This window comes from Ranitomeya imitator, chromosome 2, assembly GCF_032444005.1.
Source record: "Ranitomeya imitator isolate aRanImi1 chromosome 2, aRanImi1.pri, whole genome shotgun sequence".
Classification (NCBI taxonomy): Eukaryota; Metazoa; Chordata; class Amphibia; order Anura; family Dendrobatidae; genus Ranitomeya; species Ranitomeya imitator.
This window is the reverse complement of record NC_091283.1, coordinates 807,482,429-807,770,786: the sequence shown is the minus strand read 5'-3', so window position 1 is coordinate 807,770,786 and position 288,358 is coordinate 807,482,429. Positions and strand designations below refer to the sequence as shown.

The 288,358-nt window shown below is 45.7% G+C and overlaps 1 protein-coding gene across 1 annotated transcript; it reads left to right on the top strand.

Moving 5' to 3' along the window:
* Positions 1–53,452: 53,452 nt before the first annotated feature.
* Positions 53,453–181,395, top strand: KNDC1 (kinase non-catalytic C-lobe domain containing 1). Its single transcript, XM_069753825.1, has 30 exons — positions 53,453–53,642; positions 76,663–76,861; positions 80,748–80,806; positions 81,191–81,337; positions 95,205–95,319; positions 95,479–96,344; positions 98,733–98,847; positions 106,746–106,817; positions 110,825–110,892; positions 113,281–113,439; positions 114,828–114,905; positions 116,464–116,524; positions 117,133–117,283; positions 117,800–118,530; positions 119,621–119,765; positions 121,436–121,680; positions 122,671–123,020; positions 129,926–130,019; positions 131,447–131,544; positions 132,121–132,320; positions 135,717–135,830; positions 137,295–137,442; positions 139,820–139,987; positions 143,521–143,736; positions 149,509–149,591; positions 150,851–151,001; positions 160,602–160,724; positions 178,157–178,216; positions 178,415–178,572; positions 180,629–181,395. The coding sequence occupies exons 1-30, from the start codon at positions 53,520–53,522 to the stop codon at positions 180,858–180,860; spliced, it is 5,529 nt and encodes a 1,842-aa protein (XP_069609926.1). The 5' UTR covers positions 53,453–53,519; the 3' UTR covers positions 180,861–181,395.
* Positions 181,396–288,358: the final 106,963 nt, after the last annotated feature.

The following is a 288,358-nucleotide window of genomic DNA, read 5'->3' as shown; positions in this document are numbered from 1 at the left end:
TACAAGGATACAAAACATTCAAGATTTTGTGGTTCAGAATCCGATCTCAGAGCCTAGGATTCCAATTCCTGATTTGTTTTTTGGTGATAGATCTAAGTTCTTGAATTTCAAAAATAATTGTAAATTGTTTCTTGCCTTGAAACCTCGCTCCTCAGGTGACCCTGTTCAACAAGTAAAGATCATTATTTCTTTGTTACGTGGTGACCCTCAAGACTGGGCATTTTCCCTTGCGCCAGGAGATCCGGCATTGCGTGATGTTGATGCGTTTTTCCTGGCGCTTGGATTGCTTTATGACGAACCTAATTCAGTGGATCAGGCAGAGAAAATCTTGCTGGCTCTGTGTCAGGGTCAGGATGAAGCGGAGATATATTGTCAGAAGTTTAGAAAGTGGTCTGTGCTCACTCAGTGGAATGAATGTGACCTGGCAGCAATCTTCAGAAAGGGTCTCTCTGAAGCCCTTAAGGATGTCATGGTGGGGTTTCCCATGCCTGCTGGTCTGAATGAGTCTATGTCCTTGGCCATTCAGATCGATCGACGCTTGCGTGAGCGTAAAGCTGTGCACCATTTGGCGGTACTATCTGAGCATGGGCCTGAGCCTATGCAATGTGATAGGACTTTGACCAGAGCTGAACGGCAAGAACACAAACATCGGAATGGGCTATGTTTTTACTGTGGTGATTCCACTCATGCTATCTCCGATTGTCCTAAGCGCGCTAAGCGGTTCGCTAGGTCTGCCACCATTGGTATGGTACAGTCTAAATTTCTATTGTCTGTTACTCTGATTTGCTCTTTGTCATCCTATTCTGTTATGGCATTTGTGGGTTCAGGCGCTGCCCTGAATTTGATGGACTTGGAGTATGCTAGGCGCTGTGGTTTTTTCTTGGAGCCCTTGCAGTATCCTATTCCATTGCGAGGAATTGATGCTACGCCTTTGGCCAAGAATAAGCCTCAGTACTGGACCCAATTGACCATGTGAATGGCTCCTGCACATCAGGAGGATATCCGCTTTCTGGTGTTGCATAATCTGCATGATGTGGTCGTTTTGGGGTTGCCATGGCTACAGGTTCATAATCCAGTATTGGACTGGAAATCTATGTCTGTGTCCAGCTGGGGTTGCCAGGGGGTACATGGTGATGTTCCATTTTTGTCTATTTCGTCTTCCACTCCTTCTGAAGTTCCAGAGTTTTTGTCGGATTATCGGGATGTATTTGATGAGCCCAAAGCCAGTGCCCTACCTCCTCATAGGGATTGTGATTGTGCAATTAATTTGATTCCTGGTAGTAAGTTTCCTAAGGGCCGATTGTTCAATTTATCTGTGCCAGAACACGCCGCTATGCGGAGTTATATAAAGGAATCCTTGGAGAAAGGCCATATTCGCCCATCGTCATCACCGTTAAAAACAGGGTTCTTTTTTGTGACCAAGAAGGATGGTTCTTTGAGACCTTGTATTGATTACCGCCTTCTTAATAAAATTACAGTCAAATTTCAGTATCCTTTGCCGTTGCTGTCTGATTTGTTTGCTCGTATTAAAGGGGCTAGTTGATTCACCAAGATAGATCTTCGAGGGGCGTATAATCTTGTGCGTATTAAACAAGGCGATGAATGGAAAACAGCATTTAATACGCCCGAGGGCCATTTTGAGTACCTGGTTATGCCATTCGGGCTTTCCAATGCTCCATCAGTATTTCAGTCCTTTATGCATGACATCTTCCGAGAGTACCTGGATAAATTCCTGATTGTGTATTTGGATGATATTTTGGTCTTTTCGGATGATTGGGAGTCTCATGTGAAGCAGGTCAGAATGGTGTTCCAGGTCCTTCGTGCGAATTCCTTGTTTGTGAAGGGGTCAAAGTGTCTCTTTGGAGTTCAGAAGGTTTCATTTTTGGGGTTCATTTTTTCCCCTTCTACTATCGAGATGGACCCAGGTCATTAAAGTCCAGGCCATTTACGATTGGACTCAGCCGACATCTGTGAAGAGCCTGCAAAAGTTCCTGGGCTTTGCTAATTTTTATCGGCGCTTCATCGCTAATTTTTCTACTGTTGCTAAACCGTTGACTGATTTGACCAAGAAGGGTGCTGATGTGGTCAATTGGTCTTCTGCGGCTGTAGAGGCTTTTCAGGAGTTGAAGCGTCGTTTTTCTTCTGCCCCTGTGTTGTGCCAGCCAGATGTTTCGCTTCCGTTTCAGGTTGAGGTTGATGCTTCTGAGATTGATGCAGGGGCTGTTTTGTCGCAAAGAAGTTCTGAGGGCTCGGTGATGAAGCCATGTGCTTTCTTTTCTAGAAAGTTTTCGCCTGCTGAGCGTAACTATGATGTTGGTAATCGTGAATTGTTGGCCATGAAGTGGGCATTCGAGGAGTGGCGTCATTGGCTGGAAGGAGCCAAGCTTCGCGTTTTGGTCTTGACAGATCACAAGAATTTGACTTATCTTGAGTCTGCCAAACGGTTGAATCCGAGACAGGCTCGATGGTCATTATTTTTTTGATTTTGTGGTTTCGTACCTTCCGGGCTCTAAGAATATGAAGGCTGATGCCCTGTCAAGGAGTTTTGTGCCTGACTCTCCGGGTGTTCCTGAGCCAGCGGGTATTCTCAAAGAGGGGGTAATTTTGTCTGCAATCTCCCCTGATTTGTGGTGGGTGCAGCAAAAATTTCAGGCTGATAGACCTGACCGTTGCCCAGCGGAGAAACTGTTTGTCCCTGATAGATGGACTAGTAGAGTTATCTCTGAGATTCATTGTTCAGTGTTGGCTGGGCATCCTGGAATCTTTGGTACCAGAGATTTGGTGGCTAGATCCTTCTGGTGGCCGTCTTTGTCGCGGGATGTGCGTTCTTTTGTGCAGTCCTGTGGGATTTGTGCTCGGGCTAAGACCTGCTGTTCTCGTGCCAGTGGGTTGCTTTTGCCCTTGCCGGTCCTGAAGAGGCCCTGGACGCATATTTCTATGGATTTTATTTCGGATCTCCCAGTCTCTCAAAAGATGTCGGTCATTTGGGTGGTTTGTGATCGCTTTTCTAAGATGGTCCATTTGGTACCTTTGTCTAAATTGCCTTCCTCCTCTGATTTTATTTTTCCAGCATGTGGTTCGTTTACATGGTATCCCGGAGAACATCGTTTCTGACAGAGGTTCCCAGTTTGTTTCAAGGTTTTGGCGATCCTTTTGTGCTAGGATGGGCATTGATTTGTCTTTTTCCTCGGCTTTCCATCCTCAGACAAATGGCCAAACCGAACGAACTAATCAAACTTTGGAAACATATCTGAGATGCTTTGTTTCTGCTGATCATGATGATTGGGTGTCCTTTTTGCCGTTGGCTGAGTTCGCCCTTAATAATCGGGCCAGCTCGGCTACTTTGGTTTCGCCGTTTTTCTGCAATTCTGGTTTCCATCCTCGTTTCTCTTCAGGGCAGGTTGAGTCTTCAGACTTTCCTGGTGTAGATACTGTGGTGGATAGGTTGCAGCAGATTTGGACTCATGTGGTGGACAATTTGACATTGTCCCAGGAGAAGGCTCAACGTTTCGCTAACCGCCGGGGCTGTGTGGGTCCCCGACTTCGTGTTGGGGATTTGGTTTGGTTGTCATCTCGTTATGTTCCTATGAAGGTTTCCTCTCCTAAGTTTAAGCCTCGTTTCATTGGTCCGTATAAGATTTCTGAGGTTATCAATCCTGTGTCATTTCGTTTGGCCCTTCCTGCTTCTTTTGCCATCCATAATGTGTTCCATTGGTCGTTATTGCGGAGATACGTGGCGCCTGTGGTTCCATCCGTTGATCCTCCTGCCCCGGTGTTAGTTGAGGGGGAGTTGGAGTATGTGGTGGAGAATATTTTGGATTCTCGTGTTTCGAGACGGAAACTCCAGTACCTGGTCAAGTGGAAGGGTTATGGTCAGGAAGATAATTCCTGGGTTTTTGCCTCTGATGTTCATGCTGCCGATCTGGTTCGTGCCTTTCATTTGGCTCATCCTGGTCGGCCTGGGGGCTCTGGTGAGGGTTCGGTGACCCCTCCTCAAGGGGGGGGTACTGTTGTGAATTCTGTTGTCGAGCTCCCTCCTGTGGTCATGAATGGTACTTCGGCTGGTTCTGTCCATGGACTTCCTCTGGTGGGTGTTTCTGGGTTTCACAGGTGATGAGGTTAATTCGTTAGCTGCTGCTCTATTTAACTCCACTTAGATCTTTGCTCCATGCCACCTGTCAATGTTCCAGTATTGGTCTGCTCACTCCTGGATCGTTCTTGTGACCTGTCTTCCCATCAGAAGCTAAGTTCCAGCTTGTATTTCTTTGGTTTGCTATTTTTCTGTCCAGCTCGCTATTCTTATTGTTGTCTTGCTTGCTGGAAGCTCTGGGACGCAGAGGGAGCGCCTCCGCACCGTGAGTCGGTGCGGAGGGTCTTTTTGCGCCCTCTGCGTGGTCTTTTTGTAGGTTTTTGTGCTGACCGCAAAGTAACCTTTCCTATCCTCGGTCTGTTCAGTAAGTCGGGCCTCACTTTGCTAAATCTATTTCATCTCTGTGTTTGTATTTTCATCTTTACTCACAGTCATTATATGTGGGGGGCTGCCTTTTCCTTTGGGGAATTTCTCTGAGGCAAGGTAGGCTTTATTTTTCTATCTTCAGAGCTAGCTAGTTTCTTAGGTTGTGCCGAGTTGCATAGGGAGCGTTAGGCGCAATCCACGGCTATTTCTAGTGTGTTTGATAGGTTTAGGGATTGCGGTCAGCAGAGTTCCCACGTCCCAGAGCTCGTCCTTATTATCAGTAACTATCAGGTCATTGCGTGTGCTCTTAACCACCAGGTCCATTATTGTCCTGACCACCAGGTCATAACAGTAGTCCTCCTGCGTCCACGGCACTCTTGCATTTAGACAGTTTACTATTTGGGACCAAGGTATTCCACCATCCCCAGTAGTAGAAGTCTTAGATGCTTCCCTCATTTTTCTTCGACTGGACTGCTTCATATGACCTACTGGACCGGGGAGAGTAAATCTTCTACATGTTGCTATGTTACTCTCTGACTGGACTCGGCAGGAACTCCCTAGATGCAGTGGTTGTGTACCCCAATACTCCACCCACAAAGCTATTACGTAGCTACTTGGAACACATGCCATTTGTAAGATGCTGAATCACGGTGACACACACTATAACTGTGGTAATCCTCACAGGAAACAATGCAAAACTTCATTATTATAAATAACATAATAAAACACTATGGTAATCCCCAACTCTGGGGTACCTCATGAATATCTGATCAACCTCGGGCATACAGTGATTTTTTCACATAGACACTCTCTGAGGAAAAAAATTGGACATGTGCATGGCCCCATAGAATGATACTGGCCTGAGTGTGATCCAATATTTTGTTGGATCACACATGCAGCGTAAATACGCATGTCTCCTCTCTGTGTAACTTTACTGCCTGTTGTCAAGTCTAATCCATTTTTAGCAGCAAACAGTGAAATGAATTACAGGAAGTAGTGGTAGAGTTTTATCTCTCTCTTTCTTCTGCTCTCTTGTCTGTCAAACTCTATACAGGTATAGTTCAGGGCAGGCAAGTATTGGATAGTGACAGAAGCAATGCATGTTGGGAAGAAAAGGAAGGAAGGTCCAGCTCCTATAGTACTGGCAGAATGCTGATAAAGAGGAACTGCACACTTTAAAGCATGAGAGCATGAGAATCAGGACAGTTCCAGTATATTAGATTGGCGTGTGCACAAAAATGGTTAAAGACCATTGTATTGCTATGATCTGTTTACATCATCATGTGACATTGATCTCATGTGATCTTTCAGAGACGATAAGGGTTGAAAGCTTGTCTAGCTTTAGCACTTTTAGGAAGTCATGCGATATCTCTCAGTAGCATAACACACTCATCAATATTCATAGCTGCCAAGTAAATAGCGAGTTAAGGCGAAAATACATAAGATATAAGACAGCAGAATTCTCCCTATAGCTTTATGAAAGGCTGATAAATCTGATCTAATAAAATGGCATCTGATCTTCTCACCGGATGTTAACACATAGCTCATGCATGGAGCCATTAAGATGTGCGCTGAGCTCAAGGGGCACATGAAGTATATGATTACGGGTAATTAGTAATTTGGTTTTCTTTCCAAATCATTTAATTATTTGACAATTGTTGAGTTATGTTCTTGCCACTGTCGAAAAATGAAACAATACCACAAAAGTAGCTATCCGGACAAGGCACATAGAAGATCAATCTTTACCAATAAACTGTGGGAGTCCAATCTAATCAGATTTAGTCTGTAAGGCCGGCGTCACACTAGCGTATTGCATCTGATGCGAGAGCATCGGATGCGATATGCTAATGACACTCGGCTCCTGCTCGCAGCAGAGCAGGAGCCGAGTGTCATGCGTCTGTGCTCCGATTCTCTCGCACAGGGAGGATCGGAGCACAGCTGCGGAGGAGGCGGAGAAATGACTTTCTCCATCTCCTCCATTGCTGGGGTCCGCTTATAGCGCACATCACTCGGATGATATCCGAGTGGTGTGCGCTGTCTCACTCGCACCCATAGGCTTATATGGGTGCGAGTGAGCCGCGAGTTTTCCTCGGTCCGAGACAATCGCAGCATGCTGCGATTGTCTCGGACCGAGGAAAACGGCCGACAAAAAGTCGGCTGCTGGGAGCGGCCCCATAACTTAATATTGGTCCGAGTGCAATGCGATTTTTTATCGCATTGCACTCGGCCGTTTTAAACGCCAGTGTGACGCCGGCCTAACAACCCCCCTCCCAACTCACCCATAAAATATCATATATTTAGCACTGTACAGCATACGACAGTGCAGTGGCTCAGTGGTTATCCCTTGTATCTTCCTGTGAAATCGCTACAAATAGAGTAAAGGGGCAGTCTGGTACCTGAAATGTCTTTTCTAAATTTCTATCCTTATACCCTAACCACTTTTGTAAATAATTCTATTATAAAATTTCCTACATTTCTGCCTAGCCTGCTAATCAATAAATGTTTTTTTTTTACTGCACTTCCTGTGACGTTTCGTTTGAGAGGAGTCATAAACAGGACATTGCAGGAGGCCGGGGCTGCACTCACTTTCCCTGGAACAGAACGTTATCAGGGGCAGCGCTGCAGTTACTTACTATAGTCTCTTGCATCGCCGCCCTCCGAAGATGTCCTGGGTACATGGCAATGGTGATAGAAATGAGTGCAGCTCCTATACCCTCCTTGAAGACACATCAAGATCGCAACCATTTTGAAATCTCCAATTACTTCCCCAAGAAAATTCCTCATATTTCAATGCATTTAGCCACCTCTTCATATTTTCATAGTCTTCTTTAAGCTTTGCTGAATGGGCAACGGGATGGAGAAAGATACTTATTACCATCATGGAGTAATACTGCTTTAAGAATCTTTGATGAACTGTGAGGCGCCACTCACAAGGATAAAATGAATTCCAATATTCTCAAACAGACCAGTCATATCATGACAATAGCAGAGTTCATGTTCACGGATAAAAAAAAAAAGCTGGAAAAAGTGTGATGTCGCTTCCTAAGTACCCACACTTGCACAGTTTCATGTAAGGCTATGTGCCCACCATCGAGAAGAAGCTGCGCTTTGGAAGTAGCATATTTTCGCTGCATCCAAAACGCTGCATTCTGTTGAATGCAAGTAAATCCATATGTGTTCACTGAACTGTGCAGATTTACCGCATTCAATACATTTCTATTGCTGACATTTCGGTTGCGGAGGCTAGCATCTCCGCAAGAGAAATTAACATGCTGCAGTCCTGAAAGACGTACTGCATGTCTACTTGCGTGGGTGATCCACAGACGCACATGCACACATACTGGACATGGGATTTCTAGAAATCCTATCCACTATGCGATAACATCTGGCCAGTGCAGTTTTTACGCTGCATAAATACGCTGCATAAATTCCTGATCATGTGCACGTACCTTAACAAGTTCCATTGCTTGAGTCTAGATGTTCAGAGATCAGCATTAGACTCATTACGGTCATTTTGTTTGGGATAGTATCGTTTTCTTTCATTGGTTTCATCTGTATCACTGTAAATCTGAGCTTCAAATTCTGCCACAATCTCGGAGCTACAACTTACATCACTATTGTATTCCTATCAGAAAATAGAGGACTCTTCTTTAAAATATTTCAAAACTTTTACTGAATCAAAAAAAAAAAATACAAAAATCAAATAAATGCTGTGAAGTGATGCAACTCACAAACATGTTATGCAGCATGACTGAAAATAGATGTAACAGAGAATCAATATAAAAAATGATTACCATGATTTTTACCTTAAATTTATATTAGAAAAAAGATTTTTCTGGTAAATTAATATAGGGTCCAAATTCAGCGTCACAGAAAATATATCATAATTTTTTTAATTAGACTAAGTTATTTAAAATAAAGTACATTGTGCTGCCTCCAATCTGACAATGATCCAAAACACACCAACAAGTCCACCTCTGAATGGCTAAAGGAAAAAAAAAATTAAGACTTTGGAGTGACCTAGTCAAAGTCCTGACCTAAATCCGATTGAGATGTTGTGGCATGACCTTAACAAGGCGGTTCATGCTTGGAAACTCTCCATTGTGGTTGAATTGCAACAATTCTGCAAAGATGAGTGGGCCAAAATTCCTCCACAGCTTTGTAAAAGACTCATTGACAGTTATCGCAAACGCTTGATTGCAGTTGTTGCTGCTATGGGTGGCCCAACCTGTTATTAGGTTTAGGGGCAATCACTTTTTCACACAGGGCCCTGTAGGTTTGAATTTTTTTTTCCCTTAATAAAGACCTTCATTTAAACACTGCATTTTGTGATTACTTGTGTTATCTTTGTCTAATATTTGTTTTTATTTGGTGACCTGAAACATTTAAATGTGACACACATGCAAAAGAATAGGAAATCAGGAAGGGGGCAAACACTTTTTCACACAACTGTATATTGAAGATGGAAAATTTTATATATAAGTGCTTCCAAACATAAAAAATTATTATTAGGACTGCATGTGCATCATATGGGAAAGACGAACGTATAGTTTATATTAGCACTAGAAATGTAGGCTAATATAAAATGCTTAGTGCATATTCAATTAAGTCCATAGCTATGTGATTAGTGCTATCTAAGATTGATTGACACCACTGAGCCACATAGTCCCAGCACGATACCTGCTTATATCTATTGTTTTCTACTAGCAAAAAAAACCGAACAGCACAACACTTTTACTTATCTTCGGGTGCAAGGCCCCAAGCAACCAGTCCAACGATTGCACCAAGTTTATAAAGATTCAAAAGAAGAGGCAGCACTCCATTTCTTCAGTGAAAAATGTGGAAGATTTAATCAACCCACTTGTCTGGGCGACGTTTCGGCTCCATATTTGCCATTCTCAAGCAGTGTTGACTGATCTATGTCTAACCCATACAGTTGTGGCCAAAAGTATTGACACCCCTGCCATTCTGTCAGATAATACTCAGTTTCTTCCTGAAAATGATTGCAAACACAAAATTTTTGTTGTTATTATTATCTTCATTTAATTCGTTTTAAATGAAAAAACACAAAAAGAATTGTCCTAAAGCCAAATTGGATATAATTCCACACCAAACATAAAAAAGGGTGTGGACAAAAGTATTGGCACTGTTCGAAAAATCATGTGATGCTTCTCTAATTTGTTTAATTAACAGCACCTGTAACTTACCTGTGGCACCTAACAGGTGTTGGCAATAACTACATCACACTTACAGCCAGTTGACACGGATTAAAGTTGACTCAACCTCTGTCCTGTGTCCTTGTGTGTACCACATTGAGCATGGAGAAAAGAAAGAAGACCAAAGAACTGTGTGAGGACTTGAGAAACCAAATTGTGAGGAAGCATGAGCAATCTCAAGGCTACAAGTCCATCTCCAAAGACCTGAATGTTCCTGTGTCTACCGTGCGCAGTGTCATCAAGAAGATTAAAGCCCATGGCACTGTGGCTAACCTCCCTAGATGTGGACGGAAAAGAAAAATTGACAAGAGATTTCAACGCAAGATGTGCGGATGTTGGATAAAGAACCTCGACTAACATCCAAACAAGTTCAAGCTGCCCTGCAGTCCGAGGGTACAACAGTGTCAACCCGTACTATCCATCGGCGTCTGCATGAAAAGGGACTGTATGGTAGGAGACCCAGGAAGACCCCGCTTCTTACCCCGAGACATAAAAAAGCCAGGCTGGAGTTTGCCAAAACTTACTTGAAAAAGCCTAAAACATTTTGGAAGAATGTTCTCTGCTCAGATGAGACAAAAGTAGAGCTTTTTGGGCAAATGCATCAACATAGAGTTTACAGGAGAAAAAAAGAGGCATTCAAAGAAAAGAACACGGTCCCTACAGTCAAACATGGCAGAGGTTCCCTGATGTTTTGGGGTTGCTTTGTTGCCTCTGGCACTGGACTGCTTGACCATGTGCATGGCATTATGAAGTCTGAAGACTACCAACAAATTTTGCAGCATAATGTAGGGCCCAGTGTGAGAATGTTGAGTCTCCCTCAGAGGTCATGGGTCTTCCAGTAGGACAATGACCCAAAACACACTTCAAAAAGCACTAGAAAATGGTTTGAGAGAAAGCACTGGAGCATTCTAAGGTGGCCAGCAATGAGTCCAGACCTGAATCCCATAGAACACCTCTGGAGAGATCTAAAAATGGCAGTTTGGAGAAGGCACCCTTCAAATATCAGGGACCTGGAGCAGTTTGCCAAAGAAGAATCGTCTAAAATTCCAGCAGAGCATTGTAAGAAACTCATTGATGGTTACCGGAAGCGGTTGGTCGCAGTTATTTCAGCTAAAGGTTGTGCAACCAAGTATTAGGCTGAGGGTGCCAATACTTTAGTCTGGCCCATTTTTGGAGTTTTGTGTGAAATGATCAATGTTTTGCTTTTTGCTTCATTCTCTTTTGTGTTTTTTCATTTAAGACAAATCAAAGGAAGATAATAATACCAAATAACTTGTGATTGCAATCATTTTCAGTTAGAAACTGAGTATTATCTGACAGAATTGCAGGGGTGTCAATACTTTTGGCCACAACTGTAGATCTTAACAGATCATTAACATAACCCCACCAAGGACAACATCAGCAAAGAGTTTGTATGTTCTCCCCGTGTTTGCATGGGTTTCCTCCAGGTTCTCCGGTTTCCTCCCACATTCCAAAGACATACTGATAGGGAATTTAGATTGTGAGCCCCATCAGGGACAGCAATGATAATGTGTGCAAACTGTAAAGCGCTGCGGAATATGTTAGCGCTATATAAAAATAAAGATTATTATTAACATATTAAAAAAAAGTTGATTTCTCAGGAATAAGACATCAGATCACAGATATCAAGAAATTGTGTTATTCAGCTTCCTACGTCCTACATGCCCATATAGTTGGCTTAGGAGGGTTAATCCTACTGACAGATTCCCTTTAAAAGGAACCTGTCAACATCAAAAAATGCTATTTACCTGCAGGCATAGTGATTATCTTCAGTTAAATAGTGTTTAAAACATGTTAGGCTAGTTCACTGGAAGTGCAATTACAGGAAGAAAATAAACTTTTATCCTCCCTGAGGCTGCCTGCTTCCGATCATCAGGGTGGTGAAGGGAGAGATTACAGTCAACAGTAGGCACTCCTCTGCACATTGATCCATAGCCCGCTCTGCAACCGTAAGCTGCACACAAGCTTCAGAGCGGGCTGTCAATGTGTCGGGAATGATTATAGCTGAACTCCATAAGCAATGTACTTCTCCTTGCACCGTCCCGATGACTGGAAGGCATCGGCTTCAAAGATAACATAACATCATTTTCTACCTGCAACCGCCATTCCTGTAAGCCTGCCAGACATTAATTTGTGTAAATCAAGTTTATTAAAGGAAGTTGCATATAACAATACTTTGCAAGTTACGTTGCAAGCATTATAATTCAGAAAAGGTATAGTAAAGTTTTCAAAATCAACCCATGAAATAATTTCTTTATCTCCTTAAATATAAAAAGTGCTATTCTAAGAACTTTTCAAAGGAGAATCTGTGAACAATAAACACTTTCTAGAAATCGGGACTAGGAACGTCTTCCCGTTGACTATATAGTAATCTATTACTTTTGGCAATGGGGTTCCTGGCCACTATAGGTCCAATTCTCCAAGACCCATTCTGTTGATTAAAGTTGGTTAATGCTAGGATATGGGTACCAGGATGTTACATTATATAAACTTTGGTGTAAATTAAACCAACTTTATGATTAGTAGAGGAATTTGAAAATGAGTGAAGAGAAGAGAAAAGAGAGAGGAGATGGGGTGGGGAGAGAGGGTAAGGTTTCCGGTGTCCTGTCCAACTCAACTTTCAGTTAGTATTAAAGCAAAAATGTTCCACCACCTGAAAAGTAGATACATTAGGGAACCGATATTATATTTAGTAAATTAACCAAGCCAGGTAGTTAGCTCCTCAGTCTCTCTAAACACTATCCAAGGGGTCCATATATTTAATACTTTATCCAAAGTTCCCGTATCCTGACCCACCAGTTGTTCCATACGAAGGAGATGGTTTAGTTCTGCCACAAGTTCAGATTTTGAAGGAGAAATTGATTGTTTCCAATAACGAGGTATTAGATTTCGTGCAGCTGTCAAAAAATGTCTAAGAAGGCTTTTCTTAAATTTGGCTATGGAGAGATCAGAAATAGACAACAGAGCCACCTCCATTGTGGGTCGAACCTTATGGAGGGATAATTTGTTGTGGAGATCAAAAACAGCCTCCGAAAAACCTCTAATGGGTGGACAATCCAGACATTAATTTAATGGTATTTTCCTCCAGATTACCACTGGAGGTAAATAGCATTTCTGGAGCTGACAGGTTCCGGTTAATGAACTATCCAGTGGTGACTATTTTATTAGAAATGAGCAGGCTCGGACAGGCCCACAGGAGAACAGGAGAATCCTCTGGGAGGCCGCCCTTGTGAAGGAGTGCTTATGAGCAAGTGCTATTACACTTGATTCACAATTTGCAAAAAAATTGAATAATCTAATCGTTTATTAAACAAACTAGCCAAATTAATATTACATAGAAGTAAAAGTAAATTTGTGTACTAGGGTCAGGTTATTTTTGCATGTAGATGAACAGTGGTCTCCAAGAATGAAGGTTACTGGTGGACTTTTGCCAACCCAGTCCGACACTGGAAATGAGGATATATATAGTAAGGCTATTATATGACATGACAATGTCACAGTCTGACAGATGAGTAATGGAACAAGCTTGTTCCTTTCATATCTCATGCATTTGGCTTCTTTCAAAGCAGAGTCTTTTGATATAAGATGCACTTCGATTCAATAGAGTAATGTATTTAGATTGTTTCTACATCTGCAGCAGCATCATCAAGGGAAATACTGACATATGCATGAGACACCTTCATCTGGGGACCTCCATGAGTCACCATAACTGACGTCTTCATAACTCAACTGATTCCAGTAACTTTGGTAGCAGAGAAAAGTAAAGCCGAACTGATAAGTTCTGTGCTAAGATCCTGGTGGAATCTGATGGCTAATTTTTTCAGCGCAGTAAAAGGCGCTTCTGCCGTCTAGTAACGCTTCGAATAAACAAATCTGATTGGAAATGTTTCAATCATAATCTCATCACACAGACGCAGGTACCAGCTGTCAAGTTGGGTTAACCCAGATTGCTATGGCAACAACATACGCTGCAAAATAGCGATGAATCAAAACACGCTCGCAATCTGATCATTAAGGGAACGGCGGGGTGATTGGCATTCCGAGCAGAAGATGGAAACGGTTGCAGGATGGTGACATCAATTGCATCTTGCATTGCATTTGAAAGGCATAATAAACCTGAAACGATCGATGTCGATCCTAATAGGGAAGATTGAAACTTATGATGAAGGATGTCCCTCAGTGCACCTTATAAAGAGATGGCATGAAGGTAAACCAATAGGGATAATTCTAACAGAAATGACATCGTACGAGGGCTAACTTCAAGTGCAATGCCCCAGAGTCGCAAGATAAACTGGTAAGCGATAGACTCTCATTTGTTACCTTGACAGCTCGACCATATAATATCATCTTACACATACACCACTATATATTCATCAACCCATGGACAAGTGTCTTGTTATGTCAGTTACAGATATATTGAAATAAGTAAACAATTAATGTAAGAACTACCATATATAATACCATATATACTCGAGTATAAGCCGACCCTCCTAATTTTGTCACAAAAAACTGGGAAAACTTAATGACTCGAGTATAAGCCTAGGGTGGAAAATGCAGCAGCTACTGGTAAATATCAAAAGTAAAAATAGATACCAATAAAAGTAAAATTAATTGAGACATCAGTAGATTAAGTGTTTTTGAATATCCATATTGAATTAGGAGCCCCATGTAATGCTTCATACAGTTCATGATGAGCCCCATAAGATGCTCCATAATAAAATATGCCCCATATAATGCTGCACAAATGTTGATTATGGTCCCATAAGATGCTCCATAGAGATATTTGCCCCATATAATGCTGCACAAACATTATGGCCCCATAAGATGCTCCATAGAGATTTTTGACCCATATAATGCTGCACAAACATTATAGCCCCATAAGATGCTCCATAGAGATGTTTGCCCCATATAGTGCTGCAGAAACGTTAATTATGGCCCCATAAGATGCTCCATACAGTCACTTGCCCCATTTGCTGATGCTGCGATAAAAAAAAAAAATCACATACTCGTCTCTCGTCGCTCAGGCCCCCGGCACTTTAAATATTCACCTTTCCTCTTTCCGGCCGCCGCTCCGTCTTCAGCGTCTTCTGCACTGACGTTCAGGCAGAGGGCGCGCACTAACCACGTCATCGCGCCCTCTGACCTGAGCGTCACTGCAGAAGACACTGAAGATGGAGCGGCAGCTGGAATGAGGAGAGGTGAATATCGCGCAGCGCTCCCCCTCCCCATTATACTCACCTGCTCCTGGCACGGTGCAGTCCCTGGTTCCCGCTGCTTCTTCCTGTATTAAGCGGTCACATGGTACCATTCATTACAGTAATGAATGTGCGGCTCCACCCCTATGGGAGGTGGAGCTGCATATTCATTACTGTAATGAGCGGAACCATGTGACGGCTCAGTACAGTAAGAAGCTGAGGCGCCGGGAAAACCAGGGACCTGCAGGGACCGTGCTAGGAGCAGGTGAGTATTATTAGACAACCCCCGCTTCCCCTCCCCTGCCGAACCCTGGGTATGACTCGAGTATAAGCCGAGAGGGGGACTTTGAGCCCCAAAAAATGGGCTGAAAATCTCGGCTTATACTCGAGTATATACGGTAATTGCCCAATTCATCATATGCAATTTTTTTTAAGTCACTTCTCTTTTTTCTTTTTTGTCCTGTGGTATTTGTTGACTTTTTTTTGCACCAAATTGATTAAAATGGCGCATGTGATTCATGAATTTGGCGTAAAGTCGAAAATGGGCTTTTTTCTTGTCACTTGAGCAAAAAGCCACAGCTTTTTACAATGTCACAAAAGATGTGCATAAAGTTTTGAGACTTTTTAAAAAGTAGCAATTGAGTCAGGCGAAAACATCTGGGAATACTAGAGTCTGCCAACAAAGATGAAAAAAAATTAAAAAACAGGCGAGCACATAAAAAAATAGACTTAAAAAAGGCACAAATAGAATAATGAATTGGGTGCAAACAAAAAAGGAGCAAAACACACAAAGTCAGATAGAAAATAGGCGTAAGGAAATAATGAATGAGGATCTAAGAGTTGAGGTCAAACATCTTTCCTCTACCTGAGGCAGCAAATCTGGAAATGGCGTCAAAGTTATGGGCAATGGGAAACAGTGTTGGTAACAAGGTCAGCAGTGCAGACTTAGGTTGGAGAGATCTTATATTACATTAAGGCTATGTGGACACGCAAAAAAAAACGCAGCCATTAAGCATTCTATTAATAGAATGCAATCTGCAATTTTTGTGCACATGTTGCGTTTTTTTCCACGAAACAATCTCATCGCGGTAAAAAACGCAGCATGTTCATTAATTTTGCGGTTTTTTGTAGATTTCCTGCTATTTAATGCATTGGGAAGCTCCGGAAAAAAAGCGAAAAATAAGCACAAAATGCACACAAAAAACGCGCAAAGGGGCTCTCTAGAACTTGACTATTGATGACCTGGTTGTGGAGTAAGTCATCAATAAGAAATGGCCAGCAAGACCACAGATCCCTAAGACATTAGACAAGTACTGCTGCAGAACATCATAATACACACCTCAGCTACTGCATAACATCTAAATACATCTCAGCTGCTACATAACTTCATAATACACATCAGCTGCTGCAGAACATCATAATACTCACCTCAGCTACTGCATAACATCTAAATACATCTCAGCTGCTACATAACTTCATAATACACATCAGCTGCTGCAGAACATCATAATACTCACCTCAGCTGCTGCATAACATCTAAATACACCTCAGCTGCTACAGAACTTTATAATACACATCAGCTGCTGCAGAACATCATAATACTCACCTCAGCTGCTGCAGAACATCATAATACATCTCAGCTGCTGCAGAACATCTAAATACACCTCAGCTGCTACAGAACCTCATAATACACATCAGCTGCTGCAGAACATCATTATACACACCTCAGCTATTACAGAACATCTAAATACACATCAGCTGCTACAAAACCTCATAATACACCTCAGCTGCTGCAGAACATCATAATACACACCCAGGCTATTACAGAACATCTAAATACACATCAGCTGCTACAGAACCTCATAATACACCTCAGCTGCTGCAGAACATCATAATACACACCTCAGCTGCTACAGAACATCTAAATACACATCAGCTGCTGCAGAACATCATAATACTCACCTCAGCTGCTGCAGAACATCATAATACATCTCAGCTGCTGCAGAACCTCATAATACACAGCTGCTGCAGAACATCATAATACACACCTCAGCTATTACAGAACATCTAAATACACATCAGCTGCTGCAGAACCTCATAATACACAGCTGCTGCAGAACATCATAATACACACCTCAGCTGCTACAGAACATCTAAATACACATCAGCTGCTGCAGAACATCATAATACTCACCTCAGCTGCTGCAGAACATCATAATACATCTCAGCTGCTGCAGAACCTCATAATACACAGCTGCTGCAGAACATCATAATACACACCTCAGCTATTACAGAACATCTAAATACACATCAGCTGCTACAGAACCTCATAATACACCTCAGCTGCTGCAGAACCTCATAATATACCTCAGCTGCTGCAGAACTTCATAATGCACCTCAATTGCTGCAGAGCCTCATAATACACCTCAACTACTGCATAAAATCATAATACACTTCAGCTGCTGCAGAACTTCATAATACACACCTTATATTATTTGTGCGCAACAATTTGCATTGTTTTTATTTCATTGGTTTATTGCAAACAGCAGAAAGTTTGTAAACTTTGCTAATAATAAACCTAATTTGCAATAGGGGTTAATAATTTTGATTGCACGACATATAGATGATCAACTGGAAACCCCCTATAAAAGATTAACATTGTCAGCTTTGAAGCCGGTCAAGAAATATTGCTGACGTCACAAGGGAGGGGAAAGCATTCTGATATATGAGCATTCTAACTCAAGTTTATTTATCCCGGAAACGTTCCTCTGTATATTGACGGTCTCTGATCATCGTTCTACAATTCATCCTCTGTATTGATTATGTTTATTTCTCCTTAAAGGTTCTCATCCAGTTTATTGGCATTATATAACAGGTTCTTTTTCCTGTTGTGACAATGAGAAACCATTAGAATATGTTTTGACTATAGGTTGAATATCTGGGGATACAGAACCTCAGAAAAGCTGATAGAATGAAAAAATAGAAAATTTTATGTTGCAAGCAAATTTCTCCAGGGAGGACTAAACATCTGCAGCTATCAATGTTAGTCAGCCTGTAAGAATAAGTGGTAAGATACTCAGAATTTTGGAATGCGGAGAATCCGCTAAATCAAACATGGAGGATTTCAATGGAAACGAAGAACAGCAAAAGCTTCCAGACCAAATTCAAGCTTTTACTGCCATCTGCTTGTGGACGGAAACAATTTCTCCAACAATTCCAAAAAATCTGAATTGATCCTTTAGAAGTATCTATGAATCTTAAAGGGGTATTCCAGTCTCAGACATTTATAACATACCCACAGACTATGATTAATGCCAGTGCCATCGGTGGGACAAGGGGTGGACATATCATTGGTGCAACCTGTGCAGCCACATAGGGCCCAAGACATAAGGGGGCCCATTTGCACCTCCAAAGCAGGAGGAATTGTGCATTACAGGGAGCTATTGGGCCCAAATATTGTTCTTGCACAAGGGACCTCTTCTGTAAGTGTCTACTAGTGGGTGGGAACCACATCTATATTAAGAACCACAGCCGGATATGGTAAGATGGCCGCTTATTAACAGCTCTCTTGATTGGCTTCTAAAAGGCCACGCATGTGGATGTGCCATAGGTGTCCTACATGGAGGATGCTCTTTAACACCTTACTGACAGAGCCAATTTTGACTTTAATGACCAAGCCAAATTTTCCAATTCTGACCACTCTCACTTTATGAGGTTATAACTTTGTAAGCCTTCAAAGGATCCCACTGATTCTGAGACTGTTTTTTTGTGGCTTATTGTACTTTATTACAGTGCTAACATTTCTTTGATATGAGTTGCATTTAATTACGTAAAAAAACAACTGAAATTTGACAAAAATTTTAAAACATTTAGCAATTTTCAAACTTTTAGTTTTTTGGGGCCTTAAATCAGAGTATTGTCACACAAAATAGTTCATAAATTGTCATGACTCAGATGTCTGGTGTCCCGGGTTCATGGGCTTCTTCCCTCTTACTAACACTAGGGGCACCCCAGCTCACCCTATTCCCCGGGATACTTCTGAAGGTGAAGATGCCATGGCCGCCACCCTTGCCTTATCTCCTGAATCAGTCCTCTGCCTGTTCTCTTCCCCTTGACAGGGAATAGGGGTGCTACTCTGCACCGCAGTACAGCAACCCGACAAACAAGGCTACACAAACAAGGGTAAACTGAAAATACCAAGCATACAAATATTCATTCACATGTAATAGAGGATTGCACCGGGAGTGGAGGGGAACCAAAATCAGAAGAGGGAAGGGAATTATCACACTTACAAACCCACGTAACAGTCACAGATATCTCCTCCAAACTCCTTCTCATATAAACACCTTTCCTCCAAGCCAGGCAGTAAAAGCTAGCTCTAACATGGGTTTCAATTAGGACCCAGATTATAAAGGGGATGGAAGTGGCTAACAAAGCTCAGCTGAGAGCACAGACTCCCAGAGTTCCCAACATGGTTGATTAACCCCTGTTCCTCCAAAATAAATTAGCACCATTTAAAAAGAAGGAGAAGTGCTTCTTTTCAGCGCAGGAGTAGGAGCAATCAGACGCTGCGGTCTTCTGGTTCCTTTCTGTTGTGGTTTCTATGTGACATAAATAACAATTCCCACATGTCTATGCAAAACAGTATATGCAGTCCAAAACTCATAACAATGCAATCTGCTTTGGAGGTAGAAGTGGCCTACTTATGCGGCGCCCCAGGGTCCTGGTCATCGCAGTGGTATTGCTTTCCTCTTGGGGAGAGTGATGCTACGTATGGAGGCAAAGAAGGATTACTACATGCAGGTAGCACAAACATGCAACATATTTAACACTCCAGACCACCAGGGGGAGCTTCTGACCCAATTTATTCGGTCACTCCCCATATATATATACAGTGGGGCAAAAAAGTATTTAGTCAGTCAGCAATAGTGCAAGTTCCACCACTTAAAAAGATGAGAGGCGTCTGTAATTTACATCATAGGTAGACCTCAACTATGGTAGACAAACTGAGAAAAAAAATCCTGAAAATCACTTTGTCTGTTTTTTTAACATTTTATTTGCATATTATGGTGGAAAATAAGTATTTGGTCAGAAACAAAATTTCATCTCAATACTTTGTAATATATCCTTTGTTGGCAATGACAGAGGTCAAACGTTTTCTGTAAGTCTTCACAAGGTTGCCACACACTGTTGTTGGTATGTTGGCCCATTCCTCCATGCAGATCTCCTCTAGAGCAGTGATGTTTTTTGCTTTTCGCTTGGCAACTCGGACTTTCAACTCCCTCCAAAGGTTTTCTATAGGATTGAGATCTGGAGACTGGCTAGGCCACTCCAGGACCTTGAAATGCTTCTTACGAAGCCACTCCTTCGTTGCCCTGGCGGTGTGCTTTGGATCATTGTCATGTTGAAAGACCCAGCCACGTTTCATCTTCAATGCCCTTGCTGATGGAAGGAGGTTTGCACTCAAAATCTCACGATACATGGCCCCATTCATTCTTTCATGTACCCAGATCAGTCGTCCTGGCCCCTTTGCAGAGAAACAGCCCCAAAGCATGATGTTTCCACCACCATGCCTTACAGTAGGTATGGTGTTTGATGGATGCAACTCAGTATTCTTTTTCCTCCAAACACGACAAGTTGTGTTTCTACCAAACAGTTCCAGTTTGGTTTCATCAGACCATAGGACATTCTCCCAAAACTCCTCTGGATCATCCAAATGCTCTCTAGCAAACTTCAGACGGGCCCGGACATGTACTGGCTTAAGCAGTGGAACACGTCTGGCACTGCAGGATCTGAGTCCATGGTGGCGTAGTGTGTTACTTATGGTAGGCCTTGTTACATTGGTCCCAGCTCTCTGCAGTTCATTCACTAGGTCCCCCCGTGTGGTTCTGGGATTTTTGCTCACCGTTCTTGTGATCATTCTGACCCCACGGGGTGGGATTTTGCGTGGAGCCCCAGATCGAGGGAGATTATCAGTGGTCTTGTATGTCTTCCATTTTCTAATTATTGCTCCCACTGTTGATTTCTTCACTCCAAGCTGGTTGGCTATTGCAGATTCAGTCTTCCCAGCCTGGTGCAGGGCTACAATTTTGTTTCTGGTGTCCTTTGACAGCTCTTTGGTCTTCACCATAGTGGAGTTTGGAGTCAGACTCTTTGAGGGTGTGCACAGGTGTCTTTTTATACTGATAACAAGTTTAAACAGGTGCCATTACTACAGGTAATGAGTGGAGGAAAGAGGAGACTCTTAAAGAAGAAGTTACAGGTCTGTGAGAGCCAGAAATATCGATTGTTTGTTTCTGACCAAATACTTATTTTCCACCATAATATGCAAATAAAATGTTAAAAAAACAGACAATGTGATTTTCTGGATTTTTTTTTCTCAGTTTGTCTCCCATAGTTGAGGTCTACCTATGATGTAAATTACAGACGCCTCTCATCTTTTTAAGTGGTGGAACTTGCACTATTGCTGACTGACTAAATACTTTTTTGCCGCACTGTAACTGGTAGTCTGTAGGGAAAGTTAGAATTTTCCAGACAGTAGTCTGAGGTGGACAGAGGGTCCAAAGGAGCTGTGCATGCCCTCAGAGCTGTAGCTCCCAGAAATAGAGATTCAGAAGGCAGAACTGTATTGCAGCGAGCGTGAAGGAAGTCATAGCAAAGGAGAGGATACCAGAAGGGGATCAGCCCTACACAGGCTGCCTCTTTCTGAGATGCAGAAGCCCGGTAGCCAGAACACTGAGGAAGTAAGGACCTTTATGCTTTGCTCCAGAGACCGGCAGGACAGCTAATTGCAAGTTACCTGTCCGCCCTACACCCAGGAGGCAAGGTGGCAACTTTTGGAGTCCGGGGCATGCTAGAGTCCCTATAACCAAGCCACCAGTCATATGGGTTTGTCCTATCCTATATGGGGACAGAGAGAAAGACATTACATCTGTGAGGACCTTATGTGAAGCCTTAGGCAGTAAGGGACTACAACACTGCAGCACAAGGGAAGGCTACTGATTTCCACCTGGAAAAGGGGACTCTGGACTTGCTTCCAAGCTGGCCGGACTCTGCCCTGTGATCTGGTGCCCTGGACTGTGCATGCTGAAGTCTTCAGTAAAGGTAAAGAAACTGCAACCTTGTGTCCTTGTTCTTCTCTGCGCCTCTCACCATCCACCATCTACACACCAGGAAGCCCTGGGGATATACTTCACCTGTGGGAAGGTATACCATCTAGCTGCCATAACATCACCCCAGCGGACTCCTTAAAGCAGCATCGGTCACCCTTACCTAATACCACAGGTGGCATCACGAACAGAAACTTTATCCATTTAAAGACCTTTTCCTTTTACACGGACGTCCCAGGGCCACGGACCGGGTCAGTCACCATGACATCCCCCTGTGAACCGCAGGACCCTGTACCGAGTACCCCACAGCCCAAATGGGGGCGCTCCACTTACATTTTGGGCCCTTGGTAGCACCAATGGTATGTCCGCCCCGGTTCTTGATAAATGAGAACATATATACACATGTATATCAGACTGTAATATTATTTTTCCTCCATACCTGCTCGAATTAATAAATCACTGCCAATGGAGTGGAAGACATATAATGCGAAACTACCGTCTTGTCAAGCATATGTACAATTCAACATATCCCACCCGAGAATCTAAAATACATGGACGTGCGTTCGTTCCTAAAAAAAAAAGAACAAGTTTAGATTTGTTTTCCTAAAATGGATTATACAATAAAGTTGACTTGCGGGAGTTTGCTGTCAAAATTAAATGAAAGCAATTTTCTACTGGTGTATTTTCCGTGTAAACATCTCAGATTACCGGTCCCAGTTTGATGCGAGTGGAGCTGGCATGGCGCTTCAGTAACTAGATTAGACAATGAAGGCAAATGGTCTGGAAGTAAAGAAAAATAACATCATGATCCTTAAAGGGAAGGCAAAATCATTGGCAAATATCAGATGCAAAACCGTGCTTATTGATGGATATTATTATTATTTTGGTGGGGGTTGAGTGATAGCTCAGACTCAGCACCAATGTTCATTATAAGGGCGCAGTCAGATGGCCATGTAACACAGACGACGATAGCATCGCAATGCTTGGACTGTCCGTCGGCTCTGGTGACCTGAACATGACAGCTGCTTACAAATACAGTCTGTCATGCTCGGGTGGGGAGAGCCGCCGGCCAGTCCAAGGATCGCAATAGGATTCTCGTCCAAGCTATACTGCTGTCTGACTGCTCCCTACTTACAATAGTTTGGAAATGTCCTTTCCTTGTTATGGTTAAAAAAAATTCAGAACATTGTTAAAAAAAATTCTTTGTGTCATCAGTTTCTGAGCCCCTAAACTTTTTTTTTTTAACATATGGATACCATTTTGGGGTACGTTTTATATCTTGATTGCTTTTTATTGCATTTATTTGGTGAAGCGAGGTGACTGAAAAACAGCAATTATGTGGTTTCAATTTTATATAACGTTTTGGCATTTAACATCTGATTTAAATAGATTGATATTTTGATAGGTGAAACTTTTACAGACACATGGACAATTAACATGTTTTTTCCTAATTTCTTTATTTCTAAACAAGGAAAAGAGGAGTGATTTAAACCTTTATATATACAAGTATATATATATTTTTTGTACAGCCTTTGTTACATTTTTACTTCATTTTTTAGTCCCTTAAGGGGACTTGTACCTGCATTGAAGTGATAGCTACAGTGCATGTGACCTTTGTAACCAATGGCTGCATCAGCATCACCAGTGAGCTCAGTGATTGGCTGTAGGAGTTATATGGTTGTGATGTCACTGCTGCAGCCTGCAAACAATCACAGTGACAGTAACGCGGTTTTTTTTTATTTTTATCAACAGCAAATAGATGGGGTTACAATTTTTGTAGATGGAAAAAATTCCTTTCAATGCGTTTTCCCATTTCACTTTTTCCTTAAAAAAAAAAAGGAAATCATACATCCTATTATAAAAGTACCAAAATCAAATAGTACTCACCCTCCCAGGGTCCATTACTGTGTCTTTGTCGCTTCTCCAGTGATTATGTTTAAGCTGCAGCAGTGACGCCTTGTTGACAGCGCTCGTCAATCACTGAAAAGTGACCATTTACACGGGGGGGGACTGTTAATATCTTTACTGTAGTATCTACTATATAATTGTCTAAGGGGTACTTCCGTCTGTCTGTCTGTCCCGGATATTCATTGGTCGCAGCCAGCCAGTGGGCGAAGACAAAAGGGCAGGGGAGGCCAGGAAGTATGCAGAGCGAGTCCCCGCCCACTCCGTACAGGCCCAGCCAGAAGCGCTGTAAAGGGGGCGGAGTGTTGTGAATTCTGTTGTCGAACTCCCTCCTGTGGTCGTGAATGGTATGTTCTGTCTATGGGCTCCCTCTGGTGGCTATGAGTGAAGATGCTGCTTCTGAGGTTCCTTACACAGGTGACGTGGGTTATCCTTTGGTTGGCTGCTCTATTTAACTCCTCTCAGATCGTTACTCCATGCCAGCTGTCAATGTTTTTGCATTTGTTCAGTTCGCTCCTGGATCTCTCTGGTGACCTGCCTTCTCCTGCAGAAGCTAAGTTCCTGATAGTCTTTATTTGTTCACTGTTTTCTTGTCCAGCTGATTTTCATGATTTTGTCTTGCTAGCTGGATGCTCTGGGATGCAGAGTGGCCCCTCCGCACCGTGAGTCGGTGCGGAGGTCTTTTTTGCACACTCTGCGTGGTCTTTTGTAGGTTTTTGTGCTGATCGCAAAGTTACCTTTCCTATCCTCTGTCTATTTAGTAAGTCTGGCCTCCCTTTGCTGAAACCTGTTTCATTTCTGCGTTTGTGACTTTCATCTTTACTCACAGTCAATATATGTGGGGGGCTTCCTTTACCTTTGGGGAATTTCTCTGAGGCAAGGTAGGCTTTATTTTCTATCTCTAGGGCTAGATAGTTCTTAGGCTGTGACGAGGCGCCTAGGTCTGGTCAGGAGCGCTCCACGGCTATTTTTAGTGTTTGTGAAAGGATTAGGGCTTGCGGTCAGCAGAGCTCCCACATCCCAGAGCTCGTCCTGTGTGAGGTTTAACTATCAGGTCATTCCGGGTGCTCCTAACCACCAGGTCATAACAGCGGAGTCGCCATGAGGAGGGCGGAGCCGACCGGGACCATGGGCACTGTTGGGCCTACCCTGGCAAAAAGCCAGGGACTAAATTAGTGGTTGTGGGTCGCGGCCAGCCAGTACAGGCCCAGCCAGAAGCACTGCAAAGGGGGCGGAGTCGCCGTGAGGAAGGCGGAGCTGGTCGGGACCATGGACGCTGTTGGGCCTACCGCCGCCAAAAGCAGGTGACTAAATTTGCAGCCGTGGTCAGTGATGACGGCCGCGGTTATTCAGGACGACTGCGACAGCAGGAAACAGCGCAGCACATGCGGCGCTGACAGCTGTGGACGGAAGGTATGTATATACTACTTGGGATGTGCTATATACTTTGTGGCTGTGCTATATACTACATTGCTGTGCAATATACTACGTGGCTGGGCAATATTCTACGTGGCTGGACAATATAATACATGGCTGAGCAATATGCTATGTGGCTGGGCAATATACTACGTGACTGGGCAATATACTACGTGACTGGGCAATATACTACGTGGCTGGGCAATATACTACGTGACTGGGCAATATACTACGTGACTGGGCAATATGCTACGTGGCTGGGCAATATACTATATGGGCTGTGCAATATACTACGCGGCTGGGCAATATACTATGTGGTTGGGCAATATACTATGTGGCTGGGCAATATACTACGTGGGCTGTGCAATACACTACATGACTGGGCAATATACTACGTGGGCTGTGCAATACACTACATGACTGGGCATTATACTACGAGGCTGGGCAATATACTACGTGGCTGGGCAATATACTACATGACTGGGCAATATACTACGTGGCTGGGCAATATGCTACGTGGCTGGGCAATATGCTACGTGGCTGGGCAATATGCTACGTTGTTGGGCAATACGCTACGTGGGCTGTGCAATACACTACATGACTGGGCATTATACTACGTGGCTGGGCAATATACTACGTGGCTGGGCAGTATACTACATGACTGGGCAATATACTACGTGGCTGGGCAATATGCTACGTGGCTGGGCAATATGCTACGTGGCTGGGCAATATGCTACGTGGTTGGGCAATATGCTACGTGGGCTGTGCAATATACTATGTGTCTGTGCAATATACTACATGGGCTGTGCAATATACTACGTGGCTGGTCAATATACTACGTGGCTGTGCAATATACTACGTGGCTGGGCAATATACTACATGACTGGGCAATATACTACGTGGCTGGGCAATATACTATGTGGCTGGGCAATATACAATGTGGCTGGGCAATATACTATGTGACTGGGCAATATACTATGTGACTGGGCAATATACTATGTAACTGGGCAATATACTACGTGGCTGTGCAATATACTATGTGGGCTGTGCAATATACTACGTGGCTGGGCAATATACTACGTGGCTGGGCAATATACTACGTGGCTGAGCAATATACTACGTGGCTGTGCTATATACTACGTGGCTGGGCAATATACTACGTGAGCTGTGCAATATACAGTACTACGTGGGCTGTGCAATATACAGTACTACGTGTCTGTGCAATATACTACGTGGCTGGGCAATATACTACGTGGTTGGGCAATATACTACATGGCTCTGCAATATACTACGTGGCTGTGCAATATACTACATGACTGGGCAATATGCTACGTGGCTGGGCAATATGCTACGTGGCTGCCCATGTAATATATTGCCCAGCCATGTAGTATATTTTCCAGCCACGTTGTAGATTGCCCAGCCACGTAGTAGATTGCCCAGCCACGTAGTAGATTGCCCAGCCACGTAGTATATTGCCCAGCCATGTAGTACATTGCCCAGCCACGTAGTATATTGCACAGACATGTAGTATATTGCCCAGCCGCATAGCATATTGCCCAGCCACGTAACATATTGCCCAGCCACGTAGTATATTGCTCAGCCACGTAGTATATTGCCCAGTCATGTAGTATATTGCACAGCCACATAGTATATTGCCCAGCCACGTAGTATATCGCCCAGCCACATAGTATATTGCCCAGCCACGTAGTATATTGCCCAGCCACGTAGTATATTGCACCGACACGTAGTACGGTATATTGCACAGCCCACGTAGTACTGTATATTGCACAGCTCACGTAGTATATTGCCCAGCCACGTAGTATATAGCACAGCCACGTAGTATATTGCACAGCCACGTAGTATATTGCTCAGCCACATAGTATATTGCCCAGCCACGTAGTATATTGCACAGCCCACGTAGCATATTGCCCAGCCACGTAGTATATTGCCCAGTTACATAGTATATTGCCCAGTCACGTAGTATATTGCCCAGCCACGTTGTATATTGCCCAGCCACGTAGTATATTGCCCAGTCACATAGTATATTGCCCAGTCACATAGTATATTGCCCAGCCACATAGTATATTGCCCAGTCACATAGTATATTGCCCAGCCACGTAGTATATTGCCCAGCCACATAGTATATTTCCCAGCCACGTAGTATATTGCCCAGTCATGTAGTATATTGCCCAGCCATGCAGTATATTGCAGAGGCCACGTAGTATATTGCAGAGGCCACGTAGTATATTGACCAGCCACGTAGTATATTGCACAGTCACGTAGTATATTGCACAGCCCACAAAGTATATTTCCCAACCACGTAGCATATTGCTCAGCCACGTAGCATATTGCCCAGCCACGTAGCATACTGCCCAGCCACGTAGTATATTGCCCAGTCATGTAGTATATTGCCCAGCCACGTAGTATATTGCCCAGCCACGTAGTATATTGCCCAGCCACGTAGTATATTGCCCAGCCACATAGTATATTGCTCAACCACATAGTATATTGCCCAGCCACGTAGTATATTGCACAGCCCACGTAGTATATTGCCCAGCCACGTAGCATATTGCCCAGTCACGTAGTATATTGCCCAGTCACGTAGTATATTGCCCAGCCACGTAGAATATTGCCCAGTCACGTAATATATTGCCTAGTCACGTAGTATATTGCCCAGCCACATAGCATATTGCTCAGTCATGTAGTATATTGCCCAGCCACGTAGAATATTGCCCAGCCACGTAGTATATTGCACAGCAATGTAGTATATAGCACAGCCACAAAGTATATAGCACATCCCAAGTAGTATATAGTCACCTTCCGTCCACAGCTGTCAGCACCGCATGTGCTGCGCTGTTTCCTGCTGTCGCAGTCGTCATGAATAACCGCAGCCGTCATCACTGACCACGGCCGCAAATTTAGTCCACTGCTTTTGGCAGCGGTAGGCCCAACAGCGTCCATGGTCCTGACCAGCTCTGCCTTCCTCACGGCGACTCCGCCCCCTTTGCAGCGCTTCTGGCTGGGCCTGTACTGGCTGGCCGCGACCCGCAGCCACTAATTTAGTCCCCGGCTTTTTGCCAGGGTAGGCCCAACAGTGCCCATGGTCCCGGCCGGCTCTGCCCTCCTCATGGCGACTCCGCCCCCTTTACAGCGCTTCTGGCCAGGCCTGTACGGAGTGGGCGGGGACTCGCTCTGCATACTTCCTGGACTCCCCTGCCCTTTTGTCTACGCCCACTGGCTAGACGCGACCAATGAATATCCGGGAAAGACGGAAGTACCCCTTAGACAATTATATAGTAGATGTCTGTGCAATATACTACGTGACTGGGCAATATACTACGTGACTGGGCAATATACTACGTGGCTGTGCAATATACTACATGGCTGTGCAATATACTATGTGGCTGGGCAATATACTACGTGGCTGGGCAATATACTACATGGCTGGGCAATATATTACATGGCTGGGAAAAATACTACGTGACTGGGCAATATACTACGTGGCTGGGCAATATATTACGTGGCTGGGAAAAATACTACGTGACTGGGCAATATACTACGTGGCTGGGAAATATACTACGTGGCTGGGCAATATATTATGTGGGCTGTGCAATATACTATGTGGCTGTGCAATATACTACGTGGCTGGGCAATATACTACGTGGCTGGGCAATATACTATGTGACTGGGCAATATACTATGTGACTGGGCAATATACTACGTGACTGGGCAATATACTACGTGACTGGGCAATATACTAGGTGACTGGGCAATATACTACGTGGCTGGGCAATCTACTACGTGGGCTGTGCAATATACTACGTGGCTGGGCAATATGCTACGTGACTGGGCAATATACTACGTGACTGGGCAATATACTACGTGGCTGGGCAATATACTACGTGGCTGGGCAATCTACTACGTGGGCTGTGCAATATACTACGTGGCTGGGCAATATGCTACGTGACTGGGCAATATACTACGTGACTGGGCAATATACTACGTGGCTGGGCAATATACTACGTGACTGGGCAATATACTACGTGGCTGGGCAATATGCTTTGTGGCTGGGCAATATACTACGTGGCTGGGCAATATACTACGTGGCTGGGCAATATACTACGTGACTGGGCAATATACGCAATATACTACGAGGATGAGCTATATACTACGTGGCTGTGCAATATACTACGTGGCTGGGCAATATACTACGTGGCTGGGCAATATGCTACATGGCTGGGCAATATACTATGTGGCTGAGCTATGTAGTACGTGGCTGTGCAATATACTACGTGGCTGTGCAATATACTACGTGGCTGGGCAATATACTACGTGGGCTGTGCAATATACAGTACTACGTGTCTGTGCAATATACGACGTGGCTGGGCAATATACTACGTGGCTGTGCAATATAATACATGGCTGGGCAATATACTCTGTGGCTGTGCAATATACTACGTGGCTGGGCAATATACTACGTGGACATGCATATTCTAGAATACCCGATGCATTAGAATCGGGCCACCATCTAGTATATCATAAATATCAGATCAGTGGGGATCTGACAGGAGTCAGATCCCCACTGATCTGATATTTATGAGCCAGGAGGCTCCTCCAAGATCACCAGGCTGAGGGGGCTGTGCTGCACCAGAATTGGCACAGCACCATACATTGTGTTGTGGCCCTGAATGGTATTGCAGCTTTCTTCCATCTATTTTCTTAGGATAGATCCGTAGCATGACATACAGACCTGTACCAGTTCACGTGCGCAGCCGCCCACTCAATTAGCTGACCGTAGTGGTGCTGATATTTGGACTCCCACCGATCTGATCCTGATGATCTATCTGAAAGGATAGGTCTTCAATATTAATCTCTTCATGACATATGACTTACATGTACATAATATGTCATGTCCCTGCTTTGATAAGGACTTGTACGTCGATCTTTCCCGGCAGATGATGGCTGCTTTAATCACAGCGACATTTAACGCGTGCTGTGTAGTGATGAGCGAATATACTCGTTACTCGAGATTTTCCGAGCACGCTCGGGGGTCCTCCGAGTATTTTTTAGTGTTTGGAGATTTAGTTTTTCTTGCTGCAGCTGAATGATTTACATCTGTTAGCCAGCATAAGTACATGTGGGGGTTGCCTGGTTGCTAGGGAATCCCCACATGTAATCAAGCTGGCTAAGAGATGTAAATCATTCAGCTGCAGCAAGAAAAGCTAAATCTCCGAACACTAAAAAATACTCGGAGGACCCCCGAGCGTGCTCGAGAAATCTCTAGTAATGAGTATATTCGCTCATCACTAGTGCTGTGTATTGTACAAGCAATCAGATCATCACAGCTTCAAGTCCCCTAAGGGGACTAACAAATGTAGTAAAAAGTTTAATTTTTTTTTTTAAATTTAACAATATGGAGAGAAAAAATACAAAAAGTCAAATTACCCCCCTTTCATCCTATTAAAACAATTACAAAAAAAAATTAATATATTTGATATCACTGCATTCATACACATCTGATCTATGAAAATATAAAATAAATTGATCTAATCGACATCGTCACGAGAAAAAAAATCAAGAAAACGTCAGAATTAATTTTTTGGGCCTCTACAATATTACAATAAAATGCAATAAGAGGCAATCAAACCATCAGGTATACCCCAAAATGGTATCAGTGAAAACCTCAGCCCAGGGCGCAAACAATAAACCATCACACTACACTTTATCCTGAAAACTGAAAGTGTTACGGTTCTCGGAAAATGGCGACACAAGGTTTTTGCTTTTTTAAAAAAAATAATTCAACTTTTTTTTTCAACACTTAAAAAAAAATTCTACATGTTTGGTATCTGTGTAATTGTACTGACCTATAGAACTATATTGGCCGGTCAGTTTTACCATATAGTGAACATGGAAATAAAACCATCCACTTAAAATTGTGAAATTGCGCTTTTTTTTTGCAATTTGTGTAAAACTGTTTGAAATATTGAAAAATGTGGTGCAATTCGTACTTTTTACACTAGCTCCGCTAACTTTTTGAAAAGCAAAGGGGTATAGCTGAGCATGGCAGACAAATTCATCAGAATGTTATCCTGTTCCTAATGGGATACACTATCATTGGAGCATCGCAGTCCCATGTAATGGGTCTTGTATGATATGGGAAAAGAATTCTGAAGTCTCAAGTCACAGCAACTTTGATTTCCTCCTAGAGAACATTCTCTTACAGACATTTTTATTTACGAGCCAACAGTGCCCTCTTCTGTTTTTACAGCAAATTATTCCCAGCATTTTACATTGCCATACACTGAAGTGCTGGCATGGGTTTCCAGCATCGATGTACATAAATTGGCTTATCTCCACGGAAATGGACAGGTTCTAATTTTGGAGCAATTAAAATTGTTCTTTACTTTTCTTTAGAACCCGTCAATCTAAATAGTTGTAAAAGTGAGTAAAGAGGGGGTCTGACCTCTGGGACCCCCGATGTTATGAGGATTGTCAGTCCCTAATGTCGGCTTTTTGGTTGGAGAGCAGGAAGGCATATAATGTTCCTACCTATAAGATTATAATGAGGGCAATCTAGGCTACCCATGGCCAAACTGCCCTCATTATAATGTTTTATCATGGCGCACATATACTGGCAGAATGCTTTTCAAGCTCAGCGCAGAATGACAGCATGGAACGCCCGCCACTGCCGTGGGGTTCTCGGTACCAGGTCCGGTACTTAAAGGGATGTGTCACAGCGGCGGTGACCCGGTCCAAGGCCCTGGGCGCCCATGTTAAGGAAAAAGTCTTTAAAGGGATTGCTGAAGTAATGAAAGTTCGTGACACCACCTGTGGTATTCAATAAACGGAGGACACAGGGTTGCAGTCTCTTTACCTCTTTACTGAAGGGTTCAGGCAGCCATAGTCCAGGGTACCGGATCACAGGTATTGGTATGGTCTGGCCAACTTGGAACTTGGAAGTGAATCTGGAATCCCCTTTACCAGGTGGGGTTAGAAGCCTTCCCTCTAGCACTGTAGTGTAGTCGCTTGCTGCCTTGGGCATCACACAATGTCCTCACAGTTTCTCTCTGTCCCCCAGGTTGGTAGGACACTACCCGTATGACAGGTAACTCAATCCTTTTCACAGGATCTCTATCACGACCGGGGCTCTATCTGCTACTGTGTCCTCGGGTGTCAATGGTGGACGGGAGACTTGGAGTTCAGCTGTCCACCGGTTTGTGCTGTGAGCCTTAAAGTACTGCACAACCTCAGTCTTCTGGTTACCGGTATATGCGCTCAGCGTGGAGGAAGCCCAGTCACAGCTTCTCTCTCCAGCTCTTAACTCTCCTTTGCTCCTTTTACTCCTTCACTGTCTCTACAAACTGTTCTGCTCTCGTTCCTTCTAGGAACTGCAGCACCTCTCGTGGTTGCTTTCCTCTCAGACTCCCTCAGTCTGCTACCACTCTGCTCTGCTCCTCTGACAAACTGTCTAAGTCCTCCTCCAGACTAGAATATCTATAATATAACGCTGGGAGCGTCACTCTGTCCAAAGCCTTTATAGACTGCGCAGGCGCAAGCGCCGGCGCAGTCTGGCCCCCACAGAGTGACGCTCCCAGGAGATCGCGGAATGCGTAAGCACTGAACGCACACCGCGATCTCCACCGGAGAGTCAGGGACCGTGGACGCGCCAGGAGGGAGGGTAAGTATAGTCACCTGTCCTCCGTTCCAGCGCTGCGTGCGGCTCCGTCTTCCGGCTCCTCTGCTGTGACAGAGTCCAGTCACAGGCAGAGGAGCCGGAGTGTGTGTTCAAGAAAATGGCGCCGGAAAGCGCGGACTGCGCAGGCACCGATTCCTGCTGCCGGAATCGGCGCCTGCGCAGTCGGCGCTCTCCGGCGCCATTTTCTTGAACACACACTCCGGCTCCACTACAGGTGTGTCTTCAAGAAAATGGCGCCGGAGAGCGCGGACTGCGCAGGCGCCGATTCCTGCTGCCGGAATCGGCGCCTGCGCAGTCCGCGCTTTCCGGCGCCATTTTCTTGAAGACACACCTGCAGTGGAGCCGGACGATAGGTGAGTATGGAATTTTTTATTTTTTTTTATATGGCAGCAGCATACGGGGGCATATAATACAATAGTGGCGCAGGATGGGAGCAGCACATGACAGAATGGGCGCAGGATGGCAGCAGCACATGACAGAACGGGCGCAGGATGGCAGCAGGATGGGAGCAGCACATGACAGAACGGGCGCAGGATGGCAGCAGCACATGACAGAACGGGCGCAGGATGGCAGCAGCACATGACAGAACGGGCGCAGGATGGCAGCAGCACATGACAGAACGGGCGCAGGATGGCAGCAGCACATGACAGAATGGGCGCAGGATGGCAGCAGCGCATGACATAACGGGCGCAGGATGGCAGCAGGATGGGAGCAGCACATGACAGAACGGGCGCAGGATGGCAGCAGCACATGACAGAACGGGCGCAGGATGGCAGCAGGATGGGAGCAGCACATGACAGAACGGGCGCAGGATGGCAGCAGCACATGACAGAACGGGCGCAGGATGGCAGCAGCACATGACAGAACGGGCGCAGGATGGCAGCAGCACATGACAGAATGGGCGCAGGATGGCAGCAGCGCATGACATAACGGGCGCAGGATGGCAGCAGGATGGGAGCAGCACATGACAGAACGGGCGCAGGATGGCAGCAGCGCATGACAGAACGGGCGCAGGATGGCAGCAGCATATGACAGAACGGGCGCAGGATGACAGCAGCACATGACAGAACGGGCGCAGGATGGCAGCAGCACATGACAGAACGGGCGCAGGATGGCAGCAGCGCATGACATAACGGGCGCAGGATGGCAGCAGGATGGGAGCAGCACATGACAGAACGGGCGCAGGATGGCAGCAGCGCATGACAGAACGGGCGCAGGATGGCAGCAGCACATGACAGAACGGGCGCAGAATGGCAGCAGTGCATGACAGAACGGGCGCAGGATGGCAGCAGGATGGGAGCAGCACATGACAGAACGGGCGCAGGATGGCAGCAGCGCATGACAGAACGGGGGCGCAGGATGGGAGCAGCACATGACAGAACGGGCGCAGAATGGCAGCAGTGCATGACAGAACGGGCGCAGGATGGCAGCAGGATGGGAGCAGCACATGACAGAACGGGCGCAGGATGGCAGCAGCGCATGACAGAACGGGGGCGCAGGATGGGAGCAGCACATGACAGAACGGGCGCAGGATGGCAGCAAGATGGCAGCAGCACATGACAGAATGGGCGCAGGAGGGCAGCAGCACATGACAGAACGGGCGCAGGATGGCAGCAGCGCATGACAGAACGGGCGCAGGATGGCAGCAGCACATGACAGAACGGGCGCAGGATGGCAGCAGCACATGACAGAACGGGCGCAGGATGGCAGCAGCACATGACAGAACGGGCGCAGGATGGCAGCAGCACATGACAGAATGGGCGCAGGATGGCAGCAGCGCATGACATAACGGGCGCAGGATGGCAGCAGGATGGGAGCAGCACATGACAGAACGGGCGCAGGATGGCAGCAGCGCATGACAGAACGGGCGCAGGATGGCAGCAGCGCATGACAGAACGGGCGCAGGATGGCAGCAGCACATGACAGAACGGGCGCAGGATGGCAGCAGCACATGACAGAACGGGCGCAGGATGGCAGCAGCACATGACAGAACGGGCGCAGGATGGCAGCAGCGCATGACATAACGGGCGCAGGATGGCAGCAGGATGGGAGCAGCACATGACAGAATGGGCGCAGGATGGCAGCAGCACATGACAGAACGGGCGCAGGATGGCAGCAGCGCATGACATAACGGGCGCAGGATGGCAGCAGGATGGGAGCAGCACATGACAGAACGGGCGCAGGATGGCAGCAGCGCATGACAGAACGGGCGCAGGATGGCAGCAGCGCATGACAGAACGGGCGCAGGATGGCAGCAGCACATGACAGAACGGGCGCAGGATGGCAGCAGCACATGACAGAACGGGCGCAGGATGGCAGCAGCACATGACAGAACGGGCGCAGGATGGCAGCAGCGCATGACATAACGGGCGCAGGATGGCAGCAGGATGGGAGCAGCACATGACAGAATGGGCGCAGGATGGCAGCAGCACATGACAGAACGGGCGCAGGATGGCAGCAGCGCATGACAGAACGGGCGCAGGATGGCAGCAGCGCATGACAGAACGGGCGCAGGATGGCAGCAGCACATGACAGAACGGGCGCAGGATGGCAGCAGCACATGACAGAACGGGCGCCGGATGGCAGCAGCGCATGACATAACGGGCGCAGGATGGCAGCAGGATGGCAGCAGCACATGACAGAACGGGCGCAGGATGGCAGCAGTACATGACAGAACGGGCGCAGGATGGCAGCAGCGCATGACATAATGGGCACAGGATGGCAGCAGGATGGGAGCAGCACATGACAGAACGGGCGCAGGATGGCAGCAGCGCATGACAGAACGGGCGCAGGATGGCAGCAGTACATGACAGAATGGGCGCAGGATGGCAGCAGCGCATGACATAATGGGCACAGGATGGCAGCAGGATGGGAGCAGCACATGACAGAACGGGCGCAGGATGGCAGCAGCGCATGACAGAACGGGCGCAGGATGGCAGCAGCACATGACAGAACGGGCGCAGGATGGCAGCAGCACATGATGGAGACCATATACCAATATAAATGCTCGCCACCCGGGCGTAGAACGGGTTCAATAGCTAGTATATATATATCCAGAGCTCCCCCTTCTGGCCTGGAGTCAGAACTGTGTTGCATGTATGTGAATACCTGACAATACCTGACAAAAGAGATCCTTCTTCACTTCCAAGCGTGACATCACTTTCCCCGTGAGGAAAGCAATGCCACTGTAACCATGAACCTAGTGTTACACCCCCCCGGGGTGTTACAAGCACAGCTCCAGGGGAGCTCCCGTCACCTCTGCTGTGACGTGCCGATGATATCATCAGCCATTGTGCCAGCATATACGCACTGGCCACAATTAGAAGTGGAGCTTCATGGGCCTGAGCAGAGCTCCGAGGGGAACAGGAGTGAGGTGAGTATGTAATGTATTTTTTCTTAATACGCGTATGGGATGTGTGCCTATATATAAGGGCTACATGAGGGCTTATACTGTATGTAGGTTAATATATGGGGAATTCATACTGTATATGGAGAGCTCTGTATATTTTGTATTGTGTACAGGTAAAACAGTGATCAGCAGTGACATTATACACAGGAGCTCTGTATATACTATATAGTGTATGTGTACAGGTTATGCAATGACTTACCAGTGACATCTCTCTCTAGTTGAAGTCATTCATATTCACTTTTCCTCTTCTTCCATTCAGGGTTCACCTCTGCAGATACTGTAATAACCCACAGTCATCTACAGTATAACTGATTACTTCTAGAACACATTCCCCACTTTTTTCCTCCAGAATTCTTCACTGCACCAGATGAAGAAAAAAAGCAACCTAGTGCTGCCTTGCTCAGTCACAGGACCTCTTTTTTGTTTCCCCCATGGAAAACAATATCCTCAAAAGTCAAATATATTACAGCAGTAATAATGTCTCCTAATTGGCCCCTACAATAATTATATCCCCCACTTGCCACCATAAAGCAATAATCTATGTTCCCCACTCTCACCCCCATACAGTAATTATGTCCTCTATCCTGGGCCCCTTCCTGTAATTATGTCCCCCATCCTAGGTCCCATATAACATCCCCCATCCTGGACCCCATATAATGTCCCCCCACCCTAGGGTCCATACAATGTCCCCCCCATCCTGGGCTCCATATAATATCTCCTATCCTGGGCCCCATATAATGTCCCCCATACTGGAACCCATATAATGTCCCATCCTGGGCCCCATATGCCTCCCATTGATTCTGTTATTAATTAAAATAAAAAAAAGATTCTTCTTACCTGTACGAGGTAGAGCCGCGTCCTCTTCCTGCTTCATTTGTTGTGCAGACGCATGGCAGATGACGCACATTTAGTGGCCCCTGGAACCAGACTGCTTCATGCCGGTTCGGGGACCTAGCTGCAATTTTAACAATCGGCTGTCCGTAAACTGAAGGGACGCTGTTGAATCACACCCCTGATTATAAGTAGTACCCACATATATCTGATGAGCTTAGAGGACTTGGCAACTCTTCCAGGACTTTTCCAGAAGCTTCACCGACATTCTGGGAATATTGGCAGACATGATTATAAGGACTATAGAAAGATTATTCTTGTAAGAAAAGCAGTTATATTACAATAAGATATGATATGCCTGTCATTCCATAGAACTTTTCAGAGACAAGCTATCCTGTGTGTACATGGGGAATAACACTATTTCTGGTTATTTTATGAATTTATCTTGCATTTTCACCAGTTTCCCTTCGACAAGCTCTAACTTTAATATTCAGTTGTCTCTGAGCTAGTGTGGTGCCCCAGGGCCCTGGTCATCACAGTGGCATTGCTTTCCTCACGGGGAGAGTGATGTTACGTTTGGAAGCGATGAAGGATATCTTTTATCAGGAAATCACCATGCACACAACATGTTCACACTCCAGGCCACAAGGGGGAGCTTTTGATCCTATTACTATGTGACTCCCCTATATATTTTGGTTTGAAGGGAAGGCAGGAGAGATTGTCAGAGAGATAGAAAAGAGCAGACCGACATGGAGTGTCAGAAGGTCTGAAGGGGCTGTGTAGTCAGAAGTACCACAGCCCCTGGAGAAAGAGACATACAGAAGGAAAGGACATTGTTCAGTGAGAGTGAAGGAGAGTGAGGCACAGGCGAGGCCACAGGGGGAGGACAGCAGCGAGCAAAGCACAGATAACCGGTAGCCGGCACACCGAGGTTGTAAGGGACTCTAAGGCTTACATCAGACACTGGCAGGACAGCTGAACTGCAAGTTACCTGTCCGCCACACACACCTGAAGGCACAGTAACACATAGAGCCCGGGGAGTCCCTGTAAAAAGGCTCGAGTTACCTGTCATACAGGTATTTTCCTATCTTATATGGAGGACAGAGAGAAGAACTGTGAGGACCTTATCTGAAGTCATAGGCAGTAAGAAACTACAACACTTCGGCGCTAGAGGAAGGCTTTTAACTCCACCTGGTAAAGGGGACTCTGGATTCGCTTCCAAGCCGGCCGGACCCTGCCTGCCCTGTGATCTGGTGCCCTGGACTGTGGCTGCCTGAAGACTTCAGTAAACCAGGTAAAGAGACTGCAAACCTGTGTCCTCGTTCTTTACTGCGCCATTCACCATCCACCATCTACTCACCGGGAAGCCCTGGGGACATATTTCACCTGTGGGAAGTTATACCATCTAGCTGCCTTAACATCACCCCAGAGGACCCCTTAAAGCAGCGTCGGTTCCCACTGACAGAATACCACAGGTGGCGTCACGAACATAAACTTTATTCAATCTCCCTTTTACATGGGCGCCCAGGGCTATGGACCGTGTCGCCACTGTGACATCCCCCTGTGAACACCGGACCCGGTACCGGTTACCCCATGGCCCTGGCGGGGCGACTCATTTGTAGGTGGACACTAGCTGCTGTAATGTGTTCTGTACATTGCACACACAGTAGTGAGGAATTCCTGCTCTCTTGTCTCTATGTGGCACATGTTCATCATCAGGATCAGCAGAAGCAGCAGCATGGAAGACATTACACAGTAGAGCTCTATAGACAGAGTCCAGCACTTGCAAGAAAGCAGTTGCACCCTTTGCGAGTGTATACGCCTCTCTGACTTTTGCTCCTTTCTTCTCCTTTTTATATACGGTACTTAAAGGGATATACTCAAGCTCTTACATCGCTTTAATCAGTTAGCATGAAAATATTCATGCTATACACCAAAAAATGTGTGATGCCGCGCTTAGGGGTTAGGTGCTGAGTGGTGCTGGACGGCATGTGACCAGCTACTGGTGAGCGCCAGGGTGTTTTATTTCTCTATGAAAATATTCATGTTTGCAATTGACTTGCTTTTTCTATTCGCCTCCATTCTCCTGCAATGACAGCTTTTATCTTTCACTAGATGGTGGCCCGATTCTAATGCATCGGGTATTCTAGAATATGTATGTAGTTTATTTATGAAGTTTTCAGAATAATGCAATTTATACACAGGATTCAGCCGGCCGGCCGGGACCAATTAGCGAAGCGTGGTTCAAATTCCGCGCCAATTCGCGGGCGGACTGCGCCTGTCGCTGATTGCTTGCAGCCGGACGTGACCAATCAGTGAAGCCAGGGCCGGCTCCAGGTTTTTGAGGGCCCCGGGCAAAAGAAGTCTCAGTGGGCCCCCTTCTTTAACACATACCACGATTCATGATGCACAGATACAGCAGAGAAATATAGACAGCCAAGTAGCATATTGCCCACGAAGTATATAGCACAGCCACGTAGTATATAACACAGCCACATAGTATATAGCACAGCAATGTAGTATATTGCCCAGCCATGTAGTATATTGCCCAGCCATGTAGTATATAGCACAGCCCATGTAGTATATAGCACAGCCCACGTAGTATATAGCACAGCCCACATAGTATATTGCCCAGCCACGTAGTATATTGCCCAGCCACGTAGTATATAGCACAGACACGTAGTATATAGCACAGACACGTAGTATATTGCCCAGCCACATAGTATATTGCCAAGCCACTTAGTATATTGTCCAGCTACGTAGTATATTGCCCAGACACGTAGTATGTAACACAGACACGCAGTATATTGCCCAGCCACGTAGTATATTGCCCAGCCACGTAGTATATTGCCCAGCCTCGTAGTATATAGCACAGACATGTAGTATATAGCACAGAAACATAGTATATAGCAGAGACACGTAGTATATTGCCCAGCCACGTAGTATATAGCACAGACACGTAGTATATAGCACAGCCACGTAGTATATAGCACAGACACGTAGTATATTGCCCAGCCGCATAGTATATAGCACAGAGACTTAGTATATAATACTGCCCATGCAGTATATAACACGGGCCACGTAGTATAGAGCACAGCAATATAGTATATTCCCCAGCCACGTAATATATACCACAGCCACATAGTATATAGCACAGCCCATATAGTATATGACACAGAGATGTAGTATATAACACAGCCAACGCAGTATCTAACACAGCCCATGTAGTATATAGCAATGTAGGCACCATATCCCTGTTAAAAAAATAATTAAAATAAAATATAGCTATATACTCACCCTACGTCGGCCCCCGGATCCAGCCCAGGCGTTTACCAATGCTCCTCGCAACGCTCCTGTCTCAAGAGTGCATTGCGGTCTCGCAAGATGATGGCATAGCAATCTCGCGAGACCACTACGTAATCATCTCACGAGACCGCAATGCATGGACCGGTCACTGGAGCGTCGCGAGGAGCGGGAAACGCCTCGGCTGGATCCGGGGGCTGACAGAATGTGAGTATATAATGATTTTTTATTTTTTTCATTATTTTAAAACATTAGATCTTTTTACTATTGATGCTGCATAGGCAGCATCAATAGTAAAAAGTAGGTCCCACAGGGTTAATAGCCGCATTAAAGGAGTGCGGTACACCGCGGCATAACACAGTCCGTTAATGCTGCCATTAACCCTGTGTGAGCGCTGACTGGAGGGGAGTATGGAGCCTGACCTGCTAGAAAGCAGGTAGTAAGGAGAATGTAAGGAGACTGCAGAGTTGTGAGTTGCTTTAGCGACAACTTGAGGATACTCCTTTAAAGGGGTTTTCCCATGAACAAAGTACATTTTAATCAATAGATATTGGATTAATAATAAGTTTTACAATTTGATGTATTAATAAAAATTTTCTGTAATCTAAGATATTCTTATAAATGTGCTCCTGCTGATATACTGTTATCTGCTGTGTGCGACCAAGCAGAGCTGCTCCAGTTGGAAAATATATACCGTATTTTCTGGTATATAAGACGACTGGGCGTATAAGACGACCCCCAACTTTTCCATATAAAATATGAAATTTGGGATATACCCGCCGTATAAGACCGGGGTCATCTTATACGCCCAGTCATCTTATACGGCGTGTGAGGTGCGGATGGTTCCCAGGGTCTGGAGGAGAGGAGACTCTCCTTCAGGCCCTGGGATCCATATTCATGTAAAAATTAAAGAATAAAAATAAAAAATATGGATATACTCACCCCTCCGACGGACCTGGCTCTCAGCGGCGCAAGCGTCTGCCTCCGTTCCTAAGAATGCAGAGAGTGAAGGACCTTCGATGACGTCGCGGTCACGTGAGCGGTCAGGTGACTGGTCACCTGACCGCGACGTTATCGAAGGTCCTTCACTCTCTGCATTCTTAGGAATGGAGGCAGACGCTTGCAGCGCTGAGAGCCGGGGGCCATCGGAGGATAAATATATCAATATTTTTATTCTTTATTTTTTACATGAATATGGATCCCAGTGCCTGAAGGAGAGTCTCCTCTCCTTCAGACCCTGGGAACCATCCAGGATCGCTCCGTGCACCCTTACCCGGCGTATAAGACGACCCCTGACTTTTGGGACAATTTTTAAGGGATAAAAAGTTGTCTTATACGCCGGAAAATACGGTATACTACTTCAGAAAGCCTCTGCTGTTTCATCTGTATACTCACTTATCATAAGTGACTTATGCTATCTCCCCTGGCCAGGAGCTGTAGTATGTGTGGTATGTGCCAAACATGAACTGGAGCAGCTCTACATGCGAATATTACAGTATGTAGCAGCGGCAGATTTGTAAGATTATCTGAGCACAGGAACATTTTTTTAACACATCAAATTGTGGATCTTATTAATAATCCAAGATCTATTGATTAAAATGTACTTTGTTCATAGGAAAACCGCTTTAAAGGTGTTGTTCACTTTCAGAAAACATTTCCTGATATGCAGAGTTCATTGTAAAAAAAAAAAAAGAAAATATGCTTTACTTATCCTTCCATGGTTCAGAGAAAAGTGTCTGCTGCAGCTCCCAGTCTCCATTATTGAGCTGTAATGGTAATGTCATGTTGAAGTCACTGTGTAAGGAAGTGGAGGTGCTGCCCACACCCCTTTAAAAAATATGTGTTGTGATATAATGCACTGTACTGTTTTAAATGTGACTTTGTCTATTTGCATGCAATTAGTTGGGAACAGATAGAGTAATTAGTTGGGACTAGCACAGAATGGGGTTGTGTGAAAGCAGAAGAGGACTTCCTGATAGTGAGTTAGTTAGAGCTCTGTGTTCAGCAAAGACAGACCTAAGGTGTAACAGTTGGCTGACTGACATGTTATAGTATTCAGCGTGCATGTAAAAACGCAGCATGCTGCGATTGTCACCGAAACTTGGCCGAGGCTCGCCAATGCAAGCCTATGGGTGCGAGGAAAAAAAAAAAAAAAAAAAAAATCGCACAGCACTTGGACCATGCGAGTTCTGTCCGATTTGTACGCACCGGTGTCCTTTGAAAAGCCAGAAATTAATGTGCTGCATACAGTAAAATCACATTGACAGGTTAGAATAGATAAAATAGATACATACACGTAGAATTATAGATATATAGATGTCAGTGACACACATATATATGTATATATAATACATAGATAGAAAATCCAGCAATTCATCTGCCCTGTACAGTGAAATCACTGCAGGAGCCGACAGGATAGAAGAGATGGATTACATACAGTAAATACAAATAGAATAGGTAGATATATAGATGTCTGTGACAAATACAATTAGTGCAGTGTGTGTGCAAATTACGGGACATGTATTAATTAATAAAAATTTCTTTTTCAGGAGAAAATGGTGTGGGCTCCCGCAAAAATTTTCATAACCAGCAGAGGGAAAGCTGATGGCTGGGGGCCAATGTTAATAGCCTGGGAAGGAGATAATACCCATGGAGCTTCCCAGGCTATTAATATCAGATCACAGCTGTATAATTAGCCTGGCCATTAAAAAAGGGGAGCGCTCCAAAAAAGGATGTGGGGTCCCTCTATAATTAATAACCAGCAAACTCTATGCAGACAGCTGCGGGCTGATATTAATAGCCTAGGAATGGCCCATGGATACTGGCCCCCCAGGCTAAAAACATCAGCTCTCAGCCACCCCAGAAAAGGCGCATCTCTAAGATGCCCAATTCTGGCACTTAGCCTCGCTCTTCCCACTTGCATTGTAGCGGTGGCAAGTGGGGTGATAGATGAGGGGTTGATGTCACCTTTGTATTGTCAGGTGATATCAAGCCCTGAGGTCAGTAATGGAGAGGCGGCAATAAGGCGCCCCCATTACTAACCCCATAGTCACATTGTAAGAAAACACAGACACCCAGAAAAATTCCTTTAATTGAAAGAATGACAGACTCATTTAAAAATCTTAATTAAACCATACTTATTACATCACCCATTCCCCCGATGCCCTTGTCATCTGCAAAAGAGGTAAAAAAACAAACAACAATATTCCTCACCTTTCTGCACAGATGCTTTTAATCCACTTGTCCCACGACGGGTTCAGCTCTGCTTCATCTAGATGGCAGGCTGCATGATGCGACCATGCAGCCTGTCATCTAGTAGACACTGAGCACAGTGCACAGTATCTGCCTGTGAACTGCTATTCCGTCTGAGGGCACCACGAGAATGAGAAAGTTCTCCTGCTCGGGGTGCCGTCTGACAGGTCCTGCAAGTTCACGGCCAATGAACTCACTTCACCTTCCTGACATCAGCCTGACAGGTTAGAATAGAATAGATAGAAAAGGATATATAGACTTAGAATAAATATATACACTGCTCAAAAAAATAAAGGGAACACTTAAACAACAGAATATAACTCCAAGTAAATCAAACTTCTGTGAAATCAAACTGTCCACTTAGGAAGCAACACTGATTGGCAATCAATTTCACATGCTGTTGTGCAAATGGAATAGACAACAGATGGAAATTATTGGCAATTATCAAGACACACTCAATAAAGGAGTGGTTCTGCATGTGGGCAGACTGCATCTCAGTACCAATGCTTTCTGGCTGATGTTTTGGTCAATTTTGAATGTTGGTTGTGCTTTCACACTCGTGGTAGCATGAGGCGGACTCTCACAAAAGTAGCCCAGGTAGTGCAGCTCATCCAGGATGGCACATCAATGCAAGCTGTGGCAAGAAGGTTTGCAGTGTCTGTTAGCGTGGTGTCCAGAAGCTAGAGGCGCTAAGAGGAGACAGCCTGAACACCAGGAGACGTGGAGGGGGCCGTAGGAGGGCAACAACCCAGCAGCAGGACTGCTACCTCAGCCTTTGTGCAAGGAGGAACAGGAGGAGCACTGCCAGAGCCCTGCAAAATGACCTCCAGCAGGCCACAAACGTGCATGTGTCTGCACAATTAGAAACCGACTCCATGAGGATGGTATGGTCTGAGTGCCCGACGTCCACAGAAGGGGGTTGTGATCACAGCGGAACACCGTGAGGGACGCTTGGCAATTGCCACAGAACACCAGGATTGGAAAATTCGCCACTGGCGCCCTGTGCTCTTCACAGATGAAAGCAGGTTCACACTGAGCACATGTGACAGAAATGACAGAGTCTGGAGACGCCATGGAGAGCGATCGGCTGCCTGCAACATCCTTCAGCATTACCGGTTTGGCAGTGGGTCAGTATTGGTGTGGGGTGGCATTTCTTCGGAGGGCCACACAGCCCTCCATGTGCTCTCTAGAGGTAGCCTGACTTCCATTAGGTACTGAGATGAGATCCTCAGATCCCTTGTGTGACCATATGCTGGTGCGGTTGGCCCTGGGTTCCTCCTAATGCAGGAAAATGCCAGACCTCATGTGGCTGGAGTGTGTCAGCAGTTCCTGCAAGATGAAGGCATTGAAGCTATGGATTGGCCCGCCCATTCCCCAGACCTGAATCCGATTGAACACATCTGGGACATCATGTCTCGCTCCATCCACCAACGTCACATTGCACCACAGACTGTCCAGGAGTTGGCGGATGCTTTAGTCCAGGTCTGGGAGGAGATCCCTCAGGAGACCATCAGGAGCATGCCCAGGCGTTGTAGTGAGGTCATACATTCACGTGGAGGCCACACACACTACTGAGCATAATTTCCTTGTCTAGAGGCATTTCCACTGAAGTTGGATCAGCCTCCAATTTGATTTTCCACTTTGATTCCAACTCCTGACCTCCATGGGATATTTGTTCTGATTTACATTGATCATTTTTAGGTTTTACTGTTCTCAACATATTCCACTATATAATGAATAAAGATTTACAACTGGAATATTTCATTCAGTGATATCTAGGATGTGGGATTTTAGTGTTCCAGTTATTTTTTTGAGCAGTGTATATATATACAGTATATATATATATACATAGATAGATAGATAGATAGATAGATAGATAGATAGATAGATAGATAGATAGATAAAAATTTTAAAAAAAGAGGCAGCACTCCATTGTTCCAATGAAAATACGTGCAGGGTGCAGTCTGGCTTTAGAAAGGCTCATTGTGAGCTGAAACGTTGCCTGAACATGTGGGTAAATAAAACCCTGCATGTTTTTACATTGGAACAATGGAGTGCTGCCTCTTTTTTTGAAATTTTATGAAATTTGGATGATCGGTGGACTGGTTGTCCGGGGGCCTTGCACCCGAAGATAAGTATTTCTGTGCTGTTCCCGCTTTTTTCTCGTTATCTATATATATATATATATATATATATATTTCAGTGACACACATATATACATACAGTTGCCCTCAAAAGTTTACATACCCAGCAGAATTTTTACTTTCTTGGCCTTTTTTCAGAGAATATGAATGATTACACCAAACTTTTTCTCCACTCATGGTTAGTAGTTGGGTGAAGCCATGTATAGTCAAACTGTGTTTTCTCTTTTTAAATTATAATTACAACCCAAAACATCCAAATGACCCTCATGAAAAGTTCACATACCCTGGCAATTAATTTTGGCCTGATAACATGCACAGAAGTTGATACAAATGGGTTGAATGGCTACTAAAGGTAACATCCTCACCTGTGACCTGTTTGCTTGTAATCAGTGTGTGTGCATCAAAGCTGAGTGAGTTTCTGGGATCCAGACAGACTCTTTCATCTTTCATCCAGCCACTGAAGTTTCTGGATTGTGAGTCATGGGAAAAGCAAAAGAATTGTCAATGGATCTACGGGAAAAGCTAGTTGAACTATATAAAACAGGAAAGAGATGCAAAAAGATATGCAAGGAATTGATAATGCCAGTCAGCAGCATTCAAACTGTGATTCACAAATGGAAAATCAGGGTGTCTGCAAAAACAAAACCATGGTCAGGTAGACGAACAGAAAAGTCATCTGCAACTGCCAGGAAAATTGTTCAGGATGCAAAGAAAAACCCACAAATAACATCAGCTTAAATACTGGACTCTCTGAAAACTAGCAGTGTGGCTGTTTCAAGATGCACAATAAGGAGGCACTTGAAGAAAAATGGGCTGCATGGTCGAGTTGCCAGAAGAAAGCCATTACTGCGCAAATGCCACAAAGTATCTCACCTACAATACACAAAACAGCACAGAGACAAGCCTCAAAACTTCTGGAACAAGGTAATTTGGAGTGATGAGACCAAAATTGAACTTTTTGGCCACAACCATAAACATTACATTTGGAGAGAGGTCATCAAGGCCTATGATGAAAGGAACACCATTCCTACCGTAAAGCACGGAGGTGGGTTGCTGATGTTTTGGGGATGTGTGAGCTACAAAACCACAGGAAACTTGGTCAAAGTTGAAGAAATGATGAATGCAGCACGTTATCAGCAAATACTGGAGGCAAATTTGTAATCATCAGCCTGAAAGTTGTGAATGGGAAGTACATGGACATTCTAACTGTGACAACGATCCAAAACACAAGGCCAAGTCGGACTGTCATTGACTACAGCAGAACAACGTGAAGGTTCTGGAGTGGCCATCTCAGTCTCCTGACCTAAATATCATTGAGCCAATCTGGGAAGATCTCAAGCGCGCAATTCATGATAGACAGCCCAGGAATTTACAGGAACTGGAGGCTTTTTGACAAAGAAAATAAAGAACCTCATCCACAACTACCACAAAAGATTTCAAGCTGTCATTGCTGTTAGAGGGGGAAATACACAATATTAGAAATGGGGTATGTAAACTTTTGATCAGGGTCATTTGGATATTTTGGGCTTCACCCAACCACTAGCCATGAGTGAAGCAAAAGTTTTGGTGTTATCATTCATATTCTCTGAAAAAAGGCCAAGAAAGCAAAAATTCGGCCAGGGTATGTAAACTTCTGAGCACAACTGTATATATGTGTGTGTCACTGACATCTATATATCTATGAATTCTATGTGTATATATTTATATATTCTATTCTAACCTGTCACGCTGAGATTTTACTGATCGCGGCACATGAATTACTCTATCTATCTATTATTCTATCTTTTACCAAATGTTACCAATTTTTTTCCGATTTTAAGAAAAATGCTTGTGTTACCGATCACGAATCCGAATATACCATATTCGTGCCAAATTTATGTTTGGCGATCGTTTTCCGAACATATTCTTTCATTTTTAGTCACAACCCGTTAGAAACCAATGGGAGCAGGGTCGGACTGGCCTGGCAGGGTAGCGGATAAATGCCCGGTGGGCCCCGGGGTCGCGGGGGGCCCTTAAAGAATGCGGGCCCTTTAAAAGCGGGGGCTCTTTAAAAGCACGTCCAAAGTTTTTATTACTGTTGCATGCACATGATACCTGCTCTGACCGCGGCAACGCTGGCTCCCTCACTGTCGCCGCAGGATAAGGACCTTGATGTTTTTTGTGGGCGGCGACACGCACCGCCCTTTGCTTTCCCGCTCTCTTGGTGACTTAGTGGTGAAGCCGCGCTCTGCTCCCTCACAGCTCCCGCTGTGTGCTGCTGTGCTGGCTCACCTGTGTGGTAAGTAGACAGTAGTCGGTCAGTGACTAACTTCACTCTGCCCCGGCTCCCGCTGTCCTGCCGCCCTCTGTGTTGTGTGAGTGACTCTGTCAATGAGTCTGTCTGACACACACAACTGTCTTCTAGGCTGCGGCCCTCTCTGCTCTCCGGGCTCCTTCTGTCCTGCCTTGTAGAGTAGACTGTAGCGACGGCAGACTGTGTGGTGAGCTGCTGAGTCAGTGACACCCTCCCTGAAAGTGCTGGCCCGGCTACATCTCTGCTGCTTCTAAACTGCAATACATTTTTTCAGGGTGAGCGCAGCCTCCATCCCATCCCATAATAATAATAATAATAATAATTTTTATTTATATAGCGCCAACATATTCCGCAGCGCTTTACAAATTATAGAGGGGACTTGTACAGACAATAGACATTACAGCATAACAGAAATACAGTTCAAAACAGATACCAGGAGGAGTGAGGGCCCTGCTCGCAAGCTACAAACTATGGGGAAAAGGGGAGACACGAGAGGTGGATGGTAACAATTGCTTTAGTTATTCGGACCATGATCCCATCCCCCCCATGATCCCATCCCCCCATGATCCCATCCCATCCCCCATGATCCATTCCTATCCCCCATGATCCCATCCCCCCATGATCCTTCATGATCCCATCCCCCATGATCCATTCCCATCCCCATGATACAATCCCATCCCCCATAATCCCATCCCCCATGATCCATTCCCATCTCCCATGATCCCATTCCCCTATGATCCCATCCCCCCATGATCCCATCCTCCCATGATCCCATCCCCCATGATCCCATCCCCATGATCCCACCCCCATGATCTGATCCCATCCCCCATGATCCATTCCAACCCCCATGATCCCATCCCCCATGATCCATTCTCATCCCCCATGATCCCATCCCCCATGATCCGATCCCATCCCCCCGTGATCCCATCCCCCATGATCCCATCCCCCCACGATCCCATCCCATCCCCCATGATCCCATCCCCCAGGATCGCATCCCCATGATCCATTCCCATCCCCCATGATCCCATCCCCCCATGATCCCATCCCCCATTATTCGATCACATCCCCCATGATCCGATCCCCCCATGATCCATTCCCATCTGCCATGATCCCATCCCCCCATGATCCCATCCCCCATTATTCGATCACATCCCCCATCCCCCATGATCCGATCCCCCCATGATCCATTCCCATCCCCATGATCCCATCCCCCCATGATCCCATCCACCATGATCCGATCCCCCATGTTCCAATCCCATCCCCCCATGATCCCATCCTCCCATGATCCCATCCCCCCATGATCCCATCCCCCATGATCCCATAATTGGCCAACAGTGCACAATGGCAATGTTTTTTTTATTTTACACATGATACAGATCACAATCTAGGCCCCCTATTATTATTATTATTTATTTATATAGCACCATTAATTCCATGGTGCTGTACATGAGAAAGGGGTTACATACAGAGCTATAGATATCGTTTACAGTGACAGACTGGTACAGAGGGGAGAGGACCCTGTCCTTGCGGACTTACATTCGATGGGATAGTGGGGAAGAGACAGCTAAAAGATACACACACGCACTGCAGTCTTCTTAGGCTGTGTTTCCACGGTCAGGAAACGCTGCGTGTTTGACGCTGCATAGAGCCGCAGCATCAAACACACAGCGTCCAGATGTTACAGCATAGTGGAGGGGATTTCTTGAAATCCCGTCTCCACTATGTGTTCAGAGATGGAGGCGGCAGACCCGCAAAAGCAGACATGCGGCGCGTCTTTCCAGAACGCAGCATGTCTGTTTACAATGCGGTGACGCTCAATCGCCGCACCGTAAATTTCCCATAGACAATCTTTAGATGCGGTAAAACCGCATCTAATGATTAGTCACATCCGTAGTAACTGCTTAAACGCAGCTTACTATGCATATCTCCTAATTTACATAAGATCTTACCTGTCCCGCCGCCGGAAGTCCGTGTCCTCTGCAGTTCTCGCGATAACTTAGCTTACCGTGAGAACTGCCCTGCACGTGACCGGGGGTTATCTCCAGTCACCCTAGGCTGGTTCTCACAGTCAGCTGACCGCATGGGTGCTAAAGTGTAGGTGATCGCCGGAGATCTCCGGTGGTCATCTACAGCTCTGCTATCTCTGGATCATTGTCAGGCATCCACATGTAGCAGAGCTGGACTCGTCGTGGGACACTTGTTAATAAGGACTACGTCGTACACAGGGAGTATACTGGGTTTTTTTTTCAGAAGATCAATGGCTTCACTTGGATTACCAGTGTAATAAAGATGTCAAAACTGCGTGGTGCTTTATTTCATTAAAATACTTTGTTCTGCCTGTGTAGTGTTTATTTACCCCTTTATCAACTATAGGATTAGTAATGGATAGGTGTCTTATTGACGCCTCTCCATTACTAACCCGGCTTAATGTCACCTTACAAAGGTGACATTAACCCCTTATTACCCCATATGCCACCGCTACAGGGCAGTGGGAAGAGAGAGGCTAAGCGCTGGAATTGGCGCATCTTACAGATGCGCCATTTCTGGGGCCACTGGGAGCTGGTATTTGTAGCTGGGGGGCAATATCCTTGGTCCCTTCCTAGGCTATGAATATCAGCCCGCAGCTGTCTACATAGCCTTTCTGGCTATAAATTATAGGGGGACCCCACGTCGTGTTTTTTTTGGTGGGGTCCCCCTATTTTAATAGCCAGTAAAGGCTAAATATACAGCTGCGGGCTGATATTCATAGGCTGGGAAGCTCCATGGGTATTAACCACTTCCCAGGCTACAAACATCAGTCCCCAGTTGCTGGCTTTCCCTCTGTGGCGCAGAAAATTGCGCGGGAGCCCACACCATTTTTATTTTTCAAATTAAACAGATATTGCGTTTAAGGCCGGGGGTCACACTTGCGAGAAACTCGCACGAGTCTCGCAGCTCAATAACCGACACTGCTTTATGGTAGCCATAGGGTGGGCCCCTAGAGTCAATTCCGCTGGTGGGCCCTAGGCACCCCAGTCCGACCCTGAACGGGAATGACGGTGATAGAAGATGAAGACTGTGCCAAGTAAATGTGAGAGCAGGGGCAGGAACTTAGAATAGAAGCACCACTCCAGCGCTGCAATAAAAAAATGCTGCTTTAAGGATAGGAATCCAAATCAGAAACTCCTTTTGCGGTCATGTGTTTTGGTGTTTGCTCCTCATCAGTGCAAAGCAGGCGATCTACCGTATTTTTCGGACTACAAGACGCACTTTTTCCCCCCCAAAAAAGGGGGGGAAATGGGGGGTGCGTCTAATAGTCGCAATGCAGGCTTACCGTGGCGGCAGAGGTGCGGTGGCAGAGGTGCAGTGGCAGAGGTGCGGCGGCAGAGGTGTGGAGGCAGAGGAGGCGCAGTAAGCGGGGTCCCTTTCTCCGGTGAGGTGATGCAGCAGCCCGGTAAGCAGCAGAGCCGGGTGAATCCTGTTATCGGTGGTGGCGGCCATTTTCCTGAGGCCGCGCGTGCGCAGATGGAGCGCTCTGCTTCTCGGGGCTTCAGGAAAATGGCCGCCGCGATCTCCATCTGCGCACGCGCGGCCTCCCGCGGCCATTTTCCTGAAGCCCCGGGAAGCAGAGCGCTTCATCTGCACACGCGCGGCCTCAGGAAGATGGCCGCGCCCACCGATAACAACAGGATTCACCCGGCTCTGCTGCTTACCGGGCTGCATTGCCTGCACGGTAAGCCTGAGACCCCTCTCACGCCATACCTCTCACTGCACCTCCTGATCCCAGCACCTCCTGATCCCAGCACCTCCTGATCCCAGCACCTTCTCATCCCAGCACCTCCTGATCCCAGCACCTCCTGATCCCAGCACCTCCTGATCCCAGCACCTCCTGATCCCAGCACCTCCTCATCCCAGCACCTCCTCATCCCAGCACCTCCTCATCTCAGCACCTTCTCATCCCAGCACCTCCTCATCCCAGCATCACCCCACCTCTGCCGACACCTTGCCTCCTGTGGCCCTGCTCTGCCACCGCCAGCCCTCAGGTAAGATACTGTAAATTCGGACAATAAGACGGACCCCCATCTTATAAAAAATCTTTTTTTCTGCAATTTTCACCCCAAATTTGGGGTGCGTCTTATGGTCCGGTGCGTCTTATAGTCCGAAAAATACGGTACTTACACCAGCTTGGTATTCTCCACAAGTAGGGTAGAAACGTTCCCTCAGAGGCCTCTCATACAGCCAAATCTGTTCTCCTGCTTTGCACTGATGAGGGGCAAAAAGGTCAAGACGTGTTGGCAAATAGAGTATCTGGTTTTGGACTTTTATCCTAAGTTATATTACGGGGCTCGTTAAAGGGTTGATATGGACTTCCAATAGGGGGGCGCTAGAGCTCCTGTCCTCTTCCTCTCTGAAGAGGCTATTTGCATGTTTAAGGAAGCACTCTTCCTCCTCCTCCATAAAAGTTTTTGTCCTCTTAATATATTGCACTTATCATATTATATAGCACTGTGTACTGACAATTGCTCATTTTTCCCTTCTACCCAGATAATTGTTCTATTTTCTCTGCTCTATGTAGAAACAAGAAGCCTCTTGTCCCTGCATTTATCTTTCTGCTCCAACTCCTGACTCCGCTGCTCCCCCTGCCAGGGACTTTTGCAGGGAAAAGAGACCTTCATAGATCTTAGAGGGATTCACCAAGTCACTTTTTGATCAGGTGATGTCACAGACCTAATGGAAAAGAGAAGAATTAGCTGGGTAGAAAGGTAAAATGAGCAATTGTATGTACACAGGGCTGTATAATGATTGCAATATATTAAGAAGTTATAAACGTTGTTGGCAGTGCATCTTCAGGAATCCAGAATCTCACCAGTGTTCCCGATGATTTTACTTCACCTGTAATTGCTATAATACTGAAAAGAATATTAAAATCCTAACTTAAAAAATCCTCTCTGGAGGAGCCGTTGCCCAGCAACCACAGAACAGCGCTCCACGTGATGGAACGTCAGGAAACAACCGCGCAAAACAGCAACCGCCAAAGGGTGCAATCCTGTGTACGGCCTCCAGGGGGCTCCGAAGATCTAATGTGATCGTACAGGAGGCGGGGCCGCCATGACGTCACGTTACCAGGTGACGGGAGAGACGCTGAGATTAGTCGAAATGCGGAAGCGATCGGGTGCGGCGCATGCGTACCAGGATCACTTTCAACAATTTTTTTTTTTTTTTTTTTGCAAAGCCGCGGCAGCACGATCTGACCGTGTAATAATCGCGGTGCTGGCAGCGCTGCTGGGGCCGGCATGGAGGAGGCCGGGGAGGGAGACGTGCCGGAATACTACCGGGAGGAGGACGACGAGGAGGAAGATGGAGGAGGCAAAGAGTTGTATGAATTCCAGCCTCTGCCGACCCTGCTGGAGGATGAGGTGAGGGATCCGCCAGCGGACACCTGTGGCTCCTCAGCCTGGCACTACAGCACCCAGCAGGCCGAGGCTGCCATGTTGGAATGCTGGGATCTGTAGTACTACCCTGCTGATCAGCCATAGGGCTAGTGCGAGAGACGTGCAGCAGGCCCTGGTGGTCTGCTGGGACTTGTAGTACCCCAAGACTGGAGGAGCTGTAGGTTACATGATCAGGCAGTGGTGTCATGCTGGGATTTGTTGTACCCCACAGAAAGATAGCTATAGGTTCAGGCAATTATGATTTGCTGGGACTTGTAGTACCCCGGGGGCTAGAAACAGCTATAGTTTACATGAACAGGCTGTCAGTCAATGGTGGTGTGCTGGGATCTGTAGTACTACCGATAAGATTAGGCTGAATTAATCATTGGAGTTGTAGTAGTGTCATTGTAATGGGGGTATCTGGCTGAGACTTCTAGTACCACCGCCATTGCTCAGCATTTCTGGAAGCCGCCTCCGTTATCCTGTAGACTTTGGCAGAAGATCTGCGATTTCCACCCTTCCGTCTGGTTGTATACCACAGTGGGGGTGATGATTATGGGATGCTGGGAGTAGTAGTACCTGTCATACTATATGACCCCTCAGAGCTGAGGAGCGGTGCAGTGTGCCGGGGAGGTTCTGTAGAGATCAGATCTGGTTCTGGGGCTGCAGACAATCCCACCGTGTACCCTGTGTCACTCTTCTGCACAGCGCCCCCTGAGCCTGGTCGTGGTTGGGGGCGCCTGGTTATGACATCGAGTATTGATACCACCCTGGTGGGCTCCTGTCTCAGGAGCGGGTGATAAATACAGAAGTGGTGCATATGTTTCTATTATACTTTTCCTCTAATTGTTCCTCTCCTGGTTCTGGCTTACATATACTGAGGTAAAATACTGACCAAATACTGACCGTGTGAACGCGGCCTTAAACGTGAAGCTAATGGCAGGAATATAAAAGAAAAAATAACATAGTAACATAGTAACATAGTTAGTAAGGCCGAAAAAAGACATTTGTCCATCCAGTTCAGCCTATATTCCATCATAATAAATACCCAGATCTACGTCCTTCTACAGAACCTAATAATTGTATGATACAATATTGTTCTGCTCCAGGAAGACATCCAGGCCTCTCTTGAACCCCTCGACTGAGTTCGCCATCACCACCTCCTCAGGCAAGCAATTCCAGATTCTCACTGCCCTAACAGTAAAGAATCCTCTTCTATGTTGGTGGAAAAACCTTCTCTCCTCCAGACGCAAAGAATGCCCCCTTGTGCCCGTCACCTTCCTTGGTATAAACAGATCCTCAGCGAGATATTTGTATTGTCCCCTTATATACTTATACATGGTTATTAGATCACCCCTCAGTCGTCTTTTTTCTAGACTAAATAATCCTAATTTCGCTAATCTATCTGGGTATTGTAGTTCTCCCATCCCCTTTATTAATTTTGTTGCCCTCCTTTGTACTCTCTCTAGTTCCATTATATCCTTCCTGAGCACCGGTGCCCAAAACTGGACACAGTACTCCATGTGCGGTCTAACTAGGGATTTGTACAGAGGCAGTATAATGCTCTCATCATGTGTATCCAGACCTCTTTTAATGCACCCCATGATCCTGTTTGCCTTGGCAGCTGCTGCCTGGCACTGGCTGCTCCAGGTAAGTTTATCATTAACTAGGATCCCCAAGTCCTTCTCCCTGTCAGATTTACCCAGTGGTTTCCCATTCAGTGTGTAATGGTGATATTGATTCCTTCTTCCCATGTGTATAACCTTGGGAATAATAATTATTATTAATCACTGACCTGGAAATGACCACTTCATTTAGGGGGATCCCACCTGGTATGGCAGACATGACCACTGCAGCCGATCACTGACCTCAGCGGTACTGCCTGCATGTCCCTCAGCACACCCCTGCGGCCACTGATTGGCTATCGTGGTCACATGCTCGTAGTTGGAACCTTATTTCTACAAGTCCCCAAGGATATACTTTATTTATAGCATTTTCTGCCATCGGTTAATTTTTTTCTTATTTCTTGGGAAACCTTATAAGTGAGGACATCTCATCTTCAATAATGGAAATAATGGCACAGTTTTTGTAAAACTGAGTAACTTTTGTAATTGACTCCTGAAAAATCCTCTTCGTTCCCTAATGGAGTCGCCTTATTGGGGGTTTCCCTCTATAATAAGGGACGGCCTAAATCGTCACCATGTGATTGGTCTGGGGCCCCTGTCGGACAGTGGAGGTGCAGAGCTTGGCAGCAGTGGTCCTTCTAGTTCACATGTCAAATCTTCACCCCATGATTGTGAATATGGTTCCCAGTCCTGATCACAAGCTACGCAGAGTTTCTTCATGGTGAAAAAAACCCCAAAATGCTTATTTATTTTTGCTAATGCTGCTCAGAAACAAAAAGGATAACTAAGGCCGCGTTCACACTCGCAGTATTTGGTCAGTATTTTACCTCAGTATTTGTAAGCCAAAACCAGGAGTGGGACAAATAGAGGAAAAGTATAATAGAAACATATGCACCACTTCTGCATTTATCACCCACTCCTGGTTTTGGCTACAAATACTGAGGTAAAATACTGAACGTGGCTTAAAGGGTTTGCAACTAGTCTTTTTGGCTTTTCCCCGGCCACACGACTCTCTGGTTTCAGGGTGCGTGCTCCTGCTTGAGACAGTTCAGGCCAGCAGCAGCAGGAGGGCAGTGAGGCTGAACAGAGGTGGCCGGGGAATAGGATCTAATTCATGCTCCCATGACTCGGGCGGCCTCAGTGCGGTGCTGACCATCTCTATAGGAAAGTGATTATACACTCTGCATGTTTGCCCACCACTCCTAGTCCGCAGGAGCCGCCTGTCCACTTGGAAAAGAGTCTCTATGGGACTGACTACCTAGTTACATGACAACATGTACTCTAGTGGAAATTCCCTTTAAATCCTAATCAAAAAGTTTTGTCAGTACAGATAATTTTATTTTACATATTTTTCTCCCTTTTGTCATTGTGTCAGCTGTTCTTAGACTAATGTAACATGTGCATATAATGTATCCTGGGACAGCTGCCATTCACTTTCATTGTATCCTGTATCATCCCAATATATATACTTTTCAGTTCTGTCAAAAACATCATCCAGATGTTAACCTGTTAAATACATGTCATAAGGGCCCCCTTCTGGTATGTTTGTGTCTTTTGAAAGTTCTGGAGACGTCATACGACCATTTTGGCTGTGAGGCCCTACTGTACCTCTATGTGCCTTTCCTTACATGCAAGAGAAATGTGGCAATCTCCTTCGGACACCGGATTTCAGAGTAATATTTACCCTATGGGGGTATTAAATGACTTGCAATGATTTTCTGGTGGGAATAAAGTTGATAATTTTGATGGCTATGCAGAAAGACTGGGTCTTATCACATTGCACTTGCCCTGCTCTGATTACTAGCCAATGACAACAGTTATACTTTTTGGCATTTAACTGGTGTATTAAGGTTTTAAAACACCCCTATATCACAGTAAAGCGTCTCAATGCACTTGGTGTATCTTATGTGATGCGGTTTCTTGCTGCCTTCTGCTTGTGATAGATTTTGTCCTGTCACATCTTACAAGCAGGAGGCAGGAAGACAGGTTGAAGTTGCATCTTATAAGAATTCACTGGAGATTTCCGCACACAGAAGTTACAGATATTATAATAAAACGGGCAATCTGAAGCTCAGTCGATCTACTTTTTACTCCTTCCTCTACATCTGGATGTGTGAACTCAGCTCTGTACACTTTGTAGAGGCAATCCAGGCCTGGCTATACAGATGTCATTTTAAAGAAAATGGCGTTTTGGGACTTAATCTGGTTGTTCGAGATAAAGCACAAAAATGTGGGGAAAAAACAACAACTTGCAGACCGGACTGTGAAGGTTTATATTACGGTATGTTTTTGATCCACTTGTTACACTAGGTTCAAAAACTGGATCACACCGTGAAAGCTCCCTCAGTCTAAAGGTACCGTTACACTTAGCGATTTACCAACGATCACAACCAGCGATACGACCTGGCCATGATCGTTGGTAAGTCCTTGTGTGGTCGCTGGAGAGCTGTCACACAGACCGCTCTCCAGCGACCAACGATGTCGAAGTCCCCGGGTAACCAGGGTAAACATCGGGTTACTAAGCACAGGACCGCGCTTAGTAACCCGATATTTACCCTGGTTACCATTGTAAATGTAAAAAAAAAAACAGTACATACTTACATTCCGGTGTCTGTCACGTCCCCCGGCGTCAGCTTCCCGCACTGACTGTGAGCGCCGGCCGTAAAGCAGAACACAGCGGTGACATCACCGCTCTGCTTTACGGCCGGCGCTCACAGTCAGTGCAGGGAAGCTGAAGGCGGGGGACGTGACAGACACCGGAATGTGAGTATGTTGTGTGTTTTTATTTTTTTTTTAACATTTACAATGGTAACCATCCACCTCTCGTGTCTCCCCTTTTCCTCATAGTTTGTAAGCTTGCGAGCAGGGCCCTCATTCCTCCTGGTATCTGTTTTGAACTGTGATTTGTTATGCTGTAATGTCTATTGTCTGTACAAGTCCCCTCTATAATTTGTAAAGCGCTGCGGAATATGTTGGCGCTATATAAATAAAAATTATTATTATTATATTATTATTATTATAACCAGGGTAAATATCGGGTTACTAAGTGCGGCCCTGCACTTAGTAACCCGATATTTACCCTGGTTACCAGTGAACACATCGCTAGATCGGCGTCACACACGCCGATTCAGCGATGACAGCGGGTGATCAGCGACCAAAAAAAAAGGTCCTGATCATTCCCCAGCGACCAACGATCTCCCAGCAGGGGCCTGATCATTGGTCGCTGTCACACATAACGATTTTGTTAACGATATTGTTGCTACGTCACAAAAAGCAACGATATCGTTAAAGAAATCGTTATGTGTGACGGTACCTTAAGGCCGGCATCACACTCAGCGTAGGGAAATATATTATTTATATATATACCGTGTATGTGTGTGTATGTGTGTGTATATGTGTGTATATATATATATATATATATATATATATATATATATATATATATATATACGTATATGTGTATATATATATATATATATATATATATATATATATATATATATATATATATATATATATATATATATATATATATATATATATATATATATATATATATATATATAATTGGAACCGCACAATGCTCACCGGTGGGCGCCTGGCCTCCTGGATAGAATGGTTCACACATCTACCCAACATGTATACAAAAGAAGGCAGCACTCCAGATCCTTTTTAAGGTGAAAAAAAGTGTGAAGTTTATTCAACCCACATCTCTGTGCGACGTTTCGGCTCACACTGAGCCTTTTTCAAGCAGTGAGTGTTACTACCAATTGTGTTTTTTATAGGCATAATCCACAATCATTTGCATAATTGACCATAAATACATACATAACATTTTTTTTACAACATATGTGCATAAACGTCTTTTGTGCAATCCTTATTTGATAAAGTGCACTGTGCTAAGGTGCTAATATATTCATATATCTTCACAATTGTTTCTCTTATTTTTCACATATTCTTATTGTTCCTTTCTTAATAAACGTTTATCACGTGCTATACATGTTTATAGTTATTTGCATCTCTTAGGCTACTTTCACACTAGCGTCGGAATCTCCCCGTCGCAATGCGTCGGGGAGAGATTCCGACGCTAGCGTTTAGCGCATTGCACAATGGAGGCAGCGGATGCATTTCTCCGGCGCATCCGCTGCCCCATTGTAAGGTGGGGGCGGAGTTCTGGCCGCGCATGCGCGGTCGGAAAAAGCGGTCCGTCAGGAGCAAAAAACGTTACATGTAGCGTTTTTTGCTCCCGACGGTCCGCAGAATCACGACGCATCCGTCGCTCGACGGATGCGACGTGTGGCAATCCGTCGCAAATGCGTCGTCAATACAAGTCTATGGGGAAAAAACGCATCCTGCAAGCACTTTTGCAGGATGCGTTTTTTCTGCAAAACGACGCATTGTGACGGATTGCAGAAAACGCTAGTGTGAAAGTAGCCTTACCCTGCTGCATGCAGGTCACACCACATAGAGGATGCTGTATCTGCCATTATCGGCGTTCTACCTTCTCTACTGCGCATGTCCTGACGTCATTTCACTCTGTCATAACTTGCCAGCCAATCACAATCTATTTGCGGTATATTTCCCCTAGCGCATGCGCACTGTCCCTCTGTCAGCGCCGCAGCGCCACCTTGGACGTGGCTAATACCTTCTTATGCGCCTCTCTTCAAAAATGCCTGCATATTAAACAGCGATGTGCACAAATGCAATGGAATCCCCGAGAACCTTTTCATTTTCATACTCCAAAAATCAAACTAGGAGTCCATATACGCCTGATTCGCAGGTACACCTTCACCACGGGGCGAGTACATATTAGGATGAATTTTAAATTCCACATTGAGTCCTTTTGGTTTTAAAGTATTGAGTTCATAAATCCATCTCAGTTCTTGCTTTTTTAAAAGGCATACTCTATCCCCCCCCTCTCTCCTTTGTATGGGGACCTTGTCTTTTATCCTAAATTAGAGATCCTTCTCAGTATAGCCCCCGTCACACACAGCGAGATCGCTGCTGAGTCACAAGTTTTGTGACGCAACAGCGACCTCAGTAGCGATCTCGCTGTGTGTGACACGTAGCAGCGACCAGGCCCCTGCTGTGAGATCGCTTGTCGTGTCTGAATGGCCTGGGCAATTTTTTGATCGTTGAGGTCCCGCTGGGTAGCACACATCGCTGTGTTTGACACCTTACCAACGACCTCGCTGACAGGACGTCCCATTGAATCATCATGAAATAGCATCGTTCTACAGGTCGCTACAGGTCGCCGCATCGCTGCTGCGTCGTTGGGGAGATCGCACTGTGTCACATCTCACCAGCGACCACATAGCGACGCTTGAGCGATCCCTGACAGGTCGTATCGTTGTCGGAATCGCTCAAGCGTCGCTGTGTGTGACGGGGGCTTTAGTCCCAATTCTGTGAGGTGTCTTGAACGTGTGACGCCGGCCTTAATGTTGTGCTCGCCTACGTACGGGTGGACTGTTGTCTACTTGACTCAATGACTGTTTGTTTTCTTTAAGAAAGGCTCGTCGGGAATCTGTCTCATTGTTTGGTTTGCACCTTCTGTAAAAAGAAATTCTCTGCTCCATTTACTTAGTCATCATGTAAGGAAATCGAGTGCGCCGTACAACTGCTGATTGACCTGTAAAGACTGGAAGCTGACACCTCGGTAATGCACATAACACTGCTGTGTAGATGGCAGGTAGAAGCACCGCAGATAGCCGACAACTCGACCCATCCTATAGCAGGCGTAATACTAAAGTGAAAAGCGCTGCTCACCCTTCTGCTTCCAATCTATTATTGGACTGCATCAAAATCCAAATTTATCTCCAATATTGGTCAAAATTATTGTTATTGTGAGCAGTTAAGCAAGTTGAAGATGAAATGATCTCTAAAAGGCCTAAAGATGACACATTCCCTTTGTGTTTTAGGCAAAAAAAAAGTAAGTATTGTAATATTTTTCATTTTTTTTAAATTACAAAAAGGAACATGGACCAATGCAAGTGTTTGGGCACCCTTGGAGATTTGTATGGTCAGATAACTTTGACTAAGGTATAGACCTTAATTAGCCCGTTAGGGTTATGACTTGTTCACTATCATCGTTAGCAAAGGCCAGGTGATGCAAATTTCCCAGATTTATTAAAAACCCAGCCTCTTTTAACCTTGTGCCAAAAAACAGCAGCCATGGGTTCTCCTAAGCAGCTTCCTCGCTCTCTGAAAATGAAAATGGTGCAGGCCCACAAAGCAGGTGAAGGATATAAGAAGACAGCAAAATGTTTTCAAGTTGCCCTTTCCTTAAGGTACCTTCACACATAACGATATTGTTAACGATATCGTTGTTTTTTGTGACGTAGCAACGATATCGTTAAGGAAATCGCTATGTGTGACAGCGACCAACGATCAGGCCCCTGCTGGGAGATCGTTGGTCGCTGAACAAAGTCCAGAACTTTATTTCGTCGCTGGATCTCCCGTGGACATCGCTGGATCGGCGTGTGTGACACCGATCCAGCGATGTCTTCACTGGTAACCAGGGTAAACATCGGGTAACTAAGCGCAGGGCCGCGCTTAGTAACCCGATGTTTACCCTGGTTACCTTCCTAAAAGTAAAAAAAAAAAAACAGTACATACTTACCTAACGCTGTCTGTCCCCGGCGCTGTGCTCTGCACTCCTCCTGTACTGGCTGTGAGCTTCGGTCAGCCGGAAAGCAGAGCGGTGACGTCACCGCTCTGCTTTCCGGCCGCTGTGCTCACACACACAGTACAGGAGGAGTGCAGAGCACAGCGCTGGAGGACAGACAGCTGTAGGTAAGTATGTACTGTTTGTTTTTTTACTTTTTAGGAAGGTAACCAGGGTAAACATCGGGTTACTAAGTGCGGCCCTGCGCTTAGTTACCCGATGTTTACCCTGGTTACCGGCATCGTTGGTCGCTGGAGAGCGGTCTGTGTGACAGCTCTCCAGCGACCAAACAGCGACGCTGCAGCGATCCGGATCGTTGTCGGTATCGCTGCAGCGTCGCTTAATGTGAAGGGGCCTTTAGTTTGAAATGTAATTAAGAAATGGCAGTTATCAGGAACAGTGGAGGTCAAGATAAGGTCTGCAAGACCAAGCAAAATTTCAGTGAGAGCTGCTCGCAGGGCTGCTAGAGAGGCAAATCGGAGTACCAGCTTGACTCCAAAAGACCTTCATAAAGATATAGCAGACTCTGGAGTTGCGGTACATTGTTCTACTACTCAGAGACATTAGAAGAAAACCTCTCTTGCATACTCCCCATAGAATTCAGTATCAGAAGTATGCAACAGAACGTTGAAACAAGTCCCGTGGACCGATGAGGCTAAAATAGAACTGTTTGGCCACAATGATCAAAGGTATGTGTGGAGAAAAAAGGTCACAGAATTTCAGGAAAATAACATCTCGCCAACCATTAAGCATGGGGGTGGATCAATCATGCTTTGGGGTTGTGTTGCAACCTGTGGCGCAGGAAACATTTCACGGGTAGAGGGAAGAATGGATTCGATGAAATTTCAACAAATGCAAACATAACACTATCTGTCCACTATTTCATCCTTCTTCTCCGCTAGATTTCTGAAACTTAACATGGACAAAACAGAATTCATCATCTTTCCCCCATCTCACACGACCCCTCCCCCTCCCCCCCAACGAACCTATCCATTACAGTAAATGACTGCCCACTCTCCCCAGTCCCACAAGCTCGCTGCCTCGGGGTAATCCTTGACGCTGATCTCTCCTTCAAACCACATATCCAAGCCCTTTCCACTTCCTGCCGACTTCAACTCAAAAATATTTCCCGAATCAGTTCATTCCTCAACCATGAATCTGCAAAAACCCTAGTCCATGCCCTCATCATCTCTCGCCTTGACTACTGCAACCTCCTGCTCTGTGGCCTCCCCTCTAACACTCTCGCACCCCTCCAATCTATTCTAAACTCAGCTGCCCGACTAATCCACCTGTCCCCCCGCTATTCCCCGGCCTCTCCCCTCTGTCAATCCCTTCACTGGCTCCCCATTGCCCAGAGACCCCACTACAAAACCCTAACCATGACGTACAAAGCCATCCACAACCTGTCTCCTCCATACATCTGTGACCTCGTCTCCCGGTACTTACCTACACGCAACCTCCGATCCTCACAAGATCTCCTCCTCTACTCCCCTCTTATCTCCTCTTCCCACAATCGTATACAAGATTTCTCCCGCGTATCACCCCTACTCTGGAACCCTCTACCACAACACATCAGACTCTCGCCTACCATCGAAACCTTCAAAAAGAACCTGAAGACCTACCTCTTCAGACAAGCCTACAACCTGCAGTAACCACCGATCGACCAAACCGCTGCATGACCAGCTCTATCCTCGCCTATTGTATCCTCACCCATCCCTTGTAGATTGTGAGCCTTCGCGGGCAGGGTCCTCATTCCTCCTGTTCCAGTTATGACTTGTATTGTTTAAGATTATTGTACTTGTTTTTATTATGTATACCCCTCCTCCCATGTAAAGCGCCATGGAATAAATGGCGCTATAACAATAAATAATAATAATAACACCATCTGTAAAAAAGCTGAAGTTGAAAAGAGGATGGCTTCTACAAATGGATACTGATCCTGAACACAAATTAATATCCACAATAGATGACCTCAAAAGGTGCAAGCTGAAGGTTTTACAATGGCCCTCACAGTCCCCTGATCAGAACATCATTGAACATCTGTGGCTAGACCTCAGAATAGCAGTGCATGCAAGACGACTCAGGAATCTCATAGAAATGGAAGAATTTTCCAAGGAAGAATGGATGAAAATCCCTTAAACAAGAATTGGAAGACTCTTGTCTGGCTACAAAAAGCGTTTAGAAGCTGTGATACTTTCAAAAGGGGGTGCTACTAGGTACTAACCATGCAGAGTGCTCAAACTTTTGCATTAACCCATTTTCCTTTTGGTAATAATTTTTTTTTTGCCTAAAATACAAAGGAAATGTGTCATCTTTAACTTTAAGCCTTTTAGAGATCATTTCATCTTCAACTTGCTTAACAGTTCACAATAACAGTAATTTTGACCAAGGGTGCACAAACTTTTACATGCCGCTGTAGTTTTGGTTCCAAAATCCATTTGGAAGTCCTAATAAATCTTTTGGGACAGATTGAAAGTGAGTGATTTGTGATGACTTTATATTTACAGTGTTTAGTCACATTTTAGGGTCCATACTACTCCTGGATGCCCAGACCTCTAACAACTGCCAACCCCACTGGACGGCTGTGAGCCCCTCTTTCTCTGGGCGGTGAGTCCCCCCCCCCCCCCTTTCTCTGGGCGCTGAGTCCCCCCCCCCCCCCCCTCTTTCTCTGGGCGCTGAGTCCTCCCCCCCTCTTTCTCTGCACAATGCATGGGGCCGGGGTGCCTTATACCCCCAGAGGTGATAACATCTCTGATTGGTGCCAGGTATCAACAGAACCCTTCACAAGAATGGCACTGGGCTGTAATATCAGGTGTAACCTGTGGACATAAGTGGAGCTGTGTTTGGGGAAAATAAAAAAAAAACAGACATTTTCATCCCTTACATCCTCATGAAAGAGTTTTTGGGTAGTGAAACTCCTTCGATATATTAAAAAGATAATTCTAAAAGAGGGTTTTTTAAAAAAAAAAACAAAAAAAAAACAACAAAATGCCGAAAAGTACCTAAATCAGGCTGCACCCCAGAGCTTAGGCTGGCCGTACATATTAGACGGCCGTCGGCTGAACGATTCTTCGTCTGGTCAGTTGGCCGACTCTCCCATACACAGGAGAAAGGTGTTGCCTGACATGTTGGCAGACGACTTATCACAGGGTGAACAATGCCATTGGCATCGACATCTCTCCCAACCATTGGACGGTTGGCCAAACCTGTCACTGTTGGTGGGGTCAGCTAACACTAGTCTGTGTAGAAGTGGTGTTACACGTCATTGTAGTCCTGCCTCTGTTGATAAGGAGTCTGCTGAAAACTCTTCCTAAAGTGTGAGTGTGAAAACTGCAAGATTGCAGATCGTGATCTGAAAAAGTCAACGTTTCAAAATTTGATGCATTTTCTGATGACCCTTTCCCTTTAATTTATTTGTGGACAGCTCTGCAAACCATCCGGAGAAGCTGATCACAATGGTTGCTGGGCTGAGACGGCTGTCCAGTAGATTGATTGACGCAGATATCAGTGGACATAGCAAACCTTTCTACTGATTGACAAAAACAAAAGAAAAGTGTCCCAGAAGCAGAGTGTGGTGTCCTAGTCCTATGCGAGAACCTGGAAACTGTGAGATCACGTAGAGTAAACTGTTTCCTTTCTGGACTCATCACGTCACATGGAACTTTGTGGAAATTGTCTGGAATCGTTTCTTATTCATATGTTTTTGCTCCATTTTCCGCGCTGCTGTATTGTACCATCATGTGTTACATAGTAATGATAGGCTCGGCAGCACTGCCTCTTATGATAATCGTAGACTCCTAGTGCCGTATTTTAGTTCGAACATGTTGGGCACAGATGTTGTGGTGGTGATACAGATGCTGTTTGGATTTTTGGGCAGAAGATCTGCTGCGTTAGGACATGTTCACACATTGCTGCGGATGTTGTTGCAGAAAGTTCAGCAACTGCCCCATTCATATGAGGGGGGAAAAAAATCCGCTGCTGATGAACTGAACCAATTTTCAGTTGCTGATATCTTTTTGGCTGAATTTGGGGAGTTCAGCCTAAAAATCTCATCTGCACATAGTGGAAAATTTTCCGCCCGTAAATTAATTTATATCTGTTGGGTTTTGTAGTGTCAATTTTTTCATTGCGGATTTTGCCCTTTGCAATTCATAGTGTGAAATCTATAGCAAAGTCTGCATCGACTGCAATTTTTTTTTTTTTTTACCATTTAGACTGCATGATACAAGCCTCAGTACATTAGTCCAATCTGTCAGCAGATTTCACAATACAGACTTCATACAACAACATTAAATCGATTCCTTAGGCGTTATGGGGCAGGTGTACTTACTTTGAAAATCCGTGGTATGCTTATATAACTCTAAAGTAACAATGAGCATAAAAGAGCTACAGCTGGATTCATATTTTCATTATTTTAATATTAGGGATTTTTTTTTTAAACTTATGCAGCCTTTCAGATATATGGAATATCAAAGTAAGCACACCAGCACTGTCAGGTCTAAGATCTATTTAATAGATGTTTGCAGTTTATATTATGAAACCTATTGACAGATTTGCTTTAAAAGCCCTTCAAAATCATGTGCTGGCAAAGAGCTGATTTATGCCTTGGGTACTAGTGATGAGCAAATGTCGTCGGGTAAGGTGTTATCTGAGCATGCTCGAGCGCTAACCGAGTGACTTTGGAGTGCTGAAAAAATATGTTCCGATTTTTTGTTTTTGGTTTTTTTTGTTTGTTTGTATTCATAATTATCTGGGCAGCCAACTTCCTTGAGCTAATTGCTGATAACTGTATTTTAGTGATGTGATTTCCAGCAGTCACATAGACCGTATACAACAAGGGAATCGTGTTGCTACAAAAGTTAAGAATGATAATTTATTTGATATGGATAAAAGGGGGAAGAAGGGGAGAAATGCCACCTTGGGGTCAAGGGACTGCTATATGGCACGAAGAAAAAGTATGGAGGGGTCTCTAGTCAATAAAAAAAATATGGCAAAAGGATATAAAATCGTGAATATGTGTATTAATATCGCATGACCAAAAAAGATATAAACTCATCAATACTTGATCTTGTTTTGTTTCAAATAATTATTTTACTTTCTCATTTCCTTCCTGTCTCTTCATTTTATCATTTTGTTTGCATGGTGTGGTGTCTTTTTATTATTATTTTTGTAGTTTCCCTTTAATACTGTCTGATCACTAAAATCGCAGGAACTACTCTTGTTTTGATGATTCTGTGGTTTTCCTTTAATTTAAGACAGATTGAGTAAAATTTTACAGTTTGTTCAGTTTTGTAAAACTTCTCCATCTGTTGTAGGGATCAGTATAGTCTCCAGATTTGTTTCTGAACAACAGTGATAAAAAATAATGGTAACTAAGTGCCCTAGATTATTTTCATGCTCTATGTTATTTATTTACTGCAGAGTATTTCATCATTATGTTTTTTTTTCTGTTCAGTGGCCAGTGTGAACGTGCGCTTACACGCTGCATGCACACCAGTCTGTATCGCTATTCTTTAATGTATAGAAGAAAATAAACCATTATACTCACTAGAGGCGTATATACAAATCATTCCCCATAGCAGAAGTTTAATGCCCCCCCCATGGTCCTCCATATAGTATAATGCACCCCCCCATAGTCCTCCATATAGTATAATGCATCCCCATAGTCCTCCATATAGTATAATGCATCCCCATAGTCCTCCATATAGTATAATGCATCCCCATAGTCCTCCATATAGTATAATGCATCCCCATAGTCCTCCATATAGTATAATGCATCCCCCTAGTCCTCCATATAGTATAATGCACCCCCATAGACCTCCATATAGTATAATGCATCCCCATAGTCCTCCATATAGTATAATGCACCTCCATAGACCTCCATATAGTATAATGCATCCCCATAGTCCTCCATATAGTATAATGCATCCTGTTATGATCAGGTGACCTTGGAGCAGCATGAATAACTTTCTCTGGAGTAGGTGGTAACTATACTGACCGCAAACCCTGATCTTAACACCGCAACTAGAAGTAGCCGTGGGGTGTGCCTAACAAAACCTAGACACCTCGACACAGCCGGAGGACTAAATACCCCTATAGATGGAAATAGGAATTTATACCTTGCCTCAGAGCAGAACTCCAAAGGATAGGCAGCCCCCACAAATATTGACTGTGAGTAGTAGAGGAAAAGACACACGCAGGCAGGAAACAGGATTTAGCAAATGAGGCACACACTAGCTAAATAGGAAAGGACAGGATACTAAGCGGTCAGTATTAAAAATCCTTCCAAAAATATCCACAGCAGAAAATACAAAAACTCCACCATCTAACTAAAGATGTGGAGCGTATATCTGCAACTCCAGAGAATCCAACAAGACTGAGAAAACACTGACACAGTCTAAGCTGGACAAGAGAAAAACAAATGAATAGCACAGAATATAAGCACACTGCATGTGTGCCACAGAAACAAAACCAGACACTTATCTTTACTGAATTGGCAGCTAAGCAGGAGAAGCCAGAAAGTGATCCAACACTTCACAAGAAACATTGACAACTGGCAAGGACTAATGAATCCTGCACACCTAAATATCCCAGTCAGAACTGCAATCAGCAGATACACCTGGCCAGGACTGCGACTCAGAGACAACTGCATTCCCACCTACAACCACTGGAGGGAACCCAAGAGCAGAATTCACAACAACATCCCCATAGTCCTCCATATAGTATAATGCATCCCCATAGTCCTCCATATAGTATAATGCATCCCCATAGTCCTCCATATAGTATAATGCATCCCCATAGTCCTCCATATAGTATAATGCATCCCCATAGTCCTCCATATAGTATAATGCATCCCCATAGTCCTCCATATAGTATAATGCATCCCCATAGTCCTCCATATAGTATAATGCATCCCCATAGTCCTCCATATAGTATAATGCATCCCCCTAGTCCTCCATATAGTATAATGCACCCCCATAGACCTCCATATAGTATAATGCATCCCCATAGTCCTCCATATAGTATAATGCACCTCCATAGACCTCCATATAGTATAATGCATCCCCATAGTCCTCCATATAGTATAATGCATCCTGTTATGATCAGGTGACCTTGGAGCAGCATGAATAACTTTCTCTGGAGTAGGTGGTAACTATACTGACCGCAAACCCTGATCTTAACACCGCAACTAGAAGTAGCCGTGGGGTGTGCCTAACAAAACCTAGACACCTCGACACAGCCGGAGGACTAAATACCCCTATAGATGGAAATAGGAATTTATACCTTGCCTCAGAGCAGAACTCCAAAGGATAGGCAGCCCCCACAAATATTGACTGTGAGTAGTAGAGGAAAAGACACACGCAGGCAGGAAACAGGATTTAGCAAATGAGGCACACACTAGCTAAATAGGAAAGGACAGGATACTAAGCGGTCAGTATTAAAAATCCTTCCAAAAATATCCACAGCAGAAAATACAAAAACTCCACCATCTAACTAAAGATGTGGAGCGTATATCTGCAACTCCAGAGAATCCAACAAGACTGAGAAAACACTGACACAGTCTAAGCTGGACAAGAGAAAAACAAATGAATAGCACAGAATATAAGCACACTGCATGTGTGCCACAGAAACAAAACCAGACACTTATCTTTACTGAATTGGCAGCTAAGCAGGAGAAGCCAGAAAGTGATCCAACACTTCACAAGAAACATTGACAACTGGCAAGGACTAATGAATCCTGCACACCTAAATATCCCAGTCAGAACTGCAATCAGCAGATACACCTGGCCAGGACTGCGACTCAGAGACAACTGCATTCCCACCTACAACCACTGGAGGGAACCCAAGAGCAGAATTCACAACAACATCCCCATAGTCCTCCATATAGTATAATGCATCCCCATAGTCCTCCATATAGTATAATGCATCCCCATAGTCCTCCATATAGTATAATGCATCCCCATAGTCCTCCATATAGTATAATGCATCCCCATAGTCCTCCATATAGTATAATGCATCCCCATAGTCCTCCATATAGTATAATGCATCCCCATAGTCCTCCATATAGTATAATGCATCCCCATAGTCCTCCATATAGTATAATGCATCCCCATAGTCCTCCATATAGTATAATGCATCCCCATAGTCCTCCATATAGTATAATGCATCCCCATAGTCCTCCATATAGTATAATGCATCCCCATAGTCCTCCATATAGTATAATGCATCCCCATAGTCCTCCATATAGTATAATGCATCCCCATAGTCCTCCATATAGTAGTATAATGCATCCCCATAGTCCTCCATATAGTAGTATAATGCATCCCCATAGTCCTCCATATAGTAGTATAATGCATCCCCATAGTCGTCCATATAGTGTAATGCATCCCCATAGTCCTCCATGTACTAGTATGGCCACTGATGTTTTAAAAAATAACAAATACCGTATTTTTCAGACATTAAGACACACCTTTTTCCCCAAAAATTTTTGGGAAATTGGGGCATCTTATAGTCATGATATACTTACAAATACTGTGGCGGCAGCAGGAGTCAAGCGATTCTGCGGTGGTCCCGGTCCGACGCTGCAGGGCGATGATCAGACTCCCTTCCCAAGCTGGTGCGGCAGGTTCGGCGGTGGTGCTCTGTAGTGCGGGAGCGCCGCCGGCATTTTGTGAAAGCCCGGAAGCCACCGCACATCCATTGCTGTGATGTGGTGGCCTCTGGGAAAATGGCCGCCGGGAGCGGAGCATGCTCAGATTAAGATCTCGGCAACAAGATCTCGTCCCGGCGCCATTTTCCCAGAGGCCACCGCATTTCAGCAGATTGAGATCTCGTTGGCAAGATCTCTATCTGAGCATGCGCCACCCCCGCATCACAGCAATGGATGTGCGGGGGCTTTCGCAAAATGCCAGCAGAGCCCCCGCACCACAAAGCACCACCGCCGAACCTGCTGCACCAGCCTGGAATGGGATTTCCCAGAAGCCACCGCACCTGCTGCACCAGCCTATAATGGGAGTCATATCACTTAACCGCCGAACACCCCCTATGACCACGCTCCACCAGCGCTGCTGTTTCCCGCCCTCCCGGTAAGCTGAATTCGGACTGTAAGACAGACCCCCATTTGACATTCATTTTTTTTCCTTAGTTTCCTTCTGAAAATTTGGGGTGCGTCTTATGGTCCGGTGTATCTAATAGTGCGAAAAATACGGTGCTTGCCTTCCCTTTTCTCCCCTGTCACGCGCATTCTCTTGTAGGGCAGTGGACTTTGTCGTGTAACCGCGGAGCGTGATGTCATTGCCATGCATCAAGTTACTTGCACATCGGCAGTGTATATTGTGCCGCACTGACCCAATGTTTCTGTGCACCGCAATACACTTCAATTGGATGTATGTCCGAACATTTCTGCTGTCTCTCTCTGTTGAATTTTTTTTTTTTCCAACCTAATGATGGTCTGTTTCTTTTCCATTGAGAGATCCTTTGACCGCATGTTGTGGGTTCACAGCAACAGCTTCCAGATGCAAATACCACACCTGGAATCAGCTCTATACCTTACCTGGCTTAACAAGGCAATAGCCCATGCAGCCCATTAAAAAGCTTTTGAGATAATTGTCCAATCACGTTTGGCCCCTTTAAAAAGAGGCTACAGCATTAAAGAGTTGCAACTCCTACACCCTGCCTCCAATTAGAATGTGAACATTCTCAAATTAAAAGTGGGAAGTCTGAACTTTAAGCCCATGATAATTATGTGGCCCTAAGTGTGTCATCCTATGGCCATAAATAGTGTTATCCCTTATATGCCCACAAATGACACACATCCATTTTAGTATTTTAGTGTCAAGTATCCCTTATTACTGTAAAATGTATTTTTCTGCTTGTGTTTTTGGCGCGTAGGTGGCACATTGCTCATTAGTATTAATTAGGGCAATGTCTGAAGACGCACAGTCTCGCCTCCACCCGTTATCGGTAGACTCACGCGTGTCCACGTAGGAAAGATCTTCATAGGAAATCACCTCTGAGAGAGGAGTCCTGGTATCGAGAGTAGAAATGTAGAAGATCCTCTTCATACGTTATGCATTGATCACTCAATTATACATCAAAGATGCTCGTCGCTCGCTCCTCTTCCTTTTCCTTAGAAATTATCATATTTTTTTTTCTGTATTTAAAGCTGTCACAGCACGAGACACAATATAGTGGATCGACCTTTCTCAGCGCGTTCGGTGCGTTATGTAGGTCAGCAGCGTGTGGGATGTGTAAGGTTGTCCTCCAATTAATGAGGCTAATCCAATAGTACCGGTACAAGACTGTGTCTGCGCTTTCTGTGCCCGATACATGAACACACTAGAAAAACAGACGCTCGTTTCTGAGCCTCCGTGGCCGGTATGTGTTTACCTGCCGATAGTTTAGACAATTTGTTAAGCTGATACCTGAAGCTTTTGCTTAGAATAAACCACCATGTAAGTATATGAATAATAACACTACTTCTGGACTTTATTTGACTTATATTGTACATTTTTCACTAGGTTTCCCCTCTGTTGGCTTCATCTAGTGGGTAGAGACTACCTGCCATGATGTATCGCATACACTGCACATACAGACATGTGAGATTACTGCTCTTCTGACTTTATGTAGCACTTATTTAAAAGCAGGAACGTGGGAGGGACATAAAGCAGAACTGTGCAGTGTAGCTGTGAATCCAGCACCCCGTGCTGACTTCATCTAGTTGGTAGAGACTAACTGCCATGATGTATAACATATACTGCACACACAGACATGAGGGATTCATGCTCTTCTGACTTTATGTAGCACATATTTAAAAGCAGGATCATGGGGACATAAAGCACAACTGTGCAGTGTAGCTGTGAATCAGCACCCACTGCTGACTTCATCTAGTGGGTAGAGACTACCTGCCATGATGTATTGCATGCACTGCACACACAAACGTGAGGGATTCATGCTCTTCTGACTTTATGTAGCACATATCTAAAGGCAGGAACACGAGGGGACATAAAGCAGAACTGTGCAGTGTAGCTGTGAATCCAGCACTTGGTGTGAGTAAATACTTACTAGAAAGCAGAGAAGAATCTCTCTCTGCCTCACTCATTCTACTTCTCCAATTCATTTTATTAAGCAACCGTAACCTGATCCCTCAGTGAGCTGGCAGTCAGTCTTGTCTAAACTGGATGGATTTTTAATGATTAATTCCGAAGGGGTTTGGAGGAGCTCATAAATGGAAAAAGATGCATATTTCGCTGATTAAAGTATACAACAAAGTTCTCTATATTCGCAAGTAATATTGATTTATGCAATGTTTGTTGGAGTGGAAGTATCCATTTAAAGGGGTTGAACGCTACATGGACAACCCCATCTCAATCCCTTCTAAAATAACAACACTTACACTCCACTGCGGTGCCGGCACTGTCTCTCTTGGCAGTCATGTAATAGTGTACCGTCACATGAACCCTGCGGCGTATCTTTGGGCGTTGGACTATCCCCGCCTTCAGACATACTGCATCCCGAGGAAGAGAGAGTAGCAGCGCTACGTAAGCAGTTTGTCCAAAGGCGGGGAAAGTGCAACATTCGCTGGTTGGCCACGTGGATCATGTGACCGCATCCTATTACGCGAACGGCACCGGAACTGGAGGCGAGTATAAGTGTTATCATTTTATAAAGGGGAAACGATTGAGAAGTGGTTCTTTGAGTAGTGGACAACCACTATAATACTCAGTGTCTTCGTACAATTTATTGAATTGGATGGTGGTTTGTTCTCTGCTGAACCAAGGAGCGAAAGTTAAGAGTTTTTAGGTACAAGTGAACTGCATGCTTCTGATTTAAAAAGGATTTGTAATTTGTACAAAATTTGCGTAAATCAATAGTGCATTCAGATTTAATTAGCTGTTTAATCTATCATATCAAAGAAAACTTCTTTCTCCACTTATGAGCCATATCTTTCCCTCCCCAATTGCTTTCTGGTTTTGTCATCTACTCTGGAAAATAAACAGCCTACTTGAGTCTTCTAAGAAGAACTGCTAAGCCAGTGAGGTGTGAGATTGCACAGGCTATTCTACTCTATGGAGAGTGGAGGGGAAAGGAGAGGGGAACAGAGGGAGATAACAAGCAAAGGGAGATGTAGAAAGATTGTGCTGAGCTTTCTAACAAGTCTTTTACCTCACCACCAGAACCGAGTTCACACTTACACAGCTCAATATTGCTGTGTCATTTCCTCCATGCTGCTGCTCCTTTTCTCTGTTATAAAGGGATAAAGGGTAGGGATCCATCATGTTTTAGTGTTCAGTGTATGGGGGAAATGATAGCAGTTAGTCACAACCCACCAGCTAAATCACAGAGAGGTGGAGGCTGCAGAGGAGAAAACTCGTGAAAATGACGGATACAAGTCATATAGCCGCCGAAATTAGTATTATTCCTCATGTACACACATAGGACATGTTATTCTGAAAAGTTACTTTATATTGTGACATCCCCCCCTCCCTGCAGAGTGACAGAGCAGGAACTACAGGTGTAAGTAAGGCTAACTCCCAGCCATTAACTAGAAAGAGTGGAATCCTCCTGGCCTCCCAAAATCTAGGCATGTCTACAGGTGCCACACTAAGTTTCATCAAGGCTGCGCTCCCCCTATGCCCTGCCTTGACGTTAGTTTGACGCCCCATCAGAACAGGGTGCAAATGGGAGGTGGTTCACCAAAAAAGGGACTTGTATATGCAGATAAAAATTTGGTGATGTGCTTTGTGATCTCGCAGGAAGAAATGTATTAAAATAAGAAAAAAAAACAGACAAAAATTCTGACCTAGTTATATTCTTGCTTCTTCGGTGGATGTCTAATACCCCTTCTATAAGGCAATATAGGCTGCTGCAATGGGCACTTCTCCATGGGGGCTTGTACTATCAATGTATTACATGAATAGCTACAATATAATATTTCATTGATTTATTCTTCTTTATATAGCACCATCTTATTCCACAGCGCTTTACAGACATTATCATCCCTGTCCCCATCGGAGCTCATAATCTAAATTCCCTATCAGTATGTCTTTGGAGTGTGGGAGGAAACCGGAGTACCCGGAGAAAACATACAAACTCCTTGCAAATGTTTTACTGCGTAATGTAGTCTTGGCCAGCAGAATCTACCCCGGCAAAATCAGCTAGGGAAGTGCACCAACGTTTTGGGTAATATACCCTTCATCAGGCTAAAAAGTCAGTAATGAGAGTAGAAGATGATGGCTGGATCAGGATTCCAAGGTATTCGATTTATTTTCCTAAAGTCAAACTGTCTGCCGCAGTGGACCAGAAGTACAAACAATGGCGGTCGCAACTCCAATCTTCACAGGTGATTTCAATGAAGGTAGACCACCTGCGCAGGGGACCCAATGTACAAACAGTGGGTCCCCTGCGCAGGTAGTCTACCTTTATTGAAAACAACAGTGGAAATTGGACCTCTCTGCGCGGTCGTCGTCCTCTCTGCGCGGTCGTCGTCCTCTCTGCGCGGTCGTCGTCCTCTCTGCGCGGTCGTCGTCCTCTCTGCGCGGTCGTCGTCCTCTCTGCGCGGTCGTCGTCCTCTCTGCGCGGTCGTCGTCCTCTCTGCGCGGTCGTCGTCCTCTCTGCGCGGTCGTCGTCCTCTCTGCGCGGTCGTCGTCCTCTCTGCGCGGTCGTCGTCCTCTCTGCGCGGTCGTCGTCCTCTCTGCGCGGTCGTCGTCCTCTCTGCGCGGTCGTCGTCCTCTCTGCGCGGTCGTCGTCCTCTCTGCGCGGTCGTCGTCCTCTCTGCGCGGTCGTCGTCCTCTCTGCGCGGTCGTCGTCCTCTCTGCGCGGTCGTCGTTCTCTCTGAGCGGTCGTCGTCGTCTCGGCGCGGTCGTCTTCGTCTCGGCGCGCTGTCGTCGTCTCGGCGCGCTGTCGTCATCTCGGCGCGCTGTCGTCCTCTTCTACTTTCTTTGACTACTTTACGCCTGAAGAAGGGTTTACTACCCGAAACGTTGCTGCATTTAACTAAATGTGGTTCACAATGTGGTTTGAATTTTGGATTTAAAGTGAAATAAAGTTTGAGGCATACCCAGTGCCTATCTGCTTGCTGCCGTTCCGCCACATGTATACACAGTGTTGATGACCAGATGAGCTAGAGTGGTCATCTCCATGGAAATGTGCACCCAACTCCATTTAAAGGAAATATGTCAGCAGTATGTAATCTGAAATCAAAATAATGTAGGGGCAGAGACCCTGACTCCAGCGAGATATCATTTTATTAGGCTGTGGGTTGCTGTTTCAATAAATGTTTTATCAGCAGGAGGTTATCACTACAGGACTAGGTGTCTTGTGCCTAATAGTCCTCTTGTTCTGAGTAACTTCACCCTCAACTACTGATTGGCAGCTTTCTGCCTATGCACAGCGTACACAGAATGCTACCAATCGGGTGTGGGCGGGGTTATACAGAGCTCAGCGTTCAGAGCACTGCTAGATCTGCAGCAGAGAAATCAGAGATTGTATGAAAATGGCAGCATGCAGACCAGAAAGTGACACATCGCCGGAATCAGGGTCTCGGCCCCTACATGGCAAACACCTGCTGACAGATTTAGTTTATTACCCATCTGGGTCGTGTGGACTGTGCTGTACTGCGGCTCCATTTCTTCGGTCGCAGTCGTTCATTTTTTAATACCCGGTGAATAACGCTGAGTGCGCGCCATTACTGAAGTGCTGTGAAATGTCTTGGCAGGAAAACGTGTCGTTGGCTGATATCCTGTCACTCCGAGATAACTGTCTGGCTGAGCAGGATATTTGGGCGATCTGCCTGGAGTGCTGCTACTCCATGAAGGACATCTCTCACGCCGCCATCTTCCAGACGCTGTGCATTACTCCAGACACACTGGCATTCAACACCAGCGGCAACGTCTGCTTCATGGAGCAGCTCAGCGGTAAGTCCTCACCCGCCAGTGCCAGGTCCCCGAGCGACAGTCTCAATGACAACGGGGCAGCGATTTTATCAGGTTCTCATACAAAAAGCAGCAAGTTCTAGGAATGAAAAGTGATAATTTTTTTTAATTAATTGACTGTTTGCCTGTTTCAACATAATATTGCATAGGGTGAATTCGATGGACTGCAATCGTAAAAAAAAAAGTGCACCTTTAACGCCATTTATGGGAATCTTTAAAATAAGTAATTAAAGGGGTATTCCCAAAATTGAAAGTTATTCACTATACCAGCAGATGGACGCCCAAAATCCTGACAAACAGGCTCTGTAGTGTCCCATCTAAATGCAGGGGAGGTGTGCGTGCTTGATTTATTGCTTATGGGCCTGCCACAGTGGGGTGCTGTATGGGCCTGCCACAGTGGGGCGGTGTATGAGCCTGCCATAGTGGGGCGCTGTATGGGCCTGCCACAGTGGGGCGCTGTATGGGCCTGCCATAGTGGGGCGCTGTATGGGCCTGCCACAGTGGGGCGCTGTATGGGCCTGCCATAGTGGGGCGCTGTATGGGCCTGCCACAGTGGGGCTCTGTATGGGCCTGCCATAGTGGGGCGCTGTATGGGCCTGCCACAGTGGGGCTCTGTATGGGCCTGCCATAGTGGGGCGCTGTATGGGCCTGCCACAGTGGGGCTCTGTATGGGCCTGCCACGGTGGGGCACTGTATGGGCCTGCCACGGTGGGGCGCTGTATGGGCCTGCCACGGTGGGGCGCTGTATGGGCCTGCTATAGTGGGGCGCTGTATGGGCCTGCCACAGTGGGGCTCTGTATGGGCCTGCCACAGTGGGGCGGTGTATGGGCCTGCCATAGTGGGGCGCTGTATGGGCCTGCCACAGTGGGGCTCTGTATGGGCCTGCCACGGTGGGGCACTGTATGGGCCTGCCACAGTGGGGCGCTGTATGGGCCTGCTATAGTGGGGCGCTGTATGGGCCTGCCACAGTGGGGCTCTGTATGGGCCTGCCACAGTGGGGCGGTGTATGGGCCTGCCATAGTGGGGCGCTGTATGGGCCTGCCACAGTGGGGCTCTGTATGGGCCTGCCACGGTGGGGCACTGTATGGGCCTGCCACAGTGGGGCGCTGTATGGGCCTGCTATAGTGGGGCGCTGTATGGGCCTGCCACGGTGGGGCGCTGTATGGGCCTGCTATAGTGGGGCGCTGTATGGGCCTGCCACAGTGGGGCGCTGTATGGGCCTGCTATAGTGGGGCGCTGTATGGGCCTGCCACAGTGGGGCTCTGTATGGGCCTGCCACAGTGGGGCGCTGTATGGGCCTGCCATAGTGGGGCGGTGTATGGGCCTGCCACAGTGGGGCGCTGTATGAGCCTGCCATAGTGGGGCGGTGTATGGGCCTGCCACAGTGGGGCGCTGTATGGGCCTGCCATAGTGGGGCGCTGTGTGGGCCTGCCACAGTGGGGCGCTGTATGGGCCTACCATAGTGGGGAGCTGTGTGGGCCTGCCACAGTGGGGCGCTGTATGGGCCTGCCATAGTGGGGAGCTGTGTGGGCCTGCTATAGTGGGGCGCTGTGTGGGCCTGCCATAGTGGGGAGCTGTATGGGCCTGCCATAGTGGGGCGCTGTGTGGGCCTGCCATAGTGGGGCGCTGTATGGGCCTACCATAGTGGGGAGCTGTGTGGGCCTGCTATAGTGGGGCGCTGTGTGGGCCTGCCATAGTGGGGAGCTGTATGGGCCTGCCATAGTGGGGCGCTGTGTGGGCCTGCCATAGTGGGGCGCTGTGTGGGCCTGCCATAGTGGGGCGCTGTGTGGGCCTGCCATAGTGGGGAGCTGTATGGGCCTGCTGCTTTCTTCCACAGTACATTTTCATGTTTTTTGTTTTGTGTGTGCAGTTTATTAAAGAGCTGTATAATGTATTTCTCACATGGATATTCAAGTAGTTATTGCATCTTTTTTTCATATTACACAGGACATGGCCACAGAGGACCACCAAATTACATTTTAAAATTCATTCCCGGCTCTGTAACACTTTATTTTTATATAGTGAACACGTTTTTTTTTTTTTTTTTACACGGTTGGGGTTAGTGACAGCAATTTAGATTGATGGTGGCATATATATATATATATATATATATATATATATATATATATATATATATATATATATATATATATATATATATATATATATATATATATATATATATATATATATATATATATATATATATATACACATATTTTTTTTTTTCTTTTTATTTTTCACTTACTTTACACATTGTGTTCCCCCATAAGGTCATCATAAAACTAGGACATTTCACTAATTAAATATTTCTATTTTCATGTTGTTTCCCCTTTAACTGGGCTTTCTGTATTGGCCTCGGTTACAGGGGAAATGCGGCCTCCTGGTAGTATAGCAAAGCGTCAGTGCTTCCGATTACTGTGTAAATAGCGTAAATGCATTACTTTGTAGTGACATTTTATAACGTCACTGCAGAGTAGCAGCCGGACCGCCTGAACATTCGAGAAGTCGGTGGATGGTCCTGAAGTGGTTAAGTAAAGATTTCTGTCCCGCCATCCCCACAAAACTGGGTGCTACCCAGGAGCTTATTGGACAGTGTGCATGGATTCACCCTAAGGCTTCTTTCACATTTCCGTCGGTACGGGGCCGTCCCAAATCGTCGGCACAATGTACCGATGGACAGTGGTGATTTTATGCACAGCGTGGGCAGCGGACGCAGTGTTTCAACGCGTCCGCTGCCCATAGTAAACTATGGGAGGAGGGGGTGTAGTTACGGCCGCGCATGCGCAGATTAAAATGCAGGACACGACGTACGAAAAAAACGTTCCCTTCAACCTTTTTTCGCTGCGATGGTCCGCCTAATACCGACGCATCCAGTGCACGACGTATGGAACGCGGGCACATTTGCAGGATGTGTTTTTTTCCCAAAACGACGCATTGTGACGGAAGTGTGAAAGAAGCCTAACTGGTGACATCCATCTGTTAATTTATTCATAAACTGAGAAATGCAAATATCGTACATGCCGTCTGTCCCAAATTTACCAGCTCTTCCAATTTTTAGGAAATTATCTTGGGAAGTTTGCCTTGTTCTGAGTAGAAAAGGGGCGGTGTGTACACATACCCCACCCATGTCAGGGCGTACCCAAATCTTATTGGGTGCATACGGGGCGTGACCAAATGGCACAATGAAATCATCCATAACTTGTTCCTGAAGCGTGACGTTTGGTGGAGATGTATGGAGCGGGGGCTCCTGGGAGCCAGAGCCCCGTTCTCCGGATCGTTGGGGGTCCCAGCAATCCGGATCCCAATTGATCAATAAGTTATCACTAGTGATGAGCCAGTATACTCGTTACACAGGTTTTTCCGAGCATGCTCGGGAGACCTCCGACTATTTTGGGCGTGCTCGGAGATTTAGTTTGTGTTCCCGCAGCTGCATGATTTGCGGCTGCTAGACAGCCTGAACACATGCAGGGATTGCCTGTTTGTTAGGGAATCCCCACATGTATTCAGGCTGTCTAGCAGCCGCAAATCATGCAGCTGCGGAGTCAAACTAATTCTCCGAGCACGCCCAAAATACTCGGAGATCACCCCAGCGTGCTCGGAAAAACCTGTGTAACGAGTATACTGGCTCATCACTAGTTATCACCTATCTCAAAAACAGAAGATAACTTTAGAATTTGGGAATAACCCTTTTTTTTGTGTGTAGTCTTATATGAAATATTCATTGTGTTGTGTTTTTTGCATATTTTTAGCTGTCACAATTTCTGTTTGATCTGATTTCTGAAAAACGTATGTGCAGTAGGAGTGATATCCACTACAAAGAATTCGGTAAAGTAATTATGAATCTGGGTTACATTTTATCTTCTAGATGATCCTGAAGGGGCCTTTGTACCTCCGGAGTTTGATCTGACTGGTAACACTATAGAGGTACGTGTGGGGTGGATGTATAAGAACTTTACAGTAAATTGATTACAGAGGTTCCCCTGCTGAGACCTCCTGGTCCGTGAGCCGCCCAACAACAAGTGTGTGTTTCTTCTGCAGCACTCCCACAGGTGAAGTGAAGTATTACACAATGAAAGTGCAAATCAATTGTCTATATATTGCTGGACAGGACAAGTCTTCCAGAACGAGATGCTTTGTAAAAGCTCCACCTCGGGTTTCGAGTTCCTAGCCTGGACAGCTTCTTTATCTCTTAGCTTCCTGAGGCCGTATCTGATCTACCAGTTTAGCATTTTTCAGTTATTTAGGTGAATTAATATCCATTTATTTGGACCTGTACCTTCCTGTGCTCATATAATCTTCCTTCTACAGGGACATATTTATTCTCTGGGGGCAACACTTAAAGCAGCAATAGAGTTTGTTGTCGATGCAGATACCGAGACCGAATTTTGCCAAGATTTAAGTTCCATCCTAGACTCCATGCAACAGGAAAATCCGGCAGACCGACCAGACATTGAGGTGGGACCTGATCCTCAACCATTGGAATATCTTCCACTGTTACTGAACAAAATTTTGAATAATAATCGACTACTCCTTTCTTAAAGGGGTTTGTCCAGGCAAATAATACTGATGACCTATCCTGGCGGGATGTGCTTCCGGGTACTACAGATCAGATGAGAATGGGAGATGATCTTCGTTTCTCCTCAGCAGCCCCTAGACAGTCTTCAGGGCCGTGGTGTTCAGTGTTTACAGCTGATCGTGAGGGGTGCCGGGTATTGGACCCTCCATGATCTTATACTGCTGACCTATTGCACCGTTAGTTCTTCAATATTATATAGCCAGACAACTCTATTAAAGGGAATCTGTCAGTAGGATCAACCCTTTTAAGCTGTCTGTATGGCCATTTAGATCATAGAAAGATGAATAGAATGGTTCCTTGATATCTGCGATCCAATGTCTTAATCCAGAAAAATCCACCTTTTTCTTAATATGTAAATGACCTGTTATGATTAGTGATGAGCGAGTATACTCATTGCTTGGGTTTTCTCGAACACGCTTGGGTGGTCTCCGAGTATTTGTGACTGCTCAGAGATTTCGATTTTGTCCATGTAGCTGCATGATTTACGTCTACTTGCCAGGCCGAGTACATGTGGGGGTTGCCTGGTTGCTAGAGAATTCCCACTTGTACTCAGGCTGGCAAGCAGCTGTAGGTCATGCAGCTGCGTGGACAAAAACTAAATCTCCGAGCATGCCCAAAATACTCGGAGATCACCCAAGCGTGCTCTGGAAAACCCGAACAATGCGTATACTCGCTCCTCACTAGTTATGATCTATGGGATCTCCCTGAGAATATGCCTTCAGAAATTATTGTATATGAAAGGAGGCACTACCAGTGAGAGACTTGTGGATCAGGAGAGCAGACTGTCAGCCATTACATGTCTCACACTGATAACGCCCTCTTTATTTAAAGCAAACTCTGGCTGCAGAATCTCTAGGAGATCTATGTCCGGCCCATAGATATTAACAGCTCATTTACATATTAAGAAAAACAAAGATTTCTCAGGAATAAGATTTCGGATCTCAGACATCGAGATACAGTGGGGCAAAAAAGTATTTAGTCAGTCAGCAATAGTGCAAGTTCCACCACTTAAAAAGATGAGAGGCGTCTGTAATTTACATCATAGGTAGACCTCAACTATGGGAGACAAACTGAGAAAAAAAAATCCAGAAAATCACATTGTCTGTTTTTTTAACATTTTATTTGCATATTATGGTGGAAAATAAGTATTTGGTCAGAAACAAAATTTCATCTCAATACTTTGTAATATATCCTTTGTTGGCAATGACAGAGGTCAAACGTTTTCTGTAAGTCTTCACAAGGTTGCCACACACTGTTGTTGGTATGTTGGCCCATTCCTCCATGCAGATCTCCTCTAGAGCAGTGATGTTTTTGGCTTTTCGCTTGGCAACACGGACTTTCAACTCCCTCCAAAGGTTTTCTATAGGGTTGAGATCTGGAGACTGGCTAGGCCACTCCAGGACCTTGAAATGCTTCTTACGAAGCCACTCCTTCGTTGCCCTGGCGGTGTGCGTTGGATCATTGTCATGTTGAAAGACCCAGCCACGTTTCATCTTCAATGCCCTTGCTGATGGAAGGAGGTTTGCACTCAAAATCTCACGATACATGGCCCCATTCATTCTTTCATGTACCCGGATCAGTCGTCCTGGCCCCTTTGCAGAGAAACAGCCCCAAAGCATGATGTTTCCACCACCATGCTTTACAGTAGGTATGGTGTTTGATGGATGCAACTCAGTATTCTTTTTCCTCCAAACACGACAAGTTGTGTTTCTACCAAACAGTTCCAGTTTGGTTTCATCAGACCATAGGACATTCTCCCAAAACTCCTCTGGATCATCCAAATGCTCTCTAGCAAACTTCAGACGGGCCCGGACATGTACTGGCTTAAGCAGTGGGACACGTCTGGCACTGCAGGATCTGAGTCCATGGTGGCGTAGTGTGTTACTTATGGTAGGCCTTGTTACATTGGTCCCAGCTCTCTGCAGTTCATTCACTAGGTCCCCCGCGTGGTTCTGGGATTTTTGCTCACCGTTCTTGTGATCATTCTGACCCCACGGGGTGGGATTTTGCGTGGAGCCCCAGATCGAGGGAGATTATCAGTGGTCTTGTATGTCTTCCATTTTCTAATTATTGCTCCCACTGTTGATTTCTTCACTCCAAGCTGGTTGGCTATTGCAGATTCAGTCTTCCCAGCCTGGTGCAGGGCTACAATTTTGTTTCTGGTGTCCTTTGACAGCTCTTTGGTCTTCACCATAGTGGAGTTTGGAGTCAGACTGTTTGAGGGTGTGCACAGGTGTCTTTTTATACTGATAACAAGTTTAAACAGGTGCCATTACTACAGGTAATGAGTGGAGGAAAGAGGAGACTCTTAAAGAAGAAGTTACAGGTCTGTGAGAGCCAGAAATCTTGATTGTTTGTTTCTGACCAAATACTTATTTTCCACCATAAAATGCAAAAAAATTGTTAAAAAAACAGACAATGTGATTTTCTGGATTTTTTTTTATCAGTTTGTCTCCCATAGTTGAGGTCTACCTATGATGTAAATTACAGACGCCTCTTATCTTTTTAAGTGGTGGAACTTGCACTATTGCTGACTGACTAAATACTTTTTTGCCCCACTGTATATCATTTCCCCCCGCCCCATCCCCCACGACTGCAACATACGAGAGAGAGGATCTGCCTTAAAAGACAGGAAACCTACAAATTTAAAAGGAGGAGCCTCTTTTCCCATTTCAGTGGTTTCCTGTCCTAGGAGGGAGACCTACAGTCCCTGGGGATACCAGGGATTTTGGACCTCACTTCTCCCCCCGGTCGGGGGGATGGTTCAGTTAACCCCCGGTACTGCTGTGTTGAGCGCGCTCTTTAAGTTTCCCTCTCCCCTGTTCTGCCCAGGAGGCCAAAATAGCCGCGGATTCCCTGATGTTGAGGGAGCGCCGACCACCGCTCAAGCAGAGCGGTTTAGAAAGTGGATACATCCCCTTCCTTCCACACACTGTCGTGCTCATATGTACGCAGGGGAAGGTGGCCAGCATCTGACGTAATTTCCGGTTTCATGGCCTAGGGGTCACGGCTGCCCCAGAGGTGGGAATTTTCAAAATGGCTTCTCACATTATAAAAGGTGCTCATCCCCTACCATTCTTGGCTGCACCAGAGGAGCAACAGAATGGAGGAAGGGAGCCAGACCAGAGACCCTGTGGAAGAAGCTGCTCCTCCGTGCACGGTGGGTTCCTGCTGCTGAGGTGGGTGAGTTTAATACCCCTTTTTACCTTTAGTCTAATTCTGTGTCCTTTGAATATATTTTATAATAGGACAGGCCTAGAAAAGCGCTGAGTAAATCAAAGAATAAGGAATGTGCACTTTGTAGAGCCAAGTTGTTGCCATCGTATAACAAAACATTGTGCCAACCTGTCATAGAGAAGACAGTGGCAGAAGAATCCTCGTCCCTTTTGAATAACTTGAAGGCTGTTGTAAAAACAGAGGTTGGGAGTTTGCTTGAAGGGAACCTGTCAGCAGGATTGTGCTCAGTAAACTACAGACAGTGTCAGGTCGGCACCATTATACTGATGATACCTGGTGATGAAATCCGTCTTGTGGTTGTTGTGTAAACTGTGTTTGCAGTTAATGATATTCTCGTTCATTGGGGCGACCTGTGGATGGGGCTGTGGGCGCAGTAAGACTCATGGCCCGCTTGTGCACTTTATCCAATTCTGCTCACAAGGCCTCAGTCCTCGAAAGTAGAATAACAGCAGAAGAGTCCCCTCCTTAGTACAGAAAAGGGAACCGTTCTTACTCAGGTGCCAGAGCCAGAAAAAGCGTGAAGATTCTACAATCTGCTTTTTTACGGGAAAAACTAGACTGCTCCTTAAGAACAACTCTTTTAAGAATGCTTCATGGCAATATTAGATCTCCAGGATGCGTATTACCATGCTCCTCTACTTCAGGAACATCAGAAGTTCATGAGGGTGGCAGTAAACATCCAGGGAAACTGGCTGCTTTTTCTGTTTCAAGCTTTTCCCTTTGGGTTGTCCATGGCTCCGAGGGTGTTCACAAAAATAGTAGCTGAGATGTCGGCCCATATCCGAGAAAAAGAGTCCCCAATTAGAGGCTAAGAGAAAGAGATTTTACGGTGAGTACACAAAAATCTCCTTATTGTTCAGCCCACAGTTAGATGACTTCCTGATAGTGGGGAGAACAAGATTACTCTGCAGTCAGGCGGTAAATCACGTGCGTCCTAACTTCCCTGGGATGGCTGTTAAATGCAAGGAAATCAAAAGTGATTCCGGAGCAAAGAGAAGTATTTCTGGGGACTCTGCTAGATTTATGCAGTTAGAAGTCTTTTCTCTCAGAGAAGAAAATAGCCCAGATAAGGCTACTTTCACACTAGCGTCGGAATCTCCCCGTCGCAATGCGTCGGGCAGAGATTCCGACGCTAGCGTTTAACGCACTGCACAACGGAGGCAGCGGATGCATTTCTCCGGCGCATCCGCTGCCCCATTGTGAGGGGCGGGGAGGTGGGGGCGGAGTTCCGGCCGCGCATGCGCGGTCGGAAAAAGCGGTCCGTCAGGAGCAAAAAAGTTACATGTAGCGTTTTTTGCTCCCGACGGTCCGCCAAAGCACGACGCATCCGTCGCATGACGGATGCGACGTGTGGCAATCCGTTGCAATGCGTCGTCAATACAAGTCTATGGGGAAAAAAACGCATCCTGCAAGCACTTTTGCAGGATGCGTTTTTTCTGCAAAACGACGCATTGTGACGGATTGCAGTTAACGCTAGTGTGAAAGTAGCCTAGCCGTGATGGTTTCCCACCTGATCAACAATGCTTTGCTTCACAAGTGGTCTCAGGAGTTGGCGAATATCTTTCCACCAATCTCCCTGATTCCGTTAGTTCTCATTCTGTCAGACCGAGCCGAGGTGATCCTTATAACACCCTTTTGGCCCAAAAGTATATGGTTCACTTGGTCAAGATTAATGGCAGTGGTGGATCCATGGGTTCTCCTGGATATTCTGGACCTCCTGTCCAAGGGTCCAGTGGTTTGTCCTGGGATGAGCAATTTGAGTCTGACAACATGGCTTATGAGCAGCAGCTCCTGGAGTCAAAGGGGTTTTCCAAAAATCTAGTTTTTACCCTTCTGGGGTGTAGAAAGAAGGTAACAACTAAGATTTATGCAAGCATTTTTAATTTTTTCCTCAGTACCGTGGGTTAAAATCTTAGAATTCTTACAGAAAGGACTTGAGCAGGATCTGTCAATTAATGCCCTGAAGGCCAGTCTGACACGTCCAGATTTTTCCGGTACGTGAACAAACGGTCCCAGAGCTTTCCATACCCATGTGTCTGTGTGCACGTAGGCTGTCCGTATATTGAAATAATTTTTTTCAATTTTAACTCTATGACTTTAAAAAAGCACACGGACAGCACACGGATGGCATCCGTGTGCGGTATGTGTTTACATGCACCCATTGACTTTAATGGGTCTGTGTGATCCGTGCGCTTCCATCAACACTGACATGTCTCCGTGTTTTGCACATGGACACACGGTCCGTGAAATCTCGCTGACATCTGCCACTGATGAGTGAAACCGACCTACATATGTCAGCCTTGGGCGTCCTGATTGATCAAAAAATTGCTGACCACTCATGGATAGTGAGGCTCACCCGGTTGGTGAGCAGGTCTAGGCCTGTGGCTCTGTCTCAGGTTCCACTATGGGACCTTTAATCCAGTTGTAGACGCTCTAACTAGATCCCCATTTGAGCCTTTGTACAGCCTAAAATTCTGACCTATGAAACTATCCTACTGGTTGCCCTCACCTCGGCTAGAAGGATAGGGGAATTACAAGCTCTATCATTTAACCAACCAGTTACCAATATTCTCTGATAGAGTGGTCATTAGACCGGACCCAGCCTTTCTCCTTAAGGTGTCCTCATCCTTTCATAAGTCTCAAGAGATTATTTTACCTTCTTTTTGTAATGACTCCAGAAATAAGAAGAAAGCTAGATTTCCTTCCCTTAACATCAGAAGATGTTTAATACAAAACACATCTGGGTTGCGGAAAACCTACCTCTCTCTATTCTTTTTCAGGGTCCAAACAAAGGCCAGTCGGCATCTAAAGGGACCCTTGCTAGATGGTTTAGATCGGCATGTTCTCTAGCCTATTCTTCAGGCGGTCACAACACTCCTGAGAATTTTGAAAGCCCACTCTACAAGAGTGGTATCTACTTCGTGAGCAGAAAGGGCCAGTGCCTTTCTTGAACAGATTTGTAGAGCAGCAACTTGGTTCTCACCACCCACCTTTTTTTAAAAACTACCGGTTGGATTTGGATATACATGTGTGTATGTATATATATATCTAATATATAAAGCTGAATGTGTGTGTATGTGTGTGTGTATGTATGTATGTATGTCCGGGATTGGCATCTGCACCGTCGCAGCTACAGCCACAAAATTTTGCACATGCATGTTTTGGTCTCCCCGAGGCCAATCATCTGTGCCTTTTATAGCCTTTTTACTAGGCACTGCTCCTAATAGCCAGATTCCTACTCCACACTGATGAGGGGCAAAAACCCCGAAACAGCTGTCTGTGGATGGATACCATGCTTGGCATAGGTGGCTTTCCTTCATAGGATGCTGCCCTTCCCGTGGTTGTTCCTTCCCGGGGAAAGGCCTGGCTATTCACTGCTTGCGTCGAGAAACACGTGATGGTGTCTCCGCAGCTTCTTTACATGCATTTGCATATTTCCCATAAGGGATGGGGGCAGTGTTCTGGAATCACTGCGTTGAGAAACACGTGATGGTGTCTCCGCGGTGTTGGATGTTTTGGTCTCCCCGAGGCCAATCATCTGTGCCTTTATAACAAAATTTTGCACAGTCACACATCTGGACCCCGAGAGCGTCATAGGCTATGTTGTGAGGCGAAATTTTAACCCCGCGTGTTCCAATTCATCAAACAATTTTGCCCCTATCTATATAATGGGGAAGAAAGTGAAAGGAAAAGTGTTGGAGGCGTCGCAGCTACAGCCACAAAATTTTGCTCAGTCACACGTCTGGACCCCGAGAGCGTCATAGGCTATGTTGTGAGGTGAAATTTTAACCCCGCGCTTTCCAATTCACCAAACAATTTTGCCCCTATCTACATAATGGAGAAAAGTGAAAGGAAAAGTGTTGGAGCCAAATTGACAGCTGCCAGATGTGAACAAGGGGGACTTAAAGAATGAGAGCGATGACGCCAAAGAGTATATACCGCACAGTTGCTAAGGTGGGGCCCCGACATGGGATACTCACCACACATGGGGATATGAACACACAAAATGTGCCACACACTACCACGTGCTTGAACACATATTACCCTCAGCACACATTTCACCACACATACACCAACCTCGCCACATAAAAGTCGAAACACAAAAGTCGCCGCTCAAAACTCGCCACGCGCAAAACTCGCTACATGCAAAAACTAGGCTCACGCAAAACTCGCCACAAGTGCAAAACTCACCTCATGGAAAACTCACCACACGCAAAACTTGCACACGCGGAAAAATTGCCACATGCACAAAAGTTGCAACACATGCAAAAGTTGCCTCACACAAAACTTGCACATACTCAAAAGGCACCACACATAAAACTCGCCACGCGCAAAACTCGCCATGCGCAAAACTTGCTGCACACAACTTGCTACACTAACCTGTCACATGCAACTCAACACACAAAAAGTTGCTACACGCATGTTGCCACACAAAACTCATCTCACAAAAGTCGCTACATGCATGTCGCCACACGCAAGTCGCCACACGCAACTCGACACACACAACTTGACAAACGAAACTCGCCCTAAAACACACACAAGTATGGTATTATCCTTCAAAAATAAAAATCTGATTAATAAGCAGACAAACTACAAGAGCAACAAATGTACCATATAGGAAATACGGCAGCTGTCAGTCACATGACCTGTCTATTATGTGTATGTGTGAGCTAATATATACTGCCAGGGGGGAGAGCTCCCTGTTGGCTGGGGATTTATCAGGCTGCCAATTTAGCTTACAAATACTGAAGTAAAAATACTGACCAAATAATGTGTGAATGAGGTCTAATACAGGAGGAGATGACACACAGGTATATACTATATACAGGAGAGATGACACACAGGTATATACTATATAGAGGAGGAGATGACATACAGGTGCATACTATATACAGGAGGAGATGACATACAGGTATATACTATATACAGGAGGAGATGACACACAGGTATATACTATATACAGGAGCAGATGACCTACAGGTATATACTATATACAGGAGGAGATGACATACAGGTATATGCTATATATAGATGATGACATACAGGTATATACTATATACAGGAGGAGATGACACACAGATATATACTATATACAGGGGAGATGACACAGGTATATACTATATACAGGAGGAGAAACCATACAAAGAGACTGCGTATCTTGAACCAAATTTTTATTAAAGTACAAAAACTATTGCCTTAAAACCATTTAAACATACATACGGTAGTTAAAATCTGGTAGCCAAAAAGAGGGCGCTCAAATTGTGAGCCAAACAAATACATGTGGCACCACTACTGAGAAACCAGCTTTACAAAAACATAATAGTATCCATATTAACATGTTCTCAAAACAGCCATAGTACTACGTGGGAGTTAGAAAGCAGATACTACAAATGCCTGATACAGGACATTAAGCCATAGTGGCATACCCAGCTCTCCCTACTCACTCATAGTTGTAACAACATATGTAAATCAAAGTACTTACAGGAGTGTTAGGTGCCTTGCTGGTACTCAGGAGATGGTGCCACAGCCCCTACGCGCGTTTCGGCAGCGTGCCTTCGTCAGGGGAAGTGGCATCATCCTCCCAGAATGCTCCTTTTATGTTAGAATAAACCAATGGCGAAAATGTTCCGCCCAAACATACACATCACATGGTCTCACACAGACAGAGTGCTGATAGGTACATTATGCATACACATCACATGGTCTCACACAGACAGAGTGCTGATAGGTACATTATGGACATGTGATCCGGCCGAAAAGCATGATGGTAATTGTAGTCATGGATCACAAAGGATTCTCCACTCAATACCGCAGCGCATACGCTATCAGCAGCTCCAGTACGAGCCGGCAGGGTAGGCACGCCCATAGCAGCCGACGACACGATGGGTACAGAGTCCCCGGCCGCGCGGCCGCATACGGACGGAGACCCGGCCCATCGGTCCGCCCACCGCACAAGACGAGCACCACCGCAAGCCACTCCCCCGGAACGTCTGAGCGCACGCGCCCCAGCCGAGTGTCGTTACCCACACAACCAAAACAGATGACAGAGACCCTCCGTATCTATACCAAAGGCCGGACATCAGTCCTTTCACCACATCTCAGAACAAAGTAAGTCTCAAGTCTCATATGATTTGCCTATGTGCACAACGAGGGTGTCGTCTCCCCCATGTCTAGACCCAAAACTATATAGGCAGGGACGTACTTAGAAAAAACAATAACAACGGAAAATAAGACGCGTAGGTGAACAATTTATACATACACATCATTATAGTAAAATATGCATAGGAAAGCCTGATAGGCATTAACAGTGACAAATGGTGCAAAAAGAAAAAAGAAAACACAACCAATATGCACACGCGGAAAAATTGCCACATGCACAAAAGTTGCAACACATGCAAAAGTTGCCTCACACAAAACTTGCACATACTCAAAAGGCACCACGCGCAAAACTCGCCACGCGCAAAACTCGCCATGCGCAAAACTTGCTGCACACAACTTGCTACACTAACCTGTCACATGCAACTCAACACACAAAAAGTTGCTACACGCATGTTGCCACACAAAACTCATCTCACAAAAGTCGCTACATGCATGTCGCCACACGCAACTCAACACACACAACTTGACAAACGAAACTCGCCCTAAAACACACACAAGTCTGGTATTATCCTTCAAAAATAAAAATCTGATTAATAAGCAGACAAACTACAAGAGCAACAAATGTACCATATAGGAAATACGGCAGCTGTCAGTCACATGACCTGTCTATTATGTGTATGTGTGAGCTAATATATACTGCCAGGGGGAGGGCTTCCTGTTGGCTGGGGATTTATCAGGCTGCCAATTTAGCTTACAAATACTGAGGTAAAAATACTGACCAAATAATGTGTGAATGCGGTCTAATACAGGAGGAAATGACACACAGATATATACTATATACAGGAGGAGATTACACACAGGTATATACTATATACAGGAGAGATGACACACAGGTATATACTATATACAGGAGCAGATGACCTACAGGTATATACTATATACAGGAGGAGATGACATACAGGTATATGCTATATATAGATGATGACATGCAGGTATATACTATATACAGGAGGAGATGACACACAGATATATACTATATACAGGGGAGATGACACAGGTATATACTATATACAGGAGGAGATGACATACAGGTATAGACTATATATAGAAGGAGATGACATACAGGTATATACTATATATATGAGATGACATACAGGTATATACTATATACAGGGGAGATGACACACAGCGGGTATATACTGTATACAGGGGAGATGACATACAGGTATATACTATATACAGGAGATGACATACAGATGTATACTATATATAAGGGAGATGACAAACATGTATATACTGAGGTGAAAATGAAAAGGTGTGAGTGCAAAATGAGAGGAGTGAGGGAAAATAGTGGAGTGATCGGAAAATGACAGATGTGAGGTCGAAATGACAAGTGTTAGGGGGGAATGAGAGATGTGAGGGGGAAAATGAAAGATGTGATTGGGAAAATGAGAGGCATGATGGGAAAATAAGAGACGTGAGGTGCTATAACTAACCACAGATATTTACTATGCCCAGGCAACGCCGGGCTCTTCAGCTAGTATATATATATATATATATATGTATGTATGTACCTATCTAGTTAAACGGAGATCCTCTCATGCTCTGTAAACCACTGAAGCGGGAAAATAGGCTCCGCCTTTTAAATCCGCAGGTTTCCTGTCCTTGGGAGCGGATCCTCTCTCTCTCTCTTGTATGGTTCTGTCATGGGTTCCAGAAAATCAAATTACCGGTAAGTAATTATCAGTATTTCTTAAGGTACCGTCACACTAGACGATATCGCTAGCGATCTGTGACGTTGCAGCGTCCTCGCTAGCGATATCGTCCAGTGTGACAGGCAGCAGCGATCAGGCCCCTGCTGTGATATCGCTGGTCGGGGCAGAAAGTCCAGAACTTTATTTCGTCGCTGGATCTCCCGCTGACATCGCTGAATCGGTCTGTGTGACGCCGATTCAGCGATGTCTTCGCTGGTAACCAGGGTAAACATCAGGTTACTAAGCGCAGGGCCGCACTTAGTAACCCGATGTTTACCCTGGTTACCATCGTTAAAGTAAAAAAACAAACGCTTCATACTTACCTACCGCTGTCTGTCCCCGGCGCTCTGCTTCTCTGCTCTGGCTGTGAGCGCCGGCCAGCCGGAAAGCAGAGCGGTGACGTCACCGCTCTGCTTTCCGGCCGCTGTGCTCACATTGAGTGCAGGAAAGCAGAGCGCCGGGGACAGACAGCGGTAGGTAAGTATGAAGTGGTTTTTTTTTTTACTTTAACGATGGTAACCAGGGTAAACATCGGGTTACTAAGTGCGGCCCTGCGCTTAGTTACCCGATGTTTACCCTGGTTACCGGCATCGTTGGTCGCTGGAGAGCAGTCTGTGTGACAGCTCTCCAGCGACCAAACAGCGACGCTGCAGCGATCCGGATCGTTGTCGGTATCGCTGCAGCGTCGCTTAGTGTGACGGTACCTTTAGACCTACATGACCATGTAGACGACCTAGTTGGGTTTATCCTGTTAACAGCTTAGATTCCCTTTATTGGGTGCAGAGTTGTACACTTTCAATGTGATTTAAAAACCTTTAAAAGATTGAATCGTCTTCACAAATAGTCTCTGCTGCAGTTTTTCTTCAGCTCCTTTGCAGACCTATGTGTCTCCATGGTTTCAGATTACAAGTAAAGTCTGATTTTACATTCGTACTTCATTCTCTCGGCCTGCTACTCCTTCATAACTGATATATGGTAGGTTAGGTAAGGCTCTGTTCACATGCCCAGTTATCATCCGTTTAAAAAAAACAAAAAACTGGATCCGTTAGTAACCTAGTTACAAACCTGTATATACTCTTTGGCGGAGATTATAGTCCAGATATTATACACTGTCCTAAAACTGTCAGGGCTGTGGATAAAAGTCACAAGGAATTTCTAAAATACCCATGGCTGCCCATGTTCTGTTGTCAAACCACTCAAGCTGTTAACTAGAACAGTTCTCCGAAGCTTAAGGGAAATGGTCATCAGAAAATTACCTTTTTTTGTTTTTTTCCAAGTCCGGTTTTTGTGCTACATTGTATGTTTAAAAAAAAAAAAAAATAATAATAATAAAAAGAAAATGTTGTTTTTTTTTTTTTATATATCATGATCCTTATAAAAAAAAATGGTGACCAGGTTTCACGCTGAGCATTAAGGTTTTTTTCAGACACATATTTCCTCTCCTTTCTGGAAGCGTTTTCAGAAGACTCTTTATCCATCAGAGGCAGGATTACACTGACAGGTTGTGTGTCTGAGCACACAGCTGATGGCACAGGATCCACCATTAACAAAAGGTGATGTCACAGCTCCCCCCCCCCCCCCCGTTTCCCACCCTTCACAATGACCTCTGCACACGCTCATTAGATGCTTCAATACAAAATATAGTCCTATTATAACAGATTTTTCTTTATATTTAATGTCCCTTATTATGGTTTGGGGTCTCTACAGACGTCAAAACCACAAATGTAAGATGTCAAAAAATATATATTAAAAAATCCTTTATACTCCCCTTACAGCTCATCTCTCAAACACTTCTGGTCCTTGTCACATCTCCAATTCCTGGCCGCACGTGCTGATATCCAAGTTTTTTTTTGTTTGTTTGTTTGTTTTTGCATTTCTACAGGGCCAGCCAACTTGCTTGAGCTGCTTTTTTCTGCTCAGTTTAAAACTATCCAGCCATCATATATACCTTAGGGAATTGGTAACTGGAGAAGACTAATTGACATCCGTGGCATCTACACTTTGTGAGCATGCTCTGTGTCCTGTGCAGGGATGCAGAGGAGGTGAGCTGTGTCCATCACCTTATGTGAATGATGGATCCTGTCTTAACTGTGGTGGGGAAAATAAGGAGTTTGCAAGTTTTCCCACCTACAAAGAATTGAGACGTCTGGAATTTTTATTGTAGGTACTGTGAGACAAAATCTTAAAGAAAAATAATAATAAAAAAAAAACAAAAAAAAAAAAACAGAAAATCACATTTTATGATTTTTACCTAATTAAATAGCTTTTTTTTTTTTTTTTTTTTTTTTACATAAGTACCGTATTTGAACATCTACCAACCAGCAAGAATTCTGTCTCTCACTGTACATAAGTGCCATTCTTCATTGTAATCCTGCCTGTGACAATGATGAGCTGTATATAGTGATCTCTACAGAGCAGGAAGCGTCAGCCGATAGTGAGCCTCACCGTGAAAACTGCAACTTCTCAAGGTTATTTTAAAATATAGATAAGGGCATGAAAAAAAAAATCTTAATATGTTTAACGTTAAAATTTGGTTTTAAATAGATAATTTTCTGACAATATACTAGCTGGAGGTTTTGTTCTTTAGGCTAAATGTGTTGATCTTTTTCCCTCGTCTTATTATTTCTCATAAGAAATAAATCTTGTCTGCATACAGAGCATTATATCTCTTTGTGAAGAAAAGATTAATTGCTCCTCATCTTCAGTTTGTCGAAGCCTTTCATCCATCGGCAGAAGAGTACTGTCCATAGAATCCGTCAGTGCTTTCCAAGGTAAATCTTCTATACTGCTGCAGGCTAATCAATGCTTCATGAAATAAAATCAATGTAATGATGTAAAGGCTCCATAAAAAAAATCAATTATCTTCTTTGTCCAAGACAGTACGGCAATCAACTGAAGGTACAATAATATACTTGTGTGTTTTGGTGTAGATGGCTGGGAGAGTCTCTGGAAGGGCATCAACAAGAAGGACAATTGTATGAAAGTTCCTACAGTGGAGAAAGCTCCGACTAACCGCATCTCGACTATCCCGGAGAACTGCTCGGTCAGTCTTACCAGTTACTGCCCCAGCGCTGACTCCGTGCGAGAAGAAGAGCATCAGAACGGATGGCGAGAAGCGGAGTTCAAACTGGAGAAGTCATGTTCTTCTCCAAACTCTTTTGGACATCATCTAAAAAAAAACAAACGAGAGAGGAACAAACCTTCTTCCCCCGAAAGGTTTGACGTCTCGGAAAGGGTGAAGGTGGAAGACGAAATGGCAAAACTCTCTTTAAAAAGACATCGGAGAAATAAGCACTCTTCCACGGTCAATAATGTCGAAAAAAGATCCCTTTCCCAATCTCCACCAGGTGGAGGAATGGTCACCTTGAAAAGTTGGCCGTCGCTACCTAGCTGTCTATCGCCAAATGAAGGCAGTGAGGAGCAAGATTCAGGAGATGGACATATAACCCAGTCAAGTCTCCCCATGCCAAACCCCACAAACTGTGTATCCCCTCTTGGACAGTCTAAGTGCCATTCTCAAGTTTCTTACGAAAATCTAGTTACTCTTCTGGAACAAGAAAACCAGCATTCTCTTTGCCCAGACAGAAACGTAGTGCCCATAAAATATACGACGGCTGAAGATCCTGTCCTAGACGTCATCCGGTCAAATATAAAACAGCACAATAAAGCCCAGGAGACGTTTGCATCAGTTTATCAAGAGGATGTTTCATCGACGTCAAGACTCGTTAATAGCCCTGAACTAGATCCTGACTTCAGTGATGGATATGAATCGTTTGCCGTAAAGGAGGACCAGCGGGTAAAAATTTTATATCTTTTTTCCCAGGCAGACAAACACAAATTTTGGTAAGATGTTAAAGGGACATTCCTAGACTCTAAAATCCTCACCTGCCCATAGAGTAGAGAATAGCCTCCTGATTGCTGGTGGTCTGACCACCGGGATCCCCAATGATTTGAGGACGGGGCTCTGGGTACAGACATCCTCTGCTCCATTCGTGGTCTGTGGGATTGTAGAATGGAGCCCATGTTGAGCATGTACATCTATGCTACATTAAAGAGGTTGCTCTTCAGAGTGTTGGTCTCTGCATCACTGGAGGTCCAGAGGTTGGACACCCAACGATCTGAGGAGAAGATACTGTTCAATTCTAGGAATACACCTTTAAACTGTTCAGTTGACAGTTGATTGTGCATCTCTTTCCATACTTTATACTTTTCCTATAACTTTAAAGGGTTACCCGGCCCTCAAATCCGTTGTAAATGGTCCAGTGCCTAAAATTGGACTACAAAGTTTTAAAGTCACATTGCAATTCCAGATCCCTTTAAAACTCTTAAATGTGATTCCTGGGACCCCCTCAATTTTTGAGAAGGGAGAACGACCCAAAGAACAAAGGTCAGCTGTAGGACTGAGCTGCTGGGTCTGTGTGACCACCAGCACTGGGCACGTTATGTTGACATACTAAGAATTAAAAAGTACCGAGGGGCAGCGTCTAACCCCTAAAATCTACACACAGGAGCATTTCTATATTTAAAGAGTTATTCTCAAGTTTGGAAGTCATCCTCTTACCCGGGGATAGGGGATACCTGATCGCTGAACCTTTGGCTGATATGACCCCCAGCGATCCCAAGAGCTGAATGGAGCGGTGGCCAATCACACACACTGCTGCCGCTCCATAATGGGAGTGATGGTAATTGCTGAGCAAGCGAGTGCAGGGGCCAGATATTGTCGTCACATCCATTAAGTATAAATGGGGCAGCAGTGCGCTTAGTCAACCTACGCTCCATTTACCTGTGCTTGTCCGAGCCCCTGCCCTCGGTCAGACCCCCAGCAATCGGAATGTTTTCCCCTATTCCGTGTGTATGGAATAACTTTCATGCTTGATACAATCCTTTAATTGATGGTAGTTAAAAGGTTTTATCAGGGTTTAGATATTGATGATCTCTCGGTATTTTAAGGCTCAAAATCCCATATTTTTTGGCGTATTTAAGGTTAAAATATTGAGTAAGTGTAAAAGTAAGGACAAAAGTATAGGAAGATCCAGTGATGTCTCCCTGATAACCACCCCCAATTCATGCTTCACAATAGCGGGGACTGTACATTATCTGCAGAACTACCGGATTATGATAGATGACCTTACACAGCCAGAACAATGCGCTCCTTACAGAACTGTCCCTGGTGCTGTGCGGGGCATTGTATAAGCCAAAGCCCTGATTCATGGCACTCAAAGGGGCTGTCTACTTATGGGTGCAATATACACACATATATATGTATGTGTGTGTGTGTGTGTATATATATATATATATATATATATATATATATGTATGTATGTATGTATATATATATATATATATATATATATATATATATATATATATATATATATATATATACATACACACACACACACACACACACACACACACACACACACACACACACATATATACACACACACACACACACACACACACACACACACATACATACATACATACATACATACATACATACATACACGCACATAAGCACACACACAGTATCTTCACAAGATCAGCGGAATAGACCAAACATCCAAATGGTGGTAAACATCCCAGGCATTATTTTGATAAATGACTTAATTAGGTGCAACTGTTAATCTTCTCACTCCTTTACAAAAGTTAAAAAGAAACATCCCCTTACATTTTTTGTTTTGCGGGGGGTGTCATCTAAGATTGAGTGGTGGAAGCAGTTATAATATGAAGAAATGTTTCTGTGCCGGACGGTGATCACAAAGAATAATTTCTGTAGGGGGATTATAACCTAGCAAAAAAAGATCTTGTGGGTGATAACTTGATGAAAAGTTCCTGTGGGTGATAACTTGACGACAAGTTTCTGTATCGCCCCCTCCCCACCACACTGAGAGCTGTACAAGAGGAGAGATGACAGTAAGCTCCTGTGACCTATCTTCTGTTGTCACTCGACCACAGAATCAGAAAGTAAAACTTTTCTTGCTGCCCCTTGACTTTAGATGAGAGCTGCCCCCACATATGACCTTTAGAACATGTTAGCTAAGAAAATTAATAACTGCTTTTGTAATAGTAAAATAGGATAGTAGTGCATTTCTTTATGCCAGAGACCTTCCTCAGACATCTAGGCAACGGTTCATTACATGCATTAACCTAACTTGATGATGTCTTATATTTTTTATAGTGGGTTTCCTTGAAAGAAGTCTTACTAAACTATGGAAAGCCCTTACAAGAAGATGAGCTGTGGGCACTGTGCTCTGAGTGTTTATATACCCTACAGACGTATGTGGATTATCCAGGTACAAATGCATTAATGTTATCGTGTATTCTTTCCGTGCATAATTTTATTTTATACAGAATCTCCTTAGCTAGACAATTTTAATAATTTTGGGACACTTCTAGCAAAGATTATTTGAGATTTTACAAGAATTGGGCCTTCGGTCCCGCTATCTTCTTTGATCTGGTTACCAGTGTGGTCGTCATTGGGCCATCTTCTTTGGTGTTTTTCCAGCATCGGTCATTTTTTACATCTTCTGGTGCCCAGCATATTTAGTGTTGACTAGGCTGCAATGTTACAGGGAGGCCAAAGATGGCAGGAACCGGTAGTTGTAGAAGATGGCCCAATGACGACCAAACTGATAACCAGAGCTGGTCTGCTCACTGGGACCTGTGATGGTGAGGTGGGTATACATTTTTTTTATTTTTTTCACATATGATTATTACGCTCTGGAGTCTGGGAAGACTGTTCAACATAATGTTTGTTCTTTTGACACTTTAAAATTGATGCAAATTTAATTTCCTGGCTAAACTTGAGCAAACTGGTGAATTAGACTTGTATCAAATGTTTTTCTGATAACCATACGCCTTAGCTCTAGTGGAATGCAATCATTCCTAATCCCCTCATACGTGTTCTCCTAATGGGTAGAGTGGGGTGATCTTCTGCCAGACGCCTATGGCTATGTCTAGGGTTGAGCGACTTTTACTTTTTTAGAGTCGGGTTTCGCGAAACCCGACTATCTCAAAAGTCGAGTGAAATCGGCCGATTATCTCGAATTCCCCGAAACACGAAACCCAATTCAAAGTCAATGGGAAATCTCCCTCTCCCTATCCTTCTCTCTCTCTCTCTCTCTCTCGAAGGTGGTGTTACACAGTGCAAATCGCTACAGCGCACAAGCGAGAAGATGGCGATAGGCGTGCACTCCCCTAAGGCCTATGTCATCACTCTGCCCACGCTCCTTCATTGGCTGAAAAAATGGCACCAAACGCAACTTTGGCGCGAAGATCGCCGACCGCATGGCCGATCCCACACTAGGGTCGGGTTTCATGAAACCCGACTTTGCCAAAAGTCGGCGACTTTTGAATTTGTCCGATCCGTTTCGCTCAAGCCTAGCTATGTCTTCTCTCCCAAAAGGATCGGGTATGTTGAAACTCAATATGCCTGATCCTTTTTTTTTTTTTTTTTTAATCTTCGTCAGTGGAAGATTCGAGACACCCCATAAACATATTAGATAAATGGACGGTCTTGTGTCAAGAGCACGTTTAAAGCGGTTTCTTGAGTCCTAGGTCTTTCCGGAGCTCAGTTGGTGTCCCATCTTCCTTTATTAACCCTGAGAATGATGGTGTCCCTGGGGATGGTAATGCTCATGCCTGGATTATCTTGTCGCTCCCCATTTCTCTCCCGGAGAGGCACCACGTATCTGTGACCACCACCGTGGTCTCCTTTTACGATTAGACTCCTATGATTTTCGATTTTTGGGAAAACCCTCTTCATACATATGTCCCTAGGCAAGAGGATGTTGGGATTTTCTGTGTAGTCGTGCAGAGGAGTCATGTCCTCTCTGTCACAGTCATTCTTCTTTATGTCCAATGTCGTCACCCCCAGGAACACGACCCCGGCACAGAACAAGCCCCTCATTACTGGAGTCCTGCAGTAAATGGCTGACAGAGGCCGTTTGTGCCGCTCGCACAATAGCCTCTTCTCGCTGGCAGATGATAAAGTCATTTTGATGTAATTGCAGCCATCGCGACACGAGTCTGGATCTGAGCTGTGTGGGAGCCATTGTGGCCGGGTTGGCAGAACCACTATACTGCATTGTGTTATCTGTCCCCGCCGGATCAGAAGGGCCGGCTTCCAGCGCCCGCCGCGGCTGCAGATGGACATGCTCTATCTCAATTGGAGAAACAAATATAGATGACGTATTCCGCACACTAGATTCTCCCAGATTATTAGATTTTATATAAATTGTCCAGAATTTAATAAATGTCCTAACAGTTGGATTCGCACCAAAGTAAGAAAAATAAAAAAAATAGGACCCTCCGCCGTTTCATTCATTTTACCATATAAGATGCTGAAAAATTCCATTTGTCTTTTTGGGTTTTGTTTCTACAGCATTCGTATTCCAGCAAAATTGACCTGGTAAATTGATTCTTCACGTCGATCTGATTATGGCGATATCAAACTTGTTTCTCTAGCTTATTTTTTCATTATTTTATTGGTTTGAAGGAGTATTCCCATCTCGTAATATCCAATCCCAATTATGAAGGTGGTGTCATAATATTTGCAAATACCTCTCATTAGAAATATAGTATAGTTCTTCTGATTTGCTAGGTACACACATTTGGTATATGGTACATCACAATGGGCATATCATTATCCTGCATCCTTTATGGCTGTCTCTAACTCTCATAACTTCTAAATTGGGCCTCCTGATGACCCAGTTATGGCGAAACGCGTCGAGGCACGAGATACAGAGATTGATATCATTATAGAAATGCGAAACGGTTAAGTTTTTAATATATCTCTATTCGATGCCATTTTGTCTAGACTAGAATGGTTTTTTCATATTCTCATAATATCTAGGGACAAGCAGGACAAGTGAGGGCGAGCCACTGTGGAGCTGGGGCACCAAATCCCGTATTAATAGGGTGCCAACCTCCACTACTAGGTAAGAAGAGCTCAGCGGACATGCTAGGGATAAATAGGCCCCATTGCGTGACGTTACCTGGGATGGAATTACTGATCCGACACAACACAGAAATTATTCCTATCTCCATACTTGTCAGAAGATATTAATCATTGTATGAAAAATCTGTTACGTCCATATTTGTAAAAAATCAATGTGATCATAAACTGTTGGGATCAGAATTTTTCCTTTATGTCCAAAAGATAAGTACTGCTAGTTATCCGTGCAGATTTATTTCAGACGTATATATTCACAGTGTATTTTATTCATTTTCTAAATAAATACATGTTTTTAAAGGGATTTATCTTCACCAGTTGCTAATTCACCCTTTGATCTTAATCAATTTTGTACGCTTTAATTCTTCTGATTAGCTATATCGCTTACCTCATGTGCAAGACATTGCAGTAGCTTAGGTATCCATGGTTACGACCACTAGAAACTAACTGTCACGATATGAGTGGTTGTAACCATGGATACATAAGCTACTGCTATGCCCTGCACAAGGGGTAAGAGACACAGCCAATCAGAAGAACTATACTACATTTCTGCTTGTAGGTATTTGCTAATATTATTACACCTACCACATATTGGGATAGGATCCTGGAGATGGGAATACTCGTTTTAAAGCTGTAGCAAGTTATAGTTCTTAATGGCACCATTTTGGGATTTGTGCAATGTTTTTAGTCAAGTTTTATTGCGTTTTTAGTCTTTATTTTTTTATATTTTCCTGTTTGTCTCTCAACGTTAAACCACTTGGGTACATCATTTTTAACCCACAGCAATACTGAACCTGTGTATATATATATATGTGTGTGTGTGTGTATATATATATATATATATATATATATATATATATATATATATATATATATATATATATATATATATATATATATATATATATATATATATATACATATATATATATATATACATATATATATATATATATATATATATATATATATATATATATATATATATATATATATATATGTGTATATATATACATATGTATATATGTATATATGTATATATGTATATATGTATATATATATATATGTATATATGTATATATGTGTGTATATATATACATATATATATATATACATACATACATACATACATACATACATACATACATACATACATACATACATACACACATACACACACACATACTAGATGGTGGCCCGATTGTAACGCATCGGGTATTCTAGAATATGCATGTCCATGTAGTATATTGCCCAGCCACGTAGTATATTGCCCGGCCACGTAGTCTATTGCCCGGTCACGTAGTCTATTGCCCAGCCACGTAGTCTATTGCCCAGCCACGTAGTCTATTGCCCAGCCACGTAGTCTATTGCCCAGTCACGTAGCATATTGCCCAGCGACGTAGCCTATTGCCCAGCCACGTAGTCTATTGCCCAGCCACGTAGTCTATTGCCCAGTCACGTAGCATATTGCCCAGCCACGTAGTCTATTGCCCAGCCACGTAGCATATTGCCCAGCCACGTACTCTATTGCCCAGCCACGTAGTCTATTGCCCAGCCACGTAGTCTATTGCCCAGTCACGTAGTCTATTGCCCAGCCACGTAGTCTATTGCCCAGCCACGTAGTCTATTTCCCAGTCACGTAGTATATTGCCCAGCGACGTAGTATATTGCCCAGCCACGTAGTATATTGCCCAGCCACGTAGTATATTGCCCAGCCACATAGTATATAGCACAGCCCACGTAGTACAGTATATTGCCCAGCCACATAGTATATAGCAGAGCCACGTAGTATATTGCCCAGTCACGTAGTATATTGGCCAGCACAGAGCCACGTAGTATAGAGACTTAAAAAAAAAAATAAACATATACTCACCTATAGCCTGTTGAAGTCCTGCTATACTCACCATCCGCCGCCTTTCTCGCTCCTCGCCACGCTCCCGGGACCGCTCCATTACAAGCGGCAGCTTGCAGTCACAGGGCCGGTGTGAGCAGGACCTATGATGACGTCGCGGTCACATGACCGTGACGTCACGGCAGGTCCTTGTCGCGCACCAGCCCTGGCAGCGGAAGCTGCCGCTTGCAATGGAGCGGTCCCGGGAACGTGGCGAGGAGCGAGAAAGGCGGCGGATGGTGAGTATAGCAGGTTTTTTTTTTTATTATTATTTTTAACATGACATATTTTTACTATTGATGCCGCATAGGCAGCATCAATAGTAAATAGTTGGGGGGACACAGGATTAATAGCAGCGGTAACGGAGTGCGTTACACTGCGGGCCATTACCGCTGCCATTAACCCTGTGTGAGCGGAGGGGATTACGGAGCGGGCGCCGGGCAGTGAGAGTAGGGGAGGGACTAATCGGACTGTGGCCGTCGCTGATTGGTCGCGGCAGCCATGACAGGCAGCTGGCGAGACCAATCAGCGAACGAATAACCGTGACAGAAGGACAGACAGACAGACGGAAGTGACCCTTAGACAATTATGTATATAGATTTTTTTTTTTTTTTACCGTGAAAGGGGCGATTCAGATTTTATCTTTTTTTTTTATTTTATTTTTTTAAAACTTTTTATTTACACTGCATTTTTTTAGTCCCCTTAAACATGGGCTCATATGAACACTTATGCTATATGCTGCTATTCAACAGTATTGTAGTACACTGCAAAAATCAGTCTCCTTTTACAGTGCCAACATGGCGACAATGAGGGTCTCCTGTAGACCTCTGGCAGCTATGATAAACCATGGGCACCCCGTGATCATGTCACGCTGGGCTGATGGACGCCGACCAACCGCACTACTTGGGGCGACTGTCGGTGATTGACCGATGCATTTAAGCGGTCACACTGCATCAATTGGAGCGAGCGGTTAGCGACAGATGCCGGCTGTATAACGCAGGCAGCACCTGCCATTGGTAGCGAGGGCTCCACTTCATGGCAAAATAGTACACCATGAATTATGGGGGGGGTTTTAACGGGTTTTCTGGTTTCTAAAAACTCTTCCTCCCCCTGAGACCTTTTTCTGTTTAAAAAATAAATAAAAACTAAATATAAAAAAAGAATTTAGGCCAAACTGTGCGAGACTCCCCCTTTCCAGGTCCAGCGTTGAGTCTCTACTGCTGCTTCTCGGGTATCTGTCATTTTCTGAGCACTGAGCCGCTGAACTCACAGAATGGCTATATGACAGCTGGAGTAAAGGAAACAGGAACACATGGGCTACTTCCACAGTGAACAAGTCTGTAGGAACCTGTTCACACCACCAAGAAACTTGAAGACACAAAAGAACATAGTAAAACTAAAAACACTCAGTTTCAAAAAATCACAGTAATCCGCAAGTGCTAGTAAAAAGATGTAAAAAACAGGGTATTTGGTTGATACGTTTTTGGCAAAAAATGTATACTAAGCTGCTCTACCAATCTTCACGGTATACCCTTATCAGAGCAGTCCTAACTGATGTATGCAATTCCTATCTGATGTATTTAAAAACCTGATCATCTGTATATTACCTGTGTGAACAGGGTTCAGAGAGGAAGTGTCCATGTGGACATGCTGAGTGGAACAGCTTTTGTGCAGATAGCCCACAGGGAGTGGTGGATAACTCCCCAGTCTTGTAGACACAAGAGAACAATTATGGAAACAGGAACACATGGGCTACTTGCACAGTGAACAAGTCTGTAGGAACATGTTCACACACCACCAAGAAACTTGAAGACGCAAAAGAGCACAATGAGGTCAAAAATACTCTGTTGTAAAAAAAAATCACAGTAATAAGCAAGTGCTGGTCAAAAGATGGAAAAAACAGGGTATTTAGTTGATACGTTTTTGCAAAAAATGTATACTAAGCTCCACCAAACGTCAAGGTATACCCATATAGAGCAGTCCTACCTAATGTGTATAATCCCTATCTGATGTATTTAAAAACCTGATCATCTATATATTACCTGTGTGAACAGGGTTCAGAGAGGAAGTGTCCATGTGGACACGCTGAGTGGAACAGCTTTTGTGCAGATAGCCCACAGGGAGTGGTGGGTAACTCCCCAATCTTGTAGACACAAGAGAACAATTATGGAACCAGAAACACATGGGCTACTTGCACAGTGAACAAGTCTGTAGGAACCTGTTCACACCACTAAGAAACTTGAAGACACAAAAGAACATAGTAAAACTAAAAACACTCAGTTTCAAAAAATCACAGTAATCTGCAAGTGCTAGTAAAAAGATGTAAAAAACAGGGTATTTGGTTGATACGTTTTTGGCAAAAAATGTATACTAAGCTGCTCTACCAATCTTCACGGTATACCCTTATCAGAGCAGTCCTAACTGATGTATGCAATTCCTATCTGATGTATTTAAAAACCTGATCATCTGTATATTACCTGTGTGAACAGGGTTCAGAGAGGAAGTGTCCATGTGGACACGCTGAGTGGAACAGCTTTTGTGCAGATAGCCCACAAGGAGTGGTGGGTAACTCCCCAATCTTGTAGACACAAGAGAACAATTATGGAACCAGAAACACATGGGCTACTTGCACAGTGAACAAGTCTGTAGGAACCTGTTCACACCACTAAGAAACTTGAAGACACAAAAGAGCACCGTAAAACCAAAAACACTCAGTTTCAAAAAAAATCACAATACCCTGTTTTTTAAATCTTTTTACTAGCACTTGCGGATTACTGTGATTTTTTGAAACTGAGTGTTTTTGGTTTTACTATGTTCTTTTGTGTCGTCAAGCTGGAGTAAAGGGTATTTCCGAAACTGAAATATTCTTTTAATATCCGCAAACTGGTTATTATTGGAGCAGGTTCGCTCAGAACAATTACACTGGCAGCGATGTGTTTCTAGAACAAGTGGCAGAAATCCATACGTCAGCAAGATTATGGCTGGGGATTATCTACAAATATGCAGTGACCCCGTACAGCAGGTGCATTCGGTCTCCATAATTGCCCCCTTCTATAATGTAGGAGTAGAGGGTAATGGTAAGGTGTCTGCAATATAACGGAACGAAGCAGGAGCCGCGGAAAGACGCGGATGGGCCAAATGACTTGGGATTCCGTGAATTTAGCAGAAAAAAATTGTAATTGTATGAATAATTTGGGTAATCTGTGTCCTCTGGTTCTGCAGGTGAGGAATAATGCCACCATTGTGTTTCTATATGTGTGTGGTCCCTTCTGATTGATCAGGCATGTAATGGTTAATCGGACCCTTGATGTTTCGGGAGCGCTGACGTCTTGTTCTCCTGTTTGCAGCCATTTTGTGCCTGGAGTCTGTCTTCATCGACCACAGCGGAGAAGTTCTCTTTGTTACTCATCAGAAGGAAGGTAAAGTGGCTGATGAAAGCGAGCGATGATTGTCACATGAAAGTCCGGCTAAATAGCCTCATTATGGCAAACTCGCCCGCCCTGGTTTTTTTTCCTCCTTTTTTTGTAGCTATATGTAGAAGTGTTTGTGATAATCCAGAATTATAGTGACTCTTCCTTAGAGGAGGCGGCTCGTCAGACCCTGTGTAGGAATGCCAGGAGGATGCCGAGCGGAGTAGAGACCAGCCGTGTCCCAGGGCAGCTTTACAGTTGTGCACCCTTCTGTAGTGTGCAATTTTTCCTTTTTGTTCCACACCACTTTTTTGCAGGAATGTGCCACAGACATAGCGTGAATCTATTGCCGGATTTCACTTCGTAAACTGCATGCATTATTTAAGAGGTCTCGTCAACCTGATGAGACTGGTATACTTACTCTGCAAATCATTGTCGGAATGGCTGCATAGTCTTTCTCCTTCCCATCCATTTGACCTGATTGATAGCCTATCAGTGACCCTCCTCCCTGCTGGTGCTGAATCTCTGCACATCTAGCCTGACAGTTCCTCAGCGTCCCTCCTCCCTGCTGTTGCTGCTGAATCTGCACACCCAGCCTGTTTGCCAGTTCCTCAGTGTAAGTCCATGATACTGATTCTCAGCACTCATAATCTGGTAGATGGCTCCTTGCCATTCTTTCTCCCTGCTGCTGATTTTCTGTGCATCTAGGCTGACTGACATTTCCCCAGCGTCCCTCCTCCATGCTGCTGCTGAATCTCTGTGCGCCAAACCTGATTCACAGATTCTCCATGTCCCTTCTCTCTGATGCTGCTGAATCTCTGCACAACTAGCAGAGTCCGTCAGTCCTTCTCCCTGCTGCTGTATCTCAACCCACCTAGCCCGGATGTTGGCTTTCCTTTTTTACAGCTTAACAATATATTTTGTGTACCTCCTGAATATGATCCTGACAGATGTATCCCTCATCCCTGCTGCTGAATCTGTGCACATCTAGCCTCATCCTTCCCTGCTGCTGCTGTGCAGAGATTCAACTAGCCTGATAGTTCCTCAGTGACCCACTTCCCTGCTGCTGCTGAATCTCTGCACATCTGGCCTGATAGTTCCTCAGTGACCCACTTCCCTGCTGCTTAATCTCTGCACATATAGCCTGATAGTTCCTCAGTGACCCTGTTCCCTGCTGCTGCTGAATCTCTGCACATCTGGCCTGATAGTTCCTCAGTGACCCTCTTCCCTGCTGCTGCTGAATCTCTGCACATCTGGCCTGATAGTTCCTCAGTGACCCTCTTCCCTGCTGCTGCTAAATCTCTGCACATCTGGCCTGATAGTTCCTCAGTGACCCTCTTCCCTGCTGCTGCTGAATCTCTGCACATCTGGCCTGATAGTTCCTCAGTGACCCTCTTCCCTGCTGCTGCTAAATCTCTGCACATCTGGCCTGATAGTTCCTCAGTGACCCTCTTCCCTGCTGCTGCTGAATCTCTGCACATCTGGCCTGATAGTTCCTTAGTGACCCTCTTCCCTGCTGCTGCTGAATCTCTGCACATATTGCCTGATAGTTCCTCAGTGACCCTCTTCCCTGCTGCTGCTGAATCTCTGCACATACAGTGGGGCAAAAAAGTACTTAGTCAGTCAGCAATAGTGCAAGTTCCACCACTTAAAAAGATGAGAGGCGTCTGTAATTTACATCATAGGTAGACCTCAACTATGGGAGACAAACTGAGAAAAAAAAATCCAGAAAATCACATTGTCTGTTTTTTTAACATTTTATTTGCATATTATGGTGGAAAATAAGTATTTGGTCAGAAACAAAATTTCATCTCAATACTTTGTAATATATCCTTTGTTGGCAATGACAGAGGTCAAACGTTTTCTGTAAGTCTTCACAAGGTTGCCACACACTGTTGTTGGTATGTTGGCCCATTCCTCCATGCAGATCTCCTCTAGAGCAGTGATGTTTTTGGCTTTTCGCTTGGCAACACGGACTTTCAACTCCCTCCAAAGGTTTTCTATAGGGTTGAGATCTGGAGACTGGCTAGGCCACTCCAGGACCTTGAAATGCTTCTTACGAAGCCACTCCTTCGTTGCCCTGGCGGTGTGCTTTGGATCATTGTCATGTTGAAAGACCCAGCCACGTTTCATCTTCAATGCCCTTGCTGATGGAAGGAGGTTTGCACTCAAAATCTCAGGATACATGGCCCCATTCATTCTTTCATGTACCCGGATCAGTCGTCCTGGCCCCTTTGCAGAGAAACAGCCCCAAAGCATGATGTTTCCACCACCATGCTTTACAGTAGGTATGGTGTTTGATGGATGCAACTCAGTATTCTTTTTCCTCCAAACACGACAAGTTGTGTTTCTACCAAACAGTTCCAGTTTGGTTTCATCAGACCATAGGACATTCTCCCAAAACTCCTCTGGATCATCCAAATGCTCTCTAGCAAACTTCAGACGGGCCCGGACATGTACTGGCTTAAGCAGTGGGACACGTCTGGCACTGCAGGATCTGAGTCCATGGTGGCGTAGTGTGTTACTTATGGTAGGCCTTGTTACATTGGTCCCAGCTCTCTGCAGTTCATTCACTAGGTCCCCCCGCGTGGTTCTGGGATTTTTGCTCACCGTTCTTGTGATCATTCTGACCCCACGGGGTGGGATTTTGTGTGGAGCCCCAGATCGAGGGAGATTATCAGTGGTCTTGTATGTCTTCCATTTTCTAATTATTGCTCCCACTGTTGATTTATTCACTCCAAGCTGCTTGCCTATTGCAGATTCAGTCTTCCCAGCCTGGTGCAGGGCTACAATTTTGTTTCTGGTGTCCTTTGACAGCTCTTTGGTCTCCACCATAGTGGAGTTTGGAGTCAGACTGTTTGAGGGTGTGCACAGGTGTCTTTTTATACTGATAACAAGTTTAAACAGGTGCCATTACTACAGGTAATGAGTGGAAGAAATAAGAGACTCTTAAAGAAGAAGTTACAGGTCTGTGAGAGACAGAAATCTTGATTGTTTGTTTCTGACCAAATACTTATTTTCCACCATAATATGCAAATAAAATGTTAAAAAAACAGACAATGTGATTTTCTGGATTTTTTTTTCTCAGTTTGTCTACCATAGTTGAGGTCTACCTATGATGTAAATTACAGACGCCTCTCATCTTTTTAAGTGGTGGAACTTGCACTATTGCTGACTGACTAAATACTTTTTTGCCCCACTGTATAGCCTGATAGTTCCTCAGTGACCCTCTTCCCTGCTGCTGCTAAATCTCTGCACATCTGGCCTGATAGTTCCTCAGTGACCCTCTTCCCTGCTGCTGCTGAATCTCTGCACATCTGGCCTGATAGTTCCTCAGTGACCCTCTTCCCTGCTGCTGCTAAATCTCTGCACATCTGGCCTGATAGTTCCTCAGTGACCCTCTTCCCTGCTGCTGCTGAATCTCTGCACATCTGGCCTGATAGTTCCTCAGTGACCCTCTTCCCTGCTGCTGATGAATCTCTGCACATATAGCCTGATAGTTCCTCAGTGACCCTCTTCCCTGCTGCTGCTGAATCTCTGCACATATAGCCTGATAGTTCCTCAGTGACCCTCTTCCCTGCTGCTGCTGAATCTCTGCACATCTGGCCTGATAGTTCCTCAGTGACCCTCTTCCCTGCTGCTGCTGAATCTCTGCACATCTAGCCTGATAGTTCCTAGCCGTAGTTCTGCTGAGCTGCAACGTAAAGTTGTGCTATAAAAACTTTTTTTTTTTTTTCCTTTTTCCTCCCACACTCCTCAAAGAATACTTTTCTGGCCTTTTTTTCTTTTCTTGTTACAGCAAATGCTACCATATGTGATAGGGAAAAAATATGTCTTGTTATTCCAAGGTGAGAATGAAAAGCTGAAGCAGCTGTGTCCTTAGAGGGTTCAGACATTAAGACTTCACATCGTTCGCATGTTGCACACTTCCATAAGGGGGATGGATGGCTATAGGTTTTTTCCTCCATACTTTTTCATTTTTCCCCTTTCATTTCTTTTTTTTTTTTTTTTTTCAGAGCCTTTTGATGCGTTTTGTGTTCCTCCTGAGTACGACCCTGACGGAGATGGATCTGGGACCGAAAAGGTACAATGCAACATTCCCTTTCCAATGTGATCTGAAAGTTTTATCGCCGTGTCAAAAACATCTCGCTGCTCCGTGCAAGATGAAAAAAAAAAACAAAGTGTTACATTCAGTTCGCTCTGTTGTAGGGAGCGCACATCTGGCGCACACATGGATCTGTTTTTCTGGCGGCTAAATATAGTGTTCGTAGAGATGTAGGAGCTGAGGTTTCCAGTGCTGCAGCCATGGTCGGGGTTAAAATCACTGCAAGCCCCTCCTAGGGCGCGGGCACCATCACACTACATTCCCATAGGGACCGCTGTGCCAGAAACCAGATGTGGGACATGTGCCAGACCTCTCCTTTGTGTCCAAAGCTGAAGTGTATGACAAGATGTTTTTCAGTCTTGTCAGCGCTTGCTGGGATTTATCCCATATTTGTGGCTAATTAGTAGATAATACAGGACGGCTTCAGATGTCTGGCTGCGTCCACGCGCTGCACTACCGTCTGCAGCAGCGCCGCTCCGGCCACCTGCAGGTGCGAAGAAGTGCACGAGTTTTGCAGATGTAGTTGTTGTTCATTACAAATTACCAGATCAGCTATATATAGTATATAGGTCGTCTTAAAGGGTTTGTCCCTGAAGGACATTTAGCACCTATCCACAGTATAGATGATGAATGTCTGATGTCGGGGGGCCCACCAGTGATTAGAGCCCCCCTGGACAACTAAAAGTGGCGCCATCCTCTGTGTAGCCCAATGCAGAGAATGCTGAAGAGTGTACCCTTTAAAGAGGACCCTGACGTCTGATTTTTAGTAAATGCCTAAATTTGCATTAGGCCAGTCTGTATACAGACCGTGAAATACGCTCATGTGAACCCGGCCTGAAAAGAACAGTGCAGGAGCATCTCTTCGTTGTCATCCCTCTGTTGCTCTTCCTGGAAATGTAAAAATAAATTGATGATATGACTTTAAAAAAAATAAATAAATGTTAACAACAAAATGAGCAAATCTAGTGATGAGCGAACGTGCTTTGATAAGGTGTTATCTGAGCATGCGCGTGTCCTAATTGAGTATGTTCCATGTGCTCGAAAAAATGCTCGAGTCGCCGTGGCTTCATGTCACACGGCTGTTCAACAGCCACAACACATGCAGGGATTGCCTAATAAACTGGCCTTATAAGCAGGTAACCCCTGCATGTGTTGCATCCGTGAGACATGCAGCGTCAGCGAGTTGAGCAACTTTTTCGAGCACGCTGAAGTCACTCAGTTGGCACATAACGCCTTTTTCAAGCTTGTTCGCTCATCACTAGAAAATTCCCTACAGTAAGTAAATACTAATTGTCCATGTAAATAACACGGGGTACTTGGACAAGATGTACCCATCGTCGTTTAACTTACACATGGTGAGGTTTTAATCCTAGATGCAGGTTTGGACAGTCCTGATGGGTCACCTTGTCGTGGTTGTATGACTTTTATGCTTTTTTTTAATCAAAATAGCATTACCCATGTACCCAATGTTATTTACATGTACTATTACTAATTGTTGTAGAGAGCACCATATATCCTCATTTTGATTTTTTTTCTTGGCTTTTGCCTGTGAAATGGTCACCGTGTGAACGCGCTCTTACACTTTGCACATATACCAGCTTATAGTGTGAGTGGAACCCATGTACATTCGATACCATGGTGCGAACCTGTGATCACCGTCTTAATACGTCCCGGGGGTCCCTGAATTGTTGGGGAATGAGGGTGACAGATCAGTCATTTACAATGCTGCCTGTGTATGGGGGTCTTGAAGGAATAGGGGTTCGTCAAAACCGCTGTCTACATTGTTTGGTCACCTTGACGCGCTCTTGGATGAGGGTTTTTTAGCACCAAACATACATGTCCAGGAGGAATGGCAAATGCAGAATTTTTAAGAAAGCTGCTCCAGCTTTGTAATCTGGTAAGGAATACAAGTGTATACTTCAGAGATGCGCCAGGAGGGTGGTCAGGTCCCATTGTCTTCACTAAAGTGGCTGATTAGCGGAATGATCGAAGTGCGTCACGGTGCACTAACACTGTACAATCACAATATAAGCTTTCCTAGTAGCAATGATTTCCCATGTAAATAGTCTGCTGATTAACATTAATTTTGGCTCTTTGTGACAAGATCATTGTGCTCGGCAGCACATGTGCTGCCGAGATCAATGACTGCACAGAACTGTCTATTGCTGATCGTGCTGTGCACATCTGCACCACAGTCTGCTATGAAACCAAGGCCGATCAGCGGACGGACGTGTTACCAGTCTGCAGCCGTTTGTTTCCTGGTGTGAACCCGGCCCTATCTTTTTACGTGCTCTGTCTTGTATCCCGGTGTCCATGTCTGTGGTTTGTAACGTTTTGCACATTTTCCTTTTTTTTTCTTATTTCCAGGCCTGTGTTTATGGCATCGCAGCTATTTTATGGTCTGCAGCCAAATTCAATTTCCCGGCTCATCACAAGCTGGCGCTGCCCAAAAAGCTTAAACGGTTCCTGCTACAGATGGCGAAGAGGGACTCGGAGGAGCGGCCAAGTTTAGGTGAAGCCTCGCAGGTAACCGCACAGAGATGCATGCGTGCCTGGCGGAGAAAACGCGGCGACATTCCCCCGCTCCACATCCGGAGGCTCATCGGGTTACATGATGACGGCAGATGCAGCCGGGGATAAATAAATGCTGTGCCTGTGTGGTCGCATTCCGAAAATGTCATTATTCTAGTGGGTTTTATGCTCTGTGCCATGTAAAGAGATCGGCTGCGGAACGTAAAACTCCACGGTGCCGCAGTGCGGTATTTAACCCATTAAGGGTGTCGTATTTTACATTTTTCCTCTTTCCTAGTCGATATGGCCATATGCGGACTTATTTTTTTGTGAGACGAGTTGTAGTTTTGAATGACGCCGTTCACTTTACCAAACCTTAAACTGAAAAACCGGAAAGAAACATTCCAAGTGGAGTACACACAGAATTCTGAAACAAAAAGTGTTTTACTATTTACCCCAAACGGAAATCCGCACTTGTTTTTGTTTTTTTTTATTCGCTTTAACAGCCGGATTCTGTAGGTCGGTCCGATTAAAGCGATACCAAACTTGTGTAGTAATTTATTTTGTTTTTTATTTTTGTTTTTTTTCTTTATTCTAGTGGTTTAAAAAAAATTTGAACTGTGTTAAAAAATAAAAAATAAAATAATTGGTTTGTGTCGTGATTTTTCCGAGACCCAAACCCTTTTTATTTTGTGGATGTAACTGTGGCAGGGCTTCTTTTTTTGGTCCATACTGTTTTGTATTGGGACCATTTTGGGCTATATATGACATTAATTGCATTTTTTTTTGGGTGGGAGGAGAGGTGGTGGGGTGGAACAGTAATTTTAATCTTCACTATATGGATTTAATAATTAAAAAATATTTTCTAAGATCAGATTGTTGTGGTGCCGAATATATTTATTTTTACATTTTCTCTATTTATTTATTTTTACAATGCACTTTATTTTTAGTCCCCCTAGGGAACTTGAACCTGCCGTTTTTTCATAGTTTGATTGCTTGCACCATATTCCGCAATACCTCAGAATGACAGAATATAGTACAAATCATCATTCTCTCCTATGAAGCCCAGGACTGCTAAGATGGCAGCAGGGGCTTACAGCAGCCCCCCATCTGCCATACCAGCCCCCCAATCACGTTGCAGGGAATAATGGGCTCAAACTGCTGTGCCACCAGAATGGTGGAACGTAAATGTTTCTGTAAGTTGTCAACAGTGGCATTTAAGTGGTTAAACCACCACTGACCACTGTTAGAGGCTGGCCGTATTACACAGCCGGCATCTGCACTATGTGGAGCGGGTGGGCTCAGAGTGGGATCCCACCAAGCAGTTTGTATATATTGCACATGCATAACTTATTGCTTGTTTGTGGTTGGTCTTATTGATGGCGTAATCCTTCTTATTTCAGGTCTGCAGGAAATATCTGGAGCAAAAGAAACTAGACAGTAAAGCGATTTTGGCAGGATTAATCGGCCTCACGGATCAGGTGGGCAGATAAGTAGTAGATGAGGGGTCATTCTAAGCTTATATAAAGCCCACATAGTCCAGAGCATCGCACACACCTTGTAAGCCATCATGTCTGTCCTCAGGCCTCCACCACCCACTCTTCCTCTTCCTACTCTTCCTCCTCCTCCTCTTCCTCTCATTTCTCTTCCTCATCTTCCACTCTTCCTCTTCTTCCACTCTTCCTCTTCTTCCACGCTTCCTCTTCTTCCACGCTTCCTCTTCTTCCACGCTTCCTCTTCTTCCACGCTTCCTCTTCTTCCACGCTTCCTCTTCTTCCACGCTTCCTCTTCTTCCACGCTTCCTCTTCTTCCACGCTTCCTCTTCTTCCACGCTTCCTCATCTTCCACTCTTCCTCTTCTTCCACGCTTCCTCTTCTTCCACGCTTCCTCTTCTTCCACGCTTCCTCTTCGTCCACGCTTCCTCTTCCACGCTTCCTCTTCTTCCACGCTTCCTCTTCTTCCACGCTTCCTCTTCTTCCACGCTTCCTCTTCTTCCACTCTTCCTCTTCTTCCACTCTTCCTCTTCTTCCACTCTTCCTCTTCTTCCACTCTTCCTCCTCTTCCACTCTTCCTCCTCTTTCACTCTTCCTCCTCTTCCACTCTTCCTCCTCTTCCACTCTTCCTCCTCTTCCACTCTTCCTCCTCTTCCACTCTTCCTCCTCTTCCACTCTTCCTCCTCTTCCACTCTTCCTCCTCTTCCACTCTTCCTCCTCTTCCACTCTTCCTCCTCACCTTCGTCTTCTTCCTCTTCCTCCGGTAATCCCATCCAGCAGAGAAGAGGTGTAGTGGAGTCAAAAAAAAGTAATAAAGGCGGCCAAAGTTCATCTTTTATTACGTCTTCCAAAAAAGATTGTTAAAAGGTCATCAGGTTAAAACCAAAGCGCGGCCCAATGGGCAACAGTCGTTTCCCACCATCCACTGCGCTTCATCTCTGGTGACCATGTATGTGTGGAGCTCCCGTGTGAAATGTAAGGTGACTACGGAGAGGCAGAGATATCGGCGTACGGGGCCACACGTGTTCATGGTAATCTCTTCTATAGTGATGGGAGATAAGGTGGGTTCAGGTCCTAGAGGTGACATGGACATCTCACCCTGAAATTTTGGCCCAGGGCTTCAGCCAACCTTAAGGTGCCCATACACATTTGAGGAAATTCGGCCGAACCTCTGACTTCTTTGCGCCTATAAGGGGCTTTCAAAACCTTATCTAGGTGGTAAGAAAGGTTAGGCACACCAAAATGTATTGCCCTTAGATATGCCACCTCCAGAGGTGTCAGATCACAGTTTACTCAACTCGCCCCCTCCTCAAAACCAGATGCATGCACCACCATCAGCGTGTGTATTGGGTGGGAGCGGACAACTGTCGAGGAATATGTGTTTTTAGTGCCGCGTATAGCGCAAATCTGGTGCCGCTCACACTTTGTTCGGTATAAACACTTGTTTTGACATTTGCCCTTGACCTTTGCAACCGATGGAGGTCCATACAGTCTGCCATTGATCATCATTGTAAAAATATAATCCCTTTGTTTTCCCTACCCTTAGAATGTGCAGAGCTGCCTATATAATGACGAGGAGGGCCGTCATGTATCGGGGTCTTCAGCAGGTAAGCAGAAGCTAACATTCATGTCCATAATCGGCACCCAAACGTTTCATAGGGGACAATTGATGGTCTTTCTTGAACTGCTAATGACCTTCGATATAACCTGATGGATCAGCGCTTGTTTAAAGCCCCTTCACACGGACCAATGCCACCTGTGGGGTCATCGGCAGCACGTCCCGTGCTATCCCGAGGAGATGTGCTGCCGACAGTTCTGCTCTTTAGGCCGTATAAGTGATCTGAATAACCACTTAATGTACATTGATGATCTCGTGTTCCTACAAAGGCTTGTTCTTAATAATAATAATCTTTATTTTTATATGGCGCTAACATATTCCGCAGCGCTTTACCGTTTGCACACATTATCATCACTGTCCCCGATGGGGCTCACAATCTAGATTCCCTATCAGTATGTCTTTGGAATGTGGGAGGAAACCGGAGAACCCGGAGGAAACCCACGCAAACACGGAGAGAACATACAAACTCAGATGTTGTCCTTGGTGGGGTTTGAACCCAGGACTCCAGCCTTGTTCTTCCCCATATCGGCCATGTAGAGCGGCCTGGAGTCAGCCATTGTGCCGGGACACTTATGAAATCAACGTTTCTATTCGCAGGTTTTGTTCCGGTCGCAACGCAAACAAAGCTGATGGCAGTGAGCGGACCGGTCCCGCTGAAGGATCTCCCCACCAATCTACCTGCGGCATTCACCTCTCCAGCCACGTATTTCAAGCCTATCGTTATTATGCAGAACCCGGACATCGGCAGGTGTGGACCTTGAATTGTATTGTGTGACTGCTGCTGTACCAGCACGAAAGGAACGAGAATGGGGTATTCTCATCTCCAAGATCCTATCCCAATATGTAATGGGTATAATAATATCAGCAAATGCCTCCGATTAGAAATGTAGAATAGTTCTTCTGATTCGCTATGTTGCTTACCCCGTGTGCAGGGCATTGCAGTAGCTTAGGTATCCATGGTTACGACCACTGATATAGTGACAATTAGCTGTTAGGCTACCGGTTACCTAGGCAAGAGTGGCAGCGCTTACAAGCTCTTTGCTATAGGTGGGATCAGGTTCGGTTCCTTTGCGCTCCTCAGATGACGCAAAGCTGCCTCTACTCGCGACATTTGGGGGGGAAGGGGGCACTCTGTTCGGACCAGCAGTACCACAGTACCAGTTTGAACTGTCAATCATCGCACAGCCCGATAGATTAACCCTTTTGCGTTTTGGGCCCCTGGATAACCTTTTTTTTATTCTAAATACATGTATATTTCTTCCAGCAATCAAATACCGAACCCCAAACCGTCTGTGAGTCCCGAAGAAAACGTAGAAGAGGACATATCCGTGACTGACATAGAGAACCACGTGGCCGCAGATAAATCGAGCCAAGTATTAAAATCTGGCGGTGACTCTTTCCGAGCCAAAGTTTCTTTTAACCCAAACTCCAGTATTATGGACTGTTCTTGCGATCGGAAAGACAAAAGCCCTTCGGCGGCCTCTTCGGTGTCTTCCAACTCCTCCACGCTGACCAGCAGCCCCATTGTCAATAATTATCTACTGAAGCAGGATCCGAAAACTGGAAATCTCACTCTTGTCCGAGTCCAGCTCAGTATTCCAGAGCATATCCCAAGTGTATCCCTGGCAGCCGGGTCCGCTTCCAAGACCATTAAGACCCCCTCCATGCCCCCTTCTGGTACTATGGTAAATAATGATACGGTTAGTAATGACCATGGGTCCTCCAGATCTCCTCCAGCAGCCTCATCCGACAAAAGTAAAGCACCACCAAGTTCTCCCAACGATGGGCTACCTTCTGTGAACGGCACCCTTGTCAATAATTGGCTGGGGAAGCAAGACTCCCCCTCCAGTAACGCCTCACCTGACACTTTGGTTAATGGAGGATCTCCACCTAGAAAATGCACAGGTTCTCCGCTGCAGAAAGTGGTGACCCTCCTACATGAGGAGTTTGCATTTGATGGCTACTTGGAAAATGGAGTTGAAGATATTGCAATGGGTAAGTAGTCAAATCCAGAAAGGGGTAGTGCAAAATGGGGCAGTCCGGCCTAAATGGGTTATCGCCCATCAAGTGGTTAAGTGAGACATGTTGGGTCGACATGGAACCGCTACTGATCTGCAGAAAAAAAGGACTTGCATGCCCCCTGCACCCCCCCATTGCATGAGGATGATTGCACGTGTTTCCTGGCTCTACAAATAAGTCTATGACACCATTAAAGGAGTCTTGGGTATTATAGATCAGAATGGATTGGAGAGGATTAAGTCTCAAACTTCTTTAAAGGGCTATTCTCATCTTCCTAGATGGATAGGGTTTGTACAAACAAGCACTTTTGCCATTTACTGCTTATTAAAATCTACCGCCGTTCTTGAGATATTAGCGCTTTTCTTTTTTTTGTTTACAGCTCGTTGTCTAGGAGACCGACCCTCGCCGCTGTCCTGTTTGTAAGCGCTGCACTGAAGCTAGGCAAGATTAGGAGGCAACAGTGTGCTCTAGAGATCTCTGCCAGGTTCAACACCGTGCTTACAAGGTCAAAAGAATAGAGCCTGTAAGCACTGCGCATGTTCTGTTATCAAAAAGTGGTCAGTCTCCAAGGCAACGAGATGTAAACAAACAAACAAACAAAAAAAAAAGTGTAATAGAATGGATTAAAATTTTAATAAGAAATGAATGAGAGCAAAAACTGTCTGATTTTGTTTTGATTTTGGCAGGTTCCCTTTAGGTAGTCGGTGTGCCTGCTGTCAGGATTCTCCGCCGCTGGTAGCTGGCCGGCACGTGACTGCAAGTATGCGATTTGATAGATGCAGTCACCTGCAAACTAGACGTCGGCGGCCTCGCTCAATACAAGGGAATTGAAAGAGGCCAGACACATCTAGTCGCAATGTGGCCGGAAGTATGAAAATCGCATACTTGTCTGAAGATGACCCCGCAGCCCCAGCGCTGGAGAATCCTTGCACACCCTGCACTCGCATAGAGTAACTTCAGACTTGTACCCCAAGCCTGGACAACCCCTTTAAGTCCACCTTGTCTATATGACTTTTTTAGGTTTTTTTCTTTATTTTTTTCTTTTCTTTCTTATATTTTTGCGTAGGTGAATATATTCTTGCCCTGAAAGGTCTTCAGCATACGACCTTCTCCAGCGCGATCTGCGAGAAGTTCTGTGACCTCTACTGGGACGACCTCCTGCTGGAAAACCTTTACAAGATAATCAATGGCAGATCTCCTCCACCCATCAGGTGCCGCACATGGAACGTGTTTTTCCAGCAGATCCTGTATTATATATTTTTTTTATCTGAATAATCTTTATTTTCTGTATGACAATAATATTCCTCTCTGTCATCCTACAAATATTGCACCAGGACATAAATGGGCTGGAATCGATTTTATGGGTGACATAGGGGGACAGACGGAAAGCATTGTGGGAGAGCTGTTCTAGATATCGAGATGAAGAGCGCTTTAAAGGGATAGTCTGGGATTAGAAATGGGGTTCCAGAAAAAGCGCCATTTTGGTCCATGTCTTATTTAAGTGAATAAGGCTAAGCTGCAATACCGGGCACCACCTATGAACAAGAGTGGCGCTAGGAAAGAGGAACATCGGGAGCACAGGAGATGGCATAACGTGCTCATTCAGCCACTTCTGTCCCCACTCGCAGTGAATAGGTGCAAAGTCCCGACATTCAGCTATTGTAGAGGGACAGAGCCGCCGGGGTGTCCTGCTCTCTGGGTGAGAAGGGAACGTCCTAGGTGTCACTCGCGTAACCCGATTCATTGATGGGTCTTAAATGCGAAGCAGCAGTTGTCATGGATTACTAATCTGCAGGAAGGTTACGGTACTGCTGCCCTCCTCCCCTACAAGTTATACAGCTGAAAATGTCCAGGAGATGTCCCGATTCTCTGTAACTTGCAATCCATTCGTTTTCAGTTGACTATTCCTCCCCATAGTATTCTGCCATCACTATAGGTGCAGGGACTTGGTTCCTCTCACTTCCCAGCATGCACTGTGTCTAGCTTGCCTGTGCCACCTCTCTGTTATGCTTGTTCACAGTTACAGACAGGAGAGCAGAGAGAGAAAGTCATCCCCACTGTAGAGTCCCGCACCCCCCCACTTCTTGTAGAGGGTCTCACTCCCCCCCACTTCTTGTAGAGGGTTCCATGCCCCCCACTTCTTGTAGAGAGAGTCCCACACCCCCCACACTTCTTGTAGAGGGTCCCATGCACCCCCATTTCTTGTAGAGGGTCCCATGCCCCCCACTTCTTGTAGAGAGATTCCTGCGCCCCCCCACTTGTAGAGATTCCCGTGCCCTCCAATTCTTTTTAGAGAGTCCCGCGCCCCCCCGCTTCTTGTAGAGTCCTGCGCCTCATCCCCCACTTCCTGTAGAGTCCCGCACCCCCCGCTTCTTGTAGAGTCCCGCACCCCCCACTTCCTGTAGAGTCCTGCGCCTCATCCCCCACTTCCTGTAGAGTCCCACCTGCCGCCCCCACTTCCTGTAGAGTCCCGCCTGCCGCCCCCCACTTCCTGTAGAGTCCCGCCTGCCGCCCCCCCCCCACTTCCTGTAGAGTCCCGCCTGCCGCCCCCCCACTTCCTGTAGAGTCCTGCCTGCCGCCCCCCCACTTCCTGTAGAGTCCCGCCTGCCGCCCCCCACTTCCTGTAGAGTCCCACGCCGCCCACTACTTCCTGTAGAGTCCCGCCTGCCGCCCCCCCACTTCCTGTAGAGTCCCACACCTCCCACTTCCTGTAGAGTCCCGCCTGCCGCCCCCCCACTTCCTGTAGAGTCCCATGGATTAGACTTTGCATCAGGCTGTGGGGAGCAGGTTGCTCAGACGGCAGACACCCACTGGGCACCTCTTTGCAATGATTTTTTGGGAGTTAGTGACCATCAGATCGGCTCCTTCTTGTTTTCTGCAGGAAAATAGCGACAAATTCCTCTCTGAACAATAATCCTGTTCAACTCCTGAAGAAGATTCAGAGAAAACCGAGAAAAAATAGGAAACAAGGCAGAGCAGCAATCAGCGAGCATACGAGCGTGTCGGATGGAGAAGAAGCTGCGGATGGCGCCTCCCGTGGTGCTGCAGAGCAGAAATCACCAGCCGAGCGCCACTATTCACTGTCCCCGGAGGACGTAGACCCAACCGTGGATACAAAGCCGCCAGGTACGTGACTTATTCTCTGCCCAATTGTGTTTCTTACTGGGATTTGTGATTTTTACAATTCATTACAGGGGTCATACAGCATTGGAAAAAACATGGCTGCCGCCCCCCAGAAAGCGCACCGCTGCTGTGCATGGGTTGTGCTGCCGCTCTGCTCTACTGATGTGAATGGGGCAGGACTGCAGCGCCGCGTATAATAACCTTTAGGCCGGTGTGAATATGCTCTCTGCAGCGCAGCTTGGGCTTTTAATATGTACTTGTTATTGTTTGTGATTGTAAAACAGTTTTTTTTTTTTCCTTGAAACTGCACCACTTTTGTTTGTATTGGCGTCTGGTATTGCACGGTGTCCTCATTTATTCCCCTCCCAAAATGTGGCGTCCATGCAGGTCAATGGAACTGGCTCCTGCACTTGGCCCTCTCCGTACACTGCAGGTGCTAGCACGTTCGCTCATCACTAAAGGGAGTGTGTCAGCAGAATTCCTCTCTTGAGCTACTGTAGATCTTAAGCCTACGTCACTCCAGCTCTATTCCCCTCCCTGCGCTGCCGCCTCCTGCGTCACTGACCGCTTTTATTCTGTGGAACTTCAGGCAAAGGAGTTGTTGGTCAAACAAGAGGAGGCAGCGCTGGGTGAAGAATAGAGCTGGAGTGGTCGAGGCTTCAGATCTACCATAGCCTTTTAGCCTCATTTACATATCAATACACTGATTTCTCAGAAGCGGCGTGACATGCTGGACTTGTCTTTGGAAAAGCTACATGCGCGTCTATATAGTTTTGGGGGTGACATCTTGCTGACGGATTCCCCTTAAAGCGGCTCATCTACAGTCCACATTGTAATGTGAAAACACCAGTGGATTTTCCACACTTTCTTGGCTTCTCAGCCCGAATATTCCGCTGTCTGACGATCTCTCCTTGTGACTCCTCTCTGTTATTTATTAAGCATTCTGACTTTTTTTTTTTTTTTTTTTTTTTTTTTTACTTCTTCCCGTTAAAGGTTGTGAGACGCATTTGGTGGCGATGACGGGCACGGAGAGCCGCACGGCGGATTCTCCAGCGCGGACCACCGATAAGGATCAGCCGGTGGGAAGTGAGGAGAACCTTGCCTTCAGAGCGTTCCCCGACTGTAACCGCCTGTGCGTCAGTCCCGATCTCTCGGAAGACAATGAAGAAGTAAAGCAGCGAGAAAGCATGTCCGTCTGCCCGTCTGAGGTGTACCGGTGCAGCCCCGGCTGGTCCAGCGCCTTCTGCGGAGCCGAGATGTTTGACCCCGATGTCCAGCACTATGTCACTATCCTCGGCCGGCAAAAGGAGAAGTGCTCGAAGAGTATGGAGGCCAAGAGGCTGGTAGGGGTCTGCTGCTTGTTTCTCTATAATGTAATGGGGGCCCAGCTACAGGTGGTCTCGTCTCAATTTACAGCAGACTGCGAACCTACATAGCCCCCTCCTTCACCATTCACTAGAGACAGAGACTCTATGGTTGTGGCGATATTGCTTCTAGCCATTGGTCTTCTCCTCCACATATTGTACTATTGTGAAAAGCAAAGCTGTAGTGTAAAGCAGGGGGAAAGACAGCTGTCGGTGACGAGACCAGAGATGGAGTTCAGACTCCCATTCTGATAAGATCAGTCATCCTAGCCAGTCTTCATTGGGAAAATAAAATATATATATATATATATATATATATATATATATATATATATATATATATATATATATATATATATATATATATATATATTCTTTTTTTTTTTTTTTTATATTTTTATATATATATACCGCTACCTCTCCTGATTCCTGACGCTATATACATGTATGAGCAGTTGGCACACCAAATAAACCCAGACTCATAATAGAACAGTGGCCAGAGAACATATCTCGGCTCACTTCACAAGCTACTCCCCATATAACGATATACATATAGGAGGACAACGGGAGTTTTTAGAAAAAGATACATATTTATTATAGAAAACTAGTAAAAAAAAAAAAAAAAAAAAAAATTAACACACAATTAAAAAACACCAATGAAACATACCAGAGGGACATACATGTAGATATATATAAAGTGTGGACCAAATGTAACCATACTCAAAATATGACACAAATAAGATCCTAAATCTCCTAAGCGACCCCCAGGAGCGGAGAAAAATACCTCCTAATGGCAAAACAACCTACACACCCCACGTCCTGCAAGTATAGCCACTGTGGCTGTGTGCATGTGGGAAGGTAATGAATGCAATAAAGGGAGACACATCCTACCGCAAACGAGGGTGGAGATAAAGTGTGTCCCAGGGAACCATATGTGTCTAAAGGCCCCTTCACATTAAGCGACGCTGCAGCGATACAGACAACGATCCGGATCGCTGCAGCGTCGCTGTTTGGTCGCTGGAGAGCTGTCACACAGACCGCTCTCCAGCGACCAACGATGCCGGTAACCAGGGTAAACATCGGGTAACTAAGCGCAGGGCCGCGCTTAGTAACCCGATGTTTACCCTGGTTACCATGCTAAAAGTAAAAAAAAACAAACACTAGATACTTACCTACCGCTGTCTGTCCTCCAGCGCTGCGCTCTGCTTCTCTGCTCTCCTCCTGTACTGTCTGTGAGCCGGAAAGCAGAGCGGTGACGTCACCGCTCTGCTTTCCGGCTCACAGACAGTACAGGAGGAGTGCAGAGCACAGCGCTGGAGGACAGACAGCGGTAGGTAAGTATCTAGTGTTTGTTTTTTTTTACTTTTAGCATGGTAACCAGGGTAAACATCGGGTTACTAAGCGCGGCCCTGCGCTTAGTTACCCGATATTTACCCTGGTTACCAGTGAAGACATCGCTGGATCGGTGTCACACACGCCGATCCAGCGATGTCAGCAGGAGTCCAGCGACGAAATAAAGTTCTGGACTTTATTCAGCGACCAACGATCTCCCAGCAGGGGCCTGATCGTTGGTCGCTGTCACACATAACGATTTCATTAACAATATCGTTGCTACGTCACAAATAGCAACGATATCGTTAACAATATCGTTATGTGTGAAGGTACCTTAACACCAGAAATCACTGTAGAAATCTCTCCTGGGACCCCACATAAACCAAGGATCTTACCACATGAAGATGCCCCCTGGATTGGGCGCTACCCCCGATGCACGTTTCGCTGCCGTTATACTGCTTTCTCAAGGGGATGTCGCTTAGGAGATTTAGGATCTTATTTGTGTCATATTTTGAGTATGGTTACATTTGGTCCACACTTTATATATATATATATATATCTACATGTATGTCCCTCTGGTATGTTTCATTGGTGTTTTTTAATTGTGTGTTAATTTTTTTTTTTTTTTTTTTTTACTAGTTTTCTAATAAATATGTATCTTTTTCAAAAAACTCCCGTTGTCCTCCTATATGTATATGTATGAGCAGTTCCCTGACATATTGACCAACACTGACACCGATGGTCAGATCAGGACATCGTGCATGTACGAGCCGCGGTGAGATGGCTCACTGTTGTGAATTCTGCTCTTGGGCTCCCTCCGGTGGTTATGAGTGGTAGTGCTGCTGTCTTTGGATCGCAGCATTTATCAGGTGTGTCCACTTTTGGCAATTTGGACTGGGCTATTTAGTCTTGCTTTATCCTTTAGTCAGTGCCAGTTGTCCATTGTTTTTGAAGGATTCACATCCCTGACTGGTCTCTCCTGTTTGCTGTTCATTTCAACAAAGATAAGTTCTGGCTTTGTTTTTGCTGTCCACATGCTGTGGACCTTATAGTTCTGTGCATTTTCATGTTTTGTCTTGTCCAGCTTAGTCTGTGAAGGATTTTTTGCAGCCTAGCTGTTTCTCTGGAGATGCAGATTTACCCTCCATGTCTTTAGTCAGATGTGGAGATTTGTATTTTCTGTGGTGGATATTTTCTAGTGTTTTAATACATAGTACTTTGTCCTATTCTTTCTTTTTAGCTAGTATGGCCTCCTTTTGCTAATCCTGATTTCAGTCTGCGTATGTCATTTCCCTCTCCTCTCACAGTCAATATTTGTGGGGGGCTGTCTATCCTTTGGGGATTTTCTCTGAGGCAAGATAGTTTTCCGTTTCTATCTTTAGGGGAAGTTAGTCCTCCGGCTGTGTCGAGATGTCTAGGGAGTGTTAGGTACATTCCACAGCTACTTCTAGTTGCCGTGTTAAGTTCAGGGTCTGCGGTCAGTACAGGTACCACCTTCTAAAGAGAACGTCTCATGTTGCTCCTAGGCCACCAGATCATAACAGCTCACACACACTTGCTGTATATATATATATATATATGCATGTATGTATGTATGCATGTGTGTGTATGTGTATATATATATATATATATATATATATATATATATATATATATATATACATATACATACATATATATATATATATATATATATATATATATATATATATATATATATATATATATACACATATATATATATATACAGGTGCTTCTCACCAAGTTAGAATATCATCAAAAAGTAAATTTCTTTCAGTTCTTCAATACAAAAAGTGAAACTCATATGTAGTCATTACACACACAGTGATCTATTTAATTTATTTCTGTTAATGTTGATGATTATGGCGTACAGCCAATGAAAACCCAAAAGTAAGAATAATTAACAAAAAACACCTGCAAATGCTTACTAAGTGTTTATAAAGTTCCCTTAGTCTGTTTCAGTAGCTCCACAATCATGGGGAAGACTACTGACTTGACAGATGTCCAGAAGGCAGTCACTGACACACTCCACAAGGAGGGTAAGCCACAAAAGGTCATTGCTAAAGAAGCCGGCTGTTCACAGAGCTGAATCCAAGCATATTAATGGAGAGTTGAGTGGAAGAAAAAGGTGCACAAGCAACCGGGATAAGGCCTCTTTCACACTTCCGTCGTATGGCGGCCGTCACAATCCGTCGGCGCGATGTATCGACGGATGCGTCAAAAATAGTGTAAAACGGATGCAACGGATCCAGTTTTTTGACAGATCCACTAGACTGTTCCGTCGAAAAACTGGATCCGTTACATCCGTCTTACCCGTTTTTTCACCCGTTTCATCCGTTTTTTTGACAGTTCCGTTTTCTATACCTCCAAATGGGAGGCTCCCAAATGTGATTGGCTACTGGAAAATAATGGAAACCGATATATTGAGTGTTTTTAACACCCCATCTTTGAGAGGGTTTAGAGCAAGTGGCAGAAATGGAAGGAGTTCTAGCAAATATTGTGACCATCTATGTCGTTTCATTGTACGTTTTTTCCAGACGACGTGTCGACAAATTCCGACGGATCCAGTGCACGACAGACGAAACATGTGGCCATGCATCGCGATCCGTTGCTAATACAAGTCTATGAGAAAAAAAAAACGCATCCTGCGGGCAAATTCACAGGATCCATTCTATCACAAAACGAGGCATTATGATGGAAAATGAAAGATGGAAGTGTGAAAGAGGACTAACAGCAGCCTTGAAAGGATTGTTAAGAAAAGGCCATTCAAAAATTTGGGGGAGATTCACAAGGAGTGGACTGCTGCTGGAGTCATTGCTTCAAGAGCCGCCACACACAGACGTATCCAGTGTGACTTGCGAGAAATACGCAGTGGTGTTCTATAGAAAAGCCGGCAATTCAGTGCGGTGTACAGTAATATCACACTGACAGGTTAGAATAGATAAAATAAATGTCAACACATAGTATAGGGAGATATAGATAGGGAATTTTTCTGAATATTTTCTCACGCTACAGTTCATATAAGGTTATACCAGCAGGTGGTGCAGTCTAGTTAGCTACGTTCCCCTGCTTTCCATTCATTCCCCAGTTTTTACAGGCAGGGGCACAGCTGCATTAGCAGAGCTTCTGGCTGTAAAATTATTTAACCCCTTCAGATGGATTTACAGCGTGGGACGTGACTGTAACGGTGGAAAGGTATGGGATATTGTTGTTTTTTTATTTTTCCTTTTTTACAGAATGAGGGTCGTCACTTGGATTGAGAGTATAATAAACTATTACAACACCCTGTGTCTTTATTTTATTAAAATACTTTTTTCCTAATGTGTGTGTGTTTTATTAACCATTTACTGTGGCAGATGTTTTTAGCCAGGGGGGGCCAATAACCATGGACCCTCTCCAGGCTATTAATATCTGCCCTCAGTCACTGGCTTTACCACTCTGGCGGAGAAAATTGTGCAGGAGCCCACACCAGTTTTTTCCACAATTTAACCCTTTATTTTAACAGCTAGAGCGTCCAAATTTTGCACACACTCTACTAACATTATTAGTGAGGAACATGCAAAAAGGAGGCATATGAAATGGTTTACTGTATGTAATCCATGTCTCATATCATGTCGGGTTTGGGAAGGAGAAAGCAAAAGCCGGCAATAGAATTACTGGCTTTTCTGCTGTCTAGCGCTGTATGAAATATAAACATGTATACGGTATATATATCTATATATGTGTGTGTGTCAATGATATATAATATATATATATATATATATATATATATATATATATATATATATATATATATATATATATATATATATATATATATATATATATATAAATATTCAAAAAAAGGAAAGCAGCACAAAGAAAATAAGTGGACTTTGTTGCCTGAACGGCGTGGCAACGTTTCGGATGTAATATCCTTTTTCAAGCAGCTTATTGCGCATGTAAAATACGGACCGTATTTCCCTACACCTAGTGTGACGCCTGCCTAAGACTGTCCTTTACTGGCAGCAAACTCGCCTGACCTTAACTCCATAGAGAATCTATGGGGCATTGTCAAGAGGAAGATGAGAGACACCAGATCCAACAATGCAGATGAGCTGAAGGCTGCTATCAAAGCAACCTGGGCTTCCATAACCCCTCAGCAGTGCCACAGGCAGATCGCCTCCATGCCACGCTGCATTGATGCAGTAATTGATGTAAAAGGAGCTCGACCAAGTATTGAGTGCATTTACTGAACATACATGTCAGTAGGCCAACATTTCAGATTTTAAAATAATTTTTAAAGCTGGTGTTATAAAGTATTCTAATTTACTGAGATAATGACTTTTGGGTTTTCATTGGCTGTAAGCCATAATCATCGACATTAACAGAAATAAACGTGAAATAGATCACTCTGTAATGACTCTAATATATGAGTTTCACTTTTTTTTTTTTTATTGAAGAACTGAAATAAATCAACTTTTTTATTGTCTAATTTTGTGAGAAGCCCCTGTATCTGCAGTTCCCGGCGGGGGGCTACATGGCACAGACAGCGGGGGTGTAATGACTGTCCGCTAGTGTGAAAGCACGCCGTTACCGGCCGACATTGGCTAGGTCATCATGGCTGTGTAATCCTACTTGCAGCCACTGGCATAGACCTGCGAGTATATATAGGAACTGGAGATACAGTATTTCTAATTCTCACTGATTACAATCCAATTTAACCTGACATTTAGTTCTACAAGGGACATTAGTCAGGGATTATTATTATTAATTCTCTAATTACGTAACGTTCTGCCCTACAATCCATCGGGGTATTAGTGGATCACAATATTACAGCACAATATTTGTGATCCCAACATATGGCCTTTGTGGATGCATGGTACTTCTTAGAATTAATTTTATTTAATATTGAATAAAGGTTACATTTTATCACACCTTTCCCCTTTCTTCACCCCCTTCCTATGCTGTACGATTTAACGGTGGTGTGCACCGAGGTATCTTTTGTCCAGTGAGATCTGACATTAATAGCACTTCGGTATCCGTATCCTGGACATCCCCTTTAACCCCTTTAAGGCAAGAACATGCACCATATAAGCTAAAAAATGCCAAAGTCCTTCCATTTCATGGAAGGAGCAGTCGGGGGCAATATGGCTGCTATATGATATGATAGAAGGCGTTCTCTTCGGCCGGTAAGTGCAGAGCTCAGATTGTAATTATCGTGTTATAGTGGCGTTTTTCTCAGGTCCAGATGACTTGTCAGCCGCCATTTACAGCCCACGAAAAATACACTTTTTTAACAGTTATCACATTTCCCTAATATAGCACTTCAGTAGCAGGAGCCACTTGTGGCCCCGGGGGGTCTTGGTTGTAAAATTTTAATTGCCTTCAGGTTCCGATCTTGTGGGAATTTTCCATGATGATCTCATCGTACACTATAATATTCTGCCCCCCTTGGGATTAACATTTAGGGTCAAATTAAAAAAGATAATGACGACGTATAAATAAATGTGCAAAACTGAAAATGAGATTTCATTCGTCTCCTTTTGCAGGAGCTGGAGCAGCAGCTGATGATCGAGACCAAAAACTACAGGAAAACTGTGAAGCTTTACCAGAATCTGATGCTGAAGGGGAAGCGGAGTAAAGGTAAATGACAGCGTCCTGTCGGGAGATGGGGCTGGGAACAAGAGGAGGGCAGTGCCGAGATTGGGGGAAGAAAACTCAATAAATGGCGGATTGTTATTTGGAAAAGTATAAGATTTAAAAATATTCCAGGATCAAGTTAAATTTTGGCCAAGGGGGAACGTGGGATAAAATAAGAGACCATGTAGTTGCCCATTAAATCCAGGGCTGTGGAGTTGATAAGCCAAACCTCCGACTCGGACTCCTCAATTTCCATGACTCCGACTCCACCAAAATGGGCTCCGACTCCACAACTCCGACTCTGACTCTCCGCCCTGGTTAAATCCCCCTAGCGCTCCAGTTTTTACGGTCACTGGACTGAGCGATGACATCCACTACACCGCACGTGATCGCGGTGTATGATATTCTCTAGTAGGAATTATGGCACTTAAGATAAACCACCGTCCAGGTGCCACACTCTTCTCAGTGTGCCGCTATGCTTTGCTTTTAGATGGTGGCCATGTCCTGGATTTTCAGGGTTTTAGCGCCCGCGTCTCTTCTACTTTGTGGTTTGGTGATCCCCCATATACCAGGGGCTTCTCCTATGATCAGAAACTAAAGGGAACCTGTCGACTGATACACAATGCCCAGACCACGAGCCGTAGGAATTGGAGTATGGGTAGTTTAAAGGTCCGGTCAGGGACCATAGAAATAAATGAGACTAGTCCGGTGCCGCCCATCGCTGGCTATCTCTAGGTCGGTGTTCCCCAACTATAGTCCTTAAGAGCCACCAACAGGTCGTGATTTCAGGATTTCTTTAGTATGGCCCAGGTGAGGGGAATTGTCGCCTGTCTAGGTGATGGAATTCTCACCTGGGCAATACTAAGGAAATCCTGAAAATATGACCTGTTGGTGGCTCTTGAGGACCGAACTTGGGGAACACTGCTCTAAGTGATAGACAGGTCTGTCCCATGTGTTGGAAGGTGTCCAAGGTTGGCGCCGGACTAGCCTCCTCTATTCCTATGGTCCCTTAAACTGTGGAAACGCGGGTGCAATTGTGCAGCCGGACTCTGATTCCTGCTGCCCGTGGATATTCCCATCATACCTATCCACAGAATAGGCGATAACTTGCTGATCGCTGGCGGAATCCGGCCACTGAGACCCCCACTGATAAACACGCGTACCATTGCTCCAGTCCTTAGGTCCGGGCTACCTCCAACAGTCCTGTAGATAGGTGCAGAGATTGGAATAACCCTTTTAAAAGCCGTTACCTGACATTGATGTCTCCTCCTTTTCTGTGACCATGAAGCCAGTGCCATGTGAGCGACACGTGGTCATCACCGCAAGGGTCATTCCCATCTTCATAAATGGATCTTGTCGGACAGACCTTAGAAATGCAAACGACTGTGCTGCTTACTGAAATGCACTTCTAAATATTGTATTTTCTGTAGGATCTGATGTGAAGGACTTGTTGCCCAAGCTTAAAGGTCATTTGGAAGAAATGAAATCAAAGGTGCAATTTCTTGAACTGGCCAAAAAATTACTCCAGGTAAGGCGATTGTCATAGCAGTCATCGGCTAACCAGGCGATTTATCTTGGCTGATCCAAAAAGTGTAGCAGCCATTCCACCAGCGTCAAGGTATCCCTACTCTGGATGGTCCTATCCTGTATCTAGTACTAAAACCTCACCTGGTGTCAGACTACCTCAATGTAGATGGCGGGGCCTGTATTATATATCATGCTCTTTTCAGGTAAAACGCTTTGAGGTTCCTACCGGGAATCTGTTTTTTAATTGATATAATAAAAGTTAGGTTTAATTAAAGGATTTTTTTCTGTTTTCTGCCATTTTTGGATTTTTCTTTTCCGCGTACTCCATAAAAAAAAAAAAGTCTCGTGAGAAGCCGAGAGCTTTTTCAACCCGGTGTTCTCCACAGAAATATCAAACACCATCTATGAACGACACAGTAAAATAAAAAACACACAAAAAAAAGCAATAAAGCCTTTTACAACGCCTAGAATTGTGCGAAGATTGAGTATTTTGTGGACATTTCTAATTGTGGGAATTTTCTCTGTTATATTGATCTTCTTATTCCTTCATTAATTATTATATTCTCTCCACTTGGAGGTTTCTTATGCTGAACAATGGGGGCTGGAGTCTCGGGACCTCCCCACGGTGGCCAACCTGGCAAGTCTTCCGTCTCTGAGCTCTTCTGAAATCGATGCCTTTCTTCTCATGTATAATGAAAAATCTCACAAGCGAGACCACACATCAAAGAACCTCCAGGCCGGGACCCCCCTGGGGCTGCTGGTGCACCTCTACTCCAGGTACACCCCGGCGCGCGCTGCGGGATAATAATATGGACGGAGAGAAGGTTGTTGTAGGAGTCATGGAGATCGGTCACAGATGATGGAAATGGAGGTCGGCACACTTATTTGCCACTTTTATCGGTTTTCCATGAATTTTATTTTTTTTTTTAGGGGGATGAAAAATAATTGTGACGTAATTTTCAATCTTTCTGAAGTGTATAAAATTCCTAGAAATCCAAGCGTACTGATATGAGAGCGATCGCACTCATATTCCCGACGGCCATTGATGCTCAGCCACTCGCTCACCTAGGAGGGGGCTGGCTGCTTAGTATTAGATGATGTGTCTGCTGTTACGTGTAGTCCACCATGCCTTATTACAGCCCATGAGTGACACCTGTACTGATATATTAGATGGGCTCCACCATTGTTTTCACCTCTATATGGAGCTAAAATTCAGTTTAGCCCAAGAGCCGAAAGAAAGAGGCCGAATCCTCCGAATTTCATCACGGGACCTACAAGTGAGGGCTCATCCACCCAACGTGGGGCAGTCGCATGTCCGTAATTTCCAGCACCAACTCCGGATTCCTGAGCGGAACTACGAGCGTTATATTGGGCTTGTTAGTTCTGGTCTGGAGACCCTCAGACATGCCAGGAATTGTGACTGCAAGATATGGCCGCCTTATAGTTGTGTGACTTGGCTGTGATGTGAAGATCCGGGCGTGCGCTTTCAAGCGCATTTTTTGGCTTTGATTAGCTTGGCATATGTCGGGCTCATATGCATTGGCATTTTTTTTTCTTGATATATTTAATTATACCATTTTTTTTTTTTAAATGCCTATATATCATAACTCACCATCAGAGGAACAAGTCATTAGATCCTTCTTCTAGGGCTATTTTCACACGTTCTGTTTTTGCTGCAGTTTTTTAGGCAGGCAAAACCCGCTCTCTTGGCAGTTAAGACGCTGCTTACTTAAAGCAGGTTTTGCTTTTTTTTTGCTGCTTTTTTTGCTGCTTTTTTTGCTGCTTTTTTTATTGTCTCTTATGCATGCTGATGAAGTTTACTGCCCCCTAAAAAAAAAAAAAAAAAAAAAACACGATGCCACTTCATTAGGTTTTTACACCACAAGCGCAGCGAAGCCTGATACCTGCATTTTGTGTTGTCTTTTTGCACTTAATCGTTGCTTTCTATGGGTGAACTTCGAAAGATGCAGCAGTTTTCCAATTCGGTCAGGAAAAAAAAAACATTGTGCGTGTATGAGATTTCTAAAAACCTCATAGCTTTACTGGTACTTTAAGGGTATGTGCACACGTCAGGAATTTCTTGCAGAAATTTCCTGACAAAAACCGGACATTTCTGCCAGAAATCCGCATGCGTTTTTTGCGGTTTTTCCCAGACAATGAATTCAATGGGAAATCCGCAAAAATAATGAACGTTTGTTGCTTCTTTTTCCGGAAGGCGTTTTTTTTTTTGCGGAAAAAAACGCAACATGTGCACAAAAATTGCAGAATGCATTCTAAATGATAGGATGCATATCCATGCGTTTTTTTATGCGTTTTTCTAGCGTTTCTAGCGCGGAAAAACGCGAAAAAAAACACAAAAATTCCGGAACGTGTGCACAATACCCTAAAGCTATGTGCACACTTGGCGGATTAGCCTTAGGAATTTCTGGTGCGGATTCTGCCTCTCCTGGCAGAAAACGCACCTGTGGATTTGTCGCGTTTTTTTGTGCGATTCCGCAGCGTTTTTTGTGTGTTCTTGCTGCGGTTTTCTTGCAGATTTGCTGCGTTTTTACCCCTGCGGTTTTCTATAATGGAATGGGTACAAAAACGCTGCAGATTCACAAAAAAGAAGTGACATGCTACTTCTTTTAAACCGCAGCGTTTCCGCAGCGGATTTTCCGCAAAGTGTGCACAGCATTTTTTTTTTCTCATTGATTTACATTGTACTGTAAATCAATTGCGGATCTGCAGCGTTTCTGCACCGCAAAAAACGCTGCGGATCCACAAAGAATCCGCAACCTGTGCACATACCCTAAAAGGTCATTGAAAATTTGCATTAAAAAAGCAGCAAAAGCGCAACATGTGAACATAGCCTTACCCTGATGTTTGGAGCTTAAAATCTGCATAGAGGAGATGCCGATAGGAAAATAAAGATTATCCATAACCACAGAAGCCAATAAATAAATCATGATTTCTGCAACTAAGGTCTCAATTCATTAAAAACGGTGTATTACGTGCCCGTCCTAAGGAGCAGTATAAGGGGAAATGCCGTGTGGCTCCCCCAGAAACACTTCTCTGGTCGGGGGCTGCTGGAGTTCTGGCCTAATTATTTACCCATCTCTTGTGGTGTCAATGATGATGAATTTTTGGGGGCGCGTTCGCCCGTACCCCGTCCTGCCCGCTTTACAGACCACAAGGCAACTGTTGCAAAATGACTGAGCAACTTTGTGTTGCTTAAAAAGTTTTTGAAACTTTTTGAAAGTTTTTGAAACTTCAAGTAATTTTTCTCCGGCTGATGAACTAATGAATCGGTGCCCCGAGGGTTCTGTACAGACGGGGCGTAGAGATTTAGCCATAGGAGCCATGTAAAATATGGTGGCGGGAATGTTCTGTTTTGTTGCATCATGGCTGCTGGTCACATAACCCAGGGGTCCCCAACTCCAGTCCTCAAGGCCCACCAACAGGTCATGTTTTCAGGATTTCCTTTGCATTGCACAGGTGATGCAATTATTACCTGGGCAAGACTAAGGAAATCCTGAAAACATGACTTGTTGGTGGGCCTTAAGGACTGGAGTTGGGGACCCCTGACATAACCCATTATGAGTTCTTCTTTGTATGGGGATAATAGAAAAAAACCTTACACTGGGGGGGTCCTTTAGTTTTTTTTTTACTTTTTTAGACTTTGTAGGAAGACATCCCAAGGGTGATAGTTGCTCCCTGATGTCAAGGTATTCTATTACAGAGGAACGACACTATGAAGAAATTTAAGTAAAGGTTAGTGATAAGCGAGCGTGTTCGGATAAGGTGTTATCTGAGCATGCTCAGGTGCTGACCGAGCTGAATAACATGTTCGAGTCCCTGCGGCTGTTTGTTAGACAATCCCTGCATGGGTTGCGCCTGTCGAACATCCTCAAGAAATGCAGCCGCGGGACCTCGAACATATTACTCGAGCACGCTGAAGTCACTCGGTTAGCACCCGAGCATGCTCATATAACACCTTACCCGAGCACGTTCGCTCATCACTAGTAAAGATGTTTCAGAACTGCTACTTTACGGTAAATACGATAGTTTAGTAGTAATGTAGAGTTGTGTATAACCCATCTCATATACTCGTTTGTGCCTTCCTTGTTGCTTTTTGTGACTTGTTTTCTTTGTCCTTTTTTTTTTTTTTCTTTTTCATTCCCCTTCTCCCAGAAACGCTGTTGTGGACGGCTATGTGCAGCAGTTCTTCTACACCTTCCGGTACTTCTGTTGTCAGGAGGATCTCCTGCAGTTCCTCGTGGACAGGATTAACAGCACATTGCCGAGGTTTTTAGATTTCTATATATTAAAGCACGATTTGTTTTAATGGATGAACTGATATAGGCCGACTGGCCGTAGTCATGAGCCTTCTATGACCTCCATGATCGCCATCTTCTGTCCCCAATTACACAACCTTCCTGTTCCGCTGCACGGAGTGGATATATTGATTAGGGGGCGAGATGATAGAGTAACGGTGTATGTACATTAGACTACCTGTGTCTACTAAGGACGCCCTGACCTCTCGCTCTTCATCCCACGGTTAATGTTTTAGGATTTTATTTTTCCTTATTTTTATTTTTTTTTAGTTTAGTAGTAGCCAGGCCGATCGTTCCGTGCTCGTTGGCCACCATCGTTCTCGACAGCTCTACGCCTGTTTACACAGGACGGTGCGCTACCAAGAACGATCGTTTTCCCGGCAAGCTTAAATCTCGTTTCACCCTACAATGGTTTTGCTCGTTTGTATGGCGATTGGCCGCCTGTTTACCCTCCTCAATGATCACTTAGAACATTCCTGCGGTGTAAAGTGCGTCCTTGGGGAACTAGTAAAAATATCAGCATCCGCACTAACGTTTCTACTTTGGGGAAAGTAGTTGATCCAGAACTTGTAAAAATCCAATAAAAGTAAGCATGGATCATGATGCGCCGCAGTGGAGTAAGTAGGCAGAAGACCTGCCGGGGATTGGGGGTTCACGTGTTTGGAAACGGTTTCCTCCCAGCTTTTAATGTGAAGAATTGGAGAGAAAAAAGTATTAAAACGCTTGTACGGTCTATAGAAAAAACTTTTATTTTTCCCCATTTTACATTATACGGTTATATGAATGGTATAATTCATATAAAAAAAAAAAAACAACAAAAAAAAATCCTGATCTGGTTTGTTGACCAAGGAGAAAAAAAAAACAGTTATGACTCTTGGATGAATGGGAAAAATAACCAAAAATTGCAAAGATAAAAAAAAAAAATAACTGGCCAGAAAGAGGTTAATCCAACATTCTTTTATACCTGCTGAATTGCACTAGTAAAGTCTGCATCATTTCCAACCCATGTGGATTTTTCCCTTCCAATCTCGTGTACCGCCTGCAGCCACCACTAGAGGGCGCTCACTGCTTATAGAACTGCTTGCATGCGCTGATATCGGACCCCCCAGCCGCTGTACGGAGGGGGTGTTGGGATACATCACAGCTGAATTTTGAACTTTTATTATTTTTGGAAATAATAGAGGACTCTTACTTTAAAATGTCGGCTTGTAATCTGTGTGCGGTGCACTTAATGAATAGCACATTGCTGGGGTCCGGCCAAACAGGCAATGTTACATTACCGGCTCCCCACATGGGAAATGCGGCCCCTCCGTCTGACAAGGAGGGTGCGGACCGCTGACTAATTTCTGCTATTTCTCTTCCCAGTACTTGATACAGATATATATGACATATATGGCGGTCATTACTTTCCTGATATTGTTGTCTGTGATTGTAGAGAAGATACGGACCCCTCTTGTATGGACGCCAAAATCTATCACCGGTCCCTTGTGCTCCTACAAGCCTGGATAGAAGAATGCTGGCACATCGACTTCTCCATGAATCCAGATCTCCTAGACAAGATCGAAGACTTAACGAATTCCCAGGTGATTTGGCGCCAAAATACCAATGTATGGGATTGATCAAAAGTCGCTTTACAGGGAACTGAAAATGACCTGGTGGATAACGCAGGATTCATGTTAAATAGAGTTTTCATTTTGTGTTTTGTCTTTGTTATTCATATCACTATTTTAATATTTCAATTTTCACATTGGCCACTAGGCCTAACTCTAGACTCATATAATTCTCGACTACTATAATTCCTGTACTGACTATTCAGCACTTATCTCATTATCGGCACAGGATTACAAAAACTGATAACACCGCTATATACAGTAGATGACACAGGATCCACCATTCACCATAGGTGATGTCACAGCTCACCTCCTCCTCCTCCTGTACAATGACTGATAACACCTCTATATACAGTAGATAACACAGGATCCACCATTCACAATAGGTGATGTCACAGTTCACCTCCTCCTCCTGTACAATGACTGATAACACCTCTATATACAGTAGATTACACAGGATCCACCATTCACAATAGATAATGTCACAGCTCACTTCCTCCTCCTGTACAATGACTGATAACACATCTATATACAGTAGATAACACAGGATCCACCATTCACAATAGGTGATATCACAGCTCACCTCTTCCTCCTGTACAATGACTGATAACACCTCTATATACAGTAGATAACACAGGATCCACCATTCACAATAGGTGATATCACAGCTCACCTCTTCCTCCTGTACAATGACTGATAACACCTCTATATACAGTAGATAACACAGGATCCACCATTCACAATAGGTGATGTCACAGCTCACCTCCTCCTTCTGTGAAATAACAGGTAAAACCTTTATATACAGTGAATAACACAGAATCTACCATTCACAATACATGTCACAGCTCACCTTATCCCATTCCCTTCACAATGACGTTTGTCCTAATCAGAGCATGCGCAGATAATACTTCTATACAATTCAGTAGGGTCTAAGTCTGGTTATTGCTGCTAATATTGATGTGCCCAGCAGTACATCGATATATTATACACACATTTGCACAATAATATGAAACGGAATTTTAAAAAATGATCAGAATAAAGCGGTAGGTATTTTTATCACAACACATTCCCTTTAAAGGGGTTGTCTACTACTAGGACAACCCCTTCTCATTCTCGTAAAACCGCACTGCTGGTGAGCTTACGCAGCTTGAAATAGAAGCACGGTGGGCGTGTGATGTCTATTAATCCCATCCGCTGTGCTTGTAACTTGGAGCGGTTTGGACGCAGCGCAGGTGAGCTGTGTCCACAACGCTGCTATTCCAGATCATGGGCATGTACCCTAAGAAACTTACCTAGAAAAAAAAAGGTTTTGCTTAGTTTTTGTTGCGTCTTTTTTCCTGTGTTTTTGTCGGGGTACATTGGTCTTTTGTGCATGCTGATAAAGAATAGTGTATATAAAACAATCTGATTCTACGTCATAAAGTTTTGGCATAAAAAACGGAATAAAAACTGTAGCGTTTTTTTCGCCACCCATTGCTTTCAATGGGTGAAAAACCCTGAAATAAGGGACATTCTCCATTCTGCAAAACCTAAGGTATTGTACAAAAAAACCCACAAGCTGTGTGCACGATGTTCCTGAAATCTCATACGCTTTGCTGATACTGTAAAACGCAGCTGAAAATTTGCATAAAAAAACGCAGCGTGTGAACATAGCCTTACACTCCCCCCCCGTTACGGTGCTGTTCCAGCGGAGATGGTACTCGCTCACATAAGGTGAGCCCTGCGCCCAGTCACCGCCGGCTTCTCTCTCCTTCGGACGATTAAGTAATTTCCAGGAAGTCAGATCTGGGGCTGCCGCTCACTTCCTGACAATTACTTAATAATTCGAAGGAGTAGAGCGATTTCAACACTTTACGTGAGCCCCGACTCCGCTGGAACAGCGCCGGAACGGGAAGCAAGTTTTAAGTGTTATTATTTTGACGGGGGGGAAAACATTCAGAATGAGAAGGCATTGCCCTAGTCGTTGACAACCCCTTTAAGGCTGCAGTCACAAACTAATGTGGTTGTGGCGAGTTAACACTTTGAGCTGCTGCGATCACTAATTGGTCGATGAGCACAGGGCTGTGGAGTCGGTAAGCCAAACCTCCGACTCCTCAATTTCCATGACTCCGACTCCACCAAAATGGACCATGACTCCGACTCCACAGCCCTGGATTTGCAGACAGTAACAGATATTGGGAACAATAGTGGAGACTCCGCTCTGGACCCGGTGAGGGGGAGTAAAGGACATATTGCACCCGGGAAAGAGGTTTTCTAAAACCAAACGACCCCTTTGATTCCAATCCCTGTATCTATGAGCTCAGTCCATGAAACCGTGTAATATTGGACCTTCATGTTTCCTTTCTCCCAGGTTCTTCCGAGGGACGAGCGCGGTGACTACCTGCTGTCGCTGCTGCAGGAGCTCTCCTGTAAGAAGTGCACAATCTCTTCTCCTACTTTGAGTTCTGAGAGAAGGGACGACACCAAATCTCTGCACTCCCTGTGCACCAAGTTCTCCGAGGATAATGTTTCTAGGAAGGTTGGTGATTTCCCTGCTCTTCTGCTCCATGCCGGCCCCAGTATCTGTTACTTGTTTGTCTCCTCAGTATAGCGCCTCTCCAGGACCCCATCGTCCCTACACGTGAAGACCCTTGAGCTCCTTCAGAACTTTGTAATATTTCACTAGTTACCAGTTTTTTAATTTTGGGCCTGACATTAAAGGAACCATAGATGCAAAACTAATCATTTGTGTTAACCCCTTAATGACTGCCGACCGCCCCCCAGCATCAGAAAATCTCCGGGGTCTTGGCTGAGACCCTGGAGAACATGATCAGGGCTGGTTTTACGAACACCTGTCACGTGATTGCCTTTATTCTGCCCCCCGGTGGTCCAGGCACCCTCCTTTCATCCCCCTCCCCTTAGTGTACCAGGATCCTTCCCCCTTAACAACCCCCCCCACCCCCCACCCCCCGGCGTTCCAGGATCCCTCCTCCCCCCCGACGTTCCAGGATCCCTCCTCCCTCCTGGCGTACCAGGATCCCTCCTCCCCCCGGCGTACCAGGATCCCTCCTCCCCCCCCCCCCCCGGCGTTCCAGGATCCCTCCTCCCCCCCCGGCGTACCAGGAATCCCTCCTCCCCCCGGCGTACCAGGAATCCCTCCTCCCCCCCGGCGTACCAGGAATCCCTCCTCCCCCCCGGCGTACCAGGAATCCCTCCTCCCCGGCGTACCAGGAATCCCTCCTTTCCCCCTGCGTACCAGGAATCCCTCCTCCCCCCCGGCGATCCCTCCTCCCCCTGGCGTACCAGGAATCCCTCCTCCCCCCCGGCGTACCAGGAATCCCTCCTCCCCCCCGGCGTACCAGGAATCCCTCCTCCCCGGCGTACCAGGAATCCCTCCTTTCCCCCTGCGTACCAGGAATCCCTCCTCCCCCCGGCGATCCCTCCTCCCCCTGGCGTACCAGGAATCCCTCCTCTCCCCGGCGTACCAGGAATCCCTCCTCTCCCCGGCGTACCAGGAATCCCTCCTCCCCCCGGCGTACCAGGAATCCCTCCTCCCCCCGGCGTACCAGGAATCCCTCCTCCCCCCGGCGTACCAGGAATCCCTCCTCTCCCCGGCGTACCAGGAATCTCTCCTCCCCCCCGGCGTACCAGGAATCCCTCCTCCCCCCGGCGTACCAGGAATCCCTCCTCCCCCCCGGCGTACCAGGAATCCCTCCTCCCCCTGGCGTACCAGGAATCCCTCCTCTCCCCGGCGTACCAGGAATCTCTCCTCCCCCCCGGCGTACCAGGAATCCCTCCTCCCCCCGGCGTACCAGGAATCCCTCCTCCCCCCGGCGTACCAGGAATCCCTCCTCCCCCCGGCGTACCAGGAATCCCTCCTCCCCCCGGCGTACCAGGAATCCCTCCTCCCCCCGGCGTACCAGGAATCCCTCCTCTCCCCGGCGTACCAGGAATCCCTCCTCCCCCCGGCGTACCAGGAATCCCTCCTCCCCCCGGCGTACCAGGAATCCCTCCTCCCCCCGGCGTACCAGGAATCCCTCCTCCCCCCGGCGTACCAGGAATCCCTCCTCCCCCCGGCGTACCAGGAATCCCTCCTCCCCCCGGCGTACCAGGAATCCCTCCTCCCCCCGGCGTACCAGGAATCCCTCCTCCCCCCGGCGTACCAGGAATCCCTCCTCCCCCCGGCGTACCAGGAATCCCTCCTCCCCCCGGCGTACCAGGAATCCCTCCTCCCCCCGGCGTACCAGGAATCCCTCCTCCCCCCGGCGTACCAGGAATCCCTCCTCCCCCCGGCGTACCAGGAATCCCTCCTCCCCCCGGCGTACCAGGAATCCCTCCTCCCCCCGGCGTACCAGGAATCCCTCCTCCCCCCGGCGTACCAGGAATCCCTCCTCCCCCCGGCGTACCAGGAATCCCTCCTCCCCCCGGCGTACCAGGAATCCCTCCTCCCCCCGGCGTACCAGGAATCCCTCCTCCCCCCGGCGTACCAGGAATCCCTCCTCCCCCCGGCGTACCAGGAATCCCTCCTCTCCCCGGCGTACCAGGAATCCCTCCTCTCCCCGGCGTACCAGGAATCCCTCCTCCCCCCGGCGTACCAGGAATCCCTCCTCCCCCCGGCGTACCAGGAATCCCTCCTCCCCCCGGCGTACCAGGAATCCCTCCCCCCCCGGCGTACCAGGAATCCCTCCTCCCCCCGGCGTACCAGGAATCCCTCCTCCCCCCGGCGTACCAGGAATCCCTCCTCCCCCCCGGCGTACCAGGAATCCCTCCTCCCCCCGGCGTACCAGGAATCCCTCCTCCCCCCGGCGTACCAGGAATCCCTCCTCCCCCCGGCGTACCAGGAATCCCTCCTCCCCCCGGCGTACCAGGAATCCCTCCTCCCCCCGGCGTACCAGGAATCCCTCCTCCCCCCGGCGTACCAGGAATCCCTCCTCCCCCCGGCGTACCAGGAATCCCTCCTCCCCCCGGCGTACCAGGAATCCCTCCTCCCCCCGGCGTACCAGGAATCCCTCCTCCCCCCGGCGTACCAGGAATCCCTCCTCCCCCCGGCGTACCAGGAATCCCTCCTCCCCCCGTCCAATCCTCCCCCCCGGCGTACCAGGAATCCCTCCTCCCCCCGGCGTACCAGGAATCCCTCCTCCCCCCGGCGTACCAGGAATCCCTCCTCTCCCCGGCGTACCAGGAATCCCTCCTCTCCCCGGCGTACCAGGAATCCCTCCTCCCCCCGGCGTACCAGGAATCCCTCCTCCCCCCGGCGTACCAGGAATCCCTCCTCCCCCCGGCGTACCAGGAATCCCTCCTCCCCCCGGCGTACCAGGAATCCCTCCTCCCCCCGGCGTACCAGGAATCCCTCCTCCCCCCGGCGTACCAGGAATCCCTCCTCTCCCCGGCGTACCAGGAATCCCTCCTCCCCCCGGCGTACCAGGAATCCCTCCTCTCCCCGGCGTACCAGGAATCCCTCCTCTCCCCGGCGTACCAGGAATCCCTCCTCTCCCCGGCGTACCAGGAATCCCTCCTCCCCCCGGCGTACCAGGAATCCCTCCTCCCCCCGGCGTACCAGGAATCCCTCCTCCCCCCGGCGTACCAGGAATCCCTCCTCCCCCCGGCGTACCAGGAATCCCTCCTCCCCCCGGCGTACCAGGAATCCCTCCTCCCCCCGGCGTACCAGGAATCCCTCCTCCCCCCGGCGTACCAGGAATCCCTCCTCTCCCCGGCGTACCAGGAATCCCTCCTCCCCCCCGGCGTACCAGGAATCCCTCCTCCCCCCGGCGTACCAGGAATCCCTCCTCCCCCCGGCGTACCAGGAATCCCTCCTCCCCCCCGGCGTACCAGGAATCCCTCCTCCCCCCGGCGTACCAGGAATCCCTCCTCCCCCCGGCGTACCAGGAACCCTCCACTCCCCCTTCCAGTGTGTCAAATTTGCCACAATGGTTATATATATATATATATATATATATATATAATGTATATATGTATATATGTGCATGACTACATGTGCTGCTTTGTGTGCGGTACCATTCTGTCCATTGTGCGAGTGCCCAGATGTGATCGTAGCTCCGCCATGTTTTCCAGAGCTTCAACTGGAGACTCCCTAAAGGCAATGGCCTCCACATACCTCACCACAGGGAGAAGACGTACACCATCTCTGCAGTTCTGCCCCGGCCGTGTTACCCCGGACTGGCAGAAGACCTCTCCTCCTACTATATGAAGGGAGAGGAGTGCGGGGCGAGCTCCATACAGGAATGCAGCGTTCAGCAGATCGCAGCGCAGCTGACATTACTGCAAGAGGTGAGAATAATCTGTCACTGGAAGCCATATTAACCTAATGGGCACCAGGGAGTATCGAGGTGGAGGGGAGAGGAGTGACATCCGGTACTGTTTTGGGTGCTTCCACTCTGATTAAAGGGAATGTGTCATAAGAAAATAAATGATTTACTGTTTAAATCAGGTTTAAAAAAATAAATATATATATACACACAAAGGGAAAAGACATGTGCTATTTGGTATCCGAAGTCTTGCTTCCCCATAGGTGAGGGAGGATTATCGGAGCCCACCACAACTGCCCGATGCGCATTTCACACACTGCTTTCTCCTTACATATACTCCCCCGCCACCATCATGGCGATCCACACGTTCAGGATAGACAACCCAATGGCATCATAAGCACGCGCGCGTCAACCCATTGACGGCTGGGTGAGGCCGCTAGGCATAAGGACACAGTGCCTGTGCACTCAGCAGCAGCCATCTCTGTGGAGTCCTGTGGATGCGGCCATGATGTAGGAGATAGAACTTCTCCTGGAAGGTGGCCTTTTTGGTTGCGATCACTTCTATCAGACGGGTCTCAGAATTAGCATCTCTCTCCTTTTCTCGTCCTCCATCAGGACAAGGCGGTTCTACTACCCGTTCCTTCATTCCTTCCTAAGGTAATCTCCCCGTTCCATATCCTTCTGCCCGTCCCCTGTCCAACCCTTGGAAAGGTCTCTCCCCAAACTGGACTTAGTCAGAACCTTATGTCTCTACCTCTCAAGGACCGCATCCTTCAGACGTTCGGATGCGTTTTGTCATTCCTGAGGATCATCGTGACTCCCTGCCTCCAAGTCTACTATTACATGCTGTATGTGCTCGACTGTACTGGAGGTTTATATGATGGCAGCGGGGGCCTCCTGGGCCGTTCTCCATCAGGCTTCTGCAACCCACATTTACAAGGCCGCTACCTGGTCATCCCTTCCTACATTCGCGAGATTTTACAGGGTACATGCCTACGCCTCAGCTGAATCCGACCTATGTAGAAAGTTGCTGCAAGCGGCGGTCGTCCATCACCTGACCCGATTTGAGCACGATAGTCTGTTCTCTCCCCAGGGACTGCTTTAGGACGTCCCATGGTTACCTTTGTCCCCAATGAAGCGGTAAAAAAAGAGGGATTTTTGGTGCTTCCCGTAAAATTTTTCTCAAAGCCTTCATTGGAGGACACCGCACCCTCCCTGTTTTGGGCCTATTTTGGGCCTGACTGCCTCGGTTGGGCCAGAGTATAGTTTTGTTGCTTCTCCTACTGCTTTCTCATGAACTGATTAGCTTCGTGCCCGGTGGTGAGTGTATACTGCTGAGGAGCAGCTCACTTTTCTGCCTAGTGGCAGCAGCATACACCCATGGTTACCTGTGTCCCCCAATGAAGGCTCCAACAAATTTTACGGTGAGTACCAAAAGTCCTTTTTCCATTATATGTGTATTTGTAGCAAATTTTATTAGATTTAGTTTTGTTTGTTTTTTTATTTTATCTTATCTATTTTTTTATGAACTTCATTTAATTGTTCTCAGATTGCTTCATTATTAAAGTGTAATACTGCTTTATTTTACAGTATTATTGCACTTATTTAGTGTACTATTACTGACCGGCACATGACAACCGATCGGCTCTAGGGGGCGCTAAAGCTCCCCCCATGCTGCTGCAGGTGGCAGATCTCCTACCAGCCGGCTTCTGCGGTGACTGCTCCGGGTATCTGGCAGTTTAGAGAGAGCTTTTTACACATCATAGCTTTGATCGATAGAGGTTCTTGTTATGGAGACCCCCTGATCACCAAATAAAGGGGGCAGGATCACGATGAGGTTAACAAGCTGATGGGGCAGTGAGGTCGGCCAGGCGCCTCTGCTCCTATTGTTTCTACATTAATTGTGATCATGACTACTGACACCTAGGACTGTCCAGAGGCAGCTCATGCTCTATACAGGGGACTGACCGCAGCACATACACTATACAGGGGACTGACCGCAGCACATACACTATACAGGGGACTGACCGCAGCACATACACTATACAGGGGACTGACCGCATTGATTGCGCCATATGGAGCACTGACAGCTGAGAGAGCGCCATACGGGGCACTGACTGACAGCTTTGTAGTAGGCTGCGGCCTGGCTGGCAGTGTCTGTAATAGGCTGCAGCCCGGCTGGCTGTGTCTGTAATAGGCTGCGGCCCGGGTGGCAGCATCTAGGCTGCAGCCCAGCTGGCGACGTCTGTAGTAGGCTGTGGCCCAGCTAGTGGCGTCTGTAGTAGGCTGCGGCCCAGCTGGTGGCATCTGTAGTAGGCTGCGGCCTGACTGGCTGTGTATGAAGTAGACTGTTGGTGTCTGAAGTAGACTGCAGCCTGACTGGCTTTTGTAGTAGACTTGTGGGCCTTCCGGCGGCGGTTGCAGCTTCTATAGTAGACTTGCGGACCGTCCGGCGGCGGTAGCAGCGTCTGTAGTAGACTTGCGGGCTGTCTGGCAGCAGTAGCAGCGTCTGTAGTAGACTTGCGGGCCGTCCGGCGGCGGTAGCAGTGTCTGTAGTAGACTTGCGGGCCGTCCGGCGGCGGTAGCAGTGTCTGTAGTAGACTTGCGGGCCGTTCGGCGGCGGTAGCAGCGTCTGTAGTAGACTTGCTGGCCATCCGGCAGCGGTAGCAACGTCTGTAGTAGACTTGTGGGCCGTCCGGCTGTGGTAGCAGCATCTGTAGTAGACTTGCGGGCCGTCCGGCAGGGCGGACGCAGCATCTGTAGTAGACTTGCGGGCCGTCCGGTGGCGGTAGCAGCATCTAGTAGACTTGCAGGCCATCCGGCATCGGTAGCAACGTCTGTAGTAGACTTGTGGGTCGTCCGGCGGCGGTAGCAGTGTCTGTAGTAGACTTGCGGGCCGTCCGGTGGCGGTAGCAGCGTCTGTAGTAGACTTGTGGGTCGTCCGGCGGCGGTAGCAGTGTCTGTAGTAGACTTGCGGGCTGTCCGGTGGCGGTAGCAGCGTCTGTAGTAGACTTGTGGGTCGTCCGGCGGCGGTAGCAGTGTCTGTAGTAGACTTGCGGGCTGTCCGGCGGTAGCAGTAGCGTCTGTAGTAGACTTGTGGGTCGTCCGGCGGCGGTAGCAGCATCTGTAGTAGACTTGCGGGCTGTCTGGCAGCAGTAGCAGCGTCTGTAGTAGACTTGCGGGCCGTCCGGCGGCGGTAGCAGTGTCTGTAGTAGACTTGCGGGCCGTCCGGCGGCGGTAGCAGTGTCTGTAGTAGACTTGCGGGCCGTTCGGCGGCGGTAGCAGCGTCTGTAGTAGACTTGCTGGCCATCCGGCAGCGGTAGCAACGTCTGTAGTAGACTTGTGGGCCGTCCGGCTGTGGTAGCAGCATCTGTAGTAGACTTGCGGGCCGTCCGGCAGGGCGGACGCAGCATCTGTAGTAGACTTGCGGGCCGTCCGGTGGCGGTAGCAGCATCTAGTAGACTTGCAGGCCATCCGGCATCGGTAGCAACGTCTGTAGTAGACTTGTGGGTCGTCCGGCGGCGGTAGCAGTGTCTGTAGTAGACTTGCGGGCCGTCCGGTGGCGGTAGCAGCGTCTGTAGTAGACTTGTGGGTCGTCCGGCGGCGGTAGCAGTGTCTGTAGTAGACTTGCGGGCTGTCCGGTGGCGGTAGCAGCGTCTGTAGTAGACTTGTGGGTCGTCCGGCGGCGGTAGCAGTGTCTGTAGTAGACTTGCGGGCTGTCCGGCGGTAGCAGTAGCGTCTGTAGTAGACTTGTGGGTCGTCCGGCGGCGGTAGCAGCATCTGTAGTAGACTTGCGGGCCGTCCGGTGGCGGCAGTAGCATCTGTAGTAGACTTGCGGGCCGTCTGGTGGCGGCAGTAGCGTCTCTAGTAGACTTGTGGGCCATCCGGTGGCGGTAGCAGCATCTGTAGTAGACTTGCGGGCCGTCCTGTGGCGGTAGCAAAGTCTGTAGTAGACTTGTGGGTCATCCGGCAGCGGTAGCAACGTGTGTAGTAGACTTGCGGGCCATGCGGCGGACGCAGCATCTGTAGTAGACTTGCGGGCCGTCCGGTGGCGGTAGCAGCGTCTAGTAGACTTCCAGGCCATCCGGCAGCGGTAGCAACGTCTGTAGTAGACTTGTGGGTCGTCCTGCGGCGGTATCCGCGTCTGTAGTAGACTTGTGGGTCGTCCGACGGCGGTAGCAGTGTCTGTAGTAGACTTGCGGGCTGTCCGGCGGTGGCAGTAGCGTCTGTAGTAGACTTGCGGGCCGTCCGGTGGCGGTAGCAGCGTCTGTAGTAGACTTGCGGGTCGTCCGGCGATGGCAGTAGTGTCTGTAGTAGACTTGCGGGCCGTCCGGCAGCGGTAGCAACATCTGTAGTAGACTTGCGGGCTGTCCGGCAGCGGTAGCAACATCTGTAGTAGACTTGTGGGTCGTCCGGCGGCGGTAGCAGCATCTGTAGTAGACTTGTGGGCCGTCCGGTGGCGGCAGTAGCGTCTGTAGTAGACTTGCGGGCCGTCCGGCAGCGGTAGCAACATCTGTAGTAGACTTGTGGGTAGTCCGGCGGCGGTAGCAGCATCTGTAGTAGACTTGCGGGCTGTCCAGCGGCGGTAGCAGCATCTGTAGTAGACTTGCGGGCCGTCCGGCAGCGGTAGCAGCATCTGTAGTAGACTTGCGAGCCGTCCGGTGGCGGCAGTAGCGTCTGTAGTAGACTTGCGGGCCGTCCGGCGGCGGTAGCAGTGTCTGTAGTAGACTTGCGGGCCGTCCGGCAGCGGTAGCAACGTCTGTAGTAGACTTGCGGGCCGTCCGGCGGCAGTAGCGTCTGTAGTAGACTTGCGGGCTGTCCGGCGGCGGTAGCAGCATCTGTAGTAGACTTGCGGGCCGTCCGGTGGCGGCAGTAGCGTCTGTAGTAGACTTGCGGGCCGTCCGGCAGCGGTAGCAACGTCTGTAGTAGACTTGCGGGCCGTCCGGCAACGGTAGCAACGTCTGTAGTAGACTTGCGGGCCGTCCGGCAGCGGTAGCAACGTCTGTAGTAGACTTGTGAGCTGTCCGGCGGCGGTAGCAGCATCTGTAGTAGACTTGCGGGCCGTCCGGTGGCGGCAGTAGCGTCTGTAGTAGACTTGCGGGCTGTCCGGCGGCGGTAGCAGCATCTGTAGTAGACTTGCGGGCCGTCCGGTGGCGGCAGTAGCGTCTGTAGTAGACTTGCGGGCCGTCCGGCAGCGGTAGCAAAGTCTGTAGTAGACTTGCGGGCCGTCCGGCAGCGGTAGCAACGTCTGTAGTAGACTTTCGGGCTGTCCGGCGGTGGCAGTAGCGTCTGTAGTAGACTTGCGGGCCGTCCGGCGGTGGCAGTAGCGTCTGTAGTAGACTTGCGGGCCGTCCGGTGGCGGCAGTAGCGTCTGTAGTAGACTTGCGGGCCGTCCGGTGGCGGCAGTAGCGTCTGTAGTAGACTTGCGGGCCGTCCGGCGGCGGTAGCAGCATCTGTAGTAGACTTGCGGGCCGTCCGGTGGCGGCAGTAGCGTCTGTAGTAGACTTGCAGGCCGTCCTGCGGCATCTGTAATAGACTGAGACCTGACTGGCGGCGGCAGCAGCATCTGTACTAGACCGCATAATTGATTATGTAAATGACGACCTCTGTCTCTCCCATTTGCGGTTATTACGTATAATCATGAGTCGGATGACACCAGACTTCTGTCTCGGATTCTATTAATTATTCCGCTATTCTGCTATTATTACATCTGATTTTATTTTCTGCACCTTCAGATTACTCCTCATTATTACTAAATGTCTAATGATTTTTTCATTCCATTTGTGATTTTTAGGAAATGTTCCAGAAGTGCCATCCTGTCAACTTCTTGAACTCTCGGGCGCTAGGAGTTAAAGACAAATCCAGCAATGTTCCAAAGTAAGTCTGGAGATAGTGAGCCAAGGTCAGGTGCAGTCTCGGCCAAGGTCAGGTGGAGTCTCGGCTCTTTTGTGCGCCTTTGTGTTGGGGGAGAGGATAATAAATTCTGGGCCAAGTGCGATCTTCCCGGCTGCTGCAGGTGTCCTGGTATAATGACCTCGAGGTGTGAGATGAAGGGGCACAGTGCTCAGGGGAACGCTCTGACGCCCTTGTTGTAGGGAGTGTGGGGGCCGCAGATTCTGGCAGGACAAGCATGTTGATCAATGTGACTGATAGGAGCGATGAGAGGGTCCAGCTGTATGGTGGGAGCGCTCCCCCTACTTCTTCCCATCTCTGGAATGAAGCTCTATTCTATCAATCTTGTTGGCAAATAACCATTTTTTCCACTTGTAGTACAGACCTTCATCTTTCCATACGTCTGTGCACAGAGCCGCTTTAGAGGCAATGTCCACCTTTCGTAACTGATATTTATATTGCATGGGTTTATTATACTGCCTTGTGTATGCAGCTCCTGTGCAAATAAATGTGTCTCCATTGTTCTGAACCTGCCGTAGTCCTGTAGGGCATCAGTGTTCCTCATTGTGGTAGTAGTCATTACTTGAATTTGAAGGGAATCTCTCACCAGGTTTTTGCTCCCCTTTATGATGTAGGGGCAGAGACCCTGATTCCAGAAATGTCACTTGGCTGCTTGCTGCAGTTTTGATAAAACTACTGTTTTATCTGCTGCAGCTCTAGCAGTTCTCTGAATGCTGAGCCCTGTATAACACCACCCACACCACTGAGTGGCAGCTTTCTGCATACACTGTGCATAGGCAGAAAGCTGCCATTAAGTGGTGGGGGCATGGTTATACAGGGTTCAAGAGGAGTATGAAGGAATACATGGCAGCAGGTTTACTAGTCCTCTAGTGATAATCTCCTGCTAATAAAACACTGATTTCATAAAACTACAGCAAGCGGCCTTGTAAGTGACACATCTCTGGAATCAGGGTCTCTGTCTCTATATTATACGGCTCTCAGATTAGGTGGCAAACAGATTCCCTTTTAATACATTGTACTAACTGCCGAACAACTGGTTGTTGAGGGACATACTGGCCAAAGTCCAGTGTATCCGTAATATCAGACAAAAGTGAAGCTAAAAAAGCACATTGAAATAAATTTGATAATTGTATTTGGAAAAGTTCAGTAACTTTGTAATAAACTTTGTATTAGCCGTCATCTCTCGGTGATCTTCATCTTCTCTTCTTTTTCGGACTTGATAGGACGTTCTCGGTGGAGACTCTCCCGGCCGAGGTTTGCAGTCTCTTCTCCCCGAAGTGCACACAGGACAAGTATCTGCTCCAGATGTTACGATTCGCGGACAATGTCAGTATGTGGGTGGCCGCGGAGATCGTGACCTGTCACACAGCCAAGGTTAGATTGCATCTCTCCCAGTGTCGCTCTGCATCCCCCCGTGTTGTCTGAGCGTCCGCCCTCACGGATTTTATATGTAGGATTTTATAGATTGTTCCACACATCTGCTCTGTATCTAAGTCTACGTGTAATGGTAGAGATGGCTCACGCTCTCTAGCTCCTACTTGTTCACTCTCTTGCTTTCTCCCTGGAGCTCCTTCCTGTTTACTCTCTTGCTCTCTCTCCCCCTATTTCACCCACTTGGTCGTGCTCTCTATCCCTCTATTAGCCTCTCTGTCTCTCTCCCCCTCCTGTGCAGCCTCTTGCTAGTTGCTGTCTCTCCCTCTACTGCTCACCCCTCTCGCTAGCCGCTCTCTCCTCTCCTGTGGCCCCTCTTTCCTGTCGCTCTCTCCCCTCCTGCGGCCCCTCTCGCCTGTCGCGCTCTCTCCCCTCCTGCGACCCTTCTCACTTGTCGCGCTTTCCACTCCTGCGGCCCCTCTCGCTTGTCGCTCTCTCCCCTCCTTTGGCCCTTCTCGCTAGCCGCTTCGGCCCCTCTTGCTTGTCGCTCTCTCCCCTCCTGCGGCCCCTCTTGCTTGTCACTCTCTCCCCTCCTGCAGTTCTTGTCGCTTGTCACTCTCTCCCCTTACTGTGGCCCCTCTCACTTGTCACTTTTTACCCTCTTGCGGCCGCTCACCCTTGGCTCTCCCCTCCTGCGGCCCGTCTCGCTTGTTGCTCTCTCCCCTCCTGCGGCCCCTCTCGCTTGTCGCTCTCTCCCCTCCTGCGGCCCCTCTCGCCTGTCGCTCTCTCCCATCCTGCAGTACCTCTCGCTTGTCGCTCTCTCTCCCCTCCTGCGGCCCCTCTCGTTTGTGGCACTCTCCCCTCCTGCGGCCCCTCTTGCTTGTCCCTCTCTCCCCTCCTGCGGTTCTTCTCGCTTGTCACTCTTTACCCTCTTGCGGCCGCTCACCCTTGTCTCTCCCCTCCTTCGGCCCTTCACGCTTGTCGCGCTCTCTCCCCTCCTTCGGCCCTTCACGCTTGTCGCTCTCTCCCCTCCTTCGGCCCTTCACGCTTGTCGCTCTCTCCCCTCCTTCGGCCCTTCACGCTTGTCGCTCTCTCCCCTCCTGCAGCCCCTTTCGCCATTTGCTCTCTCCCCTCCTGCAGCCCCTTTCGCCATTTGCTCTCTCCCCTCCTGCAGCCCCTTTCGCCATTTGCTCTCTCCCCTCCTGCGGCCCCTCTTGCTTGTCCCTCTCTCCCCTCCTGCGGTTCTTCTCGCTTGTCGCTCTTTACCCTCTTTCGGCCGCTCACCCTTGTCCCTCCCCTCCTTCGGCCCTTCACGCTTGTCGCTCTCTCCCCTCCTTCAGCCCTTCACGCTTGTCGCTCTCTCCCCTCCTGCAGCCCCTCTCGCCATTTGCTCTCTCCCCTACTGCGGCCCTCACTTGTCGTTCCTTCCCCTCTTGCAACTGCTCCCTCTTGTCTCTCCCCTCCTGTGACCATTCTCGCTTGTCGCTCTCTCCCCTCCTGCGGCCCCTCTCTCGTCGCTCTCTCCCCTCCTGTGGTTCTTCTCGCTTGTCACTCTCTCCCCTACTGTGGCCCCTCTCACTTGTCGCACTTTACCCTCTTGCGGCCGCTCACCCTAGTCTCTCCCCTCCTGCGGCCCCTCTCGCTTGTCGCTCTCACCCCTCCTGCGGCCCCTCTCACCTGTCGCTCTCTCCCATCCTGCAGTCCCTCTCGCTTGTCGCTCTCTCCCCTCCTACGGCCCCTCTCGTTTGTGGCACTCTCCTCTCCTGCGGCCCCTCTTGCTTGTCCCTCTCTCCCCTCCTGCGGTTCTTCTCGCTTGTCGCTCTTTACCCTCTTGCGGCCGCTCACCCTTGTCTCTCCCCTCCTTCGGCCCTTCACGCTTGTCGCGCTCTCTCCCCTCCTTCGGCCCTTCACGCTTGTCGCTCTCTCCCCTCCTTCGGCCCTTCACACTTGTCGCTCTCTCCCCTCCTGCAGCCCCTCTCGCCATTTGCTCTCTCCCCTACTGCGGCCCTCACTTGTCGTTCCTTCCCCTCTTGCGGCCGCTCCCTCTTGTCTCTCCCCTCCTGCGACCATTCTCGCTTGTCGCTCTCTCCCCTCCTGCGGCCCCTCTCTCGTCGCTCTCTCCCCTCCTTCGGCCCTTCACGCTTTTCGCTATCTCCCCTCCTGTCACCCTTATCGCTTGTCGCTCTCTCCCCTCCTGCGACCATTCTCGCTTGTCGCTCTCTCCCCTCCTTCGGTCTTTCTTGCTTGTCGCTCTCTCCCCTCCTGCGACCCTTCTCGCTTGTCGCTCTCTCCCCTCCTGCGACCCTTCTCGCTTGTCGCTCTCTCCCCTCCTGCGACCCTTCTCGCTTGTCGCTCTCTCCCCTCCTGCGACCCTTCTCGCTTGTCGCTCTCTCCCCTCCTGTGATTCTTCTCGCTTGTCGCTCTCTCCCCTCCTGCGACCCTTCTCGCTTGTCGCTCTCTCCCCTCCTGCGACCCTTCTCGCTCTCTCCCCTCCTTCGGCCCTTCTCGCTTGTCGCTCTCTCCCCTCCTGCGACCCTTCTCGCTTGTCGCTCTCTCCCCTCCTGCGACCCTTCTCGCTTGTCGCTCTCTCCCCTCCTGCGACCCTTCTCGCTTGTCGCTCTCTCCCCTCCTGCGACCCTTCTCGCTTGTCGCTCTCTCCCCTCCTGCGACCCTTCTCGCTTGTCGCTCTCTCCCCTCCTGCGACCCTTCTTGCTTGTCCCTCTCTCTCCTCCTGCAGCCCCTCTCTTATCGCTCTCTCCTCTCCTGCGACCCTTCTCGATTGTCGCTCTCTCCCCTCCTGCGACCCTTCTCGCTTGTCGCTCTCTCCCTCCTGCGACCCTTCTCGCTTGTCGCTCTCCCCTCCTGCGACCCTTCTCGCTTGTCGCTCTCCCCTCCTGCGACCCTTCTCGCTTGTCGCTCTCTCCCCTCCTGCGACCCTTCTCGCTTGTCGCTCTCTCCCCTCCTGCGACCCTTCTCGCTTGTCGCTCTCTCCCCTCCTGCGACCCTTCTCGCTTGTCGCTCTCTCCCCTCCTGCGACCCTTCTCGCTTGTCGCTCTCTCCCCTCCTGCGACCCTTCTCGCTTGTCGCTCTCTCCCCTCCTGCGACCCTTCTCGCTTGTCGCTCTCTCCCCTCCTGCGACCCTTCTCGCTTGTCGCTCTCTCCCCTCCTGCGACCCTTCTCGCTTGTCGCTCTCTCCCCTCCTGCGACCCTTCTCGCTTGTCGCTCTCTCCCCTCCTGCGACCCTTCTTGCTTGTCCCTCTCTCTCCTCCTGCAGCCCCTCTCTTATTGCTCTCTCCTCTCCTGCGACCCTTCTCGATTGTCCCTCTCTCCCCTCTTGCGACCCCTCTCATCGATCTCTCCCCTCTTTCGGTCTTTCTTGCTTGTCGCTCTCTCCCCTCCTGCGACCCTTCTCGCTTGTCGCTCTCTCCCCTCCTGCGACCCTGCTCGCTTGTCGCTCTCTCTCCTCCTTCGGCCCTTCTCGCTTGTCGCTCTCTCCCCTCCTGCGACCCTTCTCGCTTTTCGCTCTCTCCCCTCCTGCGACCCTGCTCGCTCTCTCCCCTCCTTCGGCCCTTCTCGCTTGTCGCTCTCTCCCCTCCTGCGACCCTTCTCGCTTGTCGCTCTCTCCCCTCCTGCAGCCCCTCTCCCTTGTCGCTCTCTCCCCTCCTTTGGCCCTTCTCGCTTGTCGCTCTCTCCCCTCCTGCGCCTCCTCTCGCTTGTCGCTCTCTCCTCTCCTTCGGCCCTTCTCGCTTGTCGCTCTCTCCCCTCCTGCGACCCTTCTCTCTCCCCTCCTGCAACCCCTCTCTCGTCACTCTCTCCCCTCCTTCGGCCATTCTCGCTTGTCGCTCTCCCCTCCTGCGGCCCATCTCTCGTCGCTCTCCCCCCTCCTTCGGCCCTTCTCGCTTGTCGCTCTCTCCCCTCCTGCGATCCTTCTCGCTTGTTGCTCTCTCCCCTTTCGGCCCTTCTCTCTTGTCGCTCTCTCCCCTCCTGCGACCCTTCTCGCTTGTCTCTCTCCCCTCCTGCGACCCTTCTCGCTTGTCTCTCTCCCCTCCTGCGACCCTTCTCGCTTGTCACTCTCTCCCCTCCTGCGACCCCTCTCTCGTCGCTCTCTCCCCTCCTGCGACCCCTCTCTCGTCGCTCTCTCCCCTCCTTTGGCCCTTCTCGCTTGTCGCTCTCTCCCCTCCTGCGACCCCTCTCGCTTGTCGCTTTCTCCCCTCCTGCTCCTCCTATCACTTGTCGCTCTCTCCCCTCCTTCGGCCCTTCTCGCTTGTCGCTCTCCCCATCTGCGGCCCTTCTCGCTTCTCTCTGTCCTGTGATTCTTCTCGCTTGTTGCTCTCTCCCCTCCTGCGACCCTTCTCACTTGTCGCTCTCTCCCCTCCTGTGATTCTTCTCGCTTGTCGCTCTCTCCCCTCCTGCGACCCTTCTCGCTTGTCGCTCTCTCCCCTCCTGCGACCCTTCTCGCTCTCTCCCCTCCTTCGGCCCTTCTCGCTTGTCGCTCTCTCCCCTCCTGCGACCCTTCTCGCTTGTCGCTCTCTCCCCTCCTGCGACCCTTCTCGCTTGTCGCTCTCTCCCCTCCTGCGACCCTTCTCGCTTGTCGCTCTCTCCCCTCCTGCGACCCTTCTCGCTTGTCGCTCTCCCCTCCTGCGACCCTTCTCGCTTGTCGCTCTCTCCCCTCCTGCGACCCTTCTCGCTTGTCGCTCTCTCCCCTCCTGCGACCCTTCTCGCTTGTCGCTCTCTCCCCTCCTGCGACCCTTCTCGCTTGTCGCTCTCTCCCCTCCTGCGACCCTTCTCGCTTGTCGCTCTCTCCCCTCCTGCGACCCTTCTCGCTTGTCGCTCTCTCCCCTCCTGCGACCCTTCTCGCTTGTCGCTCTCTCCCCTCCTGCGACCCTTCTCGCTTGTCGCTCTCTCCCCTCCTGCGACCCTTCTCGCTTGTCGCTCTCTCCCCTCCTGCGACCCTTCTCGCTTGTCGCTCTCTCCCCTCCTGCGACCCTTCTCGCTTGTCGCTCTCTCCCCTCCTGCGACCCTTCTCGCTTGTCGCTCTCTCCCCTCCTGCGACCCTTCTCGCTTGTCGCTCTCTCCCCTCCTGCGACCCTTCTCGCTTGTCGCTCTCTCCCCTCCTGCGACCCTTCTCGCTTGTCGCTCTCTCCCCTCCTGCGACCCTTCTCGCTTGTCGCTCTCTCCCCTCCTGCGACCCTTCTCGCTTGTCGCTCTCTCCCCTCCTGCGACCCTTCTCGCTTGTCGCTCTCTCCCCTCCTGCGACCCTTCTCGCTTGTCGCTCTCTCCCCTCCTGCGACCCTTCTTGCTTGTCCCTCTCTCTCCTCCTGCAGCCCCTCTCTTATCGCTCTCTCCTCTCCTGCGACCCTTCTCGATTGTCCCTCTCTCCCCTCTTGCGACCCCTCTCGTCGATCTCTCCCCTCTTTCGGTCTTTCTTGCTTGTCGCTCTCTCCCCTCCTGCGACCCTTCTCGCTTGTCGCTCTCTCCCCTGCTGCGACCCTGCTCGCTTGTCGCTCTCTCTCCTCCTTCGGCCCTTCTCGCTTGTCGCTCTCTCCCCTCCTGCGACCCTTCTCACTTGTCGCTCTCCCCATCTGTGGCCCTTCTCGCTTGTCGCTCTCTCCCTTCCTGCGACCCTTCTCGCTTGTCGCTCTCTCCCCTCCTGCGACCCTTCTCGCTCTCTCCCCTCCTTCGGCCCTTCTCGCTTGTCGCTCTCTCCCCTCCTGCGACCCTTCTCGCTTGTCGCTCTCTCCCCTCCTGCAGCCCCTCTCCCTTGTCGCTCTCTCCCCTCCTTTGGCCCTTCTCGCTTGTCGCTCTCTCCCCTCCTGCGCCTCCTCTCGCTTGTCGCTCTCTCCTCTCCTTCGGCCCTTCTCGCTTGTCGCTCTCTCCCCTCCTGCGACCCTTCTCTCTTGCCTCTCTCCCCTCCTGCAACCCCTCTCTCGTCGCTCTCTCCCCTCCTTCGGCCATTCTCGCTTGTCGCTCTCCCCTCCTGCGGCCCATCTCTCGTCGCTCTCCCCCCTCCTTCGGCCCTTCTCGCTTGTCGCTCTCTCCCCTCCTGCGATCCTTCTCGCTTGTTGCTCTCTCCCCTTTCGGCCCTTCTCTCTTGTCGCTCTCTCCCCTCCTGCGACCCTTCTCGCTTGTCTCTCTCCCCTCCTGCGACCCTTCTCGCTTGTCTCTCTCCCCTCCTGCGACCCTTCTCGCTTGTCACTCTATCCCCTCCTGCGACCCCTCTCTCGTCGCTCTCTCCCCTCCTTTGGCCCTTCTCGCTTGTCGCTCTCTCCCCTCCTGCGACCCCTCTCGCTTGTCGCTCTCTCCCCTCCTGCTCCTCCTATCACTTGTCGCTCTCTCCCCTCCTTCGGCCCTTCTCGCTTGTCGCTCTCCCCATCTGCGGCCCTTCTCGCTTGTCGCTCTCTGTCCTGTGATTCTTCTCGCTTGTTGCTCTCTCCCCTCCTGCGACCCTTCTCGCTTGTTGCTCTCTCCCCTCCTGTGATTCTTCTCGCTTGTCGCTCTCTCCCCTCCTGCGACCCTTCTCGCTTGTCGCTCTCTCCCCTCCTGCGACCCTTCTCGCTTGTCGCTCTCTCCCCTCCTGCGACCCTTCTCGCTTGTCGCTCTCTCCCCTCCTGCGACCCTTCTCGCTTGTCGCTCTCTCCCCTCCTGCGACCCTTCTCGCTTGTCGCTCTCTCCCCTCCTGCGACCCTTCTCGCTTGTCGCTCTCTCCCCTCCTGCGACCCTTCTCGCTTGTCGCTCTCTCCCCTCCTGCGACCCTTCTTGCTTGTCCCTCTCTCTCCTCCTGCAGCCCCTCTCTTATCGCTCTCTCCTCTCCTGCGACCCTTCTCGATTGTCCCTCTCTCCCCTCTTGCGACCCCTATCGTCGATCTCTCCCCTCTTTCGGTCTTTCTTGCTTGTCGCTCTCTCCCCTCCTGCGACCCTTCTCGCTTGTCGCTCTCTCCCCTCCTGCGACCCTGCTCGCTTGTCGCTCTCTCTCCTCCTTCGGCCCTTCTCGCTTGTCGCTCTCTCCCCTCCTGCGACCCTTCTCACTTGTCGCTCTCCCCATCTGTGGCCCTTCTCGCTTGTCGCTCTCTCCCTTCCTGCGACCCTTCTCGCTTGTCGCTCTCTCCCCTCCTGCGACCCTTCTCGCTCTCTCCCCTCCTTCGGCCCTTCTCGCTTCTCGCTCTCTCCCCTCCTGCGACCCTTCTCGCTTGTCGCTCTCTCCCCTCCTGCAGCCCCTCTCCCTTGTCGCTCTCTCCCCTCCTTTGGCCCTTCTCGCTTGTCGCTCTCTCCCCTCCTGCGCCTCCTCTCGCTTGTCGCTCTCTCCTCTCCTTCGGCCCTTCTCGCTTGTCGCTCTCTCCCCTCCTGCGACCCTTCTCTCTTGCCTCTCTCCCCTCCTGCAACCCCTCTCTCGTCGCTCTCTCCCCTCCTTCGGCCATTCTCGCTTGTCGCTCTCCCCTCCTGCGGCCCATCTCTCGTCGCTCTCCCCCCTCCTTCGGCCCTTCTCGCTTGTCGCTCTCTCCCCTCCTGCGATCCTTCTCGCTTGTTGCTCTCTCCCCTTTCGGCCCTTCTCTCTTGTCGCTCTCTCCCCTCCTGCGACCCTTCTCGCTTGTCTCTCTCCCCTCCTGCGACCCTTCTCGCTTGTCTCTCTCCCCTCCTGCGACCCTTCTCGCTTGTCACTCTCTCCCCTCCTGCGACCCCTCTCTCGTTGCTCTCTCCCCTCCTTTGGCCCTTCTCGCTTGTCGCTCTCTCCCCTCCTGCGACCCCTCTCGCTTGTCGCTCTCTCCCCTCCTGCTCCTCCTATCACTTGTCGCTCTCTCCCCTCCTTCGGCCCTTCTCGCTTGTCGCTCTCCCCATCTGCGGCCCTTCTCGCTTGTCGCTCTCTGTCCTGTGATTCTTCTCGCTTGTTGCTCTCTCCCCTCCTGCGACCCTTCTCGCTTGTCGCTCTCTCCCCTCCTGTGATTCTTCTCGCTTGTCGCTCTCTCCCCTCCTGCGACCCTTCTCGCTTGTCGCTCTCTCCCCTCCTGCGACCCTTCTCGCTTGTCGCTCTCTCCCCTCCTGCGACCCTTCTCGCTTGTCGCTCTCTCCCTCCTGCGACCCTTCTCGCTTGTCGCTCTCCCCTCCTGCGACCCTTCTCGCTTGTCGCTCTCTCCCCTCCTGCGACCCTTCTCGCTTGTCGCTCTCTCCCCTCCTGCGACCCTTCTCGCTTGTCGCTCTCTCCCCTCCTGCGACCCTTCTCGCTTGTCGCTCTCTCCCCTCCTGCGACCCTTCTCGCTTGTCGCTCTCTCCCCTCCTGCGACCCTTCTCGCTTGTCGCTCTCTCCCCTCCTGCGACCCTTCTCGCTTGTCGCTCTCTCCCCTCCTGCGACCCTTCTCGCTTGTCGCTCTCTCCCCTCCTGCGACCCTTCTCGCTTGTCGCTCTCTCCCCTCCTGCGACCCTTCTCGCTTGTCGCTCTCTCCCCTCCTGCGACCCTTCTCGCTTGTCGCTCTCTCCCCTCCTGCGACCCTTCTTGCTTGTCCCTCTCTCTCCTCCTGCAGCCCCTCTCTTATCGCTCTCTCCTCTCCTGCGACCCTTCTCGATTGTCCCTCTCTCCCCTCTTGCGACCCCTCTCGTCGATCTCTCCCCTCTTTCGGTCTTTCTTGCTTGTCGCTCTCTCCCCTCCTGCGACCCTTCTCGCTTGTCGCTCTCTCCCCTCCTGCGACCCTGCTCGCTTGTCGCTCTCTCTCCTCCTTCGGCCCTTCTCGCTTGTCGCTCTCTCCCCTCCTGCGACCCTTCTCACTTGTCGCTCTCCCCATCTGTGGCCCTTCTCGCTTGTCGCTCTCTCCCTTCCTGCGACCCTTCTCGCTTGTCGCTCTCTCCCCTCCTGCGACCCTTCTCGCTCTCTCCCCTCCTTCGGCCCTTCTCGCTTGTCGCTCTCTCCCCTCCTGCGACCCTTCTCGCTTGTCGCTCTCTCCCCTCCTGCAGCCCCTCTCCCTTGTCGCTCTCTCCCCTCCTGCGACCCCTCTCGCTTGTCGCTCTCTCCCCTCCTGCTCCTCCTATCACTTGTCGCTCTCTCCCCTCCTGCGACCCCTCTCGCTTGTCGCTCTCTCCCCTCCTGCTCCTCCTATCGCTTGTCGCTGTCTCTTCCCTCCTGTGGCCCTTCTCACTTGTCAATCTCTCCCCTCCTGCTCCTCTTCTCGCTTGTTGCTGTCTTTCCCATTCTGTGCCCCATGTCCCACATGGTTCTCTCCCTTCCTGCTCCTCTTCTCTCTCGTCGCTGTCTTTTCCCCTCCTGTGGCCACTCTCGCCTGTCGCTTCCTCCCCTCCTGCTGCCCCTCATACTTATTGCGCTTTCTTCTTCTTCCTCTGTGCCACCAGGTTTTTTATTCCCCACCTGAGAGCAGCATGATGTGAGAGCAGAAACCCTGATTCCAGCGGTGTCACTTACCGAGCTTCTTCATTGGCTTAGCATGTAGCACATATATATGAGCCTGTACTGATCTGTGTATGGAAAAAACTGCACAAATAAACTATTATGTCTAGGAAAACCATTCAGTCTTAAGCGAAACTTCTCATTCCAGGTGGCGGTAATATTTCTGTGATAGACCTGTTCGCATCATCTATTTATTTAGTCTTTCCACTCTTTAGTTACAGACGAGCATCCTGACAAAATTTCTTCTCGTCTCTAAATTATGCTACGAGCAACGAGACTTTGCAACCGCCGTCCAAATACTCGGGGGACTCGAAAACCTGATAGTGCGGCAGCTGCCGGTGAGAGACGTCTTAATTATTGTTGTTCCTAGTAAAGACTTTTTTTATATGTGTGTATGTATAAATTATTATTTATTATTATTATTATTATTATTATTTATATAGCACCATGCTCTACATGAGAAGGGGTTACATACAAATTACAGATATCCCTTACAGTAAGCAAACTAACAATGACAGACTGGTACAGAGGGGAGAGGACCCTGCCCTTGCGGGCTTACATTCTACAGGATTATGGGGAAGGAGACAGTAGGTCGGGGGTTGCGGTAGCTCCGATGGTGTTGAGGAGGCCATGTGGTCATTACAGGCTGTAGGCTTTCCTGAAGAGTTCGGTTTTCAGGTTTCTTTTGAAGGATCCAAATGTGGATAACAGGACCTGTTGGGGCACTGAATTCCAGAGGATGGGGGATATTCGGGAGAAGTCTTGGAGGCGGTTGGGTGAGGAGCGAATAAGCGTGGAGGAGAGAAGGAGATCTTGGGAGGACCAGAAATTACGTGAGGGAAGATATTAAGAGATTCGTTTGGAAATATACGGAGGAGAAAGGTTATGGATGGCTTTGTAGGTCAGTGTTAATAGTTTAAACTGGATACGCTGGGAAATTGGGAGCCAGTGAAGGGATTTGCCAAGAGGAGAAGCAGGAGTGTAGCGAGGAGAGAGATTAATTAGTCGGGCAGCAGAGTTAAGGATGGACTGGAGGGGTGCGAGAGTGTTAGAGGTAGGCCACAAAGGAGGATGTTGCAATAGTCGAGGCGGGAGATCAATAGGGCATGCACAAGCATTTTAGTAGATTGACGTTTGAGGAAAGGACGGATTCTGGAAATATTTTTGAGCTGGAGGCGACAGGAGGTGGCGAGAGCTTGGATGTGCGGTTTGAAGGACCAGGCAGAGTCCAGGGTTACTCCGAGGCAGCGGATTTCCGGGACAGGGGAAAGTGTGTTTTGATTTATTTTAATAGATAAATCAGGTAGGGAAGATATACAAGATAAAGATAATTAGTTCAGATTTGTCCACATTGAGCTTGAGGAAGCGAGAGAAGAAGGAGGATATGGCTGATAGGCACTCTGAGATTCTGGAGAGCAGAGAGGTGACGTCTGGGCCAGAGAGGTAGATCTGATTGTCATCAGCATAATGGTGTTACTGGAAGCCATAGGACTTTATGAGTTGTCCCAGGCCAAGTGTATATAGAGTGAGAAGAGAAGAGGTCCTAGGACAGAGCCTTGAGGGACACCAACAGAGAGGCCGGGATGAAGAGGTGGTATGGGAGTAGGAAATGCTAAATGTGCGGTTGGTGAGGTATGAGGAGAACCAGGATAGGTCGAGGTCTTTGACGCCAAAGGAAGAGCGGAAAATAAGTATTTGATACACTGACTATTTTGCAGGTTTTCCCACCTACAAAGAATGGAGAGGTCTGTAATTTTTATCGTAGGTACGCTTGAACTGTGAGAGACAGAATTTAAAAATAAAAACAGAAAATCGCATTGTAGGATTTTTTTGCATGAAATAAGTATTTGATAAAATAACAAAACAGAACTTACTATTTAGTACAGAAATCTTTGTTTGCAATTGCAGAGGTCAGACGTTTCCTGTAGATCTTGACCAGGTTTGCACAAACTGCAACAGGGATTTCTCTAGTCCCCTTCCACGACGGCATACGGAGGTTGCCTCTTTGCCCTAATGGGGAACAGGAAATACGGAGAGGTTAAAAGGCCCTCCCACCTCCCACTTGCTAGTCAAAGCCTCCCTGGCATGGTGGATAAACCTGAAAAATCTTCAAAAAGGGGTCAGTTGGACTCAGGTCCCGTTGACTACAATTACAACAGATGCCAGCAAGAGAGGCTGGGGAGCCATGATTAACGTTACCCCCTCCCAAGGACTCTGGGACCTGGCAACGAGCAGGAAGTCATCCAACTACAGCCCTTCTAGCAGGGGGTCAGCTTATCAGGGGACATCACGTTCGAATATATTCGGACAATATGACTGCAGTTGCTCACATCAGACACCACGGCAGTAAGAAAAACAACAACTTAAAGGGAACCTGTCACCCCGTTTTTTCAGTAGGAGATAAAAATACCGTTAAATAGGGCCTGAGCTGTGCTTTACAATAGGGTATTTTTTGTCCCCTGATTCCCTACCTATGCTGCCGAAATACCTTACAAAAGTGGCCTTTTTCGCCTGTCAATCAGGCTGGTCAGGTCGGATGGGCGTGGTCACAGCGCTGTTTCTCCCCCACATCTTGCTTATGTTCCCGTTGGTGGCGTAGTGCTTCTCGCATGCGCAAGTGCCGAATGCACTGCGCAGCTGTAGAAAAAGAGCGCGCTCGCCGCTATTTAGCGGTTTCTTGGTGGGCGCGGCCATCTTCCTGAGGCCGCGCGTGCGCAGATGGAGTCTCCTGCTTCCCGGGGCTTCAGGAAAATGGCCGCGGGATGCCGCGCGTGCGCAGATGGACATCGCGGTGGCCATTTTCCTGAAGCCGAGATTCGAACTCGGCTTCCGGAAAATGGCTGCCGCGATGTCCATCTGCGCACGCGCGGCCTCAGGAAGATGGCCGCGCCTACCAAGAAACCGCTAAATAGCGGCGAGCGCGCTCTTTTTCTACAGCTGCGCAGTGCATTCGGCACTTGCGCATGCGAGAAGCACTACGCCACCAACGTGAACATAAGCAAGATGTGGGGGAGAAACAGCGCTGTGACCACGCCCATCCGACCTGACCAGCCTGATTGACAGGCGAAAAAGGCCACTTTTGTAAGGTATTTCGGCAGCATAGGTGGGGAATCAGGGGACAAAAAATACCCTATTGTAAAGCACAGCTCAGGCCCTATTTAACGATATTTTTATCTCCTACTGAAAAAACGGGGTGACAGGTTCCCTTTAAGGAACATATCTACCCCAATATGCTCCTGGGCAGAGAGATACCTACTGTCTTTGAGGGCAGTTCACTTGAAAGGCTCTTTCAACACCCAGGCAGACTATTGCCAGAATATACAGCCGGGAGAATGGAGCCTGAGCAACCGGAGCTTCAAGATGCTCGTAGACAGGTGGGGTCTACCAGAACTCGACCTTTTCGCATCTCGCCAAAGCACGCAGGTCAAAGCCTTCTTCTCCCTAAACCCCAGGGACGGCTCCAGAGGGGTAGATGCTCTAGCCCAGAGGTGGAATTTTCGCCTTGCCTATGCGTTCCCACTGATCCCAATTTTAGCAAAGGTCTTACGGAAAATCCGAGAAGAACAAACACCAACTATATTGGTAGCCCTGTTGTGGCCAAAAAGGAGCTGGTACAACCTGATTATTGCCCTACAGGTAGATGGCCCGGTCCAGTTACCAGTAGGAAACGACCTTCTCTCGCAGGGACCCATTCATCACAGGGATCCTCACAAATGGAATCTGGCGGCATGGTTACTGAAGCCCAGGTGCTGAGAGCTAAAGAGCTATCAGACTCAGTGGTTGCTACACTTCAAAAATCAAGAAAACCAGTAACCAATGCTATATACAATAAAGTTTGGGAAAAAAAATTCATCTTTCTGTCTCCCTGAACGAACAGATCCCCTCAATCCGAATTTGTCGCAAATTCTAGATTTTCTACAAAAAGGCTTAGAAATAGGCCTCAAGCCTAGCACTTTAAAAGTCCAGGTCTCCGCCCTCAGTTCTATTTTTCACCAGGATCTGGCAGGTCATCGCTGAATTAAGAGGTTCATGACGTCAGCCTCCAGAATGAACCCTAAAACACAATCGCTGGTGCCCCTATGGGACCTTAATTTAGTATTGCAGGGGCTTACAGGTCCACCCTTTGAACCTTTATCCTCATGTTCTCCACAAAATCACATTTACAAGACAATTTTTCTGGTGGCTATAACCTCGGCAAGAAGAGTAGGAGAACTCCAGGCCCTGTCAATGAGAGAGCCCTACTTGTCTATTAGGGATGACTCCATAGAACTACGTCTCGACCCCTCCTTTCTTCCAAAAGTAGTCTCAGAATTCCACCGCTCCCAGGAAATTGTCCTACCTTCCTTCTGCCAAAATCCAGCAAATCCAAAAGAAGAAAGTTTTCATACTCTTGACGTCAGACATGTTGTACTGTACTACTTAGAGCAAACCAGCTCTTATAGAGTTGATCAAAATCTATTTGTCCACCCCTCCGGACAAAATAAAGGGAAAAAAGTAGTGAAAAGCACTATTGCTAACTGGATCAAGAAAGCTATAGCAGAAGCATATGTTGCTCAAAACAAAACATCCCCAGTGAGGATTAAGGCCTACTCGACCAGATCCACTTCAGTCTCCCGGGCAGAAAGAGCAGGCGCCTCTGGGGAACAGATCTGCAGGGCAGCTACGTGGGCTTCTTTGCATACTTTTTCCAAACATTATAGATTGAACATATTGCCCAACAAAGATTTAGTCTCCGGCCGGAAAGTTCTCCAGGCCGTTGTCCCTCCCTAGCGCCAAATTAGTTGGTATTCTACCGTATGCCGTCGTGGAAGGTGGCTAGAGAAAATCGAATTAGACTTACCGGTAATTCGGTTTCTAGGAACCTTCCACGACAGCACTAATTCCCTCCTTATACTCCTGGATAAAAATCTGGGATTCAAGGTAAACCGGTGCTATGGTGTTCAGTTATAAGTCACTGGCAAGTGGGAGGTGAGAGGGCCTTTGAACCTCTCCATAATTCCTGTTCCCCATCAGGGCAAAGAGGCAACCTCCGTGTGCCGTCGTGGAAGGTTCCTAGAAACCGAATTACCGGTAAGTCTAATTCTATTTTTGGCCCCCTCCTCCATACAGATCTTCTCCAGATCTTTCAAGTTTCGGGGCTGTCGCAGGGCAACATTGAGTTTCAGCTCTCTCCAAAGATTTTCTAATAAGTTCAGGTCTGGAGACTCACTAGGCCGCTCCAGGATTTGGAAATGCTTCTTATGGAGCTACTTCTTATTTGCCCTGGCTGAGACGTTCAGGTCATTGTCGTGCTGGAAGACCCCAGCCATGACCTATCTTCAATGCTCTTACTGAGGGAAGGAGGTTGTTGGGCAAAATCTCACGACACATGTCCCCATTCATCCTCCCTTCAATACCGTGCATTCATCCTGTCCCCTTTGCAGAAAAGCACCCCCAATGTATCACTTTTCCCGCTCCATACTTCATGGGTGGGACAGTGTTCTTGGGGTTGTACTCATCCTTCTTTCTCCAAGCACGGTGAGTCGAGTTTATACCAAAAAGTTCAATTTTAGTCTCATTTGACCACATGACCTTCTCCCATGCCTCCTCTGGATCATCCAGATGATCATAGCCGAACTTTAATCGAGTCTGGACATTTGCTGGTGTGAGCAGGAGGACCTTCCGTGCCCTGCAGGATTTTAATCCATGATGGCGTAGTGTGTTATTAACGGTAATGTTTGAGACTGTGGTTCTAGCTTTCTTCAGGTCACTGATCAGTTCTTCCCATGCAGTTCTGGGCTGATTCCTGACCTTTCTCAGAATCATCCTTACCCCATGAGGTGAGATCTTGCATGGAACCCTAGACCGAAGAAGATTGACACTCATTTGTGTTTCTTCCATTTTCTAATAATTGCACCAACAGTTGTTGCCTTCTCACCAAGCTGCTTGCCTATTGTCCTGTAGCCCATCCTAGCCTTGTGCAGGTCTACAATTTTGTCCCTGGTGTCCTTACACAGCTCTTTGGTCTTGGCCATGGTGCAGAGGTTGGAGTGTGATTGGTTGAGTGGACAGGTGACTTTTAGACAGGCAACGACTTCAAACAGGTGCAATAAATACAGGTAATGAGTGCAGAGTAGGAGGCTTCTTATAGAAAAACTAACAGGTCTGCGAATTCTTGATGGCTGGTAGGTGATCTAATACTTAGTTTATGCAATAAAAAGCAAGGTCATTATTTAAGAATCATATAGTGTGATTTTCTGTTTTCTCCTTCGCCTCATTGGGGGACACAGACCGTGGGTGTATGCTGCTGCCAATAGGAGGCTGACACTAAGTGATACAAAAAAAGTTAGCTCCTCCCCTGCAGTATACATCCTCCTGCTGGCTCTCAGCTCCTCCCCTGCAGTATACACCCTCCTGCTGGCTCTCGGCTCCTCCCCTGCAGTATACACCCTCCTGCTGGCTCTCGGCTCCTCCCCTGCAGTATACACCCTCCTGCTGGCTCTCGGCTCCTCCCCTGCAGTATACACCCTCCTGCTGGCTCTCGGCTCCTCCCCTGCAGTATACACCCTCCTGCTGGCTCTCAGCTCCTCCCCTGCAGTATACACCCTCCTGCTGGCTCTCGGCTCCTCCCCTGCAGTATACACCCTCCTGCTGGCTCTCGGCTCCTCCCCTGCAGTATACACCCTCCTGCTGGCTCTCAGCTCCTCCCCTGCAGTATACACCCTCCTGCCGGCTCTCGGCTCCTCCCCTGCAGTATACACCCTCCTGCTGGCTCTCGGCTCCTCCCCTGCAGTATACACCCTCCTGCTGGCTCTCGGCTCCTCCCCTGCAGTATACACCCTCCTGCTGGCTCTCAGCTCCTCCCCTGCAGTATACACCCTCCTGCTGGCTCTCGGCTCCTCCCCTGCAGTATACACCTCCTGCTGGCTCTCAGCGCCTCCCCTGCAGTATACACCCTCCTGCCGGCTCTCAGCTCCTCCCCTGCAGTATACACCCTCCTGCTGGCTCTCGGCTCCTCCCCTGCAGTATACACCCTCCTGCTGGCTCTCGGCTCCTCCCCTGCAGTATACATCCTCCTGCTGGCTCTCGGCTCCTCCCCTGCAGTATACACCCTCCTGCTGGCTCTCGGCTCCTCCTCTGCAGTATACACCCTCCTGCTGGCTCTCGGCTCCTCCCCTGCAGTATACACCCTCCTGCTGGCTCTCGGCTCCTCCCCTGCAGTATACACCCTCCTGCTGGCTCTCAGCTCCTCCCCTGCAGTATACACCCTCCTGCTGGCTCTCGGCTCCTCCCCTGCAGTATACACCCTCCTGCTGGCTCTCAGCTCCTCCCCTGCAGTATACATCCTCCTGCTGGCTCTCGGCTCCTCCCCTGCAGTATACACCCTCCTGCTGGCTCTCGGCTCCTCCTCTGCAGTATACACCCTCCTGCTGGCTCTCGGCTCCTCCCCTGCAGTATACACCCTCCTGCTGGCTCTCAGCTAACCAGTTCTTGCTTAGTGTCTGTAGGAGGCACATGGGTGTGTTTCAGACCCCAACGTTTTTATTTTATTGTTTACTTTTCTTTAAATTTTTATTTTTTAATTAACGGAGTGAAGTGGGCGACGGTTCCTTTCAAGGTTCCGATCTCCCCCGAACCATCAACAGGCGAGCATAGCGAGTATACCTCCCCGTACCCTCTCCTGTGACGTGGGAAGCCATGCCTGAGCTCACTTCAGGGGCGTCGGTTCCTTCATGGTCCCGATCTCCCCACACCAGCAGCAGGCGACCACATGGAGTGTCGCCTCCATGTATCCTCTCCTGGAGCCAGGCCTAATTCCGGACAACTGGCCCTGTCCACCCGGACTGAACTCCATGGATGTACAGAGGCCCCTCTCTATGGCGTCCGAGCAGCCCCCACTGTCCCACCACTGTGAAAGCGGATGGCACAAGGAGGCGGATGGGTCCTCTCCACCTCCCTAACAAACGGATGATGGATTGAGGCTTATCCCTGCACCGTCCACGCTGCACAGAACCGCGCTGAAACCCACATCCGCGGCGGCTCCATGCCGGGACGCGCACCAACGGTGAGTGGATCCATCTTCAGTAGGATATCCACATGCTGACAAGCAGCCTCAGCCACTTCCCTGTGGCCCACCTCTCTGAGGTAACGCTCTGGATGGCTGCAAAAATTTAGTCCCCGGCTTCGGCCGATTTGTAGGCCGCATCCTGGAAGTCTTGCCTGGAACGACCCACTGGTGACTTCCGCTGGCTACAAAAATTTAGGCCCCGGCTTAGGCCTATTCAACATCGTGTCTGTGGCTCCGCCCCCCAAATTGGCGCTTCTCGCTCTCTGCGAGATTTTATCAACTCTGCAGCTCCCGGTGGCCATCTTGGTCCACCCGGCCAGCTCACACTGGGGTGACAGTATTTTTGCATTAAAGGGGCACATCGACTCTACATCAGTACCCGGGTAAGGAAGTACCTGGTCTTAAAGGCAAATGACCAGTATTTCCTGGTCTTAAAGGCGCATGACCAGTATTCCCTGGTCTTAACCCCTTAATCCCATATGACGTACTATCCCGTCCAGGTGACCTGGGACTTAATTCCCAGGGACGGGATAGTACGTCATATGCGATCGGCCGCGCTCACGGGGGGAGCGCGGCCGGGTGTCAGCTGCCTATCGCAGCTGACATCCGGCACTATGCTCCCTGCGGGCTTCCCTGAGACGATCGGTGCACGGTGATGTGCTCACCGTGTACCGAGCGTCTTCTCCCTGCAGTCCCCGGATCCAAAATGGCCGCCGGGCTGCATCCGGGTCCTGCAGGGAGCACTTCCGGGTCAGGATCAGGCTGCAGCTCTAATCCTGCCCGGCTGTATGTCAGATCACCGATCTAACAGAGTGCTGTGCACACTGTCAGATCGGTGATCTGTATTGTCCCCCCCTGGGACAAAGTGAAAAAGTAAAAAAAAAAAATTTCCACACTTGTAAAAAAAAAAAAAAATTCCTAAATAAAGCCGAAAAAAAAAATATTATTCCCATAAATACATTTCTTTACATAAAAAAAAAACAAAAGAACAATAAAAGTACACATATTTAGTATCGCCGCGTCCGTAACGACCCGACCTATAAAACTGGCCCACTAGTTAACCCCTTCAGTGAACACCGTAAGAAAAAAAAAAAAAGAGCCAAAAAACAACGCTTTATTATCATAACGCTGAACAAAAAGTGGAATAACACGCGATCAAAAAGACGGATATAAATAACCATGGTACCTCTGAAAACGTCATCTTGTCCCGCAAAAAACGAGCCGCCATACAGCATCATAACCAAAAAAATAAAAAAGTTATAGTCCGCAGAATAAAGCGATGCCAAAATAATTATTTTTTCTATAAAATAGCTTTTATCGTATAAAAGCGCCAAAACATAAAAAAAATGATATAAATGAGGTATCGCTGTAATCGTACTGACCCGAAGAATAAAACTGCTTCATCAATTTTACCAAACGCGGAACGATATAAACGCCTCCCCCAAAAGAAATTCATGAATAGCTGGTTTTTGGTCATTCTGCCTCACAAAAAATCGGAATAAAAAGCGATCAAAAACTGTCACATGTCCGAAAATGTAACCGATAAAAACGTCAACTCGTCCCGCAAAAAACAAGACCTCACATGACTCTGTGGACCAAAATATGGAAAAATTATAGGTCTCAAAATGTGGAGACGCAAAAACTTTTTTGCTATAAAAAGCGTCTTTTAGTGTGTGACGGCTGCCAATCATAAAAATCCGATATAAAAAACGGTATAAAAGTAAATCAAACCCCCCTTCATCACCCCCTTAGTTAGGCTAGGTTCACATTGCGTTAATGGGTTAACGCTAACGGACAGCGTTGCATGGCGAAAATGTCACAATTAACGCCGTGCAACGGGTCCGTTAGCACAACCATTGACAGCAATGTGATTTTCTGGTGTAGTGCATCGCTAGAGCGTGCCATTTTCGGCTCGCGCTAGCAAGGTGCCATTCTTTTGTGGCGCGCCTCAGACGCTGCTTGCAGCGTCCGCGGCGCGCCCGAGGTCCGATCCCCGATCTTCCAGACCGGGGACGTTAACGCGACCACTAAACACGACACCTAAAAAGACATTGCGTTAGCGCAATCCGCTAGTGCTAAACGGATTTCCCTAACGCAATGTGAACCTAGCCTTAGGGAAAAATAATAAAATTAAAAAAAATGTATTTATTTCCATTTTCCCATTAGGGCTAGGGTTAGGGCTAGGGTTAGGGTTTGGATTACATTTACGGTTGGGATTAGGGTTGGGATTAGGGTTAGGGGTGTGTCAGGGTTAGGTGTGTGGTTAGGGTTACAGTTGGGATTAGGGTTAGGGGTGTGTTTGGATTAGGGTTTCAGTTATAATTGGGGTGTTTCCACTGTTTAGACACATCAGGGGCTCTCCAAACGCGACATGGCGTCCGATCTCAATTCCAGCCAATTCTGCATTGAAAAAGTAAAACAGTGCTCCTTCACTTCCGAGCTCTCCCGTGCGCCCAAACAGGGGTTTACCCCAACATATGGGGTATCATCGTACTCGAGACAAATTGGACAACAACTTTTTGGGTCCAAGTTCTCTTGGTATCCTTGGGAAAATAAAAATTTGGGGGGCTAAAAATCATTTTTGTGGGGAAAAAAAAGGATTTTTTATTTTCACGGCTCTGCGTTGTAAACTGTAGTGAAACACTTGGGGGTTCAAAGTTTTCACAACACATCTAGATAAGTTCCGTGGGAGGTCTAGTTTCCAATATGAGGTCACTTGTGGGTGGTTTCTACTGTTTGGGTACATCAGGGGCTCTGCAAATGCAACGTGACGCCTGCAGACCAATCCATCTAAGTCTGCATTCCAAATGGCGCTCCTTCCCTTCCGAGCTCTGCCATGCGCCCAAACAGTGGTTCCCCCCCACATATGGGGTATCAGCGTACTCAGGACAAATTGATCAACAACTTTTGGGGTCCAATTTATTATGTTACCCTTGTGAAAATACAAAACTGGGGGCTAAAAAATAATTTTGCGAAAAAAAAAAAAATTTATTTTCACGGCTCTGCGTTATAAACTGTAGTGAAACACTTGGGGGTTCAAAGCTCTCAAAACACATCTAGATAAGTTCCTTAGGGGGTCTAGTTTCCAAAATGGTGTCACTTGCGGGGGGTTTTAATGTTTAGGCACATCAGGGGCTCTCCAAACCAACATGGCGTCCCATCTTAATTCCAGTCAATTTTGCATTGAAAAGTCAAATGGCGCTCCTTCCCTTCCGAGCTCTGCTATGCACCCAAAAAGTGGTTTACCCCCACATATGGGGTATCATCGTACTCAGGACAAATTGCACAACAACTTTTGTGGTCTAATTTCTTCTCTTACCCTTGGGAAAATAAAAAATTGGGGGCGAAAAGATTATTTTTGTGAAAAAATAAGATTTTTTATTTTTACGGCTCTGCATTATAAACTTCTGTGAAGCACTTGTTGGGTCAAAGTGCTCACCACACATCTAGATAAGTTCCTTAAGGGGTCTACTTTTCAAAATGGTGTCACTTGTGAGGGGTTCCAATGTTTAGGCACATCAGGGGCTCTCCAAACGCAACATGGCGTCCCATCTCAATTCCAGTCAATTTTGCATTGAAAAGTCAAATGGCGCTCCTTTCCTTCCGAGCTCTGCCATGCGCCCAAACAGTGGTTTACCCCCACATATGGGGTATCGTCGCACTCAGGACAAATTGCACAACAACTTTTGTGGTCTAATTTCTTCTCTTACCCTTGGGAAAATAAAAAATTGGTGGCGAAAAGATTATTTTTGTGAAAAAATATGATTTTTTATTTTTACGGCTCTGCATTATAAACTTCTGTGAAGCACTTGTTGGGTCAAAGTGCTCACCACACCTCTAGATAAGTTCCTTAAGGGGTCTACTTTCCAAAATGGTGTCACTTGTGGGGATTTCAATGTTTAGGCACATCAGGGGCTCTCCAAACGCAACATGGCATCCCATCTCAATTCCAGTCAATTTTGCATTGAAAAGTAAAATGGCGCTCCTTCCCTTCCGAGCTCTGCCATACGCCCAAACAATGGTTTACACCCATATATGGGGTATCAGCGTACTCAGGACAAATTGGCCAACAATTTTTGAGGTCCAATTTCTTCTCTTACTCTTGGGAAAATAAAAAATTGGGGGCGAAAAGATCATTTTTGTGAAAAAATATGATTTTTTATTTTTACGGCTCTGCATTATAAACTTCTGTGAAGCACTTGTTGGGTCAAAGTGCTCACCACACATCTAGATAAGTTCCTTAAGGGGTCTACTTTTCAAAATGGTGTCACTTGTGAGGGGTTCCAATGTTTAGGCACATCAGGGGCTCTCCAAACGCAACATGGTGTCCCATCTCAATTCCTGTCAATTTTGCATTTAAAAGTCAAATGGCGCTCCTTTCCTTCCGAGCTCTGCCATGCGCCCAAACAGTGGTTTACCCCCACATATGGGGTATCAGCGTACTCAGTACAGATTGTACAACAATGTTTGGCATCCATTTTATCCTGTTACCCTTGGTAAAATAAAACAAATTGGAGCTGAAATAAATTTTGTGTGAAAAAAAGTTAAATATTCATTTTTATTTAAACATTCCTAAAATTCCTGTGAAACCCCTGAAGGGTTAATAAACTTCTTGAATGTGGTTTTGAGCACCTTGAGGGGTGCAGTTTTTAGAATGGTGTCACACTTGGGTATTTTCTATCATATAGACCCCTCAAAATGACATCAAATGAGATGTGGTCCCTAAAAAAAAATGGTGTTGTAAAAATGAGAAATTGCTGGTCAACTTTTAACCCTTATAACTCCCTAACAAAAAAAAATTTTGGTTCCAAAATTGTGCTGATGTAAAGTAGACATGTGGGAAATGTTACTTATTAAGTATTTTGCGTGACATATCTCTGTGATTTAAGGGCATAAAAATTTAAAGTTGGAAAATTGCGAAATTTTCTAAATTTTCGCCAAATTTCCGTTTTTTTCACAAATAAACGCAAGTTATATCGAATAAATGTTACTGCTAAAATGAAGTACAATATGTCACGAGAAAACAATGTCAGAGTCGCCAAGATCCGTTGAAGCGTTCCAGAGTTATAACCTCATAAAGGTACAGTGGTCAAAATTGTAAAAATTGGCCCGGTCATTAACGTGCAAACCACCCTCGGGGCTTAAGGGGTTAAAGGTGCATGACCAGTATTTCCTGGTCTTAAAAGCACATGACCAGTATTCCCAGTCTTAAGGGCGCATGACCAGTATTCCCAGTCTTAAAGGTGCATGACCAGTATTCCCAGTCTTAAGGGCGCATGACCAGTATTCCCTGGTCTTAAAGGCGTATGATCAGTATTCCCTGGTCTTAAAGGCGCATGACCAGTATTCCCTGGTCTTAAAGGTGCATGACCAGTATTCTCTGGTCTTAAAGGTGCATGACCAGTATTCTCTGGTCTTAAAGGTGCAAGACCAGTATTCTCTGGTCTTAAAGGTGCATGACCAGTATTCTCTGGTCTTAAAGGTGAATGACCAGTATTCCCTGGACTTAAAGGTGCATGACCAGTATTCTCTGGTCTTAAAGGTGCATGACCAGTATTCCCTGGTCTTAAAGGTGCATGACCAGTATTCCCTGGTCTTAAAGGTGCATGACCAGTATTCCCTGGTCTTAAAGGTGCATGACCAGTATTCCCTGGTCTTAAAGGTGCATGACCAGTATTCTCTGGTCTTAAAGGCGCATGACCAGTATTCTCTGGTCTTAAAGGCGCATGACCAGTATTCTCTGGTCTTAAAGGCGCATGACCAGTATTCTCTGGTCTTAAAGGCGCATGACCAGTATTCTCTGGTCTTAAAGGCGCATGACCAGTATTCTCTGGTCTTAAAGGCGCATGACCAGTATTCCCCGGTCTTAAAGGCGCATGACCAGTATTCCCCGGTCTTAAAGGCGCATGACCAGTATTCTCTTTTCTTAACGGCGCTTGATCAGTCCGAGGAGCCCTCCACCGCCGACCTCAGCTTTATCCTCTAGTTCCCCTCAGTGGACTTCTTCACTGACCAATCCATGGTTCTCTGACCAAGAGATTGAATCCCTCTGTGTACCCTCTGTGTTTGGAGTGCTCGCAGGACCAATATACATGGTCCCTATCCTACATGGGAGCCGTCGGCTAGCAGGGGCCGCAAGTATTCTAGAAACGTGCAGGCGTCTAGAAACATACAGGCATCTAGAAAACGGAAGTTTTTCGTTTCCTGCTCCCTCACCAATGATTTGATGACAACAAGGCTCTGAATATGGATTGGATATTGCCTGAGCTTGCCAGAGCTTCAGAGACTAAACTCCCTCGAGAGCATTTGCCATTCAATTCGGATAAGCGTTTCACTGGACAGAAGCCTCTACGTGGGATGCCATGCCTGGCCTGTTTTTTAAGGGCGACGGGTCCTTTAAAGGGCACCGATCTCCCCACACCATCAACAGACGAGCACACGGAGTGTCGTCTCCATGTTTCCTCTTCTGCATCCAGGCCTAACGCCAGACAACCTGTCCTGTCCACCTGGAGACCTGAACGCTGTGGACATATAGAGGCACCCTTTTTGGCGTACGAGCTCCCCCCTCTGCATCACCACTCTTTAGTGGATGATGCAAGAAGGCGGACAATTCCTCTCCACTTCCCTGTTAAGAGGTTGATGGATCGAGGGTTCCTAATTTTTATCTCTGCACCGTGAAAAGAGGAGATGGCAAGAGACTATGACCTGCTGGATGCAGCCGCACATTCTGCCATGGGGCAGATTAACCGGGTAGAATCTCCTGTGGTATACCTACCAGTATCCCTACCTGATGGGTCATCAATTAAAAATACCACAGACTGTCAGATAGCAAATCTGGTTCCTTTCCGTCTCGCGGCTTCGGGTCCAGCACTCTATCCTCCCTAGCGGCCGCATGGATTGCTAGAGCAATGGTCTCCTGGCTGGAGACCTTAACTACCTTGATTCACACCAGCAACAACTGGCCAATCAAATCCTTTGAGCGGGACACTGACAAAGGATTGTATAAGGATTGTCCAGCACAGTCTAGATCTAAGGGATCTTGGTTCCAAACAGGGGAACGAAAAGTAAGATCAACCCTGGACCTCAAACTTCTAACAACCTTTGACATGGTCCTCCTTCTTTGGATGGAGTTCCTCCGCTCAGCCATTACTTCAACAGAAAAAGGTGCAGTTTCCGGCATCCATCGACATTCGGGTTGCTTGCCCTCTGCAAAAATTCCTTCGCCTTTCCATTCGTCAACAGCATTTTCAAGTCACAACCTTGTTCTTCGGCCTTGCTTCCGCACCCAGAGTGTTCGCTCGGGTCATGGCGGATGTCATGTTTCTCTTGCACTCTAGAAGCGTGCTCGTCCTGCCCTGTTTGGTCTGTCTAGCCGCCCTTCCAGGACTACGCTGAGTCTTCTATATCTCTTGCGATACCTTCTCTCCTGGGCTGGCAGCTACACTTAGACAAGTTCTCCTCATTTCCAGCCCAGCAGATATTTTTTTTGAGGATGATCCTGCACACTTCTAGAAGGATGGTAATTCTTCCTCGAGACAAGGTCATGGCCCTTCAACAGGGAGCTCGCGCAAGGAGAGTTCTGAGGACTTGATTACTCACCCCCTCATTTCATTCGATTTGCTAAGAGAGTTCTGAGGAAAAATGGTGACGACAATGGAAGCGGTTTCCTTCGCGCCGCTCGTTTTCAGCAAGTCAAACAGACTTTCAGACAGTAGTCTCTGAGCTCCTTCTTCATCCAGGGCCTTTCTCCCGGTTCAATGGTTATTAGTAACTACCAATGCCAGTCTTCTTCTCCCCATCATTGTTCTGGAGATCCGAACGGTAGTCTTACATCAGGTCCACTGCCTTCTGGCGGGTCACCCTATCTGAATTCAATTGGATAATGCCACGGCGGTGCCTTACGTCAGGTACCCACGGTCAGGCGCCATGACCGAGGTACCTCACTTTCTCTGATGGGCCGAAGTCTATTATTCAGTGATCTCGGCAGTATATATCCCAGAAGTAGAACTCTGAACGGCAAACAAATTCAGCCGTCAGGGTTCCGCCTCAAGTCAGTGGGAACTTCACCCCGAAGTCTTCCATCAGATCTGTCCTTACTGGAGATCTCCAGTTGTAGGTGGGATGACATCCAGACTGAAGGCCAATGTACTCGAGTTCGTGGTTCGGCCTCGAGATCCAAGAGCCATCGCTCTCCATGCTCTGGTTCTGCCGTGGTACCAGTTTCCATAACTCCCTTTCCGAAAGCCTTTCGGAAGCAGAAAGGGGCCCCAGTGATCCTCAGAGATCCGCACTGACCACGTCCGTTTTTTGTTTGCGGAGCTAGTATCTTCTCGCCTTATCGCAGCACAACTGCAAGTAGGGACTTTCTCACAGGGAGTTTTCACACGTAGTTCTTCCCTATCGCATACCGTTAGATCATTGGGACCTTATTATTCCTAGGAGCTTTACAGTAGGCTCCTTTTTCATCCGGGCAGACTTTACTATCAGGGAAAGTCGTCCCGTTCTCCTCTGCGATATTCTCACTCTGACGAGTCTTCAGAGCTAGCTTCTCTGCTCTTTCAGACTTTTTTACCTTATTACCTTCGAGGCAAGGTTGTCCTCAGGCCATCTCCATCCCTTGTTACCAAGGTGGTACTGTATTACCACTGTTATGAGGGCATAGTTCTTCCCTCATCTCTTTTGGCTCCAGTCCACAAAATGAAATAAGATCCCCCATATTCTGGACGAAGTGAGTGCTCTGAGTAGGTACGTCTTGAGGACGGCGTCCTTCTGAAGGTTAGACGTTTTATTTGGGCTTCCTGACGGTAGAGGAAGGCTTCCTGACTTTTTCAGGAAGGGTTTAGCCGTTTCATCGACCATGATAACATGGTGAATTCTTTGCACCATCCAGGAGTCCTTCCGTGCTAGATGTCAGCCTATCTCCCTGTCTATCAAGGGTTCTAGGCACCAGGCGTCAGCAAGGCACGCCTGCAAGCTTGCGGATTCGTCCAGTCCGCATGCATTCTTGAAGCACTATAATTCCCACACTTCCACAGATGTGAGTCTGGGCAGGCGGACTATGCAGGCCGCGGTGGCGCACTTGTAAGTAGCGGTTACACAGGGCCTGATCTATTGTTGTCCCCACCCAGGGACTGCTTTGGGACGTCCCACGGTCTGTGTCCCCCAATGAGGCGAAGGAGAAATAGGGATTTTTGTGTACTCACCGTAAAATCCTTTTCTCCGAGCCATTCATTGGGGGACACAGCTCCCACCCTGTTATTAGCTTATGCTTGTTTTTTAGAATATGACATGCTATACGCTCATATATTGTTATTGATCTCCTACTGCTTTTGCACCGAACTGGTTAGCTGAGAGCCAGCAGGAGGGTGTATACTGCAGGGGAGGAGGTAACCTTCTTTGTGTCACTTAGTGTCAGCCTCCTATTGGCAGCAGCATACACCCACGGTCTGTGTCCCCCAATGAATGGCTCGGAGAAAAGGATTTTACGGTGAGTACACAAAAATCCCTATTTTTTTTATTTTTAGATTCTGTCTCTCACGGGTGAAGTTTACCTACGATAAAAATGACAGATCTTTCCATTCTTTGTAGGTGGGAAAACTTGCAAAATTGGCAGTGTATCCAATACTTATTTTCCCCACTGTATGTTTATATTCTATAATATATATGTGTGTGTGTGTGTGTGTTTTGACATTGTATAAAAACAATGCATTTTATTACTCTCAGGCTTGGAAACATTTACCTACTAAGGTGGCGGAAATCCTGGAGGAACTCAAAGCCGTGGAGGTAATTTTATCATTTATGATTAGGTTGATTAGTATTTAAATAAAACAAAATTGAACCGGAGTATCAGTTGGTATACATGCAACATAGAAGCGTGTTCACATTGGCCATTAAACAGACAAAGGAAAAAAAGGCCGATGTCTATTTACATTGAATGTTCCGTCTTCGGTGACACATTTCACCAAGCCGATTTCTCACCAGGTGTTCCTGAAAAGTGACAGCTTGTGTCTGATGAAAGGAGACAGATTCCGAACGTTACCCACAATCCCGTCTGCCTACCTCTTAGCGATGCACATTCAGCAGCTGGAGACTGGGGGCTTTACTATGGCAAATCGAGCATTTAAGTGGAATAAGCTAAGGTGAGTGCGAAACGGATGATTTATCAACACAGATAGAGTTGAAACCAGAAGTTTACATACACTGTATAAAAAGACCCCGTTCAGAATTGTTTAAAGGCATAGTAATCTGAGCGTATGTAAACTTTTGACTTTGCAGTAAGCAATAAAAATGCCTGAAAGCATCCTCTCTCTCTCATTATTCTGGCATTTGGCAAATATTAATAAATATGGTAATCCTAATTGACCTAAAATGGGAAAGGTTTATTCTGATTTCATGTCAGATATTGAGAAAAACATCCAGATGTGTCTTTTTGTATAGTGGATGTCAACTTCTGGTTTCACCTGTAGATAGATCACTCCCATTGATGACATCCAAACGTGCACAGAAGTCCGCACGACGACAAGCTTTAACTTGTTTTGCGCTGTATGATTTGTTATGTTTCCTTGATTTAAGCTTTTTTTTATTATGCTTTTTTTATTTATTATGCTTTTTTTGTTTATTATGCTTTTTTTATTTATTATGCTTTTTTTGTTTATTCTTTTTTGTTTATTATGCTTTTTGGTTTTTACTTGTCATTTTTGTTATTTTATGTCACTATTTCACGTGTCCAGCTTAAAGTAGATTGTTAAGGGAGGGCGGGGGCAGTTTATCGGACAGAAGTTGGTAATTTTTATTTTATTTTTTATTGTGGGAACCTTACACTAGACAAGTGTTCCCCAACTCTGGTCCTCAAGAGCCACCAACAGGTCATGCTTTCAGTATTTCCTTAGTATTGCACAGGTGATAATTGCATCACCTGGACAGGCAAGCATTCAATCACCTGTGCAATATTAAGGAAATCCTGAAAACATGACCTGCTGGTGGCTCTTGAGGACCGGTGTTGGGGAACACTGCACTAGACAATCCTGAGATATAGGGTTTGCAGAGCTGAATGGGGGCCGTGGTGGAACACGCGCACATCCACTCCAGACTTTGGGACCGCCGGAGATAGCGCTACGATCTACAGAGACCCTTTTCTGCAATCATTAATTTATCAAATGTATGTAAAGGGGAGATAACTTTTTAGGTTTCCTGCCATAAATATACAACGAGCAGTCATTTAAAGAGTAACATAAAATATATACTCACACATACAGTATATGCAGCTGTTAAACACAGCTTCTAAAGGAACATGAACTGGGCATTGAAACAGCACTGCAACACAGTGTTTTGTGAAAGAAAGAAAGAAACAAAAGAAGGCAATTTAAATATATGTTACAAAAATTCATAATAATGCCATGCCTGGAGGATAATTAAACATTTATACATATAATTATCCTCTAGTTATGGCAAAATTATGAATTTTTGTAATACATTTCATTACCTTCTTTTGTCTCTCAATCACTATGCTGTAGTGCGGTTTCAATGCCCAGTTCATGCTCCTTTTAGAAGCTGCTTTTAACTGCTGCTCAGCAAAATCTTAACATTACGTTCAAATAATCAGAGTATAGGACGTTCCCTGTCTGAGTACTTAGCGGAGGATCAGAGAGGCTCAGGCAGGGAAGGTACCATACCCAGACTTTTTCAAACTAGTGCAGGGATCTTGCCAAGCAGTAGTTGTAAGCAGCTTCTAAAGGAGCATAAATTGAGCATTGATGCAGCATAGCGTTTGGGAGAGAAGGAAGCAAAATAGAGTATAATGAAGTGTATTAAAAAAAAAAAAAACACTTTACAATGCCTGCAGAATAATGAAATACAAAAATAAGTTTAGTTATTTCTAAAACACTGAAAGGAACTGTCGGCAGCTCATCGCCAGGAGAACCAAAAGATCAGAAGTTTGAAACTGGACATGTCCAATCAGCATCTCCAGATGATTTATCTTTCCAGGCCCCCCATACACATAAGTCTAATATATATGAGGGCTTTTCTCGGTGGTGGCTTTCACTGGTCACTGACCTTCTGCAGATTTCACTCTTATACAATGTCATTTTTATTGCTTAAATTGCTTTAGTGATTTCAGCAAAAGTCTCGTGAATGTCTTCAATACAGTTCTCCACGTCTTTTTTTTTTTATTATTATTTTTTTTTCCCTCCACAGGAATATTGCAAAAGTTGTCAGCCAGGTTCATGCATTTCAAGAAATCCCGTACTCCTTCAGTCCGGATCCAGACCTGCAGTTTTACCTCCGCCAGCGCATTTCCCATTTCAGCGATGCAGATATCTCCGTCCTGGCAGCTGACAACAACGCCAACTTCCATCACGTGAACTCCGAGAAACATTCTCGTAAGATACAGGACACACTACGAAGGATGAAGGCGACATTTCAGTGAAAGCCATAGACATAACCGCACATTTGGATCCCTTCCAAAGAACCAAAGAGTAAATGAAGAATTGCCCAAGCTGATGGAAGGGCAAAAACGGTGGCTGTTAGGGTCTTCTTAGCTTAGATTGGCAGCAGTAAAATTGGGGGGCGGCACAAATATTCACAAAGGGCTCATGTATTGCTCATCTCGGATCTCTGTTACGTACTGTAATCGGTCTGAATGCGTTCCTATCTCTGTACTGGTGACCACGTCGCTATATCCACCAACCACGGAGAGCTTCTTTTTTTATTTCCTTCTGTTTTGTATGCATTTTTCAGATCACAATCAGTCCTATTTTTGACTTTTGCATAAAAAATAAGGACTGGTGTATGATGAAATGTAGCACTTAGGGTTACCCATGTTTCTTGGCTTTAAGTAACAATGGTTGGATTTTGATTTTGCGCACACAACCAAGAATGAGAAGGCTATCGCCTACAAGGTAAACTAAACACTAAACATATTAATGGAATAAGGCAAATTAATTGTAGCTCAACCTGTCTTTAAAAAAAAAAAAAAAATATATATATATATATATATATATATATATATATATATCTATATTCTAAATATATATATAATATAATTTTTGAACCTTGACAAGCACTTGGCTGCCTGCTATAGTTTTTTCATTGTAACTCCAGTGACCCATTTAGAAACCTCTCAGAATCTGCTCAGGCCCTCTCCATTCGTTTCAGTAAGATGCATGGAGACCTGAATAGCTGCAGTGCTTTACTTCCTCCCTGCTGTTAGTTAGAGAATATACTTGAATTTCTTGACAGGTAGAGATATGGTGTGCACTTATGGATAGAGCCTGGTTATGATAAAGTCCTGGGATTACAGCAGCCTCTGCAAGCACATAGTGTTGTATCAGAGGATGTGACATGAGCAAGTTGGCACAGACCAGGCTGCAGCTCTGCTTTATCTGTAACATGACTCATTCCGATAATAGTGATTCATATTAAGTAGATTAAGGCAAATGTATATTGGGTATATTGGGTCGACCTAGCTTAGGATAAAAAGAAAAAAAGGTTGACCTTGACAAGCACTTACTTTCATATTTTTAAGGGTAACCCATGTTGAAAACTCTTGCACTATGCATGTGCCCACTCCATTTGTTCAATTAAAGGGACTCTGTCACCCACCCCCACCCCCGGGACGTGTATGACCTATTAATATGGGCATACAGGTAATGCCTCATATTAATGGTCTTGTTGCTGAGAAATATTAAATTATGTTTTTATGTTGATGATTTCTTCCAGGCTCCGAAGATATCATTAACATAAAGAAAGAATATAACATTTCTCCACAACAAGACCATTAATATGAGGCATATAGGTAGGACCAGTGTAACATTTCTATCGCCTGTATGCCCATATTTATAGGTCATATGTCCCCGGGGGTGGACAGATTCCCTTTAAGATGCAGAGAAGGCAGAGACTTGAGTTACTGCAGTGCTTGGCTTTCTCCCTGATGTTGGGGTGCTTTCAGATTGCGTTATTGCCCACGTTCAGTGGTCGCGTTGGGTCTTTTGTCTGGACACTCAGGCAGTCTGATATGTCTGATTGTCTTGTCTCCAGTTGGCATATACTCCTGACAATGATGCACTTCAGAGCACACGGTTACTTTTTCGGTACCATTATAGTATATGGTCCCATTGGAGCGTTCGCCTGAATCCCGTTTTACAGGGGGTTCGGATACAAGCCCCGACAGTACCGCTGAATATGGCCAAGAACGCAATGTGAAAGGAGCCTTCGATAATGTACTTGAATCTTTTACCCAAGCAGGTAGAGATAAAGCGTGTACTGTGAGAGAACCTGATCGTAGTAAACTCCTGGGATCACAGCAGCCACTGCAATGTTTCCAGCACATAGTGTAGAATATGAGCTAGCAAGTTGGTGGAGACCAGGCTGTAGCACTACTTTATCTGTAACATGTCTGACTGTGATAAGAAGGAAAAAAAAAAGGTCTGCATCACAAATGGCCGAGCTTTAAAGGGAACCTGTCACCTGAATTTGGCGGGACCGATTTTCGGTCATATGAGCGGGGTTTTCAGGTGTTTGATTCACCCTTTCCTTACCCGCTGGCTGCATGCTGGCCGCAATATTGGATTGAAGTTCATTCTCTGTCCTCTGTAGTACATGCCTGCACAAGGCAATCTTGCCTCGCGCACGCGCAGTATGCTTTGCCCAACTGCAGGCACAGCCAAAAAGCATTAGTGCGCATGCGCCAGCGCACTATATCCCGGAACACAGCTAAATACTTCCGGGACATAGTGCTCCGGCGCATGCGCACTAATGCTTTTCGGCTTTGCCCGCAGTTGGGCAAAGCATACTACTGCGCGTGCGCAAGGCAAATTTGCCTTGTGCAGGCATGTACTACGGAGGACAGAGAATAAACTTCAATCCAGTATTGCAGCCAGCATGCAGCCAGCGGGTAAGGAAAGGGTGAATCAAACACCCGAAAACCCCGCCCATATGACTTAAAACCGGTCCCGCCAAATTCAGGTGACAGGTTCCCTTTAAAGGGAGTGGTATGGTACCTCCTATGAAGATCTAACGGTACATTGAGGGTCGTTTGGAAAATGAATTGAATTGGTAGCCATGGTACTTAATTTGCACTTTTTGGATGATGACTTTTTGATGTAATTGGTGGTCACTGTTACTGTTCATCCTCATGACGGCACAGGAATCCTATGCAAACCTAAGACTGTTCTCTAGGTGTAGTGTAAGTATTGTGTTTGGCCAGGTGGAATTGTGGAAAGGTGAATGACTAATTCCCAGTAACGGCTACATTTTGCAGTAGGTGTAGGGCTGAGCGGCACTCAAGGGGCACCAGAGTTCTGCAAACACTTTTTACATGTAATTTTTGACTGTGTTCTCTGATCTGTCCTAAATCTCACTGCAGAAGTAGTTATGATGGAGTAATTACCGCGCAGCTATTTACTAAAATATTTCACAATAATGGGTAAAAAAATTTAGAAAACCAGAACAAAAAATATACAGACCCGAATATACAAGCTGAAAAAGTCACTAATGATCAGAAGCAAAGAAATAATAACGGGGGGAGGGAGGGGTCTGATTTTTTTGCTTCTGATCTTCAGTTGTTTGAAGAGTAATTAAACCTTTTCGAGACATTTTTAAGTTACGTGGGGCTTTTATTCTGCACAGATTGCTGGGGGTTTGGGTCAGTCCCTCGAAAGATCTTAGAAAAGTGCAGAAGTGGATAAGTCAGAGTACAGATTCAATGGAAAGTCATAGACTTACATGAAAGAAAGCCGTGTGGCTCTATTCTTTATTGCATTTGCACCTTTGTTTTGTGTCTTTGCCTGTTTATTTTCTTTTGTGCCTTATTGTTTTAATGTGTATATTCCCCTTATTCGTTTTTCTTTTCTTTTTTCTTAATTATATTTTCAAAAATGGGGCATAGAAAACATCAACTAATACCGCAAGACAATATAAATAATAAATAAATTTAAAAAAGCCACAAAAGAACAACGGAGTCCAAAGATTTTCTTCTGAGCTCTTGCCCTCTGAGCTGCAAACTTCGGAGGTCTTTTGGATGATCTATAGGACCCAGACCCCACAGATCTGCACATAATTATAGGACCTACAACAAATGATTGAAAAGTTTACTTAGAGGTCGTCCCATCTAAGTCCTTTTTGCTATTTATTTTTACAAGACTTGCTACATGGGTCTGATAGGTGCTGCTGGTCCCCCCTTTGAGACTTTCTAATAGGCAGAGCAGGGCCCTTTCCCAATACCGTAATTTCCGTTTCAAACAGGAGTTTTTAATTACAAAAAAGAACCACTTACACAGACCTGGCCATCTTAAGCATTTACGGATGTCTCCTATTTGGCAGAGGGGACTTTGGGGGGCTCCTCAGACACAAAAGTCTTGATAAAGCTGCTTCCTATGACTCCTGTGATTTTTGCACCATTGAGTATGGTCTATGGCCCCCAATTACTATCACACACGACTGGAGAGAAAATTTTTTGTATATTAAGCAGACCCCCTCCCTAATTTTTTATGACCATTGTTGTTGTGGGTTACACGGCCGCATGTAATCACGCGACAGCTCAAGATATAGCCGTGCGCCGGTCAGGTACAAGCATTCATCTGCCCAATTTTTGGTGCATGAATTGGAGTTTCAGTGGTTGTCATTTTTGCCTAACAAACGGGCAATCGCGGCATGTGTTGCAGCTGTCAAACAGCCGCGAGACATGCAGCAACTGCGACACGGAACTTTTTTTCGAACACGCTGAAGTCACTCGGTTAACACCCGAGCATGGCTAACACCTTATCCGAGCACGTTCGCTCGTCACTATTGTTAATGCATCATGATAGCTTGGGCACCAAGTAGGTCCAATTTTCCAGTTTCCGTTGACGTAAATTACTAATTCCGACCACATAGATGTATTTTATGCACTACTGCTCATGATCCATGTGTGACGACCATCGTTGCGCCAGCAGTTTTTGCACTGATGACTTTTTTTAGTCCATGCACAGGTTCTTCAACCTATAGGATATTGCGTTCACATCAACCATTTACAAGCAATTGTCTTCCATGTTTACACCGTGATAATAATTTGAATGATAGATTCTTAAGCTTTTCTGGTGTAGAGAGACAGGAACCAATCAGTGTATCCTAATTCTGTACAAAGCAGGGCAGCACCAGAAGAATGGCCCCTTCTCTAGGACGATATATATCTTCTGGACTCCTCATGGGAGGAGCCAAATAGTATTATGTGCAGGATTGCTAAGTAGTGAGAGCCTATGTGTCAAAGGTTTTCATGTCATGTTTCTTACAACAGTACTTGGCTTCTGGTTATATGATTGCATGTTTCAGGGATTCTTATAAAATATACTTGTATCTTACAAAGAACATTGGCCAATGGCATACATTTTTCAGAGGGGGCCAAAATGCTCTTCAAAAGAGTTGGTGCAAATTAATTTGCAGGACCTGGTCGAGAGGCCAGGTTAGTAACCAGTGCTCATCTGACTTCCTAAGAATCACTTTTTGCCTCTCGGCATCCTTGGAACTTCTCTTGATTAGCCTCAATGTCATTGTTACAGCGTGACACTGACGTCATGCCAGGCCAGCAAATCCTGTGGATGTTGGGAAGGATGAGGCCACCAAGTACTGCTCTGGTGCAAATCGATTCACACCAACTCTACTCCCTACTACGGTACTTGGTTTTGCCATCCACAACAGGTTTTGGGATTTGTTTCCAAGTTCCTCACTCTTTTCGCGACCAATTTTCCACCCCTTTATTTGCTAAAAGTGGCCATATGAGATAAACGGTTGACCATCTTAGGTGTATATGCGTGTACCTACACTCCCCCCCAATATTGATGGCAGAGTGATTGGCCATGTTGGATTTTAACATGCCTGGTCCTTCTGAAGGGAAAGAAGCTGCCACTACAGGCGTTTTATAAGTGGCTTTTCTATCGGGAACACATACTTGCTGAAAAGTCAGGAGGAGAACCAGTGAGCTCAACAATCTCAACAGCAATATAAGGCCACCATAATATAATCCGGACTAGTCTTCCTCTCTCTAAACATCCCATAGCAGCTGCATGCTTAGCCTTTATGGTATCTACTCCTATACCCTTTAACATGTAGTCTAGAAGAACTCTTGATTTTTCTCAACGTCTGAACTATATGGACAAGAATATACACGACGATACTTCAACAACAAAAAAATGCTAGTGCAAAGTGCTAGTGCTAAGACTTCAGAACAGTAAAAGGCAGAATCTTATTGGCATGTTTCGTTCCAATCATCCCTTTTCCTGGATACTGCACATATAATATGCCATGAAGAAACAGCCATACTTGTCCTGACAACAACAAAAAAGTAATAAGACATAAGACTTGAAACAAAAATTAAAATAACAAATAAAACTATTTTTTGTACAATTCACAACTGGCCCAGAGTAGTATATCTGGATGTGAAATCACATTTGCCATCCGATGGCCGATGACGAGCATGTTTCTTAATATTTTGGTACTAAAGTCAAATATTTTTTTTTTGCCTGAGATCAGCATGAGGTGATGCGTAACTTTCAGAACTATTTTTGTCTTACTGGAACCGAGGTGTGTAAAGATATTGATGAGGCTTCTGTGTGATAGGATGGCTCCGAGAGATTGGCCTTGTATGCAAAGTGTCATGGCTCCTGGCGGTGAGGCCGGTGTAATTGCTCGGCGTCAGGTACCTTCCATAATTATTAATACTATTGTTATATTATTATTTTTGTATGATTTTGTTATTCCATGTCCCCATTCAGGAGATGTAATGTGTAGAATGCTTTATTATAGTCTTTGTGTTGCCGTCCCTTTTAACCTCTCGTCTGTACTTCTCTTTGTATGTATGATCCCTCTGGCTCAGTATTTTGTGTTTCAAAAAAAAAAAAAAAACTGAAAATAAATCTCCCATCCAATGGATTTGGTTATCGTTTGGTTCCCCCTGGTGTAAAGCTGACTTTGTTGTGTCTGATTTGTGTATTTGTACAATAAATGCGCCTCGCTTGTGTAATGTTAGGTGTTGGTGTTTGCATTTCATGCCTCTCTTGCTGCTTTGTGTTTTTGGTCTAACACACCTAGGGGTTACCCACCTACCCAAACACAAAGGGTCTTTACAGAATTCCAAAACCATAGCTGCTCCTTCCCAAAGCCAGTGACATAGCTTGAAACTCATGGGTCCAAATGCAAAATCTCCAAAAGGGACCTCAACTAGCAAAGGTCCCTACCGAAGACACTCTGTTAGCGCACAAACATGCTCGGATAACTCCTAATTCACCCTACCGAAGACTCTCTGCATGCTCGGAGAACTCCTAATTCACCCTACCGAAGACTCTCTGCATGCTCGGATAACTCCTAATTCAAGCACGTTCCCTCATCCCTTCTCATGAGCCATTGGACCTTTTGGACCTCTGTAGGCTCCAGAACAAAGGTCCAACTGCAATCCTTGGACCCACTATAATTATGGCTCCCTCAGAGGAAGACCATCATTCCTCTTCATAGAAGTCGATGTGCTAAGCTGAAAAACTACACGTGATGCAGATGACCACATGGACGCAGTCGCAACTTTAATATGGGGACCTGGTTGGACATGTTGGTCTGTTACCACACGCATATATATCTGTTCAGCTCCTCTCGCTTTATATCCTGCAGGTACAATGTGACAGGTTTCCTTTAACGTTCATTGTAAATCCTGTCTGTGATGATAAAATGACTATTGACAAGCAGAAGCATTCACAGGACCCTAGTCCGGTGGCCATGTCGGTAGTCTGTGGCTGCCAGAGCAGAGCTCCTCGAACCTCCTACTATATGTGGCATGCCTGATCCTTCATCTGATTACTAGGCACCTGCAATAAAGGAAAATAAATCAGACAAGGCCCCCAAAGATGCTGCAGGTATTAGGTTCACAGTTATCTCATGGCCTCCCGACAGGCCCACCAGTCCAGAGTCCTGCAAATCTTTTTGCTCAGCTCTACTGAGAAGTGATCTCTACAGAACAGGAAGTGTCAGTCAATTGTGAGGCTCAGTTGAGTGAAAACTGCAAAGTTTCCGGATTTTATTTTATTTTTAGAGTAACTAATCCTTTTTACACTTGATGGAGGTCTGGGTCCTGAGACCCCCACTGATCGCTCAAGCCACCCCTTTACCGAGAGGTGAGGAGCGCGAACAACAGGAATGCATAATTCTTACCTACGTGTGCTCCTAAAGTGGAGAAATCTCCATTGTATCAGTCCTTATTCCTGGTCTGCTCACTTCCGTGTCAGTGATGCCGCTTCTGTTCCCTTCGGGGACACGCGTGCGATGGGCAGGTGCCTGAAGATATTGGAATCGAAAACGTGCAGAACCCCTGCGATCGCTCCTGCATCCGGGATTGTATCAGTAGAAATAATGTCACCGACCCCTCTCACCTTCCGAAATGGAAGCAAGCAGAGTAGTAATAACCCTTTTAGTGCTTCCAAATATCCAGCGCAGTCTCGCTCGCTGTTCCCTGTGTCTAATTGATTGGCTGCAGTGTTTGAGATTATGAGGGGGTCATCTGACGCCCCCTGAAACTAATCTTTTCTGAGCCGTAAGAACTTAGGAGACCAGTGGGGGGGGGCATTACAGAGTATAGAGAATGCGAGTATTGTAATTTTATTTATTTTATTTTTGCACCATCTTCCATCAGGATTTATGTTTGTCTTATTAAAGATTTGTCAATATCACTGTAGCGACTGGTCCCATTGACATAAAAGATGATAATCCCAGTTATCAAATCCTTCTTGAATTTCCAGAAAGAATAGCAAAGGAACATCACAACATTATTATCCAGAATTGTTATTTCGGGGAAATCAAATATTTACATCCCCAGATATTGGAGATCTGCGGGACGTTATTCAGAATACTGATGTGTCTTTGAAGAGTTAACTTTGTTACTCCCGGCCAGTCAATTTTCAGGCTTCTGTAATAGTCTTGATTATCTCATTGCAATGTCTCCAACCTTGAGTTTAATGAATCCTGGAAGATAAAACATTGTGACTGATAGCGGACTGCCCAACTTTTCACCCACATATCTGCCTGGTACTGCTGCGCTAAACAGAAACAACAGAAAATCTACAAAAGCATATCTAAATTTGTATTGTTTTTTCATACTTTACACTTCTATCTCTATTGTGAGGTGGATCCAAGAAAATAGGGGTCCGCCATTCACCTTTTTTTATTATTATACATTTTTACTGTGCCATTTATTCCATGGCGCTTTACATGTGAAAAGGGGACAAGTGTAGACAAATGCAATAAACATGAGCAAAAAAAAAAAAGCACTAACAGGTACAGAAGGAGGAATGACCCTGCCCGCGAGGGCTCACAGTCTGCAGGGGATGGGTGAGGATACACTAGGAGAGGGTAGAGCTGGTTGTGCGGCGGTTCAGAAGGTTGAGGATCACTGCAGGCTGTAGGCTTGTAAGAAGAGGTGAGTCTTCAGGTTCTTTTTGAAGGTTTCTATGGTAGGCGAGAGTCTGATGTGTTGGGGTAGAGACTTCCAGAGCATGGCGGAAGCACGGGAGAAGTCTTGGATGCGGTTGTGGGAGGAAAAGATGAGAGGGGAGTAGAGAAGGATATCTTGTGAGGATCGAAGGTTGCGTGTAGGTAAGTACCGGGAGACCATGTCAGAGATGTATGGAGGAGGCTGGTTGTGGATGGCTTTGTATGTTATAGTAAGGGTTCTGAACTGGAGTCTGGACGATAGGAAGCCAGTGAAGGGCTTGGCATAGGGGAGAGGCTGGGGAATAGCGGGGAGACATGTAGATTAGTCGGGCAGCAGAGTGTAGGATGGATTAGAGTGGTGCCAGAGGGGAGGCCAGAGAGTAGGAGGTTGCAGTAGTCAAGGCGGGAGATAAGGGCATGCACTAGTGGTTTCGTTGTCGAATGCGCGGATCCGGGAAATATTTTTGAGTTTGAGATGGCAGGAGAGAGCAAGGGCTTGGATATGTGGCTTAAAAAAGAGGGCAGAGTAGAGGATTACCCCGCGGCACCGAGCATGCGGGACTGGGGAAAGTGAGCAGCCATTGACCTTGATGGATAGGTCTGGTGAAGGGGTAGAGTGAGATGGGAGAAAGATGATGAATTCTGTTTGTCCATGTTCAGTTTTAGAAAGCAAGCAGAAAAGAAGGCCGAGATAGCAGACAGACAGTGTGGGATTTTAGGTGAGTAAGGAGGTGAGGTCAGCTCCAGATAGGTAGATCTGCATGTCATCGGCGTAGAGATGATACTGCAAACTGTGGGATTCTATGAGCTGTCCGAGGCCGAAGGTGAAGATGGAGAAGAGTAGGGGTCCCAGAACTGAGCCTTGAGGGACACCGACAGATAAGGGGCGAGGTGAGGAGATGGTGTGGGAGAGAAAGACACTGAAAGTTCGGTCTGTTAGATATGGTGAGATCCAGGATAGGGCCAAGTCTGTGATGCCAAGAGATGATAGAATCTGTAGCAGGAGGGAATGGTCCACAGTGTCAAAGGCAGAAGACAGGTCCAAAAGAAGGAGGACAGTAGTGTTGCGTGCTCTTGGTGGTTAGTAGGTCATTGACTTTAGTTGGGGCAGTTTCAGTTGAGTGATGGGATCGGAAGCCTGATTGTAACAGGTCAAAGAGGGAGCAGGAGGAGAGGTGGGAGGACCGTTCAAGATGGACATGCTGTTCCAGTAGTTTTGAGGCATAAGGGAGAAGAGGTATTGGGCGATAGCTAGACACAGAGGATGGGTCGAGGGAGGGCTTGTTGAGGATGGGTGTGATCTTGGCATGTTTAAAGGATGGTTGAAGTGGTGTGTTAGGGTTGGGATGAAGACTTTTGCGAGGTTAGGGATGAGGTGGGACAGGAGCAGATCAAGCGTGCAAGTGGTGAGACGTGATCTAGACAGGAGGGTGGAGAACTGATCTGTCATGGTGGAGAAGCTGGTTTTGGAGGAACAGGGTTGAGCAGCTAAAAGGGGCATTGAGCTCTGTGGGCTAAAGCTTTCTCTGATTGTATTGATTTTCTGTTTAAAGATAGAGGCTTCAGCAGAAATTAGAGGGGAGGGAGGAGGTGCTGGGGGACGGAGTAGAGAATTGAAAGTGTTGAAAAGCTGTTTAGGGTTGTGAGACAGGAAGGATATAAGAGATGAGAAATAAGTTTGTTTTGTGGCAGTAAGCATGGACTTGAAGCTGGCGAAGGACTGCTTTTATGCGATGAAGTGCTTGGCAGAGTGGGATCGCTTCCATCTCCGCTCAGTGACCCTGGAAGCCCGTTTCAATTCTTTGGTCAGGCTAGTCAGCCAGGGCTGTCTATTGATTGTATGAGTTTTGCTATGCATGAGGGGGGTAGCCAAATCGAGTGATACTGTTGTTATGGTGTTAAGTGGCAGCAGCATCTATGTCATGAAAGGAAGCTAGGTCTGTAAGAGGGAGAAGGGACTCAGAGAATGGTTGTAAAATGAGGTGTTTGAGATTTCTGCGAGGGTGAGTGAGTTTGTGGAGTGGGGGTTGCGCACTAGGAGAGGAGAGGGAAGAGAATGTCAGTAGGCTGTGGTCAGACAGGGGGAGGGTGTTATGATCCGGTGACCTTGGAGCAGCATGAAAACTTTCACTGGAGTAGGTGGTAGCTATACTGACCGCAAACCCTGATCTTAACACCGCAACTAGAAGTAGCCGTGGGGTGTGCCTAACAAAACCTAGACACCTCGACACAGCCGGAGGACTAAATACCCCTATAGATGGAAATAGGAATTTCTACCTTGCCTCAGAGCAGAACCCCAAAGGATAGGCAGCCCCCCACAAATATTGACTGTGAGTAGTAGAGGAAAAGACACACGCAGGCAGGAAACAGGATTTAGCAAACGAGGCACACACTAGCTAAATAGGAAAGGATAGGACAGGATACTAAGCGGTCCTTCCAAAAATATCCACAGCAGAAAATACAAAAACTCCACCATCTAACTAAAGATGTGGAGCGTATATCTGCAACTCCAGAGAATCCAACAAGACTAAGAAAACACTGAGACAGTCTAAGCTGGACAAGAGAAAAACAAATGAATAGCACAGAATATAAGCACACTGCATGTGTGCCACAGAAAAAGAAACAGACACTTATCTTTGCTGAATTGGCAGCTAAGCAGGAGAAGCCGGAAAGTGATCAAACACTTCACAAGAAACATTGACAACTGGAAGGACTAATGAATCCTGCACACCTAAATATCCCAGTCAGAACTGCAATCAGCAGATACACCTGGCCAGGACTGCGACTCAGAGACAACTGCATTCCCACCTACAACCACTGGAGGGAACCCAAGAGCAGAATTCACAACAGGAGGGGTGATTTAGTAGGATTAGTAAGGGAACAGAATCGGGTACAGGTCTAGTGTGTGACCATCTTTGTGAGTGGCCGCAGAAGACCATTGAGTGAGGCCGAAGGAGGCCGTAAGCGATAAAAGTTGAGGCAGCTGAGGTGGAAGTTTCAATGGGGATTGAAGTCACCTGTGATAGAGGGGATGTCAACAGAGAGGAAATGAAGTAGCCAGGTGGTGAAGTGGTTGAGGAAGGTGGAGATGGCTATTTATGGGGGGCGGTAGATGACTGCCAGCTGGAGGTTGGAGGGGGAGTAGATGCGGATGGAGTGCACAAGGAAAAAGTAGCAGAGGGTGGTAGTGGGATTGGAGTAAAGGAGCAGGTGTCGGACAGGAGCAAGCCAATTCCTCCACCACATTTGGTGCTGGGGCGGGGGGTGTGAGAGAGGTGGAATCTGTCATAGGAAAGTGCAGCTGGAGAGGCCAAGTCAGAGGGGGTGAGCCAGGTTTCAGTGAGGCCGAGCAAGGAGAGCTTGTTGGTGATGAAGAGGTCATGGATAAATGGCAGTTTGTTGCAGACAGAGCATGTGTTCCATAGTGCTCCAGGTCGGGGACCGGGGGAGTAGGGGCTGGATGAATGGGTATGAGGTTATCATGGTTGGAAAAATGTGCAGAGGATCATGGCAGGGGGTTAGTAATGAGTGTGGGGATGTGTTGAGGAGGGCCAGGATTTGCGGATACATCATCAGCGATGAGGAGCAGTAGACAGAACGTTAGAAGGTGGGAATAGGATAGGACATGATGCGGCCGTGTGTGTCTGGAGAAAAAGGATTGTATGTGGAGGAACAGCTGTGAGGAGGAGGAAGTGAGATGGCTGTGGAGGATGGAGGGTGAAATTTCTAGTTCCTTACTAGGTGGGGGGGATTACAGGAGGTAGGGAAAAATAGAGTAGTATAGGTGTGAAAACAAAAAGAAACCGAAACATTGTAGTGGTTTGATATTCCATTACCTTACAGTCAAATTCCAGTCCAATTCAAGTCTAATTCAAAGTATAGTAAAGTATAGAAGCTGTGGCCTCTGTTCACACAGGATGCATTCTATTTAGCACTGGGCAGCCCGTATTTGTTTGCATTGGTGTTCCAAACGGCCAATCCTCTGATTGTAGGCTGGCTGTCTCATTGGTATTACTGCACCTGTGTAGGCCTGGGCAGGTAAGCATCTCTGCCTTTTTTCTTGGTGTTTTTTTTTTTTTTTTTTACAGCATCACACTTCTCAGGCCCCTATATGTACAGCCCCATCCTGCAATACTTCGCTCTTCACAGCCCCTCCATATACAACCCCCTGCTGCAGTACAGGACTCTTCTCAGCCCCTGTATATCACTTTCCATTGTGCAGTACTTAAATCCTCTCAGTCCACTACATACAGCTCTCTCCTGCAATACATGGCTCCTCGGTCCTCTCCCGCAGCACATGACCCGCGCAGTACATGGCTCCTTGGCCCCCCTGCAGTACATTGCTCCTCAGCCCCCCCGTGCAGTACATGGCTCCTTGGCCCCCTCCTGCAGTACATTGCTCCTCAGCCCCCCCGTGCAGTACATGGCTCCTTGGCCCCCCTGCAGTACATTGCTCCTCAGCCCCCTCGTGCAGTACATGGCTCCTTGGCCCCCTCCTGCAGTACATTGCTCCTCAGCCCCCCCGTGCAGTACATGGCTCCTTGGCCCCCCTGCAGTACATTGCTCCTCAGCCCCCTCGCGCAGTACATGGCTCCTTGGCCCCCCTGCAGTACATTGCTCCTCAGCCCCCTCGCGCAGTACATGGCTCCTTGGCCCCCTCCTGCAGTACATTGCTCCTCAGCCCCCCCGTGCAGTACATGGCTCCTTGGCCCCCCTGCAGTACATTGCTCCTCAGCCCCCTCGCGCAGTACATGGCTCCTTGGCCCCCTCCTGCAGTACATTGCTCCTCAGCCCCCTCGCGCAGTACATGGCTCCTTGGCCCCCTCCTGCAGTACATTGCTCCTCAGCCCCCCCGTGCAGTACATGGCTCCTTGGCCCCCCTCCTGTAGTACATTGCTCCATGGACCCTTCCCACAGCACCTGGCTGCTCAGGCTCCCTCCCACTTCATATGGCTCCTCTGCCTCTTACTGCAGTATATAGCTCCTCGGCCCCTCCTGCAGTACATCGCTAATCTTGGCACGCAGCACATAGCCACCTCCTGCAGTATATATCTTCTCCACCCCTCTAGCACTACATTGCTTTCTAGCCCCCTCCTGTAGTACATCACTCCTCCCAGTCAACTAATTACAGCCCCCTCCTGCAGTTCATTGTTCTTTAGCCCCCTTCTTTCATACTATAGCTTCCTGATAAGTGACACATCGCTGGAATCAGGGTCTTGTCTCTAATATGCTGCTGTCAGATTAAATAACAAAAACCTGGTGACATAATCCCTTTATGAAAGTGGCTTGACATTAAATATTTTCTTGCCTTTTATTATTTTATCTATTTTCATATATTCTTTTTTATATTTGACCCATCGGAGAGATCATTGTGACCGGTTGGGGTCCAAAATGTGGCATTGTCATCACAAGTGAGAACAACTAGCTCCAAGTCTCCAAAGCAGAGCCTAATAGTAATGGCAGTAAACTCCAGAAGGGGTTAATAGAGTGCCTTAATGTGAATATTTCTGTATGACAGGAACCATGATGGGAAAAGTATTCCAATGTTATTGCCAGACATGATTCACCAGTAGGTGGCGCCATTCAGCTGGAGAGTATGAAGTAATTGCTGAAAGCCTGTCATGGACAGAATGCCCAGAGAAAATTACTGTTATTTTCTTAATTCACTTTTTTTTTTAAAAGAAATCCCAGAGCATAGATCACATGGGTTGTGTCATGAAGATAATCTGTCAGGGTTACACGTAACATACCTCCAAACTTTCCAAAAAGCAGGAGGAAGAGACTATATGGTGCACAAGCAAAAAAAAAAGACCACCCCCTTAACCACACTCATTTACCATCTCATCGCCTTAAGAAATTGTTACAAACTAATGAACGAATACTGTACAAACAGCAAATACGGTTGTAAAAAAAAAAACCTCAAAAATGGAGGGATTGCATTTTTTTTTTTCAGCATTTCATCCTTCTTGGAATTTTTTTTCCCATTTTTCAGTACATTATATGGCAATATGAATGGTGTCATTCAAAACTACAACTTGTCCTGCAAAAAACAAGCTCTCATTATTTAGGTCAATGGAAAAAATAAAAAAATTAATAGTTCTTGGAAGTCGTAAAGTGTTTTATGCAAGCTTAAAGGGGAGTTGCGATAAAAAAAAAGTTAACAATTGAAAAAATGTAAACTATTATTGTTTACCTAAAAAAAAATTATGGTATAAAATATGAAAAATAATTTAATGAGGTGTTAAACAACTAGGAGGAACAGCTGCTGAAATTTGCCATAACAACCTAGTGTATTACTAGCTCACTTTACGACTGCAGTAAATGTGGGCGGGCTCTGATTATGTGTATGATGTGGCTCCTCCCATTCTGGGTGTTTGCAAAAGGATAAGGAAGGATAATGTTTAGGATCACAGCGAGGAGCTATTTCTCTTTTGTCAGAAAAGTGATACTGTCAAGTAGACTGTCACCGAGGACGGCAGGCAGCACCAATTTGTTCGCTGTATCACACACTGGGATTAGATACGCTGACTGTTTCACGTGCTGGGATAAGATACGTGAAGTGTATCACAAGCTTGGATTAGATACAGGGCTCAGTGTAGGGTATCACACAAGATAGGATTAGGTATGGGGACTCTCTCACGTGTTTGGATAAGATATGTTGAAGGTTTCACATGATGGGATTAGATACAGGGTTCAGCTGAGTTTATCACTCTGGATGGGATTAGATATATGAACTTTATAATCCGCTGGGATTGGATGTGCAGGGAATATCGTGCTGGGAATGGATACGCAGATTGTATCATGCACTGGGTTTGGGTATGGAGAATTTATTTCTCACTGGGATTGGATATGTGTCTGCATCACTCGCTGGGATTAGATACAATGAGTGCATCACATACAATTATTAGATATTGTAGTGCAGCGATGGCACACTTATGCCGTGATGAAGTAGTGACCCAGCAAAGTTCCAAACAAAAGTCTCTTTAATGTGTTCACTTCACAGCATTGATGTCCAACTCATATAAACACAGCACACAATATCCTCCGGAGACATATCCTCTGCAATACAGTCACTAAACATGCCAGTCCACCTCTGACCGCATGCCGTGGGTGACTGCACCACTGTTCTAATGTGCAACTCACAGCTTTACACAGTACACGATATCCTTAAGTTTACAGTCACTAAACATGCCAGTTCACCTCTGGCCTGTTGCCGTGGGTGACTGCACCACCGCCTTAATGTTCTACTCACAGAATTAGACAGTACACAATATCCTCTGGATCGCAGCCAGGCACCATATCCTCCAGTTTATAGTCACTAAGCATGCCAGTTCTCCTCTGACCTGTTACCGTGGGCAACCGCACTGCTGCGCACGCTGTGGGTACCAGGCGTCTCACCTCCCCTGGCTGGTTGGCTCCGCTTGCCTCTGTTGCCTCACACAGGAGCTCTGCAGAGCAGACTGCTCTGCCCTCTGGCATACACCACAAAGGGCATGGTGTACCACAGTATATATTTCAAATGCAATTAAAATAATCACAGGGTGCTACTAACCCATAGAAAGGGGGAACAATAACTGGAGGAAAGACTAATGCGTATGTAGAAAGTGCACACCCAAGGTACAGAAAATATCAAAAAATACTTTATTATCACCAAAGCACAAACATGATTAAAAACAACAATGATAACACCCCCATCCATGTACAATAATACGATGTGACCCTAGGACATGATAAAACAGCAACATAGGCACTCATAATGGAAGTGCAATATGCATGAATAATGTAAACACCAAAAAGTTATCATAAGGTCATAATGTGGAAGCGTTAGGTTAAAGGAGTTTTCCAAGCTTGGGATACAAGTCTGCAGGTGCTCTATGTTTATGTAGGAGCTGAAAATCAAGTCAAGCTTGTCCACTACTGTACTATGATATTGATGATCTATCCAATGAATAGGTCATCGGTATCAGATTGGTGGACGCCTGACATCGGACACTCCCTTTGATCAGCTATTATCAGCTCCTTGAATGAATGAATGAATGAATGAATGAGGAGCTGATTTTCAGTACCCAGGAGTGGTCACTAAACATTATGCCATGCTGTGGTGATATTATCCATACACTGTCCATAGCTGGTCACTGATGGAGCTGGTAACAGATGATCATGGGGGTGCTGGTTGCAGAACTACCACCAATCTAATATTCACGACCTATCCTACAGAATGGTCATCGATATCACAGTAGTGGACAACTCCTTCAATACCTTTATATCTCCAAAACGTTATTCCCCCATTGAGACATAGTGTTTTGGACAATGCACTTCCAGTGCCTTGGGCTCTGCTTTATTCTTAGCTTAACTCCGCCTTCCACGAGTTGATTGACAGCTCTGATGTCTCATGAGTGGTTCCACTCAGCATATAGATTTCAAAACACTATTTGTTCATAGGGAAGGACACTGTGGAGAAATAATGGTATGGAGCTGCTTTAGAAAACTTTTTGAATAGGAGAATTTTTTTTTGTGCTGCTCAAGGCCTTCAACATCCTTTGATCCCTCATATAGCACACTGCAATACTTGTGGATCAGATAGGGGCAGCACGGTAGCTCAGTAGTTAGCATTGTAACCTGGCATCACTCAGGTCCTGGGTTCCAAGGACAACATCTGCATGGCGTTTGCATGTTCTACCTTTGTTTCAGTAGGTTCCCGCAATTTCTTCCCACACAGTAAAGCCTGATATGGAATGTATTTCTGCATGTTACAACTGATACTTGCACATGACAAAGGCTCAACCTCTGAACCAGCACCATCCACAGGATGTAACTGTATGTTGTATTGTGGTAACTGATCTGAAAATATGGTAAGGTCCTTTAGTGGAAGAGGTTAATATATGATTTCTGCAGCGTGTCAGAGAAAATATGATTAAAAAAGCTGGCTGTGCGATAGAGATAAAATGAGTCTGAACTAACTGGTAGGTAGAGACCTATCAATCAAGTTGAAAGGTGCATGGAGTAGCCATCCATGTGCTCTACACGCATATGTATCGGGGATTTTTTGCAGGGTGAGGTATTGTTGACAGGCTCCAGAGAAGATGGCATCCCTCCTCACAGTGCAATATAATCCTACAGTGAATAAATGCCATTATTATTTTTTGGGTTTTGTTCCTAAAATATTTATTGTATGGTAAAAGTGACCTGTGAACATAATTCCATGATTCTTCAAGTCCATGTGATTACTGTGATAACAAATTTTCAAATCACTGGAACCACCATTGATCAGTACATGAATACATCACTTCACCAGTACATGAATAGATATCCAAAATCACCATCTGTGCATGAAAAGATTACCAGAACCACAAACAGTACATGAATATGTCTCAAAATTATGGATGAGCGAAGGTACTCGGTGATACTTGGTTATCACTCATGTATCACGGTGCTCAGATGTGCTCGTTACAAAGTAAAACTCGAATCACAGAGCTGCATCTTTGGCACCTGTAATGCAGCCAATAAGCATGCGGGGAATGCCTGTGAGTCACTGTAATGTCGTAGCCATCTTTGTTGTGGCCAGAAGCCTCGCCAACAAAATGGACGAATTAGAATTAATGTTGTTGGAGCATAATTATGACATGGTGGGGATATCTGAGACATGGCTGGACGAGAGCCATGACTGGGCTGTTAACTTGCAGGGCTATAGCCTGTTCAGAAATGACCGTACAGATAAGCGAGGGGGAGGGGTGTGTCTATATGTAAAATCATCTCTAAAACCCATCCTGCATGATAATATAGGTGAATCTAATGAAAATGTAGAGTCCCTGTGGGTGGAGATAAGGGGAGGGGGAAAAAATAATAAATTACTGATAGGGGTTAGTTATAAGTCTCCAAAAATAATGGAAGCAAGGGAGAATATCCTCGTAAAGCAAACAGATGAAGCTGCGACTCAAGGAGAAGTCATTATTATGGGAGACTTCAATTACCCTGAAATAGATTGGGGAACAGAAACCTGCAGTTCCAGCAAAGGTAATCGGTTTTTGACAACTATGAGAGACAATTTCCTTTCACAACTGGCTCAGGACCCAACAAGAAGGGGGGCACTGCTAGACCTAATATTAACCAACAGGCCAGACCACATATCAAATATAAGGGTTGGGGGTCACTTGGGGAATAGTGATCACAAAATAATAAGTTTTCATGTATCCTTTAATAAGATGTGTAGTAGAGGGGTTACAAGGACACTAAACTTCAGGAGGGCAAATTTCCAACGGATGAGAGATGATCTTGGTGCAATTAACTGGGATGATATCCTGAGACATAAAAATACACAAAGAAAATGGGAGATGTTTATTAGCATCCTGGATAGGACCTGTGCACAGTATATACCGTATGGAAATAAACATACTAGAAATAGGAGGAAACCAATATGGCTAAATAGAGCTGTAAGGGGCGCAATAAGTGACAAAAAGAAAGCATTTAGAGAATTAAAGGAAGTAGGTAGCAATGAGGCATTAAATAAATACAGAAAATTAAATAAAGTCTGTAAAAAGCAAATCAAGGCAGCAAAGATTGAGACAGAGAGACTCATTGCCAGAGAGAGTAAAAATAATCCCAAAATATTCTTTAACTACATAAATAGTAAGAAACTAAAAAACAATAGTGTTGGCCCCCTTAAAAATAATCTGGGTGAAATGGTGGATGAGGATGAGGAAAAAGCCAATATGCTAAATTACTTTTTTTCATCAGTATTTACACAAGAAAATTCCATGGCAGACAATATGATCAGTGATAACAAAAATTCCCCATTAAATGTCACCTGCTTAACCCAGCAGGAAGTACGGTGGTGTCTAAAAATCACTAAAATTGACAAATCTCAGTGCCCAGATGGGATCCACCCTCGAGTACTGCAGGAATTAAGTACAGTCATTGATAGACCATTATTTTTAATCTTTAAAGACTCCATAATAACAGGGTCTGTACCACCAAACTGGCGTATAGCAAATGTGGTGCCAATATTCAAAAAGGGGACAAAAACTGAACTCGGAAATTATAGGCCAGTGGATGTAGTGTATATGGACTTTTCAAAAGCTTTTGATACGGTGCCACACAAAAGGTTGATACATAAAATGAGAATAATGGGGATAGGGGAAAATATGTAACATAGTAACATAGTAACATAGTTAGTAAGGCCGAAAAAAGACATTTGTCCATCCAGTTCAGCCTATATTCCATCATAATAAATCCCCAGATCTACGTCCTTCTACAGAACCTAATAATTGTATGATACAATATTGTTCTGCTCCAGGAAGACATCCAGGCCTCTCTTGAACCCCTCGACTGAGTTCGCCATCACCACCTCCTCAGGCAAGCAATTCCAGATTCTCACTGCCCTAACAGTAAAGAATCCTCTTCTATGTTGGTGGAAAAACCTTCTCTCCTCCAGACGCAAAGAATGCCCCCTTGTGCCCGTCACCTTCCTTGGTATAAACAGATCCTCAGCGAGATATTTGTATTGTCCCCTTATATACTTATACATGGTTATTAGATCGCCCCTCAGTCGTCTTTTTTCTAGACTAAATAATCCTAATTTCGCTAATCTATCTGGGTATTGTAGTTCTCCCATCCCCTTTATTAATTTTGTTGCCCTCCTTTGTACTCTCTCTAGTTCCATTATATCCTTCCTGAGCACCGGTGCCCAAAACTGGACACAGTACTCCATGTGCGGTCTAACTAGGGATTTGTACAGAGGCAGTATAATGCTCTCATCATGTGTATCCAGACCTCTTTTAATGCACCCCATGATCCTGTTTGCCTTGGCAGCTGCTGCCTGGCACTGGCTGCTCCAGGTAAGTTTATCATTAACTAGGATCCCCAAGTCCTTCTCCCTGTCAGATTTACCCAGTGGTTTCCCGTTCAGTGTGTAATGGTGATGTGTAAGTGGGTTAAGAGCTGGCTCAGGGGTAGGAAACAAAGGGTGGTTATTAATGGGGCACACTCGGACTGGGTAGCGGTTAGCAGTGGGGTTCCACAGGGGTCAGTATTGGGCTCTCTTCTTTTTAACATATTTATTAATGACCTTGTAGGGGGCATTCAGAGTAGAATTTCAATATTTGCAGATGACACTAAACTCTGCAGGGTAATCAATACAGAGGAGGACAATTTTATATTACAGGATGATTTATGTAAACTGGAAGCTTGGGCTGATAAATGGCAAATGAGCTTTAATGGGGATAAATGTAAGGTCATGCTCTTGGGTAGAAGTAATAAGATGTATAACTATGCGCTCAATTCTAAAACTCTGGGCAAATCCGTCAATGAAAAAGACCTGGGTGTATGGGTGGATGACAAACTCACATTTAGTGCCCAGTGTCAGGCAGCTGCTACAAAGGCAAACAAAATAATGGGATGCATTAAAAGAGGCATAGATGCTCATGAGGAGAGCATAATTTTACCTCTATACAAGTCACTAGTTCGACCACACTTCTTCTTAGAATACTGTGTACAGTTTTGGTCTCCGGTGTATAAGAAAGTCATAGCTGAACTAGAGCGGGTGCAGAGAAGAGCGACCAAGGTTATTAGAGGACTGGGGGGTCTGCAATACCAAGATAGATTATTACACTTGGGGCTATTTAGTTTGGAAAAACGAAGGCTAAGGGGTGATCTTATTTTAAGGTAATTGTTGATGGTACAAACAATGGGCGTCTTTTATCAAATGTTTCTTAGCAAAACCTGTCTTTATCACTCCTTACCAATGAATCGGAACTGAGCTTTCATTACATAAAGTGCTCTGGTAAAGTAAAAGCAGTGCCGTTATTGTTTTTTATGGTCAACAAGGAAAAAGTTTTTTTTACCAATACTTTTGATAAATCTAACTCCAAATGTCTATATCCTTTTTTGGAGGAGCTTCGAAATCACGGCTCTCATGGTATCATTTAAGGTCAATATGTGGCTGCAAAGTAGAGATTCTGCCTCCTTTCATGTGTATGGTGAAGACAAAGGATAGATGAGTGTCAGGGTGAACATCAGGCTTCCAGTCACTGAAGGTGCAGCCTCTTCAAAGCCTCGCTAATTGAATACTAAACAGAGATCAGAGACTTGGGTTTCACATCTCATCAGCATCCTGTCGAGATGTTAAATAACTCATTAACTACAGCAGATTATCTTGGATTGTAAGCACAGCTTCTCTTTCAAAGGAAGACTTCTGGAAAATGGAGTGCCAATTAGCAAGTTCCTTTGTCCTTCAATGTAGCATATTATCAAGCGATTAGTAAAAAAACTTTAACTAAATGATCCAAGTCAAAGCCGCAGCTTAACAGCAAAGCCCACCTCCTCCTCCTTTGTGATATCAAATCACAGCCCTCCATCTGGGCTCCTAAACCAAATCTATCAGCTGCACAATTAATGACTTCCTTGGTAATAAAATAGTTGAATTTCTTAATATCTATTGTTCAATTCTATGGTCCAAATTCTTGATACTTTTGGGATACCCTTCAACTAGGGTCGAGTTCACATCACGTTTTTGCCTCCATCTGAAGAGCTGAAAAATGGGATTCAGATGTATCCGCCAGTGGGGACTTTGACTTTAACGAAGCAGATGGAGTTAAGGTACCGTCACACTAGACGATATCGCTAGCGATCCGTGACGTTGCAGCGTCCTCGCTAGCGATATCGTCCAGTGTGACAGGCAGCAGCGATCAGGCCCCTGCTGTGCTGTCGCTGGTTGGGGAAGAAAGTCCAGAACTTTATTTGGTCGCTGGACTCCCCGTAGACATCGCTGGATCGGCGTGTGTGACACCGATTCAGCGATGTCTTCACTGGTAACCAGGGTAAACATCGGGTAACTAAGCGCAGGGCCGCGCTTAGTAACCCGATGTTTACCCTGGTTACCATCCTAAAAGTAAAAAAAAACAAACACTACATACTTACCTACAGCCGTCTGTCCTCCAGCGCTGTGCTCTGCACTCCTCCTGTACTGGCTGTGAGCGTCGGTCAGCCGGAAAGCAGAGCGGTGACGTCACCGCTCTGCTTTCTGGCCACTGTGCTCACACAGACAGTACAGGAGGAGTGCAGAGCACAGCGCTGGAGGACAGACAGCGGTAGGTAAGTATGTGGTGTTTGTTTTTTTTTACTTTTAGGATGGTAACCAGGGTAAACATCGGGTTACTAAGCGCGGCCCTGCGCTTAGTTACCCGATGTTTACCCTGGTTACCGGCATTGTTGGTCGCTGGAGAGCGGTCTGTGTGACTTGTTTACACCAAGCAATATGTTGCCAAAAACGATTATTTTGAAGCTTGATTAATAATCACATATGTATCTCGTTCATTGGATGATTCCAAGCTTATTTAGATGGCCCAGGTCCCCCAGGTATTGACCCATCAAAATAGACCTCAAAGGGAGAAATTTTAGAAAGAAAACTATATTAAGATATTTAGATTTTTGGTCTATGCACTGTGCATCTGCCATCTGCTCCATTCTTAGGAGCGATACCACTTTGCTGATCACTGTCCGCCACCAAAATATAAGATCGCCTCAATTGGAATAGTACAAAATTCTTCAAAATGGCTAACGAGGTCCATGAATGTTACGCAATGTCAACAATGGTCTTTTGACCCAATTAATCCTTTGCATTTTTCTTTTTTTTTTAAATCAAATTAATCAAAATGACACACACGGTTCATGAATTTTATGGAAAAACCAAAATGATCTTTATTTCTGTCTTTAACCTGTTTTGTGACATTTTAGGGCCAAAAGTCCTCTACAAGTATGTAAATATTGTGCAAATAATTCCAGGTGCACAGAAAGGGACAGGGGTACATTTGTTCAAAATTTTGTGATTTTTCGTCAAGTCGCACATGACGAATCAGGTGACAACATCTGGAAACCCTAACCTTATAAGTCCTTAATGGTGATCTAAAATGAAAAACAAACAAACAAACAAACACATAAAAAAGTATCTTAAAAAAAAGCTCACATGGAATAATTAATATGGTGCAAACAAAAAAAGACCAAAAAACTGAAAACTCAACAAAAAAACAGGCAACGATGCATTAATACAATAACCAGCTCACTTTGCTGCAATACTCTTACCCGATGTGGCACAATGAAGATCCAGCCGAGTCCCAGATAAAATCAGTAAGCTTTTTTCCATCAAGATCAAAAGAAAGATATCCTTATGTATATACAAAATTATATTTTATTTTCCAAGAAAATTTTGGATGCACTTGAGGATGTCTTTCTTTTAAAGGGACACTGTCACCTGAATTTGGAGGGAACAATCTTCAGCCATGGAGGCGGGGTTTTTGGGTGTTTGATTCACCCTTTCCTTACCCGCTGGCTGCATGCTGGCTGCAATATTGGATTGAAGTTCATTCTCTGTCCTCCATAGTACATGCCTGCATAAGGTGCAATCTTGCCTTGCACAGGCGTGTACTACGGAGGACAGAGAATGAACTTCAATCCAATATTGCGGCCAGCATGCAGCCAGCGGGTAAGGAAAGGGTGAATCAAACACACAAAAACTCTGACCATATGACCGAAAACCGGTCCCACCAAATTCAGGTGACAGGTTCCCTTTAAACTTTTATGCAACATATTTTCGAGCATAACATCACTAGACTTTAATTAAAATTGGAATAAATTACGATCATTTCACCTTCTTTATACAGAAAAGGCCTGGAGAAAGAATTTTTCATTTTGCAGCAATTAAATCAAGGTTCACGGAATAGCAGGGCCCTTGGGATGACAAGCAGAATAGTTTTATGGTCTCCGATATATACTCACCGCCTTGTAAAGGACAAGGGTCATGATTAACGTCTATGAGTGTTGATGGGTCCCTATTTTTCACATCCACATTATGAAGGCCCCACAGCAGCAGATTCCTGGGCTTTCTGCACAGTGGCCACCAAGAATTGCTTTCCTTTGATTTGGTGTTTGGATTATAGGTGCTAAACACTTTGGCAATTCCAATTTAATGTCTTTGATGTAAATGTTTAGAATAGGAAGTTGTTAGTGTCTCATTCTTGCTATGGTAAAAACACTGGCTCCAGCCTCCTGCCGAGAGAGGTAGGTCTATTATAGAGGCATTAACATAAGCCACTGTATGTGACAAGGGGACACTGATTGTCCCAGAATAAACACCTGTCACCACCATTTATTATGTCAGCAAATATAAAGTCCTGTTACTATATAACACATATAATCTGTTTTTCTCTCATTGAGTCATTTAAGTCAAGCTGTCGATAAAGTGTATAGATAGAAGTTTACTTGTACATACAAGAAGGTGAGAGCCAAACACAATTAGGCAGAAAGTCTACAGATTGGAATCACTGTGAACAGACTTCAAAGAGTCTCCGGTGAAATGTCTGTAATGGGCCATAATGTCTATCCAATTTAGGAAATCTGTTCCATATTAGATAATAAAACCAACAGTTTTGGTGCCCAAAACTCAGTCTTGGGCTATGTTCACATGCAGCATTTTTGCTATGTATTTCACACAGCATATTTTGTATGTAACATACACCGGGCGTTAACTTAACAGCATCGCTGGTGGACATGTAGAAAAGGGCCCTAGTGCAAGATCTGTAGAGAGGCCATTTGCAACAGTCCAATAGCTTATCATAAAGCTCAATTTTACCTGCTTATGGAGGTTGTAGTGAGCTCACTTACCTTTTGAGCCCCTGTGCAGCTGCACTTGTCCACCAGTGATATATCTGCCCCTGACCACCATAGCCAATGAGATTTCTATAATCTGATGCACATGCTATGTTGTTTTTTATCTTCACTTATTTTCAACACTATTGCCGTTTTTTTGCAATGTCGCAACATGTCAATTCTTCCAGCGTTTTTCAGCCTTTAAAATGAATGGGTGAAAAAGGCAAGTAATAATGCTGCAAATATACATGCAAAAAGCTGCAAAAAATGCATCATGTGAATATACTCTTCTGCCAAAATGTAAGGTGCCCAAAATGAACAATTTGAACCATAACAAAAGCTGTGTCTGATTTTATTTTACCCCCATGAGTACATGAATACATCAGTAGAACCACCATCAGTACATAATTACATCACCAGAACCACAATCAGTACATACAGCACAAGAACAACCTTTAGTACATGAATACATCACTAGAACTATAATCAGTACATCTATACATCATGTATGGAATTAATGGCACTTTATAAGTAAAATAAATATATAGTTTGCAGTCGCTGTCCTGGGACAAGAACTCTTCCTTTAAGTGGATGAGTTTTCTATTCAAGTCATAGTCCTGGGATGGGCTCTGTCTGCACTGCTATATAATTTCTAGTGCCAACTTAAAGTTCTACAAAACTTGAACAGAGTTATGTCCGATAAGCATAAGAAAACAAAAATAATTTGGTTCAAATTTAGTCTTTGAGTGCTAATCTCGGTAAACATAGTAGAGTAGAGGTTTCTTAGCTGCATTAGTAGGAATCTATGATTATGTCCTGTCCTTATTGACAAGTTGGTTCCACACTGACATTATAGAGATTTAAGGGGTGGTCCAAAATATAAATTAATATGCATCCTGAATGCTTATTTATGCAATAATTCAAACTATTTTCCAATAGTCATACAAAAGATTTTTTTATTGAAGGAAAAGTCACAAACAAATCTTGCTCTAGTCGGCAGTGTTATTGAACATGTTTGGCCAATCTCAATGACCGTAGCATCCAATATGGACGAAAATATGTATGACTGCTTCTGTGCAAGGATCTTTCACCAAATGTTGCTTGTTCAATAGTTGTTCAACCATCAATTATCGAAAGTTTAAGGCCATCTTTTATAATGACCAAGCGCACTGTAAACTTATGGTTCAGGATTCGAGCTCCTTGCAATTTAAAAGAAACAGGTTGGGACTGTCAGAACCCGAGAACCTCAAAGAAGAGTCAAAAATGATTTATTAGAACTTCTGTTTTTACTTTTGTCAGTTGTAGTGCTGAGTCGAAGCTGAGAGCTGTATAGAAGCATTGGATTTGCCAGTGCGTCTTTTGGAGTCATTGATTACATAATTATCAGGTCTATGATCGTATAGTACTGTTCTTGGGTCCTAGCTGACCAAAATTAGCTCTGTCTGAGACATCTGTCACTCTAGTGACTTATATTTTCTGTATATGTAGATGCCTCAATTACATTAGAAACAATGAACAATAAAAAAATAAATTTATAAAACCCAAGATAGAAACAGAATAAACATATACCCTGCTATATGTTAATACGTAAAAGCAATAGTGCATATAAATAACATACTGTAGAGTGCTTGGTTAACACAATTTTTAATTAAACAAAAAAAAGTGTAGAAGTCATCCCTCCTGCATCAAGGTGTACCCAAATCGGGATGGTCCTAACCTTTAGTGTTAAAACCGCATCAAGGTGAACCCAAATCGGGATGGTCCTAAGTTCCTAAGCTTTAGTATTAAAACCTTACAATGTGTCAAGTGTCAAACTGACTTCAGTGTGAAAAATGGCCGAACAGGACTGGGTCCCGAATATGGATACCCAGCAATGGTAAGCAATATAATCGTAATGTACAGCTTAAAGAAGGGGAGCCCACACCCTTACCTGAACTGACTACAGAAACCTTAAACTTAACTGAAAAAAATGATATGTAGAATAAGTTGGTGGGCATGCAGAATATGGAAACTTGTTCACACTGGCCACTTAACAGACAAAACCAAAGATAGAAATAAAGTAAACATATACCCTGCTGTAAATAAATAAGTGAAAGCAATAGTGCATATAAAAAAAGTGGAAATGCTATCCCACCAGTGTCATAGTGTACCCAAATCAGGATGGTCCTAACCTCTATTATTAAAACCTTACTATGTGTCAAAGTGACATCGATGTGAATAAGGGCCGTGAAGGACCGGGCCTCGAATATCTCTAGCACCCTAATCAGGACATGAATACATCTGTAGAACCCCCATCAGTACATCAATACATCACCAGAATACAATCAGTACATTAATACAGCACCAGAACAACCATGAGTACATGAATATATCACTAGAACTATAATCAGTACATGAATACATCACCTGCAACCCTATAAGTACATGAGTACATCAGCAGAACTATAATCAGCACCAGAACCAACATCAGTACATGAATACATCCCCTGCAACCTTATCAGTACATGAGCACATCAGCAGAACTATAATTAGCACCAGAACCACCATCAGTACGTGAATACGTCACCAAAACCATACCCGGTACATGAATCTATATATATATAATTGCCTAAGGGGTACTTCCGTCTGTCTGTCATGGAATCTACTCCCCTCCAGTCAGTGCCCCCTCCCTACTACCCAGTCAGCGCTCCCATAGCAGTTTAGCAGTCTGTTAAACGGACTGCATTACACCGCGGTGTAACGCAGTCTGTTAACGCTGCTATTAACCCTGTGTGACCAACTTTTTACTATTGATGCTGCCTATGCAGCATCAATAGTAAAAAGATCTAATGTTAAAAATAATAAAAAAAAATCAAAATCATTATATTCTCACCTTCTGTCGCCTTTCCCGCTCCTCGCGACGCTCCAGTCCCAAGAATGTATTTCGGCAATGACCGGAGATGACGTAGCGGTCTCGTGAGATGATGACGTAGCGGTCTCGTGAGACCGCTACATCATCACGTGTTATTGCTGCAATGCATTGTTGGGACCGGAGCATCGCGAGGAGCATTGCTAAACACCTGGCCTGGATCCGGGGGGCGACAGAAGGTGAGTATATAAATATTTTTTATTTTAATTATTTTTTTAACAGGGATATGGTGTCCACATTGCTATATACTGTGTGGGCTGTGTTATATACTGTCTGGGCTGTGTTACATACTGTGTGGCCTGTGTTATATGCTGCGTGGCCTGTGTTATATACTACGTCTCTGTGCTATATACTACGTGGCCTGTGCTATATACTACGTGGCTGTGCAATATACTGAGTGGCTGGGCAATATACTACGTGGCTGTGCTATATACTACATGGCTGTGTTATATACTACGTGGGCTGTGTTATATACTATGTCTCTGTGCTATATACTATGTTGCCTGTGCTATATACTACATGGCTGTGCAATATACTGCGTGGCTGGGTAATATACTACGTGGCTGTGCTATATACTATGTGGGCTGTGCTATATACTATGCGGGCTGTTATATACTACATGGGCTGTGTTATATACCACGTGGGCTGTGTTATATACTACGTGGGCTGTGCTATATACTATGTGGCATGTGCTATATACTACCATACATATTCTAGAATACCCGATGCTTTAGAATCGGGCCACCATCTAGTACATATACAGTGGGGCAAAAAAGTATTTAGTCAGTCAGCAATAGTGCAAGTTCCACCACTTAAAAAGATGAGAGGCGTCTGTAATTTACATCATAGGTAGACCTCAACTATGGGAGACAAACTGAGAAAAAAAAATCCAGAAAATCACATTGTCTGTTTTTTTAACATTTTATTTGCATATTATGGTGGAAAATAAGTATTTGGTCAGAAACAAACAATCAAGATTTCTGGCTCTCACAGACCTGTAACTTCTTCTTTAAGAGTCTCCTCTTTCCTCCACTCATTACCTGTAGTAATGGCACCTGTTTAAACTTGTTATCAGTATAAAAAGACACCTGTGCACACCCTCAAACAGTCTGACTCCAAACTCCACTATGGTGAAGACCAAAGAGCTGTCAAAGGACACCAGAAACAAAATTGTAGCCCTGCACCAGGCTGGGAAGACTGAATCTGCAATAGCCAACCAGCTTGGAGTGAAGAAATCAACAGTGGAAGCAATAATTAGAAAATGGAAGACATACAAGACCACTGATAATCTCCCTCGATCTGGGGCTCCACGCAAAATCCCACCCCGTGGGGTCAGAATGATCACAAGAACGGTGAGCAAAAATCCCAGAACCACGCGGGGGGACCTAGTGAATGAACTGCAGAGAGCTGGGACCAATGTAACAAGGCCTACCATAAGTAACACACTACGCCACCATGGACTCAGATCCTGCAGTGCCAGATGTGTCCCACTGATTAAGCCAGTACATGTCCGGGCCCGTCTGAAGTTTGCTAGAGAGCATTTGGATGATCCAGAGGAGTTTTGGGAGAATGTCCTATGGTCTGATGAAACCAAACTGGAACTGTTTGGTAGAAACACAACTTGTCGTGTTTGGAGGAAAAGGAATACTGAGTTGCATCCATCAAACACCATACCTACTGTAAAGCATGGTGGTGGAAACATCATGCTTTGGGTCTGTTTCTCTGCAAAGGGGCCAGGACGACTGATCCGGGTACATGAAAGAATGAATGGGGCCATGTATCGTGAGATTTTGAGTGCAAACCTCCTTCCATCAGCAAGGGCATTGAAGATGAAACGTGGCTGGGTCTTTCAAGATGACAATGATCCAAAGCACACTGCCAGGGCAACGAAGGAGTGGCTTCGTAAGAAGCATTTCAAGGTCCTGGAGTGGCCTAGCCAGTCTCCAGATCTCAACCCTATAAAAAACCTTTGGAGGGAGTTGAAAGTCCGTGTTGCCAAGCGAAAAGCCAAAAACATCACTGCTCTAGAGGAGATCTGCATGGAGGAATGGGCCAACATACCAACAACAGTGTGTGGCAACCTTGTGAAGACTTATAGAAAATGTTTGACCTCTGTCATTGCCAACAAAGGATATATTACAAAGTATTGATGAAATTTTGTTTCTGACCAAATACTTATTTTCCACCATAATATGCAAATAAAATGTTAAAAAAACAGACAATGTGATTTTCTGGATTTTTTTTTCTCAGTTTGTCTCCCATAGTTGAGGTCTACCTATGATGTAAATTACAGACGCCTCTCATCTTTTTAAGTGGTGGAACTTGCACTATTGCTGACTGACTAAATACTTTTTTGCCCCACTGTATATTTATGCATCACCAAAACTATAATCAATACATGAATGCATCATCAGAACCATCATCAATACATGAATACAAAACCATTATCAGTACAAGAATACACCCCGATTAGTATATGAATACAGCACCAAAACTATCCTCAAAATATGAAAACAGCACCAATCTTAGTAAAGCTATGAAGCATATACAATTGTATCCCATGAACCTGTAACTTCCAGTATTTCCTTAACAATGGTAGTGAAATGATAGGCATTGCCAGCCATCATCAGACTGCGGACCATACGGGAACCACCGTACTGATTAGATGCAGGCAGCAGAACTAAACATTTAAAGAGTGACTTAACTTCTGAACGATATCTTACATGTTTTATATTCTTTGCTTTTCAGCAGATTGGTGTTGTCTGGGTCTCTATACCACCACTGATTGCTCAAAAAGACATATTAAAATATAAAAATATTAAAAGTGCACTGCTCGGGAAACAGAAGCACTCAGAAAGTCTGACTTTCTTCTGCATCCAGTCTGCGTTGTGTGTATACTCAACTCATCTCAGAAGAAGATGATCATGTGTAAACATGTGCCTCCAAGAACAATGCAATTCTATATGCACAAAACAATCATGTTAATGGACCGTCTACGCATGTTAAAGTGCGGTTGGCCTATCTAAACATGCTAATAAATTACTTCTGGTCGGTTTCATATAGCCGGTTCATGGTTGTTTTAAGGACCTGATTCACCAGTATAAATGCACCATTACAAGCAGGTACCTTATAGATGACATATTTTCTTATTGGACTTATTCTTGTCCCTTTCTTCTTCATCTGGTCCTGACGCCAAGGTGACACTTCACACCCAAAGCTCATCTCTGCAGACTTCCTTCTTCTCCAGCACATCCTGACATGATAACCTTAAAAGTAACAATGACATTATATTGCAACCAAAATAAAAAAACTCATGCTTTGACCTAAAAATGTGCACACAAAAAATTAACCCCACATTGTCCCATTTCTCCATACTGAACCCAAACGTTTTCATACTCTCTATAGTGAAACTCCCATGATGTCTTACTCTGCAAACTAAGCCCCTATGCTACCTCTTTTCTATACTGAACCCCTTATGCTCCCATCTCTCCATACTGAACTCCCCTTGTTCCCATACTCTTCATCCTCAACCTCCCACTGACCGTGAGCTGTGTTGCCAGCTTGTTACTAATGATAGGCACTAGAGAAAGAGTGTACTGTCACAGTCACAGAGCAGGGACGGACCCATCATCTGAAATGGAGGTCACAAACAAGTTTTTGGCTCCTCAGCCTTCCTCATGTAAAGGTACCTTCACACATAATGATTTCGTTAATGATATCGTTGCAACGTCACGCTTTTTGTGACGTAGCAACTATCCAGCTAACGATCTCGTTATGTGTGACAGCGACCAACGATCAGCCCCCTGCTGGGAGATCCTTGGTCGTTGGGGAATGATCAGGACCTTTTTTTGGTCGCTGATCACCCGCTGTCATTGCTGGATTGGTGTGTGTGACGCCGATCCAGCGATGTGTTCACTTGTAACCAGGGTAAATATCGGGTTACTAAGTGCAGGGCCGTGCTTAGTAACCCGATATTTACCCTGGTTACCATTGAAAAAGTAAAAAAAAAACAGTACATTCTCACATTCTGATGTCTGCCACATCCCCCGGCGTCAGCTTCCCTGCGCTGACTGTCAGTGCCGGTCGTAAAGCAGAGCACAGCAGTGACGTCACCGCTGTGCTCTGCTTTACAGCCGGCGCTGACACAGTCAGTGCGGGAAGCTGACGGCGGGGGACGTGACAGACATCGGAATGTGAGTATGTAGTGTTTTTTTTTTTTACTTTTACAATGGTAACCAGGATAAATATCGGGTTACTAAGCGCGGCCCTGCACTTAGTAACCCGATGTTTACCCTGGTTACCCGGGGACTTCGGCATCGTTGAAGATGGTTTCAACGATGCCGAAGTCTTTCCCCTGATCATTGGTCGCTGGAGAGAGCTGTCTGTGTGACAGCTCCCCAGCGACCACACAACGACTTACCAACGATCACGGCCAGGTCGTATCGCTGGTCGTGATCGTTGGTAAGTCGTTTAGTTTAACGGTACCTTAAGTCTTCTGAGACGCTGAAGTGGTAGAACATGTCAGTCATGATTCCTTTGGGATTGGTCTTGAGTTTAGTCTTTTCAAATGCAAATTTAGCCTGTGGATTCCAAGATTGACAAAACAAAAAACATATGACCTAGTTTTATCTCTCCTATATTTTAGGTCTGAGTTTTGTTTCGATACAATGATATGTGTTTGATATTCTGGGACCATCTGTGTGCTGACATGGTTGTGGGACAACTTAACAAAAAAGGAGGGATTAATTTATATCTTTATTACACCAACATAGTTATTGGCCAAACACTTGGTAGGCCAACAGCTTTTCCTTCTGATGTCCCCCACTCACCTAACCGTCCTCATTCACATGCATGCATTATGCATCTGTGATGTGATGTCGTACATGTAATTTAGGGTTCCAAGGATGGGCAGATACCATAGACCGTATTTCTCGGGCACAGGCATCTCAACATCTATGAACAACTTAACCAATGTTTTTTGAAGGTGGATCTAGGTAACATTGGGCAAAGACTGCAGATAAAGATAATTGAAAATACATTTCAAAGAGTCTCCACTGAGGTTTATGTGATATCCCCTAATGTCTACTTAAATTTGGGAAACTGATCCTTAAAAGATAATGAGATCAATAGTTCAAGTATGATTAGGTATGTGGGAGTATGAAGTGTCCACCCTTTATAACGAGGCCTAATAATGGAGATTAGAAGTCTATCAGACAACTGTCTCGGAGACATTTGATAAGCGTTGTAATGATGTAAACAATGTCCACTGAGTAGAGTCTCTCCTTGTGGAGAGCTTGAAGCCAGATAAGCCATGGAATGTTTCTCTGGGAAATTAAATATGTAAATTTCCTCTTCAGAGAGGACTTGAACTCTAGTGCCATCTATTGGAAGTGGTAATCCTAAAAGTCTATATCGACTTTTAAAATTGTTACATCCAATATGTGACCTTAGAGTTCAAGTCCTCTTTCTCTCTGAAGGGGCAATTTGCATATCTAATTTCCCAGAGGTGCATTGTGTGGACTGTAAAGGCCCCTTCACATTAAGCGACGCTGCAGCGATACCGACAACGATCCGGATCGCTGCAGCGTCGCTGTTTGGTCGCTGGAGAGCTGTCACACAGACAGCTCTCCAGCGACCAACGATGCCGGTAACCAGGGTAAACATCGGGTAACTAAGCGCAGGGCCGCGCTTAGTAACCCGATGTTTACCCTGGTTACCTTCCTAAAAGTAAAAAAAACAAACAGTACATACTTACCTACCGCTGTCTGTCCTCCAGCGCTGTGCTCTGCACTCCTCCTGTACTGTCTGTGTGAGCACAGCGGCCGGAAAGCAGAGCGGTGACGTCACTGCTCTGCTTTCCGGCTGACCGACGCTCACAGCCAGTACAGGAGGAGTGCAGAGCACAGCGCCGGGGACAGACAGCGTTAGGTAAGTATGTACTGTTTGTTTTTTTTACTTTTAGGATGGTAACCAGGGTAAACATCGGGTTACTAAGCGCTTAGTTACCCAATGTTTACCAGTGAAGACATCGCTGGATCGGTGTCACACACGCCGATCCAGCGATGTCCACGGGAGATCCAGCGACGAAATAAAGTTCTGGACTTTCTTCAGCGACCAACGATCTCCCAGCAGGGGCCTGATCGTTGGTCGCTGTCACACATAACGATTTTATTAACGATATCGTTGCTACGTCACAAAAAGCAACGATATCGTTAACAATATCGTTATGTGTGAAGGTACCTTAAGTCTCTTTATACTGGATTTGCACTTTCCGCTAGGTGAGACATTATGCCTTAAGGTACCTTCACACATAACGATATTGTTAACGATATCGTTGCTTTTTGTGACGTAGCAACGATATCGTTAATAAAATCGTTATGTGTGACAGCGACCAACGATCAGGCCCCTGCTGGGAGATCGTTGGTCGCTGAAGAAAGTCCAGAACTTTATTTCGTCGCTGGATCTCCCGTGGACATCGCTGGATCGGCGTGTGTGACACCGATCCAGTGATGTCTTCACTGGTAACCAGGGTAAACATCGGGTAACTAAGCACAGGGCCGCGCTTAGTAACCCGATGTTTACCCTGGTTACCATCCTAAAAGTAAAAAAAACAAACAGTACATACTTACCTACCGCTGTCTGTCCCCGGCGCTGTGCTCTGCACTCCTCCTGTACTGGCTGTGAGCGTCGGTCAGCCGGAAAGCAGAGCGGTGACGTCACCGCTCTGCTTTCCGGCCGCTGTGCTCACACAGACAGTACAGGAGGAGAGCAGAGCACAGTGCTGGAGGACAGACAGCGTTAGGTAAGTATGTACTGTTTGTTTTTTTTACTTTTAGGAAGGTAACCAGGGTAAACATCGGGTAACTAAGCGCGGCCCTGCGCTTAGTTACCCGATGTTTACCCTGGTTACCGGCATCGTTGGTCGCTGGAGAGCGGTCTATGTGACAGCTCTCCAGCGACCAAACAGCGACGCTGCAGCGATCCGGATCGTTGTCGGTATCGCTGCAGCGTCGCTTAATGTGAAGGGGCCTATAAGGTACCGTCACACTCAGCAACTTTACAACGAGAACGACAACGATCCGTGATGTTGCAGCGTCCTGGATAGCGATCTCGTTGTGTTTGACACGCAGCAGCGATCTGGATCCCGCTGTGCCATCGCTGGTCGGAGCTAGAATTCCAGTACTTTATTTGGTCATCAGGTCGGCGTGTATCGTCATGTTTGACATCAAAAGCAACAATGCCAGCAATGTTTTACATGGAGCTAACAACCAGCGAGAATGATAAGTGAGTCGCCGTTACGTCACTGGATCGCTCCTGCATCGTTCTGGAGTAATTGAGTTTGACGTCTCTACAGCGACCTAAACAGCGACGCTCCAGCAATCGGCTCGTTGTCTATATCGCTGCAGCGTTGCTGAGTGTGACGGTACCTTTAGACTCTTGTCCCAGGTCTCACATCCAGCCAAAATCAGATATCATGCTTTGCACTGATGAAGGGCAAAACACACAAAATGTGTGTCTACAAATGAAGTGTCTGGTTTGTCTTTTATCCAAAATCATGTGACAAGGCTCATCAAAGAGTTGACATTGACTTTTAGGATTGGTGCTTCCAGTAGGTGGCACTAAAATGTAAGTGCTCTTCCTCTCTGAAAAGACAATTTGTACATTAAGTAAAGGTCATATGGCAAGGTATCAGCTCACAATGTATTTTATAAAGCTGCCCAAACACTTATTATGAAGGAGGAAGGCAAGAAAAAGAAGAAACCATAAACTGTATTCCCTTTTTGGGTAGGAAGGAGTGCATGGGAATACACCAGGAAAAAAGGCACATTTCAATTGGCTTTATGTTCTGCTACTCTCATCCAGAGGGATTGGGAATTTGGGCCAATCCAGGCCTTGTTCATTTTGATGAGTCAGTCTGTCTGCATTTTAAGATGGCAGGTGGGGGGCACCTATCAGTTATTATGCCCACGGAGGCACTAAAAACCTGCTCTGACAAAACGCTAGCGGCAGGACAGGCCAGCACCTCCAAGCCATAGAGGAAGAGTTCATGCCACATGTCCAGCATGGATACCCGATACTTGTACAACATACATACATCATGGAGGATGCTGGTATGGTTGGCTAGGTACTCCTTCACCATCTTCAACAACTTTTCCCTCCTTGTCAGACTACCCTGGGCATCAGGGCATGGGCACTGGGAGGGTCTAATTCAACTTTCCCAGACCTTTGATAGTGTTACCCTGCCTGTGTTGGACTTGGTATGTATCTCCCTCATCTCTCCTCCTTGGTTGGCCAAGGATCTATGACCTTTGCGGCCAGCGCTGTCAGATAGGAATTTTTGCACTAACTATTCAACTAGGGCTTTCTGGTATTGCACTATTTACCTAGCCTTCTCCACCACAGGAAGGATAGATGGAAAGTTATCCTTGTAGCGTGGGTCGAGAAGGGTAAACAACCAGTAATCATTATTTGCCAAATTCCATATAACACAAGGTTTATGGGAAAGGCAGCAGGACATAAAGTCAACCATGTGTGCCAGACTCCCAACAGGAAAGACTTCCCTGTCCTCACCAGAAAGACTACTTTCCATCTTCTCCTCCTCCCTCTTTTCCGCCTCCTCTTCAGCCCATCCATGCCGAACAGATGGGATAAGTGGGACTCAAGTTCAAACTCAAATAGGCTTTATTGGCAGGACCAAAATACATTTAGTGCTGCCAAAGCGAAGAAAATAGACATCACTTGGTACTATCAGGTGGTGTTTAAGTTTGTCAGGGAAGACCAACTGGAGGGACTCAAGCTCGACTTGCAGAATTAAATCAAAAACCATCCATAAGCTTATCTGAGCCAAGGACTCAAGGGAGTCTTTTGAAAAACATGGCTTCTAGCAGGTTACTCAACTGGCATAAAGACTTGGCATGGATGGCTATTTAGGCAGGTATGCTCCTAAGCACTTTCATGCATGAACGTGGACTGCGTAACTATAGGAACTGTCTGTGATGCACTTTTGCTGATGAAACACCCTTGCATCTCTTCTGGCAGAGCCCATTCACACAATCCTTGTTGGATGCCCTGGAAAATGACCTCAGAGTCACTGCCCCTAGCAGCAACCCAAAGAACACTTTACAGACTATTTCCAGGGGAACATACCATATTGGCTATTCAGGAGGCCTGGAGCCTTATGAATTGTGTTAAGAATGCTTGGAGCTAGCCAGAACATGCCTGGTCATGAACTGGGAGAAGATATCTATCAATGACTACCGCAGGCTGTTACTATAACATCATGGACAGACCAGATGTCAATGAAGAAAAGGACTGATATCCCTCTCCTTCCCCTTCTCCCCTTAAAGTTTACTTTCTTTCTCCATCTCCATTTGGTCCACATGCAAAGCTTCCTCTTTATTTTGTGAGTGGCGAGCGTTTCAGTAGACACAGAAGTGGGATGATTATGCTGATTATGGTGTCATCGCTGCTTACCATCTTGGTTGATTTCTCAAAGCTTTGTAGAACCTCACAGATGTCAGACAATCATGCTCACTCATTCGTTGTTAAGTGCGGAGGCTGACCGAAATATCAACAGACATGTTAGAGCTGGTTTTCAACTACTGCCCTCTGATGCTCACAAAGCTTTGCCAACATGTGTAATGTGGAGTTCCAGTGAGAGGTTATGTCACACACCAGTCTGTGAGCTGGAACTTGCAAGCGCTGCTGCAGCATTGCCAGACTGGTGGCAGCAGTAGCTGACTTGCGGAAATGAGTGCACACATGGCGTACCTTCACAAGTACCTCAGTCAAATCTTGGTATGTTTTCAGAAACCGCTGAACCACTAAGTTCAGCATGTGGGCCAGGTATCGTTCATATACGAGGTTGTCGAGCTTCAGAGCTGCCATCAGGTTATGGCCATTATCACACACGACCATGCCTAGTTGTAGGCTCAGCGGCGAGAGCCCAGATCTGTCTGGTGTGTTACACCTTTTCACAACTCTGCGGTGGTGTGCTGAGCTTCACCTAAAAAAATTAGTTTCAGCAGAGCCTGTTGTCACTTCACCAAGGCAGTGCTGCAGTCCTTCCAGCTTGCGACTGATATGGATGACTTGCTCACAGATGACAATTTGGAGATGGAAAATGAGAATGAGGTGCAGGTACTGGTGTAGGAGGTGGAGTAAACACTGCTGGAACAATTTAAGATGTACGATAATTTAATGCTTATATTGCCTTTGAATTGTCTAAAAGTGAGGCGTCTGGCACTGTTTTTTATAGCAATTGGACTTGTTTTATATTTTTCTGTGAAAAAAAACAAACATCCTGTAAAACATACACACAGGCATTCAAGCAAAGGTGCTGCGGTTTTGGGTTTTGAATGAGCGCAGCTTGGCTGGCTGGTCAACTGCAAGCAATTTGTAGAGGCAAAAACCGTGTGAAAAAGTCCCACAGATCCATACACAGAATATCTTCCAATAAAGTGACAATAGTTTTCCTTAGCGTTTAATGAAACAGCATAGACAATAGAAATACCAATTCATGGAATGCACATCGGTACAATGCTCATACTCGCCAGACGTAAATGATAAAAACACTTTCCGCAAAGAAGTTATCCGGAGTAAGGCGGCCTGAAGTCCGTGCAGAAACACTCATAAGATGCATGCAGAAATGGGGCCTCATGGAGACATTGCATTTAGGCTAGGTTCACATTGCGTTAGTGGGTGTCTGCTGACGAAATCCGTTACATAGCGCCACTAACGCAATGTAACGGATCCGTTAGCGCACCCATTGACTGCAATGTATCTAACGCATCCCTAACGCATGCCATTTTTGGCATGCGTTAGTGATGTTCCTTCCAGCTTGCGACTGATATGGATGACGTGCTCACAGATGACAATTTGGAGATGGAAAATGAGAATGAGGTGCAGGTACTGGTGTAGGAGGTGGAGTAAACACTGCTGGAACTAGTGCCTGCGATCCTCGGCAATGGTAGCACGTAGCAGGGTTCGACACGACCCCAGACTCCACAAGGTTCACCCAGTGTTATAGGCTGAACTGGATGGACAAATGTCTTTTTTCGGCCTTACTAACTATGTTACTATGTTACTATGTGTTCAGTCAGGCAAATGTAGCATTTCTGGCCAGAAGCACATCCACATGCTGGTGGTTAGGTGGACCTTCCCAGTAACTGCATTGGTCAGGGCACGGGTGATGTCATGGGAAGTCAGAGACCGAGTACGGCTGCAACATGAGGTTGTTGAAAGCCTCAGTGTCCATAAGCGTAAAAGCAACATTTCCAGGGCAAGCAGTCTGAAAATTAAGTTAGAGTGAGGTCTGCCTGCTGGCCCTCTGAAATTTGAGTAAGGGCTGCCTGATGGCCCCCCAAAATTTATGACTGAGGGCCACGTGAAGGCCCTCCAAATTGTAAGAAAGGGTCGCTTGATGGCCCTCCAACATTTATGACTGATGGGCCTCCAAAATGACTGATGGTTGCCTGAAAGTCCTCAAGAAATCTGGAGCGAGGGCTGCATGATAATCCTGTTGAAATGGCATAGGAGGATGAGGACAATAAAAATAATAAACCATGACATTTGTCCCTTTTTAGTGTGGGATGGTGTTCATGGTTATACACAAGAAAAAAAAGGAACATTTGATTCGGCTTTATGCTCCGCTGATGTCATCCGCTGTGGTTCAGAAGTCTGGGCCAATCCAAACCTTGTTCATTTTGAGAACAGTCATCCTGTCAGCATTTTCAGTTCACAGGCGGATGCACCTATTAGTTATCATGCACCTGGCAGCACTAAAAATCCACTGAATCAACTTAATTGAATCTGTCACCTCATTTTTCACGTATAAGATGCGGCCACCACCATTAGGGGCTTATCTACAGCATTCTATAATGCTGTAGATAAGCCCACCCCGATGTAACCTGAAAGATAAGAAAAACAAGTTAAATTATACTCCCCCGGGGGGGGGGGGAGGGGAGTCCGGTCCGTTTGACGTTGCAGGCCCGGCGCCTCTTATCTTCCTTGCTTCTGTTGCAGCTCCTGCACAGGTGTACTGATTTGCCCTGTTGAGGGCAGCGTAAAGTACTGCATTGCACAGGCGCCGGGCTTCACTGACCTTTTCTAGCACCTGCGCAATGCAGTACTTTTCTCTGCTCTCAACAGGGTAGAGAATTACGTCTGTGCAGGAGCCGCGAGAGAAGCAAGGAAGAGGATATCATCGCATGAAGATAGGAGGCGCCGGACCCGGACCTGCGACGCCCATCGGACCCGGACCGCACTGGGCCGCCCCTAGGTGAGCAAGATCTAACTTGTTTTTCTTATCTTTCAGGTTACATTGGGGGGGTTAACTACAACATTACAGAATGCTGTAGATAAGCCCCTTAGCCCCTATTGCAGTGGCCGTATCTTATATGCAAAAAATGAGGTGACAAATTCCCTTTAAGCATGGAGAAAGCAGTGGTTGCGACCTGTGAGCCTCAGATTTGCCTTAACTCGTTGTAAAATAAAAATAAAGATGCATCATGAAATGGGAGAAAGGCCCAAATGCACCTCTTGTGTGAATAAATGGACAAAGGACTTGTGGTGTTCTTTCTCCAGGATGGGTTGGAGAAGTTTCTCCCACATGGTTCATGAATTTTCATTGGAAAAAGTCTCCAAGGAGACAAAAAAAAATATTTTGAACCCCCTGCTTCAATCTATTTGAAGCCTAAAGGTTGCCTGATGCCCTGAGCCAGCACAGGAGGAGATGCCATTCACCTTAGCTGAATTGGAATTGGATGCCCAAAAGTCGTTGTTGTACCCTCCTTGATGTCTTGTTGCTGGCCACAGAAGTTTCACTCCTTCGAAATGTAAATGTTTTCTGAGGCCCTATGTATATTGGAGTGCCTCTTTCTAATTGTTTTACTAGACTTTACCAGTCTTGGAGTCCCACTACTTCCAAATGGGGAAAAAAAAATTTCTGAGGTTATCCTCTACATGTACTCAAGGGTGTATTGCAGTACCACCTTTCAATTTTTGATAGCCCTTACACTTAATGCATAGGCTTCACCAGTCTAGGAGTCCCATTCCTTACAAAGGGGAAAACAGTTCAGAAATCTCATGCACACAATTCCTTATTCCTTTTTTTGCCTTAAGGTACCGTCACACATAACGATATCGTTAACGATATCGTTGCTTTTTGTGACGTAGCAACGATATCGTTAACGAAATCGTTATGCATGACAGCGACGAACGATCAGGCCCCTGCTGGGAGATCGTTGGTCGCTGGGGAATGATCAGGACTTTATTTCGTCGCTGGATCTCCCGCTGACATTGCTGAATCGGCGTGTGTGACGCCGATTCAGCGATGTCTTCACTGGTAACCAGGGTAAACATCAGGTTACTAAGCGCAGGGCCGCACTTAGTAACCCGATGTTTACCCTGGTTACCATTGTAAAAGTAAAAAAAAAAAAACACTACATACTTACATTCCTGTCACGTCCCTCAGCATCAGCTTCCCTGCATCCCCCAGTGTCAGATCCGACGTCACCGCTCTGCTTTTCGGCCAGCGCTTACACAGTGCAGGGAAGCTGACGCCGGGGGACGCGACAGGAATGTAAGTATGTAGTGTTTTCTTTTTTACTTTTACAATGGTAACCAGGGTAAACATCGGGTTACTAAGCGCGGCCCTGCGCTTAGTAACCCGATGTTTACCCTGGTTACCCGGGGACTTCGGCATCGTTGGTCGCTGGAGAGCTGTCTGTGTGACAGCTCTCCAGCGACCACACAACGACTTACCAACAATCACAGCCAGGTCGTATCGCTGGTCGTGATCGTTAGTAAATCGATAAGTGTAACGGTACCTTTACTAAAATGAAAAACTGCAATCAGGTCTGAATGTGGCCAGATAATTTGAATTCAGCTTCCCAAAGATGTGATAAACCACAGCTAATTTACGTTTCATGGGGGGCAACTAACTTTTTCACACAGGGCCCATGAAGGTTTGGATTTCTTTTTCCCTTAATAATAAAGCCCTTCATTTGAAAACTGCATTTTGTGATTACTTGTATTATCTTTGTCTAATATTTATATTTATTTGATGATCTGAAACATTTAAATGTGACAAACATGCAAAAGATTAAGAAATAAGAAAAGTGGCAACCACTTTTTCACACAACTGTATGCGCGGATGGGGACATAGACTGTAATGATGGAGACAAAGCAAACATGTGCTCTGACGTGCATCATTTTTTGGAGCGTGCGCCTACTGGAGGCGTACATTCCGGAAAATTATGCACATCAGAGCGCACATTTGTTCTGTCTGCCATTACAGTTTATGGACCCGTGCATATGTCCGCATCCCTTGCTGAGGGGGGGGGGCATTCAGATATATGCTCCGACGGGGCCACTGAACACAGTGTGAAAGCATCCTAACAAATTAGTTTAAAACATCAGGATAAAGAAATCCACACCCACGATGTTGAGTATGTTGTAGAGCAAAACTTAAAGAAAATGACAAAAAAGCAATTAATTTGGTCAAAAATAAAATTGTTGGAATCCTCCACTTTCCCCCCAAAAAGGCACAAAAATAAAGATGAGGATTGTTTTGATCAGATTTAGGGTATGTTCCAATCATGATTTTGGGTAAGTTTTTCACACTGTGTATTTTCGAAAAAATGCAGTAACCTATTTTGCTTCATGGGTGCAGAAATAGTGCAGAAAACCTGTAACATCAAAAACTAACCAAAAGCTCATCGTTGGAGCAGGATTATGTTGGCTTTTAGGCTACGTTCACATTTGCGTTGTTGGGCGCAGCGTCGCCGAAGCAACGCAACGCAACCAACAACGCATGTGCACAATGCTGCGTTTTGCGACGCATGCGTTGTCATAAGATAGCACAGAGCAGGAATTTCGGCGCAGGAAAATTGCTACAAGTAGCGTCCTCTGCGCCCTGTCTGTGCGTCTATATGACGCGTGCGTCGTAAAACGCAGTACGACGCATAGTGGCGCATGTCCATGCTCCCCCCCAGGTTAAAGAAAGGGGCGCATGACGCATGCGTCGGTATGCGTTGACGACGCTGCGCCCAAAGGCGCAAATGTGAACGTAGCCTTACTGATACACACACCAATCCAAATGATTTTGATCTCATCTGATTGTGGGCAAGACATATCATTGGCATGTAGTGACCTAATTCAATGATACCTATTCAATCCCCATATTGTTTCCTTAGAAAGAATATAAAGCAGACTCTGGTTGTAATGAAATGCCTTGATTTGCAATGGCAAATGCAGATCTGTGTCTATTCCCCTAGAGTGTAGGGATTAGACACACAGTGATATCTGCAATATAGTGGCCTTGTATCAGGTCTATAGATCAGCATACATTGGTAATAATAGTCCTGGATGAGGCTGGCACTTTAGGAGGTCTTTCTCCAATGTCCATGGTCTCACTCCAGCCCCCAGATACTTAGATTTAAATTAGGTGGTCATTGTTATTCTGTGCATAAATGTCAATAGAGATTTTCTGTGACCCTGTCTAATTGAAAGCCTTGCACGTATCGCACTGGCAATACACATGGAACATTAGCAGTAAATAAAAACTAGTTTGCATTACACACAGGTTCTATAGTTTAGACCTTTAGAACCACAATTGAGATATTTAAGATGTACGATAATTTAATGTTTACGGTATATTGCCTTTGAATTGTCAAAAAGTGAGGCGTCTGGCACTGTTTTTTTTTATAGCAATTGGACTTGTTTTATATTTTTCTGTGAAAAAAAACAAACATCCTGTAAAAACATACACACAGGCATTCAAGAAAAGGTGCTGCGGTTTTGGGTTTTGAACGAGCGCAGCTTGGCTGGCTGGTCAACTGCAAGGAATTTGTAGAGGCAAAAACCGTGTGAAAAAGTCCCACAGATCCATACACAGAATATCTTCCAATAAAGTGACAATAGTTTTCCTTAGCGTTTAATGAAACAGCATAGACAATAGAAATACCAATTCATGGAATGCACATCGGTACATTGCTAATACTCGCCAGACGTAAATTATAAAAACACTTCCCGCAAAGAAGTAATCCGGAGTAAGGCGGCCTGAAATCCGTGCAGAAACACTCATAAGATGCATGCAGAAATGGGGCCTCATGGAGACATTGCATTTAGGAAATTGGGGTGTAGAAACACCTGTTGCAAAGTTTCCGGGTGGACCTCTTTTTCAAGCATTCCTTGAATTGCTACTAATATTGTCTATGGTATTGAACGAAATGTTAAGGAGAAATAATAGTAATTTTTAAAAAAATATTCTATGGATCTGTGTGCTTTTGTTGTGTGGTTTTTGTATCTGCACGAGGAAGGTATGGGAATACCAATTTAGCCACATTTAATACTTAGATGTCACTTATATTTCTTTTAGGGTGCAGCCAGATGGCCGTATAAATCGTACTGAGACCGGACCGCAATGCTCGGACTGGCCGGCGGCTCTTCCTACTCGAGCATGGCAGTTGCATAGAAATACATTAAGCAGTCACACTTGGGTCGGGGGAGCCGCCGGCTAGTCCATACATCTTGGTACGATTTATACGGCTGCATGACTGTGCCCGTAAAATGATACCCCCAGCAATCTACTATATAATTGTCTAAAGGTACCGTCACACTCAGCAACTCTGGAAAGAGAACGACAATGATCCGTGACGTTGCAGCGTCCTGGATAGCGATCTCGTTGTGTTTGACACGCAGCAGCAATCTGGATCCTGCTGTGCCATCGCTGGTCGGAGCTAGAAGTCCGGAACTTTATTTTGTCGTCAGGTCGGCGTGTATCGTCATGTTTGACATCAAAATCAACAACGCCAGCAATGAGCATAGGGCCCCTAGATGTGTGTCGGATTGGTACACTCCAGCTGTTTGACATGGAGCTAACAACCAGCGAGAACGAGAACTGGATCGCTCCTGCATCGTTCTGGAGTTGCTGTGTTTGACATCTCTACAGCGACCTAAACAGCGACGCTGCAGCGATCTAGTTTAGGTCGGCTCGTTGTCTATATCGCTGCAGCTTTGCTGAGTGTGACGGTACCTTAAGGGTCACTTCCGTCTGTCCTTCTGTCTGTCTGTCTTTCTGTCACGGTTATTCATTTGCTGATTGGTCTCGCCAGCTGCCTTTCATGGCTACCGTGACCAATCAGCGACGGGCACAGTCCGGAAGAAAATGGCGGCTCCTTACTCCCCGCAGTCAGTGCCTGTCGCCCGCATACTCCCCTCCGGTCACCGCTAACACAGGGTTAATGCCGGCGGTAACGGACCGCGTTATGCCGCGGGTAACACACTCCGTTACCGCTGCTATTAACCCTGTGTGTCCCCAACTTTTTACTATTGACGCTGCCTATGCGGCATCAATAGTAAAAAATGTAATGTTAAAAATAATTTTAAAAAAAAAACCTGCTATACTCACCCTCCATTGCAGCTCGCGCCGGCTGCCATCTTCCGTTGCAGGTTCCGGTGGCAGAAGGACCTGCCATGACGTCACGGTCATGTGACCGCGACGTCATCCCAGGCCCTGCGCGCCTGCACGACAAGGACTTGCCATGATGTCACGGTCATGTGACCGCGACGTCATCACAGGCCCTGCGCGCCTGCACTTCAAAGGCCTGCCATGACGTCACGGTCATGTGACCGCGACGTCACGGTCATGTGACCGCGACGTCATCACAGGTCCTGCGCTAATATCAACCCTGGGACCGGAACCTGCCGTGGACTACCAGGGGCCCTCGGAAAGGTGAGTATATGTTTATTTTTTATTTTTTCACCTGTGACAAACCTGGCTGGGCAATATACTACGTAGCTTGGCAATACACCACGTGGCTATGTGCTGTATACTACTTCGCTGTGCAATATACTACGTGGCTGGGCAATATACTACGTAGCTTGGCAATATACTATGTGGCTCTGTGCTGTATACTACGTCACTGGGCAATATACTACGTCACTGGGCAATATACTACGTGGCTGCGCAATATACTATGTAGCTGGGCAATATACTACGTGGCTGCGCAATATACTACATCACTAGGCAATATACTACGTAACTGGGCAATATACTACATGGCTGGGCAATATACTACGTCACTGGGCAATATACTACGTAACTGTGCAATATACTACGTGGCTGGGCAATATACTACGTCACTGGGCAATATACTACGTGGCTGGGCAATATACTACGTCACTGGCCAATATATTACGTCACTGGGCAATATACTACATCACTAGGCAATATACTACGTGGCTGGGCAATATACTACGTGGCTGGGCAATATACTACGTGGGCTGTGCAATATACTACGTGGCTGGGCAATATACTACGTGGCTGGGCAATATACTACGTGGCTGGGCAATATACTATGTGGGCTGTACAATATACTATGTGGACATGCATATTCTGGAATACCCGATGCGTTGGAATCGGGCCACCATCTAGTTTGTAATAAAACGCATGCGTTTTTTATTCATCTGCTACATCTAAATTTAAAAAAAAATCAGAAACCTGAAAGAACCATTATCAATGGGATCCACTTAAATCCACTACACTGTAGATTCATTACAATGAAATGGTTTTTAGAACGACAGAAGCAAAATGTCATGGATTGATCCCTATTTGTATAGCTGGTGTATTCTTATTTTTATTCTTATTCTTATTATTAATTTACCTTATATTTTAATCACCCTAGTCATTATTGTCGTAGTAATTCTAATACCTACCCGGAGGTTATAAAGTTCACTTATGTCTACGTTTGCTGCTATATGTTTTTATTATACCTTATTTTAAAATATTCATTGTTCCATCATTGGCTAGATGTTTGTTTTTTTTACAAAACTGCTATTATTTGCACATTTTGCTTCCAGTAAAATTAGGAATTTTCAGAGGGAAAATAAAGTCCTTTATTTGCCATTTGTACAATAAAATTATAAATTATTTTTCGTGGAGATTCCTTAGGATTCAATTTAAGTGATGAGATAATTAACAAAATCATATGTGGATATTGTGGAAAGGTTTTTTTGGGGGATAAGGACATTATTTCTTACTCAAGTGAATTATAGGCAGGTCACACCTTATATAGGGAAGGATGTAACATTTAATGTAAATCATGTACTACTGGGAACGCTAAATGAAGCCAGACACAGTGGAGCCGGTCCCCAGTATGGTGTAGTATGTGTGAATGCAGGGACACAATCGCTCTTTTTTTTTGGTAATTGATGACAATTAGGTGGCACTGATCTCAGCTTTGATGTGTGTTTACACTAGCAGTGCCTTTCACTGTGTATGGGGTATAAAAGGCTGAGTGTCTTCAATCCTGCAGTCATTTTGCAGATCCTCTCACCTTACACAACACAAGCCACACGCAGAGGAGATGGCCAAGTCTTTTGCTTCAGTAGATTGGCTTTCTCAAAGCAGCCACAATGACAACCAGAAGACCTTCTTGACCTCAGAGGATCATCAAACTTCATGTCATCCTTGGGACCCACTAATGAGATCATTTCCAAAAATCGCCCATGTGTTCCCATATCCAGAAACCCAGAGACTGACATATCCAGGGAATAATGATGTATCCTCCTACTTAAAGGATAATGAGCAGTCTACTACTTCCAATATCAACAATGATCCATCTTGGAAATTGGATAACCAAAGAGTATCTCCTTTACATGAGAAGAATTTGGAAGAATCGTGTAGCCAAAATTACAATGGACAGCACAATGCATCAGAGAATTTTGTCAGCATCAGTAAGGAATCCAACATCTCTCAAGATCTTCCTTCAGCCACCCAAGAGTCCAGTGATAATCAAGGAGAATCAACTAGCTGCAATGAGGACATTTCCCATTCTGGTAAGTCCATATCATTAAAATGTTAATAGTTTAGATTTTTTTCTAGTTTGTATTATAAGTGTATAGTTTTTTTTTACTTATCTATAGTATAAACTTAGCTTGTACCTACTGAGAAGACCCTTTGGAAGACATTGCCCATTAATGAAGTATTGATGATGTCTGTGCTTAATTATTCTTACGTTTATTATATTTGTAAGCTAATTATTCTTTCTCTTCTATTTTGATAGGACGCGGATCTAACACTGAATCTGGCTATGACAGTGAAACTTGTCGCTCTAGTTCTAAAAGTCCTGTAAGTTCTGGGGCTGAGGAGTCTAGTGACACGTCTGATGAAGAGGGCAAAGTAGGCCGGAGACTGAGAACAGCCTTCACTACAGAGCAGATAACAACTCTGAAGAACAACTTCCAAAAACACAGATATTTGGGGGCCTCTGAGAGACAAAAACTTGCAGCCAAGCTCAATTTGTCTGAAGTCCAGGTATGTACTTTTCTGCTTTTTTTAAGTGTTCTTTAGTTTGGGAGATGAAGTCCTAAACTTCTGTTATGGCAAGAAAAATCTCATCTAGTTCTCAGTTTTCCGTTATAATCCAGAGCAGTGTTCTCTAAACCTGTGGCTCCTAGGTCTGTGATGTGTGGCTTATGACTGTCTGCCAGCTTTGTGCATTAGCACTAGGTATAACAAACAGCTGTTGTGAAGAGCAGGTCTCCAGTTGAGGACTTTTGTGAGTAGCCCCACACAAAAGAGCAAATCTGAATGCGCATATACTGGCCTTGGGGGAGCAGAGATAAATTAAGAATGGTAGCCTGATGCCTCCAGATAGAGTAGTTGCTTAATGCTCTATGGGATAGTGTGGTGGGAGTGCTTGACGCAAAAGTTCCGAAAGGGGGTAATGCGGGAACCACTAATTGCAAGTATACTGCCTTGCTGTGATTTCTGTGGGGAAGCTCTGTCATTATGCTGATAATGGAGGCTCTCACTGTCACTCCTGAGGGGTATGGAGCTGGATGTTACGACTTGGGTGTCTGGATGTGGCTCATGACCTTCTCTTAGAGCTTAATGTGGCTCTCGAGGTACAAAAAAGTTGGGGACCACCAACCTAGGGAGTATGTTTTATAAATTTCCATAGATGTCTTTCTATTCAAGTATTGGTCTGAATGGTTGTGTGATATCTCCAGGACTATGATAGTAACGGTGTTTTTTTTTCTTTATTTCTTTAGATTAAAACTTGGTTCCAGAACAGAAGAATGAAACACAAGCGTGAAATACAGGAAGGAAAACAAGTGCAATTTTTTACAACCCCGTTCTATGGCTTGTATGGATATCCACCTCAACCTATGCCATCCTACCATTACATCCACCCCAGGGAGCAGCTCCATGTTCAGAACCCTCTGGTAGACCCCATGTCCTACAGCTATCCCAGCCCGCCTACTGCTTTTGACTCTTTGAATGCTCTCAGCCCTCCATCCCTTCCAGCTATGTATCTACCACAGCAGTCATTCATACCCCCTGTTTGGCACGAAGAGCAGCATTTTGTGAGATATTAACATCCCAAATGGTTGCATTCTCATTGGAGAATCTGGACTGAGCATGGACTTTTAAAGAAAGAAGCTTTTATTAAACCTTCCTTTTCTAAAGGAAGAAAACAAAATGTTTACACTAAATCTTCTTAGACTGATTTTGATTAATCTGCATATGAAGATGGCTTTTCTGCCAAATGTTATTCATATTGAATATAAAAAGATTTTATGGTTAGTGGTTAATTAATATGAAGTGGTTAAATAATATTGAATTTGTTTAATAATATATATATATATATATATATAAATGCATTAATAAATATATTTAATTTTTAATTTCTGCTGGGTTTTTTTACTATTTTTTTTTTTTAAATTACACAGGTATAATCTATTTTATTGTTTAGTGTTTACTCACCCTTCTGTTAATTAGGCTCAATTCACACATTAACTTCACAGCTTCTATTCAAAACCAAATAAGATGCCATTGACTTATAATGTCAATGGGATCAGGTGTCATTCAACTCCCAAGAATCACCATAGGGGAATAGCTGATCCTTAGAAACTCCCCATAGACAGTTAGAGGGAGCTCTTATTCTACTGCCCCAACAATATTTAACTTGTAAAAGTATGCAAAATAATATAAAACTTACATTTGAAATGGCCATTAAATTTAAATTTGTAAAGCCAATGTTGGCAACTAGATGCAGAAGGACAAGTGGTCTGCAACCTGTGGATCTCTCACTGCTGTGAAGCTAACCCCCAGCATGCTCTTCCACCGGAGGTTGGGAGGTATTTTCTCACGCAGGTCAAAGATTACTGCAGCAAAATTGTTTGTGTCCTTCTCATCTATTTATGCACCACAATGGTCGTAATAGATAAGCATTCATTATATCATTATATTCAGTCTTGGGTCCCACAAGAGTATTTTCTCATCTGAGAGAATCGGGTCTTCATGACCGAATAATATCACCATACTGATCGTTAACAAAAAAAACTGTACAAATGAGACTTTGTTCACTCATTACGTTTTGCATTTTTTTCTGTTTTTTGGTGCATTTTTTTTGGATAGGAAAAAAGCTGTGCTTTACAGTAATGGCAACAGCAAAGGTTTGTATTTTCCCTGACTGAATTTAAGTTGTTGAATATCTGCACCAGAACCATCATCGGTAAATAAATAGGTCATTAGAACCATCATCAGTACATTAATACTTAACCAGAATCACCATCAGTACATGAATATGGCACTAGAACCACCATCATTACATAAATGCATCACCAGAACCTCCATCAGTACATTAATGAGTTACTAATACATAAACTATATCAACAGGCTTAGCACAACTACAGACGCGTCTCACAAAATTAGAATATCATCAAAAATTTAATTTATTTCAGTTCTTCAATACAAAAAGTGAAACTGTTATATTAGAGTCATAACAGAGTGATCTATTTCAAGTGTTTATTTCTGTTAATATTGATGATTATGGCTTACAGCCAATGAAAACTCAAACGTTGCTTTGATAGCTCGTCTGCTTTATGGTGTCTGATGTCTCTCATCTGCCTCTTTGCAATACCCGTATCAAAGCAACCTGGGCTTCCATAACACCTCAGCAGTGCCACAGGCTGATCGCCTCCATGCCACGCCGCACTGATGCAGTATTTGATGCCAAAGGAGCCCCAACCAAGTATTGAGTGCATTTACTGAACATACATTTCTGTAGAAACAAGAAAAACAGCAGCAGCACTCCAAATATTGGTGAAAAAACAACCTTAGTCCTTTATTGCATAATAAAAATCATGGACAAGTTATTGGCAGGTAAACAAGTGCAGATTGTGCAGGCAAATGAAACAGGACATTTCATTTGCCTGCATAATCTGCACTTGTTTAACCGCAATACCTTGTCCATGATTTTTATTATGCAATAAAGGACTAAGGTTGTTTTTTCACCAATATTTTGAGTGCTGCTGCTGTTTTTCTTGTTTCTTTGGACTTTTCATGCACTTTTTTCACAGCAAGCACCTCCAGCAAGGTGAAGGTTTCTGGAATGTGTCCGTGATTCAGAGTTTATTCATCCTTTAACAGTGAGTACTAAGAGCGGTTTTTCTCAGTGCCATTCATATTTTTTCCTTACTGATTTGCATATATTTCTGTAGGCCAACATTTCAGATTTTAAAATAATTTTTTCAAGCTGGTGTTATAAAGTACCGTATATTCTCGAGTATAAGCCGACCCGAGTATAAGCCGAGACCCCTAACTTTGCCACAAAAAAATGGGAAAACTTAATGACTCGAGTATAAGCCTAGGGTGGAAAATGCAGCAGCTAGCGGTAAATTTCAAAAATAAAAATAGATACTAATAAAAGTAAAATTAATTGAGACATCAGTAGGTTAAGTGTTTTTGAATATCCATATTGAATCAGGAGCCCCATATAATGCTCCATACAGTTCATGATGGGCCCCATAAGATGCTCCATATTAAAATATGCCCCATGTAATGCTGCACAACTGTTAATAATGGCCCCATAAGATGCTCTATAGAGACATTTGCCCCATATAATGCTGCACAAATGTTGATTATGGCCCCATAAGATGCTCCATAGAGGTAATTGCCCCATGTAATGCTGCACAAATGCTGATTATGGCCCCATAAGATGCTCCATAGAGATATTTGCCCCATATAATGCTGCACAAATGTTGTTTATGGCCCCATAAGATGCTCCACTGAGATATTTGCCCCATATGCTGTTGCTGCGATTAAAAAAAAATGACATACTCACCTCTCGTCACTCAGGCCCCCAGCACTTGCACTATTCACCTGTCCTCGTTCCACCGCCAGGCGCCTCTGTGTCTTCCACAACCTGGGCACTGACGTTCAGGCAGAGGGCACGCACTAACCACCTCATCGTGCCCTCTGACCTGAGCGTCACAGCAGAGGACGCGGAACATGTAGCGGCGTCCGGTGGTGGAATGAGGACAAGTGAATATTGCGCAATCCTGCTCACCCTCCCCATTATACTTATCATGCTACATGGGAGTGAACTATCACGTTACATGGGAGTGAGACAGAGGAAATGGTGAACCCGAGAGTGGACCCTCTGGGTCGCGGGCCCAGAGCCCCCAAGGGCGAGCAAACCTGAAGACGCATCCCCTATACAGGGAGTGTTAGGAGCAGGCCCAAGGAGGATGGAACCGCAACTGCCGGAGCCAAAGGGACGACTGGGTAAAGTTGGTAAACCGGAACACTGAGGATAGAGGATGACGAGGCGGTGAGCTGGAAAAGAAACACAAGTATTAAGTGACGGCAATACTAAGAAAATGGAGGCACAGAAGGACAACAGAAACCAGGAAAAAGACACAATAAGCACGGAAGGAATGGAGCACTTAAAACCAATAAATGAGAAGGCCTGAGAATGATGCTTAGAAAGCTGCAAAGCAGAATCGCAGCAACGAAGACAAACAGGCGTTTACCTGGGCAAGCGCCAAGCAGAAATACCCGGTGGGCGCTGCCATATTGGAGGCGGGGCCACCGGGTCACAACCTCCCAGAAAGCCGAGTGGCGGAGGAGACACTACGGCGCATGCACGGACTGCCGACGCGCCGAGAACCAGAGAAGCTGGGCAGAGAAGGAGGAGGATGTCGGGAGTGCGCCGACCGGATAGGTAAGTATCAGTGATCGTGACAATACTCACCTGCTCCCGACGCGGTCCCTGGCAGCTTCCCCGATGGTCTTCTCCAGGCACAGACAGCTTCTTCCAGCATTGAGCGGTCACCGGTATCGCTCATTACATTATTGAATATGCGGCTCCACCCCTATGGGAGTGGAGTCGCATTCATATTCATTACCGTAATGAGCAGTATCATGTGACCTCTCAACGCTGGAAGAAGCTGTCAGCACCCGGAGACCATTGGAGATGCAGGGACCGCACCAGGAGCAGGTGAGTATGTGACAGCCGCCGCTCCCCCTCCCCCGCCGACCTCCCTGGGACAATGACTCGAGTATAAGCCGAGAGGGGCACTTTCAGCCTAAAAAATGGGCTGAAAATCTCGGGTTATACTCGAGTATATACGGTATTTTAATTTACTGAGATAATGACTTTTGGGTTTTCATTGGCTGTAAGCCATAATCATCAACATTAACAGAAATAAATACTTGAAATAGATCACTCTGTGTGTAATGACTCTATACATTACATGTTTCACTTTTTGTATTGAAGAACTGAAATAAATTAACTTGTTGATGATATTCGAATTTTCTGAGATGCACCTGCCTATCACCAGGCTTAGTACAGCTATCAATTGTAATGTCAAGTCAGCTCCATATACAATTTGTATCGCATGAACCTACAACTCCCAGTATGTCCTTACTAATGGTAAGTAGATGATGGGAGATGTTGTTATCAGTCATTATCAGAATGCACACCATACAGGAACCACAGCCCTTACATACAGGTACCTTATAGATGACATCTTCTCTGATTGAGTTGTTCTCTTTCTTTTTGTCTCCATCTTGTCCAGACACCATTATGACTTTTCACATCTCATTTTTACAGACTTCCATCCTCTCCAGTCCTCTGCAGCACATCTCAACACGTTGCCCATAACAATGATAGTGTTATTAAAATGCCCTCTGCATAAAATATCTGTCCATACTATGCCTTAATTATGCCTCCTATGGTATATGGCCTTCACACTGTATTCCATTATCAGCTCTAACCGCCACACCGTCCGCCCTTTTGAACCTCAGTCTATATCATGGCTGTCCCCTCTCCACTGTTTTCCCTTTACTCTCTAAAATCTCCACACTCTCAGCATACTGTGCCCCCTCTTCATGCTATGCTTTTATACACACTACTCTGCCTTCTCCCCAGTTATACAATATGATGTCCACCACAGCGCCCCTCATAGTATGACATTAATCACAGACACCCAATATACAGTATGATGTCCACTCCAGCCCACTATAGAATATGGTCACCACAGCCCCCTATACAGGATAGTTACTAAAGTCCTCAGTATGTCTGCTATAGCCCTCTAGACAGTGCTACCACAGCCCCCTATACAGTATTATGTCTCCACAACCCACAGCATAATGTCATCCACATCCCATCTTGTGATGGCCTCCAGCAGACCCTCTCAGCAGCTCCTCTTATTATAGCCTCCAAACAGCCCCTCTTCGGATAGCCACCAAGCAGCCTCTTTTATGATAGCCCCAACCTCTCTTATGATAGCCCCCCAACAGCCCCTCTTCTTATAGCATAATAATAGAAGGAAATGGAAAATTAAGCTAATGCTCAACTGATCCAGTCTCCCCATCCAGCGCAGCCACCCCGTATCCTCTTTTGTCTCATACAGCAGTGAGCACTGCATGTCGCAATGACATCACTGTATCGCAAAGACAATGGAAATACAATTGAGTGTGGGGGAGGAGCGATGGCTACAGCGCAGTCAGAGAGAAGGGTGAGCGGTTTCAGTGATTGATACTGCTCACATGTGTGCCTGCACCCCAGCCGTCACTGTGCTGAATGCCTGTGGCCAGAGGAAGGAGCTGGGTGGCCGCAGGTATTCAGCTATGTCATTTTTTTTAACTAATCAGTGTCCCACCTCAGGTAGACAGGAAGTAGCACTCTAGGCGTGTGCCTACCATGCCTACCCCTCGTCATGGCCCTGTGCCAAGAGTGAAGGTTTTTGCTGCAGAAAAAAACACTGCAAAAATGCAATGTTTTAGCATCTCCTAATAGTATCACTAGTAATAATTATACACAAGATCTCTGTAAATAGTAAAATCATAAATAAAAAGTCGCTCATTGGTGACATGATCATTGGATGTGATTTGATGTGTTTTGGTGCACCCTACCACTTTTCCCCACCACTTCTACACTGAGTTGAAAAAGGAAAAGTGCAACAGTACCTTCCTATTGCCCTTAATAGTGATGGTAAGTTCTTTTTGTTAACCCCCACAGTAAGAGTATCCCCTAGACTAAAATATATTACAGCAGGGATGTCCCCCTTTGTGACCCCTTCACTGTAGAAATGTCCTTTTTGGTAGCCCCTTTACACTAATAATGTCAACCATTTGGACACTAAAGTCACCCATTCTGGCCCCTTACAATGATAATGTTCCCTAACTTGACATCCATACAATGATAATATCCCAGGCCAATACAAGGATAAAGTTCCCTATTCTTGTCCCATACAATAATAATGTCCCCCATTCTGGCCCCCATTCAAGAATAATGTCCCCCATTCTGGCCCTCATGCAATTATAATGTCCACCCATTTGGCCTCTATCCAATAGTAATGTCCCCCATTGTTGCGTTCGTTGCATAGCTATTAAAAAAAAACCAACCATTTCACACTCCTGTCCCCATGAGCTTCCATCACGAGCAGCTCTTTCTTTCTGCACTATCGCCCTGCACAGGTGGCACAATGCAGTGATGACTATGCCACCTACAGTGGGATGCCTAACGTCACCTGCCAGTGCTTGCTGGCCTCTGTTTGTCCTGTGGCATGCATAGGTATTGCGGTCTGGGAGCCAGAGACACTCTGTTCTGTAGTAGTTTTTTAACTGGATGTGTGTCCGAGGATGTACAGTTAGCTGAAAATAGTGCTGGCCCTGTTCAGCCCTGATCCCTGTTGTAGTCGCACGCACCCTCTGTGTTCTTGATTATTACACTCCTGTCTGAAATTTTGTAACTGGCCCCTGCCTGCTGGTCAGTGTGCTGTGTCTCTGTCTGAGAGGGGAGATGCAGCTTTCTGTACCCCTTCCCCAATTCAGACCCTCCTTCAGGCAGCGATCTGAGCTGTCTGAGGCGAGATGCTTATCTTGCTGCATGGTAGTTGCTGCCCTGACTCTGAGCACACACAATTTGATGCCTCCAGAAGTCCCCTCACAGGATGACGATAGAAAAGGAAAAAAAAAATTCTCTGGCTGCCTCACAGAGTGTGCTTGTGAAAAACTACAGACTGCGGCCTTTTGGGCATGTACCTAGCATTTCTTGGTCAGCATTTCTTGGGAGTTGTGTTAAAAAATTGAAAAGATATGTGGATTCACCTTTTGAGGTGGATCCTATAAGCCCAGATCCACGTGGGCACATGGATACAGGATGTTGATGCAGCAGCAAAAAGGCAAGTATGGAGCAAGGACTTGAAACACTGGTGGCCACAATAGACAGAACACAGGAAAGAACAAGACAATGCAGGCAGAAGCAAGCCAGGAGCAGTTAGTGGTGCACAGTCAAACTAACATAACGATGAGTCTTAATGCCAAGACATAGGCGTGTGTCTTAGTGGGTTTTATATAGGTCCAGTCAGATGATGATCCATATGAGCATGCCGGGCCACTTGTAAAACTGGGTGTGTAGCACAGCATAGGGCTGTGACAGACTGGTACAGAGGGGAGAGGACCCTGTCCTTGTGGACTTGGGACTATGGGAGTTCATTGGGTGTGAAATCGCAGGACCTTTCTGATGGCACCAAAAGCATGAGAACCTTCTCACGCTCGTGAGATCAGTGACATCAGTGAGGTGACAGGAGTTCACCGTGAGACACTTCGTTGAGCAAGCACGCACAGCTTAGTGTCTCTGTTGGATGGCAGGCTGTATAGTCACATCATGCAACAATGCAGCTCGACAACTAGATGTTGCAGAGCTAGACTCGTTGTGTGACAAATGAGTTATTATCTTCTCTGCGAACAGGTAAGGAATATTGTTGATTATTATTTTCATTCTGTTACAGAAGACATTGGCTTCTGTGAACTGGGCGATGATGTGAGTATGGTAATTTAGCTTCATTAAAGGAGGCTGTATGATTCCTTCAATTAAAGGACATTATTCTGTGTGTATGTTTATTTACAATATAACTATTGGATAAGTAATGGATAGACGTCTTATAGATGCCTCTCCATTACGAAGCTCGGGGCTTGATGTCACTGGACAATACAAAGGTGACATCAACCCTACAAATATGAACCCCTCTTGCCAACCCCACAGGGCAAGTAAGAAAAGTTGGGCAACGCTCCAGAATTGGTGCATCTAATAGATGCGCCATTTCTGGGCGGCTGCTCTTTTTAGGTTGGAATGGCCAATGTCCATGGCCCTTTACCAGCCTAAGAATACCAGCCCCAAGCTGTCAGCTTTTGCTTGGCTGGTTGTCAAAAAATGGGGGATCCCACATCATTTTTTAAAATTATTTATTTACATAATTAAAATAACAGCGTGGAGACATCCTCTATTTTTGATAACCAGCCTTGCTAACACTGACAGCTGAGGGTTGCAGCCCGGGCCGGACTGGCCATCTGGCAATTCTGGCAAAGGAAGGCATAGTTTGCCATAAATCCAAAGAAATGTGCCATGGAGAAAGAAGAGGCAAAATACTTGGGCTACATTGTTGGAAGGGGTGAAATAAAGCCGCAGTAAATACGGTGAAGGCAATCCAAAATTGGCAGCAACCAGTCACCAAGAAAAAAGTTTGGGTGTTTCTTGGAATTGTGGGATACTATTGTCAGTTTATCCCAAATTTTGCCTTGATAGCCACCCTCCTGATTGATCTTCTTAAGGGCACAAAGATGTCGATGACTAAGTGGTCCTCTCAAGCGAAGATGGCGTTCCAGGAGTTGAAGCTCACCCTATGCAAACAGCCGGTGTTGGTCTCCCTTAACTTCACAAAGGAGTTTGTTGTCCAGACTGATACGTCCGTGGTCGAATTGGGAGCTGTGTTGTCCCAGTAAGCAGATGGGAATGAACATCCAGCCCTGTATTTGAGTTTGAAATTCTCCTCCTTTGAAAAGAACGTTGCCATCATAGAGGAAGAGTGCTTAGCCATCAAATGGACAATTGACACTCTGAGGTAGTATCTGTTAGGCCGGAAGTTCTGGTTAGTGTCAGATCATTCGCCCCTGAAATGGATGAGGGAAAGAAACGGGAACAATGCCCAGGTGACTAAGTGGTTTCTGGTGCTCCAGTACTTCAGCTTCCACATCGAGCATAGGCCAGGAAAGCTACATGGTAAAGCAGATGTCCCATCCAGACTTCCCTGCTTAGTGAGTGAAGGTGCTAAAGCCCCTAGCTTTGGGTAGAGGGGCCGATATGTGACAAGGTCACTGGCAAAGTGCTGGAGGGAAGATATGTTTCACTGAGGCTTTTAGCTTCTGTGATTTGAAACCCAGAAGTTTCCTCCAGCACACTATGTGTTGAGAGGGGCTAATTGGTTATTTTTAGGACTGGGTTTTATGGACAACCATATACCATTTTGTTCTGTTTCCGTGTTTTGGCAAAAGGGCAGTGTCTATTTTGCACTTCTCGTTGGTTTATGCCACATGTATAATAAACCGGCAAAGAATTAAAAAGAACCGATCTACCACAGTAGAATTTTGTGCTACTGACAAGGATGATTTTTAATATTGCCTAAAATATATTCTCACACGACAAACAAGCATCTTGCTTTTGTTTAGACAGGCCGATAATCGGAATGAGCGTTTCCGATTATCTACCCTACTAAACTATCTAAGCAGTCCTATAGTGTAAACCCCATTGTTATATAGATTAGAACAAAATTACGATATTGAATTATATCATCTACTAACATCTTACAGAAATTTTTATATAGCTTTACATGATCTCCATTAGAAAACTCATAATAGAATAATACTGTGTGAGCGGTCTCAATGGTGAAACCTTCATATTTAAGTTGTATACAGTACAGACCAAAAGTTTGGACACACCATCTCATTTAAAGATTTTTCTGTATTTTCATGACTATGAAAATTGTACATTCACACTGAAAGCATCAAAACTATGAATTAACACATGTGGAATTATATACTTAACAAAGTGTGAAACAACTGAAATGATGTCTTATATTCTTGGCTCTTCAAAGTAGCCACCTCTTGCTTTAATGACTGCTTTGCACACTCTTGGCATTCTCTTGATGAGCTTCAAGAGGTAGTCACCGGGAATGGTTTTCACTTCACAGGTGTGCCCTGTCAGATTTAATAAGTGGTATTTCTTGCCTTATAAATGGGGTTGGGACCATCAGTTGTTTTGTGCAGAAGTCTGGTGGATACACAGCTTATAGTCCTACTGAATAGACTGTTAGAATTTGTATTATGGCAAGAAAAAAGCAGCTAAGTAAAGAAAAACGAGTGGCCATCATTACTTTAAGAAATGAAGGTCAGTCAGTCCGAAAAATTGGGAAAACTTTAAATATGTCCCCAAGTGCAGTGGCAAAAACCATCAAGCGCTACAAAGAAACTGGCTCACATGAGGACCGCCCCAGGAAAGGAAGACCAAGAGTCACCTCTGCTTCTGAGGATAAGTTTATCTGAGTCACCAACCTCGGAAATCGCAGGTTAACAGCAGCTCAGATTAGAGACCAGGTCAATGCCACACAGAGTTCTAGCAGCAGACACATCTCTACAACAACTGTTAAGAGGAGACTTTGTGCAGCAGGCCTTCATGGTAAAATAGCTGCTAGGAAACCACTGCTAAGGACAGGCAACAAGCAGAAGAGACTTGTTTGGGCTAAAGAACACAAGGAATGGACATTAGACCAGTGGAAATCTGTGCTTTGGTCTGATGAGTCCAAATTTGAGATCTTTGATTCCAACTACCGTGTCTTTTTGCAAAGCAGAAAAGGTGAGCGGATGGACTCTACATGCCTGGTTCCCACCGTGAAGCATGGAGGAGGAGGTGTGATGGTGTGGGGGTGTTTTGCTGGTGACACTGTTGGGGACTTATTCAAAATTGAAGGCATACTGAACCAGCATGGCTACCACAGCATCTTGCAGCGGCATGCTATTCCATCTGGTTTGCGTTTAATTGGACCATCATTTATTTTTCAACAGGACAATGACCCCAAACATACCTCCAGGCTGTGTAAGGGCTATTTGACTAAAGGTACCGTTACACTAAATGACTTACCAACCATCACGACCAGCGATATGACCTGGCCGTGATCGTTGGTAAGTCGTTGTGTAGTCGCTGGGGAGCTGTCACACAGACAGCTCTCTCCAGCGACCAACGATCAGGGGAAAGACTTTGGCATAGTTGAAACTGTCTTCAACGATGCCGAAGTCCCCGGGTAACCAGGGTAAACATCGGGTTACTAAGTGCAGGGCCGCGCTTAGTAACCCGATATTTACCATGGTTACCATTGTAAAAGTTAAAAAAAAAACACTACATACTTACATTCCGATGTCTGTCATGTCCCCCGGCGTCAGCTTCCCGCACTGACTGTGTCAGCGCGCCGGCCGTAAAGCCGAGCACAGCGGTGACGTCACCGCTGTGCTCTGCTTTTGCTTTACGGCCGGCGCTGAGTCAGTGCAGGGAAGCTGACGGCGGGGGACGTGACAGACACCAGAATGTAAGTATGTAGTGTTTTTTTTTTTTTTTACTTTTACAAAGGTAACCAGGGTAAATATCGGGTTACTAAGCGCGGCCCTGTGCTTAGTAACCTGATGTTTACCCTGGTTACAGGTGAACACATCGCTAGATCTGCGTCACACACACCGATATAGCGATGACAGCGGGGTGATCAGCGACCAAAAAAAGGTCCTGATCATTCCCCATGACCAACGATCTCCCAGCAGGGGTCTGATCGTTGGTCGCTGTCACACATAAAGATATCGTTAGCGGGATCGTTGCTACGTCACAAAAAGTGTGACGTTGCAACGATATAGTTAACAATATCGTTATGTGTGAAGGTACAATAAGAAGGAGAGTGATGGGGTGCTACACCAGATGACCTGGCTTCCAGTCACCAGACCTGAACCCAACGAGATGTTTTGGGATGAGCTGGACCGCAGAGTGAAGGCAAAAGGGCCAACAAGTGCTAAGCATCTCTGGGAACACCTTCAAGATTGTTGGAAGACCATTCCCGATGACTACATCTTGAAGCTCATCAAGAGAATGCCAAGAGTGTGCAAAGCAGTCATCAAAGCAAAAGGTGGCTACTTTGAAGAACCTAGAATATAAGACATATTTTCAGTTGTTTCACACTTTTTTGTTAAGAATATAATTCCACATGTGTTAATTCATAGTTTTGATGCCTTCAGTGTGAATGTACAATTTTCATAGTCATGAAAATACAGAAAATTTTTTAAATGAGAAGGTGTTTCCAAACTTTTGGTCTGTACTGTACATTAATATGACCAAAATTGGAATGTCAGTTTATATTCACAGGTGAGACCCTTGACACATTACCAGCCCAGGATGTGCAGTCACTGTCCTCACAGTACAGGAGATATCATTGTGATTCACATCAGATTGTGGAAAAGAATCAACAGACAGAGTGGAGCCAATGATTAGCACATTTGCAAACTAAAGTGTTACTTGCTAATCTAGTGACATCTCAGACATCTAAGACATTAGATCTTATTGCTCCATATTATCTCTCCCTTTGATGGCCAATTAGATTGCAAACAGTCCTGAAGTCAGTTTGCTCCTTGGTTGTATACAGGAGACAGACATGGGGTGCAGCTAAAGATTGCCCTTGGAGACATGGGTGGTATGTGAATATCAGACCACAAAGTCTCTCAACATTATGCCACCTAATCAATAATTTAATGATTTTGGGATTAAATGTTGAAGCCAATGACCTGCTGTGTGTCCACAGTCTTGAGAGAGAATATGGCTCTATAGGAGGTAAAATGGCTTTTATATGACATGTTAGGGCATGTCTTAGGGTATGTTGTTCCTCAAAACCTATAGTACATTAGGAATGAAATATTCAAACATGGTGACTGTACCTGTGAACTTTATATAGTTAATACTAGAGATTATCGAATGTTTTGAAATTTCATGAGCTTCGACAGGTTTTTCTCAAAATTCGATTTGCAGCAAATTGCAATACCGCAAAACATCTAATTGCCCAGAAAAGATGTATGTAACATTCTGAGGTCTCCTACAACTGTATTGAACCCAGTTCAAGCTCTTTAATGGGAACATAGCCTTAAAAATGTGCAACTGACCTCAACAAATCTGGCCAGCAGTACATAGATAGTAACAATTCGATTCTAACACTACACTGTACTAACAGACATTTGGGGCTTATCAAATTTTGAAAATTGTCCAAAGAATATCCTTTTTGAGTCTGTCTTGCTGTTTTTTGTACTCTGGTGTAATAGGAAGTCATTGTTGCTGCTATTTCACATGAAGTTATGCAAAAAGTATCCCTCTTTGGCAGTAACAATAGCTTTGTTCTTTGCTAAATTTACTTTATTCTCCCCGGCAGCATTCGGTTTCAGTCATGGGTGTGCCATCGGCATGGGTGCAGTCACCGTTCTGAGTATTTAGAGCGGCGGCTGTACTGACTGACAGCTAGCTCCACTGCTGAGCCAGTGTCAGTCCAGGCAGAGGGCATGTTTCTTTTTAGAAGATATGAATAATAGGCTGAATCAAATGGGTTTCAGAGGAATAACTGTTTAGCATGTAAGGTGCGTGGTCATCTTAGGCTAGGTTCACATTGCGTTAATGGGTGTCCGCTAGCAGACTCCGTTACATGGCGCAATTGTCGCAATTAGCGCAATGTAACGGATCCGTTAGCGCACCCATTGACTGCAATGTGTTAACGGATCTCTAGTGCATCGCTAGCGCATGCCATTTTTGGCATGCTCTAGCGATGTCCCGTTAGTTTTGGATGGACCGCGGACGCTGCTTCCAGCATCCGAGGTCCGTTCCTATCTGCGCTAGCGGGATCGCCAAACGTGATCCCTTTTGGGACATTGCGTTAGCGCAATCCACTAGCGTATGCGCTAAACGGATTGCCCTAACGCAATGTGAACCTAGCCTTAAAGGTGTGTTTGCATGTCTGCAAGTGATGCCGAATAGATAGACATGCCATCATCAAATGATCAATGGATGGCTGACCTCTAAGACCCTAACCATTCTTGAGAGATATACGTGACTACAATTCTACTTCATCGCTGCATTAGTTCATTTTCAGGATTGTGGAGGTCTCAGAGGTTATACCCCCAGCAATCATTAAGTGATAGCCTATCATTTATTCTACATTTACATCAAATACCTTCTTTGATGACAAATGTTGGCTCAAGGATTGGCTACTAAATTTAGACAGTCAAGACTCAAAAGCCATCATCATGAGTTTGGAACAAGTGAAGATCAAAGGCTCTCATCACTGCTTAAATCATTTTATATATGGCAAAGATAAATTATTTACAAAGCACAATCCTTAAAAGAAAGATACCTAGATATTCATTTTAATGGAAGAAGAGAGCTTAGTAAAATCGGTGCCAGTAGAAATGGCCAAGAGCGTAAATGGTTTAGCACTTCCAAGAAGAAGAAAGCTGAACCACAAGCAGTGATCAATTTCCTTATCAGTCATATTTAAACGAGCTTTCCATTCATGGCAGATAATTAGGTGCTATTCTAAGTGACCCATTTATATGCTATACCCCATTGTCATCACTCAGACAGCATGGGAGACAATGAAAAACCAAACAGGATGAGGTGAGAGTTTCCCATTAGGCGACCCTTTGATCAGTACCACAAATCCCTTTTGAGTTTATTGGGTATGTCATAGATCTCTGATGTCGTTTGTCCTGCCCTCCTAACTCAACTGCTACATTTCTATTATCAGATTATAGTGCCTGTGCTACTAGTCATGTAACCATCCAAAACATGCAATCCACATAGAGACTGATGCTAATCGCTTGCCTTAAGTCTTTAAATGTCATTTATATGTTTCAATAGATACATTTAATGCTCTACTTAGCTAGATCAAATAATATAACAAGCAGGGTAGATCTACCATAATCTAATGGAACCAAGGCCGTCAAAAGTTCTAATAGTTGACCGAGTATTAGAATCCTCAGTCCTGAGTCGTATATATATATATATATATATATACATACAATATATGGTGGCCAGGAGTAGATGAATGGCCAAATGCTTAATTACTGGCAGATCACATCTCTTCTGTGGCCCAAAAAATGATATATACATTGCCTTGAAAATGTATTTGTGCCCCTTGAAGTTTTCCACATTTGTCCACGTTACACACACAAAGTGGAACGTATTTTATTGAGCTTTTCTGTGATCTACCAACACAAAGTAGGAAGTATATGTGAAGTGCAAATGATACATATAACTATTTGTTTGAGGAGGATTTTGAAGTGGTCCAGCCCCAGCATCATCCGTGCCATGGAGATGTGCCCAATTTTAATCCGAGGGTAGGATCAATTTACAAAATGCAAGTCTATGGGTCATGAAGAAAAATCGGACCGCACACATATGACATTGTCCCATTTTCCCGTATTGTCAGGTGGAGAAGGTTGAGAAACTTTCTTTTCTCCAAGAATGAGAAAAACTGAAGACACTTGGACCACACGCTGATCAAAATAATTGATCCGATTTTCTCATACAAGGTAAAATCGGACATCTGAATGAAGATATAAAAAAGGGGTGCTGAGAGTTTGAAAGTAAGGGGCCCATGCACAGGAGCCCTCTGTAGTCCATGTCTTTTGCCGATTCTCCCAGAATCAGGTATGTCTTCATCAGATTTGAGGAAAAAAAAAATCAGATATTAGATACATTTGACATGCATAGATATACAGTTGTGCTCAAAAGTTTACATACCCCGGCAGAATTTTTGCTTCCTTGGCCCTTTTTCAGTGAATATGAATGATAACACCAAAGCGTTTTCGCCACTCATGGTTAGTGGTTGGGTGAAGCCATTGGATTGGGAATATATGGTGGTGGGAGCACAAAATGTAATCAACCTTTGGTAGCACAAGACAGAATCCTATTAAATATAAAATTAGGCCTGATAAAACAATTTTTAACGTCTTTAAAAAAAGGGTTCCTGTGTTAAATACATAGTGTATACATTACCTACTGTAGATTTACCATGGAAAAATTGAAGTCAGAAATTTTCGGTGGCCCACAGATCAAATGACTTATAAGTGACCAAAATTTCAGGATTTCGATTTTTTTGCCCCCAGCAGTTCACCCCCGGGTACATGTACTTCACCTGTGGGAAATTATATCATCCAGCTGCCATACCATCACCCCAGAGGACCCTTTTAAGAAGCGACGGTCCCTACTGTTCGAATACCACAGGTGCATCACAAACTTTATTCACCAAACCCTTAAAAGACGTTTCCCTTTTATTTAAGTGCCCAGGGCCACGGACCGGGTTGCAGCCACCGTGACGTCCCCTTCAATTACCGGGTCCGGTACAGAGTACCCCACTTTCCTGGCGGGTGGCGGGTGACTCAACTTGGCGTCATGAACAGGATGTACCTGGGGCAAACTGGTGGCGGCGAACTGCTGGGGGCGAAACATCCTATAACCCAAAATTTCATAGAATCAATGAATGAAATCAAATCACGTGCCTGGTCTTTATACATTCTTGCTGTGAAAAACTTTCTTTGCAACAATAAGGCAGATAACTTCATACAATTAGTAAAAGATATGTGCCTTCATTTCAACAGGAGTCCATTATCTGCACAGTCACTTAGATTGCTTTCCAGAGAACCTTGGTGACTTCAGTGGAGAGCAAGGTGAAGGATTTCACCAAAATATCAATACAATGGAAGCCAGATATCAAGAAAGATGAGATACACATATGATAGCAGACTATTGTTGCAATATTATTTGCGATTGTCCTGGCAGAACCCACTCTCTGAAGTCTTAAGCCCCCCATTCACACTAGGCTATTATAGTCCCGAACACAATGATATCAACGGGTTCAGCCGATGGTCTCATGTCTATGAGGGAGATGTAGATTGTGCATGTAAAATTTCAGACTGCTGATCTTTTTCTCCCAGAGATAAGCCGCCGGCCAATGATTCAGCTGTCTTTTTTCTCATAGAGAATACAGGAGTGCTTGGCCAAAAAGAGTGCCCCATATGGGAAAGATGGGAGAGTTGGCTGATATGGCTGTCGGATGAACAATCGGCTAGAGCATCGTTTATCCAATGGCTATTTCATGTGTATGGCCGGCTTCACAAAAGGAGCTTGTTGTACTTTGAATGGCTGCAAAGTTTGTATCATAAATTTGGGCATTTGGTATGAAATAAGTAGATTTTCATTTAATTCACTTTTCCTTCGTGTCTAAAAGATAAACATTACATTAAAATATCCAGATTTGTTTTTATGGGCAAGCAGAATTATATATGCCCCATGTTCTGTATCTCAAAAGCTAGAGCGGATAGTGAAAAACTGGGGTAATTTTTTTAAATCACCAGGTCAAATATGCCTCAAATCAGGTCTAACATTTGGGGCACCAAAATGTGTTTTGACCAGTGTAATAAGGAATATAATTAATGCTCCCATTGTAGAGCAATAATGCCCCCCCCCCATTTATTAATATTTTCTGCCAATAGGGGTATGTACACAAGTTGAGGTTTTGCAACAAATTTTTCTGCAGCAAAACTCAAAGTGTATTCAAGGAATCTCATTCACTTTGCTATTACTGTAAAATGCTGCTTTTTTCCATGGCAAAAGCGTTTGGTAAACATGGCAAAACTTCAGCATGTGAAAAAGCTCTTGTCCCCATATAGAAATAGTTTCCCACCAATTGGCGCCATACAGTAATTATGATCCCCCTTTTGCCCCCATAAACTAGTACTATTAGTATTATTATTTATTATAGCACTATTTATTTCATGGCGCTCTACATGAGAAAATGGGTATACATAATAAAAACCAGTACAGTAATCTTAATCAATACAAGTCACAACTGGTACAGGAGGAGAGAGCATCCTGCCCGCGAGGGCTCACAATCTACAAGGGATGGGCGAGGATACAGTAGGTGAGGGTAGAGCTGCTTGTGCAGTGGTTTGGCTCGAATGAGGATTAGTGCAGGTTCTAGGCTTGTCAGAAGAGGTAGATCTTCAGGTTCATTTTGAAGGCTTCCATGGTAGGCGAGAGTCTGATACGTAGGGGTAAAGAGTTCCAGAGTAGGGGGGATGCATGGGAAAAATCTTGTATGCGATTGTGGGAAGAGGAGATAAGAGGGGAGTAGAGAAGGAGATCTTGTGAGGATCGGAGGTTGCGTGCAGGAAAGTACCGGGAGACGAGGTCACATATGTATGGAGGAGGCAGGTTGTGGATGGTTTTGTATGCTATGGTTAGGGTTTTGAACTGCAATCGCTGGGTAACGGGGAGCCAGTGAAGGGATTGACAGAGGGGAGAGGAAGTGAGAGATAGAAGTTAAGCTACAGCTGAGATGGAAGTGCCAATGGAAATGTTGAAGTCGCCCATGATGATACCAGGGATGTCAGTGGAGAGGAAATGAAGTAGCTGGGTGGTGAAGTGGTCAAAGAAGGCGGTGGCTGGCCCTAGAGGGTGGTAAATGACAGCCAGTTGGAGGTTAGAGAGATAGTAGATGCACACAGAGAGCACCTCAAAAGAAAGGAGGATAACAGAGGGTGGCAGTGGAATTGGGGTAAAAGAACAGTTATCTGACAGGAGAAAACCAACTCCTCAGCCATGCTTGGTCCTGGGACAGGGGTGTATGTTCCCCATTCTGGTCCCCATCCTGTAGTAAAGTCCTTGGTCTTGGCCCTTACCCTGCAATATTGCCCCTCCCAGCCCACATCTTGTAATAATGTCTTACAGCCAATAATACATTTCCCCCTCCTTGTCCCTATTTTGTCATTTGTCATGACCCTATTCTGTAATATTGTCCCCCTTCTTAGCCATATCCTGTTCTCTGTTCTGGCTTCATCCTGTTAAAATGTCCCCCTTATATGCTCTTATCTAATGATATCTCCCGTCCTGTAATAATGCTTTCTTTTCTGGCCCCTATCATTTACTAATGTCCCCTGTCATGTAATATTGTCCCATGTCATATCCCACAACTTGTAATAATGCCCTATATCCAGGCCCCCATGCTGCAATAATGTCTTCCATCATGGACCCCATCATGTAGTAATATCCACCATCCTATAATAATATCTCCTTCCCTAACCTCTATGTTCTCTGCTCTGGCTTCTGTCTTGTGATAATATGATAATATTCTTCTGTGTTGGCCCCATTATCTAACAATGTCTTCCTCACCTGCCCTAATCTAATGATATCTCCTGTCCTGTAATAATGTCCTCATTTTTAGCCCCTATCCTGTACCTGTAATAATGTCCCCCGTTATGTAATAATTGTAACGCTGCTGCCGGTGCAACTGCATAGTGTCCCCTTCCCCCTCCATGCCCCGCGGCGTGGTCTTCCTGCTTTCGGTTTGTGCGCCGCAGTCCGGTGGTATGTCTGGTATGCGTGTGCCCGCGCTTCCCTGCTCTTAAAGGGGCAGCGCACGCATTATGCTAAATGCTTTCAACCTGTTGCTGAGAGGCATTTAGCATAAGCAGTACACCTGCATGATGGCTCCCAGCCAATGGCTGAGAGGCAGCTTGTATATAAGACTCCCTTTTCCTTAAGGAGTTGCCAAGTAATGTAGTGAATCATTAGTTTGTAAGGTGTACTGCTAGTGAGTTGTGGGGTCCCCTGGTTCCGGGTTAAACTTTACTGAACATTCACACCCGTGACATGGTACAAACCAGATGATGCTTTCCTGCACTTTCCCTGCTGTCTCCCCATGTTACCCACCACCAAATCCCATACTGGTCTGGGACACCAAGTTTGTCGAGGGGATGATACCGACGAGCCGGTGCCCGTCCTTACTGCCAGTCAGTCCAGGGCAGTCTTTTATCCCCACATCCGGGGAACCCTCTGTTCTCACTGTTGTGCATGTCTCGCCCTGGGCAAGCCTGCCTGGGCTCTGCCCTCTATACAGGAAGTCCTTTCTCTATATCCCTGGGGCTTTGCATCATTCTCTTCTAACTCCTCCCAACTATTTAACTCTCTATATCCCACTCTTTCCCCAAGCTAAAACACCGCACATCATATTATAATACAGCACATTGCAATAACATTAATAAATTGCAAGGCACCGCACGTAAGACAGGTGTATAGAATCCACAGGGGGGGCAGAAACATGATGGACTCTGTCACCTCCTTACACCTGAACCTCGTCACTGGTCCTGGAGTGGCCAGTGCCTGAATATTGCCCCCTGGTATCGAAGCGGCCAGTGCCTGAACCCTGTCCTTTGGTCCCGGAGCGGCCAGTACCATGAAACCTGTCCCGTGGTCCCAGTGCCACCAGAGTCTGAACAGCGTCCCCTGGTCGTGGAGTGGCAAGTGCCTTAACTTTGTCTCCTGGAATGGCTAGAACCTGAACCCTGTCCCCTGGTCCCGAAGCGGCCAGTGCTTGAACATTGTCACCTGCCCCAGGAGCGGCCAGTCCTGTTCCTGAAGTTCCCTGATCCCAGTGCGGCCAGTGCATGAACACTATTCCCCGGTCCATGAATGGCCTAACCCTGATCCTGAATCCTAGACCTGCATGTCTGAACTAAGCCCTAAAGTGTAGTTGGATAGTTAGCCCATAAGTGCGTTTTTTTTTGTGTTCAGAAAATCTGCTGCGCTTAACAGTCCAAGCAAAGGGGATGAGACTGATGAAAACTGCGCCCACTGTGTGAAAAAACACTGTTGACCTATGTGTGTCATTTTTTATTTATCCTTATATAGGGAGCTTGAAAAAAAAATCCATGTAGAAAATGTATGTAAAAAATGTAATTGTTTTGAAATGCAGAATCAAAGCTTTTCTGTACTAAAATTAAGAACAATTCTTCAAATAAGGAGGAAAATGCATAAAAATGCAATAACCATAGAAGATTGTTGTTGCATAATTTCATGTAGACATCTGCAGGAAAAATGCAGCTTTTGCGCTAATGTAAACACGGCCTTATAAATGTGTTTGGCAAAATGTAACTGTTGGAAAAAAATGGAAAAAAAAAAAAAAGCAAGCTTGTCTCACAGACATGCAAAACCTTGTATAGCGAAGCTTAAAGGGAACCTGTCACCTGAATTTGTCGGGACCGGTTTTCGGTCATATGGGCGGAGTTTTCAGGTGTTTGATTCACGCTTTCCTTACCCGCCGGCTGCATGCTGGCCGCAATATTGGATTGAAGTTCATTCTCTGTCCTCCGTAGTACACGCCTGCGCAAGGCAATCTTGCATCGCAGATTGTGAAAAACTGATGCGGCGGATCCGTTTTTTGGATGGATCCGACTAGCGGATCTGGCTAATTGGATCGGAGCATGCTCAGTTAAAAAAAACGGAATCCGTTGCCGGATTCTGTCATTTGATGGATCCGGTGCCATAGGCTTCCATTCTAGCAAACGACGGACGGCGACGGATCTATCTCTGTCCATTTTTCGACATACACAAAAAACGTTACTTTGTCCGTTGTCTCCAGCCAAACAATTTTTGACGTATCTGGCAAACGACAGATGAAACATGAGGCCATCAGTCGCAATCCGTCGCTAATACAAATCTATGAGAAAAAAAGATCAAATTTTGACGGATTGTGACCGATAGCAAAAAACTGATATGTGAAACGGGCCTAATAAGGTTACTTTCACACTAGCGTTGGCGTCGGTCCGTCGCAGTGCATCGGGCCGACGTACCAACGCATCCTGTCTCAACGCTGCACAACGGTGGCAGCGGATGCATTATTACAACGCATCTGCTGCCCCATTATGAGTTGCGGGGAGGAGGGGGCGGAGTTCCGGCCGCGCATGAGCGGTCAGAAATGGCGGACACGACGCACTAAAAAACATTTTTTGGTGCCGACGGTCTGACGCAACATGACGCAACCGTCGCACGATGGTTGCGACGTGTGGCAATGCGTCGCTAATACAAGCCTATGGAGAAAAAAATGCATCCTGCAGACATCTTTGCAGGATGCATTTTTTCTGCAAAACGATGCATTGCGATGGAGGCCAAACGACGCTAGTGTGAAAGTAGCCTAATTTACTGAGAATCCTGAGAAGGCAGCTCTGTATCCCAAGAATTGAGCTCAGCTGAGCACAGATACATATGCTTGACCTAAATAGTGGACAGGTGTCCTCCATTCTGTCTGGAAGTCACACAGACCAGGTAGGCATGTTCAACCCCCACGCCATTCAGAATCAGGACATGGATTTAGAGAGCTTGGTTCCCAAAGCCTCATTTTCTGGATTGCCGGGGGTTCCAGGGGTGACAGCCTCACACACAGTAAGTTGGCTCCCTATCCTGTGAATAGAAAATAAAAATATATGGCCCATAAACATTACAATAAAGATGGCCAAATTCAGTGGGATCACCTGACGGTCTAAGCCTACGTTCACATGCCTAGTAACTGTCTGTTAGACTGTATCCGGCAGCATCTTTTGCAGACAACTTTCTTGCCACCTAACAAAAAAAAAAATTTCATCTGGAATATATATATATATATATATATATATATATATATAATTTTTTTTCTGTCAGATTGGTACTGAATCCATTTGAACAGATGAGCTACTGTGTGAACATAGTTTAGATCTGATTCCCTCTTATAGGGGAGACCCAATAGGTAGAACGTGCTGTTACGGACGGACCGGTCCAGCCATCCTTATGGGAAATGTTTTCGTATTAAGCTGCATGATCCGGTCATCACACAGGATAGGTCTAGGTGCATGGAGGAATGGAGATGAATAGGAAGGCGCAGATTATGATTAACATATGGCAGGGAGTGGTGAGAGTTCGGATGTTGTTCCTAATATAGATGCAAAAAATGGGAATAAATACTGGATCTTTGATTAGAGCCTAATGTGTGACTTGCTGTCCCCCAATATCTGGAATGTTGAACTTCAACATGCCAATTTTTTTTTTTTTTTTAAAACCTAGAAAACACATTAAGGTCATGTTCCCGCAGTGAGTTTTTGAAGCTGTGTATTTTCTGCTGAGCACAGTCTTGGGTTATATTCCCACGGTTAGCTCTTGGTGAGTTTGCGATGCAGATTTTCTGCACCCATTATGCATTTTTTTTTTTTTGTGAAAATATGCAGCATAAAATGCTCATTGTGGGAACGTGGCCTTAGAAATCTCATGCCCACTCTGTTTGTTTGTTTTTTTTTTTTTTTGTTTTTTTTTTAACTCTGTAGCCTAACCTTTGGGGAAAATTTGAAATCCATAACATAATTTCTCTTGTTGGCAAGCTGAGTTTTATGTGAGATTTTTTTCCCATGAATGTGGGAAACAGCAGGTAAGGAAGGCATGCGTGTGGTTGTGGCTGTGTGGACATTTTCATGAGGTCTTTTTTTCTATATCTTCTATTATAGAGAGCAGGTGGCTTCCAAACAAAGCCTTCCAAAGAAGTAATTTTTTTTTTTTTTTTTTTTTTTCATTGTGAAGATGTAATAAAAGACGGATCATGTGCACAGCAATGTCATTTTGACCTTGAATTTTATGTTTGTTCCTTGTGGCATTTTCAGGAAGATCCCGGGCAAAAATCTGCCTGAAAGACAGCATGTCCACATTCCATAAAGCTTGGCAGATTTGAGTTCTTCTGTATGGGCGAGTCAGGAGAAATATCAGAAGAATGAGGATCTGGCTATCTAATGTGTATGGGGGCTTTAATCCTTTAACCCCTTAATGACCGCCAATACGCCTTTTAACTGACCTGACATATAAGAGAATATCCTCCCCATACAGATGACAATCCAGCATCTGTCGGCTGTCCACTATAGCTGACAACTTGCTGTATCAGCCATGATCAGTATTTGCACCTTCTAAATCTGTTTAACCCCTTAGATGCTGCTGTCAATAGTGACTACATCATTATAAATGGTTAACAGAGTGTGGGGGCTTCTTCTTTATCCCAATTGGTGCCCTCAGATCATGATTTTGTTGTCCTGATGTTTGCGATGGCAATTCATGACCAAATAGCGGCCTTAGAGTCTGACGGCTGTTGTAACCTGTTCAAAAGTTAGGGCCATTTAGGTGGTAAAAATACACATTTTCATTTCTGTCATGTCACTTTGCATTAATTCCTGTAAAGCACCTGATGGGTTAATAAACTACCTGACAGCAGTTTTCAATATGTTTAGGGGTGCTGTTTTTAAAATGGTATCACGTTTGGGGGTTTCCCAATATATGGGACCCCTAAAGTCACTTCAAACATGGATAAGTCCCTAAAAAAATAAATGTGGTAAATTTCTTTGAAAAAATGAAAAATTGCTGCTACATTTTTAAACCTCCTAAAATGCTAACAAAATAAAATAACATTTTACAAATGGTGCTGATGTAAAGCCGACATGTGGGAAATGTTATTTATTAATGGTTTGCTGTGGTATGACTATCTGGATTAAAGGGATAATCATTCAAATTTAGAAAATTGCTAATTTTTTAACATTTTTCTCAAATTTTTTATATTTTTTATAAATAAACACAAAAAATGTTGAACTAAATTTACCATTATCATAAAGTATAATGTGTCACGAAAAAACAGTCTCAAAATCACTGGGATTTGTTGAAGCGTTGCAGAGTTATTACCACATAAAGTGACACTGGTCAGATTTCAAAAATTTGGCTCGGTCACTAAGGGGTTAAATAAAATCTAAAGTTCTCAATATACAATATCTCTGGAAGTCTAAATAGGTTTCAGTAGTTTTTATGTGTAGTCTCTCATGAGAGGCAATGAGGCTGAGCGTGTTTGTGTTTCAGGGTGATCCATTTGTTCTCCCGAGATAAGAGTTTTCCCTCCTTGCTCTATAGGGACTGACCTACGTGGTCAGTAGAGCAAAACCTGAAGAAGGGAAATCTGCAGAGGGGGCAGCAATTACCAACTCATACTGTAGATGTTGTAATTGTTGGCTGCAAGATAAGGCTACGTTCACACTAGCGTTCGGCTAGTGTGCGTCGCGCTAGCGTCGGGCGACGCAGCTGCGACGCATGCGTCATGCGCCCCTATGTTTAACATGGGGGACGCATGCGTTTTTGTTTGTTGCGTTTTCCGACACGTGTGTCTTTTTTGACGCTAGCATCGGACCAAGAAAACGCAACAAGTTGCATTTTTCTTGCGTCCGATTTTCGTCAAAAAACGACGCACGCATCGAAAAACGCACCGTTTTTCGGTGCGTTGTGCGTCGCACAACGCTAGTGTGAACGTAGCCTAAGTGAGTTTAGAAGATGAGGAAACCACACCAGATCTGAGAGAAGATTTAGGCCATGTGCACACGTTGCGGATTAGCCTCAGGAGTTTTTTGTGCGGATTCTGCATCTCTTGACAGAAAACGCAGGTGTGGATTTTGTGCGGATTTCTTGCGTTTTTTTACCCCTGCAGATTTCTATAATGGAAGGGTACAGAAACCCCGCAGATCTGCACAAACAAAGTGACCTCCTACTACTTTTAATCCGCAGCGTTTCCGCACGGAACTTTCCGCACAGCATTTTTTTTTTTTTCCTATTGATTTACATTGTACTGTAAATCAATAGCAGATCTGCAGCATTTCTGTAAGGCAAAAAACGCTGCAGATCCGCAGGAAATCCGCAACGTGTGCACACACCCTAACGATACATTTGTTAAAATTCTTTAGCAAAATGTGCCTTTTTTTTTTTTTTTCTTATTCGCTTTGGCAATACCTAATAAAAGTGCTTCTCACTAAATTAGAATATCATCAAAAACTTCAATACAAAAAGTGAAACTAGCACATTATATAGTCAATACAAAGTGACCTATTTAAAGAGTTTTTTTTTTTTTTCTATTAACCCCTTTCTGACAGACGTACTATCCCGTCGAGGTGGTATGGGCCGGTATGACCACCGACGGGATTGTACGTTTAATGCGATCAGCCACGCTCACAGGGGGAGCGTAGCTGATCGTGGCCGGGTGTCAGCTGACATCCAGCACTATGTGCCAGGAGCGGTCCTGCAGGGAGGTGGCTTGCAGGCGCCTGCAAGCCTCCTTAAAGGGACACTGTCACCTGAATTTGGAGGGAACAATCTTCAGCCATGGAGGCGGGGTTTTTGGGTTTTTAATTCACCCTTTCCTTACCCGCTGGCTGCATGTTGGCTGTAATATTGGATTGAAGTTCATTCTCTGTCCTCCATAGTACACACCTGCGCAAGACAATCTTGCCTCCATGGCTGAAGATTGTTCCCTCCAAATTCAGGTGACAGTGCATCGCAAAGTGTCAGATCAGCGATCTGACCCTATACTGTTAAAGTTAAATAAAAAATATTTACATATGTTGTGTAAAAAAAAAAAAAAAAAAAAAAAAAAAAAAAAATTCCAATAAATACATTTCTTTTTTTTAATTAATTTACATAAAGAAAAGTATACAAATATTTAGTATCACCACGCCCTTAATGACCCGACCTATAAAACTGTCCCGCAAGTTAACCCCTTCAGTGAACACCGTAAAAAAAAAAAAAGAGGCCAAAAAACGCTTTATCATACCGACGAATAAGAAGTGGAATAACACGCGATCAAAAAGAGGGATATAAATAACCATGGTACCGCTGAAAACGTCATCTTGTCGCGCAAAAAAAAACAAGCTTCCATTCAGCAAAAAAAATTCATGAATAGCTGGTTTTTGGTCATTCTGCCTCACAAAAAAAATCGGAATAAAAAGCGATCAAAAATGGGATGTGCCCGAAAATGATACCAATAATAACGTCAACTTGTCACGCAAAAAACAAGACCTCACATGACTCTGTGAACCAAAATATGGAAAAATTATAGCTCTCAAAATGTGGAGACGCAAAAACTATTTTTTACAATAAAAAGTGTCTTTTAGTTGACAGCTGCCAATCATAAAAACCAGCTATAAAAGTAAATCAACCCCCCCTTCAACACCCCCTTAGTTAGGGAAAAATAATAAAATTAAAATGTTTTATTTATTTCCATTTTTCCGTTAGGGTTGGGGCTAAAGTTAGGGTAGGACAGGATTACATTTAGGCTTGGGATTGGGGTTAGGGGTGTGTTGTGGTTGGGAATAGGGTTAGGGGCATGTTCGGATTAGGGTTAGGGGTGTGTTTGGATTAGGGTGTCAGTTATAATTGGGGGGTTTCTACTGTTTAGGCACATCAGGGGCTCTCCAAACGTGACATGGCGTCCGATCTCAATTCCAGCCAATTCTGCGTTGAAAAAGTAAAACAGTGCTTCTTCCCTTCCGAGCTCTCCGGTGTGCCCAAACAGGGGCTTACCCCAACATATGGGGTATCGGCATACTCAGGAAAATTGGACAACAATTTTTGGGGTCCAATTTCTCCTGTTAACCTTGGGAAAATACAAAACTGTGGGCTAAAAAATAATTTTTGTGGGAAAAAAAAAGGATTTTATTTTTACGGCTCTGCGTTATAAATTGTAGTGAAACACTTGGGGGTTCAAAGTTCTCACAAAACATCTAGATAAGTTCTTTGGGGGTCTAGTTTCCAATATGGGGTCACTTGCAGGGGGTTTCTACTGTTTAGGTACATCAGGGGCTCTGCAAAGCAACGCGACGCCTGCAGACCAATCCATCTAAGGTCCGCGTCACACTAGCAGTATTTGGTCAGTATTTTACATCAGTATTTGTAGCCAAAACCAGGAGTGGGTGATAAATACAGAAGTGGTGCATATGTTTCTATTATACTTTTCCTCTAATTGTTCCACTCCTGGTTTTGGCTACAAATACTGATGTAATATACTGACCAAATACTGCTAGTGTGACAGCAGCCTAAGTCTGCATTCCAACCAGCGCTCCTTCCCTTCCGAGCTCTGCCATGCGCCCAAACAGTGGTCCCCCCCACATATGGGGTATCGGCGTACTCAGGACAAATTGGACAACAGCGCTTGGGGTCCAATTTCTCCTGTAACCCTTGCGAAAATACAAAACTGAGGGGCCAAAAAATAATGAGAAATTGCTGGTCAAGTTTTAACTCTTATAACTCCCTAAAAAAAAAAAATGTTGGTTCCAAAATTGTGCTGATGTAAAGTAGACATGTGGGAAATGTTACTTAAGTATTTTGTGACATATCTCTGTGATTTCAGAAAAATTCAAAGTTCGAATATTGCAAAATTTTAAAAATGTTCGCCAAATTTGTTTCTTTCACAAATAAACGCAGGGAATATCAAAGAAATTTTACAACTGTCATAAAGTACAATATGTCATGAGAAAACAATGTCAGAATCATCAGGATCCGTTGAGGCGTTCCAGAGTTATAACCTCATAAAAGGACAATGGTCAGAATTGTAAAAATTGGCCCAGTCATTAACGTGCAAACCACCTTTTGGGGTAAAGGGGTTAATGTTAATGATTATGGCTTACAGCTAATGAAAATCCAAAAGTCATTATCTCAGTAAATTAGAATACTTTATAACACCAGCTTGAAAAAATGATTTTTAAACTCGAAATGTTGGCCTACTGAAATGTATGTTCAGTAAATGCACTCAATACTTGGTCTCCTTTTGCATCAATTACTGCATCAATGCGGCATGGGGGCGATCAGCCTGTGGCACTGCTGAGGTGTTATGGAAGCCCAGGTTGCTTTGATTGCAGCCTTCAGCTTGTCTGCATTGTTAGGTCTGATGTCTTTCATCTTCCTCTTGACAATACCCTATAGATTCTCTATGGGGTTAAGATCAGGCGAGTTTGCTGGCCAATCAAGCACAGTGATACCATTGTTTTTTTTTTTTAAGCCAGATATTGGTACTTTTGGCAGTGTGGACAGGTGCCAAGTCCTCCTGGAGAATGACATTTCCATCTCCAAAAAGCTTGTCGGCAGAGGGAAGCATAAAGTGCTCTAAAATTTCCTTGTGGATGGCTGCACTGACTTTGGTCTCGATAAAACACAGTGGACTTACACCAGCAAATGACATGGCTCCCCAAACCATCACACTAGACCTCCAGCAGCTTGGATTGTGGCCTCCACTCTTCCTCCAGACTCTGGGGCCTTGATTTCCCAATGAAATGCAAAATTTACTTTCATCTGAAAGCAATACCTTGGACCATTGAGCAACAGTCCAGTTCTTTTTCTCCTTGGCCCAGGTAAGACGCTTCTGGCGTTGTCTATTGGTCATGAGTGACTTGACACAAGGAATGCGACACTTGTAGCCCATGTCCTGGATATGTGGATTTGTGTGGTGGCTCTTGAGGCGATGACTCCAGCAGCAGAACACTCCTGGTGAATCTCCACCAAATTTTTGAATTGCCCTTTAACAATCCTTTCAAGGCTGCGGTTATCTCGGTTGCTTGTACACTTTTTTTCTAAAACCTTTTTCATAAATGCTTGGATACAGCACTCTGTGAACAGCCAGGTTCTTTAGCAATGACCTTTTGTGGCTTACCCGCCTTGTGGAGTTTGTCAATGACGCCTTCTGGACATCTGTCAAGTCAGCAGTCTTCCCCATGATTGTGGACCCTACTGAAACAGACTTAAGGTACCGTCACACTTAGCGACGCTGCAGCGATACCGACAACGATCCGGATCGCTGCAGCGTCGCTGGAGAGCTGTCACACAGACCGCTCTCCAGCGACCAACGATGCCGGTAACCAGGGTAAACATCGGGTAACTAAGCGCAGGGCCGCGCTTAGTAACCCGATGTTTACCCTGGTTACCATCCTAAAAGTAAAAAAAACAAACACTACATACTTACCTACAGCCGTCTGTCCTCCAGGGGTGTGATCTGCACTCCTCCTGTACTGTCTGTGTGAGCACAGCGGCCGGAAAGCAGAGCGGTGACGTCACCGCTCTGCTTTCCGGCTGACCGACGCTCACAGACAGTACAGGAGGAGAGCAGAGCACAGCGCTGGAGGACAGACGGCTGTAGGTAAGTATGTAGTGTTTGTTTTTTTTACTTTTAGGATGGTAACCAGGGTAAACATCAGGTTACTAAGCGCGGCCCTGCGCTTAGTTACCCGATGTTTACCCTGGTTACCAGTGAAGACATCGCTGAATCGGTGTCACACACGCCGATTCAGCGATGTCTGCGGGGAGTCCAGCGACCAAATAAAGTTCTGGACTTTCTTCCCCGACCAGCGACAGCACAGCAGGGGCCTGATCGCTGCTGCCTGTCACACTGGACGATATCGCTAGCCAGGACGCTGCAACGTCACGGATCGCTAGCGATATCGTCTAGTGTGACGGTACCTTAAGGAACCTTTTTAAACACTTAGGCAGCCTTTGCAGATGTTTTTGTTAATTTTTCACATTTTTTTTTAGATGACTTGGGTTTTCATTGGCTGTGACTGAGCCATACTCCTCAACAGAAACAGAAATAAACACTTGAAATAGATTGCTTTATTATAATGACTCTAGATAATATACAAGTTTCACTTTTTGTATTGAAGAACTGAAATAAACTTTGATACTCTTATTTATTTAGTGAGAAGCACTTGTATGTTAGTTTTTTGGGGGGTTTTATTCTAAATAAATGTGGTGATTTAAAGATATTATTCCCAAAATGTTTCACTTTTTAAGCCCTTTTAAACATGGAGACATAAATCTGTGATCACTCTGCAACGCTGCACTAATGTGTAGTGGGGGCGCTAGATAACAAATGCCCCATAAAGGATCTGGCATGTTCAAATGATCAGTATTTTATATTTGTGCTGTCGATTTACTTAATTCTCCTGGAGATAAGCCGTCATCCAACTAAGGGTACTTTCACACTGGCGTTTTTTGCAATACGTCGCAATGCGTCGTTTATGGCAAAAAACGCATCCTGCAAAGTTGTTTGCAGGATGCGTTTTTGCCCCATAGATTAACATTAGCGACGCATTGCGACACGTTGCCACACGTCGCAATCGTCGTGCGACGGTTGTGCCGTGTTGTGGCGGACCGCCGAAAGCAAAAAACGTTAAATGTAACGTTTTTTTGTTGCCGACGGACCGCTTTTTCCGACCGCGCATGCGCGGCCGGAACTCTGCCCCCACCTCACAATGGGGCAGCGGATGCGCCGGAGAAATGCATCCGCTGCACCCGTTGTGCGGCGCATCAAACGCTAGCGTCGGAGTCTCGGCCTGACGCATTGCGATGGGCGGATTCCGATGCTAGTGTGAAAGTAGCCTTAGCTGGCAGCAGCTTTCGCAGAGAACACATGAACACTCTTTCAAGCAAGCGCTCCTCTGTGTGGGAGGGACTGTCAATGTGGCCAAGAGTCATCTGTGTTTGGCGGGTTTGACTGTTTGGGGCTGGCTGTGTAATACAACTGGTGCCTGTACTTTATGATGTGGGCTCAGGTTTTGAACTCGCTCCGTACACAAAATACGCACATAATAATTTATTATTTTTTTTATATAGCGCTAACATATTCCGCAGCGCTTTACAGTTTGCACACATAATCATTGCTGTCTTTTGAAGTGTGGGAGGAAACCCACGCAAACGCGTGGAGAACATACAAACTCCTTGCCAATGTCCTTGGTGGGACTTGAACTCAGGACTCCAGTACTGCAAGGCTGCAGTGCTAACCACTGCGCCACCGTGCTGCCCTCCACATCTGCTGTACATGGTTGTTGTATAACTGCAATGGGTCAAGGTGATCCCTTGACCATTTTCAAACCATTCTACAAACAGTGTGTGTCCTTTCCATGTCAATAGAAGAGTATTGTCATTCATTTGGTCAGCCATCCTAAACAAACAATACAAAGGAGCACTCCATGTCGCTCTACAGCAAGGATCAGGTTTGGTTTAAGAGTGGAGATTAGTCATGAAAATATGAAGGGCTTTCAACTACAAATGTTATAGCCGATTAAATAAACACAAGATTTGCATATTCGGGGAAAAATAAACATTCTACCAACAACGCTCCTTGTTTCACAAGCTTTTTATGAATCTAAGTAATAAGTTTCCATTTAGGGAAAAACAAAGAGGTAGGTCCATCTATTTCAAAATGGAGAATCTCCCCATAAAATACAGTTTTCATTAAATTGAATAAGGGGGTTCTCAATGTCATGACTATTGTAAGGCATCAACATTCTTTCTCTGATCGCCCATGACGGCACCACGGAGAGAGGGGATCCGCCCACCAAGGACAGGAAACCTACGGATAAAAAGGCGGTACCACTCTCCTGCATCAGTTGGTTTCCTGTCCTTGATGGGAGACCTACGGACTTACCAGTCAGCGTTGGAATTCCGGGGCCAACCAGTCCGATTCAGGCAGCTGGGGTCCCTCTGCCTCGGCTGGGGTGGTGACCCGAGGCACCACCGCTGGGGGCTAGTGGGCCTCAAGGGTGCGTGGAGGAGGTGACAAGGAGTTCGCGGTCACCTCCTCAGGTAAGATGCAGCAGCGGCAACATCCAGGGGGGTCCCTCTGTGGTTGCGGGAGGTGCGGCGTGGCCCTCCTTTAGCTCGCGTCAGCCTGCACACTGCAACGCCATCGGGCTTGCAGAGCCGCGCAATAAGGGTCTGCATAGGACCGGGGGTGCCGGTCAGCAGCGCCATATCTGTACTCCGGGCGCCATCTTGGAAAGTCGGCGCATGCCCGGAACTGCGCTGGTCTCGCGGGGCGCCGCGGAAGCGACTGCGCAGGCGTCGGCGCTCCTCGCCGTAGCTGGACACTCCATAGATCCCGACATGACGCTTAGGCGTTCTACAAGACGCAGGAGCGTCTGCGCAGGCGCCAGCGTTTCAGCGCTCCTCGTGCCGGCCGGGCGCTACTGCGCAGGCGCCGGGAAGTAAAAAAAAAAAAAAAAAGAGGAGCAGCGGGAAAGTTTAAATGGGAGGATTTACTTCCCCCCCAGTGGCTCTGCAGTATATTGGCAGGAGCCTCAGGAGCAGTCGTGTCAGCGCCAGCGTAGCAAGTGTTGTTTTGCGCAGACCAGCAGCAGCAGTATGAGCGACCCGGCATCTCCCTTGCCTGAATCACCTCCACCTATAGCATCGCAGCAGCAGCAAAAAAGGCGGCAGCAGAAAGGTTACCAGGACACCAGCAAAGAACGCCAAAGGTCTCAACACAGCAAGGAGTCCAGCACGGCGTCGGGGAAAAAGCCAGAGGCTGAGAATTCCCAACCGGGAAGGAAAAGCGTAGGTAAAACCAAGCACAAGGTCTGTGCCATCTGTAAAGAGGATCTTCCACTCGCCTGGGAGAAGCAGCTATGTAATTCCTGCATACAGCAGACGGTATCAGAAAGCCTGCCCGGGTTTGCAACAGATCTTAAAAACCTGATTAAAGAGCAGGTGGAAGATACCTTTAAATCCCTTAAAAGGGGAAGAAAACGGAGTAGGACCAGACACAGGTCCCCGTCCCCAGTCTCTAAATCTGACAGCGATAGTGCGAGTTCGGTATCTTCCGACTCCTCCTCCGCGTCTTCGTCATCCACTTCTTCCTCAGGAGGTCACAATTGTTTCCCATTAGAGGACACTGATGGCCTCATAAAGGCAGTGAGGAGTACTATGGGGTTAGTAGACTCCCACCCTAAAAAATCAGCACAAGACATTATGTTTGGGGGCTTAGAACAAAAAAAGAGGAGAGCTTTTCCGCTTAATGAAACAATTGCAGCGCTAATCAAAAAGGAATGGAAAAAACCCATGAAAAAGACTCTCCTAACTCCCAAAAGGAAATACCCCTTTGAGGATGAATCCTGCTCCTTTTGGGAAAAAGCCCCCAAATTAGATGTAGCAATAGCGAAAGCATCAAAGAAATTCGCTCTCCCGTTCGAGGACATGGGGGTCCTAAAAGACCCTATGGACAAGAAGGCGGATGCCTTCCTCAAGGGCTCTTGGGAGTCAGCGGGAGGAGGCCTGAAACCGGCAGTGGCAGCAGCATGCACATCTCGCTCCCTAATGATCTGGTTGAATCAACTAGAGGGTCAATTAAAGGGGAAAACTTCCCGAGACTTGATGCTGAAGACATTACCCGTAATAAGGGGAGCTGCGGCCTTTCTGTCTGACGCCTCGGCAGACTCTATAAGATTAGCTGCCAGGTCGGCAGTATTTGCTAATGCGGCCAGGCGTGCCCTCTGGCTTAAGAATTGGCCTGGCGATCTACAAACAAAAACAAAATTGTGTACTATCCCCTGCGAAGGGGAGTTTTTGTTCGGTTCCACATTAGATGATATCTTGGAAAAAGCAGGGGACAAGAAAAAGTCCTTTCCCTCTCTAGGTCTCCCCTCTTACCGGAAGCCCTTTCGGAACAAGAGGTTTTTCCGTAAGAACCCTGGGAGAGGCCAGGGAAAGTGGGAGGATAAGAGGAACAAGAACAAGGGGTTCATCTTTAACAAAAACCCCAGCGATACCAAGAAGCCTTCTCAATGAAGGTTCGCCCCAGGTGGGAGGGAGATTATCTCTCTTTCTCCCAGCCTGGAAAAAGATTACCTCCAGTCAATGGATTCTAAACATCATAGAATCAGGTCTGAGGCTGACATTCAAAAAATGGCCCCGTCCCTCTTTTACGATGACATCTATAAGATCTTCGGCAGAAGAACAGCTGGCACTGGAAAACGAGGTCATCGGGCTAGTAAAAAAGGGAGTACTCCTGGAGGTTCCCCCACAAGAAAGAGGGCAAGGGTACTATTCCCCTCTATTCCTGAGGAAGAAACCAGACGGTTCCTTCAGGACCATTATAAATCTAAAAAAACTAAACGATTACTTGGACGTTCAAGCATTCAAGATGGAAACGATAAAATCATCTATCAAAATGTTGTTTCCCCAATGCTTCATGGTGGTCCTGGACCTAAAGGACGCATATTATCACGTCCCAATACACAAGGATCACCAGAGGTTCCTCAGGATGGCAGTTCACATCAGGGGAGTCCTAAATCACTTCCAATTTTCAGCTCTACCATTTGGCCTTGCCATAGCCCCGAGGGTTTTCACAAAGCTGATAGCAGAGGTAATGGCTCACCTCAGGGAAGAAAATACCCTAATCGTTCCATATCTGGACGATTTCTTGGTGATAGGCTCCTCCCCGCAACATTGCGAGGATCAACTGGCAATAGTGATGCATTCTTTAAAGGAATTGGGCTGGCTAATAAACGTAGGGAAATCCAGACTAATGCCTTCTCAGGTCCAGGAGTACCTAGGTCTCACTCTAGACTCCAAAAAGATGGAGTGTCGGCTCCCAGAGAACAAGATACAAAAACTAAAAAGTTTAGTATCAAGAACCCAATCTCTCCCCTCCATAACACTCCGTCAGGCCATGTCCCTCTTAGGCTCCATGACCTCTTGTATTCCAGCGGTCCAGTGGGCCCAATTACATTCGAGAGTCCTTCAATGGCAGATATTATCGGAGCAAATCCATCTAGGAGGGCATTTAGACGGGCAGTTGACTCTATCTCCTCGCACCAATCACTCTCTAACATGGTGGAAATCGCAGGAAAATCTTTCCCAGGGAGTCCCATGGGTAATTCAGGTCTCGAAAGTCCTGACTACAGACGCAAGCCCTTCAGGGTGGGGGGCCCATCTGGGCGACCTAGTAGCCCAGGGCATTTGGTCTCCATCTCTGGTAAACAAATCCTCCAACATGAAGGAACTCCTTGCAGTAAAATTTGGCCTTCAAGAATTCTTGGGGGTCCTTCACTCTCACCATGTAAGAGTAATGTCGGACAACCGGGTGGTAGTATCTTACCTAAATCACCAGGGGGGTACCCGTTCCAAAAATCTAATGGAAGTGACCGACTCAATCCTGCAAATAGCCGAGAGCAATCTCTTATCCCTAACAAGCCTACACATAAAGGGAGTAGACAATTACAAAGCAGACTTCCTCAGCCGGTCCAGCCTAAAACAGGGGGAATGGGAACTAAATCAGTCAATATTCACCCAGATCACAGAAAGATGGGGTGTTCCCAAAATAGATCTCTTTGCGAGCCATCTAAACAAAAAAGTAGCCTCCTTTTGCTCCCTATCTCCTCTGGGGAACCCAGTAGCGGTGGACGCTTTCCTGATATCTTGGGGTCACCATCTTGTCTATGCCTTCCCTCCTCTTATTCTGATTCCAGCAGTGCTGAGGAAGATTCGGGAGGACGGGGCGCTGGTCATCCTAATTGCCCCGTTCTGGCCGAAGAGACCTTGGTTCTCATGGATGAGGAAGATGTCAATATCCGACCCTTGGGTATTACCAGACCTTCAGGTTCTATTGTCGCAGGGCCCAGTCTGTCATCCACGAGTCAAGAACTTGCACTTGACAGCTTGGCTCTTGAAAGGAAATTATTAGAGAGCAGAGGGTTCTCTCCGGGGCTAATCTCAACCCTGTTACAAAGTAGGAAGCCGGTTACAACAAAACAATACGGCAAGGTATGGAAAAAATTTCTGTCTTCTTCAGGTGTAAGAATAGGGAAAGAAATTCCCCTTACTTCCATACTAGAATTCCTACAAAATGGGTTGGAGATGGGGTTGGCCACTAGTACCCTAAAAGTTCATGTGGCAGCTTTGGGAGCCCTATTCAATTTTGACTTGGCTTCAAACAGATGGGTCTCTAGATTTATCAGGGCAGCAGGAAGATCGAGGCCTCTTCCAGTAAAAGTTGTTCCTCAATGGGACTTAAACTTGGTCCTTAAAGCCCTGACTAGTACTCCATTTGAACCATTACGCGAAGCTTCACTGAAAAATTTATCTCTAAAAACTGCTCTGTTAGTCGCCCTCACTTCTGCCCGTAGGGTTAGCGACTTACAGGCTCTCTCAGCTAATCCTCCCTACACACAATTTCTAGAGGATAGAGTCATTTTAAAAATAGACCCAGCATATCTACCGAAAGTGGCTTCAAAATTTCACAGGTCCCAAGAGATATCTCTCCCCTCCTTCTGTCCCAACCCTAAAAATAAGGAGGAACAAACATTACATACACTAGATGTAAAAAGGTGTCTCTTACATTACATAGAAGCCACTAGAGAGAGTAGGGAGGATCCCTCTCTGTTTGTGTGTTTCCAGGGTCCCCGGAAGGGGAAAAAAGCATCCAAAGCCACCATAGCAAGATGGATCACGGACGCCATCAGTCTCTCATACTCGACAAGTGGGATGTCCGTTCCCGGGGAGGTTAAGGCTCACTCAACAAGGGCAGTGGCAACTTCCTGGGCGGAGAAAGCCGGAGCTTCCATAGACCAGATATGTAGAGCTGCTACCTGGTCTTCACCATCCACATTCTATAGGCACTATAGATTGGACCTAATCTCCTCTTCAGACCTTACTTTCGGTAAAAGGGTTCTGGAGGCGGTGGTCCCTCCCTGAATGTACTATCTATGCAATTCTCTCCGTGGTGCCGTCATGGGCGATCAGAGAAAAATATAGTTCTTACCGATAACGGTATTTCTCTGAGCCCATGACGGCACCCGTACATTCCCTCCCTTCACTTATGGGTGCGCACATCAAATTAGTGCCATAGTCTATTTATAGTCTTTAAACACGCGGTATCTCGTTATGATAAACAGTTAAAATTTACAAATGTTTTAGTAGTCTCCCATCGTTCTCTATGTAAAACAACTGATGCAGGAGAGTGGTACCGCCTTTTTATCCGTAGGTTTCCTGTCCTTGGTGGGCGGATCCCCTCTCTCCGTGGTGCCGTCATGGGCTCAGAGAAATACCGTTATCGGTAAGAACTATATTTTTTGCCTACATTACAGAACAATGATGGATGTTTCATGAGGTTTGTGAATAATAATAATAATAATAATTATTATATAGCACCAACATAATCTGCAGCGCTTTACAAATTATAGAGGGGACTTGTACAGACAATAGACATTACAGCATAACAGATTACAGTTCAAAATAGATACCAAGAGGAATGAGGGCCCTGCTCCCAAGCTTACAAACTCTGAGGAAAAGGGGAGACACGAGAGGTGGATGGTAACAATTGCTTTCATTGTTTGGACCAGCCATAGTGTAAAGGTACCGTCACACTAAGCGACGCTGCAGCGATACTGACAACGATCCGGATCGCTGCAGCGTCGCTGTTTGGTCGCTGGAGATCTGTCACACAGACCGCTCTCCAGCGACCAACGATCCCGAGGTCCCCGGTAACCAGGGTAAACATCGGGTAACTAAGCGCAGGGCCGCGCTTAGTAACCCGATGTTTACCCTGGTTACCATAGTTAAAGTAAAAAAAAAACAACCACTACATACTTACCTACCGCTGTCTGTCCCCGGCGCTGTGCTTCTCTGGTCTGGCTGTGAGGTGACGTCACCTCTCTGCTTTCCGGCCGCTGTGCTTACAGCCAGAGCAGAGAAGCCCAGCGCCGGGGACAGACAGCGGTAGGTAAGTATGTAGTGGTTGTTTTTTTTTACTTTAACGATGGTAACCAGGGTAAACATCGGGTTACTAAGCGCAGCCCTGCGCTTAGTAACCCAATGTTTACCCTGGTTACCAGCGAAGACATCGCTGAATCGGTGTCACACACGCCGATTCAGCGATGTCAGCGGGAGATCCAGCGACGAAACAAAGTTCTGGACTTTCTTCCCCGACCAGCGATATCACAGCAGGGGCCTGATCGCTGCTGTTTGTCACACTGGACGATATCGCTAGCCAGGACGCTGCAACGTCACGGATCGCTAGCGATATCGTCTAGTGTGACGGTACCTTAAGGCTCAGGTGTTCATGTAAAGCTGCATGAACCAGTTAACTGCATAAGTATGTAGCAGTACAGACACAGAGGGCTAATAACTGCATAAAGTGTATGAGAATATGATGCGAGGAACCTGATTATGGATGGATATATATATATATATATATATTTTCTCTTACCCCATGACGGCACTAACGAGAGAGAGGGATCCGCCCTCAGGGACAGGAAACCCACAGGTTAAAAAGGCGGGACCTCTCCTCCACCTCAGTTCGGTTTCCTGTCCCCGACGGGGATCCCACAACTCACCATCCAGGAGTCCAGGGACCATCAGGCCGAGTTCAGGCAGCGGGGGGCCCTGCCATGGTCTCAGGTGGATTCCTCCCTGAGGGCGCGATCCGGGGTCGGCGGGCCTCGTAGATGCGCGCAGAGGGGAGGCAGTGAAGAGGATGTCGAGAAAGCCTGCCTCTTCCTTTTCAAAGGGATGATCGGCAATAGGTAGCGGCGGCTACCTGGAGGTTTTCTCCACCGATCCATAAGGCACACAGGAGGTGGTGACGCCGGTCACCGACAGGAGAACGCTGGGAGCAGCGGCGGCTGCGGAAGCTCCGTCCCTCCTGTGAGCCGGCAAACAGTGAGCGCGCGCGCGGGGTTCGGCGACTTACTGCGCAGGCGTGGGGGTCACTTCCGGGGCGGCGCAGGGCACCTCTGGGTAAACCGGAAGTTGCCTGGCGCCGCTCCATTAGTATATATCCAGAAGGAAAGGGGTATACCGCTGCTCAGAGATTACCACCATGAGTGGAATAGAGCAGTCGGTGGAAGAAATTTCACAGGCCCCTGTGACAAAGAACCCGAAGGAGCGCCATTCCTCAAGAAAACCCACGCAGCGCAGCAGCTCAGGATCCCAGCGTAGCAGAGGCTCTGGTGGATCCAGGAGGGAGACGGTGGTTCAAGTGGAGGAGGCATCCTCAAAGCCACAGCCGGTATCTTCCTCACATTAGGAGGGTAAGTGACCTCCGTGAAAGTGTATATTCTAATAGGGGTTTATTGTTTCCTAGGGAAAGAAATGCCAAGGGAAAAGTAAACATAAAGTGTGCCCACTTTGTTCAGCAGATTTGCCAGATTCGTGGGTTAAAAAACTCTGTGCGCCATGTATTAAGAACACCATTGATGAGGAGACACCAAGTTTCACATCTGAATTAAAAGATTTAATTAAAACCCAAGTAGCAGACGCATTAAAAAGCGTAAAAAACCGTAAAAGAAAACATAAAGAAAAATCTCCAGATTACAGCTCCAGCGAGGGAGATAGTACGAGTGGGGATTCTGATAGCTCTACAGCTTCATCATCCTCCTCCGCATCTTCAGAAAGCGGTTGCAACTGTTTCCCAATAGATGAATCCCAATCGCTCCTGTCAAACCAATCTAATCAGTTTTTATGAAGAGGTAAGCTATAGGCTGGACCACGGTGAGTCATTGGACGTGGTATATCTCGATTTTTCCAAAGCATTTGATACCGTGCCGCACAAGAGGTTGGTACACAAAATGAGAATGCTTGGTCTGGGGGAAAATGTGTGTAAATGGGTTAGTAACTGGCTTAGTGATAGAAAGCAGAGGGTGGTTATAAATGGTATAGCCTCTAACTGGGTCGCTGTGACCAGTGGGGTACCGCAGGGGTCAGTATTGGGACCTGTTCTCTTCAACATATTCATTAATGATCTGGTAGAAGGTTTACACAGTAAAATATCGATATTTGCAGATGATACAAAACTATGTAAAGCAGTTAATACAAGAGAAGATAGTATTCTGCTACAGATGGATCTGGATAAGTTGGAAACTTGGGCTGAAAGGTGGCAGATGAGGTTTAACAATGATAAATGTAAGGTTATACACATGGGAAGAGGGAATCAATATCACCATTACACACTGAACGGGAAACCACTGGGTAAATCTGACAGGGAGAAGGACTTGGGGATCCTAGTTAATGATAAACTTACCTGGAGCAGCCAGTGCCAGGCAGCAGCTGCCAAGGCAAACAGGATCATGGGGTGCATTAAAAGAGGTCTGGATACACATGATGAGAGCATTATACTGCCTCTGTACAAATCCCTAGTTAGACCGCACATGGAGTACTGTGTCCAGTTTTGGGCACCGGTGCTCAGGAAGGATATAATGGAACTAGAGAGAGTACAAAGGAGGGCAACAAAATTAATAAAGGGGATGGGAGAACTACAATACCCAGATAGATTAGCGAAATTAGGATTATTTAGTCTAGAAAAAAGACGACTGAGGGGCGATCTAATAACCATGTATAAGTATATAAGGGGACAATACAAATATCTCGCTGAGGATCTGTTTATACCAAGGAAGGTGACGGGCACAAGGGGGCATTCTTTGCGTCTGGAGGAGAGAAGGTTTTTCCACCAAAATAGAAGAGGATTCTTTACTGTTAGGGCAGTGAGAATCTGGAATTGCTTGCCTGAGGAGGTGGTGATGGCGAACTCAGTCGAGGGGTTCAAGAGAGGCCTGGATGTCTTCCTGGAGCAGAACAATATTGTATCATACAATTATTAGGTTCTGTAGAAGGACGTAGATCTGGGTATTTATTATGATGGAATATAGGCTGAACTGGATGGACAAATGTCTTTTTTCGGCCTTACTAACTATGTTACTATGTTACTATGAAACGGATGCGCTGGTGAAAATGGTTAGGGCGACAATGGGTCTGGCAGACACTCGTTCCAAAAAATCTGTACAAGATCTTATGTTTAGTGGCCTGGAACAAAAGAAGTACAGAGTGTTCCCATTAAATGAAAAAATTCAAGCCCTTATGAAAAAGGAGTGGAAAAGACCAGACAAAAAAGTACTGTTAACACCCAAAAGGAAATACCCATTTGATGACCCAGCCTGCGCCTCATGGGGAAAAGCGCCAAAATTAGACGTCGCCATCGCGAAAGCCTCTAAAAAGTTCGCTCTGCCTTTTGAAGATATGGGGACCCTCAAGGATCCTATGGATAAAAAGGCCGATGTCTTCCTAAAAGGGTCCTGGGAGGCCGCCAGCGGGGGGCTAAAACCCGGTATAGCTGCTACGTGTACAGCTAGAGCACTAATGGTCTGGCTGGATCATTTAGAGACTCAATTAAAAAATAAAACCCCGAGAGAGTCTATACTAGACTCCGTGTCAGCGATGAGAGGGGCCGCTGCATATTTAGCAGATGCCTCAATAGACTCAGTTAGACTGACGGCAAGATCGGCTTCCTTCTCAAATGCGGCTAGGAGAGCATTATGGCTAAAGTGCTGGCCGGGGGACCTGCAAACTAAAGCTAAGTTGTGTTCCATTCCGTGTGAAGGTGAATATTTGTTCGGTCCCACCCTAGACGATGTCCTCGAAAAAGCGGTTGATAAAAAGAAAGCCTTTCCGGGATTCCTAAATCAAGCTTATAGGCGGCCCTTTCGAGGAAGGAGGTTCACACAAAGACGCCCCCCAAAAAATCAAAAGGAGGGGTGGGAAGACAGAAAATTCAAAAGAGGAGGTTTCATGTTCAACAAGCCGGATAATAAAAAACAGCCACAATGAGGGTGTGCCCCAGGTAGGAGGGAGACTGACCCACTTTCTTCCAACCTGGGAAAAAATTTCTGGAAGTGCCTGGACTCTAAACATCATAAAGACAGGCCTAAAACTAAGCTTTCACACAATGCCACACAATCAGTTTGTGGTCACACCACGAAGAAAGTCAGAGATCGAGCAGCTGAGCATCCAGAGAGAAGTTCTCAGTCTTCTGGAGAAGAAAGTCTTACAGGAAGTTCCACAACAGGAAGAGACGAGGGGGTTTTATTCTCCGCTCTTTCTTCGAACAAAACCGGACGGAACTTTCAGAGTAATTATAAATTTGAAACAACTAAACAGATACCTGGTAATAGAAAAATTCAAAATGGAGACAATAAAATCATGTGTCAGATCCCTTATCCCGTCTTGTTTCATGACTGTTATAGACTTAAAGGACGCATACTATCATGTGCCAATCCATCCGGATTTCCGGAAATATCTCAGGGTTGCAGTAATGATACAAGGGGAACTGAAACATTACCAATACAGGGCTCTTCCGTTTGGTCTAGCCATTGCCCCGAGAGTATTCACAAAATTAATGGCGGAAGTAATGGCCCATATAAGGGAACAAAACATATTGATTGTGCCTTATCTGGACGACCTCCTAGTGATGGGCAGTTCCTCTCTACATTGCAGCCAGCAACTAAACAGAGTGATGGTAGCCCTATCGAATCTAGGATGGTTTTTGAACCTGGAAAAATCCAGGCTTATCCCATCTCAAGTACAGTTGTACTTGGGGATAGTAATAGACTCAACAAAGCAAGAGTGTCGTCTGCCGGAAGAAAAAGTATCCAACATGATACATCTAGTGAATCAGTTGAGTATCTCTCCTCTGATCTCTCTAAGGAGAGCCATGTCCATACTGGGGTCGATGACATCCTGTATCCCAGCGGTACAGTGGGCTCAGAGCCACTCGAGAGATCTCCAGTGGGAAATACTAGAGGCGGTATCCCACGCAGGAGGAAATTTAGAAAAGCAATTAAAAATATCCTCTCGGACAAAAACTTCCTTAGCTTGGTGGACAGACCCGTCCAATCTCAGGAGGGGGGTTCCATGGGTATGGCCGGTCTCGATAATCCTGACCACAGACGCAAGCCCTTGGGGGTGGGGGGCCCACCTAAACAGGCAAATTGCCCAAGGTCCTTGGTCAGTAGAAGAAAAAAACCTTACTTCAAACATGAAGGAGCTTTTAGCAGTTCAGTACGCCATCAATCATTTTTTAACTTCCCTCCGTTCCCACCACGTGAGAGTACTGACGGACAACAGGGTGGTAGTAGCATATTTAAACCATCAGGGAGGGACGAGGTCTCAATCCCTAATGAAAGTGACAACTTTCATCATGTCACAAGCAGAAGCCAACTTGTCCTCCCTGACAGCCCTTCACATAAAAGGGTCAGAAAATCAAACTGCAGATTTTCTAAGCAGAACCCAATTAAAACAGGGGGAATGGGAGTTAAATACAAGTATATTCAAACGCATAGTGGATCTTTGGGGGCCCCCGGATATAGATCTATTTGCAAACAATCAAAATCGGAAAACGGAGGCCTTCTGCTCGATAGATCCTCGGGGGAGTCCAGTGGCTATAGACGCGCTGTTAATTCCATGGAAATTCCATCTAGCTTATGTGTTTCCTCCGATAGCTCTAATTCCCTTAGTCTTGAAGAAAATCAGGGAAGACAGAGTCAAAGTGATACTGATAGCTCCGTTCTGGCCGAAAAGAGTATGGTTCCCATGGCTACGCCTAATGTCCATAGCGGATCCATGGGTACTCCCAGATATCCCAGACCTTCTGCATCAAGGGCCAGTGAATCACCCTCAAATAAAAAGTTTGCACATGACGGCCTGGCTTTTGAAAGGGAACTATTAACAAAAAGGGGGTTTTCTTCAAATCTAATTTCTACCCTGCTGGCCAGTAGAAAACCTATAACTACCAGAGCCTACGGCAAAGTCTGGAAAAAGTTCCTCTCCACGTCAGGAGTTATCCTATCAAATCAGATGCCAATTCAGGAAATCTTAGAATTTCTTCAAAAAGGTTTAGAGAAAGGCCTAGCAACAAACACTCTGAAGGTTCAGATTGCAGCATTGGGTGCCCTTTACAACCAGGATTTGGCGGGGAATCACTGGGTAAAAAGATTTATTAGAGCATCTACTAGGTCCAGACCAGTTATACATCTCACCGCTCCTCCCTGGGACCTGAACTTAGTCCTTTCAGCACTAACTAAAGCGCCGTTCGAACCTTTATCTCAGGCTTCACTAAAAATATCTTGGAAAACCTGTTTATTGGTGGCCCTATCCTCAGCTCGCAGGATTAGTGATCTGCAGGCCTTTTCAGCCTACCCACCTCTAACACAAATATTAGATGACAGAGTAATCCTCAAAACTGACCCTTCTTACCTTCCCAAAGTGGCGTCAAAATTCCACAGATCTCAAGAGATAGCGTTACCATCTTTTTGCCCCAATCCAAAAAACAAAAAAGAGGAGGCTCTACACACTCTAGATGTAAAGAGATGTCTAACACACTATCAGCCACAAGGGAGTGTAGGAAAGGGAGGGCTCTGTTTGTCTGCTTTCAGGGACCAAATAAGGGTCACAAGGCATCGAAAGCCACGTTGGCGAGGTGGGTAAGAGATGCCATCAAGATGTCATATACCTCTTCCGGAGAACAAGCTCCGGACACAATTAAGGCTCATTCAACCAGGTCGGTGGCAACCTCTTGGGCTGAACGTGGTGGAGCATCAATAGATCAAATATGTAGAGCAGCCACTTGGTCTTCCCCCTCTACATTCTTCAAGCACTATCAGCTTAATCTATCTTCTCCCTCAGACTTAACTTTTGGTAGGAGAGTTCTTGAGGCAGTAGTCCCACCCTAAAACTTTCATTCTTTGAAATTCTCTCGTTAGTGCCGTCATGGGGTAAGAGAATATCGTAGTTACTTACCGATAACGGTATTTCTCTGAACCCATGACGGCACCTGTATATTCCCTCCCTTCACGTATGGGTGTCCACACTACTTATAAATTAAGTCACGAGGTGTGCATAAAAAAAAAAATAAAAAAAAAGTGTGTGTGTGTGTGTGTGTATATGTGTGTATATATATATATATATATATAATGAGCTTATATAAGTTATACAGTTATATTTTGTTGTGTAAAAATAACCAATTAAGTTACAGCAGAAATTCCCTGCAAGGCTCTGTAAACCAACTGAGGTGGAGGAGAGGTCCCGCCTTTTTAACCTGTGGGTTTCCTGTCCCTGAGGGCGGATCCCTCTCTCTCGTTAGTGCCGTCATGGGTTCAGAGAAATACCGTTATCGGTAAGTAACTACGATATTTTTTTTTTTTTTTTGAATGGGCCACACAGGGACAGTTTGGCCTTAACCTATCTGAACAAATGAGTTTTTAGGGCACGCTTAAAACTGTGTGGATTAATCATATTAACCTGGGTAGTGCATTCCAAGGAATCGGCGCAGCACGTGAAAAGTCTTAGACGGGAGTGGGAGGTTCTGATTATTGAGGATGCTAACCTGAGGTCATTAGCGGAGGGCACGGGTATGGTGGTAGACTGAGACCAGGGAGGAGATGTAGGGTGGTGCTGAGCCATGGAGTGCTTTGTGGATGAGGGCAGTAGTTTTGTACTGGATTCTTGAGTGGATGGGTAACCAGTGTAATGACTGGCACAAGGTAGAGGCATCGGTGTAACGGTTGGTGAGGAATAGGATCCTGGCTGCAGCATTCAGGACAGATTGGAGTGGAGAGAGTTTTGTAAGAGGGAGGCCGATTAGTAGAGAGTTACAATAGTCCAGACAAGTATGAATAAGTGAAACAGTAAGGGCTCTTTTCCATTTGCGAGAAACACGTCCGTGTCTCGCATGTGAAAACAAAGCTCTGGCGCCGGCACTCCAGAGCGGAGCATGCGGCCGCATAGCAACACATGGAGCTGCACACTCCGCTCCCAAGTGCCGGCGCCAGAGCTTGGTTTTCACATGCGAGACACAAACGTGTTTCTCGCAAATGGAAAAGAGTCCTAAGAGTTTTTGCAGTCGAAAGTAAAAAAAAAAAAAAAAAAAAAAGGGTGAATTCTAGGAAATATTTTTGAGATGCAGATAAGAAGAGCGAGCCAGTGATCAGATGTGGGGGGTGAATGAAAGCTCGGAATCAAGTATGACCCCAAAGCAGCGGGTATGTTGCTTTGGAGTAATGGTGGAACCGCACACGGAGATGGCAATGTCAGGCAAAGGTAGGTTAGTAGAGGGAGAAAACATGACAGGTTCAGTTTCAGATAGAGGGAGGACATGATGTTAGAGACAGCGGTAAGACAATCACTGGTGTTTTCTAAAAAGGTCGGCGTGATATCAAGAGAAGTGTATAATTGGGTGTCATCAGCATAGAAATGGTACTGGAACTCAAATCTACTGATTGTTTGTCCAATAGGGGCAGTATACAAAAAGAAGAGGGGGGCCTAGGACTGATCCTTGAGGAACCCCAACAGTAAGGGTACCGTCACACAGTGGCATTTTGATCGCTACGACGGCACGATTCGTGACGTTCCAGTGATATACTTACGATCTCGCTGTGTCTGACACGCTCCTGCGATCAGGGACCCCGCTGAGAATCGTACGTCGTAGCAGATCGTTTGAAACTTTGTGGCGGCATGATCGCATGGTGTAACAAAGGTGTGCACGATATTGTATACAATGTGCGCATAGTAATCAACAGCTTCTACATCGCAAATACGTTGTGAAGTTATCGCTCCAGCGTCGTGCATTGCGAAGTGTGACCGCAGTCTACAACGCTGGAGCGATATTGGAGCGATGCTGGAGCGTCACGGATCGTGCCGTCGTAGCGACCAAAGTGCCACTGTGAGACAGGACCTTAAGGGGAAGGTGAGAGGAGGAGGAACCAGCAAAAGATACAGTGAAGGATCGGTCAGAGAGATAGGAGGAGAACCAGGAGAGAACAGTGTCCTTGAGGCCGATGGAGCGGAGCATAGTGAAGAGGAGCTGGTGATCCAGTGTTGAATGCCGTGGAGAGATCCAAGATAATTAGCATGGAATAGTGACCATTAGATTTAGCTGTTAGTAGATCATTAGAGACTTTAGTGAAAGCAGCTTCAGTAGAGTGTAAAGAGCAAAACCCAGATTGAATAGGGTCGAGAAGTTATCTGAGAGATAACTGGTAATGCCCCAAGAGTTACTTCAAATAAATACATTTCTCTACTGGTGATTTGAAAACTTGTTTGACGACTGAGATTTGCATTCTAATGACTTGGGATAGTCATTATGGAAGAATCTCCCCCCCCCCCCCCCCCCCCCCCATGATGGGTGTGGAGCTTCATTGTTTCCAAGCAGACACACAATAACCAAACAAGATCAACAACAAATGGTCTCATGTAGAGGTGCAACTTGTCACAATGAAAAATCTGCAATTGTGCCACTAGCTACCATGTACTATTTATAAAGGTACCGTCACACTCAGCAACTTTAGAACGATAGCGATCCGTGACGTTGCAGCGTCCTGGATAGCGATATCGTTGTGTTTGACACGCAGCAGTGATCAGGATCCTGCTGTGACATCGCTGGTCAGAGCTGAAAGTCCAGAACTTTATTTCTTCAGCGATGTGTTCACTGGTAACCAGGGTAAATATTGGGTTACTAAGCGCAGGGCCGCGCTTGGTAACCCGATGTTTACCCTGGTTACCATTGTAAATGTAAAAAAAAAAAAAACACTACATACTTACATTCCGGTGTCTGTCACGTCCCTCGCCTTCAGCTTCCGGCACTGACTGTGAGCGCCGGCCGCTCTGCTTTACGGCCGGCGCTCAGAGTCAGTGCGGGAAGCTGAAGGCGAGGGATGTGACAGACACCGGAATGTAAGTATGTAGTGTTTTTTTTTTTTTTACATTTACAATGGTAACCAGGGTAAACATCGGGTTACTAAGCGCGGCCCTGCGCTTAGTAACCCGATGTTCACCCTGGTTACCCGGGGACTTCGGCATCGTTGGTCGCTGGAGAGCTGTCTGTGACAGCTCTCCAGCAACCAAACAGCGACAATGCAGCGATCGGCATTGTTGTCTATATCGCTGCAGCGTCGCTAAATGTGACGGTACCTTAAGACTGGGCTATTCTTATGTGACAGATAAGCTATTGGGGTTTCTTTGGCACCAAGCTCTGGTCGCAACTACTAATTGTGTACTTCAATCCATTAATCTTAATTCTATGACTTTTTTATAGTTCTTTTCCAGCCTTCATGCTTATCAATTATTGATATCTTCACATTTATGATTGTGAGGTTAGGGCTACATAGTGATACTGGTCATGTGACATAAAGTTTAAGACAAAATGAAAAACAATGGGCCCAATTCATCAACATTTAGCATTGGTCACACTAGTCTTGACGAGATATGCTGGAGGCAAGATGTTTCTGATTTGCAAAGAGGCATCCGGCTCTTTATGAATCGGGAGCCTTGGATGAGTGACCTACACCTCAGTGTACGCATCGCCACAAGTTTTTTTTTTTTTTTTTTTTCTCCAGTCCCAGTGAATGCCACCTCTCGTGCGTTTGATGAGAAGTGGTTGCCATGCCCTCATTCCAGCTCCAAAAATGGCGTGAGAAGAATTGAAAATTGAGTGAAGCCTTGAATTGTGCCAAAATTATGCAACTCTTCAAAGCTTTTTTTTTTTTTTTTTTAATATGCGGCTCCACCTCCCATAGGGGTGGAGCCGCATATTCATCACTGTAATGGGCGGCACCATGTGACCGCTCATACAGGAGAAGCTGCGGCGAGGACAGGAAGCAGCGCCAGCGAGGGAGCTGGGTAAGTATTTTATTAACAGCGGGCGGGCGCACAGGGGGTGGGAGGGGGTTGGGGACAGGGATCTTTTATTATAACACCCAAATAAAAAAAAAAAAAAAAAAAAAGATTTCCCCTCTCCATGCTGGAGAGAAGAAATTAATGGTGCTTCAGCACCACATGCGGGGGGACAGCGCTTACAGTAGCGCTGTCTCCTACACAGCACACGGAAAACATCCGTGTGCGGTACGTGTTTTACACGGACCCATTGACTTTAATGCGTCCGTGTAATCCGTGCGCTCCCACGAACACTGACGTGTCTCCGTGTTTTCCAAACGGACACACGGTCTATGAAAACACACTGACATGTGCAGAGACACATTGATTTTAATGTGTCTACGTGAGTCAGTGTCTCCGGTACGTGAGGAAACTGTCACCTCACGTACCGGAGCCACTGACGTGTGAAACCGGCCTAAGGCAGTGCCGGGTATTGAGGCAAGTTTCTCGCATTGCACTCGCAAGTGTGACGCCGCCCTAAAGCCCCCGTCTCACATAGCGAGATCGCTAGCGAGATCGCTGCTGAGTCACAAGTTTTGTGACGCAACAGCGACCTCAGTAGCGATCTCGCTATGTGTGACACGTAGCAGCGACCAGGCCCCTGCTGTGAGATCGCTGGTCGTGTCGGAATGGCCTAGACCATTTTTTGATCATTGAGGTCCCGCTGGGTAACACACATCGCTGTGTTTGACACCTTACCAACGACCTCGTTGACAGGACGTCCCATTGAATCATCATGAAATAGCATCGTTCTACAGGTCGCTACAGTTCGCCGCATCGCTGCTGCATCGTTGGGGAGATCGCACTGTGTGACATCTCACCAGCGACCACATAGCGACGCAGCAACGATCCCTGACAGGTCGTATCGTTGTCGGGATCGCTTAAGCGTCGCTATGTGTGACGGGGCCTTAACTCCCAGTATCTCCTTAACATGTTAGACATACTGGGAATTGTAGGTTCATGCAATATAATTGAATACATGACTGACCTGACACTGCAATTGTTGACACTACCAAGCTTAGACACACATTCATGTACTGATGGTGATTCTGGTGATGTACGTATTTACGTACTGTTGTTGGTCTGATCCTGTACGCATATAGCAATCCATAACTTGTCAAATAACATCCAAAATCCAAAAATCATATGGTTTCCAGACTCGCTGGCCCATGAAAAACGGCCTTGACTACCCTGTGCACGTAGTTATCAGGCTGGAACAACTCCTTTTAAAAATCCAGTAAATAAAAAAAGGGACAATGGCACCAGTGACTTCAGGTGTCCATGTGTGATAGTGGGTTTATTGACGCCTCATAGTGTGCAAAATCTTCTTGTTTTCACTCAACAATGAGCCTTTCATATTGAATTTACGCTTGTTTAATATTAGAATAGCCACATTATCTGGCTATAAAGTATTGTTCTTTCTGACAAGTTGAGATGTTACATCTGTATTTTTTGTTAGGAGCATAAATGATAAAATAAAGCCGTGTAATATACCAAATTTTAAGTGTGCAATATACTCACTGTCAGGACTTGGCTCTAGTTGCCAAATTCAGCAGTTATTGCATGATCACGTTATGACATTTTCATACTCTGGGTATGTGCACATCTTTTTCACATGGATTCCACCTGGAACCTGTTTGTCCTGTTTTTCTTTGCGTTTTCAAAGAATGAACATTATGCACAGCAATGTAAAAGCTGCATGATGTGCATATGTCTTCAGCTTTAGCCAGAAAGCTGTGAGGGTATGTGCACACGTTCAGGTTTTTTCGTGTTTTTTTTTTTTTTCACGATAAAAACACGATAAAACCGCATTAGAAACCGCAGACATATGCATCCTATCATTTAGAATGCATTCTGCAATTTTTGTGCACATGATGCATTTTTTTCCGCGAAAAAAAACGCATCACGGTAAAAAAAGCAGCATGTTCATTAATTTTGCAGCTTTTTTTCGCATTTTTCCAGCTATTCTATGCATTTGGAATAAACGCATGAAAAACCGCAAAAAAAAAAGCATGCGGATTTCTGGCAGAAATGTCCTGTTTTTGTCAGGAAAATGTCTGCCAGAAATCCTGACGTGTGCACATACCCTAAGGGTATGTGCACACGTTGCGGTTTTTGCTGTGGATCCGCAGCGGTTTTTCATGCGGTGTATAGTACAATGTTAACCTATGGAAAACAAAAACCGCTGTGCACATGCTGCAGAAAAAAACGCTACATGTTACATGTTCATTCATTTTAGGCCGATTTCACACGTCGGTGGCTCCGGTACGTGAGGTGACCGTTTCCTCATGTACCGGAGACACTGATTCACGTAGACACATTAAAATCAATGTGTCTCTGCACATGTCAGCGTGTTTTCACAGACTGTGTGTCCGTTTGGAAAACACGGAGACATGTCAGTGTTCGTGGGAGGGCTCGGATCACACGGACCCATTAAAGTCAATGGGTCCATGTAAAACACGTACCGCACACGGATGCTGTCCGTGTGTGGAGCGCCCCCAGACGCAGGGCCGCGGGTTACTCGATACCGGTCCTCTCTGTCTCAGTTCTGGGGTTGTCACGGTGGCTGGACCCGGTCCATGACCCTGCTAAGGGGCGCCCAATGAAAGGGTGATGGAAGTTGTTAGGAGTTTGTGACGCCACCTGTGGTGTTCGGTCAGGTTGACCTACGCTGCTTGGGACCCACTGGGGTGATGTGATGGCAGCTAGATGGTATACCTTCCCACAGGTGAAGTATATCCCCAGGGCTTCCCAGTAGTGTAGGTGATGATGGTGCGAGGCGCAGTCAATAACAAGGACACAAGGTTGCAGTCTCTTTACCTTTTACTGAAGGCTTCGGGATCCTCAATCCAGAGCACTGTCAACTGGGCTGTCTGAGATCGGCCAGTCCGAAGGCACATCCAGAGTTCCCTTTGCAGGTGGAAATCGTTGCCTACCACTAGCGCCTGTGTGTTGTAGTCCTTCCCTGCTGAGCATTCGGGATAGTCCTCACAACTTCTGTTCCAGTTCTTTCTCTCCGTCCCCCAAGTGTGTTATGGCTAGGCCCCCCCCTTTTTGACGGGAAGGCTCGGAGCTATTCTGGGACCCTAGAGACGCCCCTCTCCATGCTTGCCCCCTATGTCTGCTTAGGTGATGTATGGTAGACAGCCAACCTATAATTAACTGCCCTGCGGTATTTGAAGTAAGGCATAGTCAGTTACTTCCTCGGTGTTTCGGTCACCGGCTACGCGCCTCAGTAGGATGTTGCCATTCTCGGGGCACGACTCCTACTGGTTCTCCTTTGTGCTTGATCTCGTTTCTCACTGTCCACAATATCCTTCGCTCTGTGTCCTTTCTTTAGATGCCACCGCAAGGTAGTGCAGCCGCGGCTCTGTAACGATCTGTCCTTGTCGCTAGGTCACTGCCAGGTTCCCACGCCTGACAGAGACCCCCTTGAATCTTCCCCGCAACACCCCCTGCCACGGGATGTTGCCTGGAAAAAAACCCAGTCAGCTTCTGTCTAACTTCCTATCCAACCCCTAGTTTTACCAGTGTGAGGAGTGGCCTAATAAATATAACCTTTTGCTCCCCCTAGTGGCCGGAGTGTGAAGTGTAATGTGTGCTGGTGATACCTGGTCAGGTGAACTCCTTTAGTGCCATCGGACGTACCATCACTCCCCTTAGTGGCAGAGCGACACCACTGCAACGACCAGGTCTCTGGGGCACTGCATGTGCAGTCCATGTGCCGTGCAGGAGACAGCGCTACTGTAAGCGCTGTCCCCCCGCGTGTGGTGCTGAAGCCGGAATTCATCCCTTCTTCCCAGCAGCGTTCGCTGGAAAGAAGGAATGAATAATTTTTTTTTTTTTTTTTTTCTTTCCCCTTATAAAAAAAGTTTGTGCGTCGCGGCCCCTCCCTCCTCCAATCCCCTGTGCGCCCCCCCCGCCGCTTGCCAGGAAATACTCACCGACACCCAGCTCCAGCGATGTCTCCTCTCAGCGGCTGCAGCCTGTGCTGTGTGAGCGGTCACGTGGTCCCGCTCATTACAGTGAGGAATATGCGCATATCGCTCACTGTAATGAGCGGGACCTGTTGTGAATTCTGTGGCTGAATTCACTCCTGTGGTCACAAGTGGTACTGCAGCTTCTGAGCTTCCTCCCTCAGGTGTTCTGGTGAGCTCGTTGGCTGCTTTGTTATTTAACTCCACCTGATTCTGTCTTCCTTGCTCCTTGTCAATGTTCCAGTGTTGGACCTGAGCTTCTGGATCTTTCCTGTGGCCTGCTGCTCTGCTTAGATAAGTGCTTCTTTGCTTTTGTTGCTACTTTTTCTGTCCAGCTTGTCTATTCGTTTTTGCTGGAAGCTCTGAGAGGCAAAGGGTGCACCGCCGTGCCGTTAGTTCGGCACGGTGGGTCTTTTTGCCCCCTTTGCGTGGTTTTTTGCTTTAGGGTTTTTTGTAGACTGCAAAGTTCTCTTTGCTATCCTCGCTCTATCTAGAATATCGGGCCTCACTTTGCTGAATCTATTTCATCCCTACGTTTGTCTTTTCATCTTGCTAACAGTCATTATATGTGGGGGGCTGCCTTTTCCTTTGGGGTATTTCTCTGAGGCAAGTCAGGCTTGTTTTTCTATCTTCAGGCTAGTCGGCTCCTCAGGCTGTGCCGAGTTGCATAGGTAGTGACAGGCGCAATCCACAGCTGCCTTTAGTTGTGTTTAGGATAGGTTCAGGTATTGCGGTCTACAGAGATTCCACGTCTCAGAGCTCGTTCTATTGTTTTTGGGTTATTGTCAGATCACTGTATGTGCTCTGATTGCTGGCACACTGTGTCACTGGATTGCCTACATAACAGGGACCACGTGACCACTCACACAGCACAGGCTGCAGCCACTGAGAGGAGACATCGCTGGAGCCGGGTGTCGGTGAGTATTTCCTGGCAAGCGGGGGGGGGGGGGGGGCACCCAGGAGATTGGAGGCGGGAGGGGACGTACAAACTTTATTTTTAAGGGTAAAGAAAAAAAAATTATTCATTCCTTCTTTCCAGTGAACGCTGCTGGAAAGAAGGGATGAATACTGGCTTCAGCACCGCACGTAGGGGACAGCGCTTAACTGTAGCGCTGTCTCCTGCATGGTCCGTGTGGTCCTCAGTCGGCACACGGGCGGCACACGGCTGCCGCACGTGTGCCAAACTGATGTGCTACGTAAGCACACGGACAATTCTGGTACCGGAATTATCTGGACGTGTGGGACAGGCCTTAGAAAGTGCTGGGGAGAAAAAAGGCGCAATTGGGTATTATCTGTTGGAAACAGCAAGGAGGAGCTCAACTGATGTGGATGTGTGCCACAAAACAATGAATACATTTAGGGTACATTTTATTTTCACGGCTCTGCATTATAAACTGTAGTGAAACACTTGGGGGTTCAAAGTTCTCACAACACATCTAGATAAGTTCCTTCGGGGGTCTAGTTTCCAATATGGGGTCACTTGTGGGGGGTTTCTACTGTTTAGGTACATCAGGGGCTCTGCAAATGCAACGTGATGCCTGCAGACCATTCCATCTAAGTCTGCATTCCAAATGGCGCTCCTTCCCTTCCGAGCTCTGCCATGCGCCCAAACGGTGATTTCCCCCCCACATATGGGGTGTCAGCGTACTCAGGACAAATTGGACAACAACTTTTGGGGACCAATTTCCCATGTTACCCTTGGGAAAATACAAAACTGAGGGATAAATAATTTTTGTAGAAAAAAAAATAGAATTTTTATTTTCACGGCTCTGCGTTATAAACTGTAGTGAAGCACTTGGGGGTTCAAAGCTCACAACACATCTAGATAAGTTCCTTAGGGTATCTACTTTCCAAAATGGTGTCACTTGTGGGAGGTGTCAATGTTTAGGCACATTAGTGGCTCTCCAAACGCAACATGGCATCCCATCTCAATTCCAGCCAATTTTGCATTGAAAAGACAAATGGTGCTCCTTCCCTTCCGAGCTCTGCCATGCGTTCAAACAGTGGTTTACCCCCACACATTGGGTATCGGCGTACTCAGGACAAATTGTACAACAAATTTTGTGGTCCATTTTCTCCTGTTACCCTTGGTAAAATAAAACAAATTGGAGCTGAATTAAATTTTTTGTGAAAAAAGAAAAAAAATGTCCATTTTATTATTTTTAATTTTTTTTTACATTCCAAAAATTCTTGTGAAACACCTGAAGGGTTAATAAACTTCTTGAATGTGGTTTTGAGCACCTTAAGGGGTGCAGTTTTTAGAAAATAACCAAGTGTGACACCATTCTATCATATAGACCCCTCAATGACTTCAAATGTGATGTGGTCCCTAAAACAAAATAGTGTTGTAAAAATGAGAAATTGGTGGTCAACTTTTAACCCTTATAACTCCCTAACAAAAAAAATGGGTTCCAAAAATGTGCTGATGTAAAGTAGACATGTGGGAAATGTTACTTATTAAGTATTTTGTGTGACATATCTCTGTGATTTAAGGGCATAAAAATTAAAAGTTGGAAAATTGCAAAATTTTCGCCAAATCTCCTTTTTTTTTTTTTTTTTTTTTTTTTACAAACGCAGGTAATATCAAAGAAATTTTACCACTATCATGAAGTACAATATGTCACGAGAAACAATGTCAGAATCACCGAGATCCGTTGAAGCGTTCCAGAGTTATAACCTCATAAAGGGACAGTGGTCAGAATTGTAAAATTGGCCCGGTCATTAACGTTCAAACCACCCTTGGGGCTTCAGGGGTTAAGCTGTATATTGTAAAGGAGGCCAAGCGCGCATCTTTACTGGCAATGATGGCTGTGATTCCCTGCTTCTATTGGGCAATACTATTGTATTGCTGTATATAGTAGACAATAGCAGGTTCAAATCCCCTAAGGGCACGAACAAATAGTAAAAAGTGGGAAAAAAAAGTGAAAAATGATAAAAATCTTAACATTGAAATTGCTCCCCTTTTACCCGATTATTTAAAACTTAGAAGAAAAAAATTTAAATGCAAGCACGGTATCGCTGCATTTGTAAAAGTCTGATTTATCAAATTATAAATTTAATTCAAATGGTAAACATCATAACAAGAAAAAAATTGAAGGGGCAAAATTGTTTATTTTTGGTCTCTGTTACACCCCAAAAAATGTAATAACAGGTGATCAAAACACTGTAGCATCAACATGGACTCTAGGTGCATAAGGCAAGCAGTCACATATAGTTTCATCCTCTGAAAATTGCTAACTTTAAGGCCGGCGTCACACTAGCGAGTTTTACGGACGTAAGAGCGCATAAACTACGTCTGTAAAACACGCCTAACAAACGTCCCAATTATTCTCTATGCCCCTGCTCCTATCTGCCGTATTTTACTGATCAGTATTATACGGCTTTCTACGGCCGTAGAAAATCGCAGCATGCTGCGTTTGTCACCGTATTGTGCAAAAAAAAAAACGCCAATGAAAGTCTATGGAAGCCTGAAAAATATGGATTACACACGGACCAGCAGTGTGACTTGCGAGAAATACGCAGCGGTGTTGGAGAGAAAAGCCGGCAATTCAGTGCGGTGTACAGTAAAATCACACTGACAGCTTACAGTAGAATAGGTAGAATAAATGTCTACACATAGAATAGGTATGTGTGTGTATATATATATATATATATATATGTATATATATATATATATATATATATATATATATATATATATATATATATATATATATATTAATTAGTCAGTGAGACACATATATGTATATATATTATATTTCATACAGCGCTAGATCGCTTTAAAGCCGGCTTTTGCTATCTCCTTCCTAAACCCGACATGATATGAGACATGGTTTACATACAGTAAACCATCTCATATCACCATTTTTTTTTTGCATATTCCACACTACTAATGTTAGTAGTGTGTATATACAAAATTTGGGCGTTCTAGCTATTAAATTAAAGGGTTAAATGGCGGAAAAAATTGGCGTGGGCTCCCGCACAATTTTCTCCGCCAGAGTAGTAAGGCCAGTGACTGAGGGCAGATATTAATAGCCTGGAGAGGGTCCATGGTTATTGGCCCCCCCCTGGCTAAAAACATCTGCCCCAGCCACCCCAGAAAAGGCACATCTGGAAGATGCGCCTATTCTGGCACTTGGCCACTCTCTTCCCATTCCCGTGTAGCGGAGGGATATGGGGTAATTAAGCCAAATTAATAATGGAGAGGCGTCAATTATGACACCTATCCATTATTAATCCAATAGTAGTAAAGAGTTAAAAAAAACACAAACACATTATTAAAAATTATTTTAATGAAATAAAAACAAAGGTTGTTGCAGTAATTTATTCTACGCTCAATCCTTCTGAAGACCCTCGCTCTGTAACAAATAAAAAATAATAAACCAACAATATACATACCTTCTGAAGATCTGTAAGGTCCCACGATGTAAATCCATCTGAAGGGGTTAAAATATTTTGCAGCCAGGAGCTCTGTTAATGCAGCGGTGCTCCTGGCTGCAAAACCCTGGGGAATGAAGGTAAAGTAGGTCAATGACCTATATTTACCTTCATTTGTGGTGAGGCTTTACTACTCTGGCGGAGAAAATTGCGCGGGAGCCCACGTCAATTTTTTCCGCCATTTAACCCTTTAATTTAATAGCTAGAAAGCCCAAATTTTGCATATACACACTAACAACATTAGTAGTGTGGAATATGCAAAAAAAGGTGATATGAGATGGTTTACTGTATGTAAACCATGTCTCATCATGTCGGGTTTAGAAAGGAGATGGCAAAAGCCGGCAATTGAATTACCGGCTTTAAAAGCTATCTAGCGCTGTATGAAGTAATAAAATATAAAAAAAATAAAAAATGTGTATGT

Excerpts from the sequence above, each read along its gene's own strand:
- KNDC1 (XM_069753825.1), top strand. The coding sequence starts at position 53,520 with ATGGAGGAGGCCGGGGAGGGAGACGTGCCGGAATACTACCGGGAGGAG. Across the intron at positions 123,021-129,925 it reads GTATGGAGGCCAAGAGGCTG|GAGCTGGAGCAGCAGCTGAT; the intron begins GTAGGGGTCTGC and ends CTCCTTTTGCAG. Across the intron at positions 139,988-143,520 it reads AGGATAATGTTTCTAGGAAG|AGCTTCAACTGGAGACTCCC; the intron begins GTTGGTGATTTC and ends CATGTTTTCCAG.